This window comes from Lynx rufus, unplaced genomic scaffold (genome assembly GCF_022079265.1).
Source record: "Lynx rufus isolate CCGP_SWC_20201006 ecotype Redwood Valley unplaced genomic scaffold, mLynRuf1.p SCAF_13, whole genome shotgun sequence".
NCBI classification, from domain to species: Eukaryota; Metazoa; Chordata; class Mammalia; order Carnivora; family Felidae; genus Lynx; species Lynx rufus.
The window spans coordinates 34077386-34358799 of record NW_025814827.1 but is presented as its reverse complement, the minus strand read 5'-3'; the positions used below and the strand labels follow the sequence as shown (position 1 = coordinate 34358799).

Sequence of the window (281414 nt, the reverse complement as noted above, 5' to 3'; positions counted from 1 at the left end):
AGGGGAAATTGGGGTGTGCCACAGAGGAGTCCTGGCAGACTGTGCAGGAGAATGATGGCTTCCTTGTGTTTTGTAAACAAAGATGAGTAAAAAAGAGGAAACACACCCGGCTTAACAAAATCTGGTTAAAGTAGCGTGAAAACGAACTCAGCTGCAAAACCTGAAGACTCTGGCCTGCCTGCAGCAGCTGGGCAGAGCACCCCTCCTCCTGTTTCCCGCCCCCAGCTGCTGCCCAGGACAGGTGCAAAGGTCATTTGGCGGAACAGGAGGAAAATCCAGGAAAACACCAGTCCCCAGAGAGGCCAGTCTGCTGGAATTCCAAGTCTCTTCAGGTGCCTGTTTGAAAAGGCCAAGTAACAATAACAACCACGATCATGACAAGAATAGTAACACTGAATGTACCAGGCTGTGTTCTGAGTGTTTTACGTCCTTGTTTCTCAAAGTGTGGTCCATGGACCAGCAGCCTCAGCATCATCTGGGAGCTTACTAGAAATGCAGACCTACTGAATCAGAACGTGCATTTTTGACAAGATCCCCGGGGGACTTGGAGACACATTAAACTCCTTTGGCCTTCTCAACAACCTTATGAGGTTGCTATATACTCTCATCCCCATTTTACAGATGAGAACATTGAAAGAGTTAGGCAACTTGGCCACATGGCTAGTCGGTGGCAGGGACTGAACTAAATCCAGACTACCTGGCCCTAGAGCAATGTCCTTACCCATTATCATTAGGTTCTGAGTGCCAGCATATACCTTTCTTTATGCCAAAGCAGACTCTCTCTCCTCCCCTTCTCTAAATCATATCAAAAGAGCTCAATGGCCAAGGAAGGGAGATTACAATTCTATGATTTGGGGCCTAGGCCAATCCCATTTATGTACGCCTCAGTTTCCCCCCAAATTCCCCTAATGGAGGTCACCTGCTGCCTGGGTAACTTCCTGGGGCCTGAGGCATCTGGGGATGAGGCAGTGCAGCATTCTCACTCCCATCATTTGGGGGTGTTGGGAGACCCAGAAACAGCTGTGGGCCAGAGAGCCCTGTCAGAATAGAAGGTTGAGGTCTTGCTGGGTGACACAGGCAGGCCTAGATACAGGAGGCAGGGCACATAGGCCCACCTTCGGAAAGGACCCAGGTCCCATGCTTCTGCCTGTGACAGGCCTCAGGGTACATGAATCAGCAAGGAAGGCACTGGGCGGTGGATGGTCCCTGGGCCAGGAATCAGAGGACCTGGCTGTAGGCTGGGATTTCCCACCAGCCTGTCTGTGAGTCCTCACTTCCTTAATAAGTGAAATGCAGGCACGGTTATTAGACCAGTGGTTCCCAAACCTGACTGTCACAGAATCCACTGAGGAGCTGTTATACATACAGAGTCCCAGGGTTCCACCCAGACCAGCTAGTCAGAATCTCTATGGAAGGGGTCCAGGAATTTGTACTTTGAACAAATTCCCTGGGTTGACATTTTTAAAATCAGAAGTAACATTTATTGTATATTTTAGTCATAAAAGTAACACATGTTAACTGTAGAAAAACTGGAACATACAAGACATGAGAGAGGAGAAAATAAAATCACCCGTGATCCTATGGACTAGAAGAAAACACTTCATGACTTAGTATTTTTTTTTTCGGTCTCCTTCAATCTCTTCCCATCAGCATAATGACTTGGCCAAGCCAGAGGTAAATCCTTCCCAGGTGGTTCTGAGGCAGCCAGGCCACAGACAGGCATTTGGAAACCACTGAGGTGCTTTCCGACCCTAAGGTCTGTGACGGGAAGTTTGTCATCCACGATTACCTTCAGCTGAGTCAAGCCTGCCTGTTGGAGGGTCTGGGTGGGCTTGGAGACCAGCAAGAGCAGGGCCTAGTAACCGGTGCACAGCCTCAGAAGTCCCTTCTCTGGGCACCAGCAGATGCCACACAAATTCCGCTTGGTCTTCTCTTGTCATAGGGCAGCCCCCAAAAGGCCCTTTTCTGAAATGAACCAAGCTGCTTCATACCAAGACTATCAGAGAATCCCCTGGTTATGAGGAACAACAATAAATACAATATTTAAAAAAATTAAACAAAAGGAGAAAAAAAAGGCACGAAGGGAAGCCAGGGAGAGAAATAGTAAGGAGGAAGGAAATCGACATTCACTGAACAGGATGAGGAATACAAAGACACCAAGACACCAGAGAACACGGATCCTTCCAGGAGAAGGTGTGGAGGAGAAGGGCAGAAGGTAGGGGGAAGCAAGAAGGAGTATGCTTGGCCTCTGACTCTCAGGCACTTGGCATAGCACAGAGCATAGAATCTGAGATCAATGAATGCAACGTCCCATCCCCACCCCAGAGCAAGGCCCAACTCTCCCAAACTCAGTTTGCGCACCCCTCTAAGTCAGGGAACCTGCAAAAAAGCAGGGGTTCTCAGGATGCATAGTCAGGGTACCCTCAGGGAGAGGGGGCTGAGGGACAGGGGATGGGATACTGCTGGGAATTTAAGCTTACACCAGAAGCCCTCAAATTCAGAGTTCAGAGGGTAAGGCCAAGGCATGGAGGGAAAAAATGGAGGTGAATGGTCCAAGGGAAAGGGTCTCAATATAGTGGATAAAAATATCTTCTCTAGTTAAGACAGCACAGACAGGCAGTGGAGACCTAGGGTTCTTCTTTGACCCCGGCCTGCTTTCTGGCTGTGGCCGACAGAGGAAGGCAATCAGCTGACAAGTGTTCAAGTTATCCCCACTGTGCACAAGGTACGGCAAGTGACTGCATAGCCATGCATCCTGTGTACCAGGGGACTCGCAGGGACACACAGTAGGTACTCAACAAGTGCACGCTGGACCAACTACAGAAGAGTCAGCCTCGCAAGATAACCCACTTGTCTGAGGCCAGGAACAACTGATGTCTGGCCAGGTCTAAAGATGTACTTGATGTGATAGTATCAGCCTCTTGCCTGGGGAGAGGCCCAACTAGTAAAAGGCTTTTTTTCTTCTTCTTCTTTTTTTTTTTTTTTAAAAGAGCTGGCTGTGGTGTCTGACAAGGTTGGATTACACAAATCAAACTCTGTTTCATCCCACGTGGCCTCTGCCCTAAGCACAAAGAGCGTTCCCTCCCCTCCCCGGATAACAATCTCCCTCTGCCTCTCTCCCTCTGGATCCAATTCACACCCTCTGGGGGCTTTGTGTGTCACCGGTGCTCCAGATGCTCTAGCAAAAAGCTAATTTCACCCCAAAGAACAGAGGAAAGAGCAAATCTATGCTGTGGCCCCGCTTGAAAGGAACAGTGGCAATTTACTGAACTGACAGCAGTTTATAATATCTCATACTTAGAGTGCTTTCGTATCTTTCCATTTGCTCTTCACAAAGATCTGGGGACACAGGAAGGACAGGTGTGATCAATCCCACTTTACAGATGGGGAAACAAAGGCTCGGAAACATTACCCTAAGCATAGTCCGTTGGGAGGGGAGGTTATTTGGACCCCCGGCCTCTGACTCCAGAGCTACATTTTTCCACTAAAAGATTACAGTATGTTTATTCGCATCATGAAAACAGTACTAACTTTTCAAAGAGAATTGCCACTGAACTGCTCCCCTAGTATGCTTAAAGACATTGTTTCCAGATCATTAACTATTTAGTAAGGATGCTGTGGACCAGAAAAAATAGACCTTTCAGAGGCAGAGCTAACTGAAGATCAAACAGAAATAAAGCCAAAACTGCTCCGAAATGATAACTTCAGATCATGTTCAGAAACCACGCTCAGTTTCTTTAAAATGCAGAGTTTCATATACGCTGTTTTACAGGGAGACACGCACTCTCCAAAGTGACGCTTTCCTACCTCTTCCCTTTACCGTCACACTCTAAACTCACCCTGGCAGGAGCTGAGGGAAAGAACCTTGCCACTGAGAACAGGAACACAGAGATAAGAGACACTTCAGGAAAATTCCACTTGAGAGAAGTCAAGAAGATATTTTTGTTCAATTCAGCAAGCTTTTATCGAGCACCCAACCGAGCTAAGACTTTCGAAGGACGCAAAGATGAGCAAGATGTAAACTGTCCTCAATTATTTTCCAATCTGAGGGAAGAAAACAAGAGCAGAGAACCAAGTTTTACAGGAGGCAGAGCCGGGTCAGGGCAGTAAGTGGGTGTCCCTCAGGCTCTTGTTTTCTAGAAGGTTCCCGCTGAGAGCAGAGGTAGGTAGCGGGAAGACCGTGGTTTTAGGATGAGTCAGAGCTGTATGGCTCCCAGTGCAGCCACTTACAGTGTGACTTGGGCAGGCTGTCTCCCTTCTGGGAGCCTCAGTTTCCTATAAAATGGGGACAATGGGCTCTAGAAGTACGAGGTTGCTGTGGCGATCAAACGAGAAAAGTATATGTACGGCCTTGGCCTGGTGGCTGCACTGAGCAGCTCTCTCTCCACAGTGAGGACAGGGAAAACGCGGGCCCCCACTTAACCTTGCCGAGCACTTCCCTCAACACCCTGTGCTCAGAGCGCCCGCCCGGGGAGTGCTATCTTCTCAACAGACTTAGGAAGTCCTGGGGAAATCCCTGACTTTTCACTCTGAGATGGGCCAAGGCAGCTAGAGGCAGCTGGGGCCCAGAATTCCAGGCTGCCAAGCTGAGCAAAGGATTCTGAAACCCACAGGGCAGCCCCTTGGGTCCAGGGGCCCACTGCCCCGGAAAGCTTCTGACCCAGACGCGGGAGGAACGAGCAACGTGGCAAAACGGAAAAAGAAAAAAAATACCCCTCGCCAAGAGCTTCCTCAGCACAGCCAGCAGTGCTACTGGGACGTTGAAGCCACTGACTGCCACCGTGACAACACCAATCCCTTCTTCAAGGAAGAAACGGCAGCCTGGGGCCAGCCGGTTCTCAGTTCTCAGCCGGTTCTCAGGAGGGCTTCCTCTAATGCAATTGAAGGCCACTGGCTTCAGCCACTGGGGAATGGCGGGAGAGGAGGGACGGGCTATGTGCCCCTCCACATCCCCAGAGCCTTGTGCGCATCTCCACAGCCTCTGGGGGCGGGAACCATTGGGGCCCTCACCTGGCTTCCCGCAGCCTGAGAACTCCTCCATGGGAACTACTGAACAACTTCTAAAGAACTCACGAAGCAACTCTGGGGTGTGTGCTCTGGCCGAGAGTGAGGGAGAGAGGGGACTGAGGAGTGGCAGATCCGTTGTACATCTACAAGGCTGTGGAGGAGGAACCCCAAGGCTCTGACTCCCAAATTGGGGCCTTGGCAGCTGGCTGTTCTTGTCCTGCCTGGGGCCGGTTCCCTGGACAGGACAAGGCAAGCTAAGCATGGAAGAAAGCTGGACCCTCCTCCTCACCACATACACTGACTGTTCTCGTTCTGGTCAGGGAGCATGCCCTCTTGGTTGCCAGACATGATCAAAAGGCAAACCAAAGATTTTTCTTTATTCTCCTTTTCTAGTACCTCTCCCAACCCCTCCTCTCCCATCACCCCCCCTCACCCTTAAGGAAAAAAACAAAACAAAAAAAACAAAAACAAAAAAAAACCCAACTCCCATTCCCAGGGCCTGGCTTTGGTGGGGAGGGAGTGAACTATCCGGAACTACAAGGCCCTTCTCCTGGAAGAGAGAGTAGTCAGGTGCAGAGTTGTGTGGGGAACTCGGCCTCTAGTCAGCCACGCTGATGACTCAGAAGCTAAATATAGTGAGCGATATAAACAGAGCCAGCCACAGAGCAAACACAGGGCCCCCAAGCCCCGGCCTGGCTCTCACGCACAGAGGCCCTCCACGGCCCCTCCCCCAGTCTCACTCTTCCCCAGGCGCCCTCCTAGGTAGACCTCCCACTGCTGGAACAGACGCTGGCTCCACAGAGACCTTCCCACTTTAAGGTCAAATCTCTGGGGCTCCTGCCCGGGGCTGCCACATCTAGGGCCTGAACAACCTCATTAGCCACAGCCTGAGCCCCCAAAACCACTCAGCAACAAGAAGGGCATCCCAAAGGGTCAGGAAGCACTCAAGGGCACCCTCAACAAAGGATCCAGGCTGTTGGCAGATGTAAACACCACTCTGGGTACAACTTCCAAATGAGCTCCCTAAGAACTATAAAGACAGGTCCAAGCAAAATCCTAACATCATCTTTTGACACATTTCCCAAAGTGTTAAACTGCCCACGCCTTAATAGTTATATGTATTACAATCTCCAATGGGCTTTCACATCTGCTCTGCTGGGTATCAGAAATGAAGGCTCAGAGAAGTTAAGTGATTTGCCCATGGACACAGAACTCATAAGTGACAGAGGTAGGATGTGAAGTGAGGTCTGCCTCTAAGTCTAGGATCCTTTCTGTGATATTACAACTAAAGATAGTTTTTAGTGAGTGGCTGAAATTTTCCTCAGATGGCATTTTCCAGAAAGTCTAATTACTATTCAAAGACTTTGCAAATCTGACTATTCTCAATGAAACCACTCTTGGTCCAAGTGAAAAAGCCATTTCCGACTTAAAGAATTCCAATGCTCCTGTAGCTTTACTCACTCAATGGTTTACAGTAGCTACTTGTTTTGAGGATTCTTGGGTTCTTAACACTGCCCAGAAATACCCTCCATAAATTTCAAGATAGCGCTGCTGGGACAAGAGAGGACAGCAGCAGCTACTATCCATTCTTAGGCCCATGCTGGAGGAGACCATGGCAGGTGGAATGAAAAGAAACCAGAACCCACACCTTCTGGCCAGAGCAGCCCATGAACACAGTGAGGGAGCAAACCTGTACCTCCTCTTTGCTGCTGAAGCTGGACAGACACAAAAACACCAGGGCACCTTCACAGAGCCTGAGTCAAGGCAGACCATGGTCAGCAGACCACAAGAAGTCACCTGCTACAGAGCAACAAAGAGAGGAAAGTTCTATTCCTGGTCCAGTCAAAGGAAGATGGGGCATGTGACCCGGTTTGGAAAGGCTTTTGCTTCCAATCACTTGGCCTCCACCTCTCTTGCTGCTTTGGAGACCCAAAGAGCTGACAGCAAGCACTTCACTGACACTGATCTTCTGCCTTCAAATCCTTGCCTTTCCATCTATTGGAGCCACCCAGAACTGATCAGTTGGGTAATGGGGCTAGAAGCCCATCCTGTATGCTCCCTAGGAAGCATGTTGGGAGGGCTTATGGCCAGCAAAAACTGACATCCAGTGGAATTTGCAACCGTTTGAATCTGAGGTCATGGCACTCAATTTGCCATAATGCCATCCTACAACGCACTACCCGGTCATCGTACCCCACCCCCACCCCCTCTGGTCCACATCTCCTAGGAAGAAGGCTTCCCCTGATACAGAAAAAGAATAACTGAGGTCCGTAACCAGGGACAAAAAGTGGGAGCTCACACTCCCTACAGGACTCAGGGACGAATGGCCATGGTCTGGTCTTTGGACACCATTCCAGATCTACGGAGAAAGGAAATGGCCAACTCAACGTCTTACTGCCTCTTGAGTTGTGTTTCTTGGCTTTCTAAACTCAGCCTATAATGATGAGGAATGACCATTCTTTGAGGAGAAACAAATGAGGCTGAGTCCTACAACTGAACAGCATGGACACCAATTTCTCTGTGCAGGGCAGGTGGAGGGGAGCTCAGGGCAGGCAGCTCTGCTAAGGGATCAGCCTGATGGGAGCAGTGGGAAAAGCACTGAGAACTGACAAGAACAAATGTGAGAGATGATCAAGCTTATAGACAGACAAAAGGAAACTAGCATTAAAGAGTACCTACTGTGTCCCTGGAACTTTCATTGGTATTTTCTCACTTAATCCTCACAATAAAATTCTGTGGTATTAGCTCTAATTTACAGAAGAGGTGCTACACTTGGCAAGGTCAAGTGCCTTCCTGATGGCTAGCAGCTGGCAGGGCTGGTATTCAAATCTGGGCCTTCTGACTTTGGACTCAAAGCCTAGAGACTTAAATTTAAAAATCCTAGTAACTCAGTTTCCTTGCCTGCAAAGATTAGGGAAGGGAATAGAGAAAGAAAATAAAAGAATGTAAGAGTCACAACAGCACTTTCTAGATATGAAATAGTAGACTGGTTTATGTAATAATCAAGGTCAGAAAATGACTCACTTCTTAAAACTAGCTGCTAAGGGGGGCCTGCCTGGGTGGCTCAGCGGGTTAAGCGTCTGACTCTTGATTTCAGCTCAGGTCATGATCTTGAGCCCAGAGCCCTGAACCCCATGTTGGGCTCTGCACTGACAGTGCAGTACCTGCTTGGGATTCTCTCTCTCTGCCCCTCCCCCACTCTTGTGTAGGCGCATTCGCGCGCCGCCCCCCCCCAAAATAAATAATCTTTAAAAAAGAAAAAAAAAACTAGCTACCAAAAGTTCCTCTGCGTGCCAGTGTTCCATCTGCCTGTGGCTAGCATCCTAGCGCTTTCTGCAGGATGAGCTCCTGGAGAAGGTCTGTGAGCAGGGTTAGTGGGGAGGACAGGGTTAAAAGCAAGAGGGTTCCACAGACAAAAAGATTGGTTCTCTCTGTAATGGAAAATTTGGGAAAACCAGCTCTGGGCTGGAAAGGCTTAGCTGACCAGCCTCCTGCCACTGTGAGGTAGGAGTAGACAGCAGGCAGGAGGGGGAGGGGCACAGGGAACTCAGGAGCCAGTTTTGGGTGAGGTGCAGAGCAGGAGAGACAGTTCTCCTTCAGCTCTGCTGCTCTGCCCCTCCCCCAGGCTGGGGTGGCTCTGGCTGATAGCTGAAAGCTGCCCTCCGAGAGGCAGCCCTGGACTGGGGGAAATGATGCCAAGCTGCAAAGAGCAGGGTCAGACCTTGGGATGAGGACCGTCTCCTCTCTTTCAGGACTGAGTTAGCAAGAAAGGGCCCTGGGCAATGTTCTAGTCCTATCCTCCCAGCCTGCCACCAAGCCTACAGGGACTCACCAATGGAGGGAGGAATATTCTGGGAAACAACTGTTGAGAGAGATGAGGTCTCCTGGGAATGAAGAAAGCTACCTTCCAGACACTCCTGTAGATGAGTCCAGGAGACCCACAGCTCCCGTGTCCTCTAGCAGCTCCAGCACCGGGACTGGAAGCTGTGAGCTGGTCTCAGCCATCGGCCTGTACAACCAGGCTAGAGTGAATGGGCAGGAAGAAGGCCAAGAGCCGGAAATCCAGAATCAGAGTGAGTCCACACGTGGACTGAAGGGGAGACTCAAAGCCAAGTTTCCAGAAAACAATCAGCGGAGGGACTGGGGACTGGAGCTCAGGGCCAAAGGAGGAGGCTAAGCTGCCTTATTATCTAAACATAGGGTCACTCTCTCTTCCAGATCACTGACGGACTGGGAGAGCTGACCAGGACCAGGTCTAGCCCTAGATTTCCCTCAGAACTCTTTGGCAGAAGGCACTAACCATATCTAACCCCCGGCGGTCTGTTCTCAGGAGACCAGGAGACCAAAAGACAACTTCTCTTTCTCCTGGTGCTGGCAGTGGTTTGGCCCATAAGTCAAACCTACTCTGATCCCCTGAAGTTACCCATCTAACCTCAGGGCCTGCCCAAGAGTGATGAGATATTTATTCTCTTGATTTCCAGACACACGTGCGCGCGCACACACACACACACACACACACACACACACACACACACTGCTGGGACAGTCCCAGAGGTAGGGAACATGTTCATTTCCAGGTGGCGTGCCTTTGCTTCAGTGGTGGTTGTACTAGCACAGATTCAGCTTGGGCTCCTCTCCCTGCCTTGGCAGCCATCCAGAAAGCCAGCCCAGAGAGGAAGGGTTAAGTGTCTGGGGCCGGCCCAGACAGCGGCTGCAGAGCAGGGCAGCCTCCAGCCCGTGGCACGGAGGGCTCCTCCAGCACGAGCCTGCCAGCCGCCGCCTTTGTTGATGGACTCTGCCACATGCTCGACTGACACGCGATGCTCCGCCCTGGCGGGGCTGGTGCCAGGCTGCCGGCCAAGCACCCGGCCGCCAGTCTGGAGAGCCTCTCCGAGGTTCGCTCTCCAGAGTCCCAGGTCCCGGTTCCCAGACAGAGACAATGAGGAGCAGCCTCCCCAGCTGGAAAGTGTCAGGTTACAACCGGTTCCACCACTTTCCCCCACTCAGGCCCATCCCTCGGCCTTGGTTACCCAGTTCCCCGCTGCACCTCGGCCAGGCACCCCCAACTGTCCAGTTTCACTGCAGCACCCTGAAAATCTTCCCCTTGGGACTGTGAGGGACAATCTCCCAACCTGGCCTCAAGAAGACACAGTGTGTTGAGCAAGGCTGAGGAAAGCCACCCCAGGCCCTAGGAGAGATTGTAGTGTCTCTTGACAAACCGTGGGACAAATGGCTTTTATGAAGCCCGAGCTGACAGAGGGCAGGTAACCAAGGTGGAGCTCAGAGATGAGGGCAAGAGTGCTCGGCCAGTTGGGCCCATCCAGTTCATGGGGATCATAATAGCCGAGGCCAAAACTCTGGGACCATATCCTGGTATAGCCTGGCAGAGACAGAGTTGCTGAGGCAGGTCCTGGCCCCCCAGCCCCAGCAGACTCTCCCCCCGCCCCAAGCCCCCATGCCTACTTGCTGCATATGAAGCCGATGGAACTGGTCTGCAATGCACTGAAGCTTTCGGGCAATCTGTACCTCTGCTCGATGCTGCCAATGCCCTTCAGGGGGCTGCTCACCAAGGGGCAAGCCTGCAGGGAAACTGGCAGGGAGAGGGAGCCGGTAGCCAGCGTTGCCTGCAAAGACAGAGGGCCCACATCTCAGCATTCTCCACGACTGTACCACCTACCCCGTGCCTAACACTCCTGGCTGAGACTTTATCGGGGTGCTCCACTCAGTTTGGGTAGCCTAACCTGCCTGTTACCCAAGCGTTGAAAAGCTGATACTCAGAGAACAGGAGAGAATGGTCCTAGCCTTCCCTGTAGTTCTCTAGTCACAGGCAGTGCCAGGGCAGAAGTAATATGCGTGGGTGAACTTGCCAGCCCTCTGTCCTTATTTACCAAGCTACGCTTGACCACAATTTATTTTTCATGCAGTAGCAGGTTGAAGCTCTACTCTGGAAAAGCACTGGAGGCAGTTCTCTAGAGTTCCTAGGTTGAGCAAAGCAAGGGAGAGAAAGAGAAAACCAAAATGTGCCTTCGCTTTTGCCTCTGGCTGGGCTCAGGTCCTGGAGCCCTGGGCAATGGAACTAAAACTAGGGAGAAAAAACTCCTCAAACCCATTGGATAGCCAAGTTCCTCTCTGGAGGAGCCCCAGGCCAGACCGCAAGACCTCGAGACCAGCGCTGCACCCTAACCAAATGCTGGCAATCGAGCTGCCGCTAGGGGTGCCCGCCTGCCTCCTCCCTCTGTTCCTTCTTCCCTGCCGGCCGGCCGGCCTTATCCATCTTCCCAGACTCCCGAAAGAACTACGGGGTAGCTCCCTCCAGGAATAACTGTAGCGTCTCTTCAATATGCTCCATCAGACATAGCAAGATAGCTTCTGAACCCTTCTTCTCCCTCCATAAGCTTTGTGCTAAAAGAAGAAAGAAGACTGAGTGTCTAACACTGTGCCTTTGCCAGAGGAGGGACATGTTACTCATAAAACAAACCATTTAAGCCCACAAATGAAGGGGTCTTGTCTGATCGAGCCTTGGAAACAGCCCCTCTGCTGGCACTGAGCCCAGGCAGGCCCAACCTCTTTCTCCAGTTCCCCTTCCAAAGCCCAGAAAGTCCCAAGTGACACCTTGTGCCTTCAAAAACCTTCCCTCCCAGAAAGGGCTGGGTTTTTCCCTTCAGGGTCAACAGCGAGTCACAGATCCCGTAACCCTCTCCAGGGCAATGTTGGCCAATTGGCAGAAGGCATAGCACTACCAGGACACAAAAGGTTGGGCCACGCAACTGGCCACAAGATGTAAAAGCTGAGGCCCAGGTACCCTCTCTCTGACCCAAGAAGACACCATGGACCCAAGGATCCCTGCAGAAAGGGACAAAAAGGCAGAAATAATGGCATAGCAATTTGTTTTTGTTGGTGCCCATGGAGCACAGGTGAAGAGCATGAACAAGCAGAGAAGCACGGTGATAAGAGTCGAGGAATCAATAGCCCCTGCGGCTCAATTGGGGAAGGAAATAACAAAGCACAGGTTTGGGGAGGGGAAGTCCCCTCTTTTCCCCCAGTCTCTATGGGAGGAGTCCTGAGGCTAAGAGCACTCACCATAAAAGAGTCGCTGGGGTTCTTCGGTCACCCCACAAGGCAGCATGACACCCTGACTCGGGGAGGCCGGACTGAGGGTCTGGGTGGCCTTGTCTTCCTGGCTGGTGGGTCGAAGCCCAGGACCACAGCAGTGGGTGAGAGGGAAGAGCTGCAGATGGCTGAGGGGGCAGTCCAGCTGGCTCTGGGCAAACAGGTTAGCAGACAGCAAGCTCCCAGGCTGGGTCCCCGGCTCCCCATCCTCTGGCTGGAACACATCATCCTCCAGCTCCTCCACACACTGAGGCGGCTCCATCTCCCCTGCTGGGGTGCAATGCAGGCATCTGGGGTGCTGTCCCCTGCCCGAAGGCCGAACCTGAAGGACTCCCCCTTTCCTTTCTCCTTTCCCTTCTACCTGGGGAAAGTGGGGCCCGATACTGATGACAAACGACCTGGTGATAAAGTACCACTGAGGATGACACCCTCCCCAAATGTGGCCTGCCTCACTGCTCAAGGAGGCTCCACACCTCCTCCCTGGGCCTTCCCAGAGCCACTCCCACCTTGGCCTTTTCTTCCGACCCGGGCTGGTTCTGGTCATGAAGTCTAACTGCTATTGACTCTGAGCAATAGCAGAGGCATGATCAACCACGGCAAGTACTCAGGACACCCGGGGAAATGTCAACAAGACTAGGACCTGCGAGTGGCTGTGGGAGGGCAGAGGGTGCTGTGACTGGCTGTACACACAGTGGTCACTACACACACACACACACACACACACACACTCACTCACTCGCTCACTCACTGCCCTGAGAAGTAACCACCAAGCTCTCATCCCAGTCTGAGCTGAGCTCCAGGCTCAGCAGCAAAAACAAAAGCCAGCAATCCGAGGGCAGCCAGGTTCCCTCCAAACCTGCTAGGCCCCGCCCAGCTGCCCATCTCCTCTAGTCTCCACCCCCTGCTTGCTCAACACAACAAACAGGCTCCACGCTGTGGTAAGAGTGTGTCCTGGAAGAAAGGGCAGAAAGACCCAAGTTAGACACTGCCCTCACAGCAAAGGGGAGCTGTCTGCCCACCACAGCTTGGCCTAGATGGTAGGTCCAACATCCGGCAAAGTGGCCAGCCTCCCCCACCCCAGCTCACTAGCCTCCATGACTACTCACGAGTCTCCATGACTTCAATCTTCTTTTCCCACAGCCTACCACCATTCCTGTCAGCGCTGAACGTGAGATTGGTATAACCTTCCTCACAGAAGGAAGTGAAATTCAGCCCTCTTTCTGTGACCTCACTCACCGCCTGTATACTATTCAGGTTGTTGGCATGAGTTTCTTGGTGATAAAGAAGTTCCTCTTGCTCCACCTGATGGCTCTTGGAAGTCTGAGTTTGGAGCCACCCAGCATCTTTAGCTCCCAACTCAGCCCCCTACACACACAGGAGGAACCTGTTAGGACCCCTGGGGCAGCCCGAAGCAGCAACTACCTGAATGGTTAAGGATACAGAGGGACACTGTTTGTCACTGCCAGACTCACTGAGCGATCCCCTGGGAATTTTGTCTCTCCGTCTCTTGCCTTTGAAGAACAAGCCAAATGGTCTGTGGCTTGGTAAAGTACTTAAAGGAATCTCAGTTAAATTCAGAATCTTGGCTTTCCCAAATGCAAGCTCTCTCTGAGGTGCTTGCTTCAACTCCCTCCATCCCAGCCAGTCCATGAGCAATGTGTGATCCTATCTTTGTCCTCTTCCCTGGTGAGGAGACGCCCACTCGGATGGCAAAACAGGCATGTGGTGTTCTCCGGAAAGTGTTTCCCAAAGAAGGGTAGGAGATCTTCAGCTTATCAGCACCAGGAAACAAAGTTTCCGGCTGAAAGGACTGAGCGCTGTCTTGCCAGTCACCTGGCAGGGGCTTCCCTCCTGCCCTCAACCTTCTCTCTACAAGCTGGCAATCCCAGCCTAAGAAGGGGCCCTCCAAAGCTAATCACAAGCAGGAGTCATTGTCTTGGTTCTTCCTTTGAAGCCAGCCACCTCCCCCTCCCCCTCCCCCTCCCAGCAAAGCCCCAAAGTTCAAGCCTTGCCTGGACTGGACTGTGGGGGAAATGCAGCCATAGGGTGTGTCTCTGCAAGCCCTGGGGACCCTACCCATTCTCCACAGGAACTGCAGGTGGCTCTTCTGTAAGTGGGAGCCTCCAGAGGGGAGCTGGGCAAGGTCAAGTGTAAACTGGGATACGGTAAAGAGACCCTCTTCTCCCCTTGCTGAGAAGGTGATGTCCAAACTGGTAGGAGGAGCACACTTCCTGAGAGCACTGCCTGGGAAGGCTTTATTCCTAGCAAGGGGAACCAAAGCGCTCTGGAGCCATCCCAGCCCCTAAGGGCTCTAACAGGGATGCTGAATTTAAGACTCCTCCTCCCAGGAGAAGGCAGTAGCCACGCACTCTGAACTTCGACAAGAGCTAAAATTTGGGAACGCACACATACAAGCATACACACTCACGCACCCACACAACACACAGCAGACCTGGGTGACTCCAGGAGAGAGTCTCAGCCTCCGAGTCGTGATGCCAGGGCTCCGCGCCAGGGTCCAGCGTGACGAGCACTCGGGGGCTTGGCGCCCAGACTCAATTGGGAAGGAGGGAAAGAGCCCAGCTGTTAAGGAGAGGAGCCTTCAGACTCCGCAGGGAGGCAGGACGCCCCACAACTCCCTGTCCTACCCCAAAGTCAGATCCAGAGGCAGGGCCGTTCGCGGGAGCCCAGATCTGCTCAGCAGTGAGCCGCAGGTTCCCCTACCCACCTGGACCCAACTTCTTGCGGTCTTAAATGCTACTACCCTCAAGTTCCCTCGTGGAGCAGAGCACTAGATGAGGGTTCCGTACCCCGTTCCCGTACCCCAGCACTCCAGTCCTTCATGGTCACCCCACACGCCCGCAGCCCAACCCTTCCCGGGCCCCTAAGCGCAGCACGACTCCACTCCCCACTTCCCCGAGGAGGTGCGATCCAACTCCGCCCGGTCCCCGGCCGCTGGCGCGCTCACCGGGCCGCGGCGGGTGGCGGGAGGCGCTGGCAGGGGCGGCAGCGGCAGCTGGCGGGCTGGCGCGGGAGGAGGCCACTGTGCACCGCGCGGTATTGTTTCCAAAATACGCCCGCTCGGGGCATCCCGCAAACAGCTGATAAGGCCCCGCCTCCAGCGCGTCATGCCCACGGCTGGCCAATGGCGAGTGGAGCCCCAAGTCCCGGGCTGGGCGGCTGCCAGGGACGGTCACGAATGTACGAACCTTCCCTTGGAAACATTGCAAGGGGCCGAGCGAAATTCCGGCTCCCATCAGAAACGCAATTGGAGCGCCATAGTCCGAGCAGGTTCCGTTCCTAACGCAAGCTGGGGAAGGGCTGGAGAGTCCCTGAGTCCTCTCTATTAGAAGGGAGAGAGGGGGCGCCAAAGTGACTTTTATCTTCTTTTTCTCGGGAATGGCCGGAATAATTACGGAGCGTACAAACCGGAGGGGAGGAAAGCCGGAAGCTTTTAGAAGCGCCTGGCGGTGTCCGCTGGGTGCAAGGTGCGGGTCCCTGTGGATCCCGGCCTGGTAGCCAAGCACCCTCCCGCCCGCCTAGGCTGTCAGAAAAAACTCCAGGTGCAAATCTGTAGGAAGCATGAGAACACGTGTGCCTGGCGCTGTTAGTGGGTGACATTCAGATCAAACACATCCAAAGGGACCCTCGTGTCTTCTTCTTGAGCATCTGGCTGAGGAGAGGAGAGACCAGGAATGCAAGGGCTGCTTGAGCAGTTGACACACATCCTGTTTATGGCGGCGTCCAGAGGTGGTGCTGGTTGTTGCCAAGAGAGTAATGTGTCCTGCAGATCATGTACTCTCAGTGCGAGAGTCCCCAGGCCATTTCTCATGTATTGAATACCTACATTGTGCCAGATACTGAGTTAGGAGCCAAACACCTGGTGCCTGCCCCCAGGGAGCTTGCAGTTTACTCAGAGGAAAAGATCTGAAAATAATGGAATGTGATATGAAATGTGTTAATGTTCAGGGACAGTGACTACCCGGAAGGGGCAGAAAAATTCAGAATGCAAAACACTGGGGAAAGCTTCAGGGAGACGCCTTTTGAGGTGGGCCTTGAAGGATGGGGACATTTTTCAATAAAGAAAACAGACCAAGCAGCCCAGGCCTGGCACAGCAGAATCAAGTGCTGAACTGGCGAATCTGTCCTGGGAGCACGGCAGGCTGGATGAGGGGTCATGGGGTGCACCCCAAGGTTTGGGAAGGCTGGGCATGGACAGGTAGATTCAGGTCAGAGTACACAGGTGTCCCTGCAATTCCAGGCTGGAGAGTCTACTTTATTCTGGAGACAAAGGGGAGCCAGCAAAAATTTTATAGAAGATGAGTAACTTGACCAAGCCTACATTTTAGGAAAGATAAATGAAGAAGCCAGAAATCAGTGAGACAGCCAGTCCCTGCAACAGACTAGGTGGTAGATGACGGGCCTGACCCCAGGGTTAGTAGGGACTGACAATGCTCTGACCACCAAGCTGCTCTCTCTGGTTATAAACTCAGACAGATTTGAGTTAAGTGGAGCTAGGACTCTTAGCCCAGAGGAGGCTGAAGTCTCCTTGCACCTTTCCCCTACCCATTCCTTCCTTAGCTTCTTCAAAGGGTACCTGAAAGAGAGCCAGCCAGGCATATTGAGGGCTGGGGTTGTTAGGGCAGGAAAACACTATCCCCAAAGTCCAGAGAAGAGGGAAAAGGGAAAGAGGGGAGCGTCAAGGTTGGCCTGCAGCCCAGTCCACCACGAATTGACAGATGTCCAAAAACAGGTGCTAGAGCCAAAAGCAGGTATAGTATTTTACCAGGAGCCCTGGCCAAGAGGGAGTATCAGCTGGTCAGGGTGACCTCTCATTCACGACACATGTGGGGAAATGAGGAAATCAAGCCCAGCCACCCTGCAGGGCACTGGGGAGCCCTTACCACAGTCACCACACACAGACCTCTTTTTCTCCTTTCTTCCATCCTTCTCTTCTTAATGGTTTTCTTCCTGGGCCATTGTCTCAAGCTGGCCAGTGATGACCATGGATATTACTTAGGATCAAGAATGGAACTGAAGGACAAACCAGCTCTGGATCTGTCCTCTTGGGCAGCACAGGCCCTGGGGGACAGAGGTCACACTAATTCTCCTTACCCCCTGCCCCAAGCTGCTACTGCTCTGTCTGCTTCATCACAGCTCTGCATGGTGGAATTGGTTCCACAAGGCAAGGAAGCTGGTAGAGCAAAATTTTTATCTGGGATCCAAGTACTTGCCAAACTCACCAAGGTCTCCTCAGCTTTAGGGTCTATGAACCCGAAACTGGCTAAATGGGGTATGTGGGTTCACACAGACTTTTTGGGGGAGGGATGGCTCCATAGCTTACAATAGTTTCCCAAAGGGGCCTGTGACCCCATAAAAGGTTAAAAATCACCAATGTAGGGGGAGTGTGGCTGGGAACAAAAGGGATCATCTTAGTAGGTCTGGGTAGTTTGCAAGATGGAAGGGGGGTCACACCCTTTAGTGACATTTCTTCTAAGACCTCTCTCCCAGGCCTTCCCAGCCTGCTCTCTCAGGCTGGTTCTGAAGGACACCCAGTGGCTTGGCTTCCTGTGCTCTCAGCCTCTAAGGTCAAGCAGCAGGGGCCCAGCCTTCTGAGCTGCCAGACCAGAAAAGACTGTCAGGGATAAAGGGGTCAAGGAGGTCAGGAGCCTCACTCCCCACCTCTCATCACTGTTAAAGCAGACCCCTTCCTCTGTGCCTTTCCTCCCCTTCCAGCACAGGGCAGTGTCAGGACCTGCCTGCCTGGAGATCTGGTCTCTCAATCCCTGACCAACAGCAGCACCCTAGTTGAAGCCACAGCCATCTTTATTTTGGAGAATTCCCTCTCTCTCTCTTTCTCTTTCCACCCCTTGCACCAATTTGTTTTCTCCTCTGCTGACTGATGTTGGCTGTGGGGTCCCCTGAGAAAGGCAAAGTTGCTCTGAAAGGCGTCAGTATGGAGGCCCCGAGACGGGGTCAGACCCTCCCAACAATCCGGGAGGGATGCAAAGAGTTAAAAGGAGGCTGCTTTCAACAGAAGAGAAAACCCAGCTCCCTATACAAAGCAGGCAGCAGCCCTCTCCATTGTTTCACCTGGCTATAGGATTTCTCTCTGAGACAAGGAATGGGCTCTAAAACTCTGGTAACTGGATCACTGGGAAGGGAGGTTTTTAAAAAACCAGCTGACAGCTGAATAATAGGAATTACCAGGCAGGCTGCCCTGGGGTTGCTGAGGTTTGTAACCCAACCCCCAGGGAGGGGTTAGATTGGAAACTGATTTATAGGTAACATGGGGGTCTTGGTAGGGGAGTCCATAGTGCTTGACCCCCTTGCCTTTTAACTCCCTTCAGGAGGGATCATGTCCATAAGTAAGACCAGGAACCTGGAAGACTTGAAAGTCCTTCCCTTGCTGGTATTGGTCTAACAGAATGAATTTATCTCTCGGAGCATCATTCCATCTGTCTGCAAAGGAACAGTCATTGTCTTCTGAGTTGCAGAGAGAGAGTGTGTGTGTGTGTAAGAGAGAGAGAGAGAGAGAGATGGGGGGAGAGAGAGAGAGAGAGAGAGAGAGAGAGAGAGAGAGAGAGAGGCTTCTGTTAATTGGGTAAGCAAGTGGAAAGACTTGATTTCCCAGTCAGTGAGTTCACTATTTGCCAGTCACTGGTTCAGTGGGATTCAAATAGAAAAAACGGGTGCCAAAGAGAAAACATTTAGGAGCTCAGACGTTGATGTAAAGGAAAATGCAGAGACTGAGGCTGCCGTGCTAAAGCCCAGTGGAACCTAAAAGATAAGGTGACATCCGGGATGCCAGGACTTAATGACATTCAGCACATGTTCAGTTTCAGTTTTCAGTGAATGAATGTACATTTCCAGACTTTAAAAACATGAATAGTTTCATATTGGTACCCCCAGAACACCCCCCTCCCGGCTTGGCACCTGCTGGAACTAAGACAGTGGAGGCACATTTACAGAAAAACTACAAGCATGGTCCTAGTCCTCATCTCCCCTCTCCCCCACCTCCTCCCCAGCCCAGGGCTCAGCAGGCCCAGTCCACAAAAAAGAAGTCAGCTTTATCCTGTCAAGAAATGAAGCAATCCTATCAAAATACTCTCCTTTTACTCTGCTTCCCCCAGGATGCAGCCATTTTCCTAGGCAAAGGTACACCAGTACATCACATATACTTGGGATTGGCAGGGAAGCCTCAGAAATGTTCAGCTGAGGCCAGAGAACAGGTGTAGGAAAGGGTCACTATTTGGTGATGAGGGAGGGGCTCAATCACCCAGGTGTGAGTTCATCAAACATTTACTGAGCCTCTGCCATGTAAAGGCTGGAGGTATAGATACCCCTGGGGGATCCTTGACCGTATCCACACCCTTTCTCCCAAACATGAACCCTCATATGCCCACCTCAAAGAGAAACTGGGGACAGGAGGAAGGTCTGTCAGGGAGAGCTACAATTGAAGGTAAACAGATTTCCCAGGGAGGCTGAGCCTCCCCCAAAGCAGTCTTGCCTTTCCTCACACAGAAGTATCCTAGAAATGTCCAAGGCCCCCCTTCTTCTCTGTCCCCAAGGCTCACCCATCAACAGGTCGAGTAGAAAGATGTCAGGAGATCTGTGTCCAGTTCCCACCTCTGCCATCAACAGGTGACCTTCCACCACATTTATGTCCTTACCCTACAGATTCAGAGCTTTAACCTTGGCCAAACAGGTTGGCTTGGCAGGGCTGAGGACTTTGGGGACAACTGCAGCCTCTGATCCCAATTCTGCCAGAGGTCCTGGGGCGATAGTCAAAACAACTCCCACCTGTTGAGCACCTACTGAATGCAAGACGATGGACAAAAGGGAGCTCATTTAATCCTAAACAACCCCAAGAGGGAGCTATCACCATCAGTTCCATTTTACTGGAACCGATTTAGTTTAGTGACCTAAACTAAGGTCACTTCTCCAAAGACAGGCAAACCGGCAACGGTGCCATGATTTGAGGCCAATCTGTGTGAAGTGAAAGCCAGTGCTCACATCCCCTGCATCTACTACTGCCTTAAAGGCACACCCAGTCCCTCCCCCACAGACAGAATTCACTCCCCTTCCCCCATCAATAACACACTGTCCCCTGTGCCCCCAGAACAGGAAGGCAGAGCCTGAGGCAGCCTAGCGAGGTAAATTCCAGCCTCTCTCAGTCGCTACCACTCCCACCACCACCACCTGCTGCAGAAGCGATTGCATCACCCGCAGGAAGCGGTCCAGCAGCCCGGCATCAGCTCTGGGGCACATTTTCAGTTCCTACTTCTATCCTTGCCTAAACTGAGCCTACTGCCTTGTCTTCTACCCCTGCCCTGGCCCTGTGGGTTTTAGGCCAACGTGCATGCCTGGCCAAGGGACTGTCGTCTCTTGCTTGGATGGGATTTGTACAGGACCAATAGGAGCCCCTCATCCCTTTTCTGAACGCTGCCAGATGGGGGAGGGGAGGTCAGGCTGATGGAGCTTTCCCAGCCAAGGAGATCGACCAATCAGAGATCCCATGGGCTCAAAGAAAAAGTCTCTTGGATGCAGAAGACAGGTCCCAGGCAGCCACCACTACCCTGCACCTGCCTTTCAAAGATTGGTCCCTGCATGTCTGGGCCAAGGTGCTGAAGAGCCTATCAACATAGCCAGGATGTCTGTTGTTGTATCTCAAGCCCATTAGATTGGCAGACACATTGCACTTGGCTTTGCTTCCCTCCCTACATCACCATGGAATCATCTGGAACTGAGGATAGATCTTCACCCCTGTCGTTCTGCTCCTGCCCATCCTGGACTTTCTTTCTCTCTCTGCCAACTTCCTTCTCCCTCTCCCCAGTGCAGCACTGTTTATCTCCTTAATCTCTCTTCCTACCCTGCTTTCCTCCTGCATTTGCCACCTCCATCTGGCCTCTTGGGTCCACAACAACAACAGTCAGCTCATAAAATGGACTTCTAAACTGCACAATGTTTTAGTAGAAGTCATCCTGTGTAGAGAGGTTGCTTCCTTTAATGCTATCATCCCCATTTGAAAATGGTCTGTTTGAGTCTGGGTGACATTTTAAATGGCTCTGTGAGTGGGGTTATCCCTAGCTCTTCACCCACACAGCAAGAGAGAGCACTATGCTAAACCAGTGACCGCTATACAGGTCTCTCCAGCTCTCAGATGCTCTTTGCACCACTAACCCGACTTGCTCCTTGGCAGGGGTTAGGGCACCTGAAACAATGGTGACATAAATAACAAGTTGTTCTTTTGGGACCAGCCCAGCCTTAAATTACCAATGCTGGTTTACTTTGTTTTTAAAAAAATGTCAAACTGCAACATGAAACTGGATAATGATAGGGCCATTCAGGCTCTCTCCTAAGGCTTCAGGATCACTAAACCTGCTCTAGATGTAATAAACCTCTAGGAAACGAAGAGAGGGACCTCAACCCTGAGCTCTTCCCGAAAATCAGACCAGGTTATGGAGCCTACTCCTGGGTTCATAGACTCCTAAGCATTATCTGAGTCTACATAAACTTTTTTTTTTTAAGTTTATTGATTTTTGAGAGAGCATAAGCGGGTAAGGGGCAGACAGAGAGGGGGACAGAGAATCCAAAGCAGGCTCCGCACTGACAGCAGCGAGCCTGAAGTGAGGCTCAATCTCACGGACCGCGAGATCATGACCTGAGCCAAAGTTGGACACTCAACTGCCTGAGCCACCCAGGTGCCCCTATATAAACTCTTGATGAAGAAACTAAATATTGGGATCAATCCTGGACTTCATAGCTGGAGAAAAATATAAAAAATTCCCAGATGCTTCAAAGTAGAATCATTTTTTTCAATCCTAACCCCTCTCACAAAACTGACCTCTGTATAAGCCCCTCGCATTAATTCTTATTAACCTCAGGGGGAAACTATTTCTCCAGCTTATATCAGCTCTGAGACAGGGTCACAGACTATGACCTTCACTGTGCCTTTGGACTAGGTAAACTCTGAGAGGGGAGGAGAAAAAAGAATCTTGATGTGGCTTTGGGTTTAGAATGTAGTTCTTTGAAAAGCATTCTTCAGTTTAGCAGTTTCCTTGTCTGCAGGAAGTTTGTGCTTAAATGTTTATTGGTCAAATATTCCTTGAAGGAAGAGACCTTCTGTATTCCATTTCTTTGGCACTGAAAAAAGAGTGTGTGCCATTTTTTTTTGAAATGTGCTTTAAAAAAATAATTTAGTCTTATGTTTTGAGGTCAGTTTCATTTGATCCCTTTTGGTTCTTTGGCAATGGGGGTCTCTTCCTATTTCTATGTGTCCCGATAAGTTTAACTGAAATCATTATTACTTCTTCTCTGAAAAGAAACTATTTACTTTACATTAAGTATTTACTGAGCACATACTATGTGCCCCAAACCATAACAGGAGCACTAAGGAAGCCATGAGGTATAAGACATCTCTCCTGCCTACCTTCCCCACTGCCTGCCATGTAATTCGCATATCATAAAATGTACTCATTTAAAGGGGACAAACTAGTGATTTTTAAAATATTTACAAAATTTTGTAAACATCATCACAATTTTAGAGCATTTTCATCACCCCAAAAAGAAATACCCTTTAGCAGTTATTCTTCATTCCTGGCCGCCACCCCCCATGCCCAAGCCATCCCCAGCCCAGGTAACCACTAATCCACCTTCTGTCTGTAGATCTTCCTATTCTGGACATTTCATTCACATGCTAGGAATCATATACTATACTGCCTTTTGTAATTGAGTTTTTTCACTTCATGCGTTTTTCTTTTTTAATTTTCTTTAATGTTTATTTGTTTTTGAGAGACAGAGTGAGACACAGCACTAGCGGGGAGAGAGACACACACACAGAGAATCCGAAGCAGGCTCCAGGCTCTGAGCTGTCAACACAGAGCCCGATGTGGGTCACAAACCCGTGAACTGTGAGATCATGACCTGAGCTGAAGTCAGATGCTCAACAGACTGAGCCACCTAGGCACCCCTCACTTCATGTTTTCAAGATTCATCCATGTGGTAGCATGTATCAGTACTACATTCTTTTTTATGGGTGAATAATATTCCAGTGCATGGATATATCCCCTTTTGTTTATTCATTAATTGATAGATATTTGGGTTGTTTCCATTTGGGGGCTATTATGAACAGTGCTGCTATAAGCCTTTGTGTACAGGTTTTTGCCTAAGGGGCACCTGGGTACCTCTGTCGGTTAAGCAGCTGGGTCTTGATTTCAGCTCAGATCATGATCTCATGGTTGTGAGATCGAGCCCTGTGTTGGGCTCCACACTGAGTGTAGAGCCTACTTGGGATTCTCTTCTCTCCCTCTCTCTCTGTCCCTCCCCTCCTTGTTCTCTTCCTTTCAAGATAAATAAACATTTTTTTAAAGTTTTTGTTTAAACACCTGTTTCCCATGCTTTTGAGTACACACCTAGGAGCAGAAATGCTGGGTCGAATGGTAATCAAGTTTAATCTTTTAAAGAATTATTGTGGGTTTGGTTTGCATTTACCTAAGGATGAATACTGCTTAGTGTATTTTCATGGGCTTATTGGCCACTTGTATATCTTCTTTGGAGAAATGTCTATTCAAATCCTTTGCCCACTTTGAAATTAGGCTATACGTCTTTTTATTGCTGAGTTGTAAGTATTCTTTATATATTTTGGATACAAGTCCTTTATCAAAATATGTGACTTGCAAATATTTTCCTCTGTTCCATTGGTTGTCTTTGTACTTGTCATCTTGATGTCATTTGCAGCACAGAAGTTTTAAATTTTGGTGTAAATTTGTCTATTCTTTTTATGTCACATATGCTTTTAGTATCATATCTAAGAAAACATGACCTAACCCAAGGTCACAAAGATTCACTCACATGTTTTCGTTTAAGAGATTTATAGTTTTAGTTCTTATATTTAGGCTCCCTTTTTAGCTAATTTTTGTGTATAGTATAAAGAAAGGGTTCAAATTCATTCTTTTGTGTGTGAATATCCAGTGATTCCAGCATCATTAGTTGAAAAGACCATTGTTTCCCCCACTGAATAGTCTTGGCAGTCTTGTTGAAAATCAATTGACCATATTGTGAGGGTTTATTTCTAGACTCTCAATTCTATTTCTTTCATCTATGTCTATCCTTTATGCCAGTACCACACTGTCTTGATTACTGTAGCTGTACAGTAACTTTTGAATTGTGAGTCCTCCGAGATTATTCTTATTTTTTAAGATAATTGGATATACTTGGTTCCTTGAATTTCCATGTAAATTTAAGGATCTGCTTGCCAATTTCTGGGAAAAAAAGCCATCTGACTTTAATTGGGATTGTATTGAGTCTATAAATTGATTAGAGAGTACTATCATCTTAACGATATTAAGTCTTCCAGTTCATGAACATGGGATGTCTTTCCATGTATTATCTTCTTTAACCTCTTTCAACAATATCTTATGGTTTTCATGTACACATCTTGCACATCTTTAAAAACTTATTCCTAAGTATTTTATTCATTTTGGGTGCTACTGCACATAGAATTGTTTTCTTAATTTTATTTTTAAATTGTTCATTGCTTGTATACTGAAATACAAATAATTTTTTACATTGATCTTGTATTCTATAATCTTGCTGCATTCATTTATTAATCTAATAGGGTCTCCCCCCCCACCCTTTTTTGAGGATTCATTAGGCTTTTTTTTTTAATTTTTTCAACGTTTTTTATTTATTTTTGGGACAGAGAGAGACAGAGCATGAACGGGGGAGGGGCAGAGAGAGAGGGAGACACAGAATTGGAAACAGGCTCCAGGCTCTGAGCCATCAGCCCATAGCCCGACGCGGGGCTCGAACCCACGGACCGCGAGATCGTCACCTGGCTGAAGTCAGACGCTTAACCGACTGCGCCACCCAGGCGCCCCTCATTAGGCTTTTCTACATACAAAATCAGGTCATCTGCAAATAGACGTAGTTTTATGCCTTCCTTTCTAATTTGTGTGCCTTTCATTTCTTTTTCTTGCCTAACTGTCCTGGGTGGAACATCCAGTACAATGTTTCATAGAAGTAACAAGCACGAACATCCTTGTCTTATGCCTGATCCTAGGGAAAAAGCTTTCAGTCTTTCCCTATCAAGTATGACATTAGCTGTGGGGTTTTTGTAGATGTCCTTTATTAGGTTGGGGAAGTTCCTTTCTATTCCTAGCTTATTGAGTGTTTTTATTATGAAAACAGACTGGATTTTGTCAAATGCTTTTTCTGTGTCTTTTGAGACAATATGTGACTCTTTCCTTTCCTTTATTGATAATGGGGATTATATTGATTGATTCTATATGCTGAACCAAACTTGCAATCTTGGGACATTTTCCACTCTATGTATAATCCCTTGTTATGTGTTGCTGATATCAGTTTGCTAATATTTTGTCTTATAGACTTTTCAGCAGGTACAATTAACACAGAAGAAGGAATAGAGGATATCAAAGTAAAACAGTATATAACCAAGTACTGTAAGATACAGGCAATCAGGACTATTCTATTAAATAAACATTTATTGTGCATCAACTCTGTGCCACATATTGTGGCTTGGGGAGATAAAAACTGCAGAGGCCAATGGGTCTTGGTTAGTGCCTTACCCTTTATTCTAGCCAGCATCCCAAAGTCATCAAGACACCCCCAACTACTTTCCCACTCCATTCACACCCAGGGGGCATTGAAAAAGGAGCGAGGACTCCTTGGGGATTTAATTAGATGGCCAGAGATAAATGCTGTAACTCAGTCAAGAAGCCAGAATAACAGGATAAGAGCAGGGCTTTGGAGGCAGACAAATGGGGATTCAAGTCCCAGCATTGACACCTACTGGTGGTGATTTGGGAATAGTAAGTTAACTTCTCTGAATTTAGCTATACCACTTGTCAGGTGGAAAAAAGTACAGTACTCTCCTCACCTGGTTGTTGTAATAAACTATGCAAAGCTCCTAGTAGAATGCTTTGGAATATCGTAGATGCTCAACAAATCATAGCTATCACTATGTATTCAGCACTGTGTGACAACCTAGGACTGGGAAAGAAAGTTCAGAAGAAGAATGAAAACAACAGCGGTCCTATTTTCAGAATGTGCATGTTCTAGCTGGGGAGTTAGACCTAGCACATACAAAATAACTGTAACATTATAAAAATCACATATAATTTACCTAAAAATCATATTACACAAAATGTGATTAGTACAGGCATAAATGAAACTATAATATATGAATGCTTGACACCAAAATGCCTGACATATAGTAAGCACTTGATGAATGGTAGAGTGGTTATTATTGACGGTTGCCTTTGCCTTAGGAGTCTCTCTAGAACAGTGGTTTTCAAAGTGTGGCCCCTGGTCCAGCACTATCAGTATCACCTGGAACTTGTTTGAAATGCAAATTCTTGATCTCCCTGCCAGATCTATCTGGATGCAGTGGTTCTAAATATTAGCTGCACATTAGAATTACCTGGGGAGCTTTAAAAAAATTCCGGATGCCCACACTCCTCCCAAGACCAATTAGAATCTCTGGGGACAGGATCTAGGCCTTAAAATTTTTTAGCACTCCCCAGGTTGTGCAAATCTATTTCTGGGGTTTAGTAACATACCTCTAGGTAGGGCTTTGCATTAACAATTAGAAGGGAAGATTCAAACTTTAAAATTAATACATTTACCAATACAGGTTATGGAAGAGGCCCTAAAATACCCCTTTTCATCTTCTGCCCCTTCCTCCCAAATCTGCCCTACAAATAGAGTCACAGGTGAAAACAGAGCCTCTTTCCCAAAATGAACTTGAACTGGGGGTCATGAAGAAACATACCCTGCCCCTTCCCCTTAGATGGAATGTCATCCCAGGAACAGACACTGAAAGTTTGTGCCCGTGTTCATTTTCAATCACTCAGTGCTAAATTCCCTCTGGAGGACAAGGAGGCAACTGCCTTGAACACCCGGGGGTGTCATGACACAAGGAAGATCCTTGATCAGCCATAATCACGCACCTCAGGAGCTCCAAGATGCAGGCCGTCTACAACATACATGCTGGCTGCACTCCGGCTGACCCGGCACATCTTTAGTGCCTTCAAAGCCCAGGACAATTTCTCAGGCAGAAAGAGAGCTTGGTGCGGAATTTTGCAAAGTATGGAAGTAAAAGGGAAACCAGGGTAACCTAGGGCCCATGTGCCATCCTATGTAAGTGGTTGTACAAATTGAGGCCTCTGGAAGCAGATTTTCACCCCTAAACTAGCCTGCATGTAGGGAGAATAGCCACCAGGCTCCTCAGCTGTGCTTGCTGGTAAAGCAGAAGCTTCCTCTGCCACAAGCTGTTTTAGGGAAGTAGCTAGTATTGAGAGAAGGGTGGGGCTTGGAATCCTCAGACGTAAAAATCCTGCTGCCTCCCTTGTAAATTCCTTCTTTGAGTCCCAGTTTCTTCATCTGTTTATAAAAAATGGGGATTCAACAAGATGACGAACAAGCAAGCCTTTATCATGTTGCCAACCACATAGATGCTCAGGAAATGTTTGTTTCCCTTCCCTTTCCCAGAAAAGGGAAGCAGTGGCAGGGCTATGATCGGTCAGCTGTCCAAGTCTCCTCTGTGATCCCCCAGAACCACCAGTGTCCCTGTGACTCAGTGTCTGTCTTTCAGAGCTATTGCTAATTAAGAACAGGTTAAGATTTATGTACTACATATTCCTCTGATAATTCCCCAGCTGGGGCTGCAGCAAATTTGTGGTTTAACGCACTTTCAATTATAATCTACATTCCCAGTACTTAGAAACTCAAATAACAGAACATAAAGTTTAATTCTGTAATTATTAATGTAAAAATAGGACAATTATTTCTTCACAGGGGAGACAGTGACTTGAAGGTTGTACCCGCTCCCTCGAGGGGTTGGGGCTTTCTTCTGGACTTTCATTTTTGGGTTTGGTTCACATTTCTCCATTCTCTCATAGAACCTAGGGCTGAATTTCTAAAAGAAAGAAGAAAAGGAAGTAGAAGGAAAATGGGCTGTTTTCTTTAAAAAAGGAACAGTCCCAATTTTTAAATGCCCCCAGCCCACATGCACCCCACATTCCCAGACTGGAAATGTCAACAAAAAGAACACCAAGACTCTTGGAACAGCCATATATGTTGTGCTCATTTGCATACATTTACATACAGTTATAAGCAAATATGCACCATCAATTAATTACGGTGCCCAATGGCTATGGCAATCAACCCCAGTATTAAAAACTGGCCTATGGGAAGCAGGTGACAGGATGACAGGGTAAACCATGCTGGTGGCCAGAAGCAGCTACTGCTCTGGGGAGGACAAGAATCCTACGGCAACAGAGACCTAGTGCCCTCCCATCTTTCTCCTCCCCCCCACCCCATCCAGATCCAGATCCAATTGCCCTTCCTTCTTCTCCCTCCAGATCTAGGGGAGGCCATGGCTCAGTGACTCCCTCCTGAAAGCACTGAGTTAAGGCAGGCCTGAGCCCCACAGGATCTTCAGGCTACAGAGAGCTCCCGCATGTGTGAAAAGGGGGCACCCTGTCAGCAGTGCCCACCTCCCAAGAGAATCTACGTAGCGGCTACAGCAGGGCAGACATGCAGTAGCTTGCCAACAGAATGGAGCCTTGTGAGGAAATCTCCAGGGAGGGAGGCAGAGGTACAGACCTGGGCGGGGAGTGGGGGGAGGAATTTGGCCCCAGTCTATTAAAAAAAACCCAAAAACCCACAAAACACACAAAAACCCCAAGAACAACGACAACAACCAAAAATCCCCCACATGTATAATGTATTTCGCAACAAAGCCTATTAAAATGATGTGAAGCTATTCATGATTTCTACCTCATTTAGGGTGATTATTACTACATTTTCTGTCAAATTAGTCAAGTACTTACTTCTGGAGCACTGGCCCAGCCCCTGCTGGAGGCAGTAGCAAAACACATGGCATGTGACCCCTATCTTGTGGCTCCAAGGGTTCAGATAAGGGATTGGGAACATATGCTATTACAGGTGAAGAATAAACTATACCAAGGTATGAATAGTGCTGCTCAGGAGACTATTTAGACTGTGTTAAGAAAGTAGGTTAGGACTCAGACCTACTTAATTCAAATCCTAGTTCCCCACCATTTCCCAGCTGTGTGACCTTGTTCACATTGCCCCATCTATCCCTCCTGTTATGAATAGAATTGTTTCCACCTTCAAACGCCTGTGTTGAGGCCCTGACTCCCAGCACCTAGGAATATGACCGTATATGGAAAGAGGTAATTAAGTTAAAGTGAGGTCATGTGGGTGGTCTTTAATCCAATCTGAGTGGTGTCCCCAGAAGAAAAAGAGATTAAGACAGACAGAAGACACTGGGAATGCATGTGTACGAAGAAAAAGCCATCTGCAAGCCAAGGAGAGAGGCCTCAAAAGGAACCAAACTGCCCGATACCCAGTTACCTGACTGACACCTTGGTCTTGGACTTCCCGCCTCCAAAAGTGTGAGACAAGACGTTCCTATTGTCTCAACCACTTAGCCTATGGGGCGCCTGGGTGGCTCAGTGGATTGAACACCAGACATCGGCTCATGAATTTGAGCCCCATATGGGCTTCTGGGCTGACAGCTCAGAGCCTAGAGCCCACTTCAACTTCTGTGTCTCCCTCTCTCTCTCTCTCTCTGCCCCTCCCCCGCTCGTACTCTGCCTCTCTCAAAAATGAATAAAAATTAAAGAAAATTAAACCACTTAGCGTGTGGCATTTTGCATGGCAGCCCCACCAGACTAATACACCTTTTTGCGGATGGTAATAATACAACCTAACTCCAAGGGTTGTCGTGAGGATTGAATGAATAAGAATATAAGAATAAAGTGCAATGCCTGGCAAAATAAGCATTCAATAAATGTTAGCTATTATGATGTTAAAACAGACAAAGATGTATCATATTCACTCATTCACTTATTACTGCCGCCCTCCCCCGCCAAAGAAGGATAAGCCCAACCTATTTCTCTTCCCTTAACTGCAGACCAAAGACCTACTCAACATCTCTGTTTGGATGCCTAAAGGGAACTTCCTCCGAACCTGCTCCTCCTCAATCTTCCCCATCGCAACCAGCAGCTCTATCTTTCTGGTCTCTCAGGCCAAAACTTTGGCGTCACCCTCAACTCCTCTTTTTCTCGTATTTCACATTGAATCTGTCAGTAAACCCCCCTGAATCGGCCTTCAAAATGTATCCAGAATTCGCCACTTCTCACTAAATCAGCGACCCCAACCACCCATGATCCGTTGTCTGGATTGTAACAACAGCCGACCTCCCTGTTACCTCCTGCCTTTATAGTCCATTCTCATCCGGGCAGCCAGATCAATCCTATTAACACCCATACCCAAACCAGATGGTATCATTCCCCTGCTCAGACCCATCCAATTGTTTCCCGTCTCACTCAAAGTAAAAGCCAAGTCTCCAGTGGCCTACAAGGTTGAGCATAATTGACTCCTGATTACCCCCTAGATTCCATCTCCCCTCCCTCTCCTCATTCCCTCTGCTCCAGCCAAATCAACCTCCTTGCTGCTGCTCTAGCCTGTACTTCAAGAAATACGAGAGGAAGTTTTTTGAGCTGAAGAGAAATGATATCAGTTCGAAACTTAGGTCGACCAGAAGGAATGAAGAGCATTGGAAAGGGTAAATGAATGGGTAAATAGAAAAGACTATTTTCTTAATTCGTTTAAGAAGACAATTGGCTTTTTGAACATAAGTAATAAGCATGTATTATGGGACGTATACACAGAAGTAAAGTAGAAGTAAAGGGTGGGAAGAGTATAATGTTCTAAGTTTCTCACATGTGTGGAGTGATAGAATGTAGATTCAAAGTAGATTGTTAGAAGTTAAAGATGCACATTGTAATCCCTAGAGCAATCATTAAAAACAGGTGTATAGCTAAAAAGCAAAAGAGGCAACAAAATGGGATACTACCAAGTAATCAAACCAGGAGAAAGCATAAAAGAGGAACAAAGACACAATGAACATATGGGACCAGTAAAAATTAATAGCAAAATGGGAGACATGAACCCAACCATACCAATAATTGCATTAAATAAAAATGGACTAAGCATGCCAAAGTAAAGGCAGAAATTGTCAAACTAGTTTAAAAAGTAAGACCTAACTAAGTCTGTTTACAAGAGATGTACTTTAGGGGCGTTTGGGTGGCTCAGTCAGTTGAGTGTCTGACTCTTGATTTTAGCTCAGGCAAAAATCAAGTCATGATCCTAGGCCTGTGGGATCGAGCCCCATGTCGGGCTCTGTGCTGAGTGTGGAGCCTGCTTGGAATACACTCTCTCTCTCTTAAAACAAATAAATTTAAAAAAAAAAAAAAAACACAAAGTAGACTTCAGAACAAGGAGTATTGCCAAAGGTAAAGAGGAACATAGGGATGAAAGGATCAATTCATCAAAAGAAATAACTATCCTAAATAACTATCCTAATAACAGAGCTTCAAAATACATGAAGCAAAAGTTGACAGAAGTAAAAGGAGAAATAAACGAAATTTAATTACAGTTGGAGAGTGTAACACTCAATAGAACCAATAGACAAAAAGTCACTAAGGATATAGAATATTTGAACAATACTGTCAACCCACCTCATCTAATTGACATATAGTGACCACTATACTAATAGCTTTAGAAAGTATATTCTTTTCAACTACACATGGAACATTCATCAGGGTAATCTATATGCAGGGCCTCTAATCTCTGGGCATGCTCAGGACCTTTTGTGCTGGCTGTTCCCTATCCCTGGAATAATTTTCCCTTCAGCTATCCACATAGCTTATTTCCTCACAACCTTTATGTCTTTACTCAAATGTTACCTGATTATCTTATTTTATTTTGTACCTCCCCTCCAGAGCAACTCCTAGTTTTCTTTTTTGTGGCCTCAAGACAATTGTCTAGCATTGTACGCCAGATGTGGGGTGTGCTCACTCTTCCCTGGCTTGAGCCTGAGGCCTGAGACCTCTGGAAAGGTTGCCCAAACACTGCAGCTTGTCAAGAGCAGTAACAACACCAGGTGCCAGATGCCTTCTCATGGTCCTTTTTATTTACTAGAAAGCCACAACTAGTGTGGAATGTGTAATGAAGGGTTCAGGTGTCACTGAGGACTTGAGTATGCAGCCAGGAGAGCTGGAGAGTAGAAGAGGAGAAGGTGGATGATGGACAGGGGCTAGAAAGGAGAGGAGAAGGAGCCACTATCTCCATAAACTATTATAAGCACTCTTCCCATACTGAGGTCCCCCACCTCTGAGGACTGCTCTCCATGTCACCCGTATTTCTCACCTTCTCTGCTGGTGTCTACTCATTAGAGGCAGAAGACAAGGTAACTGGAGCTAAACAGGTTCCCAGGGCTACTTGCCAAACCCTGTCCTCCCTGGGCAATGGCGACTGAATATGAACTGGGAGAAAGGGGTAAAACCCAGAGTCCCCACCCTGAAGAGCTTATGGTTTAACTGGGACAGTAAAACAGACCCACAGAACATGTCATTTCAAAAGTGCCTCTAACCGTCCATCCATCTACATGCCTGCTTCCCAGCTCAGGCCGATATTTAAAGAGTGCCATGCTGGATACCTACGACAGTGCTGCTCAAATCTTCACGTATCACCTGTACTTCTTATTACAGTGCAAACCACACTCTGGTTAGCACATCTGTAGAGGATATTCCAAGATAGAAACGACAAAGTTCCTGCCCTCACTTTCCTTCAAATCCAGACACTACAGCATGAGAGAGAGGGTGAGAAGTGCCATAATTGAGGTACAACAGAGAGGATAGCAGGGAGATGATTCCATTGGTTTCAATCAAAAAATGCAAAGATTTTGGGAGGTATCAAACCTCAAGCCACTAGACAGATATAATGTCTAAGGGCATCTGACAAGAGAGAGCTGCGGGTATGCCAAAACTTGGAGGGGTATGGATGAAACCTACATCTGTATGACCCAGGTGAATATGCTATTGGGATCCTCACTTCTCTCCATTCTGATAGAGATTGCTGGAGGGGAAGAGACCACCATTGTGGCCTGGCCAGTGTGGATGTTTTCCCGTAGGTAAGGAAGGCCCAGGATTGGCTGTGGAGAACTTTCAGGAAACGAGCAAGAAGTGCATGAGAGGGAGGTATATGAGGACCCAGGGTGGACCCTTCTTGTAAATGGAAAACTGCCAGCAGGGAGGACAGGCAGCCAGTGAGAGTACAACTCATTGTGGGTTAGTCTTCAATTCTTGTCATTTCGAAGCACAGAGCCCTGCTTGCTTCTTTCACATTGGGCCTGCTTTTGAGGGGTGCAGATTTTGGTACAACCTTAAATCTAACACCTGCCATGATGATGCAAGTCTAAGACTGCTGTCAGGCTCCTCACTCAGTATCTGTACAGAGCAGGAACCATCATAAAATCATGGGATTTTAGAGCTGGAAGTTCCTTCTTCAGGTCCAATACCGTCCCTTTAAGGTAAGGAAACACCAAAGATACAACTAGGCCAGATACTCTCTGGAATAGCGCATGGTGCTTCCCTTTCCCTGGAGCTGAGACACCACCCCTCCCCGGCCCCCCAATCTTCCCTACCCCCTCGCCATGAAGGAGGCTCTACAGTTCCCGTAGAATTCTCCTTGGACCCCTCAGCAAAGCATAAGGGACAAAGACAGGAGAGGCCCATCCTCTGCCTGGGGTCGAGGGTCCGGGGTGAGGAGGGCTGGTTTGTCAGCTTTGGGGCCATCCTCAGAGGCCAGTTGGCAGAGCTGTGTGCTTAGTGATTCAGCCCCAAGAGGCAGAACAAGCAGGAAAGCCCACCATTTGGCTGCTGAGAACAGCGGAGGTTAACCTTGACTGTTAACACAGAAGGACGGAGGGCCAGTGGGAGGGGAGGTCCAATTGGTACCACCCCCACAGTTAGAAAGGCCTGCATCCAGATTTGCCTAGGACAATCCCAGCATATCACATATATTTACTATGCAAACAAAATTACTGAAAGTGCCCCTTTTCACTACCCATCACTGCTGCTGTTTTAGACAGTAATTTTTGTGGTCACCTGGTATAGCTCCTTCTCTGATGGCAAAGGCTGAGGGGTGGGGATCCCAAGACCCTGCCCTGGCCCCATGGGGCCTTCCTTCTCTGTCCCTGCTCTACCCTGAGCCTTCTGGACACACCTTCAGTACCTAGCACTGGAAGGAGGAGAGGTTTGGCCTCAGGACTCTGTGGGGTGCCTGGGAGGCTCATCCTGGCCTCCAGGCAGCTCCAGAAAGGTCCAGAAAGCACTCTGGGGCTGATCCAAGATAAAAGACAGCACCAAGCCCCAGCCAGGCCTGTCCTAAAACAGACTCAAAGCCCTTTGCCTAAAGGAGGAGGGCTTGGGACCGGGCACACACTTCCTACATAGCTGCACCATGATATTAGACTTTCCTCTCCTAGGTAGGCCAGCGAGACAGCAAGGGCTGTACGGTGGAGAAACCAGGAAGCTAGGACACTACACCAAGGCAAAGCAATTAATTAATGATAATTAAAACTATAATCACACTATTCATTGACTACTTAGTATCATTGCAGGTTGACTTCTTATACGTGGGGACTGGCTCCAACACAATTCATCTACAGGCCTCTGAGGAGGTCACATTCCAAGGAATTATATGCCAGACTTGTCTTCCTATGGGGCCCAGTCTGGGCCTTTGCCTCTAAAGAAGCCCTATCTGCCTCCTTCCACAGCAACTGATTGAGGCCCCGACTCAACTCTCTCCTCTCTTTCTCCGCTATGACATGCTGCTCCCCAAGATAGGAGGCAAACTCCACCCAAGCCCCAAATGTTCCTGGAGCCCAGGTGTCCAGAGGGTTCCTGGGCCTCAGGGAGGGACCTCCCTATGGCAGGTGTGAGGGAGCATGAGCTAAAGCAGTTAGAGTCAGCTAAGGAGCTGAGGCCTGGGCCTGGTGGCTCCGCTCAGCTGAAGGGCCCTTCATTTAGCTCCTGGCAAATAATTAACAGGAGGGCTCCAGGGGGCTGAGTTGCAGCTGGCAGCCAAGCACCCGGAGGCCTGTGCTCCCAGAAGCCTTGTGGAGCAGGGCCACCAAGCCGGCTAAGGCCTGCCTACCCCCAGGCAGTCACTTAAGAGAGCAATAGCCTCTATCTCCTTCAAGCCATGCTTATTTTAAATATCCCTCACCCACAACCAAACCTAATCCTGACTGATCTAAGTATGTGACGACTTCTTGTTCACACTCCACTTATTTCCAAAAATAATTTGAGACAACTCACAGTAAATGACAAATAAATGATAGAAGCATGCAGGCAAGGATAAAGAAATAAGAGGCATGTAATAAAAATGGGGTGACAGCTTTTGCAGAAAAGGTGCATTGAAGGAAATTACTGTGACTGCATGCAACATTTCACATCTAACTTCCTGGCAGCCAAGTCAAGTAAGGGATACCTGGTGACTTAATGTACCTCCCATTATCAGTGTGGGTGGTCGGGAGAATAAGGCTCTGCCAGGGTGACGGCTGGCATGTAATAAAGCAAGCTCTTTGTTTTCAATGGATTTATCCCACAGTGAGGAAGAGAATTAAAAACCTGCATTGGAGGGGCGCCTGGCTGGCTCCATCAGTAGAGCATGAGTTGTGAATTTGTGGGTTGTGAGTTTGAGCCCCACGTTGGGTGTAGAGATTACTTCAAAATAAAATCTTAAAAAAAAAAAAAAAAAACCTCAAAATCTGCATTGGATGGCGTGCTATGTATTACCCACTTGCCCCAACTCATTCACTCTCTTTTTTTTGTTTTAAGTTTTTAATGTTTATTTATTTTTGAGAGAGACACAGAGAGGGAGACACAGAATCTGAAGCAGGCTCCAGGCTCTGAGCCCTCAGCATAGACCCCGACGTGGGGCTTGGACTTTCAAAACGAGAGATCATGACCTGAGAGGAAGTGAGATGCTTAACCGACTGAGCCACTCAGGCGCCCTTTCTTCCTTCCTTCCTTCCTTCCTTCCTTCCTTCCTTCCTTCCTTCCTTCCTTTCTTTTCTTTCTTTTTCTTTCTTCCTTTCTTTTTTTAAATTTTTTAATTGACTCTCTACTCTTTTTCCATTAGTGCCCTAGATGGACTGTATCAACTAGTGCTCTTGCCCTCCAGCTTTCAGGTGGTTTGGCTTTGGGGAGGCTCTAGTCAGGGGGTCAAAAGATGGGAAGAGAGAGACGCTGGGATATTTGTTCTTCAGTGGTGTCACGCCTGTCGGTGGCTGTGATCTTCTATCTTCAACCACATCTCCTGTCAGGCTTTCTCATTGCTATAATTCTCAATGGGTTCCAGGAACCACTCCAACCATTATCCCATCGGAAGTAGGGGTAACAGCTTCCCACTACTGCTAGTCCTCGATTACTTCATTCTTTATTGGTCCCCTTTAACCCTGTCTCTGCCATTGTAAATTATCCCTCCATTCAGTCTCACTTATAGTATGACACTGGTTTCCTGCTAGGAGCTCAGCTGATTAACAAATAATATCTCCACTAGGAACGAATTTTGCTTCAAGTAACAGAAAGTCTGACAAACAGTGACTTAAACAATATAGGGTATTTTTTTCCCACATAATGAAAAGTCTGGGGGTAGCAGTTCCAGATTGGTGAGATAGCTTTTTTTTTTTTTTTTAGTGAAACCATACATTTTCCTTTATTTAAACTCTCCCAAACAAAAATAAAACAAAACACTGTGCTCTTTACATTTTTCTTTTTAAATTTTATTTATTTTGAAAGAGAGAGAGTATGAGTAGTGGAGAGGGTCAGAGGGAGAGAGGGAGAGAGAGAGAGAGAGGGAGAGAGAGAGAGAGAGAGAGAGAGAGAGAGAGAGAGAATCCTAAGTAGGCTCCATGTTCAGTGAAGAGTTGGATGTGGGGCTCGACACAACCCCGACATCATGACCTGAGCCAAAGCCAAGAGTTGGACGCCCAACTGACTGAGCCACCCAGGTGCCCATCTTTACATTTTTCTTAAGTCAAACCAAGCTGTTAACGGGGTGAAGAGTCAATGTACAAAGTATTCAATCAAAGTATATGAAGCCACTCTAAAAGTATCATTAGAGCAAATCCATTTGTGATTCCCATTCTTGAGAACAAATAACTGGTGAAACTCAAAGATCAGCTCTTCACTCACCTTCAGCTTCCTGGCAACCATAGTAAGGTTAGAATTGTTGGGAGCTGGTTGGTGATGGTGAAATGTGATAATACGGTGGAATTTTGGAATGGCATATTCATCAGCTTCCCCATGATGGCTGCTTTTCCTTGGAACTGTTCTCCCTCCCAGGACAAACTGTGTATGATGCTGTCATAAAGCCAGGCTCTTCCTGGTTTTCTATTCTGCTTTTTTTTTTTTTTTTTTTTTTTTTTTTTTTTAGCATATTGGCTCTTATCTTCCTAATTTCACTTCATGGTTATAAGAGGCTGCCCAGATCCAGACATCACATACTCCAAGTTAGGAAGGTGGGCAATAGGGCCATGCCAACTGTGTCTCCACTATCTCCGTCCTCTCCATACTTCTATATGGGTCACAACTAGATCATATGGCCATTCTCAGATGCGAGGGAAGCTGAGAGACTGGGGAAAAGAACTGTCATGACTGGGCTGGGAAAATCACGAGCTGCTGCTTGGGGCAGAGCACATCATCATCGCAGGAAATCATCTTACTAGCAAAGGAGAGCAGGGGGAATTGGTGTTAGGTTGGCCAATGACTACTGATGGCTGCAGTGAAGTTAACTCGGCTGTGGGGGGCTCCTGGGCCCAAGGTGATGGTGAACAGGTAACTGACACAAGCTGGTCTGCAGTTAAAGGTGAGGATTGGGCGGCGCCTGGGTGGCTCAGTTGGTTAAGCGTCCGACTTTGGTTCATGTCATGATCTCACGTTTTGTGAATTTGAGCTCCACATCGGGCTCTGCTTCGGATCCTCTGTCTCCCTCTTTCTGCCCCTCCCTGCTCTCTCTCTCTCTCGCTCTCCCTCTCTAGAAAACAAATAAACATTAAAAAAAAAAATGTGACAGGGCACCTGCATGGCTGTGGATTAAGCGTCCAACTTCAGCTTGGGTCATGATCTCACGGTTTGTGAGTTCAAGCCCTGTGTGCCCGCTCTGTGCTGACAGCTCAGAGCCTGGAGCCTGCTTCGGATTCTGTGTCTCCCTCTCTCTCTGCCCCTCCCCCGCTCATGCTCTGTCTCTCAAAAAATAAATAAAACGTTAAAAAAAATTGAAAAGGTGAGGATGGGGGTGGAAAGTAGTTAAAATCCTGTCCCTAAAACAGTCTGATGCCCTGTCTCCCCTTTTGGTGAGGGTCATGGGGAGAAACCCTGGAGGACCCAATCAGACAACTGCTCAGCAAAGTCCTCCACAGCCGCCTCAGAGCTCCTCCCTCCTCTGTGGGGTAAAGCTGCACAGGGGACTTCCGCCCAATCACTGACCCCCGCTGTATTGCAGTTTTCTTTCCCACTAGGCTGTCTTCACCCACTCAACGGGGCGGGGGGGGGGGGGGATGGGGGGGCAGGTGGCTCCGGACAAGAATCTCATCTTATTTGTGACCCCGCTGCCCAGTTAATGCCTGTCATGTAATGGCAAACACTCAATAAAGATTTGCTGGCTGAGTGACTAAGTGACTAAGTAGAGGCTCCGGAGTTGGGTTGTGCTCTCTCAGTCTTGCCTGCGGTTCACTGTGTGACCTTGGGCAAATAGCCTCTCTGCACCTTGGTTCCTTGCCTATCAACTGAGAGAGCGGCCCTGGAAGATCTCCAAGACCTCTTCTCCTTCAAACATTTGAGGATTTTTACTTCCCACCATAGATAAAGGAACACCTCCAGACTTATTTCTTTGTTGTTTTTTAAAAAAATTTATTCATGTTTATGTACAGAGAGAGCGCGCGAGCGTGTGTGTGGGGGTGGGGGGTGGGGTGGGGGGTAGGGCAGAAGGGGCAGAGAGAGAGAGAATCCCAAGCAGGCTCTGCATTGCCAGCGCAGAGCCGGTCATGGGGCTCAAACCATGAGATCATAACCTGAGCCGAAATCAAGACTAGGTTGTTTAACCCACTGAGCCACTCAGGCGTCCCAGTACTGATTTCTTTAGACTGACACATTAGGTATCCAGATATCTCCTGTTAAAATACACATTCACCATGTTGGGGACGGTTAGGATAATAAAAAAGACCATTGGCATTACTGAGGAAAATTCTGTGGTGTTTACAATTGGCCACTCTCAGAGAAAAGCGTCTGGAGAGAGCGGGGGCATAGGAGAGGTAAGTGTTGATCTGGATAGGAAAGAAAGAGTCTGAAACAAGTTGTACTGTCCAGGTATTCTGGGACTAGTTGAAATGCTGCAAGAAATACGGAGGGGACAAGGAGCCTGGATGACTGGAACATATGGGACATAAGAACAATGGGGAATTGTGGGGACACAGAAAGTCGCCAGAGAAAACATCAATTGCCCCTGTCTGTCTAGCAGCATAACTGAACACGAGGAGCCAGGCTGTGGATCACAGAGGGAGAGTGGGCAGGGATGGGGCGGGTACCCTGGCTAGCAGCCTGATGGGCGGCCCCATTGGGCAGCAGGACAGCAGGATGCTGCCTGGAGCCATTGGCCTTCCACTGTGACACCCCCTGGGACAGTCCTCAGGGTCCTTGCAGGGCTGAAGCTGAACCGAAGAGGTAAGAAACTGTCTTCCTTGACTTCCAGATCTCCCCTCCGCTATGCGTGCGCCAAGAGTCAGATCTGAGGCAAGTGGCATTCTTCCCAGGGTGCCTACTTTTGTCTTTTTGCATAACCTGTCATGTTCTCTCCCCCTCACAGATATTTTTGCCTTGAGTATAATGGTATTACTTTATTATTAGTCACTCACCTTAAGTAATTCACTTTTTTTTTTTTTTTTTAAACTCCAAGTACATTGGATTAGTCACAACCCTTGGTCTATAGCCCTTTGTCTTCTTTGATCCAGGCCTGGCTCACCTTTGTGGTTATTTGTGTTTAGTTAATTCTTTATTTCAAAATAATATAAGGAGCACCCATGAACGCCCAGGACCAGAACTAAAACATGGGCATACCCACATCTACCTATGAGCTCCTCCTTCATCGTATCGGTTTCGCTGCCACCGCCCCCCACCCACCCCCCCCCCCCCCCCGCCACCACTAATTTTTTTTAAATTTGATTGCCAAGGCTTATGAAGTATCACAACTACTACCAGGGCCTTGGGAGCACACCCAGTTCTGATTTTTTTTTTAAGTTTATTTGTTTATTTGAGAGAGAGAGTGTGAGTAGAGGAGGGGCAGAGAGAGAGGGAGAGAGAGAGAGAGGGAATCCCAAGCAGGCTCTGCCCTGTCAGCACAGAGCTTGACATGGGGCTCAAACTCAGGAACCATCAGAGTCCATGAGACCATGACCTGAGCTGAAGCTGGATGCTTAACCCACTGAGCGTCCCAGGTGCCCCGCTTCTGATTTCTAACTGGCTGCATGTGCTCATGCTTAGAGAGGCCTGAGCCTCAGTCAGTGATATGTGTTAGCAGCATTATGGCTGGAGTCACCAGCTCGCCATGGAGTCACATCGCGCACAAATAGATTTCACATCGTTCAAAAATTTTATCTAAGCCCGGGTTTCTCAACCTCGGCACTACTGACATTTTGGGCTGCGTCATTTTTTGTTGTGAGGGGCTGTCCTGTCTGTCGTGGGATGTTTAGCAGTGTACCTCTACCCACTGGATGCCAGGAGCACCTCTGCCCCTGCCCCCCTAGTTGTGACAGCCAAAAACGTCTCCTGGGAGAGGAGACAAAATCACTCCTGGTTGAAAACGATCAACCTAAGCAAATACTTGGCAATATCTGATTCAACACATTCAGTGGATCGAAAGCCCTAAAAGAAAAATACATGCGCGTTTGTGCTGTGAGCCTCGCTACACAAAGTGTGGTCCTGAGGAAGCAGCAGCCTGAACACCTGGGAGCCCCGTAGACGTGCAGCATCTCGGGCCCCACCCCAGTCCTGCTGAATCGGGGTCTGCATTTTAACAAGTTCCCCAGGTGCTTCGTGAAGTTTGAGAAGATCTGCTTCAGAGGTTACACAGACTCTGCTTCTCTGAATAAAGTGGACCCCGACGCTGTGTTTCTCAGTGGCGGAAGTTACTGTCGTTTTGGGTGGGACAATCCACCGTTGGGGATTTGCAGGGCATCCCTGCCTCATCCCCATTGAATGCCCACAGGGACCCCCAGTCCCCAAGACAATCAGAAACACCTTCATCCTCCAGACACTCTCTGGGGAGCAGAACCACCTTGGGCGTGCAAACCTCTGGAGAGGAGCACTTTGTCCGACAGTAGGGCTACTTCTGCAGAGGTGTCCGGGAGGCACAGAACGATGCAGAAGTGAAAACAGCACAGGGCTCTCCATCACATCCTCAAGGTGGGAGGGCTATGGTGTCAAGTGATGAGCGCTGGCCACCATGGCCAACGGGAACATGTCAGAGCTGGGCACAGCAAAGAGGGGAGAAGGGAGACCCAGGAACCCTCCGGGAGAGACAGGAGCCACAGCCTACAGCCCAACCAGTTAGACCACCTGTGGCAGTTCCCCCTGGTCCTGGATGGCCTCTTCGGATCAAGCAAATGAGTGAAAACAGCTTGGCACCTGAGTGAGTCTGAGATGCCGAAGGGAACGCACCCAGGTCGGAGAGGTACCCATTCTGTGCCCTGCCCTGCCCTGCCCCCTTCTCACCTGGGTCTTGTGGGAGAAGAATCTTCAGGCTTTCCCAGAGCCGGGGTGATAGGAGGCTCCATGCCTAGCTGGGAAACTTAAGACCCAGCTTCCAGGCTGCAGCCGGACACTGCCTTACCCTGGGAGCAGAAGGAGCTGGGCTTGCCCTCCCACCTTGCTGTTTGCCAGGCACAGCGAGTCAGGGGCCTCCCCAGCCAGATCCCCACACCTCCTCTGAGCGCCTACCATTCTGACTCCCCACCGCCCCACAGATACCCAGAACATTCACCCTCTTGCCAACCTGCGCTGGACATCCCGTTCCTTCTGCCTGGAAAGCCTTTCTTTTCCTTCTAATAACTCCTAGTCATTTTCCAAGACCCCTCTTGGAAGCACGTTCTGACCTCTGTTTCAGCGCCCAGGCTTGGGTGGAGGAGGGGCTGAAATCTCTTTTCAGCTCCCCTGACTCCAGGCACACACTGAGTTATAACTCAAAAACTGCCATGTTACAGACTGTTTTTGTTGGGCACAGGACTTGTGCTCTTTTTCGTATTTGTATCCCTGGCCCCTGGCATGGCACCTGACACGAAATAGTAAGTGTTTGTCGAATGAATGTAGGACATCCTAGAGTGCCTGATCTAACAAGGTCATGCGCTATAGCCATTCTCTTTGGTTCATTTCTGCCAGGCAGTTAACCAGTGTTTATGGAGTCCCAGCCTTGGGCCAGGTCCTGAGAAGCTGATGAGAAGCAAGAACTAACACGTCCTGCCTCCTGGTTCTTATAATCCCGGGAGGGACTCCGCGGAGCTGTGGCCGGCACAGCCCGTGGCTGCTGTGAGCAGCCTGCAGATCTAATCTCTTTGGTTGCAGTTGAGGAGGAAACTGCAGCCCATAGTTGGGAGGAATACACCTCCCAGACCCGCCTGTGCGGCAGGGTCTTCCTGGTGACAGCTGCATGGTGAGTGCTGTCCACTATCTGTCTGTTCCCGGCAGACATCTTCCCGGGGACAGATGCCAACCTCTCAATACCAAAGCTCCCCTGGTGAAAACACAGGGACCCCATCTGGCAAATGCCCCAGCCCGTGCTCTCAGAATGCCCACCACCTTTCCTAAGTCCTCACAGGAGGGCCTGGATGGAAAATCAGAAACAGGATCAGATTGATCCACTTCTGTCTTTGGCTCTTAGGGGGATGATGTTTTTTCTAACTTTGCCTGTCCTCTGGATTCTCTTCTCCCTGCTCCAGTTTGGGAGCCTGTGGTGGAAGCAAGGCATCGAAACTTCATGTGTCTTGAAGACCGCTGTGGAGAAGGGAAGCTTGTGTGGTTCTGTCCTGGCTCAAGAGACTGGGGTTCTCATCACTGGCAAGTTCAAGCCCAGGGGTGAGCCTCGGATTCTGAAATGTGAAGAATTCCTCTAATGTTGCTCTAGAAGGGTCCCAAATTCAGGTTTCCCACGGGCCTTCAGTCTCAGAATCGTTTTAAGAAAGGAAGAGTGTGGGCCAATCCTGGGGAGGACCCACACTTCCAGACAAGGTCAAAAAAGAAAAGCTGGCAGGGAGGAGGGTAGAGGTGGGAACAGAGGCCCAATAGCTTGTCACCTCACTTAGTATTCTTCTCTGGATCATCTCGCCTCTAGCCATGGTCAGCCTCTCCACAGCATGATCCAAACATCTCTCTGTTGGCTCCCACATTCAGCCAAACTAAGTTGTTTCCAAACATCCCATTCTCTCCCAGCCTGGGGGCCCCTGTCCTCCCGCCTTTCCTTGGAAGTACTCCGCAGAGGCCAGATCTGCAGGAATGCCTCCCATGGCTGGGCCCCTCAGAACGACAGAAGCAAACTTTCTACAGGCTGCACCAGGCCCCAGGAGGCAACATCTGGGAGACAGAGCAAAGAAGCCCGCCTGGCAAAGAAATGACGAGAGCACCCACATACCCACCCCCAGCCACTCGATCCTCCCGGCAGCTTTCCCACACTGCGCATCTCTGCCGAGAACCGACCCAACTGTTGTTCACCTATCAGGGGATCACTGCCTCCTCAAATAAGGAGAGACAGGCCTCCCTGCTGTGGAGTCATGAGAACGCAAGTGCCAAAGACTCTACCGGTTCTTGCATAAAATCTGTAGGCCCAGGACCACAGGGAGCACACACAGTGCTTTCTGTGAATTACAAAAAAGAGGCCCCTCCGGGCAGAAGAACTTTCAGAAGTGCCTCCTCTGAGTGAGCAAAGCAGGAAAAAGTGTCCCCATTTGTGCCTCTGGACTGGCACTCTTGGGCAGGGCGTAATTAGTACAATCACATATGTGATCCTAAGTCAGCCCCCCTTTCAAAGCCTCCCCTAGGTGGTCTGGGGATTTTCCAGAGCCCTTGTGCTCACCAACCAGTCTTCTGCCATGCTCTTCCTTTCCTGCTTCAGTTCCCTGGTTGATGGCTCTACCTCTGAGGCCACTGGACAGGGTGCTGGAAGGTGCTGGAGACTGCTGGGAGGGTGCTGATGTCTAGACCGGGAGTACTCCCTACCCCCCCACCCAGCCCCAGTGCCCTCAGAACTGCCAGTCTTTGAGAGGCTGGAGCTTGGCTGTGTCCTCAGCACCCAGGAATGAAGGCAGTGTTGCTGGAGGCTAGCATCACATAGAACCCGCTGCCTACAGGCCCTCTCTCTATAAGGCCAAGAGTCCCTGGGGCCAGGCCAAGCAAGGGTCACTATTCAGGGTAAATAGCAAGTGGTCCTCCCCATTCCAGTTCCCTCTGAGCCCATGGGGAAACCCTCCTGCTTCCACCATTCCTCTTACTTGAGGACAAACAAATGCCTGCCAGGGGCCCCATCCAACAGTTTTGGGGAAATACCTAACACATTGGAGTGAGTGGAGGCTCCCACATGATGCTGGGTGACCCTGAATTTGCTCCTCCCCCAGAATGTGCCACCCTGAAGCTGAAGTTTATTAAACTTTAGAATTAGCTAAATTGCTTAATGTAGAGCTGAGGTTTGTGGCACCCAGAGCCGTGGACTTGAAGTGAGAAGCTGGTGAAATTCAGATCTACTCTCATGGATGATGCTCATTATCACTTTACTTCCTTGAGTTTAGATCACCTAATGTGTAAACTGAGCACAACGATGAATATTTGGGCACTCTCTAGATTTTCTAAGACCTTCCTGGAGCACAAAACTCTGGTCGGGATAATGCCAGGGCGAAAGAGCCCAAATTTGTACTTCTTATTAGCTTATAGTTTATTTAGCTCCATATCTTACCTTGTTTTGTAACAGCCCTGCCATATGATCGCTTCTGTTCTCAGCTTGTGGTCCATTCCAACCTTTTTTTTTCCTGCCAGATGCAGAAAAGTTGGTAACTGGTATTGATTGCCTCATTCAGCACGTATATTTTTTGCGTATATCAGTGTGGAATTTCTGGGTCAATTTCCAGTGGCTTGAGAAGACCCGTGAAGAGTAAGGTAGTTCTGCAGAAAAGCAGAAACCTAGTCCAGAAGAGGGTTTCTGTGGAACTGAAGAGAGAGAAACCCAGCTCCTTGGAGAGTTCTCTAATACCCTGTTAGCAACAGCTACTGTGAGATGCAACTGGGTAGCAGCCAGTAGTCCCCAGCCCTAGGCTCTGGCATCTTTTCACCCTTCACCTCCCTTCCTCCTGCAAACACAAGACGGTTTGGATTATTATGCCTCCTTCTCATTGGTTCTTCTACCTCAAGGCACCTCATCACTGGTAAATCCAAGATGCAGCTGCTGCCCTGATTGGCTGATCTGTTGCTGGGGTGAAAGCCAGCATGGTGATACTGCTTTCCCAGATGTGGTCTCCTTCAGGCCCCGAAGCTACACACCCCCCATTCAGTGTCTCTTGACCTTCCTCCCACCCCCCAGATAGTCCCTCCTTCCTCTTGTGGTTGCACAGTAAACAATCAGTCCATCCAAGGGTTCCCTGGAGACCCAGAGGTTTTCATCTTTGCAGTGTTTAGCCTGCTAAAGTAGGCTTTCATATAATCCATGAAGGCAAAGTTGGGGGAAATCAGCCTTTGATAATCAAGAACACACACATCTCCACAAGACCCAGCAAGAGATCATAAATTTTCTAACAGCTAAATCCTCTAAAAGCCACTGATGCTGATATGTATGGCTTTGCATATAAAGCAAATGTATAAAAATGAGCGGCTTGCTAGTCCCCAACTGTTATCAGTCACCACTGGGCCTGAAATTCCACCATTAAGATTTATTCCTTTATGAATTTTCTTCTCCTGAGACTGACTGTTAAAATACAAAGAGCCCAAAATCTGTTCTGAAAGATGTGTGGAAAGGTTTCTTCACGGTCAAATGTGTTCAGAGACACCAACATATTTTACACCCCCTGTGATAGGCGGAATCGTCACACCCAAAGATGTCCGTGTCCTAATCCATGGAACCTGTGGCAAAAGGGACTTGACAGATGTGATTAACATTCAGAACCTTGAGATAGACAGGTTATCCTGGATCATCTGGATGGGTTCAATGTAATTACATGAACCCTTAAAAGCAATGAGAGTTTCCTGACTGTGGTTAGAGATGTGGTGACAGAAGCCAGATCAGACAGATGTTGTGTTGCTGGCTTTGAAGCTGTAGGAAGGGGCCCACAAGTGAAGGAAGTAAAGGAATACAAGTGAATGCCTCTAAAAACTGGAAAAGAGGAAACAAATTCTCCCAAAGGGCTTCCAGAAACACAGTCCTGCCAACACCTTGTTTAACCCAGTGAGGCCTGAGTCAAACTTCTGACCAACCAAACTGTAAGATGATAAATTTGTGTTGTTTTAAGCTACCAAGTTTATGATATTTTGTTACAGCAGCAATTGAAAACGAAAACACCCTTTCCCTTAGAGATTCATAGTGCACTTTGGCCTATTAAGGGCTCTAGGGAGCCATTCAGTAAAGGTACCCATTTAAGTAAGCATTTCAGAAGTTTATTTGAAAACCCAACCTTTATTCCCCTATAAAATCTACTAGCATCTTAGAACAGGATGTGAAAGGGGCGCCTGGTGGCTCAGCCAGTTAAGTGTCCGACTTCAGCTCAGGTCATGCTCTCACGGTTCATGAGTTTGAGCCCTGTGTCGGGCTCTGTGCTGACAGCTCAGAACCTGGAGCCTGCTTTGGATTCTGTGTCTCCTCTCTCTGCCTCTCCCTCCCCCACTAGTACTCTGTCTCTCTCTCTCAAAAATAAATAAAACATTAAAAAAATTTAAAAAAAGAATATGAGGTGCAAAATACTGCATTCAAGCCTGAACTATTATTAACATCTTAGTGTGACTTAGTGTTTTCTTTTTCTTTCTTTTTTTTTTTTTTTTTTTTTTTTGAGAGAGAGTGTGTGCACATGCACAGGGCACATGCTCTGGAGGGGCTGCGGGAGAGGGAGGGAGAGAATCTTAAGCAGGCTCCAGGCCCAGTCTAGAGCCCCGCACAGGGCTGGATCTCAGGACAGTGAGATCATGACCTGAGCCGAAATCAAGAGTCGAAGGCTTAACCAACTGAGTCACCCAGGCGCCCCGGTTCGTAAGTTTTCAATGTGATGGCTAGGTGAGAGAGAACAGGACACAGGATAAGCAGTTTTTGATGGGCCAGCACGGAGGTCTAAAGAAGTGAGACCTGGGTACGGGAAGTCAGTGGAAAGAGCAGGGGAATGGAGAGAAAGTGGACACATACTGAAGAAAAACTTCAGCTGCTACACAGCTTGTGTTGTTATTCTCAATAGTTTGTGTCAAATCTTGCCTATCACGTTTACCATCTTCTCTACAAAATTTGCCTTGACTTCCTCCTTTCCCTCGGCCCCAGGCTGGAAGGTCTTCGTATGTGTCTCCATGCCCCCCTGTGTTTATTTACCTCTGGTTATGGCAGCAATGTACTGAAATTGCCTGTTTATTTGTCCCTCCAGCTAACCTGAAGTTGCCAGAAGACAAGAGCTGTGTCTGGTTCATTGTTCAGATTGTTTATATCCCACTCATGCTCAGCACACTGAAATATGTGAGCCTCTGTCTTACCCTCTTTGGACCAGAAATGTATATGACCTTAATCCTGACTTCCTTCCTGATTGGTGGGTGCTATTGAGACCCAAATCACCACTCAGCCACAGTCCAGTCCAACAAAAACTCATGTTCCCAATAAATCCATACAGTACCTCTGTCAACCTTTTTATTATTTTTTTAATGGTAGATTGTGAGCCAGACTGATAGATCTCATTTTATTTATTATTTTTTTAATGTTCATTTTTGAGAGAGAGAAGAGAGAGAGACAGAGACAGGGGCAGAGTGCAAGTGGGGGAAGGGCAAAGAGAGAGGGAGACGCAGGATCTGAAGCAGGCTCCAGGCTCCAAGCTGTCAGCACAGAGCCCAATTTGGGGCTCGAACCTGAAAGGGCGGGCCTACGCCGGCCAACTCCATCTTGTTCTGTGTCTTTCACCCTGACCATGCCTCCTCCCCTTGAGTAACCTCCTGCTCACCTGCCTAACAGGACTCGGACCCTTCCCCAGCCAATCGGCTGAGGCCACAGCCATTACCTCACCAACTGCCCCTAGGCCCCAATAAAACCTTTGTCCTTTTGAAACTCGCTCTCTCTCCCCGGTATCTCACCACTGGGTCGGTGCAGGTAGGGGATTGAGCTGGAGCTAGCTCGAATAAAGGCTCTTTTGCTTTTACATCGGACTCGGCTCCCTGGCGGTATTTGGGGATCACGAATTCTGGCCATAATAGAACACAAACCATGAGATCATGACCTGAGCTGAAACCAAGAATCGGACGCTTAACCAACAGAGCCACCCAGGCGCCCCTGTCATACCTTTTTAAAAAAAATCTATCTCCCTTCTTCTCTGGTGAAACAAACAGAGTTTAGCTTGAATGTGTTCCATGTTGTACCACAGTTTGTGGGGCTACAAGCAAGACTGAGATCAAAAGAACAAATGCTACACTTCCAAGATGGTTTATAGGAAGCAACAGAAAATAAGGAGTTGTAGATGCGAACAGGACACCCTGGGGAAAGGAAATGAGAGACTAGGTTAGTACTGGTGTGAGATGAGAGATAAAATGACACAGAGAGGGAATCCCATATATCACCTCTCCCATAATCCAGAAAGTCTTCTTGGATTTAGAGGACTTAGAAATAAAGAGAAACTAAAATTTCCTGTGGGGAACCACCCCTTCGCCTCTCATCTCCCAAGATGAAACACATGATTTGGGCCTGAACAATCAGAATCCTGAGTCTACTAGTTCCAGTGACTGCAGGGAAGTGGCTAAAGAGAGAGACTTCTAAGTCTGAACTTGAACCTGGAAGGACAAAGTCCTGTAGCTGGTACTCAATGAAGAATGACAATAAACTAATATAAATAAGAATAGAGGTGAGAAATGGAGAAGGTCCCAGGCCTGATGACGCCACAGGACATGAGTCCTGGATTAAGTGTCATCTGAAGTCTTTTATATATGAGCCAATAAACTTTTTCTGAGTAAGTCAGTTTGAGTCAGATTTCCATTCCAATGCAATCAAGAGTCCTGATGATGCAGAAGAAAGAAGAACTTACATAGTGTGAAAAAAAATGGTAGAGAGGCGACAGGCTGGCTCAGTGGGTAAAGGCTGTGACTCTTGATGTCAGGGTTCTAAGTTCAAGCCCCATGTTAGGTGTAGAGATTACTTAAAAATAAAATCTTAAAAAAAAAATGTTGGAGAAACCTGAGAACCAAGAGGCAAGGAGTAGTGAACACCTACTCCCAGTTCCCCACTCTAGGAAGGGCCACCTCTCACCACCCCTAAGTTCACAGGAAGAGGACTCCTCTGTACTGGGTTTGTTCAAAAGGTCGCTCCCCTGGCCACAACTGAGCCCCCCATATTTTCTTCCTCAGGAAACTGGAACTGGGCCTAAGAGTCCAATGCCAGTGGAGGCTGGTGTTTGAAGAGTAAAAGAGGCCAAACCTTGGCAGCCAAGGCATAGCTGTATTTTCTGTGTGCGGACTATGCAATAAAGGCAATGCATCACATTACAGATGAGGAAATTTGAAGGTCAGAGAGAGTATGTGACTTTGCCTAAGGCTGCACACTTGGTACAATTTTTACAGAACTGGAGTTCAGCTTTTCTGAATTCAAAGGTTAGGCACGAAACAGCTGGGTCAGAGCTCCCTAAGCTGTGGACATATGAGCAACTTGAGTCGGATAGCAAGGGTGATCACAGCCTGGCCAGCCACCTCAGAAGAGTCCAGCCAAGTGCAAGCACTCAAAGATATCTCTTTGCTCAAAACATCAAAGAAATTCTGGTGCTTAAAGTGTCCCTCGCTCGGTTCAGAAACTGGCTTTACAGTTCTCGCAGACAATTTATACCGCCTCTACCTGCGCGGACTGAGCAGCCACAGACTCCCCGGAAACTACAACTCCCATTGTGCATGGAGACTGCGTGGACTAAACCTGGGCTAAACTACAAGCCCCAGAATTCCTTGGGAGAAAGACGCGAGTACGAAAGGACGGAGGGGCGTATTCACGTCGTCCGCGCGGGACCGTTAAATTTGAAACTTGGAGGGTTTGAGGTGGCTGCTTTGCGAAGGAGTCAAGTGCACCCTTTTGTCCTTCTTGTCTCTTCATTATCTCTAAGGGCAGGTTGCAGAAGGAAGCCCAGGCGTTCTGCGGCCCTGAGAAAAGGCTTGCGGCAGGACGAGGGCCTGAACCCGGAATGCAGGATGGCGGCGATGAAGAAGGAAGGGGGTGCTCTGAGGTAGGTACGCGAGAAGGGCTGCCGGGAGCTGGGCCTGCGAGACCCGAGGGTGCCTAGTCGGTGTCAGAGGCCCGGATCAAGAGCAGTCAAGGGGAAAAAAAAAAAAAAAAAAAAAAAAAAAGGCAGTCAAGGGGAACACGTTCGGGAGAAGAGCGGGCCCGACTGGAGCCTCCTTCCTGCTGGAGTCGCAAGGGGTGGATGTGAAGCCCCGGTAAAACCTCAGTGGGGTGAGGGCATGTGAGAACCCCGCCGTACCCAGCTTCAAAGCTAAGGTGGCTGTGCGACCCCAGTGGTACAAGGAACTTGGAATTTGTAGTGTGGTCTGTGTCTCTCAGCTCAGACGTTTGCTAGCTCTTTGACCTTGGACTTGTCTTAATATGGAAAATGCTGGTGAATTCAAAGTATCCGTGAAATTAACTGCCTCCAACTAAGTGCCCAACAAGTGGTAGGTGCTTCCATGTCAATGGCATGGTCAGAAATCTAAAAAGCCCTTCTTTGCATGCTTGCTACTTTTCCTTATTTAAATATATATCAGTTCTTCCAGGTTGGAATTCTGTATGCGTTTTCGTTATGGGGTCCACAATACTTAGGTAAATGCCATATGGAGGGTTCTTTAACTCATGCAACAAATACTTATTGACCACCTACTAAGCGCTAGTATGGCAAATAAACAAAAAAACACAAAAACCCCTGCCCTTGTGAAATTTAAGTTCTGAGGTGGGAGCAACAGACAATAACCAAGATCAATAAACTAAAAGATAGATGGTCAGTCCTAGAAGAACTAAAATGGTGGGGAGTAGGGGGGTTGGTGCAATTTTAGATAGTTTTGAACAGGAGTCTCACTAAGAAAGTCTTATTTGGGTCAAGACTTGAAGGGAACTCAAGAGCTAGTCATGCGTGTATCTGGGGGGAAGTACAGAGATTTGGAGGGTGAGGGTTGGGGGAGGGAGCAGCACCTGGCAAGTGTAGCCGGAGCCAAGTGAGCCAGGAGAGTACAAGGTGAAGGTGACGATGCAGGCATTCTAAGGACTTGGCTTTTACTCAGGTTTGAAAGCCACTGGAAGGTTTTGAGCAGAGGAAAGTCATGATCTGATATGGATTTAAATAGGATTGTGGGCTACAGTGTTGACAAGACTTAAGGCAGAAAAGGATGAAAGCAGGGAGACCAGTTAAGAGGTTATTGAAATAATCCAGGCAAGAGACGATGGTAACTTGAGCCAGACTAGAGACAGTGGAGATGAGAGGTTGGTTCCTGGATCTGTTTTGAAGGTAGAGCCAACAGGATTTGCTCACTGACTGGAGGTAGGGTGGTAGTGAGAGGGGCGTTAAGGGTGGCACTGAGATTTTTGGCTTGTGTAACTGGAAAAATGAAAGTGCCATTTATTTGAGATGAAGGAAGACTGTGGGAGGAGCAGGTCTGGGAAGAGACAAGAGCAGGAAGGGATGGGAGCAGTCCCAGCTCAGTTTGGGACATTAGTTGAGATAGTTTAATTGCTATTTCACGATCCAGAGAAGAATTTCAGATGAACTCAGCAAACATTTATTCAGTGCTTACTAGCATCAGATCCTATATTAGACCATGGGGATAGAAAACTAAATGACGTGCTGGGGTGCTTGGATGGCTCAGTCAATTAAGGGTCCAACCTCAGCTCAGGTCACAATCTCAGGTTCGTGAGTTTGAGCCCCACATCCAGCTTTCTGCTCTCAGCACAGAGCCTGCTTCAGATCCTCTGTCCCCCTCTCCCTCCCCTGCTTGCACTCTTTCTCTCTGTCTCAAAATAAATAAACAAACAACAACAAATCAACAAAATGGCACAGCCCTTACATTTATAGGAGTCACACAATATAGTTAAAAAGTTGTGAGTAGTTACAACCTAAATTATTAATCACTCACAGTTTACTTTCTTTAGTTCTCATCTAGATTGAGGTCACACATAACTTTCATTTTATTTTGAGGATTAGTTCCTGTTTCTCAGTTTTAAACTCAGAGATGATGTCCCAGAGCCAGAAGTGGGCTTCTATCTGACAATTGCAGAGCTCTGAAGTTCAGAGCACATACCCCCTATGGTGATTGCCTTCAAAAAACTTGTGGGAATTTCCCCCATCAACAGGCTTAACAGAATTGGAGTGGTGGGGACCAGTTGTGATCACTAAATTGTATCTTTGTCCCCTCTCTGGGAAATACATATTCATTCCAGTTTCAGTTTTAAGCCATCAGTTGAAACATGGGGTGTTAGTTCAACAAACTATTTGCTAACTTTAAATGGGATGATGCATTAGTGGTAAGCATAGAACTGCTTTTTATCTACCTTGCCAAATTTATAATTTTTTCCCCTTCTTTTCTTCCTGGCTTAAACTTTACTCTTAGAACTGTCCACAGTATCCTAGTCACATTCTCTTTTCCGTTAGGCAATATTACAGCCATAAACTTGGAAACCAGGTCATAGAAAGGCTCAGAAACTTAGGAGTATAAGAACACTACTAATGTGCCAGCCCACCATATTCAGCTCAAAGATCATGAATAATCACTTATCTGAAAGCATTTATAATAATCTAGTGATACAATAATGCGTTATTAGTATTGCTTTTGTTTCTCTCTTCACAGTGAAGCCATGTCTTTGGAGGGAGATGAGTGGGAGCTGAGTAAAGAAAATGTCCAACCCTTAAGGCAGGGGCGGATCATGTCTACGCTTCAGGGAGCATTGGCGCAGCAAGAATCTGCCTGTAACACTACTCTTCAGCAACAGAAACGGTGTGTAGAACGGTTTGGGGTGAACCTGTCATCATTCATCCCTAACTGTGGTTAGTAATGTAGGTGTGGATCCATGCAGATTGGCATAAGGAGTACTTTTCAAAGTTGATAGTGTGAGAATCTGTTCTCCACCTGCTTTTTCATCACACAACAGCTATCTAAAGATCTCCCTGAGTGTGATTACAAACAAGAGTATAGGATTTCATTTCATTATGTTATGGAGCAGCCAAACTTTTGTATCAATAGAAGTACATCTTGGGGCGTCTGGGTGGCTCAGTTGGTTAAGCTTCTGACTCTTGGTTTTAGCTAAGGTCATGATCTCGAGGTTCATGAGATTGTGCCCCACTCACTTTGGGCTCTGTGCTGACAGTGTGGAGCCTGCTTGGGATTCTCTGTCTCCCTCCCTGTCTCTGTCTCTCCCCTGTTCTCTCTCTCTCTCAAAATAAATAAATTAACTTAAAAAAAAAATACATCTTGAGGCACCTGGGTGGCTCAGTCGATTAAGTGTCAACTCTTGGTTTCGGCTCAGGTCATGATCTCACAGTTCGTGAGTTTGAGTCCCGCATCGGGCTTCATGCTGATAGTGTGGAGCCTGCTTGGGATTCTCTATCTCCCTCTCTCTCTCTGCCTCTCCTCTGCTTGCTGTCTCTGTCTCTCTCAAAAAATATATTAAAAAAGATTTTTTTTTTAAATAAAATAAAATGATACATCTTATACAGGGGACAATGAGAAGCAAAGTAAAGCAAGTATCATATTACAGTATTTACCAAAAGTATCATGTCATTCTGGATCCCTAAATAGAATTAACTCTTTAATAATAACCAGTTAGAGAAATCGCTTCCTTGGATTTTGAGTACTCAGAGAGAGGGGATCTGCTATCTTGTATGTATACTCAATTTTTAACTTTCTAGGAAAGTATTTTTGAGAATGTGCCAAAAAAGAAATAGTGACCTCCAAAGAAAAATATAAACCTGAAAGAAATTAAATTTATACTAGAAAGTGTCTCATTGATGATTTAATAAACTCTGAAAAAAGAAAAGCCAAAAAATACTACAGTTGGACAGCACAGGGGTTAGGGGCACCGACTCCCCAAGCGGTAGAAAATCCATTTGTAACTTTCAACTCCCCCAAAATTTATTAAAAGCCTACTGTTGGGGCATCTGGGTGGTTCAGTCAGTTAAGCATCTGACTCTTGATTTTGGCTCAGGTCATGATCTCACTGTTGGTGGAATTGAGCCCCACATCAGGCTCTTCACTATCAGTGCAGAGCCTGCTTGGGATTCTCTCTCTCTCTCTCTCTCTCTCTCACTCTCTGCCCTTCCCCCTCCCCACCCCCAAAATAAATAAGTAAACTTAAAAAAATAAATAAATAAAAGCCTACTGTTGACTGGAAGCTTTACTGATACATAACATAAACAGTTAACACATATTTTGTATATGTATTATATACTATACTACAATAAAGTAAACTACAGAAAAGAATATGTTGTTAAGAAAATCAGAAAGAAGAGAAAATATATTTATAGCACTATATACTATTTACTTGGAAAACATCTCCATATAAATAAACCCACATAGTTCAAACCCATGTGGTTCAAGGGTCAACTGTACTGCATTATTCAAATGGACCTATAGAACTTACTTTCCTAAATAAGCTTTTTTCAAAAAAGTGAACTAAAATATCCTTTCCTACCTTGAATCTTTGACAAAAAAATTTCGCCATCATAGTCAAGTTATCATAAATTTGGGGTTATAATGTAATGAATGTCCTCATTCATCTCATTGGATCTTTAAAAGTATCAAAAGACTATGGTGTTGTATTGTTAACTCTTCTTCCTGGTTTCTGTGATATTGTACTAGTGTTTCCACTTCTCGAACCTTCCTTTTTTCTTATTGGCTTCCTATTGCATTTTACCTAAGTCTTTTGTTCATTGCCCTGTGTGTCCTTACATATTCACATTTTCCGGGATTGTTTAACAGCTATTTACATCTCTTATTTGCCTTCTAAATGTCTTTTTATCTACTCGTAACATATAATTACTAATGTATTAAATACTGAATCACTTCTCTTATAAATGATCTTCCTTCTTCTACTCCATATTGGTTAATGGTATCAAAACTCACTTGAATGATCTTACTCATTGCCCTCTCATCCAAATTATATTTAAGTCAGTTTCTCAGGTCTGGGATTTTTTTTTTCTTAAAGTATAATTTACATGCTGTGAATGCTCAGATTTTTAAGTGTACCATTTAATCAGTTTTGACATGCACTTCAACCCACAGAACATTATTACCTCTGAAAGTTCTCTCATGTCCATTCCCAATCAGTGTTCTTCCTCTCCCCCATGAAGAAACCAATGATCAGATTTCTGTCATCATAGATGATAGAATAAGCATCATTTGATGCTTATTCTAGAAGCTTATGTAAATGAGGTCATACATTTCTTTCACTCAGCATGTTTTATTAGGCTTTTCCATGTTGCATGTATCAGATTGTTCCTTTTTATTACTGAGTAGTGTTTCATTTGTTTATCCATTTATTAATTGATGGACATTCGATTCTTTACAGTTTTGTGCTTCATGAATAAAGCTACTGGGGACATTCTTGTACAAGGATTTTTGTGGACATAGATTTTCATTTCTCTTACAACTGTTGGGGGGTGCTTGGGCGGCTCAGTCGTTTAAGAGTCCGACTTTGGCTCAGGTCATGATCTCGCAGTTTGTGAGTTCAAGCCCCTCATCAGGCTTGCTACTGTCAGCACAGAGCCTGCTTCGGATCCTCTGTCCCTCTCCCCCCTGCACCCCTGCCCCTTCCCTGCATGCAGCTCTCTCAAAAATAAACATTTAAAAAAAAAAGAACAGAACTGAAACTGATGGGTCATATAAATATGTTTAACTTTTTGGGGCACCTGGGTTTCTCAGCTGGTTAAGCATTGGACTTCGGCTTAGGTCATGATCTGGAGGTTCATGGGTTTGAGCCCCACATCAGGCTCTGCGCTGACAGCATGGAGCCTGCTTGGGAGTCTCTCTCTCTCTGTCCCTCCCCCATATGCCTGCACTCTCACTCTCAAAAATAAGCTTAAAAAATAAAATGAATGTATAACTTTTTAAGAAACTGGGAGTTTTCCAAAGAGTTTATAACATTTTACACTTCTGTCAGCTATGTATGAGAGTTTGCCTTCTCCAAATCTACTTCAGTATTTGGTGGTGCCAGTCTTTCATTTTAGCCATTTTGGTGGGTTTGTAATAATATTATGGTTTTACTTGTCATTTCCCTGGTGATTAATGATGGTGAGCACTTTTTCTCATGGTTACTGGCCTTTTTTTTTTTATTAATAGATCATAGATTTTACTCTTTTTTTCTTTCTTTCTAGAGAGTGCATGCATGACTGGGGGAGAGGGGCAGAGGGAAAGAGAGAGAGATGCTTAAGCTCTACACTGAGCATGGAGCCTGACACAGGGGCTCGATCCCACAACACTGGGATCCTGACCCGAATCGAAATTAAGAGTCTGACGCTCAACCAACTGAGCCACCCAGGCACCCCAGTTATTGGCCTTTTAAATCTCTTTTGTGGTGTATTTGTTCAGACATTCTGCCCAGTTTTAAAATTGGATTGCAGGAGACCTTTACCTAGTCTGTGTACAAGACTTTTATCAAATAATGTGTTGCAAACATTTTCTTCCAGTTCATGGTTGCCTGTTTTCTCAGTGGTGTTTTTTGATGGGCAGACATTTTTCATTTTGATTAAGCTTAATGAATTAGTTTTTCTTTTATGGTTAGTGCTTTTTTGTGTCTTTAGATCTTTGCAAAGATCCAAAGTTGCAAAGATACTCTCCTGTTTTCTTCTAGTAGCTTTATTGTTTTACCTTTTATGTTTCAGTCTATGATTCATCTTAAATTTATCCTTGTGTACACTGTAAGGCTGGAAAAGTTCTTTCTGCCCACCCCCCCACCCCCCAGTATGGATTTCTAGTTGTTCTGCCTCCATTTGTTGAGGAGATTTTTTTTCTTTTTCCCCACTGAACTGGTTTGGGGCCCTTGTGAAAAAGAAATCATTTGACTGTATGTGTGTGGATATTTCTGGACTGTATTCTCTTCCATTGATCTAATTGCTTATCCTTTCACCAATTACATATTGTCTTGATTAGCTTTATATAGTAAATCTTGACTTAGGGTAGAGTGAGTTCTCCAATGTTTGTTGTTCTTTGTTAAATTTGTTTTGGCTATTTTAGGTCCTTTGCTTTTCCAAACAAATTTTAAAATCTTGTCAGTTTTAAGAACAGAGCCTTGTAAGATTTTGGTTGGATTGCATTGCATCTATAGAGAAATTTGGAGGGTTGCTGATATTTATCAGTAGTGTCTTAGATTTTATTTTTTCACCATTTCATCAGGTAATCCCGTCATCATGTCATACTTAAATCACCATACTAGCTTCATAATTGTAGTTCCTTATATAAATTCTTTTATTCCTGAAATGTTACTTAATTGATCTTTTTGAAGTCTTTACTTATCATATTTAAGATATTCTCCAATTATTTTTTTTTAATGTTTATTTTTATTTTTGAGAAAGAGAGAGTGAGAGTATGGGAGAGGCAGGGAGAGAGGGAGACACAGAATCCGAAGGAGGCTCCAGGCTCCGAGCTGTCATCACAGAGCTGGACATGGGGCTTGAGCCCACAAACCACAAGATCATGACCTGAACTGAGGTCAGATGCTTAACTGACTGAGCCACCCAGGCACCCCAAGATATTCTCCAATTAAGGAGTCAGTAGTAGCTTGAGCAGATGGAACCCAAAGTCTTTATTTTTAATTTTTTTTTTTTTAAGGTAATCTGTATGCCTAACAAGGGGCTTGAACTCACAACGTTGAGATAAAGTGTTGCATGCTCTTTCAACTGAGCCAGCCAGGCATCCAAAGTCTTTAAACTTATATTTATTTAAAAAAAATTTTTTTTCAACGTTTTTTATTTATTTTGGGATAGAGAGAGACAGAGCATGAACGGGGGAGGGGCAGAGAGAGAGGGAGACACAGAATCGGAAACAGGCTCCAGGCTCCGAGCCATCAGCCCAGAGCCTGACGCGGGGCTCAAACTCACGGACCGCGAGATCGTGACCTGGCTGAAGTCGGACGCTTAACCGACTGCGCCACCCAGGCGCCCCTAAATTTACATTTAAAGCATGCCCTTCTTACTTCTCCAGATATCTCCACTTATTCACAATACTGTCTTATAGCTCAATTTCCTCTTGATAAACTCTCCCACTTTTACAACTTTATTCAATGCTGATTTCTTGGAAAACTCCACTTTTCTTTGAAATTTTATGGTTCCTTCAGAGTCCCACCTTCTGATGCTGCTTCTGTGATACCTCCTTTTGCTTCTCAAAGGCTTTACTTTCCATTCTTGGCAACTGTAATATACTGTACCACTTTGTATTGTGGGTTAATTTTTCATTTGTATACTTTGTCTTTTATTTTTAATGTTTGTTTATTTTTGAGAGACAGAGGGAGCGAGTAGGGGAGGGGCAGAGAGAGAGAGGGAGACAGAGAATCCGAAGCAGGCTCCACGCCGTTAGTGCAAAGCCCAACGTGGACCCACGAACCTTGAGATCATGACCTGAGCCAGAGTCGGATGCTCAACCAACCGAGCCACGCAGGCGCCCCTATACTTTGTCTTTCTTATTGGAGTATAAATTCCTTTGTGTCATGAACTATTTTGTAATTCTGACATAACCCTTTATACAGCTATTATTGATGAAACATTTATCTAAAGTGTGGTTTATTACCTAGTACTTCCCTCTGTTGTAACTGGTCAGTCTTAACTTAATCTTAGCCCTGCCTTTCCCAGATCTTTACAAAGTAAAATTTTACGCTTTCTTTGAAGCACTCCCCAAAATACATATTGGTATTATTCTTCTCTGACTGATGTTACCCATGGAATTTTACTTTAAAATTCTTACTTCTATGTTTGTGTGTGTGTGTATGGTTAGTTCAATACTACTATACACATATAAAATAATAGCTCTCATTTATTGAGTACTTATTCTGTCTAAGCACTTTATACTAAGAGTAATCAACCTAATAAGATAGATAGTTGCTACAGTAGTCCTGCCTTTTCTGTAGTTGCACTTTTCCTCAGTTTCACTTACTCACTATCAACTGCAGTCCAGAATCCGATGACCCTCCTGACATATTGTCAGAAGTCAGTAGTAGTCTAATGCTACATTACGGTGCCTACATCATTACCCTCACTTCATCTCATGATGTTGGCATTTTATCATCTCACATCCTCACAGGAAGAAGATGAAAGATGAGCATAGTAACAATAAGATATTTTGAGAGAGAAACCACATTCACATAACTCTTATTGTAGTATATTGTTGTAATTGTTCTTTTTTGTTATTGTTGTCGTTAATCCCTTACGATGCCTAATTTATAAATTGAACTTATTCATAGGTATGTGTGTACAGGAATGAAACAAAATATATGTAGGTTTTGAAAGTATCCTGGATTTCAGGCATCCATTGGGTATCTTGGAAAGTATCCCCCTACACAGAAAGGAGGGGGTTTCTGTATTATTATCCCCATTTTACAGATGAAGAGACTGAAAATAGAATTTAAACAGCTTGTTTATTGTCACTCTGCTAGTGATGAGTGGAGCTGCATTTGAACCTGGGGAGTCTTGTTCCAGAGCTTTACTGCTGTGTAATTCTGTTTTTTGATATGTTGTCTTAGAATTTGTTTATCTAATTTCTACATGTTTTGATGATTTCTATTTTTCTTTCAATTTAACAAAGCCTCAAACTCCAGTGCAGTTATTTGAATTGATATTAAACACTTAAAAAAATTAATAAAAATGGAGGTGTGACGTATTTATTTGGCTGTTCTCGCTATTGCTTATGCTAACATTTTCTGTTTAAATTTCAGGGCATTTGAATCTGAAATTCGATTTTACACTGGAAATGATCCTCTGGATGTTTGGGATAGGTGGGTCTTTTTTATTTAACAAGGGCAATAGAAACTTAACAAATGAGTCCTTATGACCATACTTCTCAAATTAGGGTATACAGAAGTATGTCAGAGTACAAAGTGGTGTCTTGGGGACATGGAAAGACAGAATAATCATACTGTTTCTTCTTGAGGTATTCAGGACTGAAGAAATTTCAACTTTGTGGCAGGCAGCTGAGAGCTACACCCTTTTTCTCCCCATCCTCTTTATTTCCCAGAGGTATATGTTAGCAATATGTGGTAAAGCTTGAGGGATATAGATTTAGGACATGACATTGAGGACCTCTAAATAAACATACTTCCAATATATTAGATATTTCTGCCTAAGAAAGTCAAGAATGGGTCTTGGTGCAAGAACGAAAGTACACATTAAACTTCAAAATTATTTTTTTCCTTTCCATTCAGGTATATTAACTGGACAGAGCAGAACTATCCTCAGGGGGGGAAAGAGAGTAATATGTCAAAATTATTAGAAAGAGCTGTTGAAGCACTACAAGGAGAAAAACGATACTATAATGATCCTCGATTTCTTAGTCTCTGGCTCAAATTGGTAAGTCGTTCCTCAAGTGCCATCTGAGTTTAAAATATTAAACCAAGAGGGGCTCCTGGGTGGCTTAGTCAGTTAAGCAGCCGACTTCAGTTCAGGTCATGATCCCGCAGTTTGTGGGTTCGAGCCCTGCGTCAGGCTCTGCGCTGACAGCTCAGAGCCTGGAGCCTGCTTCAGATTCTGTGCCTCCCTCTCTCTCTCTGCCCCGCCCCCATTCACACTCTGTCTCTCTCTGTCTCTCAAAAATGAATAAATATTAAAAGAAATTTTAAAAAATAAAATATTAAACCAAGAGATTTTTTTCTAGAGCTGTCTGGTACACACCAGAAAATGGCAACACTTGAGCCATTTAATAGATACTAAACATTTAGTAAAATACTCAATGTTTGTTAACTTGGCTCTATTTAAAGATAGATTTTAATGTAAGGGTTTTTTACCCCTTTAAAAGTGATCATAGGGCCATGCAACTGTGCTGGGGCGGAGGGTGTGTGGGAGCCAACACATGGCAGTAGCATGATTGTTTGGGAACAAGTTTTTGTAGGTGATTCTGGTATTCCTGTGTCTCCTTTTTGAGAATCATTACCATAAAAAGGTAAATGTTTTTTATGTAGTATATTGCTACATCCAAAAATATCTGCCTGACCACTTTGTACTGTCTCATTTGACATGTAGTTCTTTTATCTAGAAAATTTTTTTATGAAAACATCTTCAAATAAAATAATGATGTGGGTTTCCTAGGTATTTACTTCATTGATTTTATCCTAAAAGAGATTAGAATAAGTGATAAATATTTAGACTAGAATGTTAGATAATAGATAACTAGATAATGGATAATTAGATACTTATAAAAATAAATTATTAAAAATTAAAAATAGGGAAAAAATTAATATAAATAAATAAATAAATAAATAAAAATAGGGGGCCACCTGGGTGGCTCAGTCAGTTGAGCATCTGACTCTTGATTTTGGGTCAGGTCATGATCTTGTGGTTTGTGGGTTCGAGCCCCACATGGGGCTCTGCATTGATAGCATGGGGCCTGCTTGGGATTCTGTCTCCCTGTCTCTCTGCCCCTCCTCTTCTTGTACATGGACTCTCTCAAAATAAATAAATAAACTTAAATAAATAAAAATAAAAAATAGGCGTGGCTCAGTCAGTTGAGCATCTGACTCTTGATTTCAGCTCAGGTCATGATCCTAGGGTCATGGGAACGAGCCTCACGTCAGGCTTCATGCTGAGCATGAAGTCTGCTTAAGATTCTCTCTCTCTCTCTCTCTCTCTCTCTCTCTCTCTCTCTTTCTCTCTCTCTGTTCCCCTCTCCCACTTGTGCATTCTCTCTACAAAAAATAATAATAATAAAAATTTATAAAAATAGATAATTCTATAACACTAAATAATTCAAAATAATAGAATATTTACAACAAGCATTATAATATAAAACACTGACATTTAAAATTGATAAAATTTCTGGCTAAAACATATCTCTTGAGAGCTTATCTTAAACTTCATATAGGGACTCCTAAGTGGCTCAGTAGGTTAAGCATCCTCCACTTGTGCTCTCTCTCTCTCTCTCAAAAATAAATAAACATTAAAAAAAAAAATGTTCAGGGGCACCTGGGTGTCTCAGCTGGTTAAGCATACGACTTCAGCTCAGGTCATGACCTGCTGTTCCCAAGTTCAAGCCCTGCACTGGGCTCTGTGCTGACAGCTCAGAGCCTGGAGCCTGTTTCAGATTCTGTGTCTTCCTCTCTCCCTCTCTGCCACTCCCCACTTGTGCTCTCTCTCTTCCTCTCAAAAATAAACACTAAAAAGAAATTTTAAAAAAACCTTCAAATATTACTAATAAAGGAAATTAGGTAAATCCTGAAGGCATACTCTATCTTGGTTTCCATAGGACATTTGACATATTTTGGCGTCATTATTGACAAGTTGGAGAAATTATCTTAGAAATATCAGTGATAGGAATTTATGACAAAGGATGATATCCAAAGAATGCTAAACAGATTTGTTAGCATGGGGACTATGGTCCCTGGTAGCATGCTGATGGATTTTGTTTTTCATTCTATCCTATATAATATTCTTAACTTATATAATGTTCTTATGTGTGATTTATTAAAGGTTTGGACTAGATAAATCTCTAAAGTAACTCTTAATCTTAGGATTCTATGATTATATTTACTTGGAACTATTAAAAGTAACAATTGGAATAATTTTTATGTTCGTAAATGCTAACCTGGTGCTGGTACTAAAGAGTAATGGCATTGTCATAACATAAACAGCATAGTCTAGACCAGTGCTACTGAAAGAATGGTCCGTGGAGTGTTCAAGATAAAAGTTCCGAATAAGCATTTAGAGGTTTGGTTAACAAATTTGACATTACCACAACATCCAAACACATCATCATTTTTCTAGTGACTTCTATTTCTATTGTAATTTTTAAAAATACCAGTCAACAATGGAATGGAAACTTTAAACACACACACACCGAAACTGGCCCCTTTACCACAGGCAGTCTAGTCTGAGAAGTACTGGTCTAGACACCCCTCATATTCAAATGATCAGCAATAATTGGAACATAGTAGATAGTTAGCAAGCATATTAATCTATTTTGCTGTTTTTATTTTTTCCCTTATGGTCAAGAGGAGTAACAGTTAGGTTCTTCACTCTACTCCTTTCTTTTGCTTTGCAGAAAACTTTCTCCACTCCAAGAGTTATTTTTATATAAGGAATGACTACAATCTAGCTAAGGAAAAATTTGTTCTTAGAAAATATCCAGGATTTTGAGTTAAAAGTATAAAATTGTTTTAGTTGGCTTGTTAGGGGTTACCAAAAAGATTTATTTAACTTTTGGATATATTAATCTAACCATGTGGTCCTTTTATTTCTGTTATTTCTTAAGTGATCTCATTCAGCACTCTGGAATAACCTGATCTTTATTGGCTGTTTTATGCTGAACCAGAGCTATTCAGAAAGCCATTAACAAGTGCAGTCAATGTTAACCTTTATTTATGTAGTAACAGATATCAAGGACCAGATCTGATACTGATAACATATTTAGAATTATAACTTTGCTTGAATCACCATCACATATGGGAAAACATCACTAATTGGGATAAGCAGAGAACTCTATTTACTGACTTACTACAAAACTAAACTATAAAATATTAATTGTTTTTGGTCAAAGATATAAGTGGAGCATTTCATTTATTCAACCTTTTTCTACCAGACCCTGGTTAGGAACTGGAGATATAGTGGATAGCAATGTTTTGTGCCTTTGTGGAGCCTACTTTATGGGAAAGACAGATGTTAAGCATTTAATTGTCACAAAAGAGAAAGAGAGAACTATCGAGTTGTGTAGAAGGGAATACATAGAATGAGGACTTAACCTAGGCCAGACAATCAGGAGAGATGAGAGACACTATATTTAGTAAATAAACAGGAGAAAATGTTAGCCTCCTTAGTAGTATGAGAATTCCTAATTAGAACACTGAAATGCCATTTTTATATGAAATTAGAAACTTAAAATAGGTATTTTCTGTGAAATTAGTATTTGGGAATAATTACTAGCATTTTAAATTTGTATAACCCTTTTAGAAAGCAATTTGTTACTTTTTAACATAGTTCTACTTCTAGAAATTTATCTTAAGGGAATAATATAAAACATGAAAGGTGGTGTGCATGAAGATATTTGTTACAGGGGCGCCCAGTGGGTGTGGGGGCTCAGTCAGTTAAGCCTCTGACTCTTAATTTCAGCTCAGGTCATTGTCTCATGGTTTGTTGGTTCAGGCCCCACATCAGGCTCTGTGCTGGCAGTGCAGAGCCTGCTTGGGATTCTCTCTCTCCCTCTCTCTCTCTGCCCTTCTCCCAATTGCATATGCTCTGCTCTCGCTCTCTCTCTCTCTCTTTTTCTCTCTCTCTCGCTCTCTCTGTCTCTCAAATAGACTTAAAAGAAAATATTTTAAAAAAAGATATTTGTCATAGAATTATTTTCTATCTGGGTAAAGTAGAAGCTGTATATCCAAAAAATAGGGGAATGGTTAAATGATGGAAGATTACTAGATAGAACATTATTCATCCATCTGAAAGTGATAAAGAGTAAGCAGAAGCATGGAAAAATGAACCCTGAACTGCTAAGTGGAATTAAAATTTCCTTATGATTAAAACTTTATAAATGATAAAAATCCTTTTATGCTATTTAAAATGATACATGTTCCTTTTTTTTCCTTAAGGGAAAAAAAGACTGAAGAAAATATGTCAAACTGTTAATGGTACAGGATTTTTATTGACATGTTCCCCCACCTTCTTACTACTAGAATTGTCTACATTATAGCTGGTCTTAAAAGATGGCTTGTAAAATGCAGATTTGACCATATCATTCCTTTGCTTATAGTTCTCCCACCGGAACACACATGCATTGGGTATCAGGTAAATTTAAAATCGATTAGCTTGACATTTAAGACCTGTCACACCTTTTTTTCCCAAACTCCTGTCTTGTCTGATCCCCACAAACTTTTAGTCTTCTCTGTATTTGCTTATACTATTTTCTCTGTCTGGAATGCCTTTCCATTGCCGTTTTCTACCAGATATAAGTCTATTCCTCCTTGAGGGCCACACTCAAATGTCATACCTTCTTGAAGTCTTCTCATCCTTTTTTCTTACAAATTAATCTCTTCTGTCTACTTTTTAGGTCTTCCCAGTATAGCCCTTATAACGTTATAACAAATACATATTTTTTCAATGCAGAAACTACATATAGTAATGCCAGTGATTTTTTTAGCACATAATAGACAGTAAATGAATAGAAATTGGTTAACTATTAATGCTTTTAATTTGTTACAGGGGCATTTATGCATTGAGCCTCTGGATATGTACAGTTACTTACACAACCAAGGGATTGGTGTTTCACTTGCTCAGTTCTATATCTCATGGGCCGAAGAATATGAAGCTAGAGAAAACTTTAAGAAAGCAGATAAGATATTTCAGGAAGGGATTCAACAGAAGGCTGAGCCACTGGAACGACTGCAGTCACAGCACCGGTAAACTTCTCTGGAGCTTGTCTTTACTCTTTAAAACTAATAAATATAAATAGTTGTTTTTGCATCTGAATAAAATGCTCCCCATGGCAAGTTTACTTAGTTACTATTTAATTTTTTAAAAGATCTATTTAAATATTTTTTGTTTAACATATAGTAAAATTTGTTTTGTGTATAGTTTTCACAATTGAATAGGGACATGTAACCATTACTGTGACCAAAATATCCAATAGTTCCATTGCTCCATAGAATTTCTTTATGCTCTCCCTTTGTAGTTCCACACTTAGGCTCACTCCCAATCCCTGGGAACCACTGATCTGTTTTCCAGCCCAGTAGTTTTGCCTTTTCCATGATATCATATACATTGCATCATATAGTATGTGTGGCGTTTTGAGTGTGTCTGCTTTCATTTAGCATAATGCATTTCAGTTATTAAATTGGTTCTACTTTAAAGATGGATTTTATATGTATAGTCTGAATACCAGTCTTTTGTTAGATATGTGACTTGTAAATCTTTTCTCCCAGATTAACTGTTGACTATGTTTTTTCTTAACGGTGTTTTATAGAACAAAAGTTTTTAATTTCGGAGAATTCTAAAATCAATTATTTAAAAGAAAAGAAAAGAAATTATTTTTTTGTATGGATCATGCTCTTGGTATGTCTGAGAGCTCTGTTTAGCAAAAAGTTGCAAAGATTTTCTCCTAAGTTTTCATCTTGAAGTTTAAAAAAAAATTTTTTTTATTTGAATATAGTTGATACACAATGTTACATTAGTTTCAGGTGTATAACATAGGACAAATTTATACCTTGTGCTGTGCTCACTGCAAGTAGTTACCGTAGCTCTCCATACAAAGCCATTATAATAGTATTGACTGTATTTCTTATGCTGTACCTTTTATTCCCATGACTTATTCATTACATAACTGGAAGCCTGTGTCTCCCTCTCACCCATTTCCCCCTTTCCCCCAACTGGCAGCCATCAGTTTGTTCTCCTCTGGCAGCCATCAGTTTGTTCTCTGTATTTATAGGTCTGATTCTGCTATTTGTTTGATCTTTTTTTTTTCTTTTAGATTCCACATGAGTGGAATCATACGGTATTTCTCTTTCTCAGTCTGACTTAGATCACTTAGCATAATAGGCTGTAGGTCCATCCATATTGTATCAGTGGCACCATCATGCTTTTTTATGGCTGTGCAATCCATTATACATATATATATATATATATATATATGTATATATATATATACCTTCCTTATCTATTTGTCTATCAATAGACATTTAGGTTGCCTTCTATTTCTTGGCTATTGTAAATAATGCTGCAATAAACATAGGTGTGCATATATCCTTTCGAATTAATATTTTCATTTCCTTTGGGTAAATAAACACCCAGAAGTGAAATTATTGGACTGTATGGCATTTTTGTGGCTAATTTTTTGAGGAACCTCCATACTGTTTTCCACAGTGGCTATACTTATTTACATTCCCACCAACAGTGTGGGAGGGTTCCTTTTTCTCCACATTGTCATCAACACTTTTATTTCTTGTCTTTTTGAATTTAGCCATTCTGACAAGTGTCAGGTGATATCTCATTGTGGTTTTGATTTGCATTTTTCTTTTTTTTTTTTTTGTCTATTTATTTTTGAGAGACAGAGCATGAGCGGAGGAAGGGCAGAGAGAGAGACAGAGACATAGACAGAGTCTGAAGCAGGCTTCAGGCTCTGAGCTGTCAGCACAGAGCAGGCTCGTGGCTCGAACTCACGAACCGTGAGATCATGCCCTCAGCCGAAGTCAGACGCTTAACCAACTGAGCCACCCAGGCGCCCCTGATTTGCATTTTTTCTGATGCTGAGTGATGTTGACTGTCTTTCCATGTGTCTGTTGGCCATCTATATATCTTTGGAAAAATGTCTATTCAGGTCCTATGCCCATTTTAAAATCAGAATGTTTGTTTTTTTGGTATTGAGTTCTATAAATTTTTGTATATATTTTGGATATTAACCCTTTATTGGAGATGTCATTTGCAAATATCTTCTCCCATTCAATAGGTTGCCTTTTTGTTTTTTGATGGTTTCCTTTGCTGTGCAAAAGCTTTTTATTTTGATGTAGTCCCATAGTTTATTTTCATCTTGAAATTCTTATAGTTTTACTTTTTACATACAGATCTCTGATCCATTTTGAGTTAATTTTTGTATAAGGTATTGATCAAGATTCTTTTTTTGCATATGAACCTCCATTTGTTCTTGTGCCCCTTGTTGAAAAGACTTTCTCCATTGAATTGACTTTACACCTGTGTCGTAATCATATTTGAGGGGTGCCTGGGTGGCTCAGCCGGTTAAATGTTCCACTTTGGCTAGGGTCATGATTTCACTGTTTGTGGAATGGAGCCCTGCAGAGCGCTCTGTGCTGGCAGTGCAGAGCCTGCTTGCGATTCTCTCTTTCCCTCTGCCCCTTCCCTGCTTGTGCTTGTGCTCCAGTGTGCATGCATGTGCGCACTCTCTCTCAAATAAGTAAACATTTAAAAAACTTATATTTGACATTAAAAAATTATATTTGTGCAGTTATTTCCGTTTCTCTATTTTATTCTTTTGATTTATGTATTCATTAGTGTATATCACAGTATCTAGATTACTGTAGCTTTATTTGTAAGTCTAGAAATCAAATAACAGGAGACCTCCAACTTTGTTCTTCTTTTAGCTTCTTTTTTTTTTTTTTTTAATTTTTTTTTCAACGTTTATTTATTTTTGGGACAGAGAGAGACAGAGCATGAACGGGGGAGGGGCAGAGAGAGAGGGAGACACAGAATCGGAAACAGGCTCCAGGCTCTGAGCCATCAGCCCAGAGCCTGACGCGGGGCTCGAACCCACAGACCGCGAGATCGTGACCTGGCTGAAGTCGGACGCTTAACCGACTGCGCCACCCAGGCGCCCCATTTTTAGCTTCTTTTTAACTAAAGTTCCTAGGGGCGCCTGGGTGGCTCAGTCGGTTGAGCATAGGACTTTGGCTCAGGTCATGATCCCATGGTTTGTGAATTCGAGCCCTGTGTCGGGCTCTGTGCTGACAGCTTAGGGCCTGGAGACTGCTTTGGATTCTGTGTCTGGCTCTCTCTCTGCCCCTCCCCTGCTTATGCTCTGTCTCTCTCTCTCTCTCAAAAATAAATAAACATTAAAAAAAAATTTTTTTTTAATAAATAAATAACTAGAGTTCCTTTGACTTTCTGTACAAATTTTAGAATCCGCTTTCTGGGATTTTGATTAGCATTGAGCATGAATTTGGTATAGTTCTCCTTTTATTTAGATCTTTGATTTCTTTGAGTAAGCTTTGAAAGTGTTTTGGGGGGGGGAGGGGCAGAGAGCAGTGCAGAGCCTTATGTGGGGGGCTCAAACTCTCAAATGGATTGTGACCTGAGCTGAAGTGGCATGCTTAACTGACTGAGCCACCCAGGCACCCCATGGTAGTATTTGTGTTTGAGGAATTGGTTCGTTTCATCTATGAGTTTATGAGCATAGAGTTGTTTATAATATTCCTTTATTTTCCTTTTAATGCCTGTAGGTTATGTAGTGACCTCCCCTCTTTCATTCCTGATATTGGTAATTGTGTCTTCTCCTTTTTCTCCCAGTCTGGCTAGAAGTTTATCGATTTTATTGATCTTTTTAGAGAACCAGCTTTGGTTTTATTGCTTTTTCTCAATTAGCTTTCTCTTCTTATTTTTATTAATTTCTCCTCTTTATTATTTCCTTCTTTGTGCTTTCTTTGAGTTTAACTTGCTCTTTTTCTAGTATAAGGTGACAAGTTAGATCAACTGATCTAGATCTTTCTTTTCTAATATAAAAAATTTCTTTTCAAGCACTGCTTTAGCTATCCCCCACAAATTTTGATACAATACTGTATTTTTATTTTCACTCAGCTCAAAAATTTCTGATTTCCCTTATGTTGTCCCTTTGACCTGTGGGTTATTTAAAAGTATATAAATTTAATTAAGAAATATTCAGAGATTTTTCAGATGTCTCTCTGTTACTGATTTCTAGTTTAATTCCATTATGGTTAGAGAACATAATTTGTATGTTTTCAGTTTTTTTTAATTTATTAAGTTTTGTCGTATGGCCCAGAATATGGTCTGTCATTGGTGAATATTCCATGGACACTTGAAAAATATGTGTTTTGTGCTGTTTGGCAATGTAATGTTTTTTAAATGTTATTTAGGTCTGTTGTGGTCTTCTGTTTCCTTGCTGATTTTCTACTTATTCTGTCAGTTATTCGGAGAAGAATTTTGAATTCCCTTTTATTGTGAATTTGTCTCTTCTTTAAGTCCCATTTTTTTGCTTTATATATTTTGAAGTTCTGAAGGATACATATTTAGAATTGATCCCTTTATCATGATATAATAACTACAGTATCTTTATCCTTGGTTATATACACTTTGAAGTCTTCTTGGTCTGCTATTAATATAGCTACTCTGGCTTTCTTTGTTTATATGATATATCATTTCTCTTTTTTTTCTTTTTTTTTTTTTTTAACAGTTTTAGACTTGTGTGACCATCACCACAATCTAATTTTAGAACATTTTTAACACCCCAACATGAACCCCATACTCATTTGCAGTCACTCCCTATTCCCTCTCACCCACTTCCAGGCAACCATTTACCTGCTTTCTGTCTCTAGGTTTGCCTATTCTAGGCATTGCACATAATGGAATCCTGCATTATGTAGTCTTTTGTGACTGGCTTCTTTCACTTAGCCTAATCTTTTGAAGGTTCATCCCAGTATATTCATCATTGATGAACATAGTTGTATTATATATTAATATTTTATTCCTTTTTATTGCTCAGTAATATGTCATTCTGTGGATAGACCAGATTTTGTTTACCCATTCATTCATTAATGAGCATTTAGATAGTTTCCATTTTTTGGCTTTTGTGAAATACTGCTGCAAACATTCATGATACAGGCTTTTGTATGGATTTTCTTTAATTTTTATCTTATCTATGTCTTTCTATTTAAAGTGGGTTTCTTATACACAGCAAGTAGTTGAGTCTTGTTTCTCAGCTCTCACAGTGTCTGTTTTTAAATGGTGTGTTTAGAACATTTACTTCAATTATTAATTTTGTTGGATTTAGATCTATTATTTTATTATTTGTTTCCAATTTGTTCTCTTTTATTCCTTCCTCTATTGCCCATTTCCTGCCTTCTTTTGGATTGTCTGAATATTTTTTAATATTTCATTTTAATTTATTTTATTGGCTTTTTCATCTGTTACTATTTTTTTAGTGGTTGCTCCAGGGTATATTATAAACATGCGTAACCTCTAATAGTCTGCTCAGAGGTAATATATTACCACTTCAAGTAAAATATAGAAGCTTTATAACCATATAGGTCCCTTTATCTTCCCTACTTTTTTGATACACTTGTCATATGTATTATTACATCTAAATACACTGAAAACCCCACTAGACAATGTTATAATTTTTGCTTTCAACAGCCTTACATATTTTAAAGAACTTTGGAGGAAAATGGTCTTTTGTATGTATCATTTCTCTTTCTTCATTCCTGAAGCCCCAAGTTCTCCTCTAGTGTAATTTCTCTTTAGCCCAAAGATGTTTGGCCATTCATTTAGAGTGAGCCTATGGCCAATAAATTCCCTTAGTTTTTCTTCATCTAAGAATGTCTTCATTTCATTTTAATTCCTAAAGGATATTTGCAATGGATGTAGAATTCTGGGTCAACAGTTCTTTTCTTTTGGTATTTTAAAGATGTTGTTGCACTGTCTTCTGGACTGCATGATTTCTGATGAGAAATCTGTGGTCATTTGATTGGTTCCTTCTCTATATGTATTGTGTTGATTTTCTCTGGGTGCATTTAAGATTTTTGCTTTTAACATTATTATTCAGAAATTTGATTATGGTGTGTCTAGGTGTGATTACCCTTGCATTTAATCCATTTGGGGTTTACTGAGCTTTTTGAATTTATAAATGTATGCCTTTTACAAAATTTTAAAAATTTTTAGCCCTTCTTTAAAAATGTTTTTTCTGTACTTACTATATCTCTTTTTCTGGGACTTCAATCACACATATATTAGACCTTTTGATATTGTTCCATAGGTCCCTGAAGCTGTCTTTTTTGTTGTTTTAGTTTTTAATTTTTTAACCTTTTTTCTTTCTGTTCTTCAGAGTGGCTAGTTTTTATTGATTTGTCTTCAGGTTCATTTACTCTTTCCTCAGCCATCTCCAGTCTGATATTGAGTCCATCCAGTAATTTTTTTATTTCACATAATGTGTTTTTCAGGTCTAAATTCTCCATTTGATTCTTTTTTATAGTTTCTGTGTCTCTGCTGAGAACTTCTGTTTTTTTTATTCCTTTCAAATATTTTTACCTTTATCTCATGGAGCATTGTTATAATAACTGCTTTTAAATCTCTATGTGAAAATTCCCAGCACCTAGGTTATCTTGATATTGATATGTGTTGCTTGCCTTTTTCTTTGAGAATTGATCACATTTTACTGGTTCTTGGTCTGTCAGGTAATTTTGGATTATATCCTGGACATTGATCCTGATACTATGTTATTAGACTCTGAGTTCTGTTGATTGATATTCTCTGGAGAACGTTGATACTTTTGTCTTAGAAGGCAACCAACCTTCAGGTATCCTAAGTTCTTTCTTATGTAGATAGTGGTTCCATTGTTCAGTTTTCAAGACCTTTGGGTCTATCCCATGTGTAGGTTGCTCAGGGGTTAGTCTAGGACTTGGGTCATGGTTTATATCATAGTTCAGTCCTCAAAGCCTTTTCTGTGCTGCTTGGGGCCTGCCCTGTGCATACATAGCTCAGAACTGAGTCCAGGGCTTGTGCCAATTCATGTAGAGAATTAGGAGATCCCCTTCTTGAGTTCATCCTCTCTAATATCTCTCCCACATTCATTGGCCCGCAGAGTCCCCTTTTCCAAGTATTCTGGCCAGAAAGATGAGGTTTTAGCTTCCCACACCATCATGGCAACAATTTTAAACCACAAGAGAAAAAAGAAGAAGAAAAAAAAAAAAAACAGGAAACAACCCTGTGTGGGTTGTTTCTTCAAGTTTGACTCCTCTCTACAGTCCACTTGCTTTTGTTTACTTTGCAGAAGCCTCAGTTGCTTTTTTTGTAGTTTGTTTAGTTTTAAATTCTACCCAGTGAGAGAGAGGCTACCATGGCCTTACTCCATTTTGGCCAGTACTCTCAGTTTATTCTATATTTTTTGTTTTTTTATTTTTTCTTTTTAAACTCTTTTGATAATACTTAAGGCTTTGGCAGCAGGACAGGAAGTTTAATCTTCAAACTTCTGCCAGCTTTGCTAAAGTAAAATGTCATGTGGGATACATCTTCATTTGATATGGTTTAGGAAAAAATGGTATAGAGGGGAGAGTGTGCATAGAGAGAGAAAGAGACATAGACAGTGACAAAATAGATGTGGCAAGATGTTAACAGTTGGTGAATCTAGGTGAGGAGTATATGGGTGTTCATTTACACTTGCAATAATTTGTAAGTGTAAGCTCTGTAATAAAATGTTGATGGGGAACTCTGATTTTAATAAATTCTTTAATCTTAGTCACCCTGCTCTGATCCTCAGATCAACCTAATGGTGCGCTTCAGAGTATGCTAATTGGTCAAACTTGGACATTTAAAGGGGAGGCTAAACCATTCTATTCCAAACCTTCTCTCTGATTTCAAGGTAGCTTTCTTTATTTCTGACATAATAAACATTTTCTGTGGGCTATTCCTCTATATTTCTTCTCCCTTGTTTTAACAAGTTAGATATTTGATTCTGTGAGTAGTGTTCATCTCCCCAAGAGTTAATTGTCCATTCTCTTACTTTAGACAATTTCAAGCTCGAGTGTCTCGGCAAACTGTGTTGGCACTTGAGAAAGAAGAGGAAGAGGAAGTATTTGGATCTTCTGTACCACAACGAAGCACACTGGCTGAACTAAAAAGCAAAGGGAAAAAGACAGCTAGAGCTCCAATCAGCCGTGTAGGAGGTGCTCTCAAGGGTAAGTTTGTTAAGTGTTATTATGGGAAGCTCTTAGTCTCGGGTGGTGGGCAAATTATGTAAAGAGATAACGTATAAATATATATGTGGATACTGTCCTAGTTTTCTGAATACTAGGTAGCAAAAAGAAGGAAGTCTTCAGAGAGCTGAGATTACAGTATGCAGTAAAACCAAAACATGTCAGCAATTTTGTGTCTTAATTAAGAAAAACCTAATATATAGGAAGCATCAAGAGTTTCTGAACTTGAGTTGTTAGTTGAAAGAAGATATTCAATAATATAGCTAGTATTGTCAAATTAAACTTACATGAAACCAAAGCCTCAGAGAATGTGTTAATATGGTCTTCAAGCTTTTTGGGGGCCAGAAATTAGACTCTCCTTTGTGCACGTAAAGATGATTAACCATGGGCTTTTTTTTTTTTTTTTTTTTAATTCACTACGTTTAGGGAAGTTTTAGATTTACAGCAAAATTGGGCAGAAAGTATAGAGAGCAATAAGCTTTTCCTACATTTATAGCAGTTAGACCTATAGACCAGAATTTTGAAAAATCTCTAACCCCTTTCCTGGTATTAACTTACCATTATTCAAAATATATCCTAGAATTAGTGTATAGGGAGTATATAGACCTAAAGAATATTTCATCCAGATCATACTGAAGCTTGGTTGTAATAAAGAACCCCATAACAGAGAGCACCACTAATAAATGGGCTAATTTGTCTTCTCTAGATTCAGCACATTGCAGCTTATTTGCATTGAGAGAAACATTTTAAATTGAAAAATGACAATTTAGGTTAGGTTAATCTCTGAGAAAACTAGACAATGTTAGAATGGTGACTGAAGGAAGAGGTAGAATTTTTTAAAATATCTATAAATAAAAGATTGGAAGTGAGGGAAAGGAGGGACAGTATAAGTAACAAACAGAATGGATTCAAAAGTTAGTAATTTGATTCATTTAAGGTTTTAAAATATTATTATTTAAAAAAATCTCTTTGTTTCTATGGTAGTAGAAGTAATCACCTTGATTTGAGGAATGATTGGGTATACTTTATCTGGCATCTAGATTGATAATTAAAGATTTTACTTAAAGTTTTAATGTTTTTCTCCTAGCTCCAAACCAGAACAGAGGACTCCAAAATCCAGTTCCTCAACAGATGCAAAGTAATTCCAGAGTTGCTATTTTTGATGAAAATGCTGATGAAGCCTCTAGAGCAGAGTTGTCTAAGCCTGCAGCTCAGCCGTGGATAGCACGCCCTGTGTCCAGGGCCAAGGAGAACGAGCTGCAAGCAGGCCCATGGAACACAGGCAGGCCTTTGGAATACAGGGTAAGGACTTTTGGATCCAGTGTATTTGCACACATAACACAGACTTCACATTTTGAGTAGAGAAGTAGTTTCAGCATCTCTTTTAATTCCTCTTGAATAATTAGGCATGGTCTGCATATATTGTGTTAGAATGGAACACTATGGTAATTTTCATTTTCTTCTGCATTGCCAGACTCGTGGCAGTACGGCTTCTGTGACAGCAGTACCTTCTCTGCTTCCCAGTTTTACTCCATATGTTGAAGAAACTGCACAACAGCCAGTTATGTGAGTTTGATTTCCAGACATTTTGAGGTGGAAATTATTAACAGTGAGCAGGGACACCTATCTTGGTTCCCAAGGGGATTTCCTTCTTTGTGGAGATGAAAGTAACCAGACACATTTTGTTTTCTTTCTTTTTTTTTTTTTAATGTTTATTTATTTATTTTTGAGAGAGAGAGAGAGAGAGAGAGAGATAAGAGAGCAAGCGGGGGAGGGACAGAGAGAGAGGGAGATACAGAATCCAAAATAGTCTCCAGGCTCTGAGCTGGCATCCCAGAGCCCAACGTGGGGCTCAAAACCCACGAACTGTGAGATCATGACCTGACCCTAAGTCCAGCACTTAACCGACTGAGCGAGCCACCCAGGCTCCCCCTTATTTTTTTTTTTTTTTAAAGATTGTTTTGACCATTCTGGTCCCCTTGCAATTCCATTTGAATTTTAGGATCATCTTGGTAATTTCTGCAAAATAGCCAGCTGGGATTGTGATATAGATTGTGTTCTGAATCTGTAGATCAATTTAATGAATATTGCCATCTTAATAATATTAAATCTTCAGATCCATGGACATGGTATATCTCTTATTTATATCTTCTTTCATTTCTTTCAACAGTGTTTCATAGTTTTCAGAATAAAATTTTACACTTTTTATTTATTATTTTTTTAAATTTTTTAAATGTTTATTTATTTTTGAGACAGCACACGTGGGAGAGGGGCAGAGAGAGGGGACAGAGGATCCAAAGTGGGCTCTGTGCTGACAGCAGCAAGCCCAATTGTGGGGCTTGAACTCACAAACTGCGAGATCATGACCTGAGCTGAAATTGGACTCTCAACTGACTGAACCACCCAGGTGCCCCGAAGTTTTACACTTTTTAAAAAAATGAGTAGATGTTATTTTTTAAGCTTAGATTTATAGAAAAATTGTACAGCATTCCCATGTACTTCCTCCTCAACCCTGCACACAATTCTGCCTATTAACATCTTGCATCAGTGTGATTCATTTGTTGTAATTGATGCACCAATATTGATATATTATTAACTAAAGTTTATAGTTTATTAGTACTCCAGTGTGTTCTACAGTTCTATGAGTTTTTCATGTGTCCATCATTACAGTGTCACATAAGTAGTTTCACTGCCCTAAAACTTCCCTGCATTCCAGTAGTTCATTTATCCCTCCCTCAACTCCCTGGCAATCACTGATCTTTAAATAGTCTTTATAGGGGCGCCTGGGTGGCTCAGTCGGTTAAGCGTCCGACTTCAACTCAGGTCACAATCTCGCGGTCCGTGAGTTCTAAACCCTCGTCAGGCTCTGGGCTGATGGCTCAGAGCCTGGAGCCTGCTTCCGATTCTGTGTCTCCCTCTCTCTCTGCCCCTCCCCCGTTCATGCTCTGTCTCTCTCTGTCTCAAAAATAAATAAACGTTAAAAAAATAAAATTAGGGGCGCCTGGGTGGCTTGGTTGGTTAAGCGTCCGACTTCGGCTCAGGTCATGATCTCACGGTCCGTGGGTTCGAGCCCCGCGTCGGGCTCTGTGCTGACAGCTCAGAGCCTGGAGCCTGTTTCTGATTCTGTGTCTCCCTCTCTCTCTGCCCCTCCCCTGTTCATGCTCTGTCTCTCTCTGTCTCAAAAATAAATAAACGTTAAAAAAAAAATTAAAAAAAAAAGTTATAAAAAAAATAAAATTAAATTAAATTAAAAAAAATTAAAAAAATAAATTGTCTTTATAGTTCTGCCTTTTCCCAGAAGTCTTATAGTTGGAAAAAAAAAAACAGTATGTAAGCTTTCCAGACTGGCTTTTCTCAGTAATATGAATTTAAGGTTTCTTCATGTCTTTTTGTGGCATAATAGCTCATTTATTTTTAGTGCTGAATGATATTCCATTGTATGGATATTTATCCATTTATGGGAGGACATCTTGCTTGCTTCCAATTTTGGCAATTATGAATAAAGTTACTATAAATACCTTAGTGCAGAGTTTTATATAGACATAAATTTTCAACTCATATAGCTGGATTCAATTTTAAGACTAAGTTTATCTTTGTAAGAAAGTGCCAAACTATCTTCCAAAGTGGCTGTACCATTTTGCATTCATTCATACCAGCAGTGGTATGATAGTTCCTAATCCTCCACATCCTTGTCAGCATTTGGTGTTGTCAGTATTTTAGATTTTAACCATTCTAATAGATATGTTGTGGTATCTCATTATTGTTTTAATTTGTAATTCCCTGATAATATATGATTGAGCATCTTTTATGTGCTTGCTTGCCATCTGTATATTTTCTTTGGTGTCTAGTCACATTTCTTTTTTAAAAATTATTCTGAAATATTTCATTCTTTTTGTGCTATTGTAAATACAAATGTTCTCTTAATTTCATTTTCAGATTGTTCATTGTATAAAATACAATTGATTTTTATATATTAATTTTATATCCTGCTTTGGTGAACTCATTATTAGCTCTAATAATTTTTATGATAGATTCTTAGGATTTTCTATATGTAAGATCATGTTATCTGCAAGTAGAGACTATTTTACTTCTTATCCCATTTGGATGCCTTCTTTCTTTCTTTCTTTCTTTTTTCTTTCTTTCTTTCTTTCTTTCTCTCTGCTTTCTTTCTTTCTTTTTTTTTTTTTTTTTTACCTAATTGCCCTGGCTAGAACTTCCAGTACAGTTTTGAATAGAAGGGGCAAGAATGGACCTTCTTATCTTGTTCCTGATCTTAAGGGAGAAGCATTCAGTCTTTCATTATTAAGTATGATGTTTGTGTGGGGTTTTGGTAGATGTCCTTTATCAGATTGAACAAGTTGAGGAAGCCTTTTAAGTATGTAGATGCTTGGACCCTAGCATTAAAGGTTCTGATTTAGTGGATCTGGTGTAGGGACCAGATATCTTTAGTTGTAAAAAAGGCATATAAGGAAATAAAAGGTATATAAATGATTCTGATCCATAGCCAGAATTGAGAACGTCTGCCCCATTTTGTGTGAAGTACTTTATGCTTCATTCTTTTCAAACCTATATTAGTACGCTCATTTTCTCCCCCTCAGCTGAGAACCTTGAACTTCACATTATTAATTCCCTAAATGCTGTATTCCTAACTAACTGTTTTTGGTGTGAAACAGTAGAAAATGGGCTGTAATGTAGAGGTTAACTTTCTTTCATTTGGGTTTTTTTTTAAGTTTATTTTGTTTTAAGTTTTGTTTTTTTTTTTAAGTTATTTTGTGAGAGAGAGAGTGCATGCCTGCTAGCAGCAAAGGGGCAGAGAGAGAGGGGGAGAGAATCCCAAGCAGACTCTGCACTCTCAGTGCACAGAGCCAGATGCGGGGCTCAACCCCATGAACCATGAGATCATGACCTGAACTGAAATCAAGAGTTAGACGCCCAACTGACTGAGCCACCCAGATATCCCTCATTCATTGGGTTTGATTAAGATATAATATTCACATTTATTTTCACCTATAAGGTATATAACCTATTTGATTACCCTTATGGTTAATTTCCTGCCTCATCATAACATTGTAGTACTCAGAACGTAATTGTTGATGACCTGTGTGAATTATTTTTTAGCCTTTTTCCTCAATCTTCTTTGTTTTTATTTTTTGAAATCAATTATACATAGTGCCATTGACATCGTTTCTATGTTCTGTCAAGACATAAAAGAAATAATTCATTTGATCTGTATGGTGAATAATAATTATTTTGCTTCCTTAGGACACCATGTAAAATTGAACCCAGTATAAACCACATTCTAAGCACAAGAAAACCTGGAAAGGAAGAAGGAGATCTTCTGCAAAGAGTTCAAAGCCATCAGCAAGAGTCTCAGGAGAAGAAAGAGAAGATGATGTATTGTAAGGAGAAGATTTATGCAGGAGTAGGGGAGTTCTCCTTTGAAGAGATCCGGGCTGAAGTTTTCCGGAAGAAATTAAAAGAGCGAAGGGAAGGTAGGTGTATTAATCTAGTTCACAGAAGAATTTCTTCTTAACTGCCCATTATTTTCTCAAGCATTCCCTCTATTCGAGTGAAGCAGCTCTGATCATGGTAACCAGAAACCTTTTTTTTTTTTTTTTTGCTAAGTCCAGTGGCCGTTTCTCAGTCTTGATCTTTATTTATTGACCTTTTGCCTTCATTTGACACAGTTGATGAACTACTTCTTTATGAAATGCTTCTCTTGGCTTTTTCCTTGGTGTGTATTCCCTCTCAGTTTCCTTTACTGCTATTCTTCTCATCAGAGACCTCTTCTTGAGGCCCAGGATAGAGTCTTGGAATATTCCAGTTATCCTTTCTTTCTACAGGTATCACTAACTAATGTATTAAATACTGTTTATAAGCCATGGACTCTCAAATTTCTATCTCCATCCCTGACATTTCACCTGAACTCCAGACTCATATTTAGTTGCTTGTATCCATTGGCTATTCTAATAGACATTTTAATCTCAACATAGCCAGAACAGAATTATTGATTTTTGCCACAAACTACACCCCAGCATGTGTACACACAGTATGTGTGTACACATACCATAGGCATCCCCATTTTGGTAAAAGGCAACACCATGCACCCAGATGGTTGAAGCCAAAAAAAACCAGAAGTCATCTCTGATCCCTCTTTCCGTACCATTCCCCGACATCTAATGGGTAAGCCTATCAACTTTACCACCAAAATATTCCCACATCTTTTCTTTATCACCATTCTCATTATTTTTTTATTTTTATTTTTTTTACCATTCTCATTATTAATCCAAACCACCATCTTTTGGGTAGACTACTGCAACTAGACTTTCTGCGCTCATTCTGGCCTTACCATAGTCCATTTTGCTCACAGCAGGTGAGCATTTTATAATATTAAAATGATCTTCCCTGCTTACTTTTTTTTTTTTTTCTAATGTTTATTTATTTTTGAGAGAGAGAAAGAGAGAGCACAAGCCGGGGAAGAGGAGAGAGAGGGAGAGACACAAAATCCGAAGCAGGCTCTAGGCTCTGAGCTGTCCGCACAGAGCCCTACATGGAGCTTGAACTCGTGAACTGCGAGATCAGGACCTGAGCCAAAGTCTGATGCTTAACCGACTGAGCCACCCAGGTGTCCCTTCCCTGCTTACCGGTCTTAAGTAGCTCCTGACCTCCATCCCCCTACTCAGTCACACATTCTCACATCACCTATTTCATTTTATTTTTAACACTGATTTTCTTGTTAATTTGTGTGTGTGTGTGTGTGTGTGTGTGTGTGTGTGTGTGTGTGTCCCCCCTCAGGTTGGATGTTAGTGTCACATGACCAAGGACTTTGTATTATGCACCACTGAAATATAAATGCTCAGAGTTGTGCTTGGCACATCACAAATATTCTGGTTTTTATTGACTAAGTAAATGAATGAACAGAGACCTAGACCTCAATTAGAGGACTTTGTTCCATCTATATTATTCTTATCTGTAATATTAGTATGTTTGTTGAGGCCATGAGCTCCGAAGACAGTTTTTGACAATAAATTGCTATGAGGAATAATGCATCAGCCAACCTTACCCTTTCTAGCTGAGCTACTGACCAGTGCAGAGAAGAGAGCAGAAATGCAGAAACAGATTGAAGAGATGGAAAAGAAGCTAAAAGAAATTCAAACTACTCAGCAAGAAAGAACGGGTGATCAGGTCATTTCTCTTTTTTTTTTTTAATATAGAAAACTATGCTTATTGAAACAAATTTAAACAATATAAAAGCATAGAAGGTAAAAGTCCTCCCAAATCCATTCAGTTTCTGGTAGTTTCATAGCTATTAGTAGCAATTAAGTCCATCAGGAAAGTAATATAACAGATGAAGACTGCAAATGGAAATTGTGTCACTAGAAGTGACAATTTATTGACTTCTTAGTTACACTCTAAACTATTATTTTGTAGTTTCTGACCTTTAGCTTTTTGTTCTAGTCATGTTCCCCTGATTGGGGTTACCCAAAGAAATTTAGTAAATCTTGGCGCTGCCCAGTTGAGTAAAACAGAACCAGTTTATACTAGGAACGTAAATTATTGGAAAGAAGTTTTATAGTATAGATATTGTATATGGTTAGTGGATATCTAGGGGAAGAGTATGGTAAACCTAATTTCGGAGCTAACGCTTGAAAATAGGTAGAATTTTGTAGGTAGGAGAGACACATTGATTTTGTGTGTTTAATGCAAATAGCAAGAAGAGAAGATGCCTACGAAGGAAACAGCTGAACTGCAAATTGCATCAGAGTCTCAGGAAATACCAGGAATGGCTCTATCCAATTCTGTTTGTCCAGTAAACTCTTGTGCCAGGTAGGACCGCATTGGCGGATGGGATAATGCTTATAGGAGGCCATTTAGAACCAATCTTTGACTCTAGTGACTTGAAGTCTTTTATACTATCAAGACGTAACTTTTGCAAGTCTTTGTCACAACATAAGCTCTGATGCTGATGAAGGAAGACAGAGTATAGACTTTTTTCCATTAAAAAAATAGTATGTTTCTTAAACAATCAAATATAATTTTTAAAAGATAAAACCACCCATTTCTACCACCAAGAGATTATTGCTATTAACATAAGTATATCCTTCTGTGTTCTGTTTTTGTTTTGTTTGATGAAAATGAGAGTTTACCATTTTGTAATCAACTTACACTGTTAATGTTATGATATCCATTATCAAATATACTTGTATAACATTTTTAATGACTGAAGATTTTATCTTCTTAAAGAATTTGGATAGACAGTACCAGAATATTTCCTTTATCGTAGAGTGAGGATTATATTTGATTAAAACCTCTCTTGGACTTTTAAGATAATTGTTTCTGTGGGTACTTAGCACATGTTTTAAAACAAGTTTCTTTCCAGGGAGACTTCACTTGCAGAAAACATTTGGCCAGAGCAACCTCATTCTAAAGGTGAGTTGTATTTGATAATCTCATGAAAAACTTGGTGATAACAAACACATTATGTAATATGTAGTATATATTTTTCTTAATTATGGTAAAGGGAATTGTAAGAAAACAGAGGGAACCATGGAATTCAGTTATAAGCATATGATTTAGGATAGGATAGACATTTAAGAGAGTGTTTTTTGTTTTTGTAAGATTCGTCAATGCTTTGAAATGTTTAAATGTAAATTTAAATTTATATTAACTACCAAATAATCTTCCACCTTAGCTAGTGTATACGGAGCTATCAGTAGGATCCAGCAGTCAAGAAAGTAGTTTTTTGGAAGAAAGGAAAAAAAAGTTTAAAACTAAAGCTATTTTATATTCACATTTGTTCTCTTTTCACTTAAAAATACTTTAAAAGTTGTAAAAGATAAATATCCACCTATAAGTAGTTAAAAAAAAAAAAGAATCAGATTGAACCCCTAATTTTAACCACCAGTTTGTAGGAAATACAAAACCTGGAGGAACATGTTAAACAACTTAAGGGGATGTAATTGACGAAATATCCAGCATTATAGAGCAAACATTGTAGTTGAACAAAAAATTACTAAGACAACCAACAAAGCCTATAGAATCAAAGTGTTTTAAGAGGCATTTAAGGGGTGCCTGGGTGGTTCCGTTCCTTGAGCATCCAACTCGATTTCAGCTCAGGTCATGATCTCAAAGTTGATGAGTTCGAGCCCCGCCTTGGGTTCCACACTGATAGTGCAGAGCCTGCTTGCTTGGGATTCTCTCTCTCCCCCTTTGCCCCTCTCCCCACTCATGAGTACTCTCCCTCTCTCTCTAAAATAAAATAAAAAATTTTAAAACAGGCATTTCAACCATAGTATATAAATCTCACTTTGCATTCCCAGTCCCAACTTTCTAAACAATTTTGGTAAAATGTGAATCTTCTGACTGGATATATGACACTCAGAAATATTTAATCCTATAGGTATGTTTTGAGATTATTCCCTTTTGAAAGATCCTCTCTCTTTTAGAAATATATATTGAAATATTTACAGATGAAATGATGTGATATCTTGGATTTGCTTTAAAATAATACAGAGCAGGGGCGCCTTGGTGGCTCAGTCGGTTAAGTGTCCGACTTCAGCTCAGGTCATGATCTCAGTTCGTGGGTTCAAGCCCCACATCGGGCTTTCTGCTGTCAGCGCAAATCCCACTTCGGATCCTCTGTCTCCCTTGCTCTCTGTCCCCCCACCCCGACGCTCATACTCTGTCTCTCAAAAATAAACATTAAGAAAATTTTAAAAAATAAATAAATTGGCCCTAGTGTTTAAAAAAATAATAATAAAAAATAAAATAAAATAATCCAGAGCAGGGGCACCTGGGTGACTCAGTCGGTTGAGCGGCCGGCTTTGACTCAGGTCATGATCTCACGGTCCATGGGTTCAAGCTCCACGTTGGGCTCTGTGCTGACATCTTGGAGCCTGGAGCTGCTTCAGATTCTCTTTGTCTCCCTCTCTCTCTCTGCCTCTCCCCTGCTTATGCTTGTTCTCTCTCTCTCTCTCTCAAAAATGAACAAAAATTTAAAAAAAAATTTTTTTGTAATAAAATAAAATAATCCAGAGTGAGGTTGGGTTTAGGAGGTAGTGGTAGTGAATAAAGATGAAACACAATCAGCCATGTTTAGATAATTGTTTTTAAATGATCTCAACTTTTATATGTTTGAAATTGTTCATTATAAAAGATTACCTTTCTGCTTCCAAATAGCACGAAATATTAATTGACCTAGTTGTCTTGAAGAATAGGTGTTTACTCTTAAGAGTATAAATCTATTCTCTTTCTCTTTAGGTCCCAGTCTACCTTTCTCCATTTTTGATGAGTTTCTTCTTTCAGAAAAAAAAAATAACAGGTTTGAAGCTTTTTGTTTGACACTTAAAAGTCTTCTGTTATTATAAATGAGAATGAATTAGGGGGTTATTCTTACCTATTTTAACAGAAAAATTAATTGTTAAATGGGGTAAATTAAATTATTAAATGTCTTTTTCTAGTCCTCCTGCAGATCCCCCACAGGTTTTAGCCCAGCGAAGACCCCTTGCAATTCTCAAAACTTCAGAAAGCATCAACTCGAATGAAGATGTGCCTCCAGATGTTTGTGTAAGGAACAATATTCCTAAGTTAATATAAACAGACTAGTGAATTGTTTCATTCAATTCTCACAAAGTTAGGGTTAAAATTAAAATCACTGGCTTAGGGGCGCCTGGGTGGCGCAGTCGGTTAAGCGTCCGACTTCAGCCAGGTCACGATCTCGCGGTCCGTGAGTTCGAGCCCCGCGTCGGGCTCTGTGCTGACGGCTCAGAGCCTGGAGCCTGTTTCCGATTCTGTGTCTCCCTCTCTCTCTGCCCCTCCCCCGTTCATGCTCTGTCTCTCTCTGTCCCAAAAATAAATAAACGTTGAAAAAAAAAATTAAAAAAAAAAAAAAAAATCACTGGCTTAAAATTTAAGCATATGAACAGACACTTAACATCATTAGTCATTGGAGAATGCAAATCAAAACCACAGTGAGATACTATATCACATGCTGTGATCTATAGCAATGAAGGCTATAATCAAAGACAGAAAATAATAAGTGTTGGTGAGGATGTGGAGGAATGAGAATCCTCATACAATGCTGGTAGGAGTATAAAATGGTATAGCCACTTTGGAAAACAGCTTGGCAGTTCCTCAAAATGTTAAACAGTTACCGTATGTATGACCCAGCAATTCTCTCCTAGGTATATATCCAAGAGAATTAAAAACATATTTACATTAAAAAAACTTGTACATGAATGTTCATAGCAACATTATTTATAGTGGCCAAAAAGTACAAACAGTGCAGTGTCCATCAACTAATGCATAAACAAAATGTACATCCATACAATGGAGTACTATTCAACCATAAAAAGAAATGCCATATGGATAAATCTTATGATACAGATGAACCTTGAAAACACTTTGCTGGGTCACCTGGATGGCCCAGTTGGTTAAGCGTCTGACTCTTGACTTCATGGTTTGTGGGTCATGATCTCACAGTTCATAGGAATAAGCCCCAAGTTGGGCTGACAGTGTGCAATCTGCTTGGGATTCTCTGTCTCTCCTTCCCTCTCTGCCCCTTCCCTGCTCACATCTGTGCCTGCACACACACTCTCTCTCTCAAAATAAATAAACTTAAAAAAAAAAAAAAGGAAAGAAAGCACTTTGCTCAGTGAATGAAGTCAAACACAAAGACCACATATTGTATGATTCCATTTGTATGAAATGTCCAGAATGGGCAAATCCATAAAGACAGAAAATAGGTTAGGGATTTCCAGACAGTTAGAAAGAGGGGGCTGGAGAGTGACTGCCAGTGGGTACGGGGCTTCTCTTTGGGGTGCTGAAAATGTTCTGGAGTTAGATAGTGGTGATGATTGCACAACCTTGTGAACATATTAAATACCATGGAATACATACTTTAAAGGGTATGAATTTTTTGGTATGTAAATTATATCTCAGTTTTTTCAAGTGGGGAGAAAAATCACTGTCTTTGAAAAGCCTTTAGCATTTTTTTAAACCAACATAGCAAAGGATCTTTGTTCTTTTTATATAAGATGCTTTTTGTGACATTTGAAGTTATGTGGACCATTTTTCTTTAGTAATGTTTTATTTTAAGTACTATGGACTAGTGACATGATAATCCTTAGGGTACAAAGACCCTGCTTAGAATTCAAGTCAAAGAACCTTTGTCATTGACATTTTCATTAAAGTTCTAGGGAAGCAAATCATCCCTCTCTTCAAATCAGCATCTGGAAACTTGTCTTGAGGTTGAAGAGAACTAATTGTTTTCTCTGAAGACTTTTAAGGGGAGATGTGATCAGTAGCTCTGATTTAAAGCAATTGTTCTCTATATCCTAAAGAATGAATCCCTCAGGGTAAACATGTTTTTCTTTTTTTAACATGTTTTTCTTTTTATTTACTTACTTATTGAGGTATATTTTATATCCAATAAACTGCACAAATATTAATTATACAGCTAGATGAATTTTTACATGTGTGAATATCCATGCAGTCTCTACCCGCATTAAGATACAGAACATGTCCAGCAACCCAGAAAAGCCTAGGCAGTTGCTTATGGCTAAAGGTGGTAAGACCCCTTTCCATCTGTACTGAATTGGAGTTTCCGGGGATAAAGCCCAAGCAGGGATTTTTGTTTATTTTAAATACTTTCCCAAACAGTTCTGTTAGTCCGCTGACTGCAATGAAAAGAAAGTGATGTAGGAGATCGATGCATCACGTACTGTGTCCTGGAAACACACCAGACAACACAGTGAATAGGTCGGCTGGATTTGGAGACCGTGGTTCTAGGTTCAGGTGCTCAGGGATGGACTGAATTATTAAAGGAGTCAATTTTAGTATTTTTTTGTCTTAAGCCTTTTCCTTGAATTTTGTTAATAGGTGCCTACCAACGGGAGGTGGGTGGGCTAAAGGGGAGATGGGCATTAAGGAGGGTGCTTTTGGGGATGAGCACTGGGTGTTGTATGTAAAAGATGAATCATTGGGTTCTACTGCTGAAAACAAGACTAGACTACACTGTATGTTCACTAACTTGAATTTAGATTAAAAAAAAAAAAAGATGCCTACCAGAATTTCTCCCCTAAGAAAACACTTCTATTTAAAATGTCTAAACTAATAGGGCATATAAGTAGTATTTGCATAAAATATATTCCTAGACCATAGACCTCTATCTTGCTTTGATGTTAAAATTTTTTAGCTACATTTATTGTTTCGTCTAGATGTACCTCTCACCTCTGTTTACTAACATTGAGTCAGAAATTCAAAGTATATGTCAAATTCATAACGATCTAGAAAATTAATATCTAGTATTCATAGTTAAATGAAATAGGCATTCTTATATACTGCAGGTAAATGTTATATAAAGTGATACAGTGTCCCTGAAGGCAGCTTGGCAATATGTGTAAAGAATCTTACTACTTACAGCCTTTTTGACCTGATAATTCTACTTTTAGGAATTATTCCCCAGAAAACTAAGATATTCCTAAAGATTTAAATGTACAGGGATATTTAAAGTAGTTTTTTTATAATAGTAAAAAATGGGAATAACCTAAAAAAGTTAGTTAACTTCTGATAGACCCACAGTGTGACTCTCATGTTTTTAAAGACTTTTTAATAGCACAGAAAATAGGCTAAAAGTATAATGAGAAAGAATAGTGCATACTAGCATAGATGCTATAATCTATCTTCACTTGCTATGGAACCCCTTTTTAATTTATTTAAGTAGGCTCCATGCCCAACGTGGGGTTCAAACTCATGACCCTGAGACCAACTGAGCCAGCCAAGTGCCCCTAAAACCCCTTATTTATTTATTTATGTTTGTTTGTTTGTTTGTTTGTTTTATATAATTTATTGTCAAGTTAGCTAACATACAGTGTATACAGTGTGCTTTTGGCTTTGGGAATAGAGTCCCGTTAAACATCACTTACCTACATACAACACCCGGTGCTCATCCCAACAAGTGCCCTCCTCGATCCCCATCACCCATTTTCCCTGCCCCCCCACACCCCTGTCCCCATCAGCCCTCAGTTTGTTCTCTGTATTTGAGAGTCTCTTATGTAAAACTCCTTTTTTAAATGTATAGAATATGCTTATGCACGTAACCTACCAGATGTATATGGTAACAACAGTTGCATCTGGGGAGTAGTAATTGGAGTGGAGGTGTGGGGGTCAAGTGAGGGAGGGTGACCTTTTCACTATACATCCTTTTAAACTAGTTGATTTTTTAAACCATATACATGTATTACTTTTATTCATAAAGTTTATTTATTTTGAGAGCGAGCAAGTGGGGGAGGGGCAGAGGGAGAGAGAGAGAGAATCCCAAGTAGGCTCTGCACTGACAGTGCAAAGCCTGACTCGGGGCTTGACCCCACGAACTGTGAGATCATGACTTGAACCCAAACCAAGAGTCAGAGGCTTAACTGACTGAGTCATCCAGGTGCCACTACATGTATTACTTTTAAAGGCAAAGGAATATTTTAAATATTTTCCATTTTTTATACCTTATGCTTTGTTTTCCATATTTTCTACTATGACCGTGAATTATCCTGAGGAAATAAATTAAAATTCAACATTTGGCATAGAAGACTTAAAAGGTAGGAGGATAGTGGATTATCAGAACATTTTCTAGGCCAAAGTCAGGAGAAAAGTATTATTCCTCTAATTCTTAGGTAAATTGGTTGGGGAAAAAACATTGCCCAATATTTTTGCTTTGTGTGGAGAATCCTCAGTGTATTTTTTTGGTAATATGTAGTTTGCTGTTTTCATGATACAAAACCTTTTTCCTCAGATGTTATGATGTGGTTTTTAAAATCGTCTTTCCTAGAGATTGTGATATGCTACTTCTGTACCCTATGTTGAAAATCACTTATCTAATGTGTGTCTCGCTAAGTAAAAACGATGAGTGCTCCATATGCTGATTGAAATATTTCAGCTAAACTTTATGTGGTTTTTATTTCAGGATGAATTTACGGGAATTGAGCCCTTGAGTGAGGATGCTATTATCACGGGTTTCAGGAATGTAACTATATGCCCTAACCCAGAAGACACTTGCGACTTTGCCAGAGCAGCTCGATTTGTGTCTACTCCTTTTCATGAGATAATGTCCTTGAAAGATCTCCCTTCTGATCCTGAGAGACTGCTGCAGGAGGAGGATCTAGATGTGAAGATCTCTGAGGACCAGCAGACCGCTTGTGGCATCATCTATAATCCAAGTCTCAGCATCAAGAAGCTCAGGTGATTGTAGGTTGCACAAACCAGATTGTTTGAGTGATCTTTTATTCTGTGTGTGTTTGTCAGTGATAGTGATCATTTATCAAACTCTTACTACCTGCCAGGTACTGTGCTGAGTGCTTGCTTTACACAACAGTAGGACTCCCCATGAGAAAGTGTCCATGGGATTTAATAACTGATTTGAATATGAGGGTCAGAAGAAGTAAATTGTGATGGTTATGAGACTGAGAGGCCCGGGAGGATTATGGTGTCTTTGAGGGAACTTGGCAAAGTGTACCTGTTGGGGAGAGATTTTGTTTTGCCTTTAAAATCGAGTTTTAAATAATGGTAGAATATGGTACACCTGGGTGGCTCAGTCAGTTAAGCAGCCGTCTTTGGCTCAGGTCATGATCTCTCCTGTTTCACGAGTTCAAGCCCCATGCCAGGCTCTGTGCTGACAGCTCAGAGCCTGGAGCCTGCTTCAGATTGTGTGTCTCCCTCTCTCTCTGCCCCTCCCCCACTCATGCTCTGTCTCTCTCTCAAAAAAATTAATAAACATTTAAAAATTAAAAAAAAAATAGTAGTGGAATAGCTGGATACACTGATTTCAGATAAGCAAGTAGAAATGTACTTTTTTAAAGTATCTTTTAATGGAGAGGTGGCAGTGAATAAAGAATGGTATTGAGGGAATGGCATAAAGAGCCGTGGGCTAACTATATTTAAAAGTTGGCAAATGTAAACAAATTTTAGTTTTAGGAATATTCTTTAATTTGCCAATTTATGCTTTTAAAACTGCATTTTCAGATTTTTTTTCCTAACAAACTTTTTATCACATTTGCTAGCATTGTCATGGGTGATTTGGGTTTCACTTTCTCTTTCTTGACCTTTTCTTATTGAAGAGTAAAAAGTCCACAGACAGGATAACCAAGAAGAAAGTTGGTATCTTAGTCAATGTTTCCCAGTAGTTTAGAATAGATGTAGAGTAGGCATTTAGTATGGATTAGGTGAATAAAGTATAAATTTAGAAAATCTAATGCTGAGTGTTGCTTGTCAGCCAAGGTAGATAAAGTCACCTAGATTCTGATTATGAATCTATATCTGTTTCAGGAAAATAATGGACTTTGAAAATTAAACTGAATTAAAATGAATATTAAATAAAATAACAAAGATGAGTTAATATATATTATCCCTGTGAGGACTGACTCATTTGTGGTTCTTTCAGCCCAATTATCGAAGACAGCCGAGAAGCAACACATTCCTCTGGGTACTCTGGGTCTTCTGCCTCAGTTACAAGTTCCTCCTCCATCAAATGTCTTCAAATTCCTGAGAAACTGGAGCTTACTAATGAGACTGCAGGTAGCTTCATATGTACCACTAGTAAACAAAACATACCTCTGCATTCATGTCTAGTGAATACTTACTTATCTCAGCAAACTGATCTTTATGTTTGTTCTCTAGAAAAGTTACCATAGATTATGAAACTTCTAGAATGAATCAGTACCACCTGAACAGCATAAAGACCTAAAATATGAGTGCTGTTAGGTTAGCAGTGTTGACTGTGCAATCTTGGTTTTGGGTCCTCCCCCCACACCCCACCTCTGTTTATAATACACATTGAGGTTTTGGGGTGATCCCTTTGTCAACTTTTTTTTCTCCCAGACAACCCTACTCAGTCACCCTGGTGTCCACGGTATCGCAGACAACTACTAAAGTCTCTATCAGAGCTGAGGGCCTCAGCAGAATTTTTTGTAGAAGATAGACCAATGCCCAGGTTGGAAATAGGAAAGGAAATTGAATTAGGTAAGTATCATTGGTAAGTGGGTTTTTTTGTATGACAGTATACAAGTAAGTGATTATTTGTACTTGAGCTTGATGTTTGAGCACAATAAATATTTTTGGATTATAAGAAACAGCATTATAGGGGCTCCTGGCCTGCTCAGTCAGTAGAGCGTGTGACTCTTGATCTCAGGTAATGCGTTCAAGCCCTACATTAGGGGTAGAGTTTACTTAATTAAAAAAAATTACTCATCCTTTAAAAAAACAAACAGCATTGTAGCAAAATGAAACAGCATTATAGAGTTGACACACTGATAAGTTCATGTCCCAGTAACAATAGAGATTCTGTCTTCCCCTCTTTCAACTTTTAACAAATGATTTTGAAAAGTATTCTCGATGCTGCTAACTGGCAAATACAAAGTGCCTTTAGCCCTTAAACCAGGAAGTAAAAGTTAAGGAGCTATATACATTCACAACGATTTTTAAATGGAATCATACCTTCTCAACAGGTCATGAGGATTATTGCATTAAACAAGAATACCTAATATGTGAAGATTATAAATTATTCTGGGTGACACCAAGAAACTCTGCAGAGTTAACCATAATAAAGGTGGGACTGGTTCTTTGTCATTTCAATTATCTTGTAAAAAACAAAACAAAACAAAACAATGTGGGTTGAGGCAGTGATTGTGGCCCCATGGTACCATCAAATCCTTTGAATTGTCTATCAGCTTCCTGATAGAAAAGTCAGTGAGACACCAACAAATCACTCACCATTATATGTCAGGATGAGATATCAAAAATGAGAGGTTATTGTGTAAATCTCTTAATATATCTAAACGTACTAAATATTCTATCAATGTTATCTTTTTTAGGAAATATCCCGAAATTTTCTGGCCTGCTCCAATCTGGATAAGTTACATTCTGTGCTTGACACACACACACACACACACACACACTCACTCACTCACTCACTCACTCACTCTCACACAGTATTACCTTGACATTTCCATTCACCATTATCCTAGGGATTCATGTTACCTCTTTCTTACATTGGATGCCCAGTAATACTGGCTCCCATTTTTCTTTCTTTCTTGGTTTAAGGCCTCATATTTTAGTAGCTTCCTGAGAAAGGATGCATATGATATACATTTTTTTGAAATCTTTCATGTCAGAAAATTCTTTACTCCACATCTTTACTTGATTGGTAGTTTGACTGGATATTACAATTCTAGGTTCAAAACTTTTTTTCCTTAGAATTTTGAAGATAGGCTTTATTATCTTTTGGCTTGGGGCCTTGCTTTCTAAAGTCTTTTGCCATTTTTTTTCTTTTTTTTTTTCTTTTTTTTTTTTTTAACGTTTATTTATTTTTGAGACAGAGACAGAGCATGAACGGGGGAGGGGCAGAGAGAGAGGGAGGCACAGAATCGGAAGCAGGCTCCAGGCTCTGAGCCATCAGCCCAGAGCCCGACGCAGGGCTCGAACTCACAGACCGTGAGATCGTGACCTGAGCCGAAGTCGGAGGCTCAACCAACTGAGCCACCCAGGCGCCCCAAGTCTTTTGCCATTCTTTGTGTGAGACTGTTTTTCCCTCTCTGGGAATCCTTGTAGGATCTTATGTTTGTCCCCAGTGTCCTGAAATTCCACAAGTATATTATGTTTTGTTAAAAACCTATTATCTCCCGTACACTAGACACTGGATGGCCATTTTAATCCCGAAACTCCTTCAGTTTTGAGAAATTTTTCTTCAAAGAATAAATTATTTCTTCTTTTAAATCTTCTCTGTTCTCTCATTCTAGAATTCTTTTTATTAGGACATGGAGTCGCTTAGAGATCCTTTAAAAATCTTATCTTTTTTCTCTTTTTCTCTTTTTTTTTTCTTTCTGGAATGTTTTGTCAACTTTATTTTCAGAACTTTTATTGGATTTTTCATTTCTTTTGTCATCCATTTGATTTGTAAGAGCTCTTTTTTATTCTCGAGTTTTTCTTCTTTGTAACATTCTTCATTTCAAAGGTGGAACATTGCTTTTCTCTCTGAGTATATTTATGGTGCTTTAAATTTTTTTTCTCCCTGCATCATCTGTTTCCTTTTGTCTGTTTTGAATTCAGTCTTTCATATTAGAAGCTTTCTTCAAGACTTTGACTTTCTATTCATATATAAGCATGGGACTCTAAAAGCTAATTTAAAGCTCTTTGATATAGAACCTTGACACTGTTGGGCCTCACTGTAAGAAGAGTTTCACATGGCCATTCAATAAATGCCTCAATCCTTGAGGTCTTTTCTTTTAAGCTGATCAGACCCTTCAGAGAAAACTTCTAATATCCTGCCTTGATCATATAATCCTGGCTGCTAGCTTCCTGAAAACTAAGTGGGAAAATTAGTCTGGAGAGTGGAGGGGTGGAAAGGTGCATCTTAACATTTGATATATAAACTTTTTCCTCTTCCCCTCAACTCTTAACAATGCCTGGTGTCCTCTAGTCCAGAGCCCTTCTGTTTTATACTCTTTAGGGGTTAACTTTTGGTCTTCTAGAATGGAGGAGAGGCGGTTAGTCTGGGCTACAGGAGTTACTCCTGTACTTCTAACTTCCACGTTAAGTTACTCCTAACTTCCACGTTAATGGAGTTCATCCACTCCTGTATTGGCTTCACCTCCACCCTTACTTCTGTAGGTAATTGATGCCATCAGTTTTATACTGTGGGGAGATGGTCTTGTAGCATAAATTTGGTTGCGCTCAGCTTTCTCCACTGCTAGAATCAGCTTTCCTTGGGTCTGCTAAGTGGATTGCCTCGTACTGTTCTCCTTCCAGCTTCCAGAATTTGTTGCTGCTGTGTTTTTTTTATTATAGATTTATGACTTTTAAAACATTCTTTTATTGTTATTTCTGTTGTAGTATCATAAGGGCTGGAGGGAATGTTTTCAATCTGCCAACCATAACCATAGATTCTGATAGCTCTTATTTTTAAAATTTCTTACAGGTGTCCTCTCAACCTGTCCCATGGGACTTTTATATCAACCTCAAGTTAAAGGAACGTTTGAATGAGGAGTATGATCATTTGTGCAGCTGTTACCAATACCAAGATGGTTGTATTGTTTGGCACCAATATATAAACTGCTTCACTCTTCAGGTTTGAATAATATATAAACATATTTGTGTTCCATTTAGCAAATGAATTTAGTGCACGATTCCTATTAATCTTCTAGAAATAGATCAGTTAAATTATAAATTAAAGAGTGCGTGGGTGCCTCAGTTGGTTAAGCTTTGGACTCTTTAATGTCAGCTCAGGTCATGGGCCCACAGTCCTGAGATTGAGCCCTGTGTCAGGCTCATGCTGGCTGTGAAGCCTGCTTAGGATTCTCTCTGCCCCCCTCTCTCTCTGCCCCACCCCTGCTTGTGTGTGCTCTGTCTCTCTCTCAGAACAACAACAACAACAAAATTACAAATTAAAAGCATTGATCATTTTCCTTTCCCAAGTTCTCTTGACCAAGAACTGCTTTGGTATTTTTTTAACTTTTTATTATGTCAATTTTCAAACATAGACAAAAATAGCATTGTGCAACGACCTAGTCATCTAACTATGATCATCATCAGCTCATGACCACTCTTATTTTAAATTCCTGATGTGATAATTCCAATATTCTTTCCATGTCTGGTTTTGATGCTTGCTTTGTCTCTTTAAATTGTGTTTTTTGCCTTTTAGTATGTCTTATAATTTTTCTTGATAGCCAGACATGATGTACTGGGTAAAAAGAACTGCTATAAATAGGCCTTTAATAATGTGGTGATAAGGTGTGAGGGGAAGGAAAGCATTGTATAGTTCTATGATTTATGTTCTTTTATAGTGAGCCTTTGCCTCTGGACTGTGTACTTCACAAGTATTTCTCCTCCCTTAGGTGGGACAGGATGGCTAGAGTGGGCTGCAGTTGGGTATTTCCCTTCCACAGGTCAAGTAGGCTCTGAGAATACTCTAGCAGGTTAGGCTCTGGTCAACTAGTTTCTCCTGAGACAGAGCTTTTTAAGAACAGAGTGCTCTGGCCTGTTTCAAAATGGTTCCTTTTCCACTCCCCCTCTAGAAGCACAGAGAATTTTTCTCCAATGTTTAGTGTGAGAACCGGATCTAGTTCCTAGACATAAAACTCACAGAAGTGTGAGGGACCTTCCCCACCCCCTCCCATGCTTATAGATCCTAGAAGAGTTGGTTTTTCAGTCTGTTAAGCTTTTTACTTGTTAGGACAGAGTGGCAACTTCCAAACTCCTTACATAAGTAATGGTCTATTTTTGCTACTCTTGTTTTGTCTATGCTATCCCCCACTAGATTATTTTTAGAACCCAAATACAATATATCATTCTATTCTTTGGAATGTTCTTAAGAAGGTTTTGTTGCATATTTTGATGGTAATATGAATTTTCTAAAATGGTTGGAATGAAACTACCATTTATAGAGCACCTATTATGGGCCTGGCTAATCCTTGATGTTCTTCATCCATTATTTCATCAAACCCGTACAGCCTCACAGGAGAGCAGTGTTGTTAACACTGGGACAAAGACCCAACTACAAAGGAGCCCAAATTCTAGTAGAGAATGACAAGGAAGAGTACAAAGCAGCAGGTAGCAAGGTATTAAGTTTAAGTACAGTCATCCCAACTTAAGAAGTATGTGAATTTTCTGTCCTTTTGTTTCCAGGATCTTCTTCAACACAGTGAACTTATTACCCATGAAATAATAGTGTTGGTTATTTATAACCTTTTGACAATAGTGGAGAAACTACACAGAGCAGAAATAGTCCATGGTGACTTGAGTCCAAGAAGTCTGATTCTTAGAAACAGGTTGGTCCTTTTCATTCCCTTATAATTCTGTCAACTTTCTCTTAAATATGGATAGTTTCTGGGGCGCCTGGGTGGCTCAGTTGATTAAGCGGCCAACTTTGGCTAGAGTCATGATCTCATGATTTGTGAGTTCCAGCCCTGCATCAGGCTCTCTGCTGTCAGTGCAGAGCCCACTTCAAATCCTCCGTCCCCACCTCTCTCTGCCCCTCCCTAGCCCCACCCCCACATACATCCGCGCATTTTCTCTGTCTCTCATAAATAAATGTTTAAAAGAAATATATGGCTAGTTTCCAATTCCTTTTGCCTTTTGATAAATGCCATACGGAGGAACACAGTATGTTAAGAGAGTTATTTGCTATCTAAAAGTCAATAATCATTTGGAATACTTTAAAAGAATTCAAAGAAAAAATACATTGAGGAAACATATTAATTCATAAAAAAGAATTAACCTCTTAGTATTGTGATGATTACTGTCTAGAAGAGATACAAAATATGAATATTTGGAGGAACGTGAAGTAGATTGTATAGTCTTTCTTTGAGTGGGGCCAGTGCAGATCTAGTGAAGATTTTAGCAAAACTGAGGCACTTCTTGGTTTCAAAACCAAAGCTTAATTAAGTCAAGCCAGACTGAGGTAATTGTCAAGAGAAGTGGGTAAAACCAGAGTACAAATGCAAACTGTGCCAAGAAAAAGGGCTTGGTGTTCAAATTAAAACCAAGTTTAGACATCACGTTCAAGGGGTGAGCACAGAGCAAGAAATATATAGTTTTATGATGGCCAAAAAATGTATCTTGAACCAAGGAAAATAGGGAGCGAATGTAAATTTTAAAGTAAAATCTGTCATTCTGTGATGGGATTAGTCAAAGCCTATATTTAAGAATATAGCACCTATCACTGATAGTAATCAGGGATTTGAAGGAACTGAGAAAAGCAGAGACAAAAGGAACACATGAAAATAATTCATTCTTCTCTGTCACATGTATAGTTCTTCTGTTTATTCGGAGAGTAGCTTTATTGCATGGAATAGCTAACAAGGAAAACATAATTAATAGTGAACTTAGTGTTTAAAATTGTCTTTTTTTATTTCTTTTTTGTTTTTTTTTAAAAAGTAAATAACAGTTGGAATTACAGATAAGAGTAAGAGAGAATATGGTGTTCGTTTAATAAAAACAGGATAGTTTACAGTAGAGGTGGCATTTTACAAAAAAAAAAAACTGCCTTATATTGTTGTTTCAGTTAAATTCTGAGAAGGAGGAATCTGAATAACACTTGGAAAACCTAATCTATATAATGAACAAGAAGGCCTATGATATCTATAAAAGCTTATTCCATCATAATTCTCATCAGTGTGTAAAACATTGCTCTTGTATGTATTAGTGTGTCTAGTAAGACAGAAGATTGCACTCTACTTTCAGTATTTATGTTATGTAATAAACATAGTATGATAAATGTTCTGTGGTGGGTATACATTATGGTTTAGATGTACTTTTGTCACTGGACTAATCTCAACATTCCCCACTTAAGGTGGACACATCTGCTGCTCTTACAGGTGCATTTTCATAGCTAACCACTGGAGGGAGCTGTTGGCATAGCTAAGAGTCACCTGCAGTACCTATTTTTTTTCTTTTCCTTTTTTTTTTTTTTTTTTTTTTAAGACCGGCTCTGCAGCTTCTTTCATGGCCTATTTTTATTATCTCTTTCTCTTAAATCTGGGCTTAGAATCCACGATCCTTATGATTGTAATAAGAACAATCAGGCTTTGAAGATAGTGGACTTTTCCTACAGTGTCGACCTTAGGGCGCAGCTAGATGTTTTTGTCCTCAGCGGCTTTCGGACTGTACAAATCCTGGAAGGACAAAAGATCCTGGCTAACTGCTCTTCTCCCTACCAGGTAAGTGTGAAAGAAGCCTGAGCAAATATGGAAAGGGTTTCTTAATCTCTTTCTTATCTACATAAGCCATGAAAGCTAGTGTTTACTGATATTGTCTCGCCTGGAATAGATGACCTAGTTTTCAGATAGCACCAAGTCAAGCAAAATGTACCATTTTTCTATCACAACATTGAAGACTGTACACATACACGTGCAGACACATGACTAACTCAGTAACCTAAATGGCAGGGCCATTTCTATAGCTTATCTGTTGTGTGGTCTTTTATTAGACATTTTCTGTAATCTTTGTGAAATAAGGAGAACAGTCTGCTCTGTGTATGTCAAAATTGTTGTGAGGATTAAATGGAATAGTGTGTATAAAAAGAGTATTATAAGTGTAAAGTGTTTTATATGCTAGCATTGTATACAAAAATTCCTCTGACTTGTCTCTGAACATTTGGCATTCGCTGATTGAATATGTAGCATGAACTTGAACTATCATGCGAACCACGTTTAGATCACAGCTAGAGGCCATGCAAATTCAGTAGGTCTACAAATTTGAATTGGACAGTCAGATATTTTTGTTCTTCAGGACAATTTTGTTCTCATCTTTTATTCTTAAGGCTAAATCCTAGAGTTAGCTCTGTTGATCACTTCTTTGGGGAAGCTTCTCCCTTTATGGTAAGGGTAGGGAACAGTCTACTAAAATGTATGTCATAAGATAAACATTATAATAACTTTCAACTTTCTACATAAATAAGTTGCCATGATCGTAGCAGAGAATTATTTTAGCTGATGGTGCTTTTTGTGATTTCAGGTAGATCTGTTTGGTATAGCAGATTTAGCACATTTACTATTGTTCAAGGAACACCTACAGGTCTTCTGGGATGGGTCCCTCTGGAAACTTAGCCAAAATATTTCTGAGTAAGTATTGGTGATTTCAGGGTCTTTGCCTGTCCACATAATTTTCTCTTGCTCTTGGATGCCCTCTGCTTGGGCAGCCTTAGTTTTCTTATTCCAAATGCCATAATTCCATTAATTTCAACCGGTTTCCATTAGAATATCAGTGGAGGATCTAGTGCAGGACAAAGGAATTGCTAATTAAAAATAAGAATCAAACTATTCAGACTTCAGGACATCATTCTGTACCTAGATGTATCATAGAGACTGTGACTATGATAAGGAAGCCTCTCAATCTAAAAGTGTTAATAAAAACATTTCATGAGAATAATTTTCTAACCAATTGATGTTAGTCTTATACTCCTTTTCAGTAGCTATTGTTATCAAAGTTAATAAGCATTTCTTGAAGAGAATTAAATTTCTAAATCATATACTAATTTTAGGCTATTTATTTAGTGAATGGTCAGAACCAAAGCAGAGAACTGAATCTCCTTAGAGAAGTAAATGCTCCCTTAATAAGAGCTGCTTGGTCTTAGAACCTTAGTATTCCCTTAAGCCTACTCATAAAACTTATTAAATATCCCATGTTCCACTTTAGCTTATCATAGCTAATAACTTCCCAGAATAAGCTTCCCAATCTATCACTTATTGGTATGTTCTTTGGCTTAAAAAAAAAAAAAAAAAGACAATGTTGAGAATTTAACACCCCTTCTCCATTCTCCCTGCTCCCAACAAATTGAATTATGTACTTTTTTCTTATTTAATTCAGAATTTGGCCAGTATTACTTGTCTCTTAAATGTGCTTTAAAAACAGGCTTTAAATATAATGTAAGACCTGTAGGATAAATTCAGGTATCTCTAGTTGGTTATGGTCCTAGGTGGGTCTAATACAAACAGGTAGCATCAGCTGGGGTTTCCTAATAACCCTGCCTTACCCAATAATAGAAGCTTCTCTGATTTAAAAAAGTTACAAACATCATAGACTTAAGCAGTAGTTACTTCAGTCAAGCTTAGTATTCTCAGAAGATTGTGAAGATAATAAAACACTGGGCTGGAGGAGGGGGAGAACTGCTGTCTCTGTAAGACCTACCTAGACTTTAGGAAAGTTAGAGAAGAGAAGCAAAATTCATATTTCTTCTATTGTAGAACAGTGCTGCATCTTAGTGCACAGAGGAAATTTATAGATTCAGATCAGAGACTTTCTCTTTACATGCATTGTATTATGGCTTTCCCCACCAGAGTAGTCTTTTTTTTTTTTTTTTTTTTTTTTTTTTAAGTTCCACCTTGTGCTTTGACAGGACTACTTGAATGCGCTCTAATCCTAGAGTTGTAGCTATTACCTTAAATTATTTAGTGCATAAATGTACCACTGATTTAAATCCAGAGTTCTTTTATGTGCCTAATCTTGATGGAAATGGTTTTATATATTTTTAGGCTAAAAGATGGTGAATTGTGGAATAAATTCTTTGTGCGGATTCTGAATGCCAGTGATGAGTCCACAGTGTCTGTTCTGAGGGAACTTGCAGCAGCAATGAATGGGGTGTTTGACACCGCATTCCAAAATCACCTGAACAAAGCTTTATGGAAGGTAGGGAAGTTAATCAGTCCTGGGGCTTTGCTCTTTCAGCAAGATAGGCAGTCAAGTCTCTCACAGATTCCTGCCTAAAACCAATGGTTGTATTATGGAACACTGGGCCTGGGTATGCTATAATTTAATTTAGAACACATTTAGGTACACTACCAACACATTTCTACTTTTTAGTAGAGGTATATTTCTAGGTAACTCGCATTTTTTACAAGGCCACTATTCTTGGCCTTGTCTAACTAACAAAGAACTGTTTTATTCTTAATGGGCTCCATAGGAATGGGTACCTTATTGTCATTTAACACATCTGTCTACTTTTCCCTGTACATTTTTCTTGTGTAATTTGTGACATGTACCCTAATGGTCGCTATGTATTTTTAAGTAATAAAATAGTATTTGTTCAATTTGTGCTTCTAACATCTCATCTACTTTTTGCCAGCTAAGATAATAAATGGCTTGATTTTGCAGACAGGAGCTGTTTTACCATGGAAATTTATATATATCCTAGACATGGAACTGCTATGATAGAATCATAATAAAACAGAATAGCCAACCATTCCTTCAGGTGCTCCTCACCTTCCACTAAGTGGCCTAGGCTTAAACGTAGATAAAATTATTTCTGTAAGGCCAAATTTCTTAAATTTTAAGTAGCAAAATTGTTCGTTTTGATTCTATTTTAATGTTTTCATTTTTTTATCCACAAGACCCTTTTGTGTGTTTCATATAATCCAGTGGTGCTGCGGCTCTTGGGTCTCTTGATTAGGATTATGGCTGTTAGAAAGGAAGAGAGCAGGTTTTGAACAGGGTGTAGCAGCCTTTTAGAAATGGAATAATCATTCTGTGACATGCAGAATGACTTGGGGCTCAATGAAAGAATGGAAGCAAGTTTTGTTGTTTGGAAGATTTGAAGAGGTAGAAGGGCAGAATGAAAAGATAATTTTGAAGCATGTACTAATTGGGGAGAGAGTAGCTCTAGATGAAGTATTGGACCCCCAAACAGAAGCACGAATTATACCTGGCCTTGGGCATAGGGAAGAAAATTGGAAGAATGGGGCAATGAAAATGATCTGCTTCATTTCTGAATATCAAAATTCTCAAATGTGCCTCCCTCCATGATGGTGCCTGATTATTTCTGTGTGTGTGTGTGTGTGTGTGTGTGTGTGTGTGTGTGTGTGTGTGTTTTGACTCCAGTTGTCACTGTTACTGCTCTAAGATTGCTGGAAAGCAGAAAATTCTAAGTATATCTCAACTAAAAATATTTAAGCGTATATAGTTAAAGCGCTGAAATATGACTTGAATCTGAAAGATAATCAACTTAGAAATTTTTGCTCTTAACCAAAATACAACTTTTCAAACATTTTTATGGTCGCTTTTTGTACAACTGATGATGTAAAATTATGTATCTTTATCTTTTGTGTAATTGGACCCTTCTACGCCTCGGCTCTCCTCATTTCTCAGTCCACCCCTTTGACACATTAAAATCATTAGTCTGAGGCTGGACAGTAAATTTAGATTCTTTCTTAACATAGGCATAGCTACCATCTAGTGAATCTTTAAGAACTTTAACAGAAAGCCTGAAAAACCACTGGTCTATAGATAAAGATTTGTCTTTGAAATTCCACTCTGAGAAGCAAGAGGAGAATCTGAGGAAGTTCCATTGTTAGAGAACCTGCAACTGTTTTGCCAGCTCTCCCTCCTTTCCCCAGCCCCTCCAACCCCAACCCTTCGTTGTAGAAGGAAGAAGACAGTTAGGACCTGTGATGTCCCTTTTTTTTTTTTAAATGTTTGTTTATTTTTGAGAAAGAGAGAGACAGAGCATGAGTGGAGCAGGGGCAGGGAGAGAGGGAGACAAAGAATCTGAAGCAGGCTCCAGGCTCTGAGCTATCAGCGCAGAGCCTGACTTGGGGCTTGAACTCACGGACTGTGAGATCACGATCTGAGCTGAAGTCGGACGGTTAACTGACAGAGCCACCCAGGCGCCCTAGGACCTGTGATGTCTTAGTTTTTTCTTTGCCTGAGCATACAACCACCAAGTGGGCATATTTCCATTTCCCTTGTGTTTTATGCTTGTTTTCGTCTTTGGAGAAGGAAGCCTGTCTTTTGGCAGAAGCTTCAAACGGTTCCTATTTCTTGTCTTACTAAGGCAGAAGTAGCCTAACGATGGACCTGGTAGGGGAAATAGCTGAGAAGATAGGGTTTTTACTTTTGAAAAGAGACCATGGAATGTATAGTGCCTCACCATTCACAAAGGGTGCATCCACTCATCTTCTACCACTGTTAGAGCCCTCATCTTCCAGTGCCAGTTGAGTAAGAAACTTTCCACCCAAGTCAAAGTGCTCTAACTGATGCCAAACCTGAATCTGGAAATAAAAAGGTTTCCTATAGCAGTAGGACTTTAGACTGTTAGTTGAGCTGTTACCTCAAGGTAGATAAGAAAGCCTTCCAGATGGTTCGCGCAAGCCTCTTTGAAATGACTGTTGTCGATGTGTTTAAAGTTTTTAAGCAGACACCAAAGAAAGGCTTCTTTTCCATTGCATTGGAAAAGGTGGAGTTCTTCCTCCCAACTGCACCAGCCCTTTTTTTTTTTTAGATGACTTTATTAACTTAAGTAGTGATGATCCCATTAAGGAGATTACAATTTTTTTTTAGTTTATATACTCATTTTGAGAGAGAGAGAGAGAGAGAGAGAGAGAGAGAGAGAACAAATATGCACGTGTGGGAAAGGGGCAGAGAGAGGCGGGGAAAATCTCCAGCAAGCTCCCTGCTGCCAGCACTGAGCTGGACGCAGGGCTTGATCTAAGGAACCATGAAATCATGACCTGAACCAAAATCAAGAGTCAGAGGCTCAACTGACTGAGCCTCCCAGGCACCCCTGTACCAGCCCTTTCTAACATGCCAGAATTTGCTTCCAGTCTGGCTCCTAAAATAGACTTCCCTAGTGAGGAGGATGTATTTTAAAAAATTGTTTTTAAGTTTATTTATTTTGAGAGAGAGAGAGAGAGAGAGAGAGAGAGAGAGAAAGAGAGCAGGGAAGGGGCAGAGAGAGAGGAAGAGAGAGAATCCCAAGCAGGTTCTGTGCCATCAGCACAGAGCCCAAGGTGGGGCTCGATCCCACAAACTCATGAGATCATAACCTGAGCCGAAATCAAGAGTCAGACACTTAACTGACTGAGCCACCCAGGTGCCCCTAAAATTTTTTCTCTTAATATGGTCAACTTTGACCTTAATGAGGTCCTTCATTCCACCAAATTTAATAGGATAAAGGTGGCATTTCAAATCAGTATGGGAAAAGGTGGGGTATTCAATAACTAGTGTTGAAACAATGGATTAGAGTTTGAACTCTAATCCTCTAGTGGATTCTGTACCTCCCAGTGCACTGTAGCTTTCCCAGATTTCAGTCTGCACTTACCCTGTCAGCCGTGTGCCCTTGTGCAGTGAAAAAGTTGCACAGCCACATGCAGTGGTCCTGCCTGTTTCACTGCTTAGCTGCAAAACAATTTTAGATAGATCAAAATGTTAATGTAAGAAAATGAAAATATGAAATACTAGATGGCTTTATAACCTTTGTCTTTGTGGCATAAAGCTAAGATAAAAACAAGAAGATTCCTATTTATTACTATAGTAGATAAAAACCTAAATCTAATATGGCTACCTATCTCTCGCCTCAAAAAAAAAAAAAACCCATAAACTGAAACTAGGAAAAATTACTTGCAACATGTATTTGCATCATCTTTCACTTGCATTACCTCAAGGTCTCATAACTGATCTCTATGCTTCCCCACCCACCTCCATTTATAACAGAACACGTATCACAGCCTATGAGACCCTACCAGTTTGAGCCCACTATTCCCTGACCTCTTCCCTGACTCTGCTTTTCCTCACTCACTCCTCTCTAGCCTGTCCACCTCCTTGCTTCTCCCTAAACACTCCAGCTAGTTTATCTCTTTATGGCCTTTTTGCTTACCATTTCTTCTGCCTGTATCTTCACATGGATTATTCCCTTACTTCCCTTTAGGTGTCCTCTCAAATCTCCACCTTACCACAGAGGTCTTCCCTGGCCATTCTATACACACACATCCTCCCACACACACTGCTGCTACTTTCTGTCCCTCTTTGCCCTGCTTTGTTTTCTCCAAAGCACGTATCACAATTCTGCACATGTGTGTGTGTGTGTGTGTGTGTGTGTGTGTATGTGTGTGTAAATTTTTTTTCTATATTCCGCTACTAGAATTTAACTTTCTTAAGGGCAAGGATTTACTTGTTTCCTGTTTTAACCCCAATGCCCGAATGAATAAAATATGACAAAGCACTATTTAACCCTAATGTACAAAGAAACTCTTTAAAAATTTTTGAAAACCAGTAGAAATAGACAAAGGACATGAACAGTCCACTAAGAAACATTTTAATGGCCAACTTACCTGACATGTTCACCCTTCATTCTGAATTAAGTAAAATGCAAAATAAACCTGAAATTTTTATCATTCACATAGAAAATAGTTGAAAATTGTGTTTGTTAGTGTGAGGGGAAGCAGATACTCATTTATATCGTTAGTTGGTACAAATTGTATGTTATTAGAAGGTGATTTGGCAATATTTATTAAATTTAAATACTCCCTCCAGCTGAGAAAATTTTCTAAGAATTTATCTTAAAGAAACATTGGCACAGGTGCTCAAAGATAAAGCACTGTTTATATTGTTGTCTTCCTTGCTTCCAAGGCTCATTAGTCCCGAAAGGATGATCAATATGACAGACCCCAGGAAAATGTGAATCCTGGAACCAATGCAGAGGTGACGTCAGACCATTTTTGTAGACTGTAGGGGTGCCTTGGCTTTGGTGCTGAAAGCCAGTCTTCCAATTTGGCATGAGTCCACAGAGATGGCAGAAACCTGCATTAGGCTTTGAGAGATTAATTCCAGACATTTTCAGCTTAGGTTAAAAAAAAAAAAAAATGAAGGGAAAAAGTGATTGCCTTTGGGGGGAGTGTACAGGAGTGGAGAGAAGACAGAATGAAGGCTTTTACTTTTCAATTTGTGTGTTTCTAAACATTTTGAATTTTCTGACCATGTACATGTATTAATTACTTTTTTATTTTTATCTGTTGTCTAAGAAATTATGGGCCATGGTTTTGTGATCTTTTCCCTTCTTTTATTAAAAAATAAAAAACCTAATAAGTGTTAGTTTTTTTTTTAATGGGAAATTTGGGAAGTTTATCATCCAAATATCAAAGTGGGATTAAATTGGAATTAAAATGCAAGAGTAAAAATAATTATATATATATATATATATATATACGTATATTTTATTATTATTATTTGAGAGAGCGTACACACACAAGCAGAGGTGAGAGGCAGAGGAAGAGAGAATCTTAAGCATGCTCCACGCTCAGCACAGAGCCTGACGCAGAGCTTGATCTCATGACCCTGGGATCACGACCTGAGCTGAAATCTAGAGTCAGCTGCTCAACCAAAAGAGCCACCCAGGCACCCCTAGAGTGAAAATAATTTTAAATCATTGAAGAGAATCTATCTAAACTTCTATTTTTAGTGTGCTAAAAATTAATATGTATTCAAATGTTTTGTAATTTTTCATTAGATATATGATTTCCATGATTACCATCTTCCTTATAATTTCCTATGTCTGTGAACAAGGAATTGAATTACATAAAACTTGACTTTTTTCAAAACAAAATTTATTTTATGACTTTCATATAAACACTTTGAGTTTCCACAAACTTGACATTATATGATTAAGAAAGGAACAGACAGACCATGATGAACTTAGGCTAAACTTCTATAAACATATACCTCTTTTTTTTAATCAAAGAATACCACTACCAATAATCTTGTTCTTTAGATGCTCCTGTGGCAGACTTTCAGCTGCCCAAGATATTGTCCCAGAAGTTCAAATTGGCCTCTCCACAGGAAAGGAGTGGTTGCCCAGACTGCTAGTTTTCAAACTCCTTGTGAACAAACAACTATGTGTCTATTAATTTTATATACTCCCAGATATTAGCACATGGTTGCCAACAATAAGTTGTGAATTAAAATGTTGGAAAAGAGCGGCTATGAATTCAAAAACTAGTTAAACCGGAGCATTGGTGAAAGGGAATAAAATCTATCATAGGCTCTAGATATGCATGAAATCATAATCTCACTTTCTAGTGTGGCACCTTATGTACGTTTCTATAACCTTCTGTTGTAATTGACAGCTGACCTTACATTGTGATACGCTTCATTGTCCTGTTTACTCCTTTCACAATTAAATGTTATTTTCACAGGTGTATTCATTCCATTGGAATGTGTACTTTATTTCCCACGTGTGTTTAATGCAGCCTCACGTTCATTTAAAACAGTTATGTGAATCAGCGTATGCTGCAGTTTCAAAGTAGTTTAATCTTACTGGCCTGGTCATGTGATGCATTTTTATTTAATTGCTTCAGTCCTGCAATTAGCAAAGCGAGGATGACATCTCATAAAAACCAAATACCCATTAAAATCTGTGAACAAAAACAGGAACATACATTTATTTGTTTGCTTTTGCATTTTTCAAATAAAATTGAAAAAGCTGGTAATGCTAGAATAAAATAATAAAACATTGAAAAGGTGACACATGAAGTTTCAATGAGATCGGCTCATTCAAGGAAATGAGTTAAGGATGAGCGCGTGTGCGGTACAGTGAGTCGAGGAGTCCCAGCAAATCAAGGGGGTCAGGCGGGCAGAAATAAGAGCTGGGCAGAGTAGATGAAAGTTGACTAGCGGTGCTGGGAGAGACCTTCCACACATCAACTGTACCCCATCACTGAACAGATAAGGAAGCCACTCCACGTGCTCAGGACTCCCCCAGTCACATCCAGTATCTTAGCATGTGGACCAATGGTTGAGGTTCCACCACTAGGTATAGGCCACTAGGGGCCGCCCGGTAGCTCCTACCCGTACGTTCCTCTACCGCATTATATTATTAGCCGCCTTGAACAGGAACATGTGCATGCCTTGCCTTCCTCACTCAGATAAGGTCTTTGGGACAAGATATGTGTCTTTTTTTTTTTTTTTACACTTAGAACCCCCATGCAGTGCTCACGTTATAAGGGGTCAATCGCACAGGCCCGGGGTCTGCTAGTACTTTCTCAGGATCGAGGTGGCTCCCTGCCTATGGTGCCAAATCAAACATTAGCACGGGGATGCTTGGGTGGCTCGGTTGAGCGTCAACTTCGGCTCAGGGCATGGTCTCATGGTTCGTGGGTTCAAGCCCCGCATCGGGCTCTGTGCTGAGCGCTCAGAGCCTAGAGCCTACTTAGGATTCTGTGTTCCCCTCTCTCTCTGCCCCTCCCCCGCTCGTGCTCTGTGTCTATCTCTCAAAAGTGAATAAAGATTAAAAAAACAAAACAAAAAACACTAGCATGGTGGTTAGAAATGCTGCCTCTAGGGCCGGAATGCCTGTGCTTGAATCCTGGCTGTGTGGCATTGAACAAGTTACTTACCGTTTCTGAGTTCGTATTCTCTGTAAAATGAGGACAGCCTGAGTGTCTACCGAGTACTGCAAATTAAAGTTTTTAGTACCCGTAACTTGTAGATACTTGTATTGATTTAGTTCTTATGTTGCTTGAGCAATCTAAAGTTCTCTGGCATCCTCTCAAGTAGATTGGGATCCCCGCCAGTTGGTTGGAGCTTTACTGTCTTAAAAGTCAATTTATAGTATAGCATATAGCCAAATCTGTAGTAAGATAAAGGTAGGTGAAAGAAGCATGGTGTCTGTAATCTAAAGATAAGGGGAAAGGAGTTGTTCCTGTTGGAGGTGACCTTCCGGGAACCAAATCTTTGTCCTTAAGACAGTCTCAAGATCAGCCAAGTACCAAGCTATCAGGAAGGTCCGCCTGGTCCCCGGTCTTCAGTCCACAAGGTCACTTCAGTCTGCAGGGTCTCCCCCAGCTTATAGCTCTCTGCTGCTTCCGTGCTGTGTTCAAAGCACAGAATCCTTAAAAGGCTACCTCTGGTCAGTTTGCTCTGAGGCATCAGGCAGTGTTGGTGCCCTCGGTGGTGGGAAGCAGGATGCAGATTTCTTTCCCTCAAGCTGCTGACAGATGCCACTCACTCCTCTCTCTGACCAGGGGAAAGAACACCCGGCTTAGGGAGGAGGGCCTACTCACCCCACTTAAGGCCAAGACATTCAGTCTCTTTCTGATGCTCCTCCTGCTACAGTTTAGGCTTTTAGAACGATTTCTATTTTACACTCTGCTACCAACTTCTGTGCCAATGAGCACCAGATGACCACTTGCTTAATACAAAAAAGGGGGAACATAGGGAGCCCTATAAACTCAGTGCAGGAACTAGAAAACCTGGGCTCAAACCCTAGGTCTGCTTGCCAGCTACTTGATCCGACCAGGTCAACGTGCCATCCAGAAACAGGTGCTGACGGCTCCTACCCAAAGGGCCATTGTGAGAATTAAAACCCAAGATGTGGTTGCTAAAGATGAAAGTTGCTTGGCTCATAGCAAGCAGCAGATTCCTCTGCGTCTCCCCAGCAGGAGCCCAGAGCTGCGTGCACAGGAAGCAGCTGGAGCTGCTGTGATCCATTGTGGAGTCTAAGCCACGTTGGAGACTGGAGACTCCTGACATTCTTATTCACTCAGGCCTCCAGCTGCAACCTGCTGACGCCTGTTTTACTCTTTGTTGAAACGTGTTCATTTACTCCTCTAGGGCAGCAAATAATCTCTTGGAATGTGTCAAAGAAGATTAGCCAAGAAATATTTATTAAGCTCTGCCAGTGTTCTGTATTAATGACCGGTACACGAAGGGCATAAAGGGACGGAAGGACGCTTACTCCCTTCAGGGAGTTTATAAGTTAGTTACAGAAACGGGATATTACAGGTTAAAAGCCAAGAGATACACGGATAAGTCAAAGGACATCTCCAAGTAAACAACCAAGAGTCAAAGGAGTGGAGAATATGTGTTTTAAGACATTCAGAGGAAGTGAGGGCCAGCCTAGGCCGGGGGGTCCTGGCATGGCAGGGATCGGAGCCAGTTTATATCTGGTAGTTTTCGGCTACAAGTCAGGAAGAAACAATCCAAAATTTCATAAGGGGTGAGAGTGTCTGTTATCTCCCGTAACAACAAGCGCTGGAGCTCAGCAATTCATAGAGGACCCAAGTTGCTTTTCCGCCATCTTCAGCATGTTGGTTTTTGTCCTCAGGCTGGTCACCTTACGGAACCAGTTAGCTACCACAGTTCCAGGATCAACAACTTGGAGCAGCACAGGAAAACTTTGCCCAAGAACCCTCCCAGCAAACCTCCCTTCTTGTTTCTTAATAAGATTGTCATCTATACGGGGCGTACCTGGGGCCTAAACTAATCCCCAGCAAAAGGAGGGAATTAGGAAGATTGGTTCAAACTAATCAAGATTCATTCCTGGGGCTGGGCCTGGGAAGAGGCCCTTCCCTGAGCACACAAGTGTAAAAGTGTACATCCGTATAAATTCAGTTTCTTCCAGCAAGTAAAAAGGGGGATGGATTCAGAGAGGCAAACGATAGTGTCTGCCACGTGGGTGGTGTTGGGAAGAAAAAAGGAAGCATTTGGTAGCAAAATAGCATCCTGGACTCTGGAACAGATTGCCTGAGTTCAAAGCCCTGCCCTGTCACTTAGTGACCTGAGCAAGTAAGTTAAATTCAGGAGGCCTGAGTTTTCCCATCTCTGAAATGGGATGATAGTTCCTACCTAGAGTATAAGCGTTGTGAGGATGGCTACTTGTCTTGTTCCCTGCGTTACCCTCAGTACCTAGCACAGAGCTTTGCACCTAGCAGGTACTCAATAGATCTTGGTTGGATGGGTTCATGAATTAGAATGTTGTGAGGGTGGAATGAGCTGATACATGGCTAGGAAGGGTTTAGCACGGGGCACAGACAACAGATTGTGCCCAAGAAAATGAGCTTTTGGCCACGTTATAGAGACAATGGGAACCCTCCTCCACACATGTCCTTTTGCTGCTTTGTGTCACCTGGGTGCCAGATTTATCACTAAGCCCTTGCTCATGCAGAAGCTGTGGTGCATCACAAAGGCTCTGCTCCTAGCGGATGGGGCTAGGATGACAAAGGCCAGTCACATCTTCTGCTGGAGACAGGATAACGCCAGTCCCATACTTCGGGCTCTGCAGTTCGTAGCTCTGACCGGTTTCTGAGCTGGCCTTCACATTGTGGTTAACTCCTCCGGGTCAATCCCCTGACCCCGCCCCGGCCGCTGGAACCAGCTCAACTCACTTCTAAGGCCCTGTGGCCAGAGGGGAGGGGGGCCTATTTCACTCCAACAAAGCTTTTCTTTTGGGCTGTGTCTCAAGAGAGGTCCCAGCTGGTTTCTGACCGAGGTGGGCCAGCCCCTCTCATAGAGGCTGCTCCCAGGAAAGGCTCATCCTGTTTCTCCTGAGGGAAACTCCTGCAGGACAACAGCAGAGTCCCTAGCCAGGGTCACTCCTAATCCTTTTGAGATCCTGATCTGTCCTTCCCTCTCCCGTGTCTCCTAGTGCATTGTGACAGGGCATAATGGCAAGAAGGGAAGACCATACAAAATGGTATCTGCCTTCTGCCCTCTCAGGCCATCTGCTGACCCAGGCCTCTTCTCTGGGTCTGTCTCCCTCTCTTCTTGACTCCCCCGGTTGACCCAGAGGCAGGGGCACTGTAGGGACAGAGGCGTGGGGAATGCTAACCCAGTTTCTCAGGGAATCCTCCTAGTCTTCCCTCAGACTGCATTATGGTCCCTTGGCCTCCTCCCTCCTCCCCTGCCCATTGGTATCCGGGTAGGTTCTGCAGCCCAGACCGGGCTATTGGAAGGCCTCATCATTCCCTCTTCTCTTTTAGGCAGCATTGGGCCAAGGGTCAGGGTCAGGCAAGGCTGTTAGCCAGCGGCAACAGTAACTCCACCTGGGCTTCTCCCCTTTGCTTTTGTTGAGGAAGAGTTCCTAGAGAAACTCCCTAATCTGCAGGCCAGCCCGCATTCCTACTCCCAGGAGCATGGAGAAAATTCCCCTGCCAGCAATCCGTTACATACCCTACCCAGCCCCCAGGGCACCTCTTTATCCTGGGTTTCCCCTACGCCCCTGCTCCCACCCACACAGGATGACAGAGGAGCAGGGCCAGAGAAGTGGGCACAAAAGGGACCCAGAGCATCCCTATCTGACAAAGCCCTGAGGCTTCCTTCCCACTGAGGACCCCCAGGATTTGACCTGGTCATCCTCCCCTTTGCTACCAACACCCCTGGGTGGGTATCTTGGAAACCTCTGCTTCCCAGGCACCCCACCTGCCATGCAGGACCATTTGGGAAAAGCTCTTGCAGGTGGGCCTCTGCCTCTGGTCTGGTTCTCTTGGAGGCCCGAGGCTTAGGGGCCCCTCTAAGGTAGTGCCAGTCCTGGAGTGCAGGATACATACACGGGCCTCCAGTGACAACACTTGCTCATTAACGCAAGCCCTTCCTTTCCGGGTAGGGGCTGGAAGTGGGAAGAATTTGTCCCTCCCTTCCTGGCCCTACAGTAGAGGTGTTGACAAGTATAGGCAGGTGGAGACAGGCCTGCACAGCCATTAGGAAGGTCTTCGTAAAGCACCCTGTGTACATGCAGCACGAAGGGGAGGCAGGAAGTGTGAGGGAGAACCTAAGTTTCTAGAAAAATTTGCCTGTCAAAAGGAATATTTACCACACACTAGAGCCCTAGGCTTGGTTTCTGAAATGTTTTATTCTTTGGGAAAACCCAGGACGCATTGGTTCATAAAAACGTTAGGACTTCACTGTTACGTGGCCTTTCCGAGCCGCGGTGATTTGCTGAAACCATGCGGTCAGTGGGACACTGTCGATGTAAGCGGTAATCTCAGCTGAAGCTGACGGAACCAGAATAGCGCAGTTGAGGCAAGTTACTTTTGAGGCTGTGAGCATATCTCCACCTTCGAGAACAAAAGAATAAAGTGAAAAACTTTTCTTGAGAAATTATAAGGCCATCGTCTTGGCAGATCCATATCGGCCACAGCTCTCAGGGAGCGGAGATTCAACGGCAGGAACGCCCCTGGTGAGAGCACCGCCACTGCCTTTGAACCACAGATACGTCACACACTCAGGGCTTGAGCTAGAACAGGCCTGTGTGGGTGGCAAAGGGAACAATCCAGGCCTGTGAGGAGGGAAAGCGGAGTTCCAGTCCTGACTGCCTCTCGTCTCCCCTGCGGCTGTGCTGAGTCACTCAGCCTCTCTGGGCTGCAAGTCTTCGCACCTGTAGAAGTGGGGGCAGGGCTGGTGATTCTAGAGTCCCTTTCAGCTCCATGATTCACCGCGTTCTAAGTAAGGATGGCTGGAGCACAGAGCCTCTTCAGATGTTCGTTCATTCAACAAAGTTAACAGAAGCATTTACCATGTGCCAAGCACCATGCTGGGTTTCCTGCCCCAGAGCAGCTCACGGCCCACTGGGACTAACAGAGAGGTGGCCCTGCCGGGATAAAGAAGGGCACAGGGCAGACCCACTGGCCCAGGAACAACTGGGCATCCGCCCACCTGTGCCCTGCAACAGGCAGTCCAGCTTTGCAGGGTTTCTTCCAATGGCTGGCACGTCCCTCCTTCCCCTTCTACAACCTACGAAAGGAACAGATCTAAGTTTGCAGATAGTCTCGCCAAATCAAGGAGTCATGCAACATGACAGAGTAGAGGAACAGGTCTCAGTTGGCGCAGACCATCAGTTTTCAGAAGCCTATGGACAGGAAGAGTAAAAGAGTCAATGCTCCCTGATTATCACGCTCAGGAATTGGAGATGAATAGAAAAAAAGAGCAAAGATGCTGCCTCGAACATCAGCTGGTTTTTGGCCTCTGGCACCCATTCCCCTTTCCTTCAGTAATAGCATCCTAGTTTTCTTCCCCACATCACGTGAGGTAACAGAAGCACCGTCCAAGCCCAGCCTCCCTCCCCTCTGCCCGTGACCTGAGCCAGAGGTGCGCTAGGTGGAGAGTGCAGTCGGGGCACCCTGCACCCAGGCTCAGGGGAGTATGCAGACTACAGAGTCAATCCTGATGCCTCAAGCGCTGGCTTCTGCCCTGGACTTGATTCTCCAGGCTTGTCATCAGTGCTGGGTGTTAGTTACCTGACAGCCATCAAAGAGTTCCTTTCCTGCTCAGGATGGAGCTGGGGTGGGTTCCGTAGCTGGTAGTTGGAGGACCTGACTAACCGAATTTTTTATGCTTCATGCCATGAGGTCCAATACAGTGCAGTTCAATCAACATGTCTATGTGTTCAGCTTCAGACCTCAGCCCAGGAGGTGACTGGGGGTCATGGTTTTGGAAGCTTAACCCGCCACCATTTGGTGGGTGGATAAGGGTGAACAGCAAAAAACACAGTCACGAAGGCGGAGGAAAAGATTTAATGTTTATGAGCAGTCCCTATGCCAGGAGCTCTGTTCATTTAATTCCCACACCCTGTGAGGCAGGTGAAATCATCCCCATTCTATGGATGAGAAAATTGAGTTCAGCTGGTTAAATAACACGCCAAAGGTCACTCGGCTGATGAACAGCAGAGCTGGGAGGTGACCTCAGGACTGTGAAAACCCAGAACCTGGGCTTTTAACCAGACACCACATTGCTTCACTATGGAAGATTTATGAAAGAGTTCTCAAAAATAATGTAAGCAGCTTAGTGTCACCTTGGCTCTAAGGGGCCAGCAGTGAGAAGAGCCAAGGAGAGCATCTCCTTCTGTCAGCAACTGGGCGCTCAGAGCAGGAGGTGGCTATGGGGGGGGGGGGTGTGGCACCTGCAGCAGGGCAGCCAGACGTGGGGTCTGGGGAAGCATGTCCAGGTTGACGGTCAAAGCCACGGAGAGGATGGTGTTTCAGCGAGTGTGGTAAGAGAGGAGCAGGGGGCCAAGCCAGGAGGGCTGGGCTCCACCTGGTGTACTCAGAGGTGCTGGCCTGCAGGCACCCAGAGGAGCTCAGGCTGCCTACATGCACACGACCCTGTTCCTCAAGGGTCCAGCTGAGTGGCTGGCTTCGGCCCCTGCCAACCCAGGAGCTGGCACCCATCCTGCCCATCACCCACCCATTGTATGCCGCTCTCCCCGCCCTTCACAGCAAAACCAGCTGAGACCCCAAAAGGGGAGTTCGGCCCAGTTGTGGCCAGGCCGGCCAGTTCTGTGGCGTGGGGAGCCTGGGTGGGAGGGTCTGGCTTCTGCGGGGCTGGGGGAGGCTTCCACTGAGGCTGGCAGGCAGCCCTTCCCTTCCCTCCCCCTCAGTAAAGGAAGGCAGGAAAAAACGTGTTTTTATAAATAGCTCCAGCCCCAGCTGATTTGTAAATTCAGTGGGTTTTTTGTGTCAATGACATCACCCTCCTCCCCATAGCAACCCCCGACGATATCAAAATTGCCAAGCAACGTTGGAGCAGCTCAGCGCCCCAAACGAGCAGGTCGCTGCCTGAGGATTTAATGGAGAAATCCCAAAGTGAGCCTGGGTGCGTGGTGGAGGAGGGGCGTGCTGCGGCTGGGAAGGAGGCCGGAGCTCGCCGCCCGTGCAGCCTGCCAGGCAGCCTCAGGCCAGCTGGCGCTCCTCGGCCAAGGCCACGCTCCCTTTGACAGCCCTGTTGTCGACAGCAGATGGGGGAGGGCACTGCTCCCTGGCTGATGTGCCAGGAGCTGGGAGCAGCCATCCAGGTGACTAAGCCGGCCCACTGGCACTGAGTCACCTGCTGGCCCGGAGATTTCTTCCTTCCCTTTTGCATCTGATTATTTTGGGAGCTGGAAACTTGGAGCTGCACCTGAGTCCCGCCCCTTCTAGTTCTCCCCTCTCTACCTTGGGCTGCGAGGAAGATGGGACCTATCAGGAATCTGCTGCCACCCCCCAAGGACATGGAAGATGCTGTGGGGGCCCGAGGTTCGGAGAGAGAGATGCTGGCCGGCAAAGTGCAATAACAGATATGGTGATCAGGCTGCTGTGTCCTCTGGAGGTGTCGGGAGAGAAGGGGAGACTGGTCCGTGCTAACTGGAGTCCTCCTGGGCCGGCTTTGAACTCACCTCTCACAGGATATTGCTGTTCATGAGTGGCTTCTAGGGTCAGAGTGGCATTTGGAGAGCAAGGCTGGATTGGCTTAGGCTGGCCGGGGCAGGTAGGTGGCTCTGTGCTGGGTGTGGCCCCACGTGTGTGTGAGAGCATGTGTGTTGTCCCCCTGCTGGGGACAGAGAGCAGGACTTGGCAGCAGTTCATCCTGATGCTGGGCCCACCCAGGCCCCGAGACGGGTGCTGCGGAAAAGGGACACCAAGCGCCTGGCTGTACCCAGGATGAGGAGTACCTCCAGCTCAGACACACCCAGACCCTCTCTGAGTCCACAGGACAGAGACACGGGAGGACTTCAAGGTAGGGAATGGTCCAGAGGGGTAGCCCAAGGATGGAAGCCAACCTGCCAGGGGGTCAGACAGCGCACTGGCTGCCCCCTCTTGGGACAGCCCCAGGTCCTAAGGAGACAGCCTCCTATCAAGGAATTCTGTCACTCGACCACACGGCGCCAGTTAGCACCTATGGGTGTGCTCTGCTGAGCCCATAGGGACCGGCCAGGACATGGCTTCCCTGCGCTCCGGGCCCAGCTGGGGGCCACCCGCGGCCCAGGCCAGACCCCCACAGAGCATGCTCCGGTGTGTCAGGCAGAGGGGCGTGGGCCACCTCCCCCCGCCTCCCCCATACAGCTGGCAGCCTCACGGGCACACCGGTGAGTAAGCTGACAGAGGGAGGAGGCTGTGTGCCCACAGAGGCAGGACGACACCATCCAGGAGCCTTCAGGAGAAGCGGCTAGGCAAGAAAAGCGCTGAGGTTTTCTTCTTCTTTTCCTTTTTCTCTTTTTTTGCCTGAAGGGAGTGCCGCTTCCTGGGCTCCGGACAAGCACCAGCCTGCAGTGAGGAGCTTGAGGCCCAGCGGCCCCGAGGAGCGGCCACGGTAAGGTCCCTGCTGCCGCTGTGGGTTCGGGCTTCCCGGGCGGGGCTGGGGAGCCCAAGTGTCGGGCTGCCCACCACCTGGGACAGGGGCGGCAGCTGCCGGCTGCTAGGATCGGTAGCCCCGCGCCCCAGCGGACCTGCCGCTCCCTTTCCAGACTGATTTTGAAACAGCCCGGCGCAAGCTGATTTCCTATGGCTTCCTGGCCATAGGAAAAGACGCTTGTTTCTGCTGTTTCTGCCTTTACCTCCCCCTCTTGCTGGGCTGGGCTAGTGTGGTGCCACCAGGATGCCCCTCGGGAAGGCCCCTCTCACCCCACCACACCTGGGACACTCTGCTCACCTGTTCGGCCCACAAGTATTTATGGAGTATCGCTGGGACCCAGCTCCCAGTCACGCCCTGCTGCAGAGCTTGACCTGGCAGAGATGCTGACTCTGAAACTTTGGAGTCAGGTCAGGTTCAGGGGGCTGCCTGGCTGAGCACCATCCCTTCTCACAGGCCTCAGGCTCCCCGCCTCTGCTGCAGGGTTAATGACCTGGTTGGCTCCCGGAGGTCAGGCCCAGTGCACTTGGGGTTTAAAGTGCTAGGGCCCCACCAAGAAGCAAGGCTAATACCGCATATGCAGCTTCTTCTTTCCCTGGTGTCACGCACCGAGGTTGGAGGGACCTGCTTTCGGTCTTCCCCTAAGCCGGTTCTGGTGGGAACTGGTTAGGGCCGCCGGACTCGGCCCCCACAGAAGCGCATCTGGCTCAGAATAAGGCCTTTGGGCCAAGCAAGGGGTCCCCTCTGCAGCCTAGGAGTGGCAAGCCTGGGAACCCTACTGACAAGGGTGTCTAGTCAGCAAGGCATTGGAACGTAGGGGCAAAGCTTCTGGAAGCACCTGATTGGGGTGGAAAACTCCGTGCACCCTGATAACGGCTGCAAGGTGGGAGTGTGGGGGCTCCATAGACCTTCCAGTCCCCCAAAGACGGTCTTGGTGAGCTGACCTCTCTGGGATGTGCCAGGTACAGGGAAGGTGCAGGCAGGTCTGAGGTCTCTAGCCACAGCAAAGCCCACTCAGCACAATTCCCAAGGATGACCAAGAATGCCCTCTGTCCTAGAGGAGCACATGGGACTAGAGTTGGGATGAACCCAGAAGTGTCTCCCATTCCATTAATCCCCATACCTGGCTCCGGTAGGAAGAAAATGGCCCAGCTGAGGGGGTATTGCCTCCTTACAAAAGGTGACTCCAAGCCTAGGGGTCTCGAATGTATGCAGAGCTGAGCAGCAGCCAGTACCCAGAGGCTGTGGAGTGCCAAACAGCAGGCTGGCAGAGTGGCAGCTGGCTGGGCTAGGAGGGAGCAGAGGATAAAGGCGAGGGCGTAGGAAGCAGGAGAGGAACCGGCAGCCTGGGTTTTAGGCTCAGGAAGGGCTCTGGAGGGCTGGCTTTCTTAAACCTGCCCACCTGTATGGGAGGGCGGGGCAGGGAGAAGGTGGAGACTCTGAGGGACTGTGTTCTGTACGCAAACAGTCCCAGAGATGCCTGTAACGCACTGTTTCCTGGGTGCAGAAGGTAGGGGGGACTTGTGGGAAACTGTCTTGTGGCCTGAAGCAGAGCCCTCCCCATAGGATTTTCTCCACACCGTAAGTGGGAAGGCCCAGGATTCGGGAGCAGTTCCCGACGTGGGCAGTACTGCAAACCTCATAAACAGGCATTCTGCCGCCTGCCCCTCAAAGAGGTAGGCTAGCCAACAGGTTGGAAGGGAGCATGGAAAATGGAAGCTTTAGAAGCAGAAAGAGCTCTCAACTTCCTGAAGCCCAGCTGGCCCTGCTGCCCGAGGTGAGCAGACTGACTGGAAGCTGTCTGTCCCCTTCTGAGCTCTGCCTCAGGGCCCTCTCGGGGCTAAGGTGAGATGTGGGGGATGTGAGGTAAAGGGGAATTTGTCTTTTCTTGGCCAGATGCGGGCTCCAGGCATCACTTGGTGATGGCGCTTGGCACCTGGTTCTGGCTCACTGGCTTGCAGGCAGGGAACAGGACTGCCTGACTACAAAACGCCACGGGTGGTGGGGACAGGGTGCAGGGGAAAGTGCTGACAAATGAAGGACCAGGCCTTTGCCGTGGGGAGCTTATAGCTCTTCCCCGTGAGTGGAAAGGGCAGCTGAGTCTGGAGGCCACCCCACCAGAAACCAGCTGAGCTACAGATCAGCCATGATCAGCAACAGGTGGCAGCATCCTCTTGCCCACCCTGGGCCCCAGACTCATTGCTGAAGCTGTCGGCCGTGACCCATCCAGTCCAGAACATTTATAAACTTAGACCGATGCTGGGAGATGGTTCTCAACATAGAACTTAACAAAGATGGACAAAGACAGATTAGCTGAGAAAGTGGAGCAAAAGAAGAAGCCGCTTGAACAGTAACGGGCAGAGGACGCACGCTCAAGGAGATACACAAGTGCAAGAAGAGGGAGAAGGCTGGAAAGAAATGCGGTGCCACTCCAGTTTTTCCCAAATAGCAAATTGTCTGCCACTGAGTTTCTCTAAGGAATGACTGGAGTCTGTCGTTCAAAGAAACCTGAGTTTCCTTCTCCATCTGAGATCTAGATTCAGGCCTTGAGGACTTAAAACAGGCTGTAGACAGTGAAGGAACCAAGAGGCCTGGTCCCACTTCTCTCTGCGCCTGAAATTTTGTCACGTGTTGGCCCCGATTCCTTGAAGAACTGTATACTCATGAGCCCCATCTGAAAGCACAAACTCGGAGGGGCTTCATGCAGGGGGCCAGACCAGAGACCCCAGGGGACTTCTTGATCACTCTGGCAGATGACTTAGAAATGCCCAGGCACCATAAGGTTCAGACTCAGAGACTTTTTGCTTTTTCTGCCAAAGTTCTATGGATTTAGGAAAGTTAATCCGGGTTCTTTCACCTGAAAGAACAAGGTAAAACCAAAGCACAGCATACTTTCATATGCTGGGGGGAAATCAGCATGCAAAAAAGCGTTCCCCCATAACTGCATGGAGCCACATTAGCCCCAGCAAAGGGACACTCATGCTGGCCAGCATTTTCTATAAAACCTCATTGTAACACATCAGTCAGTGCAGAGACCCATGTCTTTACAGAGGGAGGACGATGACCTTTTTTGTACATCTGTGGGTTTTCTGTGGCGACCATCCCCCCTCAGAAGTGCTCCCTCAGACAGCAAACACTAGCATCTTTCTGCTTGGCTCTGGTTTGCCCGTGTCAAAGCACTCAGGCCCCTGCGCCTCTGGCTAACAGGATGGAGGCTGATGTGTGTTCTCTTGCACACTCAGGCTGCTCAGGATGTGGAGAGGGGGGCCTCTGGGTGCTCAGAGAAGCAGGTCCAGAAAGGTCTGGTCGGCTAGTGAGTTGTTCTGATCTCTGGTACCAGTGCAGCAGGGACCCAGCCCGCTCCACCTCAGGGCAAATAGCTACCAGCCGGTCACCTTTACTCAAGGCCTCCTGCTGTCTGCGTGCATGTCCTAGCTCCTGAAGGCTGCAGCAGCAGCAGAGTTAGAACTGGGAGGACTGGTTCTCTGGTTCAGCTTCCTGGCCTGGAGCCTTCGGCCTCCATTTTCTTTCTTTTAGCTTCAAATGAGGAATTGCACAGGAAGGCACAGAGGGTGGAGGGAGCCAGGGGGCCATTTATTCCACAGCCTCATGTGCTTCTAGAGTGCAGTCTGGGGTCAGGGGGGTGGGGTGCAGAGGAGAAAAGGACTGCTCCCAAAAGGAGATGGCCACCTTAGATTGCTAGAGCACATTCAAGCCAAAAGGAGTCCCTAAGAATGTCTGATCAAGCCCCATAATATTATAGAGGAAGGCAGAGGCCCAGAGAAGGAAAGTGGGTCCCGAGATTACATAGCTAACTGATGGCAGAGCCTTGGTTTCAGGCTTTGAGGGTCCCCACTTCCCAGTCCAGGACTCTCTCACTGCCCAGACTGCCTTTCTATCTGCAGTAACATCAAAGGTGACCCTGCAGGCAAGGGCAGACAAAAGCTGCAGAGGCTTGAGGAGACAGCCTGGCCCAAAACACTAGGAGGCCAGAGGGGTCCTGATGCTCCTGTGTGCCTCCTGCCCTAACAGGGGACTGGCCCTGCCACACACACACACACACACACACACACACACACACACACACACCACCTGGGCTGCCCTGCTCCTGCAGCTTATTCAACAGGCAGCCCCAGCTCAGCCCATGCTCACTCATCAGCGCCCCCCAAGGAGAGGCTTTGCCCCTCCCCCACAGCCTCCCCTCCTGGACACTCTACGATAAACAGATCCAGCTAATTCATAAATGGATTGACTCAAGTTCTCCTTGTCCCAGGAAGCATTTTACATTTGAACCATAAGGCTGGCAGTGTCTTAAGCCAAGGAAGAGAGGAATGATGAATGTGTCTAGGAATGAGAGATTCTGGGGCAGAAGTCAGGAAAACACAGGAGACCCTTTACTTCCGGTACTTACTTACTTTTCACCAGCATGTCCTATGACCACAGGCAGGAAATTAAATGTCCAATGGCCACCATCACAGGTCAGATCCCAGAAGCAAGAGGCCTGTTGCCTGTCATCTGTCACCCTGTTACCAGGCCACAGCTGGACTTCTCTTTTCCACTATAGTGGGTCTTGCCGGAAGGTGGTGTGTCTGGGATCCAGAAAGGTGGAGAAAGTTGGGGTCTCATACCCTGGAGAGGGACAAAGCCAGGACTGGGGGCAAGAATGCAAGGCCAGGAGAGAGCATGCGTGCAGAGCTCCTGTGGAGGAAAGGATGGGCAGACAGGTGGAGCTGCCCCCACACAGTCCATCATCCCGGCAAAGGCCGTTATGGCAGCCACTAGTGAGGACATGCCAGTGCACACCAGGACCCTGCCATGTAATTGTTCACATAAAGTTCCCATGGGCCACCATCCCTGTGGTAATCAAGGTGTGGGCCAGAGATTAAGGAAGGAAAGACCCTGAGAAGGGATGGCAGTAGCCGCCTGGGCCCCTCCAGGCCCCTCTAAACACAGTCAAGCGGCAGTTAGATAGGCCACGCCTTCTAACCCTGACCCAGGACGGATGCAGAAGGCAGTGTTCTAAGAGCACTGCAGCTGGATGGCCAGTGCTGCCAAGAGGTCACACAGCCCAGAATGTGCGGCCTTTGCGCACTTAGAGCGAAGGTGTTGCACCCAGAGGGTTGTGGATGGGGCTTGAGCAGCCAACATCATGTTTCCTCAGACTCTTCCCTTCCTGGGGCTCTGGCCTGTGCTCTTACCCAGTCAGGCACAAGCCTTCTGCTTCCCACCCACCCGCCCCCCGGCCTTCCTGAAAGTTGGGCCCTGGGATCTAGGACATGGGTGCCGGTCATGGCCATGACCCAGCCTCAGACCAGGGATGACTGCTACAGGCTGAGCGGAGAGAGGAAAGACAATGAAGGGTTTCCATTCAAGCAGCTTCCAGCTGTTAGTTCTGGCAGCAAAAATGCCAGCCGGAGAGCTGAACTGCCAGCAACAGACATTTGGATGGAACTTTGGAGCCCATTAGGAGCAAGGGCTGCAAAGTGATCATAGTGAGAAGATATTAAATGAATTCATCATGTCTCTAAAGTGAGTGTCCTTGGCATCTAGGTGGCTCTTTCTGTTTCCAGCCCTGCCCAGAGTAGCTCAGGCCCCCATGTAACTGGCAAGGCAGCCACAGCCTGCTGTGTCCCTGCTTGAGCCCCTTGAGGTGGGTGGACAGTGGCCTCTGCATCTGGTGGCTTGCTCACATGACCAGGCTCCTTGGGCACTGCCAGGCAAGTTCAGCCTCCAGTGTCAGTTTGCGTTTGGGGTGGACAGGCCTATGTACTCCCATTGGCATAGGAAACCTAGTACAGATGCAGAATCTGGGAGAAAGGCAGGCAGAGAGAGGCTGGAGGCCTCTGGCTGTGGTGGTTTCCCTCTGCTAAGGTTGAGGATGGCACAAGGACACATCTGCCCAGCAGCTGGACAGATAGACTCTTCGCAAACACCTAATTGGGCCCAGACAGTGCTGCCACCTAGGGCTAGGGTTTTCTCTCTTGGATATGTAGTAGATAGACCTATTAGGTTGGTGTAGTAGCAAGTTCTCCTGGAGGATCCCTGGGATTCAGCCCCTTTGGCACCAAAACTGGGCTCTCGTGCTCCCTGTGGCAGCTGGGTACATACATGGAACGGGGGAGGGAAGTGTCCACCTTGCTCCCTTTAGCAGCTATGAGGGCTGTGGGTCAACAACCTCTCGCCCTGACCGGGGGATGCAGGTCCTCGGGACTCTGGTTCCCCAATGCTCTGGACCTCATCATTCCATCACCTTCCCAAGACAGACGGACACTGTCTCCCCTGTTCTACACATCAAGAAACCGAGACTGAGGCATGCTGGAAGCCTAGAGAGGCAGAGGACTCCAATCCTGCAAGAACCCATGGTCCCTTCGGAGGGGCCGTCTCCCTCTCCAGCCTAGCAGCCCCAGGGCTCGGCAATGTCAGCTCCCTCCATTCACGCTCCCAGACCCTCCCTAGGGCATTTGCACCTGCCTCCTGGCCCCATCAGCAGAAACATGTGGGCAGTCCCATCAGGTGAGGGGCACTGGCCCAGGCCATCCCACAAGCAGGAAGGGACAGGGGTTGAGCACCCTGGAAGAGAAGGAGAGGAAGGGGTCTTTTCCCAAGTGTGCCTCTCTCCTAGGGCTGAGGACTGTAGGGTGAGTGCAGAAGCCCCCTCTGCCCCACACGCCCAGTGCCACATGGGGATCCTCACGCTCTGATCAGAAATGGTGCAGGGATATTCCCCACATATGCTCTGTGTCACATGACTGGCGCTTGCTGGGTGGTGGTCAGGCTTGGCACAAGGAGGCAAACGTTCCCCCACCAACTGTTCACTGACACTTGACCTCACATAGTCAAGTCACATCAGACAGTCCTTGGAACTAGGGACCTCTGGGCAGCGCAGATAAGAGAATGGGCTAGGGGCAGATGTACTTGGGTTGAAATTTTGGTTCTATACTCAGTCACTACAAGACCTTGAGCAAGTTCCTTCACCACTCTGAGCCTGTTTCCTTGTGTGTAAAGTGAGAATATAATAGTATAGTACTTCTGTGCTGGGCGGTTGTAAAGACTTGAGTGAGATAGTATGTGGGAATGGCTTAGCATGGGGCTAGCCCAATGGAAGCATTCACTAATTGGCAGGCATTTTATTTCTATTATTAGAGGAGGGCAGATTCACCTAGAGAAACGAGCCCTGGAAGGAATAAGTGAGCTTGTCAGCAATTCTTGATCCCCAGGAAGCTTCTCGAGTCACGGAGCAGAAAGGTGCAGGGGAAGGATAATGTGTTTTTGTTTCTAAACCACAAGTAGATCTGTATCTTTCCTCTCTGGCCCTAACCTGGGCTCTCAGCCCTGGCAGTAGGTGCTCGGATGTTACAACAGGCCCCACAGGCTGAGAGCTAGCTAGCTGGGAAGCACTCGCCCAGCCCAGTGTGCCTGCCCCGATGCCCTCTCAGACAGTACTGCTTGGCCAATGCTCCAGAGCTGGCGAGGCTCCAGCAGCATCGCCCAGGGTGAAATGTCAGCTTTCAGTGTCCCTGGCCAGAGCTCCTGCCCCATTTGTAGAATGGCAGCGCATGGACAAGCAGAAGGCCTAGGTCAGCCACCAGGGCTCTTCATATAAGGGTGTGCCTGGTCCTTTTCTCTGTGCTCAGCACTGCAACCTGGGAACAGGGCCAGAGGGAGGCACATGGACGCTGGAGGAGACACTGTCCCCCAAAGTGTTCCTGCCACTGCCTGGGCGAGGCTGAGTCAGGCGTGGATCAGAAGAGGATGGGGTGGGGGTGGGGGTACTCACATACCAGAATTGACCACTCAGGATCCATTCTGCACATACCAGTTGTCCCAATTTGCAAATGGTCATTGAACCCAGTGCAGCAGACCCACCTGTAGATGTGACTCGAAGTGCAGAAACTTGGGGTTGGGATGGGTCCAAGAGGTCTTGTCTAGTATCCAGGATGGGAACCTTTTCTCTAGCATATCTGACGGATAGTTATCTCGGTTCTTGCATACCTACAGTGATGGGGCATGCATTGCCTCCTATGTCAGTTATATTTGGGAGTCTCCACCCTCCTCCAGCTCCAAACCCCATCTCTGCTCCCAAAGGACGCCAGGGTTCCCTAGACTCACTCCTAAAGGGTGAGGATGGGACTTGCCTAGTAGCCTTTCTGCGACAGCCACGCTTGGATTCAAACCAAATCAAATACCAGTTCAATTCTGATAATATTCTAATGCCCACACTTTATTGTAGCGCAACAGTTCAAACTGCTTGGGGCTCTGGTTTGGGTATAGAAGTTATTTGTATTAAAAGAAAATAATTCACGCGCGGCATTTGTGAGTCAGGAAAAAATCTTTTAGGGTGTTGATTCTAGGTTCAACAACGCAGCGCAGTTCATTCTAGCTTGGTTCACCGTTCATTTCAAATCCCCCACAACCACTTCCCCGAACCCTCCCACCCAGCACACCCTGCTTCCAGTAGCCAGCAGTCAGCCAGTGCTCCTACATCGCTAGGTACTTAATCTGTGGGGAAAGCCATACGTGTGTACCAGCTGCCCCTGCCCTGCCACATGGTCCCATCAGCCTAGGCTCAGCAGGCAGCTTCCTGGAGGGAGCGGGCCACAGGAGATCAGGGGTTGGCTCATGAGGTCAGGCCTCAGTGTTACCCTGTCAGAGGAAAGAGAAAGAATCCACTTGGGAAAGACACAGAGAGGAGGAGGGAAGACAGAAGGTAAGGAGAGGAGCAGAGTGCATGGAGGAGGGCAGCGGGGGTACCAGCCATTAGCTGCCCAGCTTCTACACCACTAACCCAGGGCTCACAGGGACAGCATCTCCGAAGGCACCACCATTATGCTTCCTCCCCCCAACCCCCGGGAGGGGGGGCTGTAGTGTAGCCAGACAGAGTGCAGGTGTTTGGGGCTGGCAAATTCCCACTAGCCACCTTAGCTCAATTTGGCAGGAGGCTATAGTAAACCATGCATAAACAATAGAGCCTACGTGTAAATGCTTTATCTATAAATTGCACTGATATATCTAAAGAAATCAGTGAACAAAAATGATACATGGCAATAGGACCTCGATTAATAACAAAAGTTTGAGGCACCCAACAATGACAATAATCCCAGCACTGTCCTCAGTCCCACTCTGTGACACTGGTAGTCACCCAGCCACTGCTTGGAGGCAGCCATTTAGGGTCTAGATATACTGAATTTCCAAGCCAGAATGCCCTCAGCATTCAGTCAGATACAGCCCTCTCTGGGGGCCCAAGTCTAGAACAGCAAGTCCCTTGTGTAGGGAAGTGACAGGCACACGGCCTCTGCCCCTCACCCACAACAAACATACCCTCTAATTCAAAAGAAGCAGGGTAAAGGGCAAGCAGGAGTGAGCCATTCCCAAAGGACATCATGCTCCTAGGCCAGGGAACTGCTGGGGACTGCTGCGGACAGCCAGGGGAGGCCAGCTCTGTAACCAGGCCCATTCTCTGGGAGGGCAGGGCTCCTGGAAGCTCTCTTTTTCCCAGAGGTCCCCTACCGGGGAATCCTGAGGCCACAGGTTCTCAGAACTGAGCAGGTTCTGACAAGGGAATTGGAATCTATTTAAATCCTGGCTTTCCTGCCTGCTCAAGAGAACTACCCCAAAATAGTCTCAGGGCCTTGTCCAGATAGGACTGACAGGCCAAAATGCCAGATTTTAGGCCTCCAGCTGAGGCTCCCCAGGGTGTGTAGGTGGGTGCACTCAGCCCCCTGCACCTCTGAATATCCGGGAGGAGTCGGCAAGGCGGCCTCCAGATGTGCATCTGCAATGCAAATTAATGAGCTAATTGCACAGCGAGGAGCTCAGCGGATAATCCAGGTCAGGCCTCTGCGCTGCCGTCCAGGGGGCCATGGGGCCACCGGCAGGTCGCAGCGGGCCCGACCGAGATCGGGACCCCGAGGCGAAGTACCGGCCGGAGCCGGGGCAGAGCGCTTAGAGGAAAAGGCTAGAGAAGGGGGACCCCCCTCGGGCAGACAGAGGCTCCTGGCCGCGGCCCCGGCACCCCTTGCCGACTTTTCCCGGGCTTTGTGTTCGCCTTGTCCTACCTGAGGCCACACCCTGAAATCAAACTCGCGGCCAGGTGAAGCCGGCGCTGCACAAACAAGTAAGTGCGGCCTGTCTTCGTCGTTCTAGGCGCCGAGGTCCCTCCCGCGGAGGGCGGGCCCGGCTCCCGCGGCCGCTTCGAGCTCTCCAGGGACTTCCCGCTCGGCAGGTGGGTGCCCCGGCCACCCCGCGAGGCTGGCGACCCCTCCCCGGGCTGGGGCCGGGACGCGCGGACCGGTCTCCCCGCCCGCACGGCCCCCTTTCCCCGCGCTTTCATTCCCCAAAGTTCAGGGCTGGCCGGCGCCCTGTGCGCGCAGGAGCGGCCGTGGGGAGGGCGCCGCGCGGAGGGGCCCTGAGCGCCAGGACCGAGAGCTGGCGCAGCTGGGAGCGCGACCGACCTCCGCGTGTGCGCCGGCGCTTCCGGCCTGGCTGCCGCGGCTGCTGAGGCGCGGGGCTGGGGGATTCGCGTCCCGGAGGGCACCCCACTCCCGCCCAGGAGGTGGGGCCGGTGACCGCGCCGGCTCGGAGCGCGGTGGGGACAGGGGCCTGAAGCGGTGCTGCGCCCACTGCCCCTCCTCCCCGTGCTCTGCGTGGGGAGCCCGCCACCTCCCCTTGTACCTGAGATGGTGGTTCGGTTGGGAGGCAGGCCTGGGGCGGTTCCGAATTCTGGCCAGTCGCAACATCCGTGGAGACATGTACTACATATTTCACGATGAATTTCTGATCTGTTTCCACCCAGGCCTCGGACTGCGGGCCAGGGAGGGTCCTCAGTCTTCCCTCTCCTCGGTGCCTGAGAGCTCTGCCCACTGAAAGGTGAGGAGTCAGGAGGAAGAGCAGGGGAGGAAGGCAGCCAGGAGGTGAGTGAGGAACCTTCAGCCCTGGTAGGGTGTCCAGCAGCCTTCTCAAGACCTCCTTGAGAGACAGGCTGGAAGGGTCAGTGGGCAGGCAGGTGCCCCCCTGGGATGGCCCATTCTTGGTACTGTCAGGCAGGGGCAGTGGCCCTTTCTAGGTGCCATTTCTCAGTCCTTAATGAATGTGCATTGCTACTTACACCAGCCCAGCCCACATGCCCCACCTGCCCCTGACCCAGCCTCTGCTGTCACTGGGTGTGATGCCTGTCTGGGGCAAGTCAGTGTCACCAAGGCTGGTGTGCTGAATTTATGCTTGGGAAAGAGGCTCCCAAACAGGAAGGGCAGTAGCAGGCCCCGTGTCTGTGCTGAGCAGGCCAGGAGGCAGCTCCAGGCAGAGGTCCTGTTTGGCCAATCCCAGCCGCTAGCTCATTCCCCACATCTCCAACCTGCTAAAATCCATCCAGCTTTTCTCACAATGGGTGAGTGGCACCCTATCTGGGATGTAGACGCTGCTAGGAACACCAAGGGCTAAGATATAAAGAGCTTCCGGGGTGTGGGCTGTATTTTCTGTGTCTTGCTCTATTCTGGTGTGTTTTTGGCTCCCCTGACTTGTTTTTCTAGGTAGGGGAAGAGAGGGAGGTCAGGTCTATGTCTGCCCTCGGATCTTTTGGAACTGAGCAGCATATACTATCATACCGCAAGTTCTCCTCAGGCCATACATAGGACAGTAGCTGAGAACACATTTGGAACCAGAAAGAGCTGGGTTCGAATCCTGGCTTGGCCTTTTATTCCCTAAGCAAGTTGTTTTACTTCTCTCTAAACTTTATATGAAACGGAGCAGTCGTGCCTTCCTCATAAGACAGTTGTGAGAAGTCACAGTGATAAAGAATAAATGTAGACCACCCCCAGCAGTGAGCCACCTCCCAGCCTCCAGTATTACTTTGGGAATGTTAAAATACCTGAACCCTCCCCTCTTGGAGAACTTTGAGAACGGTCTGGTTCTGTGTCAGGAGCTTGTGAAGGGGTTAGAGCAAGCCATGAGAGTAAAGTAAAAGTGGATGGTCCATACAGGGCAGGTAGTGAGGTGGCCTAGGGAAGGGGCCATTTCTGGAAGAGGGTCCAGCTTTGGAGACAGAGATAGCAGTATGTTCTGTACATGTCACCGGTACTCACATGTCCATGGGTGCCCCTGGACACACTGTTGCCACAGGGCTACCTAGGACAGAGGGGGCCTCTGCCCTCAGTGGCTGTGTGATCTGGGGCAGGTCATTTGACTTTTCTGGGCACCAGGCATGTTAGAAGAGCTTGGAGTCAGAGACATGGGGTTTGAATACCAGCTTACCACTTACCATCTCGGACAGTCTTACTCTCTGAGCCTCAGTTTCTTCACCTGTAAAACAAAGCTCATAATATCTACCCTGTAGTGTCATGACCATTAAATGCACTAATAAAAAGCACCTAGAACAGGGTCTGACACGTGCTAGGCACTTTACACCTGCACATGTGTAGTATATTCCAGAAAGCTTTCCGCCTTCCTCTCCCAGCCACCTTCCATCTTTAAGATGCACCCAGTAAAGCAGGTGTGAGCCATCTCACAGTAATGTGAGTGTAAAATGAAGAGAACAAGACAGAGACATAGAAAGTTAAGGGCTGTAAGACAGAAGTCTTTTTGTGTGATTAGGGGCCTTAATCCTGTGATTAGGGGACTCTAGAGGTTCTTCTGGCTAGGCCCCACGGACTCTGTGATGAGGGCTCAGGCCCCTGCATGTGGAGGCTGCTGAGAAGCTGGAATAGTGATAGAGATGCCTGGCCTGCAGCCCTCCCCGGAAGGCTATTCTTCACTCTTCCCTTGGACATAACCCCATGCCCAGGAAAGCCCAGTGCTGTGGATTCTAAGTACACTGAACATAGGTCAGAGGACTGCTCTGGCTTGAGCCGCTGCTGGACTGCAACAGAGATGCTGGCCCCCGAGGCGGGCCTGAGTCAATATTGACCTTCCTGGCTGGCCAGCCTGGCTCTTCGGCCTCTCATTCAGTTGGAGTGTTGATACAAGAGGTTGAATGAGATTTATTATCATATTCTTTTCAAGAACAGCTCCTGTATCTCTCCCCTGGGGATTCACTGGGACCTGTAGTGTGGGAATGGTGACAAGAGCAGGGAGTCCAGACATTTTGGCTTGTGTGCATAGTGCCCTCTGCCCTGCATTCTCAGCTTCTCTCTGGGTCTGTCCAGTGGGACAGCAAAACCTCAGGGGACTGCTCAGCATCCTGGGGACACTGTGCTTCGAGCAGTCGTGGTTAGGGTCACAGCCTGGGTCTAGGGCCCACCCATACTGCAGGTGACAGCTGGGCAGAAGTACAAATGAAATTCTTTCCAGCCCCTTCCCCCTAGTGAAACTTCGGGGGGCCAGGAAATGGTGCTGGGATGCCACCTCTCCTGACTCACGTTATGTGACGAGGGGCAGATGGCAGGCCCAGACCCCTTCTAGAGGCTGAGGGAGGATAGAGATCAGCTTCATACAAAGGATGAGCAGCAAGGGGACAGAAGGACAGAGGGCAGGGGCCTCGGGAAGGAGGAAGAGCCCCCATCACCGAATGTATTCAAACAGGGCACAAGAGCAGGTACAGACACCTCCCTGTCAGGAATGCCGAGTGACTGAAAGTTGGCCAGGGATGGAGGGGAGGCCAGACTCCTCGAGCAAGTGCCATAGCACGTGCATCACCATCCCTTCTGTTGCGCAGTGAAGATCAGGGTGGGGTAGCCTGATGTGTAGCCACATCTCTTTGGAAAAGCAAGCCACACTGCATGAGACTGAGCATCTTGTTTTATTCACCATGGTCCCTAGAACCCGGAGCAGAGTCAATGCACAGTAAATGAATTTATTGAATCAATGAATGAGTAACATAATTTTGTATCTAAATGAACTCCAGAAGGTAAGTTTTGAGAAAAATATTCCTGGCCAGTAAGAATGCTTCAGTGAAAGGCTGGCTTCTGTCCATGGTCTTCTCAATCAGGGGGCCAGTGAGGCCTGTCATTCTTCACAGAAAGACGTGTGGGATGACAGTTCCCAAAGAGTGTTATCAAGAGGGCAGACAACCCATTGACAAATCTCTGGGTGGAAGGGCCCAGCCCTGGGGGTGACACGGTCCTTTGAAGGCCAGTCTGTGACTGGATGGTGGCAGTAGTGGGGGTACCTTTCTAAGTGCTGTAGAACGCAGGGGGCTTACCTCTATGTCGGCGCCATGATTCTACAATAGTTCCTTTCCCAAGGCCTCATGAATGGGCCTGAGAATGACACAGGGTGTTGTGCTCCTGCCTGCAGCAGTGTTCACATCAGGTCGGATAGACACAAGTCTCCCCTTCTTTGCTGCTCTCCTTGGGCAAATGACTTAATCTCCGTAACATGGGTTTCCTCATCTGCATAATGGGTACAGTGATAGTCCTGCCTTATATAAAGGCTTGTGGTAAGGAGATCCTGTCTGTGACATGATCAGCCCAGAGCCTGGTGCTTACAGTCCGCACTCCCTGAGTGATGACTGACTGAGTGGGTATTTACTAAAAATACCTAAAATTGCTCCTTGAGTTGCAGCAGGTACTGTTTCTCTCCTCACCGTACCTGGAGTAGTGAGCTGGCAGAGGTGAATGAGTCCACTCCCTGGTCACCACCAGAAATGCTACAGCCTAAGAAGGAGGAGAGCAGGCCAAGGTCACATGAAGGAACTTAGGAACCCCACGCTCTGGGGCCACGCCGAGCCGGCACTCAGCTCTGATAAGCAGACACTGAGCCTCCCTCAGCGGAAGCCCATGTGTCTCTCCACTCTGGCTCACTGGCACTTGGAGTGGGGCCCAGGGTGCAGCTGCCTTCTCATTTCCCCGTCGCCCATGAAGGGGAATCCCACCAGCCTCATTCCTTTAAAAAATTTTTTTAATGTTTATTATTTTTCAGAGAGACAGAGAGAGAGACAGAGAGAGAGAGACAGAGCGTGAGCGGGGGAGGGGGAGAAAGAGAGGAGGCACAGAATCCAAGGCAGGCTCCAGGCTCTGAGCTGTCAGCCCAATGCAGGGCTCGAACCCACAAGCCGTGAGATCATGATCTGAGCTGAAGTCGGACGCTTAACCGACTAAGCCACCCAGGCGCCCCTCCACCCGCCTTATTCCTAAGAATTTACCGATATCTCAGGACTGACAACAACCAGCCAAATCCTGCCCCCTTCGGAGTCACTGCAAACTCCTTTGGACTCATGTCCTGGAAGCCACCTTCCAAGTCTGCTGCCCATTTTTGTGGATTCCTTCAGTAGGCTACAAGTCCTTCCCTTGAGAGGGATTTGATGTGTGGAAACAGCCAAAACCCACTCAAAGCTGGCTGCGGAAGGTAACGTAGGTGACTGTGTTAGACACGCCCTCACCACTAGCGAAACAGCTCGGTGGGTCTGGCCCTCCCCGCTGGCAGATGGATGTCTTAGAGAAGCAGTTTGTGAGGGTCACCCACCCACTGCAGCTGTCCTGCTTGTCCCCACTGTGGACTCTAGGCCAGCCTAGCCACAGTGCCTGGCTCTGGGGGGTCCACCACCCAAACCCCTTCTAGTCATGGAACAGTAGCATCAGCCGCAAAGCTCTGCCCAGCACTCCTTGAGCCGAGCCTGCAGGTTGCCTCGCTTTAGGCTGAGACCCTGTGCTGGAAAGAATACACTCCTGCTGCTTCTGTAGCTCTTCTCATGCATGCCAGGCCCTGATATGCCAGCCATCACCATGAGCTCTTTGGAGTGTTTTACCCACCCCTTGTAGGGCAAAACCAAAACTGGTTCCAAACGAAGTAAGGGTCAGCCTGCAAGTCAGGACGGCCCTAATCCCCTCTGGCTTCTGACTCACAGATCAGCCCAGGATAAAAAACCTAGCAATCTTGATGGAGGAAGCTGGCCCTGGCCGCCCCCCTTCTCCACACTCCCATGAGTTTACTCGGGCTGCTCGGCCCCATGCCTATTCATAGACACCCCCACGAAAGAGACTAAAACAGCTCAACTCCCTTAGGTCAGGCATGGTGGACAGAGCAGAGGCTTTGGAACCAAATGTAGGTTCAGACCCCAACTCAGTTATTTCCCGATTTTATCCCGTTGGGCAAGTTATGTAGCCTCATCTAGAGTTGTGGGTAATAATGATAATTCCTACTTCCCTCCGGTTGTAGTGAGAATTAAGTGAATTGATCCTTGGAAAGAGCCTAGCACATTTCCTTTCTGGCTCCTGCTCCTCTGACACGACAGTCATACCATACCCGTCAGTGACGCTGGGCCTGTGGCTCCCTGAACTCTCCCACCAGCTCCACCCTCGGGTTTACTGGGTGTGGCAGCATTTCCTCCAGAAAGCCTCTGCCAGGAACTGACAGGCTTCCCATCTGCCAGAGTCTGGCTGGAGGAAACAGCCTCAGCAGGAGCTGTGCCTGGAGAGCTTCCTTCTCAAACTGGTTTGGGCAGGGTTCTTTGCTCCTGGTGCTGGGCATCCCCCTCTGGTCCAGTCAGGGGCCAGCCAGCCAGCAGGTGATGTCTGCAGACATTCAGAAAAGGAGAGTTCCAGGGGTGCCTGGGTAGCTCAGTTAGTTAAGCATCCAACTCTTAATTTTGGCTCAGGTCATGATCTCATGGGTTTGAGCCCCTCATCACACTCTGCGCTGACAGTGGGGAACCTGCTTGGGATTCTCTGTCTCCTTTTCTCTCTGCCCCTCCCCAGCTCATGCACGCATGCACTCGCTTGCGTGCTCTCTCTCTCTCTCTCTCTTAAAAATAAATAAATAAATAAACGTTTAAAAAAGAAGAAGGAGAAGAAGAGGAAAGTTCAAAGCATTCCTCAATCACAAGGGTGGATCCCAGCCTAGAAAAGAACCCTCAGCCTCTCCCTCCCCTGTATGGGGATGAGGTGTCAGACAGGAGGCGCTGGGTCAGCGAAGGCCACACTGAGCCTGAGCTGGTGCTCTGCTTCTGCCCAGTTGCCCTTCAGAGTGTCAGGTCTAGGGGGTTTCCATTGGGTTAGGCAGGAGGAAAGGCAGGGGCTGGCTCTCAGAGGAAGAATCCTCCTCCTCCCTTGTTCCCCCTCCCTCCTCAGGGGTATCTTCTTTGAGGAAAGCCCCTCTGCTGGGTGAATGGAGTGTGGATGCACAGAGGTGGAGATACTGGGATGGCAACTTTAAAGGCTGGCATGGGCTGATTTACCACTGCAGCCTCATGGTTGAGGCAGCAACCACCTTCCTTCAGCCCCTGGGCCCTTGGTCTTGGGTCAGAAGGTAGGAAACTGGGGTAGTAAATGGCGATCTAGAAATGGCCAGTCGAGGCCAGGTGATGGGCAGGTGATGTGCTCCAAGGACACAGGCCCTGCAGAGAGATGCAGGATGTCTTTGTCTCAGGTGTTTCCATACCCAGTGACCTGGCAACATCGGACACTTGAGTGGATGAGTACGTCTCTTAGAAACTCAGTTCTCATGATCACTCTTTAAACATGTTTTGTTTTCTTTAGAAGGAGATCTCGGAAAGGATCCCCTACTCCTAACCTTTGCCATCAAGAATTAGGCTTTGGACAAAGGAAACCTTGGTAGTTCCGTTTGTCTCTGGGACCCATGGGTGTGAAGGTTTTGGCCCCAGCAGACCAGCGGCTCCAGGAGAGCCCACCAAACTTGGGACCCCATGCAGTCACCCACACTGGACCTGGGGCAGGCAATGGCCTGTCTGTGGGTTTCCCCTTCTCCCATCCCCCCATCACCACCTCCAGCTTATTATTTTACCTTTCACATCTAGATCTGATTCATTTCAGGATATGACATGAATTAATTTTTTTTTCCATATGGATATCTAATTGCTACAGCTACGTTTATTGAAAAGATCATCTGTTCTCTACCATATTGCAATGTCACCTTTGTCATAAATTAAGTGACCTTATATGACTGGATCTATTTCTGGATTCTCTCTTCTGTTCCATTGGGCTATTTGTCAATCCTTGTGCCAGTTCCACACTATATCAATTTTTGTACTATTATAATAAATCCTTGATATATAGTAGGGTAATCCTTCAACCTTGTTCTTCAAGATTATCTTTAGTATTCCTGATTCTTTGTTTCTCTGTACATTGTTTTTTTTTTTTTAATTGGCTTTTTTTTAGAGTTTATTTCTTTTGAGAGAGAGAGAGCATGAGAAGGAGAGGGGCAGAGAAAAGAGAGAGAATCCCAAGCAGGCTCCACACTGTCAGCACAGAGCCTGACGGCTCGAACTCACAAACCGTGAGATCATGACCTGAGCTGAAATCAAGAGTCGGACTCCCAAACGACTGAGCCACCCAGGTGCCCCAAAGCCTGTTTTTCTCCTTGTGTTTGTTTGTTTTTTTGTTTGTTTGTTTGTTTGTTTGTTTTTAGAGAGAGAGAGACTGTGTGAGTGGGGGAGGGGGAAAATGGTGGCGGGGGGAGAGAGAGAGAAAGAGAGAGAGAGAGGGAGAGAATCTTAAGCAGGCTCCATGCTCAGTACAGAGCTGGACACAGGGCTCAATCCCAGGACCCTGGGATCACGACCTGAGTCAAAATCAAGAGTTGGACGCTCAACTGACTAAGCCATCCAGGTGCCCCCTTATGTTTCCTTGTACATTTTGTAATCAGTTTGTCAATTTCGACCAAAAGAAATATGCTGGGATGTTGACTGTGATTGAAACAAATTTGTAAGTTAATTCAGAAATAATTGGTATCTTTGTATCAATGAGTCTTCCAGTCTGTGAACATTCTTTAATATCTTTAATAATGTTTTATACTTCTCAATGTAGGGACCTTGCACATATTTGATTAGACTTATTCCTAGGTATTTGACATTTTTAATGTAAAATGGTAAATGGTATCTGAGGGATTGTTTCCATGGTAACGCTTCTGATAGCAAATGACATGGCTTTTTTTTTCCCCTCCTGAGGCCATTTCTCCAACTTTTGGACACCAACTGGGTATTCAACAATTCAATTCAATTCTGACACTACCTGGAGTCCACACAGACCCCACAGGCTCAGTCCCACAACCCCCCCCGCCCCTTCCCCCACACACATTGCAGATGCCAGTTGTGAGTCTTGGGCCACACGTCAGGCTTGACCAACTGGCTATAGTTGAATGTTCCCATGAGCCCCTTCTCAGGTTCTATAATTTACTAAAATGGCTCATGGAACTCAGGGAGGCACTTTACTTACTATTACTCATTCTTATAAAAGATAAAACCCTTGGGCGCCTGGGTGGCTCAGTCAGTTAGGTATCTGACTTCACCTCAGATCATGATCTCCCTGTTCATGAGTTCGAGCCCCATGTCGGGCTCTCTGCTGACAGCTCAGAGCCTGGACCCTGCTTTGGATTCTGTGTTTCCCCTCTGCCCCTCCCCTGCTTGCACTCTCTCTCTCTCTCTCTCTCTCTCTCTCTTAAAAACAAATAAACATTAAAAAATATTTTTTTAACTTAAAAAAGATACAACCCAGGCACAGCCAAAGGAAAGAGATACATAGGGCCAGGTATGGGGCAGGACCAAGCTTCATCCACGCCCTCTTGGTGCTTCACCCTCCCAGAACCTTGATGGGTGCGCCAACACGGAAGCTCCCTGCTTCCTGTCATTTAAGGGTTTTTATGGAGGCCTCACTGCACAGATATGCTTGATCAAATCATTGGCCATTGATGAGTAACTCAATCTCCAGCCCCTCTCCTTCCCCAGAGGTGAGGCAGGGCTGAAAGATTCTTTCCATTTGGGATTCCAAGGGTTTGGGGAGTTGTGTGCCAGGAACAGGAAACTAAAATCAACTATCTATTTCCCATTGTACCCCAGAATCTTTAAAATTTTATTTCCAGGGTACCTGGATAGCTCAGTCAGTTAAGCATCTGACTTGGGCTCACTGTTGGCTCTGCTGTCAGTGCCGAGCCCGCTTCAGATGCTCTGTCCCCCTCTCTCTGTGCCCCTCCCCTGCTTGCACTATCTCTCAAAAATAAACATTAAAAAAAATTTTTTTTATATGTACATGGAGCTGACCCCATGTACACATTTAAAATTTTATTTTCTATTTGTTTGTTGTTGGTATGAAGAAATACAACTGATTTTTTTATATTGACCTTAAATTCACCTAATTCCAACAGTTTGTATGTAGTCCTTTCTCGATTTTCTATGTAAACAAATCATGTTGTCCCAGATAGTGTTAGTCTCACCACACTTGGGATGAGTCTTAACAGCCTCTCTTTAGGTGGGGGTTTCCCACTAGCTCAGTGATTGGCTCTGATTATTTTATTTTATTTGGACATGATGGCCTGATTACAACAGCCATTTTCTTTCTTTCTTTCTTTTTGTAACTGTTTATTTTATTTTTGAGATAAAGAGGGGGGAGGGGCAAACTGTGGGGGGAGGACAGAGGATCTGAAGAGGGCTCTGTGCTGACAGCGGTGAGCCTGATGTAGGGCTCAAACTCATGAACTGTGAGATCATGACCTGAGCTGAAGTTGGATGCGTAACCGACTGAGCCACCCAGGTGCCCCTGGCTCTGATTTCTGACTCTCTTCCCCCCTCCTCTAAATCCTGAGTTCAGTTCATTGCTTCCAGCTGCTCCCCACACCCACCACCACAACTCTGGGTCCTAGGACTCTGTGGTGTCCTTTTTCCTCCAGCCTTTCCTGCTGCCCCTGGGAAAAAATTTGTTCCCAGGAGGGGACCCAGGAGGGGGATACTAGAGCCATTTACTATTTGCTAAAGATGCCGTCCTTGTGCATTCCTCCAGAATGCACTCAGGTGAGGCTGCGGAACTGGGGAGAGGGATGTTCTGGGGATAAAAGTATTAGCTGGCTCTTCTTCAGTTCTAGGGTGCATCCCTACATCTGCATTTAAGTTCACATAGTGAGGCAGGAAGGTGGAACCATCAGTGAAGCTAATCTAGGGACAAAGGGTCTGTCTGTGAGGCTGTAAGGACAGAACTGCTGAATAAAAACTCCGGGGGCCAAAGGCTGAGAGGCAAGAGGATGTTTTACCGAACCTCAAAGTGTCTATATCATGGAGAGGTGATGAGGTGCCCAGACCCTCAAAATTAGGTGTGGTCCCTTGACCAATGAATCTGTGAAGAAAGATATTGGACATCTTTCCCGGGTTTGTATCTGCTCATATCCCAGTATCTGCAGAGCCCTGAGTTCAGAGACAGAGATTCACAGAGAGGTAACATGGCAAAAGAAGTAGCCCCTGTTCACTGGGAGGTCTGGTCACTTAAGCCTCCCGAAGCCGCCCCCCCCCCCCCCCCCCCCCCCCCGCCGTGAGGCAGCCTTTATTAACCCTGTTTTGTAAACGAAGAGCCCTGGGACACAAATCATTTGGGTAGCTTGCTCAAAGCCTCCTCAGATTAGTGGGAGACTCCCTACAATTCACCTGCCACTCAACAGGTCTATTTCATTCCAAAGGCCTTGGTCCTTGGGGGTCCCGCACATGTGGCTTTGTCTAGAGGGAGTATTAAGTAAGCTCCCAACATTAAGGTCCCATAAGTTGCTGACACTCCAAGAGGTGTGACATAGATTAACTCACGTGGTGAGTTCATCGTGGGAAAGCTGTGGCTATTCAAGCCTCCCTGCCTTTCTGAGTGGGTGCCAGCTGCCTCCCAGATCCGTGACCTCCTCCAGAGCCTGCTAAAGTGACTAGGAAAATGCTATTTCCGGAACAGGAGCCCAAAGAGAATGCCACGGCTCTGTATCCCAAATCTTTGGGGGGAGGGGTTGTTTGTTTTATATACAAGAACTTATATTTACTGCTAACAAAAACAAAACCAAACACTACCAAAAAAGAGAGCTAGGGAAAGAGAGAAAATGGTCAGAAGCACAACACCAAATCTCTGGATAGATGAGTGATCCAAGCATTCATTTCAAGAAACAAATATGTCTGTTTCTTGAAACTTAGAAGTGGACTTGCCAGGTGGCATTAGAGCCCATTCAGTGTACTTGGCCCCAATAAAGAAAAAATTAAAACAAAAACAACCCCAAAACCCCACATTGAGCTGTTTTGAGCCACTTCAGGTACAAAAGTATTCAAGTGAGCCATCCTGACCAGTCTCCCTGAAGGCAGGCTGGGGTCATCACTATACCCTGGGTTTCCAGGCTCCCCATCTCAAGTCTGAGTGCCCATGTCCCTGGTAGCTGTTGACATTGCTCACAGGGCCTTAGGCAAAGCCCAGATTAGCAAGGAGAAGAATGGAGGTTTGGCTACAAGTGATGTTTTGCACAGAGTCCTGAGACTCAAGGGGAAAGGCCCAAGGGGGGGGGGGTAGTGCTTTCTTCCCTGGGGAGACCTACCCCTAGTACAGTTGTCCTCACCCACACCAGCTGTGCCCTTAACTCAGGACCTTTCTGGAATGAGGGCCAAGCACTTGGTGACCAAGAGGGCCCTTTTGGAGTCCCTGATCCTATGATACGTGGTCCCAGACTGGATAACACGTTGGCTTTTTTTATGAATGTTATTTATCACGTAAACAGGGATTCTGTGGTTGGAACCATCCTGGGACAAACAGGAGTTGAATGTGATCTGAAAGAAAAAACAAAAAACTTTAACGTGCTGTTGGATTCGACTTACTAGTTTTGTTTAGGATTTTCCTTTTTATTCACAGGTGAGATTGGTTCGGCTTTTCTTTTTCTTGTACTATTCTTACCTGGTTTAAGAGTCAAGGTTGTACGTACATGTTTCATAAAATGCATTTACCTGCTTTCTTCCCTCTTTCCCCTCTTTAAATTATTGACAGTGGAATGATATTTGTAATGGGCTTTGGATCTTAGAAAAACACACCCCCAGAGTCTGCCTGCTCGGCAGGAGACTTGGCACAGACAGGCAGAGAGACAGACACCTCTTTCCCTTGTTTGTAGTCTGTGTTGGCTTATTTCTGGCACTTTTGTTGTTTCTGGGACTGCTTTGCTGGGAGCTGGCCATTTCCCTGCGGAAGTAGGGCTGAGAGGTGAGGGAAGCCCTGGGCTGGGGGAGGGAGCACTGAGAGAGGGGTGGGGGTGGGGGTAGCACCCACCTGTGCTTCCCTGGACCAGGCTCCCATGAAGCCCCTCGCTGGAGCTCAGCCTGACCCTACCCACACAGGCACCATGTTCCGAAAGAAAAAGAAGAAACGCCCTGAGATCTCAGCCCCACAGAACTTCCAGCACCGTGTCCACACCTCCTTTGATCCCAAAGAAGGCAAGTTTGTGGGCCTCCCACCACAATGGCAGAACATCCTGGACACGCTTCGGCGACCCAAGCCCGTGGTGGACCCTTCTCGAATTACTCGGGTGCAGCTCCAGCCCATGAAGGTAAGGGAGGCGGCGGCAGGGATGGTCCTGCAGAGTCTGGCCTCTCCCAGTCCACAGAAGCCCGTGCCTGGCAAAACCACAAAGGCACCTGGAGGAACCACCTAATTACCAGCTATCGATTAGCTAGCTGTTTGCGTTCCCTGCTAATCAGCCTCACCCTGGGTGAGGATTGAATTTCCAGGGAGGAGGAGCCTGGGGCGTCCCTCTCTGCATGCAGGTTGGTAGGGTTGCCCGATTTAGCAAAGAAAAATACAGGATGCCCAGCAAAATTTGAATTTCAGATAACAATGAATAATCTTTCAGTATTAAGTGTATCCCAGGCAGTATTTAGACCCGCAGCCCCTCTGGGGCCGGGGCTCCCAGACCAGGGGGACTTAGTTGTGTGGGTCAAAAAGGGCAAGAGCTTGGTAGGGGCTGGGGTCAGGGGCCCTGCCAGGATTTGGAGGCCACAAAGCCAGTTAATGTGGAGGAGAGCCCTAGACTGGCCACTGCCTCCTCAAGAAGCTCTGTGTGTCTCCCATAAGGCCGCAGATAGAGCTAGAGAATGACAGCAGACCCCAGGCAGGGTCTGGACCCTACCTCTGTGCCCCCTCGGCTCCCGAAGCTCAGATGCCCACACCACTTGGCGTGCTGACTCCCTGTCTGCCCTGCTGGACTGTGAGCCCCATGACAATAGGCCTTCTCCCTGTATTTCTGCCCCCACACAGGCCCAACCTGCTGTGGACCCTGGTGAGTGACTGAAAAATTAAGAAACAGCTAGATGACACAGCAAGCGAGATCCTCAGGTGTTTCTCCCGAAGGCTCCTGGGAAGGCTGTCTGATCTGGTCCAGAGCCACCCCTCCCTGCCATGAACTGGCTGCTCACCCACACTCTTTTCCCTCCCCTACAGACAGTGGTGCGGGGCAGCTCGGTGCCCATGGACGGCTACATATCAGGGCTGCTCAACGACATCCAGAAGTTGTCGGTCATCAGCTCCAACACCCTGCGTGGCCGCAGCCCCACCAGCCGGCGGCGGGCACAGTCCCTAGGGCTGCTGGGGGATGAACACTGGGCCGCTGACCCGGACATGTACCTGCAGAGCCCCCAGTCTGAGCGCACTGACCCCCATGGCCTCTACCTCAGCTGCAACGGGGGCACACCAGCAGGCCGCAGGCAGATGCCGTGGCCGGAGCCACAGAGCCCAAGAGTCCTACCCAACGGGCTGGCCACCAAGGCACAGTCGCTAGGCCCCACCGAGTTCCAGGGTGCCACACAGCGCTGCCTGCAGTTGGGTGCCTGCCTACAGAGCTCCCCACCCGGCGCCTCACCCCCCACAGCCACTGGTAGGCGTGGGACCAAGGTTGCCAGGCATGGTTCCGAGGAGGCCCGGCCACAGTCCTGCCTGGTGGGCTCGGCGACTGGCAGGCCAGGCGGGGAGGGCAGCCCCAGCCCTAAGACCCAGGAGAGCAGCCTTAAGCGCAGGCTGTTCCGAAGCATGTTCCTGTCTACTCCTGCCACAGCCCCTGCGAGCAGCAGCAAGCCAGGCCCTCCCTCTCAGAGCAAGGTAGGTTGGGATGGGCCCCGTCAGCAGAGCCCAGGAGCCTGGCCTTCCCCACTTACGGGGTCAGGCTAGGGAGGGCATAAGGGAACACAGTGATCAAGAAGCCAGCTCAGCCTCAGCTGAGAATTCTACCCTGAACCAAGTAAGCCCTGGTCTTCCAAACCTTAGCACAGGTGAGTCAGGTTCAGGCTGGCTCATTTTCTGGGGCGGGGTGGGGGCCTCAGAAGGGCCTTTGGTACATCCCAGTTTACATTCTTGTCCTCTGCGGTGTGTCTAGATGGGCCACGCTGGCAGGCAAACACCTCTAACCATAAGCCCAGACCTTTCCCCGCCCCCAGCACCCAGAGCCAGGTGCTCTGGTGCTGGGCAGGGGCAGGGTCTCTGCCTCCCTCTTGTCAGCTTCTTTCCGCCTCCGCCCCCTGCTTGCCCCAGTGCTCTCCTCAGGTCCTGCTGAGGTTCCCTGTCCAGACTGCTTCTCCTTAAGGCATCAGGAATGTTCAGGTTTAACCCCTTCTCCGGTGAGAATGCTTTCCTTCCTCCCCTTTTCCTTTAGTGGCCGTTTGAACGTTCTGTAATGATTTATTTGGAGTCCATGTGCCCTGCGAAAAGCTAGAGCAGTGAGCATGCCTGGGCCAGGGAGCAGCAGGAAAGCTGACTTTTGGCATGTGTGACAGCCTTAAATGCACATGTTTTTCCTGTGAAATAGGAAACAGTGAAGGGAACCCTAACGGTGACATTTCTTGACAGGCAGAGGAGACTGTTCTTGCCCTTAGATGTCCTGTCCGTGGTGACAGCACCAGCCTTTCTCATTAGGCAGAATGACAAGAGGTACTCAGAGAGGGTAGGACAAGTCCCAGGTGTCTCGAATGAGTGAGGGAAGGAAACGGTGAGAGGGCCCTCGGGGTTCAGGCCTCTTGCTCCTAAAGGTTTCTGGCATCTTTAGCTCCTTCTTGAGGGACCGGTGGAAATGAGCTCACATTGCAGCACGAGGGTGGGGAGTCAGACCTAAAAAAGGCAGACCTCCCCTCCCTGGAGGGCTTTCAGAGCAAGCCTGCTTCCTCCCATATTGGTGGTACATGAGTGTGGTTCCAGCTAGGGGAGTGGCCTGGACCCTTAACCTTTCCAAGTCACTGGCAGCCCAAGGCATCCAGGGAAGGTTCTGGGCTTTGTGTAGTCACTGGAATGAAGGACGTGGGCTGGGCTTCCACGTGGGGTGCGGGTTTAGGGGTAGAACAAATGAGATGTGGCTTTGATGTATCCATATGAGGAACATGTCTGTGAGCTGAGAGGTCTCTGGAAGGCCATCCCCTGGGGAGACACTTCTTTGAAAACCAAGGTGGGAGCAGGACAGTGCACGCTGCCCAAGAGGTGAGAACTGGTACTTGATCGCTCTCTGGCCTCTCGGGAGTCCTGTGGCAGGGCTTCGGGGGTTTGGGAAAAGGGGGTGTCAGCCCTGGGCTGAGCACTGACATGCATGTTTCTGAGCTCCTGCCAGCACCCCACAGCAGGATCAGGCTGTCCCCACCCAGCCTCTGTCGGCCCGTCCATCCTACATACTTTACCAAGGATCTCCCATAGGCCACCACTGCTGCATGTGTGGGGCCGTCCCCTGCACCAGAGGCAGGTGGTAGTCATCTGCGGCTTGGAGATGCCACAGTTCCAGATCCAGGGGAGTAGTTTCCTTCCAGGCACCTTGGGCATGTATTTCTAAATAAATATTTTCAAGCCAGGCCTCTAAAAGGCAGGGCTGAGACTTCCTCTGAGCTGCTCTGGGCCATAGCTTCTCAACCCCTTCACTATTGACATTTGGAGCAGATGATCCTTTGCTGTAGGGGCTTTCCTGTGCATCGTAGGATATTTAACAGCATCTCTGGCTTCTACCCACTAGATGCTGGTAGCACCTCTCAGACGGGATAACCAAAAATCCCCCCAGACATTGCCAAATGTCCCTTGGGGGATAAAATCAGCCCCAGTTGAGAACCACTGCATCCGGCTTCCTACTCCACCCCTACAGCCCCAGGAACCACCAGACCAAACCAGCAGCCAGCCTTCCGCACCTCAGCACATCCCAGGGGCTGGCTCAGGAAGCTCACAGCAGCTGTCCATGCACTGGTGCCCTAGGAGGTCAAGCTACCAATTGTCACCTCCAGCCGGAAGAGGCTCCAGGAGGGTCTGTGGCTCTAGGGCTTTTGTACCCAGCCCCAGGGAGCTTGGCCTGCAGTCACTCACTTTGGCTAAACAGCAAAAGACCTCAACCCTGAGTGGGGGCTGGAGGCCAAAGAGTTAAGACAGGAACTTGGGGGATTTAGGAGTGGTTCCAGTTAGAGGCAGAAAGGCCAAATCAGAAGACCTCAAGAATCAGCAAGCCTTGGTTAAACACCTACTGTGTACCCTGTACTCTGTTAAATTCCAGGTACCTCACGTAGGACCACAGCATAGGGGTAGGGAGTTATGCTGACCAGGGCTGACATTGGCCTTGCTCCTTACTACCTGGTGACACTGGGCAAGTTACTTAACCTTTCTGAGCTTGTTTCTTATCTACAAATACAGATAATAATAGTACCCATAGGATAATAAAACAAGCCCCAAGGTTGTGAGAATTAAATTAGAAAATACATTTAAGGGCCTTGTCAGAGTGGTATACCCCCAATAAATGGCTCTATTATTTTTAAAATATTATGACATGGCCTTTGCCTCTGAGGCACTTACAGTACAGCCCCTAAGCCCACGGCTGGAGAGCCTGGCCCTGTCATCATAGCCGGGGAAGGGAAAATGAGGCATCATTGTAACTCTACGCACAACTCTTCTGGTGGCTTCCTGCCCGAGGAGACGTCTCTATCACACCGGGAACTCTAGAGCCCACAACAGTGAATTCCATCTTTTGTCCCCCTTTCTCTTTCTTGGTGTGGCTTAATAGGTTTCCTCTGATTTTTTCTTGTGGTGACATTAAGTAGAAACTCCCTTCTTGTGGAGACAGGCAGCGAGGCCAACAAAGGGACCAGATGCTGCTGAGGTGAAGACTGAGTCCGGGTGGTGGGTCCCCACCACCCCCTATCCCATGTTCCAGGCCACACTGGAGCTGGGCTCTTAGCTGGATCCCTACTGTATCATCCACCCACCTACCCCTGCACCGTTGGTGCCTGAGTTCAGCCAGCACCTGCAGCAGTGTCTCCACAGGGGTCTTGAGAGCAGAGGGGGAACAAATCCCCTCCTAGGCCCCTCCACAGGGCTTGTCCTTACCACGCCCACTCCCCTCCCCCCCCCCGGCCGACTGACAGCACCCACTCAACCACAGAGCAGAGATAGCCTGTGTAGGAGGCCAAGAAGCCAGAACGTGAGGGGAATCATTTTACAGCCTTCCTTAGAAATCCAGGTAGAGAGAGCAGCTGTAGGTGTTTGTAGGTCCTCCAAACTCTGTCCAGCCCCACCCAGATGCTCAGAGAGCATGTTTTCTGTGAGCCATACCTCACAGGCCAGCAGACAGCCTTTCTAGAGGGCCTCAGGGCTACCTCGTGATTGGTGATCCTGTGATGTAGTGAGCCGTGCAGGCTGAAGTCTTGTGAACCATCTGCTCCTGGGACATGGCCTCACAGCCTCAGCAGTGGCCCTGCCCCCTCCACTCCCATCCCAGTCCTCCCACAGTCTCCCTGAGGCCATGGAATCACAGACCCCATTTGTCCAAAGCTGCCCCAAGTGTGGCCCACAGTCCTCCTACATCAGAGCCCAGGGGCCTCATTAAAATGCAGGGTCACTGCTCTAGGGAACCTACCGAGGCAGAAATCTGCATTTTATCCAGCTCCCCAGATCACTGTGCATTTATAGAGGAGACCGGGGCTCAGAGAGGGTGAGGTGCCTAAGACTCATCGCTGGTCAGAGCAGTGTAGTAATGAAACCTAGGTTGTGACCCCCCAGTCCAGAGGTCTCACTGCTCCAACCACACAGAGTGGGGAAAGGTGGGTGCGGGCCAGGTGCTGGCAAAGACGTGGGAAGATCTATTTACTACCCAGATGTGCTCAGTGGGCAGGATGGAGTAGTCACAATGGGTGCTGGGAGGTTCTCCTGGCTCCTTCACCGTGTAGGCTGAACCCAAGCACACTCTGCCACAACTTGACTCTCTGCCAGCAGGGGCCCTCGCACACATGCTCACCCCTAGGCAAGACCAGGGGCCGAGTGGGGTGGTGTGAGCACTCCGAAGCCTGGGGAGAGGGTGCTGAAGAGGTTGACAAGGCTCTGCTGAACCTGGTAGGACCGAAAGCCCAGACTCGGGGTCCTGAGGACCTGAGGAGATTTCCTGGAGGTCAATGGAGCTCTGGGGACCTGGACCAGGACCCACTGGGCACCTAGGCAGCTGCTACATGATGGGTTCTGAGACGTTCCAAGAAGTCCTCTGCAGCTCCTGAAGTGTCCCTCGTTAGGTAACTTTTGCCCTTTCTGGGGTGCCCCTTTTAAAATCATATAATGCCTGGGAACAGTCATATTGCACATCGCCAGCTCCTTGGAGAGAACCCAAGAATGGGACCCTTTCCTGCTGGGCTGCCAGGAGGGCTTAGGACCTGAAAGGCAAGGAACCTCAGAGGCTTCCAGGGCTGGGGCTTGGGCTCACTGAGGCCCAGTCTGCCACTCAATTCCACTTCCCTTCCTGTCCCACCAGAGGCCGTAGAGATAGGCCCCTGCCTTCCCTTCCTTGTGGGGGTCATCAGCCAGGAGTTTCATGCTTGGGAGCAGGTAGAGAGGCTGCTCTGTGGAGCCCCTAGGAAACCTCCCCACCCCTGGCCCCAGGGCTTGGGTTTGGCTAGACCTGCCCTCCTGATTCCAGATCTCTAGCCCAGGAAGCATACCTGAGAACACTCAGATGGTAACACGGCTCTATGGTCCTCTGTTAGGGACACACTCTCACAGCATAGACACGCAGACTCCCTGCTGTCTGGCACAAGTGGGGTTATCAGAACCCGTGCTGTGGCTTCCCTGCCCTGTGCTGGGAGCCAGTCACAGCTGCCCTGCCGTCCACACCCCCACCCCACCACCCAGGGCCTCTTCCACCCACATGGCCCCTTGGGTGGGAGCGCCCTGGGAATGAAGAATGCCTCTGACCCAGATTCCCCGCACAGCCCAGCAGCACAGAAGGAAGTCGGTCTCTGGATGGCCTCCCAGGGGTCTGGCTGTCAATTACCCAGGAAGAAATACCCGGCAGAGGACACCCCAGGGACTCTGCTTTCTTCAGCTTCCCAGGAGTGGCAGAATGGATGTAAAGAGCTGCTGTTGGACTGCTCACCTGGGAATGCTGGGGGCTGGGTTGCCAGGCAGGACCAAGCTTTGGCTTCTGCTCCGTTTGAAAATCCTTGCCTGTAGCACCTACCCTATTTGGTCTGACACCCTCTAGACCTGCCCCTGTCCAGAGGTCAACCCCTGCTTCTGGAAAGGTCACAGCAAACGCTCCCACAGTCAAACCCCTTTCTGTTTCTTTTTCCCTCCCTGCAGCCCACCTCCTCTTTTCGACCGCTGCAGAAAGAACCCACCCAAAGCCTGGTGGCCAAGGCCCAGTCCTTGCCCTCAGACCAGCCCATGGGGACCTTCAGCCCTCTGACCACCTCGGATACCAGCAGCCCCCAGAAGTCCCTCCGCATAGCCCAAGTTGCCGGCCCACCCCCAGGCCGGTCTTCCCCTGCGGGCTCCCCACGCACCAGGCAAGCCCAGATCAGCACCAGCAACTTGTACCTGCCCCAGGACCCCACGGTGGCCAAGGGTGCCCTGGCTGGTGAGGACACGGGTGTTGTGACACACGAGCAGTTCAAGGCTGCGCTCAGGATGGTGGTGGACCAGGGTGACCCCCGGATGCTGCTGGACAGCTACGTGAAGATCGGCGAGGGCTCCACGGGCATCGTCTGCCTGGCCCGGGAGAAGCATTCAGGCCGCCAGGTGGCCGTCAAGATGATGGACCTCAGGAAGCAGCAGCGCAGGGAGCTGCTCTTTAATGAGGTGGGAGGAGAGGGCAGGACGTGGCGGGGCGCTCGGGATGAACATCTGGGAGCGGGGGGCAGTGGGGACTGTGCCTGGCACTCAGGCACCCCCACCTGTCCCCCCCAGGTGGTGATCATGCGAGACTACCAGCACCTCAACGTGGTGGAGATGTACAAGAGCTACCTGGTGGGCGAGGAGCTGTGGGTGCTTATGGAGTTCCTGCAGGGTGGGGCCCTCACGGACATCGTCTCCCAAGTCAGGTGGGCAGCTGCGAGGGCTGGGCAGTGGGAGGGCCGGCTGCCCCCCACTGTCTTGGAAGGAGTATTGTGCAGCCTCAGGCCAAGGACACTGGGGTGCCTGTCACGTCATTGTGAGCACCTCCCATCTGTTGGGGTTAACAGACTCATGGCGTTCAGGAGAGTGGGTTGGGGAACACCAGAATGTCTCGAGCCTAAGTCCAGGCCCATTTCCACCAGGGCCCTGGCCTGACTGGACCCCCACACATATTGCCTAGGAGCTGTGGGGCCCGGTACCAGGGGCACCTAATCTGGCAGCCAGCTGCCCTGCAGCCCCGCCAAAGCTAACATTCTCTTCTGCCTGTGGCCTTCCCTGTCCAGGCTGAACGAGGAGCAGATCGCCACTGTGTGTGAGGCCGTGCTGCAGGCCCTGGCTTACCTGCATGCCCAAGGTGTCATCCACCGGGACATCAAGAGTGACTCCATCCTCCTGACCCTGGATGGCAGGGTAGGCCACTCCCCTCCCTGGTACACCCATATTCCCAGCTCGGCTCCGGCTCCACCACTCACTCCCGTTTTCCCCCCACCCCTCTCACCTCAACCGCAGGTGAAACTCTCTGACTTCGGATTCTGTGCTCAGATCAGCAAAGACGTCCCTAAGAGGAAGTCCCTGGTAGGCACCCCTTACTGGATGGCTCCTGAAGTGATCTCCAGGTCTCTGTACGCAACTGAGGTAACTGGTCCTTCCATCCCCCAGTCCTCCCAGAAGCAGCTTGGGAACAAATAGCTCTTGTGGCCCTTGCAAAGACCTGCCCCTGCTCCCCAAAATAGCCCTAGTTTTCAGATTCCTACTTAGTCAGTACCCTACCCCACTGCCCATCACACCCTGCCCACTCTTAGATGGGTCTGCTCTCACTTGTGACTTTGCTTCTCGAAAATGCTCCTACGGCAGCTCAAGGGCAAGGTGGGGTATGGCCGGGCTTCCTCATGTGTGATGGCCATTCTCAGAGAATGGCTGACAGCTATGTCCCTGCAGTCAGTGGGCACTCAGGCAGAAAGGAACCGACCACGAGGCAGGTGGCCAGGAAGGAGGCCAGCTCACCGATGAAAGCTGGGACCAGCTGCTCCCATCCCCCCGCGGTACACTGCTACTGAAGGGTCAGCTCTGGTCAGTGGAATCAGGGACATTCTCTTCCTGCAGGTGGATATCTGGTCTCTGGGCATCATGGTGATTGAGATGGTGGACGGGGAGCCACCCTACTTCAGCGACTCCCCAGTGCAAGCCATGAAGAGGCTCCGGGACAGCCCCCCACCCAGGCTGAAAAACTCTCACAAGGTCAGTCAGTGCACAGGGTGTGCCCTTGCTGACCCCATTCTTCCTGAGGCTTGGAGGACCAGAGCCTGGGCTCCCAGGCCCAGCTTCTCCCTTCCACAGAAGCCAGAGGCTCCCAGAAAAGGCTCTTCTTTCTCCGCACAAAACCTGCACCTGGGTGTGGAGCCACATCTGTACACAAACCTCTGTGGTCACTCAGACAAGTTTCTGCCTGCAGGCAAATGACAAGAGCCTGAGAAAATGGAAAGCAAGCCTTCCAGGAATCTAGAGAAGCTAGTTGAGCAGGAACCCCTCTACCCCACCTGGCAGGGGAGCCATACCAAGGCACAGTGTTCCGAGTCTGTCATAGCAAATTGCCTTGTCCTTCATTGGTGCACATCCTGACCACATCTGAACCACAGGTTTTCCCTTAAAGGTGGTGCGTGTGTGTTTAACCCTTTTCTGTCAAATCCACCCAAACTCACAGGCCTTTACCAGTGGACACTCCTTGCTGGTGAGCAGGTCAGTACAGGGCGGCAAAATGGCACTGCCATCTCGTGGCCAGAGCGAGAAATGTCCCAGAGGGGTGAAGCCCAGTCCCTGAATAATAGTTCTGTGGCCCCACCACAGCTGGATGGGAGAACAGACAGGAAGACACTTTCCGAGACAACTGGTCCTTGGAGCCTGCACCACCAGCCCCAAGATTAACATATAGGGGAGATTTCCAATTGGCTAATTCCCCAGAGGAGGTAGCCTTCTGTAATAGCCCAAGATTTAGCTTAATCCCAAGATACTGGTGCAGAATGAACTAAGATAAGCCCCTGACTTAGACTCTAAGGCTTAGAGCAGTAAAGAAATCTTCCTTTTCAGGTCCCACTTTGTTTTTTTCTTTTCTTCCAAACACTTCATCCCTGACCTCTTTCTTATCTTCACTAAAGACAGGGCAAGCACATTTTATCATTAGCCTATTGGGCAGATGAGAAAACTGAGGTCTAGAGAAAATTGCAACTTGGCCAAGATCAGGGATAGACCCAGGACTGGATCACTAATATGAATCCCATGCTTCTCCCGCAGAGCCACAGAACCTGAAGGCTGAGAGCCCTGAGAAGCAGGGTGAGGAATGGGCTATATTTGGAGCCCAGCTTCCCAGGACACCAGGCTTCTTAATTCCACTGCTCAGTAGCACCCCCTAGAGGTGATCTAGCCACTTTTCCTGGACCGATGCCAATTTTCTTTACCTATCCCATAATCCAGAAAGTACTGAGCCTGGGAGCTACTACCAGGAAGTAAGAAACGAGAGAATTCAAGACTTTCAAATGATGGTGGGGCCAGGCAGACAAGTAACCCTGAAGCCACCCCATGCTGTGGCTTCCTCTCACCGATGCCCTGTCTCCACAGGTCTCCCCAGTGCTTCGAGACTTCCTGGAACGGATGCTGGTGCGGGACCCCCAGGAGAGAGCCACGGCTCAGGAGCTCCTGGACCACCCTTTCCTGCTGCAGACAGGGCTGCCCGAGTGCCTGGTGCCCCTGATCCAGCTCTACCGCAAGCAGACCTCCACCTGCTGAGCCCAGGGACACTGGGCAGCCAGCCTGCCGGCGGGGCCTGCCTGCCTCATTCTCTCAGTATTCTCTCCAAAGATCGAATGTGAAACCCCACCCACACCCTTCTGCCCCTCAGCCCACTGGGCCAGGCCGGACCTGCCCCTCGGTCTCTCTGCCTCCCAAGAGAGTCCCCAGTTGCCTTTGGGATGGTGGAGACCCCCTTCTACAGAATGACCCTCTGTTATTTGCACAGGGATATTTCTAAGCAACGTGGAGACCCGCACTCCTGGCCACGTGGCCAACACAGCAGAAAAAGCTGCTGCGGTTTTTTTAAAGTAGTTGTACATTAGCATCCCAGGTCACCGAGAGGGCAGACTGCCTGTCTTCGCCAGGATACTTGCTGTTCTCAGCTCCAGCTCTAAACCCTGGGGTCTCAAGAGGGCCACAGGGAAGGTTTCTATTGCCTGAAGCCGTCTTCCTCCTTTACGTCTGACTTCCTGAAGGTACGGTCCAACCTGCACCTGTTTCCTGACCCACCTGCACTGACACCACTCTCCCTGCGCAGCCTGCTCCAAACTGTGAACAGCCTGCTCTCTGGCCAGGGGTGGAGGAAGGGCATTTGTCTGGGTAAAAGAGAAAGAATGCGGTTGGTGGTAAACATAATCTCACTTTACAGGATGGAGAGAACATTGTGTGTGTGTGTGTGTGTGTGTGTGTGTGTGTGTGTGTGTGTAAGTGGAGGACAGTCACCCTGACAGCCTGGCTCCCTTCAGGTCACTCACAGGTCACCTACTTCAGTAAGGCTTCCCATCCTTTCTGCCACTAAATTCTACCAGGAAGGGACTGCTTTCTTGGCCTGGCTTCCCACCTCCTAAGTCCCGTGTTTCTACCTGAACAGTGAAGAGAGCTGACACATCCCAGGGGCTTCGCAGATTTCCAGGTGTCTCCTGCACTGTGGAGTCTGAGAGCCAGAGATGGGAATGGTAAAGGAACAAACTTTGTTTTGCCTGTGAGCTTTCTCTCAATAACCAGGTCATCAAGGACCCATTATTTTCAAAAATCTTGGTCTGAGGGAGATGAACCACCCCCTGGGGCTCCATCCTGTCAAGAAAATGGACACCCCCTTTGTGCAAACCATCTGCCCTAGCTGCCTCTTCAGACACCTGTCTCTTTGTCCCCCTTCCCTCCCCACCTTCAGGGATGTTGTGAGTCAGGGAATCCAGGGAAGAACTCCAGGTGTCAGGACCCTATCTAGATAATATTTTTAGATTCCTCTGCTCCCTAGTGGCCTGCTTTGGGCCCCCCCCCCCAAAAAAAAAACTTGCAAGGACTTTTTTAAGGGTCAGAGTTTTAAAAACAAAAGCATCTTCCCTAGAAACTTTTGTGAATTGTTTGCACTTGTGCCTGTTTTAAATTAAACTGAGTGTTCAAAACCTCTGGGCTGTTGTCTCTGACAATGGAGCCAGGCTATGTTCAAGCTGGACACTTCAAGCAGCTGTCTGGTGTGCCCCCCTCCCATATGAGCTCCCCAGCGGTCACTCAGTCCACAGAAAACCCAACTCCCTGGTGGCATGTGGGCCCATGAGGGCGGATAAGAAGGGAAACGGGAAGCGAAAGGCCCTTGGGACTGAAAGAACTGAGAAAGGGACAGAGCTGTCCTTCCCAGGGGAGAAGAACCCAGCCAGGAAAACCAGGGCCATGCGCTCTGCTTGCTGGTACCACAGGGGCTCTGCGGGCAGCCACTGGAGCTGATGGCCACTTTCTGCACCGGCATCTCCCTTCTCCCTTTTGCTTCCCACTCCAAGGAAAGTCAGAGGCTGCTTTCCTCCAGCTGTCCATAGAAAGTGGCCTGGAACTGCTTCCAGGGAGAAAGCAGTCTGTGTTTCTGTTCTCAGAACCGAGGGGTTGTGGAGCAGCAGTGCAGTGACTGGAAATCAATACACCTTGGTCCTAGTCCTGCAGGTAGGGGAGGTAGATGGCATGATCTTTAAGCTTCTAGCTCTGACACTGATTCCAGCACTTCCTTCCTGAGAGTTCATCCTACCCCCAGCCCCAGGGTTCACTGAAACCTCTTAGCCAGCATCCAGGAGTCACACAGACCCTCTCCTGCTCCCCACACCAGCCCACCCGGAGAGCTGCCCTGGTCTCAGGGTCCTGGTCCCACCAGCTCAGTTGGAAGCAGTACCTGAGTCCTTCCTTCAGGAGGCGGCCACAGTGCACGGTGGAACAGGCAGGGATGGAGGCTGACAGAAGGCAGAACCTTCACAGGAAGCAAGCACACCCTCTTGTCACTCCATAGGGAGCCCAGAATCAGGAGCAGTTGGCGAGGCAAAGAGAGGCCAGTTCTTGCAACTGAATAATACTGGATTTATTAACTATTCTTCTGAGTTCTAATAGTCCTTCCACCGCCCAGTGTCATTCCAAAAGCGTGTGCGGACGTCATTTGGCCTCCCATGCAGCCTAGTTCTGAGTTTGATGTTAGGGTACTGAGCTCCAGTGGCCTGTGTGACTCTTCACAACGATGAAAGCAACAAGGATTGGAAAAGAAAACTGTTTAGAAAGGTCTCTTTTAAAGTGAGCGAGCTAGAGAGGACCCCAGCCTTAATGCCTGGGGGCTGACAATGAGAAGGAAGTGCAGGAGAGCAAAATGTGCTGAGATGTAGAAGTTTTGCACAGAGCTGGGACTAGTAAGTAATCTGCAAGAACAGAAAGTCAGTCACACACAGTTCATTGCAGACAGGAAAGATCTGCTGCGGTCTTTTAGAAACAATACTTTCAACCACCAAGCCCTTGGCACCTCCGTGGAGAGGAGCCCTCATGATTGTTTACTCAATAAGGAAGGCCCAGGGTGACATTCAACCAGAAAGCCACAGGTCAGCAACATTTGAAAGATGACAGCACCATCAACCTAATGTTCACCCCAGACCTTACAGTGTTTTGAAGAAGTCAAAATACTTGTATTCTTACACCATTAAAAACACCGTGGAAATTAAACACAGTCAGAAAGGGAATAAGTGAACAAGCAGGGATCGGCCGGAGTGGGGGGCGGGGGGGCAAGAGTTTGTGCTTGGGATGTCCAGTTATCCCCCATCCCACCCCAGATCCTCTCCACCTGGCTTTTCAGGTGCTTCTGTATCCTTCACCCACCACCCAGACAGTGGGACTAAGGAGAGGCAGATGTCTGGGGAGAAAGGAATGAGGGGAGGGCAATACACACCCAAAACGAAAGCAAATCTCATCAGAAAAAAACAATGCAGGTCCTAAGGTTCAGAAATTATAAAGAAGGGGTTGGAAGCCCCTGTTTTTCAGAAGAGAGCAGGAACTCTCTGGACTTGGGAGCCTTAATTTGGAAGATCTTGGGGTCCTTAGTGAAGAAGGGTCTGGGATCCTGCTACTCCAAATCCGGGTTTTTTGTTTACTGTCCCTCACTCCACTGCTGGGAAATGGCTTCAAGTATCCGGATTTAATATACTACAAGAGTAAGGGGAGTCCATGGGTAAATGCACACGGAGGGAGAAGTACATTTGCCGTGATCCCAAGTGAAACCAGAAAAAGTCTCAACTCCGAGCCAGGGCGCCGCGAGGTAGGCGCAGCGCTGCCACCAGGGGGCACCAGAGATCACGTCCAGTGCGGGGTGGGGTGGGGTGGCTGACTTTTGAAGGGCAGAAGGATTGGGAAGGTGTCTGACATCTATACAACGCCCACTCACCCCCCCCCCCCCCCCGACCCAACTTCTCAGTAGAGAGCATTCTCTCTGGGCAGTCCCCTTAGAGTTATGGTGAGAAACCTTTCGTTCTGCAAAGGCGTTTTAGATCGACGCCTTGAAAAGCCCCCACCTCAGACGGGTGAGGCGCTGCACGCTCAACCTTCGGGGTTCACAAAAAAAGCCCCCAAGCGCAGCCATCCCGCAGGCTGGGCGCACAGGTGCCTGTGCTAGGGTTTCCGCAGGGTCCTAGGGCACGCGTTCACCCGACCTCCTAGAATCCCCCTCTTAGGCCAACACAAAGAGGAGGCAGGGGAGGGGAGGAGAGGAAGGACCACGCCGGAAAAGGGCTTTTAACCACCTCTCCACGGTTGCCTCTGACTCACTAATCTGCCCAGTAATGAAGCTTTGCCTGGCCTGCGTCCCACGCGCTGGGGCAGAGGCAGGGGTCCTTGGTCTCGACCTCCAGCATCTACCATCCGCCCTGCCCTCCATTAACAGCCCAGCGAGAAGCAGGAGCCCTTTAACAGCCCCCTTCCAGCTCTCGCCAGAGTTTGATGTAATTTAAACCCGGACCTGCGGCTCGTGTGGGCTTCCCGACTCCCTCGCGCCGCCGTTCAACGTGGCAAACACTTCAGTCAATTATCCCCCTCGCAGAGCTTCTATTTAAAGAGACATTGTCAGGTTCTTAAGCCTCGGATCAGACCCGCTGCTTTCTGCTTCATATACAAAGACTCAAAACACGAGTTCTTTGAGGATTGGAAGAAATACAATTAAGCCAAGCCTTCGCAACCGTTCCACCCTGCGGGAGCACCCACATGGCACCCACATGCGGGACTGGGGGAGCTGGGAGGTGGTGGGGGTGGGGAAGTGCCAAGTCCTTTCATTTCAGGCCTCTAACAGCAGAAGTAAGGCTGGATCACGAGGGACACGACCTCAAAGATAAAACTCAAATGCCCCTGAGCTGAAGTACAGGCTGGCTCAGGTGCTGGGAGCTGGGCTGGGTAGGGGTTGGTGTGGGGCAATGACCCCCCATCATCAATGAAGTTGAATCCTGGGTCGGCCAGAGGCACAGGGAGCTGGAATCACCCAGGAGCTGTTTCAGGAGACAACCAGCATTCAACACCAAGACCTCTGCCACCCCCAAATATGCTCTCATTGCCTCGAGGCAGAAGTTTCTCCCCAGAAAAACGTAACCTTCAGACTCCTTCACAATCAGCCCTCCTGTCCAGAAGGGCTCAGAGGCCAGTCTCCTTGCTCTCCTTCTCCAACACTTAAGAGGAAGGGAGACTTAGGTCACGTGCAGAATTACTGTCTTATCACTACGCAGAGGGGGGGAGGCTAGGCCTTTGTTCTACAAGTCAACTCTTCTGCTGCCTGGCTACTAGGGTGTGGGAGACTGGCCAGGAGGAAGTGTCGGGGCGGGAGTCCTGCAAGACTCAGAACTGAGCCTTAGGGCTCAGAGTAGGGGGTCCATCTTCCTGGCTGGAAGGCTGTGGCATGTGGAACCAGTCTTCTACTCTTCCTCTTCCAGGACAGGAAAGGTAGGCTGTAGGGAAGGCGAGAGACCTAGGCAGGGAATACCAACAAGCACAAAAAAGAAATAAAATAGGGGCTCTTTTCAGAGAGAGGGTTGGTAAAGGTCTTGCCTTGACAGTGGGGGACAGGTTCTGGATCACAGGCCGGGAAACTGCCAGTTAAATGAAGGACCTGGAAGAGAGAAATCCCAGTGGAGGCGAGACCTTAAGAGCAGGGGGAGCAGGGCTCAACCTTGGCGCTGTTTACCGCTGAGAGTGCAGCACCATGGCCTCTGTGCCTGCCTGCCAAGGCTGAGGCCCAGGCCCCGAATGGGGCAGAGCGTTGGCCTCTAACTCTGCACCGCTCTCGGGCCCTGGTGCCTCCCCGACCAGGCTGGGGATGTCTGGAGCTGTGGAGCGTCGGCGCAAACCCAAACGGCCAGAGCCGGGGCCGCCCTCCGGGTGGGGGCTAAGGCCAATGGGGGCTTGCACTAAGGTCGGAGGCACTCCCTCCAGCACCTCCTGCGAACGCCACCTCCCGGTCCCCGAAGACTGGGGCGACTGTGGTCGGGCCATCAGGGCTCCTGCCCGCAGTCGAGCCGCCTCCTCCTCGGTTACAGCACCCAGCGCCAGGCTCATGCTCCGGCCCAGCTCGGGCCTGTCGCTGCCCTGCGCTCGGTGCCGGCCAGAGCCCTTGCCCCCTGACCCTGCCTCGCCACCGTGACCGTGGCCGCCGGCCGCTCGCGCAAAGCGCGCCAGGAGAGGCCGAGGTAAGCGGCGAGGACTGGGTCGTCGACGCTCGGGGCTGGGCGCGGGAGCCGGACGGCCAGGAGGGCTATCGGAGTTGGAGCCCCGGGCCGCGGCGGCGGCGGCTGCGCGGCCCCAGGGCCCGGTGAGGGCTTGCACGCAGGTCCCGTGGCCGCGGGCGGCGGCCAGTTGCAGCGCGGTGAGACCCGCTCGGTTGGTGCGGTCGAGGCGCAGGCCGAGGCGGCGGAAAGAGCGCACCAAGAACTCGAGCACCGCCCCATGGCCGCACGCCGCCGCCCACATCACTGGGCTATTGCCCGCGGAGTCGGCCGCCTCCGGGTCGCCGCTGAACTGCACCAACAGCTGCACGGCGTCCAGGTGGCCGCGCTCGCAAGCCAGGCTGAGTGCCGTGCGGCCGCGCTCGTCCCGCAGGTTCACTGCTGCACCCTGCTCCAGCAGTAGCCGCACGAAGCGCGCGCGCAGCGCGGGGTCCGGCAGGCCCACCGCCACCATGAGCGGCGTGCGGCCCTGCTCTGCGCGGCAGTCGATGATGCTGCGGTCCAGCGCATCCAGCACAAAGCGGGCCAGGTGCACTTTGCCCGCCTGCATGGCCTCCAGGAAGGTGCGCGTACCCGCTCGGGGGCACAGGTCCTTGGGCTTGAGCATGACCCCGGCCGCCGCTCCCAGGCGGCCCAGCAGCTCCGCACGGGGGCGCCCCTGTTCCCGCGCCCCGCCGGGCTCTGGGCCCCGCTGGTGTTCTGGTTTGGCTCTCTCCGCGCGTGGGCGGCTGCAGCCGAGGGTCCTGATGTTCCCAGTCTTTTGCTCCGGCGGCTTCCGCTGCCCCGCCGCTCCTGAGCCGCACGCCTGGCGTCTCGCTGCTCCTTCCCTGAGCTTCCCGCCTGGAAGTGTAGGTTGCTCGCTACTCTGAGCTCCGCTCCTGGCCCGCTACAAGACAACGAGAGCGAAAGCTCGGCCCCTTTCTGTCTGTCCCGCTGTTTTCCGCGTGTCCGGTGCCCCTCCGTCCCTTGTGGCTTGGAGCCGCGCCACTCACCCGCACCCGAGGCAGCCCCCGCTCCCCTGCTGAGACGGTGGCGCCCGCCGAGCGCGCCTGCCTCCAGCCCTGGCGGGGCGCGCCGCTCCTCAAGCTGCTGGCGCCGCTCCTCCGCCTCCTCCCCGCTCGCGGGGGCCGGGCCGCGCCGGGGCGCTTGCTCCTTACTTGGGGGGCTCAGCGGCGCGGGAGCCGCCGCAAGCCTGCACACCTGGCTTTATAGCCTCGGGGGTCTCCATGGCAATGGCTGCCCTGGAAGCGGGCTGAGCCGTCAGGGCAGGAACGCACGCGGCGGGGGAGACCGCCCCTGACCCCCACCCCTTTGTGGGCCACGAAGTCGGGGAGCGGCTCCTCCTCCGCGCTCCCCTGGGGCTGCGGCGGCAGTTGTGGGGCGGGGGTGGCGGCTGCTGCTGGGGGCCACATGCAGCAGGCCAGGCCAATCCCAAAGTCACAGTCGTCTTTCCTCGTCTCCCCGCCCTCCGCCCCCACCAGAATCGGTGCTCCTGGCTCCTTAGAAACTTGGGACCTTGGACCCGTCGGGGAAGACGGAGGGCTTCTCGCTGCCCCCAGCGGTCCAGGTGGAAGGAAATGGGACCCCAAGAGGGCAGAACTGGACCATAAGCGAGCTGGGAGTTGGCGGCGAAAGGCGAACTGGAAGTAATTGCGGGGCGGGAGAGGGGGTATCTGCGCTGCGCACAGGGTGGGGGGGGGGCGCTCATTCTGGCTGAGAACTGCCACTCCAAGTGTAGCGAATCACGCACTCACACACAATTGTTCTTCCCGCACACGCTCACTCTGAGCGGGGGTGGAGGGGAGAGTGTGCTCTCCAATCTCCGACGTCTCCAACCCCGACCACGCGCCTGATTGCCAGCTCCCGGCGGCTGACAGGCACAGGAGGGAGGAGCCGAGACGCGCGGCCCGAGCCGGAGCCTGGAGTGCTGCAGCCTCGTGAAGAGTTCCCTGGCGCCGCCACCCCGGAAAATGCGAGGGACAAACACGCAAGCCTCCCCTACGGTCCTCGCCTCCCTCCTGAGCACAAAACCACCCCCAGACCACAGGGCTCTGATTTTGACTACTAGCTGACCCGTTTGAAAGGGAAGAAGAGAGCTCGAGTCAGGGGGTTGTGGAAAAACCACGGCAACCCCACTCGCTCCTGAGATGAAGGGCCGAGGTGCTGAGGCCTTGGTTGAGGGGAGTCTGGGCGGGCTAGGGGTGGGGGCTTTGGCTGAGAGGGTAGGTGTGTGTGTAGGGGGGATGAATGGGGGGAAGAGAATCAGGTATCAGTTCAGAATTTACTGAGACTTTTCATGAGCCAAGTATTGTGTTCGCAGTTGCGGGGAAACACAGAAGTTCAGTTCTGGGTAGAAGAGACCTTCCCTCCCAAGCAGGGAAGACAAGACCGGGACAAAAAAGTAGAGGCTATCACCAAGGGCTCAATACATGGTTAAATACAAAACTGAGACAGTGCTCAGAGGAAAAGGTGGAGTTGTGGGGAGGAGAAGGCTCTGGAGGAAGTCTGAAGACAGGACTTCTGAGGTGGTCTTCAAGCCTGTGGGGGATCTGGCTGCTAGGAAATGAGGAAGACATTCCAGACAGGGTTACTGAGGCCAGGCCAGGAAGCAAGAAAAACACCTGTAGGGGACAGTAGTGAGGGCTGCTTTACTGAGAACCTTCCTATAGAAGACAGGAAATTAAGGGAATCCTAAAGGTGTCCTGAGCCTGGGCAGAGCATTGATAGTATGCTTTGCAGCAGGAGCCACCTGTGGAAAGGTTCTGGGCAAGGAGAGGATTTGCCCTTCCAGAAAGAAGACAGTGGGCTCAGATGGGTGAGTGGCAAAGTGCACATTGGGTCCTGCACTCCAGGCTTCTTGCCTTTCTCCAGCTCCCAGGCTTCAGGGATGCCCACTGGCATCCTGAGCCCAGCTATGGGGTGGGGACTCCCACACCCCTCTGTTCTGGGCGGTGGGGGGGGGGGGAGTGGTGGCGGTGGTGGTGTGTGTGCATGTGATATATACCTGTACACACTGTCAAGCTCCCACTCCCTTTATCTTCTCTCATTCTTTAATCCCTCTGCTCTGCCCATTTTCTCTCCTGGTGTCACAAAAAGGGCACAGCATTTGACATTGGAGTTAAGTCACAGCTTGAAGGCATTTATTAGCAGTGTGGCTCCAGGCCTGCATTGTCTCATCTGCAAAATGAAGCCGACAATACTAGCCCTGCCTACTTCTGGCAAGATCAAGCTAGAGAGTGTCAGGGAAAGAGCTACACGGTTATTCAGAGTGTAGAAAATCCAAACTCGCCCACCCCAGACATGGGGGCCCCTCCTGGGGTGTCGCCTCAGGGTGAGTATAGACTCTCCAACCCCAGTGGGGGTGCAGGAAAGCTCTCCCCCCCCCCCAGCAGAAGAAAGGCTTTCCTTCCCTTCATGACTCAATTCCCCTTTTTGCAGCATGAGGGAAATTGCTTTCTTCCCTCCTGTTTCCAGAGTCGGGGAAGGAGGTAACCCTGGAATCTGCATGTGGCAGGCCCACCTGACAAGCCAGGCAGCGACACACCCCAGGTAGAGGAGAGAAGCAGCGGGAACATGGAATGGGTCACTGCTCTGTCCTAAAGAACCATGGACTCCCTCCTCATTGGGGCTTCCGCCTCTGTTCCTGGGATGGATGGAGACAGTCCCAGGGAAGCACAGGAGCCAGAGGTTCCTGTCAGGGCCTCCACCCTGGCTTGGCAGACAGCGCCATGCTGGCCACTCTTTAGAGGGAGCAGCCAGTGCATTTGCCCCATCTGTCATCACCAAGCCAGCCAGGCCTGTGGCGGGTCTCAGGCCCTGGAGCCCTAGCTCTGACTTTTCCGTAGGCTCAGTAGGTTCTGAGCAGAAAAGAAATAGCAAAACTGGGGTGGGGGGGGGAGAGCTGAGACGGTGCTGCAGAGCAGAGGCCCCAACAGCCAGAATTAGAAGCTGTCGCTTAGGGAGCTGAAGGCTGACAAGAGATGGAGCTGAGGCAGGGAGCAGGCAGGCACTCCACACTCTCCTCCCCTCCACCTGCTGAGCCTCTCCCCCAGGCAGGCCCCAGGCTGGCAAAAGAGCTTCCTCCCAGAGGCGCTAGGCTCAGGTCTGCAGTCTGTCATTCTGTCTGCAGCCAGCGCCCCTCCCAGACCCCTTTCTTTCCCCCTCAAGTGTCACCAGCCCCCTCACCCTGTCATGTTGCACCAGCTCGGCAGGGTTGGGCCAGGTGGCACATGCCTGGGAGATCCAGAGAGCCGGGGAGGGGGCAGGGGGGGGTGCAGGGGGTGGGGTGAGTCAGCAGGGGACTCTAGTATCTGAGTCAGCAATGGGACTGGGAAGGGGCGGGGACCCTTCTCTTCATGTAAAAGGTGAAACTGAGGCATGATGAATGGACGGGGAACCTTGCCCCAGCCCCACAGATACACAGCAGGAATTCACCTGCTCAGGGCCCTGAGGGAAGGCATCAACCTCTCCTCTGCACATCCCCTACAGCCAGAGATTAACTCATCTCCAGGGCCCAAAGACTATGACATTTTCCCAGGGGGGCACCTTGCCCTTTTTCCAGAGGACAGAAAGCAGGGAGGTGGGTATCTGGGGCTGGCCCCCAACCTGCTATGCAGAGGCCTCTCCAAGAGGCAGGATTGCATTTCCTTCCCTATTCCTGGGCTTCCCAGCTCCACACTGGGGAGCCCAGAAACTGCCCGATCTGGCTGAGAGGCTCGGGGGAAGGCAGCTTCTCCTTCCCCTCAGCAGTCTCGGGCAAAAACAGGGACTGTCCAGTTGACTCTATTTGGCACTGGCTCTGGCTTATGCCCACGTGCCTGGGTCAGTGAGCTCGTCTAGCCTGGATCCTCATCCCTACACGGTTCTACCCCTGGGCTGGCAGGGAGATGGGGCAGTGGAGTGCCCAGCAGGAGAACTAAAGACAGCACACTGCTCTGGGGTACAAGTGTCCCACCCTTGGCTGTATCCAGTGTGTATGCAAGCGGGACGTGTCAATGACAGGCCTTACTGCTGTGAATGAGCAGGACCCCTAGTCTCAACCTGCAACCCGGGAATGCTGAGATCCCAGAGGTCCGGCCCCCAGAGGTATGGAGGGTGGTGGCAGTGGTTCTGTTTATTTTTCGAAGGCACAGGTGCTCAGAGCTAATGGCATTTGTTATAACTCTCTGATAAGAAAACAACCTCTTCCCAGAATCAATCCCCACCTGGCTTCTCCCAGGCCAGTGCCTATTCCCATTTGGGATTTGGGACCATGCCACAGATGCAGCGAACAGCTGCCCCCAAGCCCCTGTCGAGCAAGTGTTGGGTTCAACCATAACTACCACGGGGGCCTAAGAATGTGATCGCTCTGAGTCTGCCTAAAGGGGCCCAGGTGGCCTGGAGGTTCACAGCTCCCCAAGAGGGTGGGGGGCACCTTTGCAACAGGCTCTTCTGCTGCAAGCCCTGAGGGTGGAGACAAGGAAAGCCCACATCTGGGGGCGGGTGGAGAGAAGGAGTGACCTCATTTTCCAGTGGTTGTGGCATCAGAGCTGCCAGAAGGGGAAGTGAATCCCCTTCGTGCCCAGAGGCAGGGCCATTCCTTTCCACTGGGCTCTGGAAGGGACTTCATCCTGGGGTTCAGCTCCCAAAGGGTTTTTTTATTTTACTCCCCAGGCTGTTTCATTTCAGGAGCATGCTACCCCTGCCTCCCATTTCTTAGCTGTAGAGCAGAGACCAGGCTTAGGCAGGAAATATTGGGACAGGGTTCTTTTCAGTAGCAGTAAGAAGGGGAAAAAATAAATAAATCTCATAAAGGCAGGAGAGAAAATGATACTGACCTTGTCAGGCAGCCTGCGTGGGGGTGCATACTAGGAAGTAACCACCCCCCGCCCCCAGGCCTAGAAGAGTGTCCCAAAGGCCTTCCTTGGCCCCTCCCTGCGAACCAGAGGCCCAGTGTCTCAGAGACCAGACATCTGAGGCAGCTTTTCCATGTCAGCCTCCCGTCCCCCACAGGCAGAAGGCCAGGGAAGGGACCTCAGCCTGGGATCCCGGAAGCAGCTGTCCCCAGGGAGCTTGGAGGTAGTGCCAGGCTCCACATCAGGGAGCTGACAAGGAGGCCAACTCAGGACAGGTCTGAGATGGGGCCTCACAGCAGCAGGGTTTGGAGTTTGGTCCTGCTTGAACTAGAGGTTCTAGAGTAGAGGTTCCAGGTGGCCAGACCTAACCCTCCAGGTGAGAACAGTGAGTCCAGAGTGGGGCACCAATGGTTGCTCACTAGGAAAGGTGGAGTGGGGCCAGGACCCCATTTCCTGCCTCCCAGTCCATATTCTTGTGCCCTCAACGAATCCGTGACACTCATTCAGAGGAAGAAGTGAGGGATGAAGAGCAGGAAGTCCGACTGGAGAGGGCCTCTAAACCCAGACAGGCCCCTGCCCTGATGGTACCAGGTTCCTGCCTCCTCCTCCAGCTTAGCTGCAGGAGGGGGCTCCAGAGTCCAAGGGAGCCCCAGCTTCCGACAGCCTTAGAATGCGGGGGCCTTTCCTCCCAGGGGGGTGGAGCCACATCCCAGAGAAGAGCGAATGTCCTTACAGAATGTCCCAGTGGGATGGGGGCATCAGAGGTGACTCTCCTGGGCATCTGCCTTTGCTGTGAGTGGGTCCTGCTCACACAGCTCCTTGAAGGCCCCAAAGGACCTCTCAGGCTTGTCCTTGGCCTCAGAGGGGAAGCAGTCCCTGAGGCAGGTCCTCACTGACTCCTTCACCTCGGCCTCCAAGCCCTTCATCCTGGCCTCGTACTCTGCCAGTGCCTCCTGCTGGAACTGTGGGGACAGCAAAGATCACCACCTGTCTCAGAAGGGGCCAACCGCCCACTCTCTGGACAGTCAGACAAGGAGATGCCCAGTCTGTTCAGAGCTCCCAGGAGACTGGGGTGGGAGGTGGAAGGTAGTGGAGACCATCAGGGAACCTCTCAGGGAAGGGGGGTACCAACCAGGCAAAGAGATGTATAGAACTACCTCCTCTTAAAGGGCCCCAGGACCCCGTGGGAATCGGGGCCTGTGGTCCACCAGTGAAGGCTGAGTCCCCTTCCCCTCACCCCATCCCCTGACTGGCAGCTCCCCGGGGCAGGCCAACTCTGCTGGTGGCCAGGGTAGTGGTCCCTGTCACCTGCTTTTCCATCTCCCGGATCTGCTCCAGGCAAGCTGCCTGCTTCTCCTCCAGCTTCTCCTGGTGCTTCTCCAGGTTCTCTGTCATCTGGGTGGGAGTGAGAGGCAGGGAATCAGGATAGCACAGACAGGCAACCTGGCTTGGAATCCAGCTACAGTCCCAGTTAACCAGCTTTAAGACTGGGGACAAATTTGTTACCCTTCAAACCGTTCTTTTAAATTTGTAAAATGAATAGTGTGTCTTGCTGGATTGTGCAGGAGTGTATGAGACGGTTCAAGTCAAGTACCTGTTTGAGAGCCTGGTATGAGGTCAGGTCTCAGTAAAAGCTGTGTTAGTGTTGTTAATGGTCCTGGGCGGGGGGGGGGGGGGGGGGGGGGCGGTTAGGTCCATTCTCAGCAGGTTTTCCTTCCTTTTCTGACTTCTCGGAGCCTCAGGAAGCCCCCCTCACGTCCCATCCTCCGCTGGCCATCTAGCCCCTTAACATTTCCATCCAGGGTGATTGGCCATAGACAGATCCCCTTAGGCTGGTACCCCACCCTCCCACAAAGGCCAGAACCATGGGATAGCCTGGGGACTCCTCTTCCTCTTCATTGCCTCCTCCCATCCCTAGCTGCAGGGCCTGTTCTGGACTGTGCATCTCTTAAAGGCAAAGTAAAGGCCTGGGACCACCCCTTCCCTCCTATGTAGGGTGTGTGTGTGTGTGTGTGTGTGTGTGTGTGTGTGTGTGTATGAAGGACACAGCTCTTACACACCTGCTTGATGGCTTGCACCACCTCCTGAATGTGAGAGTTGTTAATCTCTCTCTTCAGCCTGTTGGGGTGATCAGAGTTTCAGAGAGGGCAGGGGGCCCCTAGGAAGAGTTGAATGAGACCAAGTCTACTCAGGGTGTAGACAAAATGAGAACTCCACCCTAAGAGCAGAACCAGCCACAGGGGGTAATCATGGGGACCCAAGGAGGACTTGAGGGGCCACTGGGAGCTCCAGGCACTGTCTGAGGAAAGGGCTTCCTCACTGAAGTGCACTGTCCTACCAGGTGTGTGTGGGGGGGGAGCTACTGTCCCAAGGTTGCACCTCCCTCTTTGTATGATTGGTTTTCCCTTAAATTCTCCTTTCTGAGAATTTTGATTCTCCTTTCTGATGGCTTCTGTGTTTTGCCTAAGGAGGACACTCTGATCAGAGGTGACAGAAATGGGATTAACTTTCGAAACCCAGGGGACAGGCACATCTCTGGAAAGTAAGTCAGGATCCACTTGTAGACAGGCCCCTTCCCACCTGGAGTGGTCCCTTCTCAGACCTGCCCTGGAGTCTGAGGCCTGGGCCTCCCTCCAGGGCTCACCTTTCTTGAGCCATCTTGTCCGAGGTGACTTTGACCATGGCCTGGATCCGCTCTATCCTCTTGGCCTCCAGCTTTTTCTTCATCTCTTTGGTATCACTGCAGAAAGACAAGCATCAGGAAGATGTTCTGAGGGGCCTGAGCCCTCCTGGGAGATAGGAGTCAGGCATGGGCGGGAGGCAATCATACGTCTCCAAGGTCTCCTTGAGGGTCTTCAGCTCCGCAGCCTGCTTCTCTCTGGCCAGCTCCATCATCTTGGCGATTTGCTGCGGGAGGTGGGGGGGGGGCGGTTATGCAAGGATGAGCTTGGCTAGAGGAGCCCTTTGCTGTGAGGCGGTGGGGACGGGGTGATGTTGGTTGGGTTGTGGCTCCCTCCCCTCCCCTCCCCCGCCCGGGCACCTCGGCCACGTGCTGCTCCTTGCGCTTCAGGATGCACTCGTACCGCTCCTCGCCCTGCTGCAGCAGCTCCAGCTCCAGGCGGTCCTTCAGCTCCCGCGCGCGCGCGTCCGCGCCCTCGGGGCCCTCGCGGCCCTCGCTCGGCGCGGCCCCGGCGGCCTCCTCGCAGAGCGGGGTCCTGTGGAGGCCACGTGTGGGGACAGGCCCTGAGCCCGCCTCGGAGGGCAGGGCCCGCCGCCGCCGCCGCCCTTACCTCTTCTTGCGGGAGCCCTTGCTCGCGCCGAGCCTGCGGCCCCCACAGCCCCCCGGGCCCGGCGGCCCCAGCTCGGCCAGCTGCGCCGCGCCCCTCTGCAGCAGCTCCTCCCAGCGCCGCGCGCCGCGCCGCTCCAGGTCCCGCAGCTCCTTCTCGTGCCGCCGCTGCAGCTTCACGACGCCCTTCAGCTCCCGCAGCTCCTCCGGGCTGGCCGTCCGTGGCTCTGCGGGGGCCGGGGTGAGGTGCGCCGCCTCCCAGAACCCCCACCACCACCCCCCCAGGAGTCTAGGACCCTCCCCAGGCTCGTTCCCAAGATCACTCGGACTCAGCAGGCCTTACCCGCAGCTTCTTTCACGGCCTCCTCCCTGGCCCTGGCCCCGGCTGCTGCAAGAGCCACAGCGTGGGCTAAGAGGTGCGGGGACGGGATTAGTTCTGTAGGCTACCCTCCCCTCCCTTGGGGGGGGGGCATTATGGGCCCCCTGTAGCGCACTTTCCTGGCGCTGCGACTTCTCACACAGTTGTTCCCATCCCAGGTGAAAGTCTATTTTGGGGGTTGCTGTGGGTACAGCTGGAGAGGTCGAGGCCCTTCCAGTCTGTGGGAGGACCCTGCAGTGCTTACCTGCAGACCCGTTGCTCAGTGGGGCCAGTGCCCCATTGACGTGGCCGGCGACTGGACTCCCGGGTGGGAAGGGTTTCTGTGTAGGGAGAGCAGATTCGGAACATAGCACCAACATCTCTTGGTCTTTCAACCTAGGACTCTGCCTCCTCCCTCATCTTCCCTCCCAGAGGGCAAAGCTCCTGGACCAGGCAACACAGACCTCAGGCAGACCTCCTATGGCTTCCTTGAGCTTCACAGACTTCTTATCGTGGGCACTGAAGAACTTGATGGGATTGGCAAGAGCCACGGTGAGATCTGGGTGCAGAGGGGCATCACTGGCCTGGTATGGAGATGTACCTGGAAGCCTCCCCCATCCTCACCTACCCCAGGATGCCCTGTCCTGCCCCACTCTGGAGGCTGGCTTGAGGAGGGGGAGGGGGAGTGAGTGGATCCCGGCTCCCAACATACTAAGGGCCTCCTACCTGCCCAGGTGTCAGGTACATAGTCCTTCATCTCCAGGAAGACAAAAAGCGCAGGCATGGTAAGGGGCATGTTGCTCTCGCTGTGCAGGCACAGATGGTGGTAGCCTGTTGGGCATGGCAGGGTGGGCAGTAAGCCATGCTCATTGCTGCCCAGCACTGCACAGGAGCAGCTAGTTACTCAAGACTCCCGGCTTTAGAGTCAAAGAGGCCAGAGCCTGAGTCTGATTCTGTACCTTCCTGGTTGTGTGACCTTGGGCAGATTAGTTTAAATCTCTGAGATTTTCCTCAGCTGTGAAATGGGGTGACTAGAGTCTACCCATGTGGTTATTGTTAGCATTAAGTGAGAACGTGTTATAAGCCCTAACTCATTTTAAGTGCCCAGTAAGTATCAGCTACTTGGGAAATTGCCCCAGTAGTTCCAGAATATTACAGGCATTCTGATAGGTGGGCAGAGGCCCCACCTCTGTCAGTTTCCTATTCTTGCCACACTCCTTAGGGCTGATAACTTGAGAGGGTTAGGTAAGGTCTCAGGGCCACCTCCCTGAAGCGGCCCCACCCTCTGGACAGGCTCCTAATACTGGCATTCGTCTCAGACCGGCTGACAGCAGCAAAGAAGGACTCCATCCTTACCAGAATTCAGGGCATTAATGGGGATGATACGGTGTCCAAGAAATCTGTTGCCTTCCTCCATTACAGCCACCCTGAGGGAGGCCAGCTCAGGCATCAAGATCTAAGGAGAGTTCGGGACAGGACAAGCTAGGAGGTGGCCAACCTACCCACCTCCCTAGCTTCAGAAGTCTTAGCATCAGTGTGAGAACATGGCAGGTGTTACCAGATTTGGCACACTCTAGGCCACACACGTAGGCATCCTCTCAGCTCATGCCATGGCTGGTCCACGCAGGGGAGAAGGGCTGGGTATGCAGCCCAGGGCTCGGGGGTCCTGGTGCAGGCAGACCTGGCACCCTTGACAGCCTTGCCAGTGAGCATCCAATGGGAGCAGAGCAAAAGACCCTCACCATTCCGTGGCATTCTGTACCCTCGACTAGGAGTTCACATTTCTGCCTCTCATCCTGACATGAACATACACACATACACACACACACACACACACACACACACACATGCACGCACGCACCTGCTCACAAATTTCTGTAAACGTGGATTTGGGACTCTTAAAAATCAGGAAGCCATGGGGGGAGGAGAGGGGAGGGGAGAGGATGAAGGAAGTCCCTTTATTTAGTTCCTCTTTTCTATAAGTAGAGGCCAAGAACTAGGGACAGACCCCAGCCCCTGCCCTAGGTCCCCACCTTCTCAAAGACAAAGGGCTCCTCCTTCCAGACAGGATTGATAGAGTTGGCACTGGGTGACAGCTTGGTGCGATAGCGCCTCTTGGGGTCCCCAGGAAGGCCAAACAGCTCCACTTCAACATAGGTGCGCACACTGCGTTCTGACAGGAACTGCCCAGAGATCACCTAGGGGTGGGGCCCATGGGAGGCCGGCGTCAGCTCGCCCACCCAGGCCCTTCCCTAGCACCTGGGGCCTCCAGCTCCTGTGGCTAAAGCATCCATTCTTGCATACTGTGAAGAGCCCCATTCAGCTGGGGCTGTGTGGCTCAAGGGTTACAGCTAAGCTCTTGGCGACCAGGTGCTTCCAGCATTCAGGGAAGAAGTGGGGGCCTCCCCACCTCCCTCCCCCCCCCCAAGGAAGGAACAGCACCCTCCCCCAGGGCCTGGGGCTCCTGTGGACCCACTCTGCCTACTCTTCTCCCCTCCCCCATCCCAGCCTCAGCCCTTCCCCTTGGTTTCCATGGGGACCAAGAGGCAGCTTCCAGTGCTGAGGAGGAGGCAGTTTCCAAGGCAACTTGCTACTGCACGAACTGGCTTGGGCTGAAGTTTTCAGGATATCAGGGGAGGGGGGTTGGGAGGGGAGGAGTAGAGCTCTCGTGTCTTTCTCCTCAAGTCCCCAGCCCTCCCGGCCACTTGTCCACCTCAGGGCCTTGCCGTAATGGAGAGGGTGGTGGCTACCACCACATCGATGCGGTCCACTGAGAAGGGGTTGAACTGCTTGTCTGGCCGGCGCATGAACTCATGCTTGAGGAGGTAGCCACTCTGCCCATTGAACTCAAACAGCGCCATGTTCTGCTGCATGGGCAGGTCTGGGGGGACAGGGGCACTCAGTGAGGAAGGCCCGGCCCTCGGTCTGCACCCAGTCTCTGTGTCCTATATTTCTCAGCCTCTCCTATCTTGTGAATGGGGCGCTTGGGTTGACTGTGAGAATGAGGGTCTCTCCTGACCTAGCCTGTTCCCTTGGGGTGTCTCATCTCTCAGGAAAGCTCCACAACCTGGAGTCAGCAGGAACAAAGCCACGACCAGACCACAGCTCGCTGTGGAAGTTGAGGCCAGCGAAGCAGGTGTTTCGATGGGCCCATTCAGGCAGAGCAGCCAGAACCCACGCCAGCACCCTGGCACCTTCACATACATACCCGTACACGTGCAATCATATAGGCATGAGCTAATGCATTTAGATCCCTGACCGCTCACACACCTGCACGTGCTCCCACAGCCTGAACAAACATCAGGACACTGATGTTCTAAAGACACCAAGCTGTTCTAAAGACCCCCCCCCCTCCCCACAGGGATGGGGTGAAGGTGGGAGAGGCAGGGGGCAGGGGAAGGTTCTCAGGGGCCTAGGAGTACCCTCACCCATCGTCTGGAAGTTGAGGGCAACCATCTGGCAACCAGCATTCCAGAACATCTGGGGCATGTAGTTGGAGGAGTCCATGCGGGTGCCCTTAGGGTAAATGCGGCTCATCTGGCGCTTGTTGTAGCTGCCTCAGAGTTTAGGAGCCCGGCCGAAGGCCACCCACACCAGGAGGACCCAACAGCTCCTTCTGGGAGCCCTGTCCCCAACCCTCCACCCCTACCAGGGACCCTGGCTATTGAGGCCTCAAGGATACTCCACAAACTGCACCGAGGCCTTGGAGAGCAGGTCATAAGCCTTGAGCTCTGTGAAGGAGGAGATGACATAACTTCGGTTCTTCTCTGTGTCGGAGAGAAAGGGCAGGGGGCCCATGTCAGGCTGTCCTCCTCCCTCCTTCCTCCCCTCCCTTTAGGCTAGCTCCCTCCAGCACAGAGATCCCTTCAACCCAGCATTTCTACTGAGGCCCAAGGGCGTAGGGGGCCAAGCTGATGTGCAGATCCATGTGGGTAACGGTGTGCTGGGGGCAAAGGGTATATGTGGGAGACGTACACAGGGATGGGGTGTGTGCCACAGTCCTGCAGAGTGAGGGGTGTGTGCCCTGGATGGTACAGGAACATGCTGTGATATGCAGACAGTGAGCATGCAAGTTATATCTGAACATGAGGGCTGGGGGCAGGGGAGGGAGGATATACATCAAGGACCGGACACGCCGTGGCTGAGCACAGGTGAGTTTGCAGGGTGTGGGTCCAGGAATGAGGAGTCAATGTTGCAGAGGTACACACTGCACAAGTGTGTGCAGAAAGAGGTGTTTACGTGGGGGGTACGCCCAGAGGATGAGGGGAATGCATTATGCCTGTGTCAGGAGAAGTTGAAGTTAAACAGCATAGGTGTGCACAGGAAGGGAAGGGTGCAAGGGGCAGATGTGCACTGTCCCTTGCCTCTGCCTCTGGCCCTTCCTGGGAGTTCTCCTGCCTGGGGTGGGGAGATAGGAGGTGGGGGAGGGAACAGGGCTCCTGGGCTTGGGCCAGCCCGAGGCTCCATTCATCCCTGAGAGCCACAGCACCTGCAGAAGGCTGCAGGAGCCTCAGGCCAACAGGGCTAAGATGGCCTGTCATAAGTGGCCTGCCTGTCACGGACACACTCCAGAGCATTCTGGAAGGTGCCAAGTTTCTCACTACAGTGCCGGGAAACTGGGAGCCACTGCCACTTAAACAAGCCCTTTGCCTGACTCCTCTGCTGGCTATTTATAGACAGGGTCCCCAAGTCCAAGGAAGGGGGGGGGTCCTTCTTCCTCTTCTCCCTACCCATCAAGCTGCTCTGCTGTCAGGATGTACTTCTTAAGGCCTTCTCCTGAATCTGGCCTCGTCTCCAGCTTACCACCTTCCTCCCGCTTCATGCTTACTTACGGGCAGAGAACTCAAAGGAGATGAACTTGGTGGGTTGAATGTAATTCACTAGGCTGGACATCTCCTCATAAGCCGTCACCTCCAGGCCCGCTGTGCCCTAGGGAAGAGAGGGGAGGGTGGAGAAGGGGAGGGCAGGTACAGAACCCAGGGAGGTGGCCCCCTGCCCGCACCTGGAGGGCTCCGCAGAGGACACAGCAGAAGGGGCTAGGGGCTGCCCTCCACACACCTCGTCCGACTGCATCTTCTTGATCTCTTCCTCATTCAGGCTTCCCGACTCCTCCTCCTCTTCCACCTCTTCCTCCTCCGGCTCTGTTCCTTCTTCACCAGCCCACGCTGCCACACGCAGCTCCATGAGCACTGGGGCCTGGGGACCCCATACATCCCCTCCAGGCCCAGCCCCTCTCTCCCCCTCCAGATGCTCCCCCTCCCACACCCCCCCTCCCAGGCCACCTCACCTGTGCCCTCACCCACAGAGGCACTGGGTGGGCAATTGCCCTCAGCCTCCCCACCCGGCTCCTTGCTGGGGGATGCTGGGCCAGAAAACTGGTTCTTTTTGTTCTTGATGAGGATCTTGCCTCGGAGATCCTCGGGGCTGGGCAGGGGGATGCCTGGTTTCAGCTGAGGGAGAGGGGAGAGGGTCAGTACCAACTCCTCCCCTTCAGGGTGCAATCTCAGCAACTTTGTACCCGAGCTGTGCTCCATCTGGCCCGCCTGCTTCTCCAGCCTCTCATCCCATCGTATCCTGTTGTGTGCTGTGCTCCTGCCTGACCCAACGTACGCAGTTCCTCAGACAACACTCTTCTTGCCCAGCTGCTAGAATACTCTTTCCCCACCCTCACCAAAATAATCCAGTTTCCCCCTCAGATTTCAGCTTAGCCATCCCTTCCTCCAGGAAGACTTCCCTGATCCCCAAGTACTTCCATAGCAGCCCCTGGTTGTGACGACCTGGTTACTTGTCTGTCTCCCCACCAAAAGGTAAGCAACCTGAGGGCTGGAACTGTGTTTTTGTCACTAACATAGCCCCAAAGCCCAACACGGTGCCTGACACGTGGTAGATGATAAGATTCTGGTCCCACAATCTTCCCGGATAAACCCCAACATCTTCTGGGGACATCTGCCTCCTTAACCTGGCCTTGACCCTGCCCTGGGCCCCAGCCCCCAGGCCCAGATGCCCCATAGCAAATTCCACTCACTGGGAACTTTTCCAGGGGCTCTGTGAGTAGCATGTCCCCAAACATCGTCCGGCAATACTCAGCCATCTTGGCCTGTTGGCGGGGTCTGCAAGGAGCAGAAGTGGGTAGGTTTCAGCAGCTCTACCCCCTTCTTGTCCATCTTTTTGGGCCCCTGACCTGGGTCATCAGGGGCACAGGAGGTCAGGGAGGCAGGGACACAGACAGGAGAGCCTGGGGTCCCAAGAAACTTATAAAACCCGGGAGAGAGCTGGAGGGCATGGCTAGAGGTGGGGGACAGTTGGGAGAGGGCAGCTAGAGGCAGGAGATGGGGACAAGAGAGAGAATGAGGCTGAACAGGTCTGATACATACGAGTCCACATGGTTTTCAAATGACAGGATGACAGGATAGGGGGAGGTCTTAAAAGCACTTTCTGCAATGGCTTCAATTGCTTCCTGGAGGAGAAGGGGGCCCAGCCGAGAGGAGGTCGGTGCTCCAGGCCCCCCACCCCCAGAGGCACCCGTCCCCACTCCCCAGTTTCAGGACACACACAGAACTGGAGGGCCACTGCTGGCCCTGTCTCCTCTGGTCCCCTCTAGTCCCTTCACTGGTCAAGGCCTCCCACCCCCCCCTCCTTTCAACTGTACCCCCAGAGAACTTATGGCCCAGGGCCCTTCCCTAGTGCCACTGCCTCCAGCTTCCACACACTGAGTCTGACCTTGAAATAGATGTCTGTGGTCATGGTAAAGCCGTGGGTGATGATGGGCTCCTCGTCAGGGGGCCTGCCCTTCCAGCAGTCCAGCTCCACACAGCGACAGCCAGCCAGCAGCACCTGGCGGTACATCTCTGCCGAGGAAAGTCCAGAGAACTGGCCAGCTGCACCAGAGCAAAAGGGAGAGGCGGGGGCTTCACCAGAGGCCGGTCCAGCTCGTCCGAGCCCTCTCCAACACAGTCTGTCCTTTTGCAGCCTGTGGGCGATCCCTGCGAGGGATGGATTCAGGGAACAGGAGCAGCCCCCGTAAAAGGAGAAGTCACAGTGAGGTCACCCTGGTCACCTGTCAGGTAGGTGTTGTGTGAGGAGTTGATGAAGTAATGGTTGAGTGGCTGTGTCATGTCTTGGTAGAGTAGCAGCTTGTCCTGGGCCAGCACACTGTTCTCCGGCCCACAGAGAAACCACACCATGCCCTCAGGTGACAGCTGGCCTGGGGTCAAGGGAAAGCTGTCAGGGCTGCAGCCCAGCTGCCAGAGCAGATCAGGCCCACAGGGATGAGGGGCTCCCTTAGTCCTCACCCCTCTGCACGTTGATTGCACTGGGCTCGTACTTGTCGATGAGGCCCCGCACTTGGTCAGGCCGGGCGGGCGGAAACAGCAAAGAGTTGAGGCGGGAGTCCCTCTGTTTCTGGTTGATGAATTTGGTCAGGTGCTCCTTGGTCATGTAGGGCTTGGCCTTGGCGTGGCTGCAGGCCAGAGAGGTCTATAGCCCCTGGGCCGGGGAACACGGACCACCGCCTCCTCCAAAGAAGCCCCCTAATTCCCAGCATGGCAAGTGGGATTTTAGCCACCACCCCTTCCCCATGCCCAGCCCAGCTAAGGAAGCTCACTAAGAAGTGAAGATCTCATCTATTTCTGGCCGAGGACAGAGGCTCATGAGGAAACTCTTGTAGACGGATTCTGGGAAGTCCTCAGGATTGATGGCATCATTCTGGGGGGGATAGTCACCTGATCATTCCTGTCCCACCTTCTCAGTGCTAAGACCCACAAATGAGGCCCAGCCCTGCGCAAGGGGGCCTGTCAAAGGGAGGGCTCAGGGCGGGCCGAGCAGCATCAGGTACACCCCCAAGCACTGGCTTCTCAAGGTGCTGGTTGCTGAGCAGAAAGCATGCTTAGCTGGTTTGCCTTGCCTGTGAACTTGGACACAGGCTAGACCCTTGGCTGGGGCAGGATCAGAACTAGGGATACCAGAGCAGGGAGGAAACAAGGTTAGCAGCAAGTGATGCTGCTGCCAGAGCAGTGAGCTGTCTTCGTTTTTTGTTTGTTTTTTTTTAAGTGGAGGACAACTTTTCCAAAAGACGCAACTTGAATGTAAACAGTGTGCGGAACAGCAGGGCCCCCAGATGCACGAAGCAAAAACCGACCAAACTGAAGTGAGAAATAGACAGTTCAACGATAGTAGAGACACCAAAGAGCCCAAGGAACAATAACAAAAAAGACAAACTGGACTTCACCCTAATTAAAAACTTTTGTGCTTCAAAGCATACCATCGAGAAAGTGAGAAAGTCCACAGAATAGGAGAAAATACTTGCACACCGAATGTCCGGTAAAGGGACAACTCAACCAGCAAAGAGACAAATAGCCCAGTGGAAAGACAGGCAGATTTGAATAGACATTTCTTCAAAGAAGATATGCAAATGACCAGTAAACACATGAAAAGATGCTCAGTCTCATTAGTCATTTGGGAAATGCAAATCAAAACCACAATGGGATACCACTTCACTCCCACAGGATGACAAAAATTTTAAAAAGACAGACAACAACAAGTGTTGGTGAGGAAACTGTAACTCTCGTACATTGCCAGTACGATCGTAAAATGGTCAGTCGCCTTGGAAAACAATCTGGCAGTTCCTCAAAATGTTAAATAGACAGTTGCCACACGACCCAACTATTCTACCTGTAGGTATAGAGAATTGAAGACATACGTCCAGGCAAAATCACGCACACGAATGTTCACAGCAGCATTATTCAAAATAGCCGAAAAGTAGAAACAGCCCAAATGTCATCAACTAACGAACATACGTAAGCCACATGTGGTCTGTCCAAACTGTGGGATATTACTCAGCAGTAAAAAGGAATGAAGTACTCATGCGTGCTACAACATGGAAGAACCTCGAAATCCTCACGCTAAATGATTGAAGCCTGACATATTGTATCTTCCATTTACGTGAAATGTGCAGTTTAGGGATCTTTATAGAAGCAGAAACTGAAAGTAGACTAGTGGTCTCCAGGGATACTGTGCCTTTGCATTTCATCCCAGAAAAACCCATCCCATGTCTTCCAGGATCATACAGGAAGGCCAACATCAGTCATAGTTTGGAGCAGAGGGTCTGAACAAGAGAGCCAGCCCCTATCTCCCTAAGCCTGGGTCTTGGACCCATCGGCTCCAAGCAAAGATAGGTCAGTGGGTCCTAGCAGGACACAAGGAGAGCTGACAAATAAGGGGGACTTAGCCAAGGTGGGAGCTCAGGAGGCAGGAGAACAGGAGAGGGGATGTGCAAGGGCCCATTTCCACCCTGTCTTTAACCCTATGCTTGCGTTCCTGTGACTGACTACATCAAGGAGTCACTAGCTGTGCCTGGAGGGGGAGTAGTCTTCCAAGGACCCATGTGGACAGGTGATCGATGAGGTCTTTGTTTTATTTATTTATAACATAACAATTTCTTATCAGGAGACAAAACTCCATGGGGTGCAAGCAGTGCCCCCCATGGGCACAGGGGACTGAGATCCACTCCCCTACCCAGGCAGGAACACTGGGCTCGGGCTGCATCTGCCCAGAGGGCTCCTTTTTTTGTAATCCACGTAAGGCCCCTCATGGGGTGACCCTGCATACAGCTTGTAATTTTAAATTATTTAGCCAGAAGGGGAAAAATGTTTTCCTGTGTTAAGCTAAAGGCTGTGTCCTGGCAGCTTCAATGCTTGGTCTGTTCCTCTCCCCACACTGCACAACTAACCCCTTCCCCATATTTCAGACCTCTGCACATTGCCCCCATCCTTGCTGACCTTATCTCCCTCCTCTAGGTGAGAACTTTCACTCTCACCTTTCATTCCAAGGCTAGAATGGGGATGCACCCACCTGCTTGCCCTGAACACAGTCCACTGCCCACTGCCCGCACAGCCACCCAGGAGTAGGCGGTGTAGACCAACGTGTTCTGGATCCAGGCACCTCACCCCCACTGCCCTGGTTCCATCTCTGTGCCTAGTATCAGAACCCAGTACTCTAGGGTTAACTGGCTTTTGGGGCTGTTGGCCGGGCTGTGCCATCATCCCTGCTTTCACCACCCCCGACCAGACCTGGCCACACTGGGCCTCTTGTCACAGCCAGCTCAGGTGAGAGGGGGTGGGCTGGGGCAGAAGAACCACTCACCTTGCTTTTGGGGAGGTGGCAGGAGCTGAGGGCAGCTTCCACCCGCTTGCGGTCAGCAGGAAACATCTGGAAAAAACTGAAGGAGCAGAGAAAGGCACCAGGCAAAGACAGGGGTCAGACCTGGAGAGGAAAGGCTTTGAGGAGCTGAGGCGAAGTGTGGGAAGAGATTTGGGGAAACTCACTTCTTCACAGGAATCTTCCCTTCGGGATTGAGCTGCATCTTGAGTTTTACCAGGCTGGTGGGGCAGAAAGCATCTCACTTAGGCCCTGGGCCTGGCACACTTAACCCCACACACCAAGGCCGGGCAGACAGGCACTTACATTTTGTCCAGGAAGGTGCTGCGAGAGGCATTGGCTGTCAGCGGGTGCTTGACCAGAGCCAGTACATCTTCAGCCCAGTTCTGCAGGACCCCAGGGCACCGCAGTCAGACCCCTGACCACACAGGTGCCCTCACCCCCTGCAACCCTGGCCTGTCTCGCGGGAAGCCCAGGCTACCCCAGGTGCCCACCCCAGGCGAGGTGTGCCCCCACCATGCACCTGGCCCACGTTCTCCTTGTAGGAGACAAAGTTGTGGAAGGTGAGGTCCACCATGTCCGGGCCAGACACCACAGTGAGCGTCTTTAGCAGGAAGTTGTTCTCAGGAAAGTCCATGTTGAAGACATCCCGGAGCTTCTGGCTCTGCAGCAAGCAGCGACATGGGATCAGAAGTATGCCTCCATCCCTGGCCCACTGTGGCTCTCCTTGTCCCTCCCCCTCAGCGTTTGAACTATGGCCACCCAGGGCGGAGTCCCATCCCCATCTGAGGAGTCATGGGCCTCCGCACCTTCCCATCCCCGACTCCAGGGGCCGGAGTGGAGATGGAGAGCCCACAGGAGGAGATTAACCTAGCCGCAGGGCCTGGGAGTCCTGTGTATTTTGTTTGCCACTTTTCATTTGAAGATGAATTCTCAGGTCCCAGTCTCATGGAACCCAGTTTCCCACCAATCCCTTCCTCCATTTTTCCTACTGGCGTTAGGCATATATAGGCAAACCAGATGGGGAGGGGGTGGGCACAAGCAGTACCACCCAAACAGTCCAGGTTGCTCTAGGGGCAGGAACTGACCACACGACATGTCTGTTTATGGTACCAGAGCTCTGGAAAGCTCAGGAGCAGCCATGTCCCTTCCTCTGCTCTGGGACAAGGCCCCGCTACCCAGTCTGGGAACTCTTCCCCTTGCTCCAGAGATTAGGCTTCCCACACCCACAGGGACTCCTGCGTTGACCCCACAGAGCTTGTGGCCATGTTGAGCCTGGGATGCCACTGGGCCCACCTACCTTGGGTATCTTGGCAAACTTCCCAAAGCGAGTATCCCTGATGCTGGTGATATCCAGAAATTCTATCTCCTGGAGGGTGTCCCGGTAGGAGCAAAGAAGGGATGAGAACAAAAAGGTCAGTCAAGAATGAAGAGCAGAGAGGAGGGAACTTCCAACACCCCTTCACATCTTGACCAATTGCCTTCTGTAGATGCCAAGACTATCTGGGGTGGCCTGGACCCTACCCTTCCCTTCTCACCAATCAGGTTCTCCCCACTCATAGGAGCCTCCTCCCTTCCTCTGTCCATTCCTTCCCTGGCCATTCAAGTTACTCAGGATGTATAGCCTGTGGTCTTGCCCATGCTATCCTGGATTCTCCCCAGGTTTCACTCCCTTCCCTCCATCCAGGGACTGAGACCCTATTTAATCTTTCTGAGCCCCCAGTTTACCCAGAACAACAGGTAGAGAACCCGCCTTCAGTGGCAGTTCTTTTTCCTTTCTCTCTCTTTCTCTCCAAGGGATGCTAAGTCTGGAACATCTTGGCCCAAGGCAGCCATGGTTGGAGTGACTGCATCCTCCCTCCCAAAGCAAATAGCCTCTGCCCACAGGAGATCCCCCAGAGCCACCCTTCCAGGTCTTTTTGTATTCCCTGAGCATTCACACCTCCACCCCTACATTATCAAAAGGTTGCTTTGACTCAACAGATCAGCAGGAGCTCAGGGCCATGGTAGGTAGGGGCTGCTTCACCTTACTCTGATATGTCCAATATAAGTAGTAGCCCTTGGGGTCCACGCGGAGGATAACCGGGGAGGCTATTGTGGTTTCCTATAGACAGAAGTGGGGAGGGAGGGAGGGAGGGAGGGAGGGAGGGAAGGAAGGAAGGAAGGAAGGAAGGAAGGAAGGAAGGAAGGAAGGAAGGAAAGGAGGGAGGGAGGGAGGAAGGAAGGAAAGGAGGGAGGGAGGGAGGAAGGAAGGAAAGGAGGGAGGGAGGGAGGAAGGAAGGAAGGAAGGAAGGAAGGAAGGAAGGAAGGAAGGAAGGAAGGAAGGAAGGAAAAACAAAAGACAGAAGGGGTTAGCTGTCTGCTCTGAGACCTCAGGCCAAGCTTCCCTGGCCCAGGCCAGGGTTTCAGAGCTCACCATCTCCCCTCCACAAACCACTCCCCACCAATCCATCCAACTGTCCCATAGACACCAAGTGCATTCCCACCTTCAAGCCTAAGAACCCAACCCTGCCTGAAATACCTTCAAAGAGCACCCCAAGTCTCTCCTCTTCTGAAAAGCCTTCCCAGAAACATGCTGTAACAGTGTGTGTGTTCACACACCTAGAAGCCCATCCAGAAAATCCCCAAGGGCTTATGGACTCCAGGGAAACAAGCCTGTGCTGTAGCATAAGCTAGGCCATAAGTTTATGCGCTAGACCATGAGCTTAGTGCTTCGTGTTTGCTGAAGAGCCAGTGAATGGCTCTAAATTCTTGTTCCACTCACAGAGCACACAGGCTATATTTCATTTTAATGGTCTTCGTATGCATATAAAACAAGATGGTAAAATTGAAGTTTCCAATAAGGCATGGTAGTTGCTGCACACCAAATCACACCAAATGCAGAATTTTCAAAGGCAATGGTCAAAACAAGGTTCTCAGGTCAGGGGTGGTTAGAGTATGGGAAAAAAAAAAACAATTTGGGAGGGGGATAATTTTAGAGAAAGCTGTGTTGTGAACTCCATTCCCTTCCCTCCCAAAGGGAGGGTTGGTGGGGGCTGACCCCTCACTTTAAACCTAGTGAGGGGTTTCAACTGTACTTAGAAAGCTTTGGTCACCCCTGCAGTTGTGGGGCAAAGCAGACTGGGGTCTGACTCCTGCCCAGGAAACCGAGTGTCAGAGGCATTGGGACGCTGGTTGTGCTAGATAAACCCAAACTTCAGAGTCTGTTGGGGCAGTGAACACAAGAGTATGTGCTGAGGTTTAGAGGAGGCCTGTGGGAAAGAGGGACAGAGTCCAAAACCATAGGAAACTGAAAGTGGTAACTGGATTCCAAGGGGCTGAAGAAGTAATTTTGAGCGACCTTCTGAAATAGAGATGGCAGAGGAACCCTTACATAAGGGACCACCAGCTCAGGGAAGGAGGGTCTCCTCACTTTGAGGAGAATCCTCAAAAGTGTCCACTAGAGAAAGAATAAGCCTAACATTCTGCCAGGCTCAGAAAGCATGAGCCAACTGATGATGGCATCTGTTCATGAAGGACTTTGGTCCCCTCTCCCTCATCTCTCCCTGCACCCATGGTCCGGAGGGCTTGGTGGAAGATCAGGGAATCCTGCCTTCGCAGAGCACATGCAGTCCACCTAAAACCATTCCTAGAAGGAGGAGGGCAGAAGATGTCATCCAAAGTAAGATTTGAGTTTTGAGTTATAACTAGTTTCCGAAATAAGATTGGGTGTTATGAGAAGTGACCATAGGATTGTCTGTTCCCCAAGAGTAAATGGAATCTCTTGTGACTGGCTGAGTTTCCTCCCATGGGCAGGAGAAGAGCCTCTCCCACCAAATACACTGTAAAGGGACCGTGGGAGACAAAATTAAGTTGGGAGTTGATTACATCTTTTGCATTGTGCTTATTCAACATGACACGACATACTCAAGTCATAGGCCAGCTGGGCCAAAGGCAATCTGAGCAGAGCCCTGTCTCACAAGTGCATGTGCCCCGTGACTAGGCTTGGGAGATTCCTGCTCATGGAGGTCAGGCTCCTGGGGTCATGCTGTGCCCTGCCCCAGGGAAGGGAGGGGGGCAACCTGCTACATAGGTACTGGCTTGCAGAGAAGGCCAGCTAGCATGTCCCCCCCCCCCACCAATGGCCCTCTGCCCAGTCAAGTTACACACACTTCCCAGAGGAACCGAGAGAGGCCACTTCACTTTTCATTCTGAGCCACTTCCCCCATTCCACAGTCTCCTGGGACATGTCACCACCATGCCACATCCCCCACACCACTTCTAGGGAAGCAGAAAGCATCTAGCCAGGGCCTCCTACCCATAGTCATGGCAACCAGATTATTCAGCCTAATGTAGAGCCCCAGGCTGCCTTAACTCACAGACCCAGAACCCCTTCATCCCACCTGTAAGAATGAACCAGCCCTAAGGCCCCCCGCCCACACACACCCCTGAGCCTTCCAGTTCCCTTCCTGGGATCAGCCCACAGTGGTTCCAATACTGGACCCACCTAGCAGCCTCACAAAGGACCCCAAATTATTCTCACTGCCCAAGAGAGTCCCTGGCCTGTCGCCACACATTTTCAGGGGCCAGGAGGACCAGAGTCTGGGAAGCAGGTCCCAGTCTGGGAAGGAACAGACAGCGGAAACACAGATACAAGGCAAAGCAGTGGTTTCCCCCTTTCCTTGCAGATAGGGGGGTGGCAGGGAGCCCGGCTGAAAACAGCCAGCAGAAGCAGAAGTCAATCAGTTCCTTCCCAGCAGAAGCCTCCAGTTCTCATTTAGGGTCCCCCGGCCTTGTGTAGCTGCCCCACGGCAGCTATGGGAAGAGTGGGGCTCCCCTGGGCCAGGGCAGGGCCAGATGGGGACGAGCAAGAGTGCACCCTCTGTGCCAAGAATAGGGGCCTGGCTCACCTCTGCTTCTGCCCCTGCCTCAGCTCTGGGGCACTTTCTTCCCACTAGTACTGAGACCAGGAACAACAAATCCTGCTTGTCTTGGGGGCTTTGGGGAAGGACAGACGCAAACCCAAAGAAACTCCCTCCTGTGACCACCCAGGCAGCCCATCCTCTTCTTACATCCAGACACAGAGCCCTAGCCCCTGCAGTCCAGGGACACACACTCAGGGCCACACACCCTCACCCCCAGGTTTGTTTATCCAGGCCATTGTGTCAGCTGCCTGGCCAAGCCACACAGGCGCCTGGTCCCAGAAGACATAAACCAACCCACCCACCCCAACAAGGCCCCTGACAACAGGGCTCCCAGCACCCCAGTGCCCCAGCAGCCCACGGCCCCTGCCCCACTCACATCGTCCCATTTGATGAAGCGCTCCCCTTGGCTCAGATAAGCCTTCACCTTGGGGGGCAGCAGGACAGGGTTGAGCAGAGACATGCTGCTAAGCGTCCCTCTTTGGAGAGGCTGGACAGGCACCCGTGGGTAGGAGGAGGGAAGAAAGAAAGGCCCAAAGGAGGAGAGCCAGTCAGGCTGGGCTCACATGGCACCCGCCCCGATCGAGCGGGTCCGGAAGTCTGGATACTCTTTTAGCCCACGGGTGGCAGTGGCTGGGGGCAGAGCTGAATGCTTTGGCCAGAGGCCCATCTGTCTTTTAAATCAGTCTCCTCCCCCCTGCTTTCAATGGGGGGCTGTGGTCACTGCTCCTGCCCAGGGAGGTTAGGCTCCCCTCCACAAAGCCCCCGCCCTCACCCTGTGCCTCAGCACTTCCTGCTCAGGGCTTCCTTCTATGTGCTGTTCAGGACAGAGGGGCGGGTCTTGAGAACTGGTCACCTTGGAGCTGGGGGCCTCAGTCCCAGGAGTAATCTCTGGTCAGATGCAGGTGAGGAGCTGGAGAAGGAACAATATGGGGACCCCCCGGGGATGCTGTTGCCCAAGCTGGGCCTGAGGGGAGGGTGTAAGTAGCTCCCCAGGGGAAGGGACCTCCACAGAGGTGGGCTCTAAAGTATAGGAGTCTCTTCCCACAGCTGAGGAGGCTGGGACCACCCTGGAGGTGGGTGTTGAGGGTGGGGTTGGGCACAGCTGGGATTTGGTGGTTTGAATAAGCAAAGTTTGCTGCACACCCAGCTCTTCTTTCTCAATGCTTCCTCCCATGAAAATGAGGTACAAGTGAGGCAATCAGGCCCCTTGCCCGCCGCACATACCTCCTCTTGGCCCTCTGGGCCTGGCAGAGGTCTAGAACCCCCACAAACCCAACATTACCCCCCACACACACAGCAACCCTTGTCACCGCCTCCACTGCGCTCTCTTGCCCAGCTCTCTCCTCTGCTCTGTGCCCAGGGCCTGGGGTGAGAACACCAGGGGGCAGGAGGCCGCTTGGTGAACCCTCAGTTCTGGCTGCCTGCTGAGGGTGCATGGACCTAACACTGACTGGGCCCAGGGAGCTCAGTCCCAACCTCCCTCAGCCAGCCCACTTCCTCTTGCCTAACCTACTCCTCCTTATCACCCTTCTTAGCTTAGCTGGGGGAGCAGGGAGCTCTGCCCAGGACTTCCTTCCCCTCTGAGGGCCTGGCTTTCTGCCCCAGGTCCCATGTGAGCCTTTGTTCCGCCCCTTAACAACTGTGGGGCCCTCACCCAGGCCCTAGAACTGCCTCTGCTGGCCAGTCTGGGCCAGGGCAGGAGGATGGGGGCCACTGAGGGCTGAAGCTAAGGGGATTCCCAGCATAAAAATAATCCCCGGAAAAGTGGTTCTAAGGCTACTGGAGTGGATCCTGTAACAAGGCCCGACAGCCTGTGGAAGCCGTTCTGGAACTGCCCTGTGCTTCCATGCCCCACTGCCTTCAGGATTCATCCTCTGTCCCCTCCCTCCAAGCCTTCTGTCTGTCATCACCCCTCCCTTCAGCCAGCAGTGGGCCTCCTGTAGGGCCCCTGCAGTTCCCATTCCCTCCCTGGGATCAGGTTCTCTCTTGGTCTGTTTGAATGCATTTTGCAAGGGAAATCCTTGCCCTTTCCCAAAGACCCTACACCTGTCACCTGCAGCCACCTCTCGTCCTGCACCCAAGTCCCTCCCTCTTGTCTGCCTAGAAAGACAATCCCCACCTTCTCCCTCAGTCTGGGGAGAGACAAGAGACAGGCTCCTCTCATTTCATGAGATTGGAGGTGCCACAGGAAGGCGGGGATTTCAGTACTCCTTACTCTGATCCTTTCAATCTTGGGCTCTGAATCCACAGAGGCTCTAATCCACAGAAGAAAGCCTCACCCATCTTCTCCCGGTGATGGCAGTGCCTGGACCCAGTTCTTGAGACCCCCAGTTGTAGCTTCAGTGGGGCCTGTACTCTCCTGCCCTCATCCTACCTAGCGGCCCTCAGAATGCAAGAAGACCACGCAGCAAGGAGAGCCAGGAAAACCTTCATCAAAGAGGACTTTTTTTCCTTTAAAAATACATTTAGGTTTCCTGCAATGTGAATTGACAAAGAAAAATACCGTGTAAGTAACGGTAGAGGGGATATGGAGAAAATCAGGGAGGTCACACGAATAACCAGTTTGGGAAATGTGTCTCCTGGGCTGAGCTGAGTAGTAGGCACCCCACGCTGCCTGCCAATCTCACCCCCAGGGCAGAAGGTAGAAGGGCAAGGATGCCCCCTGCTGGGCGCACTGGAAAGCATGTGCCTCCTAGGGAAAGGCTGTGGATCCCGGGAAAGCCGACTCTCAGGGAAGTCACTGGAGGGTCTGTGTCATGGTGATTCACGGAGACACGTTCACTGGGGAGTTTGGCATGTGTGAGCTTTGGCGGTGAGAAACTACACTCAACAGAATGCCTCCCAAGGAGATGCTGGTACCTAGAACCCAGGAGGCAGGCAGGTGTCGAATTCTCTCGCTCACTTGGCACTTTTGGGTGGGGACCTTGTGCTGTGGTTCTCCAACCTGTTCATCAGCAAAGATTAGTAGTGGAAGTTAAACTCCGATCTTCAGGTCATAGCCAAACAAGAGAGTCAGATGAGATTGGTTTCTTACCTGATGCCATGACTTACCGGATAAAGCAACAAAGTTCCAGAGCCTGGAGATCTATGGTGCATTTTAGGCCAGTGGTTAGCTACTCTGGGAATGAAGATGCCTTGGTCGTTGTATTCTCTGGGGCCTATTTCCCGTCTGTTATAGGGAGCCACACTCAGTCTCCATGAATCCAGCCACTTACCAGCTGGTTTATCTTGTGATACTTAACCTTCCTGTGCCTCCATTTCCTCACCTATAAAACAAGGATCATAATGCCTCCAAAGGTGGTTGTAAGGATTCAATAATATGTATATCCAATACTTAATATAGTGCCTGCACATGAGCTCGATAGTATTGTTATCATTATTTATCATTATTATTTATTGGCAGACACTGGCAGGGGAAATACAATTTCTCGTCACTTCCTCTGCAGTTCTTTCCATGCTGTTCTTTCCAAAACAAGTATCTTCACTGACTTGCTTTTTGGATTGCTCTTTTTTCTTTTTCTCAGCAGTTTGTGTGGGTCAGGGGCTGACCCATCTTCAAAGGGCAGGCAGAGTTAAGGGTGAGCCTGGTTATAGACTTGAAGCGGGCTGTCTGCTATTCAAGCAGGCAGCCTGAACTCATGAAGTCATGGGCATGAGGACTCAAATTGTGGGCAAATGCCAACCTCCTGCCACCTTTAACCACCACAGCCTCCACAGCCGATGAGGCAGGTGTGAGAGTGAGGAGCTGTCCGTCAGTCCAGCTGAATGTCCGGCTATGGCTCCAGATCCAGCCACCCTCTGCACGCTGAGAGCTAGATGTGGGTGGAGGCCCAGATAAGGCTGGGAGGCAGGTGCTGAGGTTCTGATCCCTTGGGGAGGAGAGGAGAGCTTGTTAAGAGTTCTCCGCAGAAGCCCAGGAAGAAGACATTGCCTGTCTTCCCAGGCCAAGCCCTTCTGGAAGCATAGAAAGAACCATCTGGGACTTATAATAAGTCTCATGGGTGTTTTCCTCTGAAGTACCATTTTGGATCAAAGTTACTTGAAGGTATAGCTGAGTGAACACTGGGCCCAGCCTCAAAAACCCAGATTTTAGTCTCAACCACAGCAAAGGTTTGCTGTGAGATCTTGGCAAGTTACCGGAGCTCCCTGATCTGTTAAACTTTTGATTATTTCTAAGATTCCTTCCAACTCTAAAAAATCTTCTCTTTACAACCAGAAAGGGCAACCTCGTCACTTTTATCTCCTGCCTTTCCTCTGAGAGGTGACAAACCTAGAGGCTAGCACTGTAGACGGCAGGAAAAGATTGGCTCCTACCCCAGCAGGATGTTCTTGGGCACAGTATTTATATTCTCTGCCTCTGTTTATCTATCTGTGAAGTGGACCAGTTTTTATAAGTGTGATGGAAGTAAGCTAGATGATGTCCTTCTCTGGGTGGGGATATGGTTTGCTGCACACAAGGAATGCCCTCAGAGCTGATGGGTGGCTCATCCTTGTCCCTGTGCTGGTCCACCTTTTTATCAGGGCCTGGGTAAAGCCACAGTGAACAAGACCGTGGCCTTTGTGAATAGCAGAAAGCCAGTGAAAACAGGGAATCTGTTGGGAGCTACACTCAGGATCCCAAAACATCCTAGCCTGCTCAAGCAACAGCCTCAGCCTCACAAGGTAAAAAGAACAGGGCTTAACTGAGAGATCCGGGCTTGGCTCCAAAGCACCAACTGTACAAGGACAGGGTGGGGAAGTGGCGGCTTAGCGGAAGCATGTGTGAATAAAACTGAGGGTTTTCGCTCACAGCCAAGTCCATAGGAGTCAAATGAAAAGCTGCTAACTAAGCGGACAGACGCTTGGGCTGCTAAATTGAAGTCAAGTATTGAGCCCAGTGATTCTCCATCTTGATATTAATCAGAATTGCCTGGGAAGCTCTAGGAACACTGTGAAACTTGCTGCATCCAGACCCTTTGATTCAGGACCTGGTGTGGGTGGATGAGGGAGGGAAGGAAGGTGAGGAGTTTGGATTTCTGAAGAGTTTTGCCCTTGGTTCCAGTGTGCAGCCACGGCTTGAGGACCAAAAGAGACTCAGTCCATTCTCCTTCTTGGCATGCATGTCAGACCACAGCTGATGTACTCAGGGACCCAGTTTAGGCTGCTTTATCGTGGGGGAAACACACAAGCTGGAAAACACTGGTGAGGGGCAACCAGGATGCAGGAAGCACACAACACATGGTGAGGACTGTTAGAGAAAACCGCAGCACAGAAGACACAGGCGGTCCATGAGGTCCACCTTCAAATGGTCAGACTTGTTCTCTGAGGTCCTAAAGGTTAGATCTTAGGTGATAGTCTTAGGTCAGGCTTCTCATGAAACACCATGAGACAGAGATTTGCTTGTAGGAAGTTTATTGGGAGGTGCTCCGAGAAGTAACACCGCACACCTGCAGAAATGAAGGACTAGGGATTGATGGGGGCAGGGAGAGAGAAATTGATCAATGATGCAATCACAACAAGGGACACTCCAACAGGGAGCTTTAGGGTTGAGATAACCCTTCAGAGGCAAGTTGAGATGGCCCCAACTGAGGCAAGAGAGCTCGTCCTTTGAACCCCTACATTGGCCATCTACATTTTCCCTAGGAAGGGCTCATGAAGTCAGGCAAGGCGGCTTCTTTTGGTGGCTTAAGGAAATGCCCAGGAAGAGACTCATTTGTCAGCCATTACCAGCCAACCCTTCTGGCAACTTGGGGATAAGCTTCTCTGTCCCAAAGGTGGGATCTGGGTAGTGCATCACAGCAACCATGGCAATACCTACTTTGCACAGCTCAGACCTATTTGCTCCACATGCTAAGCTCACTCTACCTGGAATAACTCCTCTGGGATTCTGGTGATTGCTTTCCCTGGGCAACTTACAAGAAGGTAAGTGGAATGACCTATAGCCCCTACTACTGCAGCTTGTCTAGGTGACATAAGTGATATTCAGTGTTCCCCACTCCCCAACCATTACCCATTCTAGATTCTCTTTACCTTCAGCTTGTACCTGTATGTGTCCAGTTGGCTTACCTGGTGAAATGACTCAGATCCTCATTCCTAAGCAATATGAGCCCCTAGTCACCAGGTCCTTCTCAAACCATGCTGGTAAATTTGCCCACTTATGATCAAAATTGGGCAAGTGTGTACCAAGAGATACCGTAGTGGATGACCTCAGTGCCAAACATATTCTTCCCTGACCCGCTGTAGCAGCAAATCTATCTCCTCCAAAGGACCAGGGTCAGGTCCCTCTGTGATGATGTGGCTCCTTTTTTTACCTACTGGTCTCTTGGCACAAGTTGTTTGAAGGACAGAAAGCAGTCACACTTAAAGCTTATGGGATTCTTGATTTGTCCCTTGGTAGAAGTGTTCTACCTCTGGGAACCAGATTCTCTAAACCTGGAGAGCCTGGAACTGTAGGAATAGGAACCACAAATTTCCCCCAAAAGGGTCACTGGGAGTGATGATAAGTGGGTTATTCCTACTTTCACCCCTTGTTTTCTAGACCTCTGTATCATAGCCATTGGGAAATAGCACCATATTATAGTTACTGAATAGGGTGCATGCTTCCTTCTGGAGGATGGTGTCCCACCATCTTTAAAATGGGCCTTCAGCTACACCTTCGAAAGGCTGCTCTTTTACTCTATCAGCTCTACTCGCCAGTGGGTGGCAAAGTATGTGGTAGGTTCAGAAGATTCCACGATCCTATGTCCACTCTTTTGCCACAAAGTGGGACTCTTGGTCTGATACAATGTTATGTGAGATTCCACGTCAGTAAATCAAATACTCTTTAAGTCCTCAGGGAGTGGTGCTGGTTGAGGCCTCTAACAGGAAAGAGAAATCCATGTTCAGAATATGCTGATTCAAGTAAAGGTTAATCACCAACCTTTCCAGAGAAGGATAGTCAACTTGTTACCGAGCTGTTGGTTGGCCATCAGTTGCTGGCAGGTTGAACATTTGGCAGCAACAATTACTAGATCAGCCTTGGTGAGTGGGAGCCAATTTTGTTGGGTCCACCACTACAACCATAGACAATATGCCATCTATGCCAACATGGCCACTTTATCCATGTGCTCATTGCACCAACCTGAGTGGTTGATGACAGAGGCTAGCAAACGTTAACTAGCCAAGTCATTCTATCCATTTGGTTATTCAGCATCTCCTCTGTGGCAGATGCTCTCAGATGGGCATTAACATGCAATATATAGATCTTCACACTTTGTGCTCACTTTCATAGATACACCAACATGCCTCTCCCCAAGACATTGTTTCCAATCTCCCAGTGTTGCTCTTTCTAGGCCTCTAACCAACTAACCGAGCCCATTTGCTACAGCCCATGATCCTATGCAAAATTTTACGTAGGGCCACTCTTCCGGGGAGCCGTGAGGATCCAGGTCCCCAGATATCAATATAATTCGGACACCGCATGACCTTAAAATGTTTGGCCATTTCACTTTCCCCATTGTACAGTTACCCTAGTAAATGTCCATGGGTCCCTTTGGGGAAGGACTAGTGAAATCCTTGCTCTACTACCATAGTATTACAAAGGCCTTCCCCCTAGAGACTTAACCTCTCCTTCAGTCAACAGGTTCTAGATCTGAAAATTGAATCAGGTCTGGAAACTGGACGAGGTATTGTGACTTTTTATTAGAGCAACTGCCATCAATCTCCTGGCCTTTAACTCTTGATTTCTTTTCATTGTACAGCTCAACAATTTTGTTTTTTTTTTTAATTTTTTTTTCAACGTTTATTTATTTTTGGGACAGAGAGAGACAGAGCATGAACGGGGGAGGGGCAGAGAGAGAGAGGGAGACACAGAATCGGAAACAGGCTCCAGGCTCCGAGCCATCCGCCCAGAGCCCAACGCGGGGCTCGAACTCCCGGACCGCGAGATCGTGACCTGGCTGAAGTCGGACGCTTAACCGACTGCGCCACCCAGGCACCCCCAGCTCAGCAATTTTGTATGTGGTCTACAGATCCTTGGAGGTCCTTGAAACCATTTCAGAGACTTCACAAGGTCAAAATATTTGCATTATAATACTAAGATGTTATTTGCCTTTTTCACTGTCTAGACATTTGCACTGATGGTGTAAAAGCAATGGTAAATAAGTCTTCTGGCACCTTAATAGACCAAGGCAGTGGAAGCAAACTATTCTTGAAACAGTTTGTTCTTTTTTGTTATGAAAGACAGAAAGAGAGAAAGAAGAAACGAAGGAGACAAAGAGGATGGAAGGAGGGGAAAAAGGAAGGAAAAAAGAATCAGTTTCACTTAAGAATGTCCTTAATGAAAAAAAAGACTATCCTATAGAAGAAAGAGAGAGAGAGAGAGAGAGAGAGAAAAGAATGTCCTTAACGAAGCAATAAAAATTGCTGAAATTTTTAAAATCATGACCCTTAAATACATGTCTTTTAAATATTCTCTGTCGTTGGGGCACCGTCTGGCTCAGTCAGTGGAGCATGCAACTCTAGATCTTTAGGTTGTGGGTTCAAGCCCTGCGTTGGGTATAGAGATCACTTTAAAAATAGGGATGCCTGAGTGGCTCAGTAGTTAAGGATCTAACTTCAGCTCAGGTCATAGTCTCACAGTTTGTGAGTTTGAGCCCTGCATTGGGCTCTGTGCTGACAGCTCAGAGCCTGGAGCCTGCTTCAGATTCTGTGTCTCCCTCTCTCTCTGCCCCTCCCCAGCTCACACTCTGTCTCTCTCTTTCTCTCTCTCTCAAAAGTAAACATTAAAAATTTTTTTTAATAATTTAAAAATAAAAATAAATATTGTCTGTGATTAAATGTAAAGTACTGTACTGCACACAGAAGTAACGGGTCTCGGGGCACCTGGGTGGCTCCGTCGGTTAAGCGTCCGACTTCAGCTCAGGTCGCGATCTCGCGGTCCGTGAGTTCGAGCCCCGCGTCGGGCTCTGTGCTGACCGCTCAGAGCCTGGAGCCTGTTTCAGATTCTGTGTCTCCCTCTCTCTCTGCCCCTCCCTTGTTCATGCTCTGTCTCTCTCTGTCTCAAAAATAAATAAACGTTAAAAAAAAATAAAAAAAAAAAGTATCGGGTCTCTTGGGCACCTGAGTGGTTCAGTCCGTTAAAGTCCGACTCAGGTAGTGATCTGCTTTGTGAGATCAAGCCCCTGTGTCAGACTCTGAGCTGACAGCACACAGCCTGCTTGGGATTCTTTCTCTCCTTCTCTCTCTGCTCCTCCCCTTCTCTCTCTGCTCCTTCCCCTCTTGCACTCTCTCCCTCTTTCAAAATAAATAAACATTAAAAAAAGAGAAAAAAGAAAAGAAGTAATGTGTCTCTCTTATGAACCACAGTGCAACTGAGTCACCAGCTGAACTAACCCATTTTCTTCATGGAACACCATTTTCACTTGAAAGAATGACTGACAGATAAACTCTGATTATTTAGACTTTGTTATTTGGCAGATGTTTTCTCAAATCCAAACCAAGTAAGCCTGTCACTTTGAGGAAAACAACCAACAGTACTTACTAATGATAAAATTTGAGGTTTTCAGCAAAAATTAGAATTTTAGAAAATTTGTACACACTATCATGAGTTGATAGATTCCAACGCTTAAACTTTTTCTGATATTAACAAATATAATTTTTACTATTGTATAATGAATTGTATCAATGTTTGAAAGATCTATACAATCCAATGAAGCAATATTTTCCAAATGACTGAAGCGGGATGTTATAAAACCATGCATGAGAAACAGAGCCATTCATACTGCAGGGTAGATTAATAGACTTTAATATGATCGAGTACAAAAAATTCATTGATATAGTTTCATATTCTAAATTACAACTACCATTTAAGAAAATACTACTTGTTGAGTTTTGGTGTAGTCTCAAATTATGTGAAAAGGCTATTAAAATGCTTCTCTCTTTCCTAACTACATATCTGGGTCAGGCCAGATTTTCTTCATGTATTTTAACCAAAACAACATATTGCCAGTAGAAGCAGATATGAGAATCCAGCTGTCCTCTATAAAGCCACACTTAAGAGATGTACAAAAATATATTTAAAAAGCCACTCTTTCACTAACTTTTTCTCTCATACAATGTAGTTATTTTTCATATAAATATACTATTGATGTTAACATATAATGGGCTAATTATTTTTTTAACGTTTATTTTTGAGAAACAGAGAGTAGGGAGGGGCAAAGAGAAAGAGCGACAGAGGATCTAAAGCGGGCTCTGTGCTGACAGCAGAGAGCCCGTTTCGGGGCTGGAACTCACCCGTGAGATCATGACCTGAGCTGAAGTCGTATGCTTAGCTTAACCCACTGAGCCACCCAGGCACCCCTGGGCTAATTCTTTTTTTAATGAGTTGATAAATACTTGATGAATTTCTCAGTCTTATTTCTAATACGGCAAATGTCAATAGATGCAGCCCGCATAAACAAAAGCTCTTTGGAGATGCCAGTCTTCAAGACTGTAAAGTGATATTTTGTCCAAAACACTTGAGAACCACTGGTACAGGTACCATTACGGGCTGCCCACCTAGCTTGGCCCAGGGATGCTATGTTCTATTCATCAGCTGCCTAGCTCCACTGTCGGGACCCTCCACTGCCACTCCTCTTTGCTGCTCACCACAGTAGTTGTGCCAACCTCTGGCTTCTATTGCGTGGTCCTATCGTTCCCATCGCTATCAAAGAGCCAATTCTGTAACGGCCTCTTGCTGTCAGCCCTGGCCTACAGAGGACAGCCACACAGCTTCTCCCAGTGCATTCCACTTTGTTTTGATAGCCAGAGTATCCCCTGGGCCTTCCTGTGGAACTGAAGCAGGTTTCTGGCCTTCCATAGAATACCGACTACAGCAGGCTCACTTCTTTGAGCTTTTTGAACGCCTCCTCCATCTTCTGCTATGGCAGTTCTGGCATTTTCTTTTCCCTTAGCCAGACATTGTCTTTTTCCTATCTCCCAGGATCCATGTCAGGGTCTTAAATCCTATTTTACCCGAGAGTGCTCCCGTATCAATAAACTGTCTTTTTTTTTTTTTTTTTTAACTTAGCATTCAGACTTGGCTTCCCACGGATCCAGCCTGTACATCCTCTCCTGGCTCATGCCAGTACAAGTTGGCTACTTTTGTAGCTCCTTTGCAGGTGTAGCCCTCTTCCTTTCCTATCAGGCTCCTGAACATCCCTGGCTGGGTTGTGTTGCAGCTTTGCCCTTATGTGTTGGTCTTGGAGGCCAAGAGAGAGAGGCAGTTTCCTTTGGCACCTGAGAGCAATTCCCAGAGACAGTGGAAGCTGTGAGCCATCAGTAGCCAACACTCCTGGCAGCTGGAAGAATGAGTGCCTCGGCCCCCATCTGAGGTTACCCTCACTACAGAGACAAATTTAAGCTCTGCCTATGAGGCAGAGAAGTGCAGGGATGAGAACCTAAGACCTTAGAGTCAGAAAGGCTCAGGTTTGAATTCCATCTAGCTATGTGACCTTGGGCAAGTTACTTAACTTTTTTGAGGCTGCTTCTTCATCTCCAACGCGGAGATAAATAGTAACTACCTGATAGGTTGGTATGAGACAAATGAGATGAGGAACCTAAGTGCTTAATATGGTGCCAGCACATGCTAAAGCCATGGATGTTGCTACTGTTATAACCGATCAGACCTTTCCAAAGCTGAAAAGGCTGCCTTATGGAACAGACAATAGGTACACCATCTTGGAGAGTCTTTTAGCTGTCGCTGGAGAGGGCTCCATAGAGATGTTGTGGAGGATTCTCTAGGGTCCATGGGAGTATTCACAAAAGATGACCTTGGGGCCCATTCTGTCTCCAAGCTGCCTTGATTCTCTGATTTCTCTGACTGCTTACCCTTGGTCGGGGAGAGGCACTTAGAGAAGCATATTCACTTTCAGGCCACTAGGGGGCCATTTGGTTGCCTGCAACAGGAATACACTAATGGTTTCTTAATGACTCAGGCACCAGGGAGATCAGGCTCAATTATATCTGAAAGCATTTTGAGTTCCTAGGGTAAAAGACACTATGTAAATCCGGATAATAAATAGGACTTATTGATGACAGTTTAAAGAATCTGGCACTGTTTCGTTTGGAGAAGAATAGGGTGAGAGGAACTGAATGAGGGCTTTGAGTATATGTATTCCTTAGCAGAGAAAAGAGTGACGGGCTATTTTCCTAGCCCACTGGGAACGAAGCAAGAAGAAAGTTTACTTTGCAACACAAGAAATGCAGAGTGCATCCAAGAAAGAGGATGGAAGGGGGCTTTGGGTTGGCCTTACCTGAATCTTTCCAAATAATTCACCTTAGTACAGTTCATCTGATCAGTTCTGCCACAAAGACCAGAAAGCAGGGAAGAGAGGACAACATCCAGAGACAATTCAGAGATTTTTAACTTAACAGGTTACCCTGCAAGGGGCGGGGGGGTGCCTCTGGCCAACCTGGAAGCAGTATAGGGAAGGAGCAGTTGTCTTTTCCCCATCAGCCCACAAAAGGCAATAAACATTCCAAATAGTTGATGTCCTTAAAATTTCTCTGAAAGTACAAAGGCAGGCTATTCCTGGAGATAGCATCCAGTTGACCACTGCTAGTGACAGACTCACACCTGACCTCAGGAATGAGAGACAGAGAGGCTGGGTTATAGGCCTGTGGTTTAAGCAGCTGATCAACACACTTAGTTCTGGTAGCCACTTGACTTCTGTACAGCTGAGGTAGCAGGGCACCGGTGCTAGGGAGGAGCTTCCTTATAAAGAGGCAGGTGTTGGGAAGGCAAAGGTAGGTCCTGTTGGGGAGGAGGGAAAATGGGTAGGGCAAAGAGGGTCCTGCCCCACAGAGTCAGAAGCCAGGAGTCAGGTTCACACATGCTGGGGAGGGGGAGGTCACCCACAGGACCCCCGCCACCACCACAGTCCTCTGCCCACTCACCAGCACACAGGCACAGTCTCACATACCCATTAAGACACCCAAGCAGTCCGCTCACCCAGCTCTGGGAACACAGGAAGTAGAATTCAAGGAGGAGGGAACCAGAAATTCTGGAAATCCTTACCCAGAGTGGGGGAAACAGAAGGCAAGAGAGGAAGACAGAAGGACGGGGAAGGCACAGGGGAAAGTGGCTACTGAGAGTCGAAGCTTGGCTAGGGGACATTGGCACCGACCAGACCGTAGGGAGGACAAACCTCACAAGAGAACGGGCACGTTGCGGGGACGGGGGGGGGGGGGGGGGGGGGGCGGTGGGGGACCAGGGGACAACAGCCCAGACTCTGAGGCCCAGAGGGGATCAGAGAGGAGTAAAACTCTGAGAGCCACACTCCACGGGTTCAGTGCAGCCTCTGAATCCAAATCAAGCCCAAAGCTGGGAATCGGGCACCCCCAAAAGCGGGATCTGAAACCTGTTGCAAACTTCAGGACTAAGGCGAGTCTGGAGAGCCCCGCTCAGCACGTGGCTCCCAGAAACTTCGAAAGGTCTCGCAGCCTGACTCCGGGCTCTAAGAGAATAAGAGAGGAAATCGGGAAGATTTCAGCACCGCTCCAAAGCCCAGCCCCGGCCGGCCGGGGTGGGGAGGAAGGGGCGCGACCAGCTGCGACCACAGTGAGTGTTCGGGGACGCTTAGCTGCCTGTGCAGGACGTGGGCCAGGTTCGCTAGGAGTGAAAGGGTTCAGGAAACCCGCCCGGAGGGCACGTGGAGCGGGACGCCGGCCGAGAGCATGAGCATGAGAGTGGTATCACCCCGACTTTGGGGGGTATACTGAGGCCTGGGGGCCGCAGCCGTTATTGCTGTTCCACCTGTCACTTCGGACAGTGGGGAGCGAAGGACAGAGGCGCCAGAGTTGACAGCTCCGTGCTCTGACCACCCCTCCCCGCCCCCTTTCCAGTTCCGCTCCCCGCCCCAAACGGCGCCGTTCCCCTTTTAAAGAAGCGCCCGGGGCTCCCATCTTCTCCGCGCCAGTTCGCGCGGGGCTGCAGCGACGTTGCCCTTTTAAGAACCAGCCTCCTTTAACTCTCTCCTAACGGGGCGTCCCGGAGGGGCTTGCGGCGCCCAACACAAGCCCGCCTCCCCTCGCGGCACTTCCGGACCCCGGCGTCGCCCTTTTAAGAGGCAGCCCCCAGCAGCGCTCCCCCCGCCCCCTGTTGCCGGCGCGCGAGGTGGGGGAGCCGGGCTGGAGCGGAGCGCGCCGTCCGCGCGGCCACTGGAGACCGGGCGGCCGGCGGCCGAGCAGGCGGCGGCGGCGGCGGATGGGGACGCGGAGCCGGGCGGCTGTGGCGGCTGTGGCTGTGGCGGCGGCAGGGAAGCAGCTGACGGGCCGGCGGCGGCGGCGGCGCTGGCGGCAGTGACTGGTCCAGGCCCCGGCGGCGGCTGCAGCGACGCGGTGGAGGGCTGCGGGCGAGCGGCGTGAGGAGCGGCGGAGGAGCGCGGAGCTGCCGAGAGCCGGGGGCGCCGGGCCGCCCCTTGTCCAGTCCTCGCAGGCCGCCAGGCCCCCTCCAGCCGGGGCCGTGGAGCACCGGGGCAAAGGCCGGGGCCCCCCCATGAAGGAGCGCGACGCGGCCCCGGCCGAGCGGGGCAAGCCGGCCACCTACACCGGGGACAAGAAGGCGAAGATGGCGGCCAAGACCAACAAGAAGTGGGTCCGGCTCGCCACCGTGTTTGCCTACGTGCTCTCCGTGTCGCTGGCCGCCATCGTGCTCGCCGTCTACTACAGCCTCATCTGGCAGCCGGTGGGCGCCGGGACCTCGGGGGGAGCCGCCGGCCCGCCCCCCGGCGGCTCCAACGCCACCGGCCCGTCCGGGACTTCGGGGGCGGCGGCCGGGCCCAATGCCACAGGGTCGTCCCGCCGCGAGGCACCGCGCGACGCGCCCCCGCTGCAGGCGGCGCGGCCCATGCCTCCGGAGCCCTCTGCAGACAGTCCCCCGGCCGGGCCGCTGGAGCGGCCGCGGGGACCGGAGGAGGACGAGGAGGAAGCGGCGGCGGCGCCCGGGAGTCGTTGAGCCCCTCCGCGCCAGGGGCGGCCGGGAACCATTCTCCCCTCCCCACGCCCGGAGGCAGGACTTTGCAGCAGGACGGGGCGGGGAGCCCGCGGGAGTGACCCCCACGGGAGTGAACGCCCTCTCTCCCCGCAAAGATCGCCACCTCGCCCGGGGAGCCAGGGGCCTGCATCCCGATCTTCAAGCCAAGGGACCACGATTCGCCGGGGGCTCGGGGTTTGGTCTTCCCAGGACCGTGCTGCGCCAGGGCTCTGAGCCATAAAGGGAATGGGGGGAGGGGTGGGGAGATCCCAGCTCCGAACCCTTTTTCGCCGCTAGCTCTTGTGTATCCTACGTGCAGGAGTGACTCGGGCTTTCCCCCAAGACTCAGGGGAAGGAGGGAGCTGTAGGGGCTCTTGTTTAATAAGCTGAAGCTCTCACAAGGAGGAGGGCACCAAAAGTAGTGGAGCTCAGGTACGTCAACCTAGTTGCAGTGGCCACAGATGCATTTAATTTATAGATCCCTGTATATAGTTGTTGACATATGCACTAGAAGCTATAATTACACAGAACTATATGTATCCTCCCACAACCCTGGTTAGCTTCCGACCGATGGGGTCACGCAAGGGCTATTTGCTGGCCCCCAAAGTGCAGCTAACCAGAAGGGCACAAACACTGTTTTTTTTCATCATCCACTCTCTCCTCTTTACCCCCTCCTATTTCAGAAAGATAGGTTTATGGCCCAAAAGAGTATAATCATTCTTAGACTTGAGAGGACAGGGGGAAACCTTAGAAGAAGTAGAAGCAGTTTAGGGAGGGTGGAGAACGAACTAATCCCCTCCTCTTCCCACCCTAGTGCCCCCACGGAAGAGGCTTCCTGTTGCGGCCCTAAGTATCTGGATATGGGCCAGGGAAGAAGGAAGGGAAAGAGCAATGCCTCTGTGCTTCAATCCTTGGCCTTCTCCTCACAGAGTTCTTTTAGGAAGAGCAAGCTTTTGTAAGTAGAGTGGCTCACAAGTGTTTTTATTTTATTTTCTGCTCCTCAAGATCTTGTCTTGTTCCAGTAATCACCCTTGCCTTCTTCCCTCTTTGTTGAGCCTGTGACAATGTAGCCCTGCAATTAGGGCCAAATTTGTTGTGAAACCAGAGCGTTGAGCACGTTGTCTGGTTTTGACTTGTATTATAGAACCAGAAAGGCTAAAAAGTGAGCTTCAAACTCAGGATTGTGCTTTGATAGCCGGTTAATAGACCAGCCGTGGGAAGGTTACATTGGCTTGTCTTTACGTCTCCTGATAAACCTACTTATTTGCAGCCTATACTTTGAGATGAAAAACACCAAGAGAAATGACATCTGTATAGTTCTGGGACAGCAAGAATTCTACATACTCAATTTGGATTCCATTTCCTTCTGCCACTTGCTTTTAGGCAATTGAGTGTGGGTAGTGACAAGATATCAAACCCCTTAGTGTTTCCTTTTTGGGAAATGAGGCACTTTTTAAAAAACAAAAACAAAAACTTATCCACCTGAGTCCTGAAACAGTTGGTCTCTCCAGTTTTTTGGCCTCCACTCTAGTTAGCTCTGATCCAAGTTTACAGGACAACAAGCCTTGCTTTAAGCCATGTTCTGTTGTGGGCAAGATAACAGCAGCTGAGCTGTCATAGCCTGGGAGCAGGCTGGTCGCACCCCCAAGGTGTCTTGGCTGGAGGAGATTTCTGAGCAGCTGATGTGACTTTGGTCATTAGGAAGCCTTTGAGGCCTTTTTAAATTTTCAGTGGGGGGTCTGGGGGTGGGGAAGACACATAAAATGCCACTTTATAACTTCAATAATAGCCTGTAATTTATATTTATTGTGTGAATTTTTAGTCCTATATTTTAATAATTTGTAAATTGATCTCTTATTCCAAGAATCCTTTGAACTTGCCGGAGAACATCTGGGAATCCAGTCCCCTGTCCCCATCCCTGCATTCTGGACTGTTTAATCCACTTTGGGATGGATCAAAGAGTCTAGAGAGACCACTCATAGGTCCAGCTGCTGGCCTCCAGACTCTAAAGACTTCACTGGAATTGGGACATTAGCTCCAGCTCTAGCTGTGAACATGACCAGAGACATTATTTATAATTCAGCCATTTAAGATATACCTGTACTCAAAAAGTCCTGTATATTTTTTAAAAGTTTTATTTTTCAGGTGAACAAAAATACATTCTAAGAACTCTACATAAGCCTGTGTAAGTTGACCATTTCTCTTTCATACTCCTTGGGGAAGGAGTAGAGTTTGGAAGAAGACATGGTCTGAGATGTGGTGGACAGACGTTGATGAATAGGTGTCAGAGGAAAAAGCAATTGCCCTACTGTACTTGTGTGCCTGATGGCTTCACTGAATTGATTAAGCGTGGCAGGGATGCATCTTAGTCGGGAAGCAGTCATGGGGTCAGGTGAACAGTGATACCTAGCTCAGCCACCTTTTACCAACCTTAAAAAGGTTCAAAACAGTTCTGCTTTTAAGAGATTCTGAGCAGATACCTAGCTGAGGATGCTCAAGGACCAGTAAGCCAACATGTTGAGAATTATGACAAACACTGAGCTGGCTGAGAGCTGCGGTGAGGATAGGCCACCCGACAGCACCACTGTTCTCACCTTTAAACCACTGGCCCCTAGATAGTTCGAAAAGTGCCAACACTGGGAAAGAGGTGCTGACACACCTGCAGTGGTTGGCCAGAGCTTTGTCCACAGTGGAGCAGGTGAGAGAGCCAAATGGCTCAGAGAAGGTGTAGGCTGCTTCAAAGGTGAGGCTTTTTCACGCCCTAAAGCAAACAATAAAAGACAGGTGGGTGAAAAGCAAAATAAAAGGGATTAGCAATGCTGCAAAATACACGGCACACAGTTGAACTCAGCTCATTATTAGACAATGCTGCCCAGTACAAAGAGGAGTGAGAAGCCGTGTTGGTGGGGCCCCCTGAGGCCTGCACTTCTCCAGAGCTGTTGGGGGTAGCTTCTGTGCTTTTACATCACCTTGTAGTCTGCAGGGGAGCATGGAAAAAGTCCGCCCTTCTTTTATTTCCCTCTTCAGCCTACACAATGGCTTTTTGTGAGAGGGCTTGGTAAGGCAGAGCAGAAGGGAAGTGAAAGAGTTTCCAAGGTTCTTCTAGTTGCCCCCCCACCTTTGTGTAGACGGTGACATGTGGCTTTTGCAGTTGCACACAGCTTCACGCATTGGGCACATACAGCGGTGTGTGCGGCAAGAGCCTGCTGGCTGATGAGAAGGGCACTGTTCGGCCAGAACAGGGCTGGGTTGGCGGGGAGCAGTGGCCGAACATCTTTATTTTCATAGGTTAGAAATCAGCTGCAGAAGTGCCGGTCAGGAAGGAGAGGTCTGTGCAAAGGGGGGTTACTCTCCTTTAACTGCTTCCACCATTAGGGTCATTTCTAGGTGTTTACTTCTATTAGAAGTTACTTTGTACATTTATGCCCTGGCAGCCTGAGTTTGAAGGAGGAGATAATCCTCTTTTGAAAGTGAAGTTTTGGAGGGCGAAGGATCAGGAGTTTGCTAAGCTGTTCAGACTGAGTTTGTGTTGGAATCGTTTCTTTCCCCCATGATGCTGAGGTGCAGGGAAATGTGTCTCTGAAGTTTTAATCCTAAGAAAGACTTTTCTGCCTAACAGCTCTAGATTTCTGCACAGTATGAGAGCGCAGCTTTGGAAGCTCTTCTGTCTACCTTGTTTTCCAGTTTTCACTAGGGAATTCTAAGATGCTGTGTTCTTCAGTTGAGTATTTACATCCTGTTTTGAAAGGCTGGGTGGAGAGCATCTACTTGTTTCTACATGTTTCTTTAAGGGGAACCAAAAGGTCAGGTCCTGAGCTTTAGGGCTACCACAACTATTTAAAAGGGGTAATAATTGTCCTCCCCTTCCTGTCTGCAGAGAATGGAGGTATTTCTGGAATTGCAATGCAATAACAAAAGGGCCACAGCTGTATACTTTTTCCCTTTTTTTTTTTTTTTTTTTTTTGTCTCTCAATGGAGGCAGGACCACAATAGCTTTGCTCATTTCACCGGACCAGCGCTAAGCCCGGTGCCTGGCACATAGTAGGAAGTGCCTAGAGTTGGTTGATCATCTGGTTGATCACTGCGTTAGATAGAATTGGCCCTGGTATCAGTGTGGTGTCACTGTCGTAATCCACTTGGATACCCACATCCACAGCCCATAATCTGGTTCGAGGGAGTAGAAGACTAAAGAGAAGCCCTGCAAATCACAGCTGTACCAGCCATTCTGGCCACAGTTTCTTTATGTCCAAGTTAAAGGAGATGGGCTCAGCCTGCCTGTTCTTTCCAGGCACAAGACATACACAGCTGTAGTCCATGTAGTAGTCAACAGACACAACATAGACTATGTGGCCCATTCGTTGCCCCCTCTGTCCCGACCCTACGGCCTAATGTTGAGCTATAAAAATACCTGCTTTATTGACAGTTTTGGGTCACATCTGTTTTAATTGCTGACATAGCTTGTGGGTTTCTGCTGCCAGAAAACCTGTGTTATACTCTTTGTTCCCTCCAGTAGCTAGTTTAAAAAATAAAAAAACAAGGACTTTTTTTTTTTTTTCACCACATGCCCAGGCTCTCCATCCTAAGTGTACAAACAGCCATGACTCCCAAAGTCATGCACTGTGTACATGAGCCACCTGGTCAGTGGGGAGCACCTGGGCCAAACCAGTTCCATATAAACATTCTATAAACATTGGCCAAGATACTACTGAGGGACCAGAAAATTCCCACCGAATTCTTGTCCTCAAGAAATTTACAGACATGCCAATAAGAATCTACTCTTGTCACTGCCCTGTTTTCTTAACTTCAATAATCTGCTTTTAAAATAGTTTATCAGTTAACCAGCAGTATGATTTTAACTCCCCGTAGAATATTTTCCACAAATCACTACCATTAATTCAAGAACTATTTATTTAGTGCCTGCAGTGTGCCAAGCGAGCCTCAAAAGTCCCCAAGCCAACGTGTCCGGAGAGGCAATTAGGTTGATTACCAAGAAATTCCTTTTAAATATACCTCTCTCAAAAATAAATAAACAAGCAAACAAACCTCTCTCTGCTAACCTCAGTGTTTAGAGTCATGAGTTGAGGTCTCTGCCCAGCTTATGACCTAGAGGCCACCTGCCCCCCCCCCCCCAGCTCTCTACTGGTAGTTGGGGCAGTATTGTGTCATGGCAGTCAGCCTCTGTGCATGGGCAGCTCACAGCATCATGAGGACCTGGTGAGGGGAGGCAGTGTGTTCTTGGAAGGGACCCTGAACTGGAAAATAGGAACCTCACGGACTCCGTAATAGCACTGGTTAGGGCCTTGACCCTGCTTTTTCCTCCTAACCAAATGGGAATTCATGAGAGCAACTGGAGGTAACAGATGTGAGAGGGCTTGGAGATGTTGGGAATAAAAGTGCAGCGTAGACATAGGAGGTAATATATTTTCTAGGGAGTGTCTGTCCCTTTGGGCATAAGTGATGCCTGGAAAGAAATGCAAAGGGGCAGGTGATAAACATCATAGCAGGGCCCAGACCATCAGCGTCAGCATCACCCGGGAACTTGCTAGAAATGCCATGTTTTAGGCCCCATCCCAGGCCAACTGGGTGAGAGATTCAGAGGCTAGAGCCCGCCTTTGTGTTTTAACTAGCCTTCCAGGTGATTCTGACTCTAAAATCAAAACCACCGGCGCAGACTTTGCCTCCGATTCTGTAACTTAGGGTTTAGGTGTTTCTGTTTTGACAGATGGCTACAAGGTGACTTTTGACCTTTTTTCTCAGTTGAAGCCAGCTGCCCTGCTGGGAGAAAAGCAAACACTGTATCCCCAGAGTTTGTAAGAAAAAGGGGGAGAGCCTGCTGCATTACTGGTTATCTTTTGAAGGTGCCAGGAGAACTTGGCCTGGAGAACTGGTAAAGGAGGCAGGCCTGAAAGAGTCCTCCCTCCCCCTCCCACTGATGGTGTTTGCCTCACCTCCTGCCCTGGGGCCTGCTGCTCCTGAGTCAGACCTTAAAAGGAGCAGTGGGTGCCACACTTGTTCTTTCTGATGCCAGGTCTGTGCTATTTCACTTCGTCGGCGTCAAGTGGATGCTTAATGAGGGGCCGTGACGTAGGCAGGCCGACTTGAGAGAAAGCAGCCTCAGTCTGTGCTTCTTGCCGCTCTTCTCCCTGCCTACCCAGCCTCGAGTCCTCCCCTCAGTGAGGCCGTGGCCCCCCCCTGCGTCAGCCCTTCCGCAAAAGCACCGGCAGTCCTCACTCAGAGCTGCTTGCTGGGTCTGTGGACACTGATAAGTGGCTGGAGAGGCAGAGTGAAGTGGTATCTTTAGTTTCTCCTATTCCTTTGACCACACCCCCCTTCCCGACTTAGTCCCCCAAATAAGAAGATATGGCCATGTGGGGATTTTTGCCATTTCCTTTGGGGGTTTCTTGGGGGGGTGGGGGGATAGGAGGGGTTGTGCCATCTTTTCCTGTTATTCCTGTCCCTGAAGCCAGGGTTGGGACTGAAATTGACTGGTGCTCAAACTCTCCAAACTTGTGCCTTGTTAGATAGCTGGCTCTTCCTTGACTGTAAGAAGATACAGTCGTGCTGCTCCTTTGGTGGGGGGGGGGGGAACCCTTAACTCCAGGAGATCTGAGCAAACCCCACAAGGGAGTTTGTTTCTGAGGAAAATATTAAGCAAAGACTGTGGCAGGAGTTCATGAGAGTGCCACTGATGGAAACAGACGAGGGAATGCACTGACCTGTGGAAGTCGGTGTGCAGAGGTAGGGGCAATGCTTAGGAATCTCGGTGACCCAGCTCGTGAGGCTCTGAACTCCAGTCAACTCCTCCAGGACAGTAAAGGAAGCTCACTGTCCTGGAAGGCTGGGGAAACTTTACAAACCATCCCTTGTTTCCCTGAAGTGTTCTGATCCTAGTGAAGATGAGACTGGAAGAGAAGGTAAAGGAGAGGATAGGAAACAAAGTAGACAGAGATCAAACCAAATAGCTATCCATTTATTTAACACACAATGACTGAGTGCCAGGCTACTGCTGATAGAGTGCCTGCTGTGGGCCAGGGATATTTTGCATTCTCTTTCATTTTCTTGACAACCCTTCAAGGTAGGTGTTACTGGCCCCATTTTTCAGATAAGAAAACCAAGGCCTTAGAGGTTTAACTTGACCAAGGTTACCCAGCTAGCTGATGACAGACCTAGCCCATGTCTGTTCCTACCCTGCTGCCTCTCCTCAAAAAACATACCTCCCTTGCAATATGGTCTGCTGCTCCCTTCTGCCCAGGTGATAGGGGCTCAGGATGGAGAGATATTCTGCCCCTTCTGCCCTCCGTGTTATGAGGCCCTAAGTAAAGCTGTCATTGCCCTACTATTCTGCAGGCACCTTCCTTCTCAGTTCCTCCAGCTCTGTGCCTGGGTTCCCAATAGTGCTGTCTCATGAAGAGCTTCCCACCTTTGAGGAAAGTCTTGCCAGCTGGTTGGAGAGGAAAGAGGCATCTAAGAGGAAGTCTCCCAGCCAGACCTTTAGGCAAAGGAGCCAGGAATTGCTGCAGCCAGGCTCCCATGTCCCTGAGGTTTATGGAGGGGTGTCTATGCTTTCCTCCTTCTCCACGGCTGGTTCCATCCCAGGGGAGGAGGGTGCTCGCCCCCTTAGCTGCTGTCCTGAAGAAGGCTCCCCCTTTGTTGAGAGAAGCTGTGATACTTTTCTGGCACTACAGTCTTCCTAGAGTGAAGACCACCTGTGCTGGTCTCTGCACTCTCTAACCCCTAGTGACTCCCATGACATCCTTTCTCCTAATGTCCTTCTAGATGTTACCCTCAGAGAGAGAAACCCTATTTTTCCATAGCCCTTCTGCCCAGCTTTCTTTTCTTTTCTTTCTTTTTTTTTTAAGTTCATTTATTTCGAGAGAGGGCACGTGAGCAGGGTAGGGGCACAGGGAGAGAAAGAGAGAGAAAGAGAGAGAATACCAAACAGGCTGTGCTCCAACTTGGGGCTTGATCCCACGAACCGCGAGATCATGACTTGAGCTAAAATCAAGAGTCGGACGCCCACCCGAGCCACCCAGGCGCCCCTTGCCCAGCTTTCTCTACTGCTTAGGTCCTGTTTGTAAGGGCCGAGCCAGAGTTCTGCCTGAATTCTACATCCCCATCCCATAGTCAGACATACCTTGGCATATACCCTCTAACGAAGGCCTGTCTATACGGTTGGTACCATGGAGGCGGGGCGGGGGGTGGCCGTTGGGAGCAGTTTGTGAATCTTAGAATTCAGATTCTTGATGATGGTGATGATAATGATGATTACTGTTATTATTATTTTGAGACATCTGAATTCAAGGGCTCTGCTTGAATCTGCTCTTCCCCACCTCTATCCTTTGGGAGTCACGGGTCAGGCCCAGGCCCCTGCTCCAAATACATATATGTATGACTGGAGAGCAAGAGGAAAACTTCAGTTGGAATCATTCGCCCTTACCTATTCATGTCTCAGAGGGGTCTTCCCACACGCATAAGAATATTCCCAAGCCTTTTCAAAATTCCACACCAACCTCTTCCACCCCCTTCACCTTATCCCATTCCCAACCAGCTAACCAGTCTCCTCACTCCCCGCTACAGGAAGTTGGCACCACCCACTCACTGGCCTCTCTGGCACCTTCCCAGGTGCCTCAGCTGCCCACCCAACTCTGAAGCCAGGAAGCTTGCACCTGGCCGGGGCGGCCCTCGCCGGGTCCCCGACATAGCCAGCAACAAGTCCTTAGAGTCTAGAGTCTGTCTTTGGCCCTAGCTCACCATATCTCCCAGCCCAAACCCTTCCTACTCAACCAGCGGTCCAGGAAACAGCAGCACAGCTGTCACCTGGAGCCGATTAGAAATGCACATTGCCAGGCCCCCCATAGACCTACCGAATTAGGACCTGCAATACTCTGCGCCTTAACATGTGAGAAGCACTGCTCTAAACAATCTGATCTGCTGAAAAGACACCCCCTCCTCATGCTTCCTGCAGCCCTCCCTCCCTTCCACAGTGGAGAAACCCTGAGCATGATCTGGACACTCCCTAGAGAACCCAGAGAGGCTGGTGAGTGAGGCCTGGGACCCTCAGCAGAGAGGAGCAGCCACCACCACAGGGCCAAAGAGGAGGGGAACAGAGGGGGCCACATGGGGAGATCCAGGCAGGAGCTTGGGGGGCAAAAGACACACGTGGTGAGAAAGGAAGGGGCACCTGCCTTTTGGAGCAAAAGTGAGATGGTTCCCTTTGGGCTCCTCCCACCATCCCCAGCTCCTGTCAGGCTCTTGCAGCCAAGAATGGCTCCTGCTGCGCAGCCCGGGGCTGCTGGATGCCTGAGTTTCTCCCTCCCTCTTGCTGGCAAAGTCACCATCGCCCACCGGCTGCACTGCTGGTAGTGGGTGCTCAGGAAATGTTTGTTGAATTGAGAGGAAGCCACAGCTTGTGCGGAGTCTGAATAATTCACCAGCCGTGGGCCTCAGGGGAGGGGCAGGAACAGAGACTAAGTAGGAAAGACAAGTCCTGAAGTTGTACTTCGCCAGAGTCGCTGTTTCTCTGTCCCTCGTCTGAGTCCTTGCTATCGCATGACCTTGGTGCAGGGAGGTGGTGGGGAAGAGGAAGTAGGAGATGGCAGGAAATGGCCCTGGGCTGCAGGGCTGCCCTCTTCCCTCCCCTTGGGGTACACTTGAAGTCTGACCTGGGTAGGGGGGAGGGTGTCCCTGCTGGTGAGCTTTCCCACCCTACTGTGGAGGGGCGGGGGGAGAGGCTATTCTCTCACCACCCAACTCCACCCCATTTCAGAGAGGGGGCCTTTCCAGGAACCCTCTCTTTTGCAGAGGAGACCTGAGCTCCATTCTCCTGTCCCCAGCTCAGCCCCCACCTGCTGTGCCCTCCCTTTCTGGGCCTCAGCCTCCTCTTCCAGGAAGGCAGGAGGCTGCCAGCTGATGGCTGACGTTCCACTCGTTTGCCATCCTGTGAGTCTGGGGCTGTGAGTCACCTGGGTGCAAGGCAGAGGCATGGGAAAGGGCCCAGGCCTGGGCTGGTCCTGCCGGCTACTGAGGCTGCCTCCACCTCCAAAGCCACAGCTGGAAAGAGAAGCCAGGCCCTGGGGGTGATAGAGGCCAGGTGAGCCAGGTGCTGAGTGTTTCCAAGCCTCGCTTTCTTGCCAGCCTCAGAGACCAGGTGTGACATAGGAATACACCAGGAGCTTTACCTGCAGGTGAAAACACACCCGTACCCAGGGATGTGCACCTGAGATACAAGGAAGGCCAGCTCCTTGCCCTCACGATGTCACCCCACTGGAAAGTTTGCCCAACTGCTCAGCTGGACTGCCACAAGCCACCAGCAACCAGACACCCACCACGCACAAGAGTCCTGACTGCATTCTTCCCTCCTCCTCTGCCCAGCCCGGCCCCTTTGCTCCCAGGGGCTTTGCTCAGCATCTTCCCGCGGGGCCCGGACCTCCTGTCCTGCTTCTCACACCTCCTGCGCCCCTTGCCCTTTGGCCCATTGCCCTGGTGGGCCTGCTTCGTTGTGCCAAGCCCTGCTGGGCCCCAGCCTTGCCAGACCTGTCTTCTCTGGGCTCTAAGGACCCTGCTCCTCCTTGGGGCTTGGAGCAAGTCTGTACTTCCGGCTCAGCCTGGGGGTCATTCCACCCCGGGAGCTGCTCAGAACCATCTGGCCGGGACACAGGGTTCTCCTGGGCTCCAGGCCTTGGAGGGAGCACACACACACTCGCCCCGGGCCCAGGGCTACTGGCTCCTCCTAGAGAAAGGTCAAGGGGAACCAAGTCAGTGTTTTGTGGAGAGGCAGGTTCTGGACTGGCTATCAAGACTCCTGACTCCCTTTTTGGCCCCTCTGGGGATACCGGGGCTGGGCTGGTTGCTGGGGCACTTGTGGGTCTGCTCAGCTCCACCTCGCTCTGCTTCTGTGAGTGTTCCTCCTCGCTCCGACTCTTTCTGGTACTTTGGCTTCCCTGAAACAAGAGATTGGCCCTGCTGGCTGGCGAATTCAGAGCTCAGATCCCCAGCCCGTCCCATCCTATTCCCAAACACCCACCTCCTGGCTCTCCAGCTCCTCCTTGCCTTCCTTCGTCTCCCACCTGTAGAAACACGACACATGGCAGGGTCTACTCCTACCCATGCCCTTCACATCAGTTGCTCTGTAGCCAGGGGCCCATGTTCCCAGGGAGCAACTAGACCCCAAGGGTCTCAGAGCCAGAACAAGGCTCCAGGATACTTCCCTTCCAACCCGACCTTTTTCCCTAAATCCTGCCATTTCCTCTGAACGCCAGCCACTTGAGCTCCATCCCAGGTGCCCAGCTGATGTTTATGGCCAGGCCTGGGCCACCCTGAGTTCCATGGAGACTCTGGACGTGTCCCTGCCTGCACCGCCTGGAAAGGCATGCCTGACTTCCTGGGGGAAGGCAACTGCTGTAATTACTGCGGCCTCCCTGGGCACCAGGCTCTCGCTGCTGCTGCTGCCTTTGCTGCTGGCCTCTTCTGGAACCTCATTAACCTGCCACCAGGCAGCCGTCAGGCAGGAGGCAGCGGCCCCGAGGCCCGGAGCATGAAGCTGGACCAGTGCTGGTCCTGACCTCCCAGGGGCAAGGGAGATCCAGGAAATCAGGAAGCCCAGATGATTCCCCTGATTTTGCCCCCTGCCCCCTGTTACCTGCGGGCCCTGCCAGTCAGCCTCTCTGTCCCCCGGGCTTTGCTTCGTGTGGCAGACACCACTGAGGATCTGCTGGGTTGCCCACCCCGAGTAGTACCACCTGCAAGAGATGGCCCACGAATCAAGCAGAGAAGAGGGCATGGCAGCCCAGCTCCTTCACTAGCTCATGCAACCCTGCTCCTCCTTTATTCCCAACTCACCTTTACCATCAGGGGACAAGGGTGGGGGCTGTAGCTTTCGGTGGCTCCTGGGACCTAAGTGGGGCAAAGGAAATGGGGAAAGAGTGGGGTGATAAAGGTTCCAAGGAAGCAACACCATTTTTCCAGGACCAGGAAGCTGTCTGTCTTTCTCCTAGTCCAGTTGTGGATGTTCTGACTCCCCAAAAGAGCCCCGGTCTGGGGATCGAGAGAGCTGGGTGCCTGTGCTCACTTTGCCATTCCTGGCTAGGTAGCTGGCTGAGCCTCTCCAGCCCCAGCTTCCTCCTATGTGAAGTCAGGGGACCAGCAGTTCTAAGAGCTCTGTCCCTACAACAGGCCAGGGACAGGGAGACTGGAGCTTTCACCCATGAGGGACCAACTTCAAAAGGATCCCAGTGCAGACTTCCTGTGAGCCTCCTCCCCGGAACTGCTGGGGTCAGAACCCAGGGTAGGAGCTGTGGGTTTGGAGGGAGGGAAGGTGCCCTGCTCTAATAGCAAGGGAGAGGAACGAAGATGTTCTTCCATGCCTCTTTCTAGCTCCAGAAATAAGTGGCACACCAAGAGACAGAGAAAGGAGGGGAAGCAGGGGGTGGGGGGAGGCTGTGATAAAAGCCAAGGAGGGGAAGGAGGTGCGGTGGGTATTGGCTCACCCCTGGTGCCGCCCGCCCTGGCCGGGCCCTCTTCTCGAGGCTTGCTGGAGTCCTGTAGCCTGTGGACCCAGAGAGTCAGGCTGCTGTGGGATGGACACAAGCTAGGGCAAGCCTCACACAACCACTGCCTCCCCCAGCTCCAACCCCAGAACAGATGGGGGAAAGGTGGGGGACCCGGTGCCCGCCCTGAGCCCAGGGCCCAACCAGAGGGCCCAGGAAGACTCTTAACCACCCTGGAGACGGTCTCACCAGCCCTCCAAGAAGCACCCACAGTTAATCCTGCCCTAAGCCCCACAAACATGTCAGTCCAACAAGCTGCCCAGCCCTGCCACCCACGTGGGCTTGGCCTTGTCCAGGTCCCACGGGCGGCGCCAGTCACCCTGTGCGTCTCTGTGCCTGGCCACACGGGCCAGGTCGATCTGTTCCCGCTCCTGCTTCCACTGGGCGTAGTCCCAGCCCACCTCCTGGGGTCCCCCCACTGGTTGGTGGGGAACCGGGCCTGGGACCAGGCCTGGACTCTGGGGCTCCCGAGCACCCTGCAGGGAGAAGACACTCAGCACCATGGGGTAGAAGCAGGAAGGCCTGGGCTTGGAGTGGAAATCTGGATACTACTAACCCCTTCCTCTCCAGGTTTCCACGTCCCCGTCTAAAAATTAAATCCTTTCCGTCTCTAACGTGTTGTTTGCCATAGATACGGTTTCCATCCACTTGTTAGCTGTGTCTTTTGGGAAAGTTACTTAACCTCTCTGTGTATCATTTTCTCATCTGTAAAATGGGGATAATAATAGCACCTATCCACGGGGTTATAGGGGAGGGAGGGTATGGACAGGCCCAGAGTGGAGAGGCATCTGGCAGCAGTCGGCAAGAGCCAGTAGTAGGGGCTGCTGCCACCTAGAGGTCACACCTGGCACATGGCCAGTCCCCTGCAGCCTCCTGGCCCACCCCAAGGCCCGTCAGAGATCCAGTTAGGGTAAGGGGCTGACCTCTGACTTCTCCTGTCTCTCACTGCAAGGCCCGCCCAACGTGGAGACTGGCCAGAGAAAGGAAGAAGGGGTGGGAATTTTTGCTGATGCTACCTGGACATGTCCCCATAGATGAGGGACATATGTGACTCAGCTTCTCCGCCTCCCCCAAATGAGCACTGCCACTTTCATGTCCCCATCCTCTCTTGAAGATGTACCTTCCGTGCCGAATCCGAGCTGACGGCCATCTGCATGGAGGGGGTCCGGCCCAAGCCCCCTCCAGGTGACCCTCCTGCCCCCCGGTTCTTTGCTCTGGTGGGCTTCTCACTTACGATCCGCTTGGCCTGGAGGAGGTGAGGATGGGTGGTGTGGCACAGCCAGGTAAAAAGAGGCCGTCGGCCTGGTGCCTGGGCTTCCCCCGCCCACCCTGCTTACCTCAGCTTTGTTCTCCATGGTCACAGCCAGCTCCACCCGGTCCCCCAGGCAGAAAGTACCGGTGTGATACTCCACCTCCTCGTCCTCAAGCATCGCACCGGCTGCTTCAGGTCCGAGGGATCTCACCCAGTTCCGGCTGACCACCCGCTTCTCCTGCGGAATGGGATGCCATGCCCTCAGGCCACATGGGCAGGGCTGAGCAGAGCTGGGCACTGAGTCCTCTGGGAGGTTCCCCAAGGCTGGCTTCCAGCCCTGGACCTCCCTGGAATGCCCATAGAGGAGCTGATTCTATGGGGCATTCACATGCCAGTGGCATTAGGTTATCCAGGCCCTGGGGCCACCCTGGGGCCCAAGATGCCATAGCAGCCTGTCATCTCTGAGCTGGGAAATCCAAAGCACTCGGACAATGGGGCTTTGTCCCTCCGATACTGCTCCTGGCTTTCGGCCCCACTTCTCTGTCCCTGTAGGGTTTGGGTTTTAGGAGCAGCCTGTGGTTTACAGCACAGGTGCAGGGCTATGGGACTGGGAAAGGGTATGGGGAGGCTTCTATTCGGTGGCCTTTCAGCTGTGGCCCTTTGGGTGCAGGGGGACTGGGTGGGCTGGGCTGCAGAAGGCTGGGAACTGACGGGTGAGCCCCAGAACTGTGAGTGGAGGAAACAGAGGAGCAGGAGCGGTTGTCTTCCCCTGACGCAGGCTGGGCCTCCACCTCCTCGCAGGGCCGGGTCCCCAGGGCCTGGCATGGTGCCCTGTAAACTACAGACCCTCCGTCAGCACTCGCAGAGCAGCTACAGGAGTGAACAACCCACGCTGTCACCCCGGGGTGGGGCTTACGCCGGGAACCTGGCTGATAGTGACAGTGAGGCCATCAGGTCGGAGGAATTCCTGCGCGGTCACAGCCATGCCCCCCTGCTCCGCCTGCCGACGGTCTTCCTGGATCTCCTACGGGAGGGCCCGGGGTCAGCACAGGCCATGGCCCCCCAGACGCACACAGACAGGCCTACACAGAGAGACACCGGTGGGACACCAGGGGGCAGAGGCACGGCATCACGGAGTCCCCAAGGTCCTCTCAGAGTTTCTGAGATGAACCACATGGCCCTAACCCTGGCCCCAGGCCTAGAGCCTGCAGGGACAGACCGCCATGCAGGGGTCTGCGAGACAGACAGGGAGTGCCCACCCAGCTGCCCTTCCCGGCCCATCACAGCCCGCTTACCTGGTACCTGCGGAGTAAGGCCTGGTTCTTCTTTCGAAGGGCCACTATCCTCCGATCCAGCTCTGCATCCTTCTCTTCCTGCCTGCTCAGGGGTGACTCAGCTCCGTGAGGCCCCTGCAGAGGGCAGGGGGCCCAAGCTCCTGACTGCCGGGCCCATCCCTTATCAGGCCCCTAACTTTCACATTCACCTGAGAACCATATTCTTACCACGAATGGACCCCGGCTCTCCGGAGCTAGGCTCACAAGGGGGGATGGCACATGGAAGGTCCCAAGTCCCCACCCTACTAGGCTTGTCTGCCCGGCTCTCTGCCTCCTCAGGGGTTCAGATCAGGGCCTCATATGGGGCCCTCCGCTCTCAGCAGTGGGCTGCCCCTCCCCCGGGCTCTCCAGGGAGCTCCACTGCCGAGAGAGCCTGCCGAGCAGGAATGAGAGTTATAAATGGCTCTGGCAGCGGAACCTGCCGTGACTGGGAAGTTGCCAGGGTATTCAGGAGGTCGAGGAGGGGAGCTGTTTTGCTCCCAGGCCCAGAACCATGGTAAAAAGAGAAGCCCCTGCTCTGTCCTGGGCTCCCAGGCCCCAGGCCCCACTCCCCAGGCTTGCAGCCCAGCCTGTGGGAAAGAGCCACCGTCGCGAGCCCAGCCTTTCCAGGCCTGAGCTTCTTTCCGGCAGTCGGGGCAGGAGAGAGCCAGCTCCATGGGCAGGCCCAGCAGAAGAGCCACCCTAAGCAAACCATGCCTCTGCCCCGAAATCCCCAGGTCTCTCCCTGTGTGGCTGGAGGGTCTCCCTTGTAGCCAAACGCCCCTGCCCAGGCCCCTGCAGGCCTAGGCACAGCCCTGTTCCTCCCAGGCCCAGCTGTCCCCAGCTGCCCCAGAGTGTGGCTGCCTGGTGTCCCGGCCTCCTCCCAGCCCCCAGAAGCCCCCCGCCAAAGGTGAGGTGCCACTCACAGCCGAGTGCATGGCAACAGTGGGCACTGAGAGAATTCCAGAGCAGCCCCAGGGGAGCCAGAGCCGGAGGGAAGCCGGAGCCGCCGAGCCACCACCGGAGCCGGGCCTCTGCTGGCCTCTCCCTGCCGGCTTCACTGCTCAGCACACGAGATCATGTTGTGATTACAAAAGACTCCTCTGGGCTCACAGCCAGGAATGCTGTCGCCACCGCCCCCACCCATCCACTCTCAGAGGGCAAGGACCAGGGCACTGGCCCTGCCCAGCACCTCTCTCCCTGCCCCGCCCCAGCGTCCCCAGAGACAGGGCAAGAACCTTTCTCTGTCGGGTTGGCCCACGCAGGGGGTCTGGCTGCCCCAGGCCCTGCCTTCTCTGAGGCTCTATGCCCAGCGGAGCCCCAGCCTGGATGCACCTGCAGAGGGATGGGCAGCCAACAGAAGCCTCCATTCCTCCCAGGAGTAAAGAGCCTACAGGATGCAGCTGAGCCCATCGGGCATCCTAGTCGGAGGGCCCCCACCTCAAATGAGCCTCTCCCTATTTGTCCTCATCAGCTCTGGTTTCAGGAATTTGAAGGGACCAAGAAGCTCACCTCCCCTCGGCCACCAAATACTACTACATACCTGACATAACACCATTAGTCATTCCTTTAGGTTGAACAGTGTCTTCCCTGTGTTCTAAAGTACAGCCACTCCAGAGAGGCTCAGCTGTCCAAGTCTCCCCTCGGTATGGGGAGATGGGCCTTCCCGCAGGACCCATGCCGCCGCAGCCCAGAGCCGGCCACTCAGGGTCCCAACTCTGGGCGCTTCCTGGCCTTGCTCTCCAGGACTGGCCTTTCATCCTCTCCCACCCTGAGAAAGGAGGCAGCCTTTCTCAGGAAAATCTCTCTCCAAATCTTCCCAGTATGGCTGAGGGAAGCGGCTTGCCTGGCAGTCCCACTCTTAGAGCCCCTGGGAGCTGAGGCTTGGGGTGCTGGGAGGAGGGGTGTCTCTCTGTATCAGGGGTACCTATGGTCTGTTTCAATAGCTACAGGGCCCCGACCTCCAAGACCTGATGGGAGGGAGAGGTCCCTGCATTCCCCACATTCCTGATGGAACAGGCCTCAGTTTCGCTAATCCCATGATCTGTCTCCAGAGCAGAAATCCTCGCTGCCCTTTCACTCCTCCCCAGACCAGCCCAGGCAGCCAGAGTTTCAAGGTCTACTCCCCTTGACCCATCCGTTCCTGCCCCCCTCCCATCCCTACTATGGTTAGCCTTTTTCCTGGCCAGGCCTTCACACAGCACCCCTGACCCACAGCCAATCTCCACAGCCCCAGAGTTCCCATCCTGCTTGGAAATGCCACCACAGTCTCTTCCTTTCCTGCCGGATGTTCCCACTGAGTCAGACTCCCAGCAATGGTGACGTACCCAGTCTCCTCTCCCTCTCTTTTTCTCTCTCTCTCCTCTCCCTCTCCTTCTCCCACCCTCTCTGTGTGCTACCTCACACAGGATGCTGAGTTTCATCCTAGCCCCCAAAGGCCCTGGTGGTCTGGCCCCCAAGCTTCCCACCACCTACCCCACACCGTGTTGTTGGACCTGGGAGGCCTGCACAGCACCAGCCTGAGATGGAGCGACGCAGCAGCTGAGACCTAATGTTCTCCATCATCTTTGGCTCTCAAACCAGGTCCGGGGCAGTGGGGTGTAGATACAGGAGGCTACAGGGGTGAGGCAAGGTCGGCTGTGCCCCTCACCCCTGTTCCCAGCCAGGGTCAGGGCAGGACAGCGGCAGGGAGACAGGAAGCACAGGTAGCAATCCGGCCATCCCATAGAGAGGGTGACACCCCCCCTCTTCTGGAAGGGCCTGCAGGGAGAGACCCTCCTAACCTAGTGAAGGTCTCCAGGCCCATCGGGCTGCAGGCGCACATTTTCTAGGACAAACCAGTGATCGGATAGGCCCCCACAGTTGCTGGCCGTGTGCTTGCCAAATGTTACTCACACAATACGTCGTCCCTCAGAGCAGCCCCTACATTCTCCTATTTTCTCCAGAGTCTGAAGTTTGCTTGTCTGCTCCCCAAATGGACAGAGGCTCTCTGAGGGCAGAAATGGTATACCGAGTGCCTCCAGATCCCCAGGGCCCGGCATAGTGCCCTTATAAACTACAGACCCTCCCCAAGCGCTCGCAGAGCAGATACAGGAGGGAATAACCCGCGCTATCCTGTGCGTGGCTGTGGGTGTCCTATGTATGTGCTTTGACTGCCTTTCTCTCCACCCAGAAACACACGCAGCGCTGAGTAGTGGTAAAGTCCCCTATGAGGGGTAAAGAAAGGACCCCTGTCTGGGGGAAGTGGGAGACACCATGTCTCTGTTACTCCATGCCACCACTAGGGGACAGCAGAGTCACAAATCCTCATGAGGTGTGGGCTCTCTTCCCCTTCTTCCCTCCAGCTCCCCAGTTCCTCTCCCTCAAGTCTCTGTAATCCCCAGACTAGAGAACTCCCAACTCCGCCATCTTAGAGAAGCTACACAGTTGTAGAAGCCTTATTTTATTGATGAGAAGTGCCAGAGAGATAGCACGACCTGCCCAGGCCACACTGCCTTTTGTGTCACAGGTGAGACTAGGAGCCAAGTCACCTGCCACCCAGCTGTGCACTTTCCTGCCCCTCACCCCCAGGTGGCCCCCAAAACATTGTTTCTGCAGATACTTCGCTCTGTGCCCTCCTCTTCCCTGCGCTGAGGCGGACCCATTGTCCTGGCACCTCAGCCATGGGTCCTGGTCAACAGCTCTTCCCTGGCTCCCTCTCGGGTGGCCTGCCAGCTGGGCCCGTGGTCACACACCTGAAGTGGGCTGTATTTGGGTGGTATTCGTGGTCCATGGTATACATACCCAGAGCCCATCCTGAGGACAAGATGGCTGCAAATCTGGGGATTGTCACTGGGGAGGAAAGAGGAGAGAGGCCTGCAAGGGAGGAAGGGACTCTCTGGACCACGCACCAAGACTGGGAGCCCAGATCTGACAGAGACCCCACTCCTGGGCCTCATTTACTGTTTCCAGAATGGCTGCCCCTGCCCAGGGCTGATGAATAAAACGTAAGCACTCCAGTCCTTGCCCTTCCTCAACCTTGATATAAGATGGGGCAGAGTGGGATGGGGGAGTCCGAATTAATTTCACTTTCATTGACTGTATGACTTTAGGGCAGTCCCTTATCGCTCTGGTCCTCATCTGTAAAATGAGGTGTACCTACTCCTCCAAGTCATTGGCAGATGAAAGGAAATGACACGTCTTATCTATATCTGGAACAACACGCCTCCCAGAGTCAAGCTCAACATAGTTTTCTTCTTGCCTCCGGGAACCGTGATAGCCACCTCGTGGATGCTACCACTACAGCATCCTCTGAGGGGCCCCAAAGGCTGCCTCCTGCCAGCCTGCTGGGATCTGAACACACTGAAGACTTCTGAAGTGTGAGGCCCTCTTGTGACCTGATAGGGGGATCCTGAGGCACCCCCTCAGCATCCTCTCTGAGCCTCCCTTCATGATGACCCCTGCCCAGCAAATCCTGTAAGGCCAGGCTCCTGCCCCACCCCCTGCAGGGAGTTCACCTTGACTGCTCCCCTCCCTCGTGCCTCGTCCCCTCTGAAGTCCCGGGCTCTGGCTGCCATCTCTGGCCAGCTAGCGCCGATGCTGCCAGAAGCAGTCCCCGTGCTTCACCTGCCTCTGGATCCCACCAGGCCCAGTTCCAGGCTCACATCCCAGTGTCTGGGAACCATTCCGGGCTAGGGCCAAACCCTTAGAGATCACTGGGGCCACTTTCCCCACTCTGGGTGGGTGGTTGAGTATTGAGGAGGAGGGCGGGCAAGGCTGGATTACATGAGCACCCAGACAATAGGCAGGCGACCCTCCAAATAGGGAGAGTCAAGAGGGTGGCTTAAAGCCTCCTGGGTTTCCTTTCCTGCAAACCCACTCTCCATCAGGGCCATTCCTGGCCCAAGAAACTGCTTTCCTGCCTCCTCCTGACCTGAGATCTATGCAAGGCGATGCAAGCCTCTCAGGGCAGACCAGGCCCAGCCCTGGGTGGGGAGGACTCAGAGTACATGAAGTAAGGCCAGGACACGCTCTGGGCAGGCTGCAGCCACGGGGGCAGTCTGGGCCTCGCCTTTCCCCAGAACACGCATGCCAGAGCAGGGTGGGGCTGAAGCCCTTTAAGGCATCAGGAGGCAAAAGGCTGATCTGGGGACCCACTCCTCCATTCTGCTTTCCAGGGCACACCCAAGGCTGGGACATCACATGCCTTCCAGCTCCTGGCCCTGCAGTGAGAGATGAAGCCCCGGGTTCTCCCTTGTTTGGGGCTCTCTTCTCCATGACGGGTGCAAAGGTGACTCACAGTGTTCTCCCAGGACCCAGGACCCACCCCTGCTCCCAACCCCTAGCCCAGAGCTGCCCACAACCAGAGGCTGAGTGCCACCCTGTCAAGAGCTGGCCCACAACGTTAACGTTAACGGGGTATCTACTGCGTACTTGACCTGGCCGAGGCAATGAGGGAACCGAGAGGCGAGGATCCAGACTCCACCTTACCAGCACTTGCCAATACCAGGCCATGTTAGCCTGAAGCCAGGGCAGCACAGGGCACGGGCCAACCAAGGAATTTTCCAACTGAGCCTCAAGGGGATGAGGAAGACTCAACAAGGGGGTGGTTGTGAGAGGGCATCCTGTGAATGCATGATGGCAAGCGCAGTGGCACAAGCAGGGGGGCTGTGTTCAGATCCCGGAGGGAGGGGTCTGGGCCAGGCAGAGCAGTGGGAGTCCAGGGAAGAGTGAGCAAGGGAGCCTCAGGAGGCCTTAGAGCATCAGCATGGGGGAGGGGCATGGAGTAGAGAAGGGAGGAGTCAAGACAGCATCCAGGACTCAGGCCTGGGGGCCCTCACGAATGTGGGGAACAGGCCAGGCTTGCCTGCATGCACCCAGGGGGCTCTTTCCTCTGGGCAGGCAAATAGGTTGGAATGCTGGCATGGGACAGACACGTTCTCCCCCCACTTGAAGCTCATCACAGGGGCCTCTCACGGGGGTGAGGTGTGGGTGGGGTCATACCCTCTAGACATAGGGAAGAGGTCTGGCCCAGTTTTGAAGAATAGAAAGAAGGACAGAAGCCCGACAGAAGGCAGAGGGCTTGTTGAGAGGTGACCTGTCCCACTGAGAAGAGGGAAGGTGCCTTTGGAATGGCCAGGGCTGACATGCCCCCTCTCCAGGTGGCGTCACCCAACCTGGACGCTTCAAGGCAGCAGAGGACAACCTGGGTGAAAGCACGTTCCATGGTCACCACAGGGAAGAGGAAGCAGCCACAGGCTGGAGAGAGAAGTACAGTGACCAGTTGTCCCAGCTTGCCCGGAACTGACTCCATTTTAGCACCGGAAGTCTTGAGTCCAGAACACCCCTCAGTCTTAGGCAAACCTGGAAGTTTGGTCACCTTAGGGGGAAGGAGGGCATTGGAAGAAGCTGGGGCTAGGGGGAAATGTCTCAGGAGACTCTCAGTAAAATACTCAGTGATGCCAGAAGCCAAAAGTGGTGATATGTCCCACAGAAAGATCTCAGTGTGCACAAGGGCAGGAACGATGAGGCCAGGAAGTCAATAGCTCATCAGTGCTAATACTGACAATAATGAGAACACCACGCACTTACAAACAGCACTGCCAAAGGCCTCACACCTGTGATGTCATTTGATCTCACCGAGCTTTGAAATCTGTGAATTAGCCAGGGCAGGTGTTATTAGCTTCTTTTTGGAGATCAGGGTCAGTGACTTGCCCAGAAGTCTCCGTGGTAGGGTGGGGTCTCCCCACTGCACCTGTGCCGAATCACTGAGGCCGATGCCCAGCCCTGCACACTCTCTCCAGCCCGTGCCCAAGACCAGCCACCTTTGCCCTGTTGCCGGGAGAAACTTGTCCACCCAAACTGTGTAAAGAAAGACGCCTGGTTCTCCTGCCTCCCTCCCCACCCTACAGAGCAGCCCAGGAGCAGGGTGCCTTGCTGGCTCAGCTGACAGGCATGAAGGGTCGTAGAGAGTGACATCCTGTCTTCATTGCCAGTCAGCACCCTCCCCAAGACCCCCCACCCACAGCTTCTACCGCTATGGGAGACTCCCTTTGGCCGCTCCTCTCCTCAAGGCCAGACGCTCCCCCCAGAAAGGTCTCTTCTTGCTCCTCAGAGTCCTTTCCTCTATACTCGTGACTTTCTGGCAAGGAAGACCACCTCTCTCAGCCAGACAGTACATCCAATCGCTTGGTGGGCGGTCACTATCTCTAAGGCACAGTACCCAAGGAAAGAGGGGACACACCCACAGTTGAGGCTCTGCTCACCCACATCTTAGGGTTGGAAAGGGGAGAATCCACAAACAGCATCCTCTGCTGTAAATTCGCTCTGCCTTGTCCGCCACTGCTACGCACATCCTCCCCTACAGCAGGCCTCCTGTCCCCCCCAGACCGCTCAGCCTGTCCTAGCTTCTGTGTCCACCCCTTCAAAACAGGCCTACCTCCTCTGCCCGAGCAAGGCCTCCTTGCCTCCTACCACCTGCCGGTAGGACCTGGATCCCGAGCTCAGACCCTGACTCCGGAGATGGTGAGAACGGAAACTGGAGCCCAGGGCATTGGGCCCCCACTGCCCTCCTCAGCCCTGCAGCCCCACTGTCCCTTTGGAGGTCCCTGAGGATGCAGGCCTCTCCTTTCAGTTTGCTGCCAAAGACTGGGGGTGGAGGTGGGGAAGTCATGCCACCAGGGTCCCCGAGAGGGAAAAGGAGGATTCCCAGAAGAGGAAGCCTTGCAGGGCGGCCGGCCGAGGCCGGGCACAGGGGTGAAGTGTGGGCTGGAGGGTGGGACGCTGCAGGCACCACACCTCTGTAAACTTCCCAGGACTCTGGCTGCCCTCTGCGCCCTGGAGCCCTGAAGGCGCACAGTTGTGTGCATGAACCCCACCTTCCCATGAACCAAAGCCCTTTGCCCATAATGTTACCAGAGCAGGCCGGATATTTTCAGAAGAGCATTCCTGAAAGGAAAGACAATGTAGAGAGAAGAGGCCCAGGCGCTAGATGGGGTAGTCCTGATTGGGACTAACTACACCCTGGCTGGGTGACCTCAGGCAAGTTTCTTAACCTCTCTGAGTCCCGGCTTTTTTTAATCTACAAAAGAGGGAGGGGGGGGAAATAATAACACCTTTCTCCAAGAGCTGATACGAGATCACTGATAGTGTAAAAGAACCTGACACAGAAATACTTTCCTTTCCACCATGGAAATAAAGGAGAATCACTTTTTCCTTCCCTCCATGTCTCAAATCATTTCCTGATGTGGTTATGTTACTTCTGTTTTTACAGCTTTTAACAGAGACCAAATCAACGTACCATAAACTGCACAAACTGTGCGATTTGTTGTGTGCCCCATGTACACTCCATGAAACCATCACCACAATCAAGATAATGAACACACCCATCAAAACCAAGTATCCGAGTGTCCCTTCTAATGCTTCTCCTAACCTCCCCCCAGTTCCCACCACACTGTCCCCAGGCAACCACTGATCTGCTGTCATTAGTTCACATTATCTAGAATTTTACAAAATTTTAGAATTTTCTAGACAGAACTGCACACCGTGTATCCTTCACATCCCACGTCCTGCACTCAGTGGAATGGTTTTGAGACGCAGGCGTGTTTTGGCGTGTATCAGCAGTTCGTCCCTTTTGACTGCTGAGTGGTATTCCATTGACTGCGGGCACCACGGTCTGTTCAGCCATTCAGCCTATTGACAGACATTTGAGAAATCCCCAGTTTTTAGCTACTACAAAGCTGCCGTGAACATTCAAGTATAATCCTTTGTGAGGACCTGTTTGCATTTCCCTTTGGTATGTTACTTTTTAAAAATGAGTTTTAATGGGGCGCCCAGATGGCTCAGTCGGCTGAGCGATTTCAGCTCAGGTCAGGGTCTCACGGTTCGTGAGATGGAGCCCTGTGCGAGGCTCTGAGCTAGTAGCACAGAGCCTGCTTGGGATTCTTCCCCTCTCTCTCTCTCTCTCTCTCTCTCTCCCCCCCCCCCCCCGTTCTCTCTCTCTTCAAAATAAAGAAATAAAATTTTTTTCAAAAGGTGAATTTAGGGGCGCCTGGGTGGCTCAGTCGATTAGGCATCTGACTCTTGATTTCGGCCCAGGTCACGATCGCACCGTTTGTGGGTCCGCGCTGACATTGTGGAACGTGCTTAGGATTCTCTCTCTCTCTGCCCCTCCCCACCCCCAAAGTAAATAAACTTTTTGAAAAAATGACTTTAATGCAGTTCAGGTGCAGCCCGTTCATCCAGGCCCTTTACAGGAAAGCCTGGCAACAGTGGCTGTTTTAACTCCTGCTTCCTCTTGCATACTTCCGATTCCACGTGGTTCTTGTTCTCCTTGATTGAAACTGCCGACCGAGCCCTTTCATCTAGCTGGGGGCGGGAGTGTTAGCATGCTTCAGTTCCGGCCAACATTGTGAGCCCAAGGGCTGCCAAGGTTTGGGACTTTCCTTGGTTCTATGGCATCTCCTTACCAGACTGATGGGGTAAAGTTTCCATCCTCCCCACCTGCCCCCCACCTACACACGCACACCCACACTCACACATCCTGCTTCCACCTGCTCTTTGCCCAGATTAAGATTAGCCCATCCTCCCTCATTCCTCCACACCCTCTGCCTCTGATCCTCCCAGTGTCCCTGGCCCGTCCAGCCTCCCCACCCTATACAAATACACCTGAGGTTAGACGGAGCCTCAGACTTACTCCCGCTCCTTGCTCTATGCTCTCAGGTAAGGATCTGCTGGCTGTGGACCGGGGACAGGAGGGGCTCTCTGTGAGAGTGTGTTGTGGGTCTATGTGGCCGTGCTTTTTCTGAGGATGTGTGCATGTGTACTCAGTTGGTATCTGTGCCTCTGTTTCTGTCTGCGTGGGTGTCGTCCATCTGTGTGTGTAGGTCTGTGTCTCTCATGAACACAATGTGGGTCTATGTGCTGTGTGTCGGTGTATCTGCATACGTGCCTGCCCACCTGCCCTGCGGCCACCGCAGGCCCAGCTCCCGTGCCTCCGTCATGCCAGGCAGAGGGGTTTCACTGAGGGCTGAAGGGATTGCATTTGTTCCCTTTCAGAGGAACTTACACACCAAACTCCTGTCCTTCAAGCATCGTGGCCTGAATCGGGAAGAGAAAGTCCAAGTCTTGTCTTGTTTTTCTTAATCGAAGTTTATTTTATTTCTTTTTTTTTTTAACATTTATTTATTTTTGAGACACAGAGAGCATGAGCTGGGGAGAGGCAGAGAGAGGGAGACACAGAATCCGAAGCGGGCTCCAGGCTCTGAGCTGTCAGCACAGAGCCCGACGCGGGGCTCGAACTCACAAACCGCGAGACCATGACCTGAGCAGAAGTCGGACGCTTAACCGACTGAGCCACCCAGGCGCCCCTGTAATCAAAGTTTAATTGACATAGCATTATATTAGTTTCAGGTGTACAACAGTTTGTACCTTTTGGCCCTCTGCACCCACTTTGCACTTCCCCCTCACCCTCACCCCCTCCACCCGACTGCCACCAACCACCAGGTAGTTGTCTGTGTCTATGAGCTCTGGGGTTTTTGAGGACTTTTGGTTTTGGCTTTGGTTTTGGCCTTTGTTTTTTTTAGATTCCACGTATCAGTGAGATCGTATGGTATTTGTCTTTCTCGGACTTATTTCACTTAGCGTAACGCCCTTAAGGTCCATCCAACCTGTTGCAAATGGCAGCATTTCTTTCTTTTTTATGGCAGAATAATATAACACTACACATGTACATTTTCTTTATCCATCTATGGACACTTAGGGTGCTTCCGTGTCTGGCTACTGTAAATAATGCTGCTACAAACATGGGGTGTAGATATCTTTCCCAGCTAGTGTCTTCATTTTCTTTGGATAAATACCCAGAGGTGCAATTTTTGGATCTTGTGGTAATTCTATTTTTAATTTTTTGAGGAACCTCCATACTATTTTCCACATTGGCTGCACCAATTCACATTCCCACCAATAGTACCTGACAGTTTCCTTCTCTCCACATTCTTGCCAACACTTGTTATTTCTTATCTTTTTGGTAATAGCCCTTCTGACAGGGGTGAGGTGATAGCTCATTGTGGTTTTGAGTTGCATTTCCCTGATGATTAGTGACATTGGGCATCTTTTCACGTATGCGTTGACCATCTGTATGTCTTCTTTGGAAAAATGTCTATTCAGATCTGCTGCCCATTTTTTAACAGGATTGGTTTTGTTTCCTCCAAGGCCTGTCTTTTCTCCTTCTTCCAACCTAACTGGACCTTAGGTCGTCCTTATCACTCCCTTCCCTAACCCCAACCTCATGAATCGCTTCCAGACTCATTACTCACCAAGGGGAGGATCAAGGGTAAGGAACAACCTTGGGCATAGCTCAGAGGCTGACATCTGCTGAACATTGGTGGTACAAATAGAAGCCAACAAAAGCAGATGACTCAAGAGGTGCAAGGGGCTGGGGCTGTTGAATTAGGGGTGCATGTGTGTGTGTGTGTGTGTGTGTGTGTGTGAACATTTGTGTTTGCATGTTCACCAACTATATGAGTACCAGAGAGCCCTGGTGTTAGGTATTTGGTCCTTTTGTCATATACTATAGTTTCACTTGTGGGTCAGAAAAAAAATGAATGTATTGTATGTGCACAGGGTCCAGTCTGGGGTTGTCCATTGTGACCTGTGTGCCCAAGCAAGATGAAGCCAGGCACCAGGGCACATCAGCAGCTCCACCCAATGAGAGTGCACTTGCTGGAGAATGGCTAACTGCCTCAGACCCCAAGCCTCCCATGAACTTCCAACCCTGATGGGAGGAGATAGAAACAAGCAGCTAGGGCCCTGGAAGGCTTTCCATTCCCTTGTGCTGAATCCCCCAGAGGCCCCTACAACCCCATCCTCCTCTTCTCTGGGACTACATTGCTCTCATCAAGCCTCCCTCTCCCACCTTTATGCCAGGTGTCTATACAGGGACAAGAATCTATAGGGACTGGGTACCATGGCCTGACACGTGGAAGACACACACGCATAACATGACTGACCTTGACCAAGTAGAATCGAATTAATACAGGATTGTGAGTCTGGGGGTGGTTCTGGGGTCACATGTGAGGGTGTGGGGTTTAGGGACCAGTGCATGATACTTTGATGTCTCTGTCTATCCACCATGTGACTGAACCCGTTGGGTCCATTCAACACCAATGCCTGGCACCTACTCAGTGCCCAACTCCATAGTGGGTACGAAGCTAAGTCAGCGGGAACAGTTTTATCCTTTGAAAGGGTTGTGTGTATACATTCCTGGGAGGGAAGAAGGAGTGACTGAGATTTGGATTACAGCAAACTAAACTTGACTTGTTGAATCACAGGTGTTCCTTTTGTCACTCCCTGTGCTTGCTGTATAAGGATGGAGTCAGGTAAGTGGCTGGGAGGCTGTGGGGTGAAGAAGGAAGGAGAGTGGTGAAGGCAGAGGCCATCAGTCAACCATATCTACTGCATGCCAAGAATGTGTGTTTGCATGAAAGTGGTGGAGGGTTCCAAAATGAAAACAATTTCTTACATTTTGTAGAATACTTCACAGTTTAAGAAACATGCTCCTACATCCTTCATCTCACTAGATCTTGAACCTCAGGGGTCAAACAGACAGGTGCTTTTCCCGTTGTACACACAAGGCCCAGGGAAATTAGGGATCATGCTCAGGCTGAGTTTGTGGAGATATGGAGGGTCTGGAGCCAAGAACTCAGCTCATGGCAGCTGTGCCCTTGGCTCTTCTCAAAAGGAACAAAAGACTATCCTGGCCCTAAGAAATAGAAATCTCATGGAGCAGATGATTCCCACCAATGGAGCACTTCAGAACACTCAGGACCCCTCAGTTTGGTCACTGCAGAATGAGCCCTCTGGACCCAAAGTGGGCATACAGGGCAGGGTCAGGATGGCCCAGTATTAGCATACTTCCCACAGGAAGGCACAGAAAATCAAGCAAGAAGGATTTCCAAGTGGGAGGAAACATGAGCAAAGGCTAAGAGCTGGGACCAGAAGGTCAAAGCAGGAATACACCAACAACCAAGGGTCTGAGCGGAGACTCAGTTGGGGAAAATAGGATTTGGGGGAGGGGATGGATGGGGAGACAAGGTAGGTCCTGTCGGGAGGTGGAAGCAGAAGATTCAGGATTTGTCATTGTGGAGTGCCTCCCTTAGTGTCGTGGAATTTGGCCCGGGTTGAGAGGGCAGACAGCTGACAGACTGGGGCTAAGAACACACACTTCCTGACTTCACCATCCGCTGGAGGACTCGGCCAGCTCTCGAGCAAATGGGGACACACAACTGTGCTTTGTTCTGATTTTCAATATATCTGTATCTGTTGTTGAGAGAAGGAGGGATGGTCAGGCAAGTGACCAAGTCTGAGGAGCCTTTTTGGGGCTGGGGGGTGGTGACCACAAAATCAGCACCAGGGAAAGGACAGGTATCTCACTGCAGAACCAAATGACCAAAGCCGCTGCTTTTTCTCCTTTCCTCTCCCACAGGTCCGAAGGTAGGAAATCTCTCCAGCTGTCTCCCCTTTCTCCTCCCCGCTGCTATGTCCTCCAGACCTTCAGCCCCCTTCCTAGACCTTCAGGGGACAACCATGACCGTCCTGAAATGAAGAGTAGGGAGCAGGCTCGGCCATCAGCCCCGCTGGCAAGCAGGCAGGGGCACTGCGGTGTTCCTCCACCCCCTGCCGGCTGCAGCCTTCTCCTCGGCTCCTCTCCTGTTTTCCCATCTGTCTCTCCTGCTTCCTCACATCCCCTCCCCATCTCAGCCTCTCTCCTGCTGCTTCCCCGCCTGTTCCATGTTTCTCTGCTTTCCTGACTACCCCCACAGCCTCCCTGGGTGGCTGGCTTGCTCCCAAACCCCAACCACACTGCAGGGCCCCAATGACCTGCCTCTGCCAGAGAAGAGAGGCTGCCCACCCCCCACCCTCCACTGGCTACCACCAGCGGACCGGGCTCCTAGGCCTGGAACTGGCCCCACTGCAAGGAGAGCCATAGAAGGGAAGGCAGGCGGGGTGGGAAGTGGCTGTTTCCAGGCATCGCTGAGCCTGGAGGAGGAAGGGGCTGCTCTAACATGGTCACAGGAAGGCCCCTGGCCCTGGAGCCTGCATTTTCCTCGCCCGTGCCAAGCCTTTATTTGGGCCTCGGAGAAAGAAGCAGATTAGGGATAGGGGCAGAGCCCCACCCCTACCCCCTCAGGGCTCCAGGCCCCCCAGTGCTCCAGCACCAGAAGCAAGGTGGTTGGTGTCTCTCTTCTCTTCCCTGGGCCTGTGGCAAGAGGCAAAGAAACTCCTCTGGCCCTGGAGCCTCAGGAGTGGTTCCAGGAAAGACAGAAAGTTAAGTCACACTCTTTCCGGCCTCTTCTGGCTGAGGCAATAAAGCCTTGATTTTACTATTTTTATTCTTCCTGGTTTCTTGAGTCTGGCACCTACTCAGGGACAGGCATGGGCTCACACACGCACCCACTGTCATGCACACACAACCATGCACATGCACCCATATGCACGTATCTGTGTGCACAGCAGGCATGTGTATGTACCCACCCATGCACATGTACACAGATATAACTATTTGCACGTAAACGGAGAACACACCATTGTACCTACACATGGACACACACACACTGTACTTACATAGAGAACGTGTACACCCTCACTTTGCTACCCCCCACTTTTGGTCTCCTCCCACCCTCCCACCCACCAGACAGCTACCCTTGTCTTCCTCCTCAAATCCTGCATCTCCCCTAACCCTGCCTTTTGTTGCCTCTTTGTCCCTGGCCCTCAGTGTAAGCTCCTTTATAGCCGTACCCTTACTTGTCAGTAGTCATCCTGCAGTTCCTAGCCTGGCAAAATCTCTAATCACTCTGTAAGGGTTCCTGGGTGAGAGAAGGGAGAAGATGAGATAATTCTGCTTCTTACATACAGATGAAAGAAACCAAGGTCCAGGGAGTGGGAGTCCTATCTTGACTCAAGGAATAGAAACGACTGAATCTAGGTTCCTCCGCTTTTGTCTGCTTAGTGCTCTGGCTTCATCCCTTGCGGTCCCTGCCTTCCAGCCCTCCACCACGATCCCCTGCTAGTGCCCAGGAACCCAGAGTTCTCTACAACAGAGAATGAAGGGAAGGGCGGGGAAGAGGGAAGTTGATCTTGGGAAAGACTGGCACTGACCTCTGATTCTAACATTGTTCATTTGGCTTTCCACAGGGGCACTGCCATGGTGGTGGCCATGGCCCTGGGCCCTGTTGTGGGGAAAGGCACCCCCCTGGCCATGGTCCTGGGCACTGTCCTGGGGGCAGCCACCGCCCAGGGCCCTGTGGGCACCCCCCTGGCCATGGCCCAGGGCACTGTCCTGGGGGAAGCCACCCCCCAGGGCCCTGTGGGCACCCCCCTGGCCATGACCCAGGGCACTGTCCGGGGGGAAGCCACCCCCCAGGGCCCTGTGGGCCCCAACCTGGTCCACCTCACTAAGGAAGCAGAAGAAAGAGGATACAAGAATGGGGAGTGTGAGTGGGTTGCCCTGCTGACCTGGCATGGAGCCTGAACCAGAATCTCCTCTTTCTAATAAACAGCCTCCCAGAAGCCATGTTTTACTCTTAAAGAGTCTGTCTTCCTTCATATCCAACTTGGTACCCAAGTGGCCTGGTGGCCTCTAGTTATACAAATGAGCACCCAGCCAGGCACTCTCAGAAGCTTGGCTCCCATGGTGCCCATAGCATACGCTTGTATAAGTCCACCCCTCCTTTCCTTTTCACTCTGGCCCTCTCACATCAAACAGTCTCAACTGCGTCCTCATCATTTAACCCCATCATATACACTGACCTGGACCTGACGGACCTTCCAAGGTTCCATCTAGATGTCTCACTGTACAGATCAAAAGCCCTCAACAGATCCTTACTGTCCAGATGTATTTCTCACCATTCTCTGAACTCTCCAGCCTCCTTAACTTTACCTATTTCATCACCACCACCCCTTCCCACTCCCAGTTCAAGAATACCTTCCCTCTCAGCCAGGTGAAACTCCAGCATCAACATGAAGCCTTCCCTAAAGCCCATTAGGAAGAGAGAGGTCCTCGTTGTACACTGTCCCCTTCTGTGCAGCTTATACCATCACATGGGCCTGACCACACCCTACCCACTTAGCACCAACTTATGATCTGGCTTTTTATATCTCCAGCCAAACTGTAAGCTATTCAAGGCAGGCCCACCACTTCTACATATACCTCTAGGTTCTCCCACTCCATCTGCTAGTGACCTACGCCTTGCATAGAGTGGCATTTGCACATAACTTAGGGACATCTATATTCTAAATGCTGGTAGGTTCTGACTCTCTCCCAAGGCCCATTCCTCAGCCACGGCACCTCCCTGCATATACAGCCAGCCTGCTTGCTGTGAAACACTTTCTGTCCATCCAAATCCCACATCTGGGACTCCCTCCAATCCCCAACTCCCAGACCTCTCACACCACCCATATCTATTACTAGCCCTCTACCCAGGCCTGTCCCAGGCCCATCATGCCTCCCCTCCCTGACAGTCATTCCCTGATGGTAGAGGCAGCAAGTGTCCTAAAGTGAGTGGCTATTGAGTACCTTCCAGGCCGGAAAGGGGGTGATTATAAGAAAAAGAGCTGCGAATTCTCTCTCTTCTCCCTCTTCCCACACCCCACACTCAGCACTTGAATAACAGAAGCCGGGCTCCACGCCTGAGGGGTGCAAACTCAGGTCCAGGTCCAGAGAAACGTGAAGAAAGACCCAACATGAATAGTGCTAATCCCATTGGGAAGGAGGGGGTGGTTGCTGAGCAAAGCCGAGAGAAATGTGGAACTTAAACTGCCAGACCTCTCAATCCTTCGGCTCCCTGCACAGTGAAGTGCGGGTGTGGAAGCTTCTCCCTCTTTCCGGCTGTAAGAGTGCGTGTCAAGTTGTGAGGCTCTCTGCACGGTGCCTGAAGTCGCGCTTCCTGGTCCCTTACGGGAAGACCGATGTCCCCCTGGGAAAGGCCAATGTGCAGACTACAGCCAGACAGCTGGGCCCCTCTAACAGCAGCTCTCAGACTTGGCCTGGGTAGAGGGGGCCACCACTACCAGTCCCGGGGTCTTTAAAGACTGCAAAGCCTCCAGCGCCAGGCAGCCGCGCGGGGAGAAGCCTCTGTCCCCACCCCTGGTGCCGCGCCCATTGGCTGGGCTCTTGTCGGCCCCGCCCACGGATCGGTCCTCCTGGCGCTGACGCATGCGCGGGAGCCCGCCACCGCCGCCGCTTCAGCACCAGCTCCCGGACAGCGGCGCCGCCCACGGGCATGGACGCTGATAGCGGCAGCAGCAGCAGCGGTCCGGCTCCCGGCCCGGGTCCGGAAGAGGAGCAGCAGCCCAAGGAGGAACCCTTGGCCCCAGACGGCAGCTCCCCGGACAGGTAGGGCGGACCGCTCCGCAGACCCGGCTCGCAGACCTTCCCAGCACCCCCGCCCCAGGTATCCCTGTAGCCGCCATATGTCTCCCTCATTCATTCCCCAGCCCCTCCCAGAACCCCTTCCACCGCCCCGAGCTACCGGCCCCCTGGCCACGCCCTCATTCTGCCGGGTCAATTTTCTCCCTCCCTGATACCCCCTACTGTCAGTCCCCGTCGCCCTCATTGCCCAATACCTGCCCCACCCACTGTTCCTACCTTACCTCTAAGGCCGGGGGTTCCTCCGCCCCTCCAGCCCTCTGAGCCCCTCCGTCTAGGCCCTGCCCCCGCATCTTCTCAGTAAGCTCCAAGCCCGCAGCCCGCAGTCTGGGTTTCAGCATGTCAGTGTACTCGAAGGTGCGCGTGCAGGGTAGACAGGAGGATCCCCAAGGTGTGTGTCCTGGGGAGAGCAGACACTCGCCGCCACGCCAAGGACTGTCTTTGTACATCACCGTCAGTCTCCAGTCTGCCCTGTATGGCCGGCTGCGCACATGTGGGCTTGAGTGCCCGCGTGTGGCAGCCACCGACAGGCCCTGGAGGCGCTAGGGTGGGCAGGCTCTAAGGCTCAGGCCGCGGTCAGTACTATCCCTGAAGGAGCCCTAGGCCGGTGGGACAAGAGGAACACCTTCTCTCTGAGGACCCAGATCTTGGTGCCTCTCCTCCACCTTCCTCCACCATATGTGTGAGGGAACAGCCCAGCCAGGTAGCAATATGGCGCAATTTCTGTGCCCTGCCTGGTCTGCCACCCTCAGAATTCCTCCCCTGACATGATACTGCCTGTCTCTCTCTTGCCTGGACTGAAATAAGAGGTATTATTTGGGGGCAAAAAACAGAGATGGACATATGTCTACACTGCACCAGTTAAAATGTACATTCTGTACCTCAGAGCAAAGAGGAGGCCCCACAAGTGGAGAAAAATGTTCTCTTCCCTCTATTGTCAACACATCAGCCTGGATAGATTTAGCCACCTTTCACTCTGAAAGGCACAGAGCTTTCTTCAAGGAGGTGAAATAGGATGGATGTGTTCCCTGGACCAGGGGGTACCTGAGACTATGGCCTGACCAAGGAGCTAGGGACGGACATGACAGGAGCAGGACACAGCAGGGCAGGGGCCTGGGACCAGGAGCATCCCTAGAAGGGGCTGGAGAGTCATTTGCTGCCGTGGATATTTCTTTTACCAAGGATAAACCCTATCTAGTCTAATCACTTTCCCTGCACATGAGGATCATTCTTGGGCACAGGAACCACTTGCTCTCCTTCAGCAACTCCCTGGGACCTCTGGCCTCTCTCTGCACTTCTCCAGAGACCCTGGGCACTAAGCAGGTGAAGGGACACAGTTCAATTCAAGAAATACAAATATGTTCCTGCTGAGCTAAGGACTACTCTAGGGTTAGATACACAGTGAATAAAACTGCACGTGTGTAAGCACACACAGTCCTTTACTAATGCATTAACTACAGAGCAATTTGAAATAGTTCATTCTCTGTTTCTTTTTTTTAATTACCTTTTTATTTTCCTAGTGGCATGAATTGCTCCCTCATCTGTCTAGGCCTGTCTGCGGGATCACATGGATGTCCATATGGCTATGTGTCTGTGGGCCTGGGGGTGCTGTTGATGCACATGTACATTTATCTCTTATGAGTCTTCCGTGTAGGGGCTCTGTGTCTGGGGCCCTGTCAGCCAGGCCATGGCTGCTTTAGCTTTGGCCTCTTGATGAAGCCTGTGTCACCACTTTCCATCCCGCTGCCTGCCTGCCCCAGTCACTTGGGTTGCAGGCCAGCCTAGGAAGTTTCTCACCCTCATCAGAGCGATGGAACTGAGGGGGTAAGAATAAAAGCTGCCTGGGGAGGCAAGGCCTGGGATGTTTAACTTGTATTATCACTAGGTATCCTGGGAACAGAGGGCAGCAGGAGCTGGCAGGAGAAATCTTTTTTTCTCAAAAGAGTTTGGCTCTTCTTCTTGGGAGGGTTGAGTCTGGAATGTGGAGGGTTTCAAATTTTGCCACACTGACAATGATGGGCACTGTCAAGAAAGATGAGATTTAGAACCAGCTGATCTTAGGTCCTTGGATAGGGATAAGGGGGTGTAAAAGAAGGGGCTGGGGCCAGGGAGACCCCCATAGAAGCAAACCAATGGTAGAGGCTGGAATCCCCCCTTGAACAAAGCCAGCTAAAGAACGATGCAGGCTTACGAGCTTTGGCAGACTGGTTAAGGGAGAGTATTTCCTTTCTCCTCCAGCACCTCCAAAGTGCTTCCCTTCTTGAAGAAAAAACAAAACAAAACAAAACAAAACCAGACACTCCAAGTGGAAGGGCCTGGCTCCTAGGAAAAGCCCAGTGCTCAGTGAGTGCTCTAAGGCCATGGGCAGCTGGAAAGGCCCCCTGGCTGCCCCCCCCCCCACCGACCCTTGGAAGGCAGGCTTTGATGTAAAGAGGGTGACCAGGGAGCACCTGGCTGGCTCAGTCAGTGGAGCATGCAACTCTTATCTTGGAATTGTGAGTTTGAGCCCCACATTGACTATAGAGATTACTTTAAAAAATAAAATCTTAAAAAAATAATAAAAATAAAGAGGGAGACCAAGACTAATGGGTCATATTCATGCCTTCAGGATTTAACCCAGACCAAAAACAGTGCCCAGCATGTGGTAGGTGCCAAAAAAAAGACCTGCAGGAAAAAAAAAAAACACCTTAAAGAAGTACATGTCCACACTTATGCACATAAACCTGGCCATTTATCCAGCTTTATCCAGCCTCCCTTTGGCCCATGGGGAGGGGTCAATAAGGTCTTTTATCTGCCAGGACGCTGGCTGCTATATCAATTCTATGGGTCATCTGAGGTCTTCTTTTAGAACATCTTTGGTCAAATTCCTATTTTTCTAAAGGTCGAGTTAGTTTAAAAATAAGTATCAGTGATTTTTTAAAGTTTATTTATTTATTTTTTTGGCGGGGAGAGAGAGAGAGAGAGAGAAGGAGAGAGCCAGTGGGGGAGGGCAGAGAGAGAGAGGGTGGGGGAGAGAGAGAATCCCAAGCAGGCTCCACACTGTCAGTGCAGAGCCTAATGCAGGCTCAAACCCATGAACTGCGAGATCATGACCCAAGCCGAAGTCAAGAGTCGGACACTTAATGGACTGAGCCACCCAGGTGCCCCAATAAGTATCAGTGATTTAAACCATAAGATCAAATTCTGACGTAGCTTTTAGATAACAAAAAGGAAAGTATTTATAATTATATATGTAATGAGATTCTCAAGGTGCGAGAAGTTCTAAAATGGAGATACATTATCTGAGGTGCCTAAAGAGGTCAAATTGTAAATATAAACATACTTCTTAAATTATATGCTTCCTGAAGAACTGAGTGTGGGAAGGGGCAGGAAAGCAAATGTATCTTCCACATGCCAGGCTCCATGGCAGGCACCTCACGTATGTTGTATCAGTTAATTCCCACACCCAACGGAGAGGGGGCATTATCAACATACTCTCACTCAATAGGCAAGGATGCCAGCACTCCAAGAATTGTGTCTTTCCCAAGGCCCCAGAGCTAAAGGATGATAGAGCCAGGAGCCCACCTCCAGTGCTCCCCCATTTTGCTCTCAGCATGGGGCTCATCCTTTCCCAGACTGCTATGCCAGCCAGTCGTCCTTCTGGGTGGAGGAGGAAGAGCTTACCTATTCTATCCACTTCCTCTACTTGGTCTCTGGGCAGAACCCAGCCTCCCTGGGCAATGTCTACTTGCCACCATGGCTGGGACTCTGGCATATAACCCTTTCAGCAGTGCAGCAGGCAGGGCCGGAAGCCAGGGTTGGCTCAGCGTAAACGACACAACTACACAAGTTCTGGCCAGCCAGGTGAGTCAGGTGAATGGGGAGAGAAGACAGAACTCTGCCAGGGCTTCCCAGTCCGAAGCCCCTCTGGAAACCCTCCATAGCCCTCAGCTACTCTGTTCTGTGGACATCTTCTCTCGTCTTAGGTCTGGCAATCCTGCCACTGGGTGGGACTCCACCTCCCCCTGCACCCAAGGAGTGGGGCTGCATCCATGCACCGAGAGCTGCTCTCATGAGTAATTTGGAAAGAAGAATCTATTGCCAATTCTTCCTTAGCAAGTTCCTTGGGGGTCCCAACTCCCTCTCCCAACTGTGCACACTCTTATAAAGCAAACCTTCTGCCCCATGGCCCAAGGCTGGTGGAAGGGCAGCACTTGCCTGTGCCAAACCTTCCCTGAGGTTTGGCATACCCTAAACCTCACACCCCTATCAAAGCTGGGCCTTCCTCTGGGCTCCTTCAGCCCTCTGACTTCCTCTCTCACAGCACCCAACATGTTGGACTGTTATCAACATCTCCTGCCTACCATGAGTGCCTAGAGGCCAAAGGCCCTATTCATCCCAGGACCACTATTAGCAGCCTATCTAGTGCTCAGTAGTCATTCAGCAAACATTCCCTGGGCACCTTCTGAGTGCAAGTCACTCTTCAAGGCACGAGGGCTGCAGAGATGAACAAATGCACCAGACCCTGCTCTCCTGGAGCTCACATTCCATTTGCAAGTCAGGCAATAAACACGACAACACTATAAGGTCTGGTTGGGGCAAATGCTGTGAAGAAATACAAAGCAGGGTAAGGGGATAGAGAGCTGACAGGTGATTATTTAGAAAGGGTGGTCAGGGAAGGCTTCTCTAAGAGGGTAATAGTTGAACAGAGACTAAAGAGGGGCTATGAGCCATGCAGTTATCTGGGGGTGGAGCACCCCAAGCTGAAGGAGGAGAAAGTTCACAGGCTCTAAGGTGGGACCAAGATTGCAGCAGGTGCTCAATAAATGTCCGACAAGAGAATGAACAGATGACTGCAGCCGGAAGAGCACAGGACTGCAAGTCAGACCTGGGTTTAAGGCCCAGCGCTTCATGGCTCACTGAACCTACTTTCAAATCTATAAAACAAGGAAAGTATCTCCCCTGTAGGGTTTTTGTGAGGAATAGAGGACACCATATATGTAAAAGCACAGTGTTCAGCATGTGCCAGGCTCTGCCAATAACGTTTTTTGAGTGTGTGGACAGATGAGTGAATGAGATAGCGGACCCAAGAGGTAGGCTGGGGAGTAGCCTGCACCCTCCTCACCTCTCCCCCAGGACTAGTAATAGAACAACCCCAAGCCCCCGGCTCCTTGCCTCCGACTCCTGAACAATGATGGGGCATGGGATGACCCCCGCCCCCATCACCCTTGTCTCCTCTCTCAACAGGTCCCAAAGCAAGGCTGTGGCCCCTGAGGCAAGCCCAGAGAAGAGCTGCTCTCTCCACAGCTGCCCCCTTGAGGAACCTTCCAGTTCTTCAGGACCCCCACCAGCGACTTCCACCCTCCAGCCTGGGGGCCCGTCCAGCCCCTTGGCCCCTGCACACTTCACCTATCCCAAGGCACCACAGGAATACCGGGGGGACAGTTCCCTGCCAGGGCTTGGGGACCGGGCAGCTCTATGCTCCCATGGCTCTAGCCTCAGCCCTTCTCCAGCCCCCTCACAGCGAGATGGGGCCTGGAAGCCACCATCCGTGCAGCACCATGTGGTCAGTGTCAGGTAAGGAGGGGTTCAGCAGCCTGCAAGCTGCCACTGGAAGGTGGGGCAAGGCTTCAAAGTGGAGTGAGCCCCTGGGGCTCAGGACTCCTTCATTAGGAGGCAGCCCAGGATGTTTCCTGCCTCTGATGGAGGAGGCAGCCTGGATGGAGGAGGAAGTAAGGGTTGGAGCTTGGGAGTAGAACAGCCTGTAAGGGTTAGTACCATCTTCCTCTACCTCCCACCCTGCAAGAGGGCTCTGACAAGCAAGTATCTTTTCTTCTCTTCCACAGGCAGGAACGGGCCTTCCAGATGCCAAAGAGGTAGGCCTGGGCCTTCTCTGGCCCCCTAAGGGTGACTAGGCTGGTGCCAAGTTTGGCCCCACCACCCCTTCTTGGTGACTCCTAAGCTCACCATACCTTGCTGCCTTACCCAACACCAATTCGTGTGGGTTCTCTTCCTCTTTCCCAGCTATTCCCAGCTGATTGCCGAGTGGCCGGTGGCCATGCTGCTGCTGTGTCTGGCTGTCATCCTCCTCTGCACCCTGGCTGGACTGTTGGGGGACCGACTGCCCGACTTCTCCAAGCCCTTGCTGGTAAGAAAGGGCGGGACAGGGAAGGGATAGGGGCCCCCAGGCCTGGCCACCTCGGCTCTGTCTGGGGCAGAAAGTTGGACGGCACAGCTGGAGTGGGGTGGCAGTGCACGTTGGGGAAACGGTACAGGGGCGATACTCTCATCCAACAATCCAGACAGGTGGACTGGCCTTCTCTGCTCCAGGGATGCAAAGGGGCAGAGCCAAGAAGAGCCAGACGGAGCACCCCTCCTCCTGCCTGATCTTCTCTGTCTTCCTTCCTGCAGGGTTTTGAGCCTCGAGACACAGACGTTGGGCGCAAGCTAGTGGTCTGGAGAGCACTGCAAGCCCTCACAGGCCCCAGGAAGCTGCTTTCTCTTTCCCCAGACTTTGAGCTGAACAGGTAGTGGGTTCCCACCTTTCCGCTGTTGAAGCGAATGGGGGAAAGAGAGGGGGCATTGGGTGACCTCCCCAAATGCAGGTCAGAGGGACTTGCTGGGATCCCCTGGGGAGTGGTATCTGGCCTCCTCTGAGCCCCTACCCCTTGATGGTGCCTGGCATAGATTTTCTCTCTACCTCAGCTCAAACCCCCACACCACTCTGAGCCCCACACCCTGGAGCAGTGCCCAGGAGGGCTTGGTCCGGCCTCGAAGGATGGTGGAACCCCTGGAAGACAGAGGGCAGGAGGACTTCTTTTGTGGTCCCCCTGGTAAGCTGCAGCCTAGCCAGTTCTTGCCTTTCATGGTGGTCCCCTTCCTACCTACTAGAACAGGAGGGCTCAGGAGAACAAATGTGGGCAGACAGAAAAGGAAGGAGGTTGGCTGGCCATGTTCAAGTCAAGGAAGTTGGGTTACAGCTGGGAGGCTGAGGCAGGTCTCGGGTACTCCAGCCACACAGAGTCAAGCTGGGTGGGGGTGGAGCACCGGATCAGGCAGCCTGGCACAGGTTTCAGACTCCTGAGACTCTGAACCTCATATGGCCCTGGGTAAGCGTCTTCCCTCTGGTGGGCCCAGGACCTGATGCCAAAGAGCTGAGCTCTGGAAGGGGCGGGGGGTGGGGTGTGTTGCAGAGAAGAGCTATGCACAGCTGGTGTTCATGTCGACCTCAGCGGGCAGCCTGTGGAACCTGCACGCCATCCATTCCATGTGTCGCATGGAACGGGACCAGGTGAGCAGACTGGGGAGGTGCCAGGGGTTGGGGGGTGTGGGGGTGGGGCAGGGACATCAGGGACCTGATCTCAAGGAAATACAGCTGAACCAGGACTGCCAGGGTGGACTAGGGAAGAATATTCCCTGCTTAGAAAATTATTCCAACCCTGTTGAGAGGCTCCAGGTCGGGGTGGAGAAAGAAGATTCAACTTTTTATAAGAGCCAAGACACAGACTATGTGGAGCCTGGGCATTTTCAAAAGGTCCCGAAGAAAAGCTTCAAGAGCTGTTGAGGAGGACCCAGCCCAAGGCCCCCAGCCTCCATCAACCCAAGCAGTGCCAATCCAACCATGCCAACTGGAAAGCCATATACCATAACATCTGAAGAAAGATTTGCTGCTAAAAACAGTGCGAACACCACTGAGTAGCCCAAGGCACTCCATACAAGTGAATTCAAAGTACCAAAAGATGCCTTAACATGCGCCCTGGAGTCAGATGCCTAAATTCAAGGCCAGTTCTAATACTCCCTAGCTGTGTGACTGCAGGCATGTTTCTTAACCTCTCAGTGCCTCAGGCTTTGCATATATAAAATGGAGAAAATAATGGTACTTGTCTCATAGGGATGTTAAACAAGATAGAATTTGTCATAGTGATTGGCAATAGAAATCTCTTTTTTTTTTAATTTTTTTTCTTTAACGTTTATTTATTTTTGAGATAGGGAGAGACAGAGCATGAATGGGAGAGGGTCTGAGAGAGAGGGAGACACAAAATCTGAAACAGGCTCCAGGCTCTGAGCTGTCAGCACAGAGCCCGACGCGGGGCTCGAACCCACGGACCGCGAGATCATGACCTGAGCCGAAGCCGGCCGCCCAACCAACTGAGCCACCCAGGCGCCCCAGAAATCTCTTAATAAATGTTACTGTTGTCACCACGATCTCAGGCCCAAGGCCGTACAGTACATCCAGTTGGTGACAAAACCGGGCCTCTGATTCCCCAGGCCCGTGCCCTCCCAAACTACACCAGCTGTTGTGATGTGTTGTGTCAACAGCAGGTGGGAGAGAAAAGGAGACATGGGGTCTGTAAAAGAAACAGCCCTGGCCCTAAGAGGGTTTAAGCAGACCTGTGGACAGAGGTGGGGGGCTAAGGCTTGGCACTGACCCTGATCCTGGAATGTTTTGGCCTCATTTTTCCCATCATTTGCTTCCAGTTCCCTGGACCCTTGACCCCTCTGTGGCTGGCACTCCACTGGCACTCCTGGCTCAGGCAGTGAAGAGCTGGGGTGTGTGACCTGCAGGGGTCCTCAGGGCAGGACCTCTCAGGCTGAGGCCTCGGGCAGCATCCCTGAGGCTCCTCTTTGATGGAGTCAAGATGTAGTCCGGAGCCAAGTGCAGCTCTGAGACAAGCCACTTCTACTGGGCTGGGGAGATACCTCTCTGCCTCTGCCCTATAGCCTGAAAGGAGGTGAGGGGGCCTTGGATAGGGCTGGGGAAACCTGGGCCCCTGCGTTGCTCCTGAGCTCTCTCCCGCTGTGTGTGCTGTACAGATCCGCTCCCATACCCGCTTTGGGGCTCTGTGCCAGCGGACGGAAGCCAACAAGTGCTGTCCCAGCTGGTCCCTGGGCAACTATGTGGCCGTGCTCTCCAACCGCTCCTCCTGCCTGGACACGACCCAAGCGGATGCAGCCCGAACACTGGCCCTTCTGCGGGCCTGTGCCATCTACTACCACCGCGGTGCCCTGGTGCCCTCTTGTCTGGGCCCCGGGCAGGACAAGCCCCCGCACTGCGCCCAGGTTCCCACCAAGTGCTCTCGGAGCAGTGCCGTCTACCAACTCCTCCACTTTCTGCTGGACAGGGACTTCCTGAGCCCCCAGACTGCTGACTACCAGGTGCCCTCCCTCAAGTACAGCCTGCTCTTCCTGCCCACTCCAAAGGGTGCCTCTATGATGGGCATCTACCTGGACCGCCTAGCCACCCCCTGGGGGCTCTCTGACAACTACACATCCATCACTGGCATGGACCTGGGCCTCAAGCAGGAGCTGCTGAGGCACTACCTGGTCCAGGACACGGTGTACCCCTTGCTGGCCCTGGCTGCCATCTTCCTCAGCATCGCCCTCTACTTGCGCTCCCTCTTCCTCACACTCATGGTGCTGCTGGGGGTGCTGGGCTCCCTCCTGGTTGCCTTCTTTCTTTACCGTGTGGCCTTCCGCATGGCCTACTTTCCCTTCGTCAATCTGGCAGCCTTCGTCCTGCTCAGCAGCGTCTGCGCCAACCACACCCTCATCTTCTTCGACCTGTGGCGCCTCAGCAAGAGCCAGCTGCCCTCCGGGGGGCTGGCACAGCGCGTGGGCCGCACCATGCACCATTTCGGCTACCTGCTGCTGGTCTCGGGCCTCACCACGGCCGCGGCCTTTTATGCCAGCTACCTGAGCCGTCTGCCGGCCGTACGCTGCTTCGCCCTCTACATGGGCACGTCCGTGCTGGCGCACCTGGCGCTCACGCTGGCCTGGCTGCCCTCCGCCGCCGTGCTCCACGAGCGCTACCTGGCCCGCGGCTGTGCGTCCCGGGCGCAGGGCCCGTGGGGCGGCAGTGCGCCCCGGCGGCTGGCGCTGGCGCTGCACCGGCGGCTCCGCGGCCTTCGGAGGGCGGCGGCCAGCACCTCGCGCCTGCTCTTCCAGCGCCTGCTGCCCTGTGGGGTCATCAAGTTCCGCTACATCTGGATCTGCTGGTTCGCCGCGCTGGCGGCAGGGGGCGCCTACATCGCCGGCGTTAGCCCCCGTCTGCGGCTGCCCACTCTGCCGCCGCCCCGCGGCCAGGTCTTCCGGCCTAGCCACCCCTTCGAGCGCTTCGACGCGGAGTACCGCCAGCAGTTCCTGTTTGAGCGGCTGCCTCAGGGCGAGGGCGGCCACATGCCTGTGGTTTTGGTGTGGGGCATCCTGCCCGTGGACACTGGCGACCCGCTGGACCCTCGCAGCAACAGCTCACTGGTGAGTGACCCTGCCTTCTCTGCCAGCGGTCCCGAGGCCCAGCGCTGGCTGCTAGCACTCTGCCACGAAGCTCGGAATCAGAGCTTCTTTGGTGTCCAGCCCGAGGGCTGGCCCACGCTGTGCTTCATGGAGGCCCTCCAGCGCTGGGTGGAGAGCCCTGCTTGTGCCCGCCTGGGGCCTGGCCTCTGCTGTGGCCACTCAGGCTTCCCTTGGGCACCCCAGCTTTTCCTGCACTGCCTCAAGATGATGGCTCTGGAGCAAGGCCCCAACAGCACCCGTGACCTAGGACCCCGCTTCAATAGCCAGGGCGGCTTGGCTGCCCTGGTTCTGCAGTTCCAGACTAACTTCCAGTACAGTACAGATTACAGCCAAGCACACCACTTCTATGCTGAAGTCAGCCACTGGCTGGCAGGGGAGCTGGGCAGGGCACCTCCCGGCCTCCACCGGGGTTGGTTTACCAGCCATCTGGAGCTGTACAGCCTGCAACACAGCCTGAGCACAGAACCTGCTGTGGTGCTGGGCCTGGCTCTGGCGCTGGCGTTTGCCACACTGCTGCTGGGCACCTGGAACGTTCCGCTTAGCCTGTTCTCCGTGGCAGCGGTGGCAGGCACTGTACTGCTTACCGTGGGGCTCCTGGTTCTACTCGAATGGCAGCTCAACACTGCCGAAGCCCTCTTTCTCTCTGCTTCTGTGGGCCTCTCAGTAGACTTCACTGTCAACTACTGCATCTCCTATCACCTGTGCCCACACCCCGACCGCCTGAGCCGCGTGGCCTTCTCGCTGCGCCAGACCAGCTGTGCCACGGCTGTGGGGGCCGCGGCCCTGTTTGCGGCCGGCGTGCTCATGCTGCCTGCCACGGTGCTGCTCTATCGCAAGCTGGGCATTGTCCTCATGATGGTCAAGTGCGTCAGCTGTGGCTTTGCCAGCTTCTTCTTCCAATCTCTGTGCTGTTTCTTTGGACCAGAGAAGAACTGTGGGCAGATCCTCTGGCCTTGTGCCCACCTGCCATGGGATGCTGGGAATGGGGAGCCTAGTGGGGAAAAGGCAGGCCGCCCAAGATCAGGGCCAGTGGGAAAGGCACCCGGATCCTGCTCGGAACAATACGAGCTACAGCCCCTGGCACGGCGCCGGAGTCCCAGCTTTGACACCAGCACAGCCACTAGCAAACTGTCCCACCGGCCCTCGGTGCTCTCTGAGGATCTACAGCTGCATGATGGCCCCTGCTGCCCCCGGCCCCCACCGGCCCCTGCCTCCCCAAGGGAGCTGTTCCTGGACCACCAGGCAGTCTTCAGCCAGTGCCCGGCCCTGCAGACCTCCTCCCCCTATAAGCAGGCTGGCCCCAGCCCCAAAACCCAAGCCAGGCAGGACTCCCAAGGGCAGAAGGCTGAGCCCGTGCAGGCCTCACCAGAAGCCTCGGCCCACCCTCCCAAGCCCAAGGCCGTGGAGCCTCCGGATTGCCTCTGCTCCTCAGCTAGCACCCTGGAGGGGCTCAGCGTCTCTGACGAGACCTGCCTAAGCACCTCTGAGCCCAGTGCCCGAGTGCCAGATTCTGTGGGTGCCTCCCCAGAGGACCTGGACGAAACGGAGCAAACGGTACCTGAGCGGGGCCAGCTGAATGAGAAGCGAGACACCCTATGGCTGGCACTGAGGGAGACCGTGTATGATCCGTCGCTGCCTGCCTCCCACCAGAGCAGCTCCTCCTGGAAGGGCCGTGGGGCACCAGGGGATGGCAGCCCTGTGGTGCTGCCCAACAGCCAGCCAGATCTGCCAGATGTTTGGCTACGCAGGCCCAGCACCCACACTTCAGGCTACAGTAGTTGAGGGAGGCCCAGGAAGGCAGGACTGGGGCACAGAGCCTGTCAGAGGTGACAGGAGGGGGGCAGCCCCAGACTGGAGCCTGATAGTGTCTGCCCGCATCAGCATGGAGAGGTCTCACTCTCCAGCTGTGGATTTTAAACCCTGCCAGATGTTTCAGCCTTGGTCCAGACTGCTACTTACTCCCCACATCTGGAGGATTCAGTGGAGAGGGTCTTTGGAGAGAAATGTCAAGCTCTCCTTGTAACTTGCTGAGGTCTCATTTGTCCCCATATGCCAACCAGGACCTCTGGAAGGGGGAGGGCCAGATGTGTAGCTCCAGGTATCAGGGCGAGGCTGACCCAGCCCCCAAGCCAAGTGGGACGAAGGGACTCAGTCCGTGGAATCCTGCCAGGGCACCTCACCAACCAGAAGAGCCCTAGGGAGCCTCAGCAGCCTCCAGGGCCTCACACCTTTCAGGGGCTCTTCAGCAGGACACTTCCTTCTCTTTGGAGAGCTTCTCTGGGCCAGAATTAAGTGACTCTTTCCTGAACAGCCCTACCCCCTCACACTCCCCGGGCTGACCAGATATTTGCCAGGGCCTGGCAGAGACGGCTGCTGGGAATGAAGCAGGAAGAGGAGGGCTGGTCAGCCTCAGAGTGTCTCTCAGTTACAGGACGGTCCCTCGTGGGGAGCTGCTCTGGTACACGAAGCGTGCTCTCCCCTGTGAACAAACAATAAGAATCCTTTACATCCTGCATCTCTTAGCTTACGGAACACTTGCACACCCACTTTCTCCTTAGTCTCACCATGTCACTATGGGGAAGCCTGCGGTTAGCCAGGTCCTTCTGCCCCCAATTTATAGGTAAAGTCATTGAGAGTAAGTAAGCTTAAGCGATTGACCCACAGGCACAGAACTAGTACAGGGGGAAGCAACTTCCCTGGCTCACTCCCCCCTGAAACTTCCACTCTCCTGGCTCCCTGCCCCAGGGACATTGGCTTGTGGCTAACTTGACCCTTCACCTCTGGCACCCTCTTACGACCTGCCTTCACAGGTGTCTCTGAGTGCAACACTCCCTTCCTTCCTCTCTTTAGACCTCCGTCTCCAGAGAGAGCTATACTCTGAGCTGGCTGCAAGTTGCTCCGCATCTGCCCAGTGCTTCCCTTCAGATCCACTGAGAACCTATCGGCTATGGGGCATCCTGGCTGATCTGCTTCCCGGGTTCAGGGGCATGCTTCTTCCATGGCCACAGTGTACGGAGAGCCCCTGTCAGGAGAGGCACTGAGGGTAGTAGAGGTTGAACGGAATTCAGTTAAGGCAGGACCCCAGGCCTGCCCCTTTTGGGAGTGTGTGAGTCTAAAGCTATTCCCCGCGTCAGGGCCCCCAGCTTCCTAAGGACATGACGTTCTGGGGGTTCTCAGCAGACCAAAAGGTGACTCCTCCTCCCCAAAGCAGAGTCTCTCCGCAAGGTTTTTGAGCCCACGTGAGAGCGATGGCACTTGGAGCACATTTACTTGAACACCTACTCTCCTACGGTACTTCGGGGAGACGGAGGCATGGAAGGAAAATCGAACATCTGCCCTCAAGGAGCCCTCCCTCTAGCTGGGGAAACAGCTCACATAGACACACAGGAGCGATGGGTCACTGACAGCACCATGCAGGGCATGCTGAGGGCCAAATGCCTGTCACCATTAGTATCGCTGGAGGTCAAGTACCCAGGACTGGGTAACCAGGAAGGCTTCCAGGAGGGAAACAACTCAAGCTGGGCTTCAGAAGTGCAAGTATCTCAGACTGGAAGGGACCTTAATGATCATTTATTCCAGCAGTTTTCTTTTCTTTTGTTTTTTTTTTTTTTTAAGTTTATTTTTGAAAGAGAGAGAACACAAAGGGGGAGGGACAGAGAGAGAGGGAGACACAGAATCTGAAGCAGGCTCCAGGCTCTGAGCTGTCCGCACAGAGCCCCACGCAGGGCTCGAATCCATGGACTGCAAGACTGTGACCTGAGCTGAAGTCGGTCGCTTAACCGACTGAGCCTCCCAGGCGCCCCAATTCCAACAGTTTTCAAGCTCTGTAGCCTCAGGACCCTTCCTTCAAAGAATTCTTGTGTGAAAACACAGCATATAAAACATAACAAGCAGTGACTCTAGTGGGTTCTGGGTGGGGTATACAGAGCCAGCTGAGCTCCCCTTTTTACTGTGCCTCTCAGACAGGCCCTGGGGAACCCCTCAAGTTCCTGGCAGCTCCCCAGAATGTAGCATGAAAACCACTGATCCAGGCCATCTTACAGATGAGTATCACAGACAGGAAGGGACTTTTCTAGGGCCAAACAGTCTGTGACCACGCTGGAGGCAAATCAAGGGGCATTTTTGGTTTTGTGTTTTCTTTATATCGTTGAGACCTACCTCCCACCCCAAGTAGCTCAGAAGGGGAGCAGGAACCCGAATGACAACAGGAGTTGTGGAAGAGAGAGAAGACCATGGGCAGGAATGACCAAGGGATATGTCGGCTCCTTTGCAAAATAAGAAAAGCAAATCCTCTTGACCCCTGACATCAGGAGGAGGAGGAGGCAGTGACTAGGACCTAACTTGGACCCGTCCCCCCGGGAGGTCTGCTGGGACCACTCTGTCTTCATGTCCAAGTGAAATTCCACCTGTCTGGCCTGTGGCTGTTCATCAGGGTCTTGGCTTCTCTACACCATGGACGTGTCCTCCTGTTGCCACACATCCAGGCCGAGAGAGCCCTGGCCTCATCTGTCACAATCAGCCAGGGGGAGGACGAGGTGAGCCCTTCCTCCTGAGCATAAGCAGAAGTCTGGCCTTGATTCAAAAGAGAGACCAGCATCTTAGTTGCTTCTGAGCAGCTCACCAAGGCTCTTCTGCCCTGTATTGTGGGAGGGCAGCAGGGATCCAGACCAAAAGAACCTGTTCCCCCACACCCTCTCTTGTGTCTTGCAAGAAGAGACATGGTGTCTAGGACTGGAGCTTAAAAGCTTTTTCTGGCTCCGTTAGAATACGAAGGGGTGGGTGGGGCAGGCATCGAGGATTTGGGCACACCTGAGGACCCTACTCGGGGATTTCTGGGTCCCATTCTTGCAGGCCACAGCCACAAAACCCTACAGGAAGGCAGACAAGCCAGAGTAGTTAAGGTACCAACTGGATCTGTTCTTTCTACCACCGGGCCCAAAAGACTGGAAGAACCCAGTGGTGACCTAAAACATCACCTTACACCTAGAGGGGCCCATACCAACAGCAGGCAATCCACATTAGTGAGTAACCCAGCTTGCCTCTCCAGCCCCAACTGTGGAAAGCAAGATGTAAAGCATTTCCAATTTCCTTTGAGTTTCAGCAGACCTACTCACTTTATTAATATTATCAGTGGTTACAATGAGTATATGGCTTAGAAGCATGCTGTGAAGCAGAGGAAAACCAGTTAAAGCATTTATGTTTGCTCTGAAAAATTCAAGAAATGGTTTCTTAACACGGAGACACTCTAAAATAGAACTACGTTGATACCCATTTGGGATTTAAGGTCATTTCTCCTATTTGTGCTACAGATCCTTGAACTCACACTCAGAGTATGAGTATGCGTGCTGTATGTTTTTAAAATGTAACTTGGTATACTTTGTTACTATGGAAAAACCCATCCTTCCATGGCTCTGGTGCTTTGTTGACAATGTTAGAGATTGATTTGACCGGCAGAATCTTAGATTTTACTGGCACATGGCATAACTGATACCATGATATTTAGGCAATATCCCAGCTTGAGCCCGATTCTGAAAGAGACATCTCACAAGTGATTTATAAGCCAAACTTCCTCAGCCCCCTCTAACTCGTTCCATTCTTCTCCCAGTGCATGAAAGGGCTGGGAGGGGTCTCGGGAAAGAAGATTCATTTGGTTTACAACCTTCACCCGTTTGTCCAGAGAGTTTCTGATCTTTCCTTCCATGGTGGCCTTATCTCAGCCCTTGATAATACACGCAGGCAACAACAAGCTCTCTGACACCCATGCCATCCATCAAGATTTCATTTACTTGGGGAGAGAAAAACAGCCATTCCTCACCCTTTCTACCCACACCCTTGTTCCCGGGGAAGACTATACCTCAAGGTCTGTAGGTGTTTATGCTTAAGAGAAGAAATTGTAACTCAGTTCAGTGGAAAGATGAGAAACAAAAGAAAGCCACTATGTGCTATGTGAATGATTGGTTGTCCTAAAGCCACTCTGTGCTGAAAAGCCCTGGAAGGACCTTAAAGTTATAATCATTATCAGGTCTCTGTGTGATTATTCACATTATACCTCAACATAGGAAAAAGATCAGGATTTTACCAGATTCACAAACATCTAATAAGAGCTTCAGTACTGCTAAAGAAAATCATGCAGCTGGGCAGATTGGTGTAGATTTGAACTCGTGACCACCAGACTTCACTGGACCCTCAGCTCTGCCTACCTTGTTTCCGTTCTAGTTACTGGTTTCCATTCTTTGTAATGACCATTTAACACTTTCTCTTGCTTCCTCCAACATCTGAGACAGAGAATTCTGGAGATCTGCAAAGGACCCCTCTCGAGTATTCAGCCTAGCACTACTCATTGTGTAAATGTGAGGAAACTACTTGAGACTAAGGAAAGAACCATTCAAAATGATTAGAGGGAACAGCAGCCAATAGTCATAGAGGACTGGAATAGTGCCTGTTCCCATCAGCCAGACTTGAAAACATCATAATTTATGGAGCATTGGTTGGAGTTCTCAGAAGTGTCTTTCCTCAATAGTGGGGACTCAATTAGCCCTAGTTTATTTATTTTTTTATTAGCCCTAGTTTAAACACTGCTCACCCCATCTAATAATTGTTTCCCATCTAATAAATTTTAAAGCAAGACCTGAAGGGATGAAACTTTCTAAGTAGTGTAACTGTATCCCAAAACAAACATCAAGAATATTCATATGAATACAAAAATAACCAGCCACCAAAACCAAAATTTACAGTGTGTGAGGCCTAATAAAAAAAAATTACTTGTCACACGAAGAAGCAGAAAAATATGACCCATAGTGAGGAGGAAAATCAATTGACACCGACCTAGAACTAACATCTATGTGAAAATCAGCAAAGACATTGTTATAGTTGTATTCCCTTTATTCATATAACTAAGTAGAGACTTGGAATATGTTTTTAAAAATATACAAATTGAACTTCCAGAGCTGTCCGAGATGAAAAAAAAAAAATCACTGGATGGAATTAACAATAGTTTAGACACTGCAGAAAGAAGACTGGTGAACTTGAAGACATGGCAATAGTAATTGTCCAAAAATGAAACACCAAAAGGAAAGATTTGTAGAAATGAACAAAGAGCAGGGGCACCTGGGTGGCTCGGTCAGTGAAGCATCCAACTCTTGATCTCACCTCAGGTCTTGATCCCAGGGTCATGAGTTCAAGCCCTGCACTGGGCTCTGTGCTTGGCGTGAAGCCTACTATTAAAAAAAAAAAAGAAAAAAAGAAATTAATAAAGAGCTACAAAGCATGTAATAGGAGTAAAGTTGGTCCTTTACAAATATCTAAAATTATGAAAAAATGTAGGCATCAACTAAAAATGGGTGAGAGGGCACATTGGTTTTTTTTTTTTTAATTATTTGTGGAGGTGGGTGAACAACAACAAAAAAGATTTTGAAAATGCTGCTCCAGATTCCATCTTCCTTCCCCTTTTCTGTATGACTTTTCTCCTTTGATCATCCCCTCTCCCTCTGAAGCATCCTTTTCTTCCTGTCAGCCTGCTTGTTCCCATCGGCACATGTATCCACTAGTAGCTGCATCTTTGAGAAAACCCTTCCTTGACCCCCACAACCCACCTCCAGTTATTGCCCAATTGCTCTACTCCATTCACAGATTCTTTAATGTCTACACCTGCCATCCCTGCTTCCTCATCTCTCATGTACCCTTTAACCCACTTTAATGTGGCTTCACTCAGACCTACCTCTCCACCAGAGTTCCTTTTGCTATACTTGCCAATGACTTCTTTACCAGTTATTCTCAATAGTTTACCACTCCCTCCTTTGGCAGTTTAAGACTTCCTCCTCCTGGCTTCTAAAACACCACCCTCTTTTTGTTGTCTTGTCACCTCTGTGGCACCTCTTTATCAGGTTTCTTGGTTGGCACCTTATCATTGCAACTTCTAAATGCTGCTATCCCTATCCTTGGCCCTAAGGCTCTTTGTATACTTCTTCTCTTGGAGATCCCATTCAGCTTTTATTTTATTTTTTTTTAATGTTTATTTATTTTTAAGAGACAAACAGAGCATGAGCGAGGGAGGGGCAGGGAGAGTGGGAGACACAGAATCTGAAGCAGGTTCCAGGCTCCAAGCTGTCAGCACAGAACCTGACTCGGGGTCAAACTCATGATCCTCCAGATAGTGACCTGACTGAAGTCAGACACTCAACCAACTGAGCCACCCAGGCACCCCCCTGGCTTCCCCCCTCCCCAAATATATCCATACACCCATGACTCCTAAGAGTCTATCTCCAAGCCAGACTCTCCTCTGGGCTGAAAGCCTATTTCAAACTGCCTACTTGACAACTCCACTTGAGTGTCTGAGAGGCATTTCAAGTTTACCTTGTTCAAAAAAGCTCTCAATCTCCCAGCAACACAAAATAGTGACTCTATCCACAGTTATTCAAGCCTGGGAGTTATCCTTAAGATCTCCCTCTCTCCTGCCCCTCCTTCTCCCGTATCCTGTCCAACACGGAGTCCTGAAATTCTATCCTCCAAAAGCTGTCTTAAATGTGTCTACTTCTTTTCCATCACTGTGGTGTCTGAATGGGATCTCTGTCTGATTGGATGGGGGCCCCCAAATGTGGGGCCAGTGGCATGGGCAGTGAAAGTGATGAAGTTTAGGGTGATGGGGGGGTTCGTGGGGTCCGGAGCCATTGGCCAAGAAAGAGTTCTGGAAGATGTCTTTGGTGCAAAAAGGTGATTTTATTAAAGCACAGGACAGGACCCGTGGGCAGGAAGAGCTGCACTGGGGTCCTGACGGTCATTCACTATATACCCTCAGGTCAGGATTAGAGTAAGTATCTAAGGAATTTTGGAAGCAAGGTTTCCAGCACCTTGAAGGACTAGCTGTTGCTAGGGAAATGCCATTTATTACCATTTAATAAAACCTCAGTCATGAGACCCTTCTGATGTATATCAGGGGGCCATGAGCTTGGAGTATGATTGCCAGCATATATCTTGGGGTGTTGAGGTAAAGGAAGTCGACTTACAGGGTCCTCTAGTTTGGGATAATGTTAAGCTAAGGTTCTCTTTGTTCCCAGCAAAGTGTCATCCTTGAGGCAGCTGAGCTCCTAGAGGGAGGTCACTCTGCCGATTTCAAGGACTTGTCAGTGGGCTGTAGGCAGTAAGGGAATTTAATTTTTCATTTGCCTTAGTTTCCCACCTTACCATGGCAAGCACTTAAACCCCTTTCCTTTGTTCTTGGGTAGCTGGGACTGTCCCAGGAATATCACACATATTCCACCTGGGGGGCAGGTGTGCTGGCCTGTATTTTACCCTCAACCTACCTCAGGCTCCCTCATCAAAAGGATTCACCTGAGGCAGAACGAAGGCGATAGAAGGTTATGGAATACACCGCAAAGGAGCAGTGGGCAGGACAGCAGAGGGGCTGTCTGAAACAAGGCAGTGGGTGGGGGCTGTTTTTAAAGGCAGAAGGTGAGGAGGTGTATGGACTATGGAATTTTCCCTGCTTTGGTAACCGTGCCTAGTTGTAAGCAGCCCATTGGGTAGTTAGGGCCTATGGATATTTTGAGGTGGGTGGCCTGTCGGGCCCGTCAGGTGGTTGCTCTGGGCCCTTGCCACATTGTGTCTCTCAAGGCTGTTTGCCTAGAAGCGGTCTCTACAATCCTCACTGCTACCACCAGCCTTGCGGCCAGGCCACCATCATCTCTCATTTGAATGATTACAGTAGCCTCCCAGCCATCTCCTAGTTTTGCCCTTGCCCCCTTCAATCCATTCTCCATGAAGTAGCCAGAGTGAGCTTTTTAAAATATAAATTGAATAACACTTTACTGCTCTAATATTTCAATGACTTCCCATTACTCTTAAGGATCAAATCTAATCTCTTTACCTTTGGCCTGTAAAGCTTGCTATTTGACTACTTATCTCTCCGGCTTTATCTGTACCACTTTCCTCCTCTGTGTCAGCCTTGCTTGCTCAATCCTGCTTTGGGACTTTGCATTTGTCCTCCCTTCTACCTACCCCACATTGTTCATCAGATTAACTCCCACTCATCTTTCATTAATCAAACATAAGCGTTTTCCCTCACTATTCGATTTCAATTGGGTTTCCCAGGCTTTTGCTGCCATAGCAGTGTAGAAAACGTTGAGGTTCGGAGCCAATGGCCAAGAAAGAATTCTTGAGACATCTTCAGTGCAAAAAGGTGGTTTTATTACATCACAGGGACAGGACTTGTGGGCAGAAAGAGCTGCACTGAGATTGTGAGGCGTGGCCGATTATACACTTTCAAGTTGGGAGGGGTTAGGAATAGCACAAGCCTCCAAGGTATTTTGAAAACCTTGAAGGTTTCCAGGATTCTGAGGCTAGGAAAAGTTAATTCATTACTGTTTAGTAAAATCTCAGCCATAAGACCCTTCAGATGTATATCAGTGGGTCATATTCTTGGAGGATGATTGCTAACATACATTTGGGGGGGGGGTAGAGATAAAAGAAGTTTCCAAAGGAATTTTTATATGTTAGAGTAGATAGACGTACAGGATCCTGGAGGTTGGGTAATGTTAAGCTAAGATTGTCTTTTGCCCTTAGCAAAGTGTCATCAAAGCAGCTGAGTTCCTAGAGAAATGTCACTCTGCCTATTTCAAGAACTTGTCAATGGGCTATCGGCAGTGAGGAAATTTAACTTTTCATTTGCCTTTGTTTCCCACATCAATTGTACATTGTGCTTTTCCTTCATAGTTTTACTACAGTTGGTAAATATGTATTTACTTGGTTTCCTTCCCCCCACTTAATTGAGGTGTAACTAGTGTTTGTGTGATTATTTATCATTTTCTATATTGTAAACTCCAGGAGGGCAGAGCCAGTCAGTCTGGGTATTTGTTGCCCCACCCCCATCTGTCCTGTTAGAAGGATGGTCTGGCACACAGCAAATGCTCAATAAATATTTATTGAGCGAAATGAATGAGTGCTTTAAGAGCTTGAGTACCCTCCCCTATTCTCTAGGAGTAGCTCTGAATCTCTTCTTAAAATCTGGGTAAGTGTTGGGGTACCTGGCTGGTCCAGTTGGTAGAGAATATGGCTCTTGATCTCAGGGTCATGAGTTCAAGCCCCAGGTTGGGGGTAGAGCTTACCTTTTTTAAACACGGGGGTAGGGGGGAATCTCCATGTGTTATTAAAGTTAGGACTGAGGGCAAGTGCCTGAGGTATTTCTGTCCACAGATCCTCTTTAAACGTCACCTACCACTCACCACTCTCTGCCTATCCAAATGCTCTGCGCTGTCGCCAATCAGCATGCAATCTCCCTAACAATCATGGACCAAATAAAGAGAAGGATTGTGACATGGACTCTAAACGTGACCGCATTTGCGTCTCAAGCCAGGAATATGACGCCCACAGCTCATTGCTCCTTCCAGGCCCGCAGAGTGCACCACTTGCCTCCCCTGCCCAGACCTGGGGGCTCCAACACCCAAAGCCTAGGAGCCCAGGCTCCGGCCATTCCTCTGACCTGCCGTACAGCATGGCAGCCCCCAAAGGCGTGGCCCAGGGCACAGATATACGTACAACATGGCCGCCTACAGGGAGCACACCGCAAGCCCTCCCGCCCGGCCACCGGAAGTTTCCATTTGAAAGCCAGGCGGCAGACCGGGTTGCTGGTGCGGCAGTTACTGCGGAGCAGCTTTTGAACCAGAGCGACGAGGGCTGCGAGTAGGAGCTACAGGCGCCTGGGTTCGGTTGTCCCGGGGCGAGAGACGGGGCTGGATGTCGGAGGTGGGCGGGATGGATGGACTGGGAATGGAGAATTTTCTTTCTCCCGACTTCTTCCCCGGGCCCGGACAGGCCAGGTCGCCCTCTCCCGGGGCCTTCCACCTGCTTGGGCCCCCTGGCCCACCGCAGGCTAACATTCGATTCGCACCTTCCAGGGCCCAGCCTTGCCGCCTCGTTACGATGACCAGCGTGGTTAAGACAGTGTACACCCTGCAGCCCCCCGCTGTGCAGAGCGGCGGCCTGCCGGCAGGTGGGTATCAACGCCGCCCTGCGGACTCGCGGAGGAGGTCTAGCCTAGGAGTATGAGGGCTTAGATCGGCGGCCTGGAAAGGGGAAGGGCATTCCATTGGCTCTGACAACCTGCTAACTCCCCCGAAACCTGGCTAAATTGCTGATTGTTCCACAATATTATTTCCTCAAGCTAGGAATCTCTTGTTAAGCAATTGCTCGTTTTGTTTCCAGAGTTGGGCTATCTGGCTGGACCCGATTTGTTACCTGGGAGAAGAGAGGAGAGTCTGATTCTTAGAGGGAGGCCCTGGGGTTCACCCACGTCTAGTTCACATTTGTAACTGTGTATATTCTTATGTAGTATATTCTCAGTGTTTGTTGGGTGAAATGAGAGAGAGGGGCCTGGCCTAGCTGGAGTTTTCCACAACCTTGGGAGAAGAGATAGGATTAAAAACAATTTTTGATTCCTTTGACATCCTGCTTTGTGTTACTGGGCTTGTGGTTGGAAGTCATCTCCTACAATCTGCAGTTGTCCAGCTGTGTAATCTGGAGAGCGTAGCATATAATAGACTTCAAACATCAGAACCTGTTGTGGGAGATTTGGAAACAGCTTTATTAAGACTCCTTTCCAGGAGACTGCCACTGGTGGGTGAACAGTAACAGGATTGATCTGTGAGGTAAACAGCCTTGTCTCCAAAGGCTTAAAGGTTGTTTTTGTTTGTCTCATGTGGCCTCAGAACACCTAAATGGTAATCTGGCTTCAGCAGGACTAGGAGTCTCTGGGGGAGCTGGAGCCTGGCCCCTTTACCCTGCCTTTCCCTTGGAGAACAGTGACCATCCTTGGGTGGAAAATGACGGGCTCTCCCCAGACAAGTTGGGAGTTTTCATCTCAGTTTTCTGTCCCTGTCCCAGCTTTATGATCATATATGACTGAAACAGTTTAACGTTTTGAGGAGATCTCCTAGGTTTTCTGTTTTGATTTTGGGCATCGACTTGTTTCTAAGTTTTAGTTTTCCAACTAGGTAACATACACATGTTAAAAATCCAAAGTTAGAAAACAATCTGCGGTGAAGAACCAGTCTCCCTTCCTTGACACCAGCCACCCAGTTCTCCTCCTTAGCACCTCTCATTTCAAGAAGACAGTCTTTGTTAAATCCTGCTAAATTTTTCCTACAATGCAGCCCTTAGGTTCTAGCAAGTACGGATTATTTGGATCTGCTTCCAGTCAACGAAGAGTGTTAATTTTGATCAGTTTACTATTAAGACCCTTTCTCATGGGATATATTTGTTACCGTATAGAACTTCATACCTGAAATAGGATGTTCCCCCAGGATTACCTTTTACTTCAGACAAAGACCTGGGGCACCTGGCTGGCTTACTTGGTAAAGCATGTGACTCTTGAGCTCAGTTCTGAGTTCAAGCCCCACAGTGGGCATGGAGCCTACTTTAAAAAATAAATAAAAATAAATAAATAAAAACATGCGTACTTCAGAGACTTCAAAAAGAACCATTTTTTTCAACATATGAAGTTTATTGTCAAATGGGTTTCCATACAACACCCAGTGCTCATCCCAAAAGGTGCCCTCCTCGATACCCATCACCCACCCTCCCCTCCCTCCCACACCCCATCAGCCCTCAGTTTGTTCTCCGTTTTTAAGAGTCTCAAAAAGAACCATTTTAATCTTTGCTTTGTGGGCACGAGAATGGAATATAGGGTATAAGTGCCCAGTGAGTGTACCTATAAATGAAATCATTTGTCAGCCTGAGAAATCATATTTATTCCAAACTATTGTGCAGCTAAAGTCATCACAACAAAATCTGTGTCAAATACAGATACCAGTTTCCTATTGCCTGTGATCCAGTGCTTTGTACCTCGTTTCTTCAACTTGATTTGTTACAGCCCTTAATTTAGGTCAAGCTGGAGGAGCCACTTTACACTGAGCAAAGTGAAAGTTGGTTTAAATTAGAAAATCCATGGGGGGAGAGGTGGTGAGGCAGCGTGTAACTCCAGAACATGTTACTTGAACTTGCTGTGGTCTATAAATGGTAAAAAGACTGTGTGGTGGAGGGCTGGCATAGGGACTAGGGGGAAATGCTCCTCTCTGGGGCAGAAGCATGTCATGGCAGGGCCACTTCTCAGGTTATCTGGCAGTACCCTAGCAAGATAAGAACAGAATGTCAACTAATGAATTCACTTAATGAATACACAAAAGGGCTGAAGTAAAGGCAATCATCATGAAAAGGGGAAGAAGGGGCACCTGGGTGGCTCAGTGGGTTAAGCGCCCAACTTTCAGCTCAAGACATGATCTCACGATTCATGAGTTCGAGCCCCATGTCAGGCTCTGTGCTGTGTGCTGACAGCTCGGAGCCTGGAGTCTGCTTAGGATTCTGTGTCTCCCTCTCTCTCTGCCCCCTGCCCCCCTCTTGCACATGCTTGCTCACTCCCTCCCTCCCTCCCTCTCTCAACAATAAATAAACATTAAGAAGTTAAAAAAAAAAAAAGGGTGGGGGGTGGGGGAGAAGACTAGAGGAAATCATTCAGAAATGGTGTGTGAAATATTGTGAAGTGCGAAGTTCTGAAGTGTTCTATATGTTCAGCTAGTGGGTACCAAACCCCTGTTAATATGCCGGATACTCTCTAGGCGCTAGGGACACAAAGATGTCTCAGAATATTTAGGGAGACTGGTCAAAACAAGTGTGTGGCAGTTCAAAGAGAACCTCATAGCAGCTTGAGTGTAGCCTTGGGAGAGCAAACTGAATGCTTAGGAGCTTAACAAGGTGGTTCAATTCCACTGGAGACGGATGAAGAATTCAGCTGTGTTTTGCCCTGCTGATGGCCACACTGGCTCGCATTTGGCTCTTTGCTTGTATCAGCCTCCACTTTCACATCTGTGCCCTCTGGCCGTTCACTTTGCTGCACCATCAAGCTTTTGGCTGTCCTCAAACACATTGCACTGTCACATTCGAAGAGTTTTAGTTTCCATCCCCGATTATTCTCGAACTCTTATTCTTCTGAATTGATCTCCACGAGTTGTGGTTGGCCAGAATGAAAATCCAAGTGTCCGACGACCTGGAACAGAACTGTTTGTTATAGAGTCGCAGCTATTGGGTCATGGTGCTTGAGTCTTCACCCGCTTGCTTTCCTTTGCAGACACACAAACTCGAGCCCCTTCTAAGAGCCTCTTACCAGTGAAGTCCAAAGAAGTGGATGTTTCCAGGCTTCATTCAGGAGGTGCAGAGAACGATGTTACAAAAATCATCAAACCAAGACGAGAGAACGGGTGAGAGTCAGAGCATTGGTATCCAGTGAGAACCTCTTGCTAGAAATTACTCAGCATCAAGATTTAGAAAGTAGGGTTTTTGAGAGCACAGGGCAGCGGGAGTCAGTGACCCAAAGCAGTCGATCAGTTCTGAAGAGGCCCAGCAAGGGTTAAGATAAGAGGTACTCTTTCCTCTCTCACCACTTGCTCTGAGTGTGCAGACAGCAGTACTGTGGCCAAACAACAGCCCTAAGTGGTGGTCGGAGTGGGTGGGGCTGCTTGCTAGCCTAGGTTGCTGGTCTGAGCACAGTCCAGCCCAGGGAAGTGTGTGCCCCCCCCTCTTCTCAGTTCCCATAGAAGCAAGGTTGACATGAGATAATTACACCGTTTTGAGCAGCAGCAGGTCTGTCGGGTGGTCGAGGTGGTCAGGAGAGGAGCCCATTCCCTATTAATAGTCTGGGCTGAGACAAAAGTGCAAGGACCCTCAGAGCTTCTCAAGCGGCTGCTGTTTGCATTCTATGGAATCTCTTGTTCTTTCTTCAGAAAACCAAGCTCTTTGTTCTGCCTTGTTCACCACACACGTAACAGTGCCACAAGTCTCTGATTTCTCTGTTGTTTCCTTTTTTAATTGAGGTATGTTATTAACACACATTATATTAGTTTCAGGTGTACAATATAATGATTAGGTATTTGTGTATGTTGCAAAATGATCGCCACAATGAGACTAGTTAACATCCCGGTTTCTTTGTTTTTGCTCCTCTAGGCAGGTGAAAGCTGCAGACACTGCCTTTAGGAGGAACATCAGAAAAAGGTGAGCATCGGGGTAAATGAAAGCTGGCCACTATTTTGGGGTGGTGGATCTCAGTCGCGTACTTCAGAATCACTCGTGGGTTCTTGTAATGTGTTATAGTCTGGGTGCCATCCCAGAAAGTTGAGTGGAATTTTCAGGGATGAAGCACAGCCAAGTTTGAGAACCACTGTCAGGGCAAGGATCTGTGATGCTACCATCTTGAGAACCAGACGAGCTTTCTGGGCTCCATGCCAGGACCACTGCTAATTGGAAATCACACCCAGCTAGATAGCCCATCAATAGGAGCGTGAGCCTTCAGGATAGGAGGCACTGCATGTGGTTAGTGACTTTGAGATGGAGGTGATGGTGGTGGTGGTAGAATCCTGGGGAAGGATCCATCTCTCTGTTTGAGGCTAGCTTGGATGTTTTGCAGTCCTGAAGACGGAAATAGTGCAAGCTGGAAAGTTTGTAGACATAGGTTCTGATTCCAAATCTAATTCCAAATAGGTTCTAATTCCAAATCTATAATAGATTTGGGCATGTCTTAAAAGTTCTGAAGATAGGAGCACATGGCCAGCTTAGTCAGTAGAACAATGTGACTCTTGATCTCAGGGTTTTGAGTTCGAGCCCCACGTTGGGTGTAGAGATTACTTAAAAATAAAATCTTTAGGGCACCTGGGTGGCTCAGTCGGCTGAGCATCCGACTCTTGATTTTGGCTGAAGTCATGATCCCAGGGTCATGGGATCAAGCCCCACGTTGGGCTCTGTGCTGACTGTGGAGCCTGCTCAGGATTCTCTCTGTCTCATCCTCTGCCCTTCTCCCCCACTTGTGCTCTCTCTCTCTAAAAAGTACAGGGAAGCCTGGGTGGCTCAGTCGGTTGGGCGTGACTCTTGATTTTGGCTTAGGTCATGATCTCATGGTTCTGAGATCAAGCCCAATGTTGGGCTCCGTGCTGATGGCGTGGAGCCTGCTTGGGATTCTCTGTCTCCTTCTCTCTGCCTCTCCCCCATGCTCTCTCTCTGTCTCTCTCAAAATAAATAACCAAAAAAAAAAAAAGTAAATAATAAAACCTTAAGAAAATTATGAAGATAAAATACTATTCAAGAAGGACTCTGAGGGCATCGAAAAGAGAGGTTAATATTGATCATAATGGCTAATATTTATTAGGTATTTACTGTGTATCTGTAGCTGTGCTAAGAATTATTACATGTATTCTCTCTCATTTTTCACAATAATGTTATGAGATGTGGGTATTACCCTAATTCTAGAAATGAGGAAACCAAGCCTCAGAGAGGTTATGTAGCTTACTGAAGGTCATAAACTATTAGATAATGAAGCCAAGATTCGAACTCCTGTTTGTGTGACCTTATAACCCATTTTAACCCCTCCACTGCTTCATACAAGCACAATTATCATTACAGCTACAAGCCACTGAGCAAGCAGAAATCAGAGGAAGAGCTCAAGGATAAGAACCAGCTCTTAGAGGCCGTCAACAAGCAGCTGCACCAGAAGTTGACTGAAACTCAGGTGAGAGACCCACCAGACCTCTGTCATCACTGCACTGGGGAATGCATGGAATCCCGAGGGACGGCCCCTTGGGTGGGAGCAAGCTTGCAATGCCCAGGTGCCCAAGGGCAGAAGGGGAAGACACCGGGCTTGGGCTGTGGCTGTCCAAGAGTAAGGGCAGCAAAACCACCCCCGCAGAGTGGAACAGGCCTCATCTGTCTGCATGGCACCCTGATAGGGAGAACTGAAGGACCTGACCCAAAAGGTGGAGCTGCTGGAGAAGTTTCAGGATAACTGTTTGGCAATTTTGGAGAGCAAGGGCCTCAACCCAGGTAAGAGACGGTACACAGTTGCCTTCAGAGGAGTCAGTGCACCTGCCGCCTCCTGGGCTGATTGTGGACTGGCTGTCAGGAGTTCGGCATGGCATCAGCTGGTCCATTTAGTGCAGGGGTTGCTTAGCAAAACCCTGAAGATTTGGGGGAGTTTTTCTTTCTTTTTTTAAAGATTTTTTTCTTTTTGTTTTTAAGTCATCTCTACACCCAGTGTGTGGCTTGAGCTTATAACCCAGACATCAAGAGTCATATCCTCTACCGACTGAGCCAGCCAGGCACCCCTGGAGGAGCTTTCCTTTGTTCCCTTGTGATGTTGACTTAAACCAACAGAATTTCAGATAGTTGTAGAGAGAGGATTATCTCTTATCTGAACACTTTGTGCCATTCATTTGATGCTAACAAGTATGACCTTGCAAATAGATCAGAAATATTTCATTTCTTTCTTTTTTTTAATTTAAAAACTTTTTTTTTACGTTTATTTATTTTTGAGAGAGAAACACACACACAGCGCAAGCAGGTGAGGGGCAGAGAGAGGGGAAGACCCAGAATCCAAATTAGGCTCTAGGCTCTGAGCTGTCAGCACAGAGCCCGACGTGGGCTTGAACTCACGAACATGAGAGATCATGACCTGAGCTGAAGTCGGATGCTAACCAGCTGAGCCACCCAGGTGCCCCACATTTCTTTCAAGGCAGATAGCAAACAGGGTAAATTTCCCAGATGGGAAAAGATAGAGGTGACACTATTTCAAGAGTTCCTAAACCTGGCTGATCAGCAGAATCACAATAGTTAAATGTGACTTTTTTTTTTAATATTTGCTTATTTTCGAAAGAGAGAGAGAAAGACAGGCAGACAGCACATGAGTGGGGGAGGGGCAGAGAGAGAGGGAGACACAGAACCCCAAGCAAGAGCCAGGCTCTGAGCAGTCAGCACAGAGCCTGACGTGGGGCTCGAACTCAAGAACTGTGAGATCATGACCCGAGCTGAAGTTGGACACTTAATCCACTGAACCACCCGGGTGCCCCTTAATTGTGATTTCTATTCTGACCCTGTCCCTAGAAAGCAGAGTCTATAGCAAAGAGGGGCATAGAGAAAGGAATTGCCGAAAGACTGTACTCAGACTGAGTTGAGGAGCCTGAGAATACCAGGTAAAGGGGCCCAGGCTTCTTTGAATTCAGGGACACTGGCTTTGAATGCTGCTGATTAACCTGTGCATTTTAGTATATATTCTTTATAGTCACCGTATATGTTTTTGTATAATTTTTTTTTTAATTTTTTTTTTTTTTTCAACGTTTATTTATTTTTGGGACAGAGAGAGACAGAGCATGAACGGGGGAGGGGCAGAGAGAGAGGGAGACACAGAATCGGAAACAGGCTCCAGGCTCCGAGCCATCAGCCCAGAGCCCGACGCGGGGCTCGAACTCACGGACCGCGAGATCGTGACCTGGCTGAAGTCGGACGCTTAACCGACTGCGCCACCCAGGCGCCCCTGTTTTTGTATAATTTTAATTTGCGATATATATGCACTACTTTTACCGAAAATAATAATTTATTAAGCCTGAAAAGATTTTTTTTTTTTAAAAAAGACACATTTATTCAGCGTCGTGATCAGACTATTACATTTAGCAATCAACAGCATGGGTGCAAAAAAAAATCTACATTAAAACCCTTTGTTGGAATGCTTTACACTTTCCACAGAACAAAAACTAAAATCACCTATGTTAAACAATTAGTCACAAATACAATCCTCGAGTTTTTGTCCATACACACGAGTATTGTCTAATAAATGTCTTCTTTGTAGCGGCTAGGCCCTGCCACCACTGTGCTTGGCTGAGTTCACAAATCTGTTGTAACCTGTAGCTTCCCTGTCACTTCTGTGGCTCTCCCCTCCTGCTAAGCTTTGTTTCCTGGCAGTAATTAAAACCTTCTGCCACTGCCATAGCTACTGCTGTTGCTGGAACCATCATAGCCACTTTGGTTTTGTGGTTTGGCAAAGTATTGGCCTCCACCACCATAGGGGCCAGAGCTTCTGCCTCCAGAATTTGAAGACTGACTGTTGTAATTGCCAAAATCATTATAGCTTCCGCCACCTCCAAAGTTGCTTCCATCGATACCAAATCCGTTATAGCCATCCCCACTGCCACCATCCACCATCACTTCGACTGCCACCAAAGCCACCTCACCCACTGAAGTTTCCTCCATGGCCAAAGTTGTCATTCCCACCAAAAACACCTCCACGACCACCACCGAAGTTTCCAGAACCACTTCGACCTCTTTGGCTGGAGGAAGCACTAGCCATCTCTTACTTAGATGAAACTTTCCTTACTTTACGGTTGTGGCCATTCACAGTATGGTATTTTTTGAATGACGATCTTGTCTACAGGGTCATGGTCATCAAACGTTACAAAAGCAAAGCCTCTCTTTTTGCCACTGCCTCGGCCAGTCATGATTTCAATCACTTCAGTTTTCCCATACTATTCAAAATAATCTCTTAGATGATGTTCTTCAGTGTCTTCTTTAATGCCACCGACAAAAATCTTTTTCATAGTTAAGTGGGGACCAGGTGTTTGAGAAGCTTCTCTCAAGATAGCCCTCTTTGGTTCTACTACTCTTCCATCCACCTTGTGTGGCCTTGCAGTCATGGCTGCATCTGTCTCTTCCACAGTGGCCTACGTGACAAACCCAAAGCCTCCGGAGTGCTTGGTGTTTGGGTCTGTCGTTGCCACACAGTCCGTGAGCATTCCCCATTGCTCAGAATGGCTCCTCAGACTCATCCATTGTCTCAAAGCTCAAACCTCTGATGAAAACCTTCTGTGGCTTTTTAGGCTCTTTGGGATACTCTGACTTAGACATGACAGCGGTGGGAGGGGAGACTTTAAGGATGCTTAAAGGCAGCATCTACAGGCAGAAAGCCTGAAAAGCTTTTAAAAATAGTTTTTTGGGGGCGCCTGGGTGGTGCAGTCGGTTAAGCGTCCGACTTCAGCCAGGTCACGATCTCGCGGTCCGGGAGTTCGAGCCCCGTGTCAGGCTCTGGGCTGATGGCTCAGAGCCTGGAGCCTGTTTCCGATTCTGTGTCTCCCTCTCTCTCTGCCCCTCCCCTGTTCATGCTCTGTCTCTCTCTGTCCCAAAAATAAATAAATGTTGAAAAAAAAAATTTTTTTTTTAAAATAGTTTTTTGTATTGTCAGTGAAACAGAAAAATCCAACCTTTGCATTTTCTCTAGACAGATTTTCTGCTGAGCTGAAGAGAAAGCAGATTGAACTTATGACCATATCCAAAACTAGAACAGAGGGAGGTAAAATAAAGCTCGGAGGGTGGGTGTAGGTGACCCTGCCAAGGTGAAAACTCAGTAGACAGTCAGGGACCAGACACTCAGAGAAGTTTCCCTCATGAGTATTCCTATACTTGTCCGTGGAGGGGTTTTTATTTCTGTTTAAGGTGCAGTTCCCTGAGCAAGCTGACTCTGTTGTTTGTATCAGTTTTAGGCAGTGAGACCCTGGCGTCACGGCAAGAAGCCACCACAGATCACACGGACTCTATGGTGAGGGCATGGGTGTGAGTATGTGGGGGCCAAGGGACCACGGGTCTCTGCACAGCTAAGAAAGTCTCTGCCATGTGCCCACCAACCCCAGGAAGCAGCCTTTGTTTTCCACAATAGTGGAAGAGAGCCGTGGATATGTACTCGAAAAGCATATTTTACTTGGAAGGCAATTTTGTGCTTACAGATATGAGTGAGTCTGAGTTGAAAATATGCTCCTTTGAGACACATAATAGGATGAACCTGTAGAGAGAACTTTCTGGTTTCTCTGTTCTCCACTTTACCAAATTTCTCCCCTTACCCATTTACTGAGAACTGTGTGATGGAAAGGTGCAGCCTGAATTAAATTCGGCTTCTCTTTGGTTCTCTCCCAAAGTAGGAAGGTAGTTGTTCAGGGTTAAGTCTTTTGAGCTTCTCTGACTTCTTCACCAGGAAGATCAGTGGTCATATTAGAATAATAGAAGACTCGAGATGGAAGCCTTCCTCCAGTCCCACAGGCTAGTAGTCACCTCTCCAGTGGCTACTGTGTTTTGACCACATTGGCTGTGTAACATAGAGCACCCGGAAGTGGGGTGGTCTGTCCATCCTGTGGATTGAGTTCCTCCGGGGTGCCCACTAGAGAGCCTGCCACAAGTGGGGCACTCAGTAGATGACTGAGCTAAGGGAAGGCTTGTTAGCAATCATCTAGCCAACTTTCATTTTATATAAAGAGATTATGGGGCGCCTGGGTGGCGCAGTCGGTTAAGCGTCCGACTTCAGCCAGGTCACGATCTCGCGGTCCATGAGTTCGAGCCCCGCGTCAGGCTCTGGGCTGATGGCTCGGAGCCTGGAGCCTGTTTCCGATTCTGTGTCTCCCTCTCTCTCTGACCCTCCCCCGTTCATGCTCTGTCTCTCTCTGTCCCAAAAATAAATAAACGTTGAAAAAAAAAATTTTTTATATAAAGAGATTAGTTTATATAAAGCAAGTTTTCACCTATCAATAAAGATTTGTTATCACACTGTACTTTCCTTTTAGTTGCTACTGGAAACTTTGCAAGATGAGCTGAAGCTTTTTAATGAAACAGCCAAAAAACAGATGGAGGAGTTACAGGTGAGAGACAGATGTCACCCCGAGTCAGGATTACCATTTCCTACCACAGTAGGTGGATCTGTGGAGGACTCTTTCTTATTTACCTATTTATTTATCTTTAACAAACCACTTTTTAATGATAATGGACTTACCGAAGAGTTGCAAAGATAATACAGAGAATTCCATTCCCTTAATGTTAACACCATATATTATCATAGTACATTTATCAACATTAAAAAACCAACATTGATGTGTTACTCTTAACTAAATTCTGAGACTTCATTTGTTTTCACCACTTTTTTTCAACCAATTTTCTCTTCTAAAGACGCAGAAATGTTCACAGCTACAGGGCTTAAGGCGATGTGCAAACACTAGATGGCTCAAAGTAAGAGGTGGGCCTGTGCAAACTGTGCTCTGGAAACTTGGTTATCTCAAGGAAACCTGGAATAGGAAACCCAGATTCTTGGGTCTGGACTTCTTTGGATTGGTTGGAAGAATCATGGGATAGTACACTGGAACCTAGAGGATTTCGTGGCTCCACTTTAGATATAGGAGAGAGACCATCCCTAAAATGAGCACAGATGTACAAATTTAAGGTAGAAAATACAATGTCTGTCAGTATTCTAATGGTCTTCCTCAATGGAAGAGAAGTATCATGTCCTGAGATGGTATTGTCTCCCATGTGAATCAAAGTTTTGTGGGTGTTTGTTTTGTTTGTTTCTTTTTGAATGTCTTTCCATGCAGGCCTTAAAAGTAAAGTTGAAGATGAAAGAAGAAGAGCGGGCCCGGTTCCTAGAGCAGCAGACATTATGTAACAGTCAAGTGCATGATTTTACAACAGCCCTTGAGGAAATGGAGCAGCTATTGGAAATGTGACAAAAAGCAAGTGACCAGCCGGCTCCCTCTTGGGGTTAAACTCTCAGAGGAAGCCACTTAGGACATCTGCTCTTGGCCATGACCTTCTAGGACTCACCATCCCCAGAATGAAAACAGTTTCTGCAGTAGGATTAAGGACAGTTGATGCCGGAATGGCGGTTCCTCCTTAAACAAGTGTTCCCAGCCTTTCAGATTGGTCGGCTCTCCTGAACCTCACATGTACATAACTGAGGCCTACGAAGAGGGGGTGCCTGGAAGCTTGGATCAACCTTCTACGCAACAAAGCGACAAGCCATTAGAATCAGACCAAATCAGTCATAGTCAGAGGATCCCAAAGGTAACATTCAGATGTGTAGGAAGAAAGCCTTAATTGTACAGCGGAGCACAGATGCTCCACAGGAGACATCACTGAGAAGCCACGCTAGACTTTCTAACTTGGAACACATTCTGTCTCATCCCGGTTGGGCTCTATACCTCATTGTAAATCAATGAACTTGAAGTTACTTAAGATGGCTTAATAAATGGGGGTGAAGGTATAGATAGCAATAACACCTACCTGAAACCGTACACCTTGGAGCTTTTAATCTAAATCACTTCCGTTTTTTGGGTTTGGTTTTGGTGATTTTTACGAAGTGCTACTTTTAAAATAAATAATTCTATAACTGTCCGGACTACACACTGAGAAATGGAAATAGCCTTTTAACTTAAGTGTGTCCACTGAACACTCTTGAGCTAATCTAGTTAACACAGTCAAGACACTGATTTAACCCAGAATATTTTTCTTCTGCTTAAGTGCCCTGTGGCTAGCCCTGCCGTCTTCCAGGAGCAGTAGCCTTCTGAGGGTGTGCCCTTTTAGAGCAGTGGGTGCCAGACTCCATCCACCAGGCATGTGTCACTAGCTGCCTGTGTCTTCCCTATATTCTTAAGCACGGTCACGGACTGCTGTTTGCACAGCCAGTCCTGGACCTGGCCCCGTGGATCCTTAGTCAGCTGAAGTCCGTGGCAGGCTTCCCTGCTGGCTTACTAAAGGCACAGCTATTTTCATTTCTTGGTTGATCGAGGCAGACTTTGGCTTTGGCTGTCTTCCTTTTTTTTTTTTTTTTTTTTTAATGTGTATTTACTTTTTTTTAATGTTAATTTCATTTTTGAGATAGAGCATGAGTAGGGGAGGGACAGACAGAGAGAGGGAGAGCAAGAATTGAAGCAGGCTCCAGGCTCTGAGCTGTTAGCACAGAGTCCTACGCGGGGCTCGAACCCATGAACCATGAGATCATGACCTGAGTGAAGCCGAACACTTAACCAACTGAGCCACCCACGCCTCCTGGCTATCTTCCATTTTTTTCCTGCATCTCCCAATTTCTTCACCAAACTCCCATCTACTCTTGAGCATTGAGTCTGCCGCCCAATCAGAGCAAGTAACACCTCCACCCTAACTTTCAGGGATGGCTAAATTTCTTTGCCTTCATACGAAAACATTCACACAGTTGGTTATGTCCCAAAAATTATGAAGGGGAAACCCAGTTACATAATTCTCACCAGTGATAAGGACTGAATATTCTACCCATTTTCAAAATGTTGACAGTTTAAAAGATTGTTTATCCAAATAATTTGAAATTGGCATTTCTGGCCAAAAAAAAAAAGTTCTACTTCTTGGAAGGAGAGGAGGGGAAACTCAGCTGTGGGATCCTTACCTCCTTGTCGGACCTCCCTAGTTAACACCTAGGAATGTAACTCAGTGGCTGTTACTTATCTTTCCCAGCACAGAAACCCCATTTACTCGTAGCTTGGGCTCCCAAGGGACCTTCACCTCACTGTTCTTTGCACTCCCAAATGGCGTTTCTGCACTCTTGCCTTTGCCCGTTCCCTCCAACTTCTGCTCCATCTGCCTTTTGTACATGTGGAGGTGTTCTGGGTGTTTAATCTGATCTGGAGCCTGGATGAATTCATATATGTTATATTAACTCAGCAAATAGTGATCTGTACCCTCCACTTTGCTGGATGCTATAGGAAACTTTAACACAGCATGGCATTCTTAACCTCAAAGATGCTTGTAATCTATTTGGTAAGACAACGTGCTGGTGACATGTAAGTTAAGTAACAAGCAGCAATACTTTACTAACAGGGTTGTGTGATAGAGTTGTGTACTCTAATAGTTAACCCTGGGCTAATTTGGTGGAAGAAGGCTTGATGGAGGAGGTAGAACAAAGACTGAAGGAAGAGTAACATTTGGAGAGGCTAGCTAGAAAGTTAAGGACCTTCCAGGTTGGTGAATACGTGGAGGTCTGGGGAGAGTAGCAAGCTCAGGCCATGGGAGCCTCACTTCCTTTCCCCACTCTTTGTTCTATGCCCTATGCATCTCTTCTGCCTGGCTGTTCCTGAGTTCCAGCCTTGTGTGGTAACCCAATCATCTAGTAAATAAAATGTTTCTCTGAGTCTGTGAGCTGCTCTAGCAAACTAAACCTGGGGAGGGGGTATCATTGGAACTTCAGGGGGAAAGAGTCATGAAATGTCCAGATGAATCTTGGAGAAATGAGTATGGGAAACTAGGCTTGTTCAGAGGGTTCAAGATGAGAGGGGATTATGTCTGACACTTAAGTGAGCACTTGTAATATGCCATCCATGGTGTTTTTACATGTTCCTCCTTATCGTACTTCTTAGGTAGTCTTCATTACCATCACAAGGTAAACACTATTACCTCCTTTTACAGCCAGGGAAATAGGCACCGAGAAGTTAGGTTGGTTTGCCCAAGGTCAAACAACAAGCAAATACTGGAGAAAGATTTGAGCCAGGGAATAGTGGGGGCAGGGACGTACATGGTGTTAGTAGAAGTCATGAAGATCCTTAAATGCCAGGCTAAGAGGTGTGGATTTTTGTCATCTAGGCTAGAAGTTTCCAAACTTTCCCTAGTGTCTTAGTAATATTTATGACACCTGAAGAAATACCTAATGGTTCTATTTTAAATAGTGAGATCCATCAGCTTAGTAGGTATTTGAAAAAATAATGTACATAAATCTAAGAGAAAAATGTCATTGCTTTTTTTAGTTATTTATTTACTTAAGCAATCTCTACACCCAATGTGGGGCTTGAATTCGTGACCCCAGGAGCAAGAGTCACCTGCTCTTCCCACTGAGCCAGCCAGGCACCCTGTGTTTCATTTTTAACTAACTATAATTACTCACTAATGCAATCATCAGTGCAAAATGAACAAACTTTTAAGAATCTCTAAAAGCAAGGAGTTTTATTAGAGCCCAAGTAAGAACAGCTGCCCAGACATCATGCTTTTCACAGGGAAGGTGCTCCAGAGAATGAACAGTTTTTACATTGAACAGTTTCTGCGTTGTTAAATTTTTTTTACATTTTGTAAAAGCTCAAAAGATAATAGCTTAACATACAGGTATGAATCATGAATTTTATGAGTTTAATGAGTTTACTGTCAAGGAGCACAGAGAGTAGGAGTATTGATTGATATCTTAAGAACAAGATATTTTTCCTTTAGGGCTTCAGATGTACAATGTATGCTTGGTTGGCCATAAATCAGGCTTATACGAAGGTTCATATGAAGTTTATGTACATGCTGATTTATAAATCTAAAATGTCTTTCCTTATGTTTCAGGCTTTTAGAAAAGCTTTTTCTCTCACCAGAACGTTAGGCACTGTTTAACTTCTCAAACCGTGGAATCAAGTTGGACACTACCACCTTCATTCCCTGTTTGACATTGAAAGGAACCTAAATGACCTAATGTTGAAACTGACCTACTTCAAGCTAGTAGTAACTATATTTTCTAGTAGATGTCAAGTATCACTGTGATTCACCCCAAAGTTTAAAATATCCATGGTATCCCTCTGAGTTTGCTGCCCATGGGTACCTTGGCTCACATTCTGGAAACCACAAATCTAGGCAATAATGAATCCCTGAGAAATTTTCAGCAGGCAGTCATCGTACTATTTTAGAAAAATGAATCCAGCATTGGTGTTAAAGATGGATGGCGGGATTGAGACAGGAGTGTCAAGGACATCAGGAAAACAGAAATGAATGTGTTAGGGCCATGACAGCAAAGGTGTAAGGGAAGATTTGAAACACAAGAAAGCTACACGAATTACAGATGACCCTTGAACAAGGCAGAGGTAAAGGACACTGACCCCTCTCCCATGGGTGCAGTTGAAAATCTGTATCACTTAAAAAAAAGTGTTAGAATTTTTATTAGGTGAGATGTATTTATTTTAAGTAATCTCTACACCCAACATGGGGCTCAAATTTACAAGGTTGAGATCAAGAGTCACATGCCCTACCACCTGAGCTAGCCAGGCACCTTGAAAATCTGCATAGAGCTTTTGACTCCCCAAAAACTTTATTAATAACCTCTTGGCCAAACCAATAACATAGTTGGTCAACACCCATTTTGTATGTTTTATGTATCAATACTGTATATTTAAGGTAAGCTTGAGAAAAGAAAATGTTATTAAGAAAGTCATAGGAGAAAATACATTTACAGTACCATACGTGTTGAAAATCAATATATAAGTGGACCCATGCAATTTCAAACCCATGTTCTTCAGGGGCCAACTGTAATGTATGGCACAAATTGGGGGGGTGGGGGGAAGAAATCTACATACTTAAGAGGTTTTCAGCAGGGGTGACAGTAAGAATTCTTTATAAAATAAGGATGTGAAAACTTCAGTTTACAGCCCATCCCTAGCCAGATGGGTATGTGTTGGAATCCCAGCCCAGGCACTAAAAAGTGGTCTTTGCAAATTACTTCTCTTAGTCTCATTTCTTTTTTTTTTTTTTTTTTTAAGTTTAATTTAAAAAAATTTTTTTTCAGGTTTCTTTTTTTTTTCAATATAATTTATTGTCAAATTAGTTTCCATACGACACCCAGTGCTCATCCCAACAAGTGCCCTTCTCAGTGCCCATCACCCACTTTCCCCTCTTCCCCACCCCCCATCAACCCTCAGTTTGTTCTCAGTATCCGAGAGTCTCATGATTTGCCTCCCTTCGTCTCTGTAACTTTTTTTTCCCCTTCCCCTCCCCCATGGTCTGTTAAGTTTTTCAAGATCCACATATGAGTGAAAACACATGGTATCTGTCTTTCTCTGACTGTCTTAGTCTCATCTCTTATCAGTAGAGATAATACCTGTCTTGCTGGATTGCATTTCCCACACCTAACCTAACAAAGATTATATCAAAGTTCAAAATTTATCTTCAAATGATTCCCTTAATAATCTTGCTCTCAACTTCCACTATAGTGCTGGCTCTCAGTCTCTATCCTTGGTGCACACTTTTACCATGCCTTTGTAACCCTCAGATATTCAACTTCCTCTCCAATAGACACTCCCAACTTTCATCCCTTCTGGCTACTGTCCATCTTCTGTTCACAGGCAAATTTCTTTTCTTTTTTTTTTTAAGATTTTATATTTGGGACACCTGGCTGGCTCAGTTGGTAAAGCACATGACTCTTGGTCTCTGGGTTATGAGGTCAAACCCCGTGTTGGGTGTGGAGATTACTAGAAAATAATGGTTTTTAATGTTTATTTTTGAATGAAAGAGAAAGACAGTGTGAGCAGGGGAGGAGCACAGAGAGAGGGAGATGCAGAACCCAAAGCAGGCTCCAGGCTCCCCCTGTCACAGTACAGAGCCTAACGCGGGGCTCGAACCCACCAACCACAAGATCATGAACTGAGCCAAAGTTGGATGCTTAACTGACTGGGTCACCCAGCACCCCATTTTTGTTGTTGTTGTTGTTGTTGTTTTAAAGATTAAAAATTTTTAACATCGGCCTGGAGCCTGCTAGGGATTCTCTTTCTGCCCCTCTGAATCGTGTGCATGCGCGTACACACCATTTCTCTCTCTCAAAAAAAAAGAAAAAGGAAAAAAAATAATTCTACCCCTGGAGAAATTGAAACTGCAATTAAGTCTTGATCTGCTGTCCTGGGGCAAGTGACTCCACCTTGGGCCTATGGCTTCCTTGTCAACACTCCCAACAGCCTTGCAGTGGTGGTATTGGTGGTATTTTCATTTTCATGAAAGGTGGTATTGTTTTCATTTCATTTCATCTTCATCCCAGAACTCAGGGTGCTAAACTACTTGAAGATGAACTGTTCAGGGCATTGGTCCACCACGTTGGTGGAGGAAAACAGCAAAGGGGGGGTGGGGGATAGAGGCTTAATTCGATCAGCTCTCCTCTTCCCCTGTTAAATAACAAAAATTCAACTGAGTAAATTTTAAAGATCTAATTGGCTTTATTAAATGTTTCATGACAAGGGCAGTATCCTATCTAGCAAATAGAAAGGAGCTCCATAGAGCTGTAGAAAAGGAAAGGATTTGGGGTACCTGTGTGGCTCAGTTAAAGCCTCCGACTTTTGCTCAGGTCATATCTCACAGTTCACAAGTTTGAGCTCCGCATCGGGATCCGTGCTGACCGCTCAGAGCCTGGTGGGATTCTGTGTCTCCCTCTCTCTGCTTCTCCCCTGCTTGCATTCTGTCTCTTTCAAAAATAAATAAACATTAAATAATTAAAGAAAAGAAAAGGAAAGGTTTTTTAAAGTAGCAATGGAGGGGCGCCTGGGTGGCGCAGTCGGTTAAGCGTCCGACTTCAGCCAGGTCACGATCTCGCGGTCCGCGAGTTCGAGCCCCGCGTCGGGCTCTGGGCTGATGGCTCGGAGCCTGGAGCCTGTTTCCGATTCTGTGTCTCCCTCTCTCTCTGCCTCTCCCCCGTTCATGCTCTGTCTCTCTCTGTCCCCAAAATAAATAAAAAACGTTGAAAAAAATTAAAAAAAAAATAAAGTAGCAATGGAATAGGAAAAGTAAATTATTAGCAAAGAACGATTGTTTCAGGAAAGGTCTATCCTAAGAGGAAAACAAGGGGCCTATCAATAAATTATCTAGAAAATTTCAACACTAGGATTTTCAACACTAGGAAGTTCCCATGATTGGGTGGTTAAAAGGTTACATTCTTGGGGAGGTGAAACTGCCTAGTTTAGGCAGTCATGGTTTAGTGACTTAGAGCCTTAAGTGGCTCCACTATGGCTTTGGGTTTTCTTTTTAACACTTGTAATACACCACTCTTCCTTTTCTGTATCCTCACCCCCAACCCTGTTTTTAAAAAGTCCTGATTGCTGGTTTTTTTTTTTTGTTTGTTTGTTTGTTTGTTTCCTTTCTTTTGAGAGAAAGAGAGTGTGTGTGTGAGCCGGGGAGGGGCACAGAGAGAGGGAAAGAGAGAAAGAATCTCAAGCAGGCTCCGCACTTCCAGCACAAAGCTCAAAGCAGGGCTCAACTCACAAACCATGAGATCATGACCTGAGCCAAAATCCAGAGTCCCACGCTTAACCGACTAAGCCACACAGGTGCCCCCAATTGCTGTTCTTAAATAATTTAGAAGACAGCAACTCTTTCCCACGAAACTCCAAAATCGAAAAACCCTGTGACGTAATAAAACAACATTTACTGACTTCTAACAGTGTGCACACTGGAGCCAACACTTCTTTTTTTTTTTTTTTAATTATTTTTTTTATATATATATGAAATTTATTGACAAATTGGTTTCCATACAACACCCAGTGCTCATCCCAAAAGGTGCCCTCCTCAATACCCATCACCCACCCTCCCCTCCCTCCCACCCCCCATCAACCCTCAGTTTGTTCTCAGTGGAGCCAACACTTCTTAGCCATCCCATGGCTTTAACGATTTATTTCCAAGCACTGGGCATCCCAGGCTGTTTTAACACTTCCTTTCCTGCAGAGGAACTACAGACTGCTACTTCAACGCGGAGTAGTGAGGTACTACTCCACTCAGAAAACGCCTTTCTTGCTCTTCTACTAAAAAAAAAGTCCCAACCTAGGAATGACTTCATCATAGCGGGTCCGGCGCCCCCGCCACCAACCCTACCACGGTGTAGTTAGGCGGGCGGTCACCGCTGATTGGCTCGTGTGGTGGCCAAGGCCTGCTTGGCGTTCCAGCCGGCAGCAGAGGGTGATAGGCTGCTGGAGACCCACCCCTCGCCGATTGGGCGGGGGCAGCGAAGCCCGGGATTGGTGGAGCCTGAGGGGCGGACTCCGCGCCCCTGCCTCTGTCGCTCTGCCTCAGCTTTCAGTGCAAGGCCGGGATGGCGACCGCAGCTTGGCTTCTGGGACGGCGCGTCGCGAATTGGAGGCTGCGGACTCCGCTGGCGCCGCTCGCCAGCGTCGTGTCACAGCGGGCCCACTCCCTCTTGCCCGTGGACGATGCGATCAACGGGCTAAGCGAGGAGCAGAAGCAGGTAGGGAGCCCGAATCCTTCCGGGCCCCAAGGCCTACTGGCCCGGCCGCATCGCCCTGCTCCGTGGTCGCCTCGACGTTCCTCTGCCTGGCGCCCACCCCGCTGCGGCAGTGGGAGCGCGAGAGCGGGCGCTGGTCTCAACCTCACTTCTGTGGAGGCAGCAAAGCCTAGCTTTCGAGTTAGATAAGGAGTCAGAGACAGGAAGGCTGCTGGGAGACTGATGGTGTTTTGGCGGAGGATTGGCAGAGCCACTCGAGAGTGACAGAAAGATCCTTAATCTGTCTAAAGTCCACTTACATCTGAACACTGCCTTAAGACTGTGGCTCTCAAGCCTCGTTAATCGTCATCACCAGGGAATCTGTCCAATACACACCTTAGGGGCTTTGAAATGCAGAGTGTCATCTGCTGTAATTCTTCAGCCTACTGGGTCAGAGCACAACGCCGAACTGTAACTTGAAAGGCCCTTACAGAGGGAGCTGAACTAGAGCCTTCCTGGAGGAAGGTGACTTTATTTGGATGCTGGCACAGAATTCCCCAGGAACCTGATTCTCCTGTTAAGCAAGTGCCTGAGCTTCCAGAAACGCCAGCATCCGTTTGGGTTTGCAGTCAGTAGACAGAGCTTTGAATCACCTCAGGCAGGAAGGGGTTCAATCCTGGCTCTCAAACGTTTCTGCCAATAGTTTCTAATCTCTTTGGGTATCCTTTTTTTCAAAGGCTCAGGGGCAGAAAGCCTGGCATGTGCCAGAAACTGAAGAGGGTGGGCTGGAGCACAGTGAGTGGGGGCGAGGAAGGTACTGGAGAAGGCTGGAAGAGTCAGGAGGGGTCAGCTCATGCAGGGCCTTAATAGGCCTGAGTAAAGAGCCTTCTAGGTATAATGAAAAGGCATGGAATGATCTTATTTAGGGGAGTGACATTTTAAAATTTTTTTTTTCAACGTTTATTTATTTTTGGGACAGAGAGAGACAGAGCATGAACGGGGGAGGGGCAGAGAGAGAGGGAGACACAGAATCGGAAACAGGCTCCAGGCCCTGAGCCATCAGCCCAGAGCCCGACGCGGGGCTCGAACTCACGGACCGCGAGATCATGACCTGGCTGAAGTCGGACGCTTAACCGACTGCGCCACCCAGGCGCCCCAGGGGAGTGACATTTTAAAAATACTCAAGCTGTCGGGGTCACCTGGGTGGCTCAGTTGGTTAAGCATCCGACTTCTGCTCAGGTTGTGATCTCACAGTTGGTGAGTTCAAGGCCCATGTCGGGCTCTGTGTTGACAGCTCAGAGCCCACAGCCTGCTTTGGATTCTGTGTCTCCCTCTCTCTCTGCCTCTCCCCGCTTGCTCTCTCTCTCTCTCTCACTCTCTCAAAAATACATAAACATTAAAAAATTATTTTTTAACTGTTTAAAGAAATAAGCTGTCTAAGCTGAGGACCTTAAAAGACATAAAGATCATCTCTGGGAAAGTATAAACTAGTATGCCCTCTAAGTTTCAATCTGATGCTGTTTGGTGGGTTGTTTGTAGCCTGTTTTCCTGAATGTGTCCTCGGTAGTGAAGATGCTGTTCTTAGTGGCAATAGTGTAGTGTTTCAGTGGCATCTGTCCACCTCTTTCCCTCTAGCTTCGTCAGACCATGGCTAAGTTTCTTCAGGAGCACCTAGCCCCCCAGGCCCAGGAGATTGATCAGAGCAATGAGTTCAAGAACCTTCGAGTGAGTCATGATGCCCACGCCAGGGGGGGGGGGGAGGTGGTGCAGAGCGACAAGGGGGCAGCTTGGGGGCTGGGCTAGTCTCGGCTGGGAATCGAACTGCTACCTGGAAGAGCTCACACAGTCTTGTGGTAAATGTGCTTCCAAAGAATGCAGCCCCTTTCTGTGAAGCATCTGGGTCTCATTCCAGATGTGCCAGACACCTGAGACTGGCTGCCTTCTCACAGCTCACTGCACTCCTTTCTGTTGGCAGGAGTTTTGGAAGCAGCTGGGAAACCTGGGGGTCTTAGGCATCACTGCCCCTGGTGAGTATAGTTTCCTTCCCTAATGAGAATTCACATGCCCTTTCACACTGTTCCCAAAAGAAACAGGAGAGGAGGGGAAAGATCATGCTGAAAGAAACTCAGGGGCAGAAACTTCCTCTTGGACCTGAGAAAGCACCCACAGAAGACTATCAGCCCAGAGAAGAGTCCACTCTATTCCTTTAGGCAGTGACATCTGGAAGGCAAAGAGATGAGGCCAGTGCGGTGATGGATGAGGATCAGACTCTTGAACTCTGCATGCTTACTGAGCTCCCCCAGGTGATTTGGGGAGTTTAGAAAACTCCATTATCACGCAACTGTCTTGCATGTCTTACTGTCTCCTCTACTCCCTAAGTTCTACTCTACCAGAAGCATCTAGGCAGGACCACTCAGGACAGGGGTGTCCCTGTGGGGACTGCCTTTGTCTTGTGCCCACAGCTGACCCTGGAGCTTATTTTGAGAGCCTCCCCGTGAGGTGGCCAGATGATGTCTTTAATAGGCTCTCCCTGGCCTGCCCATTGTCCCCTATGGGTCTTACTACTTGTTTCCAGGAGGAGAGGGCACAGAGCTGGCGGGCTTCGGTTTGGATGTTGGCCTCTGAAGGAGAGGCCCAGTGGGGCTTGCAGTACCCAGTGAAGAAATAAGCCTGTGGTCTTACCTGCCGAGGCCTGGACAGCCCACGCTGCTTCAGCTTGTACTCATATTGGAACAGAGGCAGAACACAGTTCTTACATCCCCCTCTTGCTGCTTGGAGACAATTCCTGGGATTTGAGCTGATATAAGAGTAATGACAAAATGGAAGACTTAAAAATGTAGCCCCATCCTAATGGAAAATGGTAGGAGCAGGGCACCTGGGTGGCTCTGTCAGTTAAGAGCAGGACTCTTGATCTCAGGGCTGTTGAGTTCAAGCCCCGCATTAGACTTTGTGCTGGGTGTGAAGCCTACTTAAAAAGTAAAATGGTAGAGGGGAAGGCCACTGGAAACTCCCAAACAAGACTTCCTTCCACTGTGTCTTGGGAGTTTAAGAGTCCCCCACCCCCCCCAAAGAAAGCCAGTTCTGGTGAGCTCTGGTTTCCACGTGGTTGTCCTGCTGGCTCTTTCCAGTGTCACCCACCTGTGGTCTTTCCTTCCCAGACTGAAGAGAATTGGGCTAATCTTTCCCGAGAGCCTAGGATGAGCCTGACTCCTTGGTCAGAGTAAACGTGTGCAAAGAGTCTTTTATTTTTTTCTTAAGATCTTATTTTATTATTTAAAGTCATCTCTACACCTGTCGTGGGGCTCGAACTCATAACCCCAAGATCAAGAGCCGCATGCTCCACTGACTGAGCCAGCCGGGCACTCCTGTGTGCAAAGAGTCTTACCAAGATTTACCCAAAGAGCAAGGCTGGGGGTGGGAGGATGGTAGCACCAGATGGTCCAAACCTGTCGATTTGGGATCAGTTGCCAAGGAAAAGCCACGTTTTTTGGTGAGGAGTTCTGAAATTCACTAGCTGTGGCTCTCGTGCTCCCGGATACTAGTTTTGCTTTTTTGTTTTGTTTTAACTTTTTTGAGATATAATTGACCTGTAACCTTGTGTGAGCTTAAGGCGTTCAATATATCGATTTGATAATCCTGCTTTGTTAAGTCTAAACACCTGTGCTATGAAATCTCACCTTCCTCGGGCCTTTTGCACATGGCATTCTTTGCTTGGGACCTATTCTGAGTGCTCTGACCCTCCCTCTCTGTGTTTCTTGGTTAACTCCAGGTCCTCTTCCATTTATTCATCTGCCCTTCCAAGTAGCGGGTGCTCAGGCTCTCTTGTCTTCATCAAGTGGTCTGTCTGGGATAATGTAGGCATTGTAATGACTATTTCCTGAACCACGCCTCAGCTGACCAGAGGCAGCAGACAAAACCAGTTCCGAGAGCTTGTAAATCAGAGCCCACGGCATCAGCCCGTCAACCTTGCTAGGGGTAACTGGGAATGGGTGCTGCGGAGTATGTTCTTTGCTGCCAATAATCATTCCTGTGAACATCCCAATTTAATCTGGGCTACCTTTTCCACTCTACTGCATCACCTCCACTCCCAGCTCAGTATGGCGGCTCTGGCCTGGGCTACCTGGAACAAGTTCTGGTGATGGAGGAGATATCTCGAGCTTCTGGAGCAGTGGGGCTCAGTTACGGTGCTCACTCCAACCTCTGCGTCAACCAAATTGTGCGCAATGGAAATGAGGCCCAGAAGGAAAAGTACCTCCCCAAGGTGAGGAAATGGGAATGGAGAAACACGCCAGTGTCACAGCGCCACCGCCAACACTGAGGCACCCTCCCCTGTCGGCAAGGGCCGGTCAGACTTGCTCCCTACAGTGTGCTGCCCTCAACCGGGTACAGTGAGGAAAGGGTCAGGGATTTGCTTTAAAATAATTCGGTAAGAAGAATGAAAACTCGGACTAGAAGTCCTGAGTCGGTCCCTGGACGACATTTGCAGAGCATTCTAAGAAATGCAAGACCAGGACTTGCTTCCCTTGTGAAGGGAATGGGAAAGCAGAGATATTTTCAGTTTTGTAGACGGTGGGCTTCTCTTCTAGGACTTTACCAATACCTGGTCTGAGATGCGTTTGAAGGGGTGTCATGTGCACAGGTGAAAGCAGGACAAGTGAGCTCCTGTAGGGCACTTGTGAGTCATAACCAGCCCTTGCGGTTTCCCTTGCAGCTGATCAGCGGCGAGTACATAGGAGCCCTGGCCATGAGTGAGCCCAACGCTGGCTCTGATGTTGTCTCCATGAAGCTAAAAGCAGAAAAGAAAGGTGAGGCACCTCTTGGGAGCTTCTGGAGTGGGAGCTGAAATGGACAGAGAGACAGACCTCCTCAGGGTGAGGGAGCAGTAACCAGGGGTGGCCCCTGCTGGGTTTCCAGAACTGTTTCCCAGCAGCAGGTCCATGAACTGAGTGGTGAGACAGGCCACCATGGCTTGAGCAAGTAGCCAACTTCCTGTCCTTAGGCGATCACTACGTCCTGAATGGCAACAAGTTCTGGATCACCAATGGCCCCGACGCTGACATCCTTATTGTCTATGCTAAGACTGATCTGGCTGCTGTGCCAGCCTCTCGAGGCATCACGGCCTTTATCGTGGAGAAGGTGAGTGGAGGACAGTGCGTGACGGGAGGCTTTTGTCTCCTGACGGCGGTACCAGAGATGGCTCCCTTCAGCTGGTGGCAGACACAATCAGCATGTGCTCTGCCAAGGCTCCCTGAGGCGGGGGTGAGGCAGAAGAGCTGACAGAAAGGAGGGGGGCCAAAGTGGAGCCCAGGATGGGTCAAGTCAAAGAATGGTGGAGCCTTCCGTAGAGCTAGGCCACACAAAGCAGTCCAGGAAGATGAAGACTGAAAGGCAACTGGCTTTGACAACGAGGATGTCATTGGTGGCCTTGGGGAGAGCAGCTCTGGAGACCACAGCATGAATGAGAATGCAGGTGGGGGGGGGTGACCGAAGACTGCAGCAAAGCAGGGGGGAGCTAGAGCTGGAGTTGGAATGAAAAGGTGGGCTTTTGAGTTTGTTTTGAAGATTGGGAGAGAACTGAGCAAATTATTTGGTAGAGAGAAAGGAAAAGAGGAGAGGGAGACATTGAAGTGTGTGGGAGCAGGTGAGCAAGGCCCAACTGTGAGCCAGGAGAAAGAGGTAAGGCCGGGTTACAGGTGATGGTGGAGGAGCCATCTGCCTCATGACCTCAAGGTGTGAGGGCTGGGAACCACAGGAGTGGGGGATTGGGGAGAGAATCCCATGAATGAGTATCATAAAGGTTTGCAGTACCCTCCACAGAGAAGGGGCTGACCAGGTTTGAAGAATAGGAAAAGTGAGGGTCCAAACGGCTGGCTGAGGTTGGAAATCTCAAGGTCCTGTGGCACCACTCCTGTCAGCCTGCCCATCCGACACTCTCTGCTAGTCACTTGGGCAATGCACTCGGAATCTGATTAGCCAGGCCAAAGCACATAGATGGCTGAATTGATCCTGGGTGGGACTCGGGTACAGAGGCAAAGGAATTGAGTGGGCTGCAGAGAGGGTCTTGGAAGTGCTTTCCCCTGAGGAAAGGAAACAAAGGCAGCAAAGGTCAGGGAGCACCCAGGGAGTGAGTGTTTCACTGAGAAAGAACTGCTCCGGTGAGAAGTGGGGAGAATGCACCTAGCAGCAGGGGTGGGGGGGTGTTAGGGCCAGAGTGTCAAGGAGTAGAGCAGTCATACAGAGTGGGGGCCCTGAGAGTAGGATGCAGTGTGTTGTACAAATTCAGGGACTGGATGGGAAGGCAGGCGTTTCCCAGGAGTCTGCCTTTTACTAGCCTTCCTTGGGGACTGGTCTGTAATCACACCACCTTTTGTTCCTATAAAGGGTATGCCTGGCTTCAGCACCTCCAAGAAGCTGGACAAGCTGGGGATGAGGGGCTCTAACACCTGCGAGCTAATCTTTGAAGACTGCAAGGTTCCCGGTGAGTCTCGAATGGACAAACCCCTGTCCTGACCCTTTCATAAACCGAGAAAGCCCATCTCTGGGTAAGAGAAGCTCACCATTGTCAGCTTACCGATGACATGCATCTAGGCAATGGGCCTCCCACTGCCCCACTTGCTCATTGGCCTGTCCGTGTGGGACTCGGGCTGCCGGGCAACCGTCCTTCTGGCCAGAGCTGTGTGCCTGACCATGGCTGCAATGAAGGGTGCTTCTTCCTCTGTGGATAACACACTGTGCAGGGTGGGATTCCAGTGTCTGGAACAGACAGGTAAGATGTGCCCTCACTCTCTAATGTCCTTCAGACATCCTCGTTTGTGTGTGTCCCTGAACAGTTCCTGTGAGGTAGGCATGAACGATGCTAACAACCATTCAAATAAACTGATGGAAGCCAGACTCAGTGAAAACCTGGCAATTCGAGTATTTTCACCCCTGAAGTGTAACTGAAAACATGACACATCATGGGAGAGCCAGCATACCCATCATGTGCTAATGAGACCCAAGGGCATAGATTCGATGGCCAGCTAGGTGTGCTCTGTGCCTCAGCCATAGACCATCCCTTTCCCCGGTGACCCAGGACCCCAGAAAAGGATGCTTTGGTTACAAGGAGCTCTAGGGAGCAGGGATAATCAGTACAGATCCTTCTGTGTCAGTAGGAAACAACCACCATCATCAGGCAGGTCAGTGGTGTCCATGCTGTTCTCTGTTTCCTGTTCACATTTCCCAAGGCCATCCAGTGTCCTGGCTTCCAGGGTGGAGAGGCGTTCAGCAATTTCTGTATTGTATTGTATTGTACTGTATTATAAGTAGGCTCCACACCCAACATGGGGCTTGAACTCATGACCCTGAGATCAAGAGCCACACACTCTACTGACTGAGCCAGCCAGGCGCCCCTAGCAGTTTCTGTAACTAGCACTGAATGACCCATCTCTTGGACAAAGACTCTTCCATAGATCCCTTTTGTCAGGGTGAGAGGGGATGATACTGGAGCAGAGCAGACTCAACCTGGGGGACACTAATTCTCGCCTTTATGGGCATGGATAAAAAGAACTAGGAGAGGTTCCATGGCAATTGAGGAAGAGAAGGGGAAGATCTAAGGATGGGGACTTTGTGTCTGGTCTTGTGGATGGTGTGTGTGTGTGTGTGTGTGTGTGTGTGTGTGTGTGCGCGCGCACGCGCATGTGCCTGATGGGTTGGCGGTGTGGGGGGAAGAGTCCCTCTAGCAAGCTCTACTTCTGACTGGAAGTGGTAAACTTCATTCTTTTCTCTCACTCAGAACCCTACTTGAGGTCAGGTGACATTTTCGTGCCTGTGTGAAAGCTAGGTACCAAACCTAGCAGCTTTTATAAAAGCGAAGAGTCTGGGAGCGCCTGGGTGGCTTCACTCCATTAAGCGTCTGACTTTGGCTCAGGTCATGATCTCACGGTTCATGGGTTCAAGCCCCACATTGGGCTCTGTGCTGACAGCTCAGAGCCTGGAGCCTGCTTCAGATTCTGTGTCTCCCTCTCTCTCTGCCCCTACCCCACTCATGCTCTGTCTCTCTCTCAAGAATAAATAAACATGAAAAAAAAAATTTTTTTTTAAATGAGGAGGCTGTGAATAGCCTTCTTCCCTCTGACCAGCATTTTTCCTGGCAGCTGCCAACATCCTGGGCCATCTAGGTAAGGGAGTCTACGTGCTGATGAGTGGACTGGACCTGGAACGGCTGGTGCTGGCTGGTGGGCCCCTTGGGTGAGTATGAGGCTTGGCAGAGCTGGGCTTTTGGCCCCCTTGGCAGGTGGTACCATCGTTGACTTCCCTTTGGGGGCCAATGGGAGCCGCCTCCTGGAAGATGCACCTTCTTTCCTGGAGATGAAATGAACAAACGTCCTCCTCCCATATTTAATTTCTTCACAGTGAAGGTGAATATTATTATATGAGAGACAAAGGGCCTAAGGGACTATCCTGCTTAATTAATCAGGCTGGAACAGGATGCCCAGGCTCTACGGCCTTCCTGCACAGGGGTCCTGCCACTCTATCTGGTGTCAGGGAAAGGGGCCCAAGGCCTGGGCAGTCAGTGCAGTGACTGAGCAGGGATGATAAGAGTCCTCATGCTCCTTTTCTCCTCCCTGGGACTCCAGTTCCTTGTCTTACCAAGCTATATCACCCCAAGCCTCCCCACGTTGGCATTTTGCCACCCCAGGTGGCAATGGGGATACAGCAAGGCACCTCCCCAGTGTCTTTCTCTTTCCTGGCAGGCTCATGCAGGCTGTCCTCGACCACACCATTCCCTACCTGCACATGAGGGAAGCCTTTGGCCAGAAGATTGGCCACTTCCAGGTGAATGGAAATGCTTGTGCTGAAATGTACTTTTTTCATTGGGCTCAAATTTTCTTTAATAAATGAGCAGGAGTCTCATTTATTACTGTCTCTTGCCACCAACATGAGTCTGAATGCTTGGAATGCAGGCCTTGGCATGCTCCCTGGCTTTGGAACTTGTCGGGAGGGTGATCACAGGTCACCTCACTTCCTATTTGAGATCAATGAGCTAGATGTCGTAAGGCTGCAAGGTGAAGCGTGCAGATTGTAGGCAGGCAGGGGGAGAGGGAGCAGCATTTCTAGTCACACCTCCTGGTCTGAAGCCACCATGGGATGTTAATGTGGGTTGCCGTAGGTGGAGGGCCATTTCAGTGTGCAGAGTCCATAGCGACGGCAGCTCTCTGGCCATCCCTGTTGTCCTAGGCAAGTGCTGTCTCTCTCTGTGCCCTGGTATCCCCGTGCCTGGCTATCAGGTCACTACTGCTGACCTGCTTGTGGCAACTAGGGGGAGCGCCTGAGAGGAATGTGGCTCCAGAATGTTGACTTGTGACCTTCCCTTGTCCCCAGCTGATGCAGGGGAAGATGGCCGACATGTACACCCGCCTCATGGCGTGTCGGCAGTACGTCTACAATGTTGCCAAGGCCTGTGATCAGGGCCACTGCACTTCCAAGGTAAGGGCCGGCCGTTGGGACTCCCTCCTGTGGGGCCCTGACAGGGCCCCGCTGACCCAGAGCCTCCTCCCACAGGACTGTGCAGGGGTGGTTCTTTACTCGGCTGAGTGCGCCACACAGGTAGCTCTGGATGGCATTCAGTGTTTTGGTGAGTGGCCCCCATCCCTACTCCCAACCACAGAAAGAGGCTTCCTCTTCACTCACTCTGTGCTTTGGCTGACTGCAGTGAAGCTGGTACCCTTAGGCTCCCGCCCCAGGTACTAGGAGGACATCTTAAAACAAATGGGGAAAAGTGCTAGAGATCACAAGCTGTTCCTACCTTCAGCAATGCCCCTTCTCCTCCTTCTGGCCTGATCCTGTGAACCGTGGGAAATGGGGAGGGAGATAAGCCTCCGGAGCTAGATGGCCTTGTTTCACTGCTGCACAGTAGTTAAGAGTACACACCTGAGCCAGAAGACTTAGGTTTGAACCCTTTACCACTGCCCGGTTTTGTGACTCATGCAAATTACTTAACTTCCCTGGCTGGACCTGGCACCCAGTAAGTACTCGCAGTAACTTTTTGCCCCCCTTCCCAGGTCTGCCAGTGGCTCTCCCAACCTTTGCCTGGTATGCTGAGCACTCTGGATGCCCTTCCAGCCCCGTGCATCCATACCCACCCACCCCTTCCCCCCCACCCCACCCCGCAGCCAGGTACTCCCCACATTCTCACCAATGTTAGCTGCTTCTCTTCAATCGGTCTGTCCTCCTCTGGCGTGTTTCTATAAACTTGGCTTTCTATTAGCTTTCCTCACTGCCCATCACCCTTTATTGTCCTTTCTTCTCTGCCCAAACCCTGGCTGCAGGTGCCAATGGCTACATCAATGACTTTCCCATGGGCCGCTTTCTGCGAGATGCCAAACTGTACGAGATTGGGGGTGGGACCAGTGAGGTGAGGCGACTGATCATCGGCAGAGCCTTCAACGCAGACTTCCACTAATCCCGACCCTTCACCCCTTTTCCCAGCACCTCGAGGCCTTTCTTTGGAAGCAGAGATACAGCGGCTCTCCTGCTGCTCAGCTGCCAAGTGCTCAGGCCTCAGAGCTGGGCCAGCCAGCCAGGCCAGACATGGCAAGATGTGGGCAGGCATGGGGTGGAAGGGGCATTTGTAGCCACACTTTCTGGTCTGAAGATTCTGTGGGACATCAATGAAGGCCATGGCCAGTGGAGGGCCTAACTGAAAAGTGTTCAGTGGTTTAAAATGGACTCAGCAGGAAGCCTTCTGGCTCTTCCAGGGCTTGTTGGGAAGGCTTTGGTGACTCTCTAACTTCCGGGCCCTACACCAAGTGGGTGGGCACTTGGGGGCAGGCAGGCAGCCACCCCTTTTTTCAGCTACACTTCTAGCAGGGAGCCCAGGACACAAGAAGCATTGCTCTTCTCCATGTATTTGAATCTGGTAGCCTCTTCTTTCTGGGGGGAAAAAACCTGCCAAAACCTAGCCTCTGTTTCTGCTGATTTTTAGAGGCATCCACTCCCAGCAGCTCCTCTCTTCCCCCGGGGCTCCATTTGTTAGGGCTGAGATCACGCCATGTTGGGGTGGAGCTTGGGGAATAGGCATCTCAGAACACCTGTGCTACCTGGACTCCACCATGGGTCAGAGGTCAGTGTGCTTGGGAGGGATCGGCTCAGCACGGGTCTCTGTGGCAGCACCTCTGAGCCCTTGAGCACTGCTCTGTCCAGTCCTGGCCGGATGACAGCCCACAGCAGGCATGGTTGGCGGCTCAACTCCAGCCAAGGCTGCCTGTGTACATTTCTCTGGACACCCTATGGCTAGTTCTGTTACAACAGAACAGCGGCTGCTGCCATTTTGTATTAAACATACTGAGAAGCAAACCCATCTGCTTCTAAACTGGGGGGAAAAGCAATCTACTTGCTACTGCCTCCTGTCTGCCTCTAGCCCTATGTCCTTGGCAAAGGGCTAGTCCGGGTGCTACCCTCCTGCCCTTCAGCCTGCTCACTGGTGATGTGGGACAAAGAGGTGGCATCCGCCTTTAGGACAGAAGAGGTTTTAACCTCCCTTTCCCAGATCGCCCAGAGAAGTTAAGAGTCTTGGAGCTAGAAGGAAGCTTATAAGTTTCTGGACACCATCTCCATGGTATTTAAGAAGATCAAGACAATTTGATTTTTTCAAGTCAGAACTGAAGCTAGAATCCAGATAAGCAGAAATGAGAATGCCAGCCTGCCTCCCCCCCCGCCCCGCCCCTGCAGTCAAGAGTGGAATGGGCTTGGGTTGTTCCACGCTATCTAAATTCCTTAAAAGAACTCGTTTTCTTGGCTTTCAG

The 281414-nt window shown here is 48.9% G+C and overlaps 10 protein-coding genes and 1 pseudogene across 16 annotated transcripts in view; 6 read left to right on the top strand and 5 right to left on the bottom strand.

The window, feature by feature from the left end:
* The window catches only part of BMF (Bcl2 modifying factor), a 20773-nt gene extending 5569 nt beyond the window's left edge, over positions 1-15204 (bottom strand). Inside the window, 6 exon segments of the mRNA XM_047075332.1 lie at positions 10471-10631; positions 12088-12384; positions 14570-14656; positions 14659-14697; positions 15083-15138; positions 15140-15204. Of these exon segments, the coding sequence (XP_046931288.1) occupies positions 10471-10631; positions 12088-12384; positions 14570-14656; positions 14659-14697; positions 15083-15138; positions 15140-15204 (705 nt within the window).
* A 35048-nt stretch (positions 15205-50252) lies between these two features.
* BUB1B (BUB1 mitotic checkpoint serine/threonine kinase B) lies at positions 50253-100406 on the top strand. Its single transcript, XM_047075331.1, has 23 exons — positions 50253-50476; positions 53082-53228; positions 60151-60210; positions 60637-60781; positions 65615-65811; positions 73652-73821; positions 74927-75141; positions 75314-75405; positions 79102-79331; positions 80912-81024; positions 81551-81666; positions 82220-82269; positions 84100-84160; positions 84300-84405; positions 88796-89070; positions 90269-90402; positions 90706-90846; positions 91332-91432; positions 93800-93949; positions 95506-95648; positions 97367-97538; positions 98335-98441; positions 99852-100406. Exons 1-23 carry the CDS (start codon positions 50442-50444, stop codon positions 100081-100083), a joined length of 3192 nt encoding a protein of 1063 aa, XP_046931287.1. The 5' UTR covers positions 50253-50441; the 3' UTR covers positions 100084-100406.
* A 38476-nt stretch (positions 100407-138882) lies between these two features.
* PAK6 (p21 (RAC1) activated kinase 6) lies at positions 138883-151167 on the top strand. Of its 2 annotated transcripts, XM_047074512.1 has the most exons (8): positions 138883-139164; positions 140055-140708; positions 146184-146681; positions 146790-146923; positions 147281-147407; positions 147507-147632; positions 148101-148235; positions 149610-151167. In XM_047074512.1, exons 1-8 carry the CDS (start codon positions 138913-138915, stop codon positions 149775-149777), a joined length of 2094 nt encoding a protein of 697 aa, XP_046930468.1. In that variant the 5' UTR covers positions 138883-138912; the 3' UTR covers positions 149778-151167. The 2 variants fall into 2 exon arrangements, with proteins under 2 accessions (XP_046930468.1, XP_046930469.1); XM_047074513.1 differs by lacking the exon at positions 148101-148235.
* Positions 151168-153525: 2358 nt separating this feature from the next.
* On the bottom strand, positions 153526-156715 carry ANKRD63 (ankyrin repeat domain 63). Its single transcript, XM_047074511.1, has one exon. It carries the CDS (start codon positions 156384-156386, stop codon positions 155238-155240), a length of 1149 nt encoding a protein of 382 aa, XP_046930467.1. The 5' UTR covers positions 156387-156715; the 3' UTR covers positions 153526-155237.
* Positions 156716-158891: 2176 nt separating this feature from the next.
* On the bottom strand, positions 158892-181062 carry PLCB2 (phospholipase C beta 2). 6 transcript variants are annotated; one of them, XM_047075326.1, is made up of 32 exons: positions 180693-181053; positions 177439-177516; positions 176713-176781; positions 175936-176076; positions 175719-175798; positions 175580-175633; positions 175398-175473; positions 172861-172961; positions 172550-172716; positions 172315-172461; positions 171978-172135; positions 171632-171714; positions 171283-171367; positions 170545-170707; positions 170316-170407; positions 170090-170186; positions 168940-169024; positions 168686-168810; positions 167984-168138; positions 167291-167455; positions 166614-166713; positions 165984-166088; positions 165722-165816; positions 165523-165598; positions 165243-165308; positions 164904-165126; positions 164654-164828; positions 164444-164520; positions 164258-164353; positions 163674-163731; positions 162922-163008; positions 158892-162575 (listed from the first exon to the last, which is right to left on the bottom strand). In XM_047075326.1, the coding sequence occupies exons 1-32, from the start codon at positions 180774-180776 to the stop codon at positions 162372-162374; spliced, it is 3567 nt and encodes a 1188-aa protein (XP_046931282.1). In that variant the 5' UTR covers positions 180777-181053; the 3' UTR covers positions 158892-162371. The 6 variants fall into 6 exon arrangements, with proteins under 6 accessions (XP_046931282.1, XP_046931281.1, XP_046931283.1 ...); XM_047075325.1 differs by having other exon boundaries at positions 170316-170422; positions 180693-181052; XM_047075327.1 differs by having other exon boundaries at positions 165243-165287; positions 170316-170422; positions 180693-181052.
* A 13151-nt stretch (positions 181063-194213) lies between these two features.
* INAFM2 (InaF motif containing 2) lies at positions 194214-197466 on the top strand. Its single transcript, XM_047075323.1, has 2 exons — positions 194214-196242; positions 197152-197466. The coding sequence occupies exon 1, from the start codon at positions 194811-194813 to the stop codon at positions 195267-195269; it is 459 nt and encodes a 152-aa protein (XP_046931279.1). The 5' UTR covers positions 194214-194810; the 3' UTR covers positions 195270-196242; positions 197152-197466.
* An 8120-nt stretch (positions 197467-205586) lies between these two features.
* On the bottom strand, positions 205587-211335 carry CCDC9B (coiled-coil domain containing 9B). The gene is made up of 11 exons (XM_047074712.1): positions 211324-211335; positions 210380-210493; positions 210001-210108; positions 209170-209322; positions 208953-209078; positions 208109-208308; positions 207773-207831; positions 207126-207179; positions 206926-207025; positions 206311-206353; positions 205587-206227 (listed from the first exon to the last, which is right to left on the bottom strand). Exons 1-11 carry the CDS (start codon positions 211333-211335, stop codon positions 205688-205690), a joined length of 1509 nt encoding a protein of 502 aa, XP_046930668.1. The 3' UTR covers positions 205587-205687.
* A 16317-nt stretch (positions 211336-227652) lies between these two features.
* On the top strand, positions 227653-239852 carry DISP2 (dispatched RND transporter family member 2). The gene is made up of 8 exons (XM_047074728.1): positions 227653-227765; positions 233025-233354; positions 233624-233653; positions 233802-233925; positions 234189-234304; positions 234483-234610; positions 234971-235068; positions 236592-239852. The coding sequence occupies exons 1-8, from the start codon at positions 227653-227655 to the stop codon at positions 239850-239852; spliced, it is 4200 nt and encodes a 1399-aa protein (XP_046930684.1).
* A 9526-nt stretch (positions 239853-249378) lies between these two features.
* Positions 249379-262074, top strand: KNSTRN (kinetochore localized astrin (SPAG5) binding protein). Its single transcript, XM_047074510.1, has 9 exons — positions 249379-249743; positions 249959-250053; positions 253183-253312; positions 254055-254102; positions 255504-255609; positions 255827-255920; positions 259397-259458; positions 260471-260545; positions 261269-262074. The coding sequence occupies exons 1-9, from the start codon at positions 249379-249381 to the stop codon at positions 261398-261400; spliced, it is 1107 nt and encodes a 368-aa protein (XP_046930466.1). The 3' UTR covers positions 261401-262074.
* Positions 257702-258770, bottom strand: LOC124508710 (heterogeneous nuclear ribonucleoprotein A1-like; annotated as a pseudogene).
* Positions 262075-269502: 7428 nt separating the features above from the next.
* IVD (isovaleryl-CoA dehydrogenase) lies at positions 269503-280316 on the top strand. Its single transcript, XM_047075322.1, has 12 exons — positions 269503-269655; positions 271267-271356; positions 271607-271658; positions 273723-273892; positions 274343-274436; positions 274631-274767; positions 276013-276109; positions 277764-277857; positions 278364-278445; positions 278992-279096; positions 279172-279244; positions 279939-280316. The coding sequence occupies exons 1-12, from the start codon at positions 269503-269505 to the stop codon at positions 280070-280072; spliced, it is 1281 nt and encodes a 426-aa protein (XP_046931278.1). The 3' UTR covers positions 280073-280316.
* The last annotated feature ends 1098 nt before the right edge of the window (positions 280317-281414 follow it).

Coding starts and splice junctions, on each gene's coding strand:
- BUB1B (XM_047075331.1), top strand. CDS start 50,442: ATGGCGGCGATGAAGAAGGAAGGGGGTGCTCTGAG. Junction 65,812..73,651: donor CGACTGCAGTCACAGCACCG/GTAAACTTCTCT, acceptor CTCTTACTTTAG/ACAATTTCAAGCTCGAGTGT. Junction 90,847..91,331: donor AGGAAAGGAAATTGAATTAG/GTAAGTATCATT, acceptor CCTTCTCAACAG/GTCATGAGGATTATTGCATT.
- PAK6 (XM_047074512.1), top strand. CDS start 138,913: ATGAAGCCCCTCGCTGGAGCTCAGCCTGACCCTACCCACACAGGCACC. Junction 139,165..140,054: donor TGCAGCTCCAGCCCATGAAG/GTAAGGGAGGCG, acceptor CCTCCCCTACAG/ACAGTGGTGCGGGGCAGCTC. Junction 146,924..147,280: donor GACATCGTCTCCCAAGTCAG/GTGGGCAGCTGC, acceptor TTCCCTGTCCAG/GCTGAACGAGGAGCAGATCG.
- ANKRD63 (XM_047074511.1), bottom strand. CDS start 156,386: ATGCTCAAGCCCAAGGACCTGTGCCCCCGAGCGGGTACGCGCACCTTC.
- PLCB2 (XM_047075325.1), bottom strand. CDS start 180,776: ATGTCTCTGCTCAACCCTGTCCTGCTGCCCCCCAAGGTGAAGGCTTAT. Junction 170,187..170,315: donor AGAAGATGCAGTCGGACGAG/GTGTGTGGAGGG, acceptor TCTCTTCCCTAG/GGCACAGCGGGCCTGGAGGT. Junction 165,817..165,983: donor TGTACCTGACACCTGGGCAG/GTAGGAGGCCCT, acceptor CTCTGCACCCAG/ATCTCACCGTGGCTCTTGCC.
- INAFM2 (XM_047075323.1), top strand. CDS start 194,811: ATGAAGGAGCGCGACGCGGCCCCGGCCGAGCGGGGCAAGCCGGCCACC.
- CCDC9B (XM_047074712.1), bottom strand. Junction 210,109..210,379: donor CCTTACTCCGCAGGTACCAG/GTAAGCGGGCTG, acceptor GCCCTCCCGTAG/GAGATCCAGGAAGACCGTCG. Junction 207,026..207,125: donor CTTGTCCCCTGATGGTAAAG/GTGAGTTGGGAA, acceptor CATCTCTTGCAG/GTGGTACTACTCGGGGTGGG.
- DISP2 (XM_047074728.1), top strand. CDS start 227,653: ATGGACGCTGATAGCGGCAGCAGCAGCAGCGGTCCGGCTCCCGGCCCG. Junction 233,926..234,188: donor ACTTCTCCAAGCCCTTGCTG/GTAAGAAAGGGC, acceptor TCCTTCCTGCAG/GGTTTTGAGCCTCGAGACAC. Junction 234,305..234,482: donor CCAGACTTTGAGCTGAACAG/GTAGTGGGTTCC, acceptor TCTCTACCTCAG/CTCAAACCCCCACACCACTC.
- KNSTRN (XM_047074510.1), top strand. CDS start 249,379: ATGGACTCTAAACGTGACCGCATTTGCGTCTCAAGCCAGGAATATGAC. Junction 253,313..254,054: donor AAACCAAGACGAGAGAACGG/GTGAGAGTCAGA, acceptor TTGCTCCTCTAG/GCAGGTGAAAGCTGCAGACA. Junction 255,921..259,396: donor GAGCAAGGGCCTCAACCCAG/GTAAGAGACGGT, acceptor TGTTTGTATCAG/TTTTAGGCAGTGAGACCCTG.
- IVD (XM_047075322.1), top strand. CDS start 269,503: ATGGCGACCGCAGCTTGGCTTCTGGGACGGCGCGTCGCGAATTGGAGG. Junction 273,893..274,342: donor AGGAAAAGTACCTCCCCAAG/GTGAGGAAATGG, acceptor TTTCCCTTGCAG/CTGATCAGCGGCGAGTACAT. Junction 274,768..276,012: donor CGGCCTTTATCGTGGAGAAG/GTGAGTGGAGGA, acceptor GTTCCTATAAAG/GGTATGCCTGGCTTCAGCAC.